The sequence below is a fragment of the Schistocerca serialis genome, chromosome 6, assembly GCF_023864345.2.
Source record: "Schistocerca serialis cubense isolate TAMUIC-IGC-003099 chromosome 6, iqSchSeri2.2, whole genome shotgun sequence".
In the NCBI taxonomy this organism is placed as follows: Eukaryota; Metazoa; Arthropoda; class Insecta; order Orthoptera; family Acrididae; genus Schistocerca; species Schistocerca serialis.
In genome coordinates, this window is record NC_064643.1 from 389,411,144 (window position 1) to 389,654,936 (window position 243,793).

The following is a 243,793-nucleotide window of genomic DNA, read 5'->3' on the forward strand; positions in this document are numbered from 1 at the left end:
TTCGTTCGAAGGACCCACACCATTTAAGGCCCTGAGAGTTTGTCAGCTGAGTTAACCTATCTTGAGGTCACCTTTCATCAGAATGGATAAAATCTAAGATAGATCAGACATGTGTTGCGCTATTGACCAACTGTGCAACAAGTGAGTGATGATAATACTGAGATTACACCAATGTCTACAGACTTTCTGCCTTACACAAGGAGCATTTCCAATAAGGCTTTGTGGAGATATGATGTGAAATGTGCTTTCCAACCTTCATCTAAAATTAGGGTCCTTTTAGATTCCATTAAGTATGATCTTGCTTTGTGTAAGGTGGGTATTTATGGTTTTTCGTTTCGTTGTAGCTTATCATATATTTATCAGTCTATCAGGACCTTAGAGGACCAGTTTACTAAGCTCAGCCACATGCTTACAACAGGTGAGAAAATTGGTAATTGCAGAACATTGTCTTGGCATCAGTCAACCTAAAGAATATAACAACACGAAGACTGGCATGCGCTATTAGGATAGTGTTATTAAGGAAGCAGTTGAAATTAAATTAGCAAGTAACCTTGTAAATAAAGACTGAGGTTTTTCTTAAGTTCTGAGTGACATCTTGCTCTCTCACTTGCCAAAAAAGAGAGGGATGGATTTAATGCTGCCTCAGTAATTTTCACTGTCAATAACCAGGGCACACTCAGTATAACAAATTTGAACCCATCTTATTGTAAGCTAAGTGGTGTAGGTGGGGTAGTGTTCACTAATTTGGTGTGATGGTGTTGGGTTTTAGCATGAGGGCGAAATGCTTCCAGGATTGTATGGAAGTTCTCCCTAGTGTAGGCTTAAGCTACAATGTCATACTTGGTGAGATTTCCAGACTGGCGATCACAACAAAGTTGATCTACAGAAGTGCATAGCAGCCCTGGCTGGAGCATCATTTCATCTCTGTTTACTGATGGCAGGACAGAATGGATGCAAGGTGTACTCCAGTCATCAGATTAGCCAACTCATAGAATATAACACTGAAAAGTACACGGAATATAGTCTGAATGGAAGTAGGAGCCGACATGACAGTCAGTACATTATGTGTGTTTGAGCCCTTGACAGAAAATGAAGAACTGGATAAGCCACACTGTTTATTCATCACAGTTTATCTTTCAAATAATGGAGAATCCAGGATGGAATGTAACTATATTATGGAAAGGGAAGTTGCTACTCACCATATTGCAGAGTCGCAGATAGGTACAACAACAACACACACACACACTCTCTCTCTCTCTCTCTCTCTCTCTCTCTCTCTCTCTCTACATGACTGCAGTCTCAGGCAACTGAAACCACACTGCGACCAGCAGCACCAGTACACGTGTTCTGGCATAACGAAAAGCACCAGCATGCAGATGAACACAAGAGCAGAGAAGGCAGTGAGACGACGACACCCAATAGTCTGCTGATTAGGACTGCACCACAACAGGAAGAGAATATAAGTGCTGCTACTGCCAGCCTCAGCCCCACAGTACTAGCCCGGCCCTAGGAGAGAGCTCTACAATAGCCGTTGTTAGTGATCCACAAATTGAGTGACAAACTTGCATGAACATTGTATATAACAAAGGACTCTGACTTATTTGCATGTCACCCATTGCTTGCGACATGTTCTTATAAATAAAAGTTAAGTACTATCAATTTTTTTCATTGTAATAAAAACCATAATGTGTTTTGCTTGAATTGTTGTATAGCTATTGCAAGAATGCAGCATCTTAAAGGCACCCTATAAGCGACATGTGGGCAGGACCCACAGCTTGATGGGAATGGCGACTAGGTGGGGGTAAGGAGGAGGCTGGGGTAGGGAGGGGAAGGGATAGTAGGGTAGAGGTGCCAGACAGTGAAATGCTGCAGGTTAGACGGAAGGCAGGGAAGAGGTGGGGGGGAAGGAGAGAAGTAAAAGGACTGGGTGCGATGGTGGAAAGAGGGCTGTGTAGTGCTGGAATGGGAGCAGATAAGGGGCTGGATGGGTGAGGACAATGACTAATGAAGGTTGAGGTCGGGAGGGTTACGGTAATGTAGGATGTATTGCAGGAAAATTTCCCACTTGCACAATTCAGACAAGCTGGTGTTGGTGGGGAGGTCCATATGGCATAGGCTGTGAAGTTTATCTTTTGTACAAGAGATTGATTGAAGCTGGACTGTGTCTGTCAGCATGGTCAATTTTGGTTCACTAGAAATAGAGATATCACAAGATACTGATAGCAGGAGGAGGAATAGTTAGATAGGGACCTTAGTGAAGAATATTCAAAGCCAGAAGAGTCTGTTGATTTAAAGCACTATGGGAGAAAGGATGTGCTAGTAAAAAGATAAAAAGATTATTAGAAGAATATGCACAGTTGCTTAACCATCCCGGACTATTGCCAGCTATGTCACTAATGCAGCACTTATAGTAACATGCCAAATAAGATCTAAGACAGAGGTAAAGCCTAATGGTTCTAATGGCTCTGAGCACTATGGGACTCAACTGCTGAGGTCATTAGTCCCCTAGAACTTAGAACTAGTTAAACCTAACTAACCTAAGGACATCACAAACATCCATGCCCGAGGCAGGATTCGAACCTGTGACCGTAGCGGTCTTGCGGTTCCAGACTGCAGCGCCTTTACCCGCACGGCCACTTCGGCCGGCAGGTAAAGCCTATAGAGTTTGTTGTGACTACAGGTATTTAAATCGAAGGACAGTTACAAATGCGTACCCAGAGCCCTACATCATGGAGACCTTAGATAACTTGGGGCAAAGCTATTATTTTGCGACCATGGATTTGCAAAGTGGTTACCATCAGTCAGAGACAGCCTCATAGGATCGACCCAAGATGGTGTTTACGGTCCCACCCAGTCATTACCAGTACTGGCAAATGCCATTTGGACTGAAGAATGCATCATCAGCAGCATTCCAGCACCTATTGGACAGGGTATTATGTGATTTGAAACTGAAGCAATGTCTGGTATATCTGGATGATATTACATTCTTTTCTAAGAACAGCCAGGAACACATGGTATGATTACGTCATCCTTAGGCAGTTACGAGCAGCACAGCTAATTCTTCATCTCGAAAAATATAATTTTGTACTTAAAAATATTGGTATTTGGTTTTATTAGCCAGGATGGGATGCAAAACAACCCTCAGCTTGTACAAGCTGTGCAGGAATTTCTGATGCCTAGAACAGAAAAAGAGATGCACCTTATCTTGGAATAGCTATTTATTATTGGAAATATGTTCCAAAATTTGCTGAAATAGCAAGATCCCAGACACATTTATTGAAAAAGGTGGTGAAGTTTCAATGGACTATATAATGCGGTAAAGCATTTGTGCGATTAATAGATTTATTGACTGCTGATCCTCTCCTTGCTTTGCCGATTATCAGAAACAGTTTGTATTATCACGTAATGCGAGCAGTCATGCCTTTGGGTTGTATTCCAAGTGAGGAAATTGGTAGAACAGAGCACCCAATAGCTTATGCTTCTAAATAGCTAAATAATGTAGAGAAAAATTACTTGACTACTGAAAAAGAGGTGTTCAATTTGATATGTGGAGTCACTTAATTCCATTGCTATGTGTATGGCCGACACTTTAAAATTATAAGAGATCATACAGCAATGAAATGGCTTCTGGGCCTTAAGGATGTGACTAAACACTTGACCCACTGGTTAAGTAAACTTGATTTTGGAGTCATACATCATCCTGGGAAGACTCACGGCAATGCAAATCTGTTAACTCACAAGATTCATGCTGGTGAGTGGTAGAAGAATCCAGCTGCTGACTGAGATTGTCAGCAATTTGCAACATTAGCTCAGTTCAGTGCTGATGACAGTATTATACTCTGACCAGATGCTGGCTACCCAGAATATCAATGTATCAGTGGAACATCTGCTTGGACATGTGAAAAACACCATACAGAACATCAGCACCAACTCACTGCAGAAGGAGCTACCATGTTGATCGTATTCACCATTATGGTCATAGTAGGCATTGTTTATTGCTACCTCAAGCATACATTTGTATAACAGTATTTAAGATCTGTAGCATCAGGTGAGAACTGGAAAAGGGTACATTGAAAACCTCTAGAAGTTAGAGATGTAACAGATGGTTAAATAAACTACACATTGATCTTGTCAAAAGCTGAGAAACAAAATGTTCTTTTCTTTTTTAGCCACCCTGGGCCCTCGCCTCAAAATCCTGCCCTCTGGGAAACTCTGTGAACATGTTGACTATGTAATCTGTTGTAAAGAGCTGTTGCAGCCTATTGACCCTGGCACAACACAAGATGCACACAACAGCGATGGATTTCAATGAATGAGCAATAGGTCAAGAATGGTTACTAATATAGCAATGTGTCAACTGGATGACACAATCAAGCATATCCTGCCACTGCACCAAGGGAGCTCTAGCGGCACAGTGTGGCGCAGCTATCAGTGGCTTTTTACCTGTGGGTCCATACTAGTAGTGCCAGCACTAGTGAGGAAATGACCGAACCTAGGAGAGTTGAAGTGAGGTAGTGCTGAGATCAAGAATGGTGACCGAGCCCTTTGAATGTGGAATGGTGTAAATAATGTAAATATAAAGAGAGGAACAAAGAGCACACACTACGCTAGCTAACATAAACTTTGGGCTCTAGACTTATGTTTTGATTGAGACTTTGAAAGTGTAAATTGTAAGGAAACAGTACCTCCGTTACAGGCAGAATGTATCCAGTCAATATGGTAGGCTGAATTATTCTAGGAGGAAAAAAGGGTAGCAACACAGACTCAACACAAGCCTTTACACAAAAATCGAGTTGCTTGCCGACACCTGCTGGCTCAGCAATTACACCATGACAATGACTCTGCAACAATCTGAGCACTGGGGCAATAAATGGGGTTTTGAGACATTTGGGCAGTACTGACTTCAGCTGCAACAAGACATGCATCGTTGTGGATAAAAGCTGGCAGTCCAGACAGCCTGGGATGTTGCAACAGCTGGGCTTCGAATTGGCATCCGCTTCGGGTCAGCTGCTGTGGTGAGGCCACTAACATTCTCCTACCATCCTGATGGGAGCACCAAGTTGGGGTCCAGTGATTGCTCAAATGAGCCGGGCATAAAACTAATGTCCTCTCAGCTCCGAACCACTGAGGTCTGACAGTGCCAGCCACCATGTCTTGAGTTTGACCCTAGGCCACCACCAACTACTGCCAAGGTTGTATGCTGCGTCATATCAAGTGTAATTATGAGTACTGTGGCACCACCACCTGACACAGCACCGAGGCATCATGATGCACTGAAAGCGAGGTCACTGTTGAGCCTTACAGATGATTACCACTGACTCCAGGACAACATAGACAGCCTGTCCCGGCCAGAAGTTCAGCACTCGCCACTGTCAGCCACCACCTTTGGGCACTGTATCTACCATTGTTCAACTTAGAAGTCACTATATTGTTTGTCACCACTAGCTACTTTCATCTTCTGTGCCTGCTCTCCATCTCCATCAGAGGACCACACATCCACAGCTTGTCTACACCTTTATAGAGCCAAAATAGTACAACTGGCATTTCTGTGACCCCAATTGTATTTTAAATGTACAAGTGACTTATTTTTTTTATTTTCATGGTCTTATTTCAAATTTGTTATCTGGCACCTTCTCTAAATAATGTGTAATAAAGCTCGTATTTGATACTTGGTTATTAAGCATGACTTTACATTGTCCTTCAAATCTTTCAACATGTTTTTCTCTGAACATATATGGTTTTCACCCTTTGATTTAGGAAAATAGGGGTCTACACTGAGGGGGCAAAAGTCATGGGATAGCGATATGCACATATACAGATGGCGGTAGTATTGTGTACACAAAGTATAAAAGGGCAGTGCACTGGCGGAGCTGTGGTTTGTCCTCGGTGATAAACGTGAAAAATGTTTCTAATGCGATAATGGCTGCATGATGGGAATTAACAGACTTGGAATGTGGAATGGTAGTTGGAGCTAGACACATGGGACATTCCATTTCAGAAATTGTTAGGTAATTAAATATTCTGAGATCAACAGTATCAAGAGTTTATCAAGAATATCTATTTTAGGCATTATCTCTTACCACAGGCAAAGCAGTGGCCAGTGGGTCTCATTTAACGACGGAGAGCAACGGTGTAAGTGTAGAGTTGTCAGTGCTGACAGACAAGCAACACTATGTGGGACATCGACGAATGTGTCCATCAGGACAGTGTGGCAAAATTTGGCGTTAATGGTTGGCAGCAGATGACTGATGCGAGTGCCATTGCTAACAGCATGACATTGCCTACAGTACCTCTCCTGTGCTCATGATCATATTGATTGGGCCCTAGATGACTGGCAAGCTGTGGCCTGGTCACATGAGTCCAATTGCAGTTAGTAAGAGCTGACGGTAGGGTTCAAGTGTGATGCAAACCCCATGAAGCCATGGACCCAAGTTGTCAACAAGTCAACAAGGCACTGTGCAAGCTGGTGTGGGCTGTGTTAACGTGGAATCGACTGAGTCCTCTGCTCAACTGAACCAATTATTAACCGGAAATGGTATGTTTAGCTACTTGGAGACCATTTGAAGCCATTCATGTACGTCATGTTATCAAATATGTCACCAGACCACAATGGTTTGTGACAGGTTTGCAAAACATTCCAAACAATTCAAGCAAATGATTTGGCCACCAACATTGCCATTGAACATTTATGGGATTAAATCGAGAGATCAGTTCGTACACAAAATGCTGCACTGGCAATGCTTTCACAGTTATGGATGTCCGCAGAGGCAGCAAGGCTCAATATTTCTGCAGGAGACTTCCAACAACTTGTTGAGTCCATGCCATGTTGAATTGCTGCACTACATGAGGCAAAAGAAGGCCTGACACAATATTAGGAGGTATCTCATGACTTTTGTCATCTCAGTGTACATTGTGAAAATTCCCTGTGTTTACCTCTGGATGTCTTCCAGATCAGTTTTAGTCCAGTTAATGAGGCCAAAAATGTAAAAGGGGTGGACAAAGATATGGAAACACCAAAAACACAACACGGTACCATGCCCAATATGGTGTAGGAAAGCTGTTTGGCTAGCATTTGCATTTATGTTCAAGCAAGCATTTCTCACAGTCTTTCCAAATTTATGTCCAACCCTTGTTAAGTCACCACCCAGACTGCAATTATATCAATGGCATGTAAGGTGTTTTTCCATACAGTTTAGATTTCAAAATTAAGAAAATTCTGCTGATTTAGTTACATATGATGCACTGTTCCACATATCAGCCACCTTCCTTGAAGGAGGCCTAAATAAGCACACTGGGCAGAAAATTGGGCGCTCCTTGTGACAGGAGGCATTATTTTAATACTGGTTAATGCTCCCTCTAGCCTCAGTAGTGGCTTCAGTGCTGTGAGGCTGATGGTCTCTCTCTCTCTCTTTCTCTCTCTCTCTCTCTCTCTCTCTCTCTCTCTCTCTCTCGCCCCCCTCACACACACACACACACACACACACACACACACACACACACACACACACTTATTTATTTTCAAGTCTAAACCTTTCAATAGAAAAAAAGAAAAAAAACAATAGAAAGAATTAAAATAGTATAACAGTGAGGAGTGGTTGGCTGATCACTAGAATAAAAAGGATGGGCCAGCCACTCTGCAACACACTAAAATCTCCAACCTAAATGCTTAAGTTGGGGTCCAGACACTTTACAACATTTTAAAAGCACTACGACACTTATCTCATCATCAATTAAAATAAAAGGCAGATCCCCACCTAAATTTGCTCCAGCCCTTTCACCACAATATAAAATGCACTCAATTAAAATGGGTGTATAGTGAGTTGTGTGCCATATGTATTACAGTACTAAACAGCCTAGAGAGTCTCCTTGTTTTTAACTATCAGAGTTATCTACAATATCTACAAAAAGATTATGAAACACAGATTTAAAGGTTAAATCTGAAGTGCAGTCTTTCTAAAATATGTCAGATCTAAAATAATTCTGGGGCTCTGCTCCAACTTAGTGTAAAACTGTAAAATCGGTCACATCTATCTACAAAAGACAATCCTTTGCTCAATTTCCATGGGACCTCATAGCTCACTGGCTACAATTAAACTCTTTTTCATTGGTGGGTGAGAAACAGTATATTTTAAAATATGTAGGTCCATTAAGTGTGGAAACAACACAAGTTTAAAATCAAATGTAAGGCCTGGAACCTCACCGGGTCTTTAAAGTTAAGAACAGTATTGCTCACTCTCATCCCCGGAAAGTGTAAAAATGGCACCCAGATTTCTCTCTTGAGAAATTAAAATCTCTTTTCTCTGGCCATTCCACTAACCTTCTATTAGTTGCAGCTGACAAGATTTTGTGGTGAGGCGCAGGAGGAGGAATAAAAGAGGGAGAATCCATCCAGAATCAATGAACACTGGAAAGCATTTTTTACTATGGACTTTATACTACTGATGGCTACGGCAAAAATTATCTTTAGTAACATCATGCTCTTCTTCAAAATCGTCAGTCAGTATTGCACAGACTGGATATTAAAATAATATAGCAACAGGAAAGACATTATGAGGGACGACATCCTTGAAAGTTGCATATATGGAGCTATTCAAGGATAATATGCCTCAAAGTAGTATTTTAGGGCTTTTCTATGTCAAGAATATACCTATCAAGTGATGGTTGTGCTGGAATTCCTATTGTATTGGGATGGTTCTTTTGTTTCAAGTTATTGCTTTTTTCTATTCTTTACATTTGTTTTTAGGAGAAAAAAGTGCCCCAAATATCAATTACTTTTTCTCTCATTGATAAAATAACTTTTTTATGCCCTGGAAACTCATCGTACAGCCTGAACCACATACTGCTTTGTTTCTGTTTCTCCTTTCATCTTGTATTGCAATCCTCAATGAGATTGACACCTCATCTGTTGAATCATTTACAGCTTTCAGTTTATTTATTATGTATAGAATTTTGTTGACATCTTCATTTTCATGCCACTGTGAAGGGCCTTCCTTAAGGATCACATCACTCAAGTAAAATCTGTTAAGAAATAGTCTCATTTCATCAGAAATTAATTGTTCACGATTTCTAGAATATACTGATTTGTATTCGAACCCTTTTAATATTTTTGTCTGATGGCTCCACCTCACGATTCAACGCACTGACCATTTTCAGTTTCGATTCAGAAAATAATGTAGAGACATCCACACACATCACTTTGGCTGTAGAAAGGGGAGAGAACCTCACTTTGACTTACACAATGCCAAGCAAAGTACAAATATCAAAAACTGCTCTCTCTTCTTGTGATGGTAATTCAAATTTGTCATCGAACTCATATTACACAAGATGGTGCTTCACCCAAAATGATCGGTTAACTCTAAAAATCCTAACCAGATTGCATTCTCTTAAAGTATCTGGAACACAATCAAGTATGTGAGGCACATCAACTTGATCCATGGATTCCTTTTCTTGCTCCACCTCAATTTTAGTATGGAATTTAGTAATATCAATTCTATGACTGCCCAGTTAGTCGTGCGGTCTAACGCACTGCTTTCTGGGTGGGAAGGCATGCTGGTCCCCAGCACGAATCTGCCAGGCAGATTAGTGTCGAGGTCTGGTTTGCTGGCCAGTCTGTGGAGGTTTTCAAGGCGGTTTTACATCTGCCTCGGTGAATGTGGGCTGGTTTCCCTTTTTCTGCCTCAGTTACACTATGCCGGTGATTGCTGCGCAAACACTTTCTCCTTGTACGTGTACACCATTATTACTCTACCACACAAACATTGGGGTTACATTCGTCTAGTGTAAGACATTCCTGGGGGAGGGGGGAGGAGGTCCACTGGGGGCCGAGCCGCACAATAACCCTGGGTTCAGTGTGGGGCAGTGATGGGGTGAGTGGACTGTAGCGTGTTGCGGGGTTGTGTACCACTATGGGCTATGGCAGGGACGAGGCCTCTCTGTTGTTTCTAGGTCCCCAGTTCCATACAATGCAATACAATACAATATCAATTCTAGACAGAGTATTTTGAAAATTTTTTAACTTTGTATAGTTGGACTTGTGTTTCAACAGTCCATTTTTTTCTTAGAACACTTTTAAGATTGATTTGAGATATGTAATGCCTGTAAGATGTAATGGTTCAGATACTTACTTTTTTTTTAAAGAATTTCCTGGTCAGGTATTAATTTCAAGTATAAGATAGGAAAATGTTGATTAAAATTGTTGCTGAGTGATGGGAGGAGGGCAACAAATGTGATAAAATCCTTTTATTAATATTTTTGGAAAAAAACTGTTCCATGTTATGAATTTCCTATTTGCCACCCAGCTTTGAATTCCAGGGAATAGAGTAGCTGAATGACTAATATGAAAGAGGTGGACACACAGAACAATCATCTAAGATACATGAAAACCACAACCTGCAGTTGTTTGCAAGAAGAAAGATGAAATTAAGCAATGTTTCAGTCAATCACAGAATTATATTCATTTTGAACTGTCGTTGAAGGCTTCTATCCAGTCACTCATTGACCAGTTGTGCAATACATTTTATACATTAAAGGATTACTTAGTTAAAACAGAGTAGGCATTTGATAAAAAATGTTATACAAATAAATAATAATAATGGTTATAAAATATTCAACATTCTACATAACACCTTCACTTTATGTTTGTTTTCCTTTTTTTTCCTTTCTAGAAATACTTACCCCCAAGCTATTCATAGCGCAATACTAACACCTCTTCCTCTTTCTGAGCTCAACATCTCACTCATTATGGAGGGATGCTGACTCAGCTTTTCAGGATAGCAAATGGGATGTTGCGGTACAGAAAATGGCCCAGAGATCACCAGTGTGTGTGTAGTGAGTGAAGTATTATAGAACAATGTGTGTATAGTGTGTGCAGTGACTGATAGTGAGATATGAGTGAACAATGTGGCATTACATTATTTAATAATTTATTTGTAAAAAAAGTATTGTATACCAGGAGTAAATCTAATGATTGTCTCTAACTAAAAGTCTGTAAATATATGTGCATACAAATTAGCTTATTTTAAATTGATCTAAATTTGTAAATACTATATCCTTGTGAAAAGAGATCTATGGATGAATAAAGCTACTACTACTACTACTACTACTACTACTACTACTATAGTCTGGTATGACAATACAGGACAGAAAAAGAAAAGCTGAAGTTTTAAATTTTGCATTTAAGAAATCATCCAGATAGGTGGATCATAGAAAGATACCACTGTTTGACTGCCGCACAGACTCCTGTATGAAGGACAGACAATACAGATCCCTGGCATAGAGAAGCAACGAAAAGAATTCAAAAAAGTAAGTTGCCATGTCCAGATGGAATTCCAATTTGGTTTTACAGGGAGTACTCTATGCCATTGGCCTCCAACTCAGCTAGCATTTATCATGAATCTTTTGGTCAGCACAAAGTCCCAGGTGACTGGAAAAAGCCTAAGTAACTCATATATGTAAGGAGGGTAAAAGAACAGACCTGCAAAATTAGAGACCAGTATCCTTAACATTGGTTTTCTGCAGAATTCTTGAACATATTCTGAGTTCAAATATAATAAAGTTCCTTCCAGTAGAAAGGCTTCTGTACACAAATCAGCACAGATTTAGAAAGCATCACTTGTGCAAAACTCAGCTTGCCCTTTCCTCACATGATGTTTTGCAAACCATGGATGAAGGGCAACAAGCAGATTCCATATTCCTAGATTTCCGGAAAGTGTTTGACATGGGGCCTACTGCAAACTGTTAACAAATACGAATTAGTTCCCAGATATGTGAGTAGCTCAAAGATTTCTTAAGTAATAGAGCCCAGCACATTGTTGTTACCAGAGAGAAAGGCAACATCGAGAGTACTCCAGGGAAGTGTGACACGGATGCTCTTGTTTGCTACATGCACAAATGATCTGACAGACAGGGTGAGCAACAATCTGGGCTGTTTGCAAATGATGTTGTGGTGAATGGGAAGGCATTGTCATTGAGTGACTATAGGACGACACCAGTTGACTAGGAGAGAATTTCTAGTTCACTCTAAATGTAGAAAAATTTAATTTAATGTACATGAGTAGGAAAAATGTTTGAATGCATCATTAGTAGTGTGCAGTCCGACAGTCATGTCGATTAAATATCTAGGTATAATGTTGCAAAGTGCTATGAATTGCAATGATCCCATAAGGACAGTACTGGGGAAGGCAATGGGTCAACATTGGTTTATTGGGAAACTTTTATAAAAGTATAGTTTATCTGTAAATATCACACTCAGAAAACTAGTGTAACCCATTTTTGAGCAGTGCTGAATTGTTTGGGATTCCCACCAGGTTGAATTAAAGGACGACATCGAAGAAAGTCGGAGGTGTGCTGCTAGTCTGTTTACTGGCAGGTTTGATCAATACACAAGTACGCTTTCTAAGTTTTCATCTATTTTTAGGTTTCAGATGTATATTTTAACGGTTTTTGTGATAATATTTACTATATAAGTGACTTATTAGTGGTTTCTTCATTCACCTCTGCCTTTCTTGTGTTGTGACCTGATATTTGTGAGTGTTTCGTATCGAGCAACTTAACCTCTTACCCATGTTTACATTCCGCGCTGACCAGTTGCAGCTGTAGCGGCGCATCGAAAGCTAAGTACTAATTAATTGTTTGTCTTCAACCGGTGTTCTTGGTGTTTTCCGGTGAAATAACTTCAGAAGAAATTCTTGCGAACTACTTTCAGTTTCGTTACTGTGTCATTAGATGTTTGATTTTCTTTCTGTGTTAGTATTTTGTTATATTCTCATTTGTTGTTGATTAATACTGTCAATAATAGTAGTTACTTCCCTTGTAGAGCAAGTTTGTGATTATTGTAGTCAGTTTTTAACATCTTCTTATTGTAGTAGCGGAACTTAGATAAAGTTGTTTTCTTGTTTTAATAACTGTAAAATTTAACCCTGAGTGAGAAGTGTGGGCTTTGCCGTAGGTTCGTGAATAGTGGATTGTGGTGTGACACTTGTTCGAAGTATTTTCACTGGGGGGAATGCAGTGGGGAAGCCAGTGGGCATTCTGGTGAGATCCTCTCCTGGAACTGCAGGTTATGTAGCAAGAGTAAGTTGATAGAGGAGCAGGAGCGTAAGATCTGTGCCCTTCCGGTGCAGTTGAAAAACACACAGGAGGAGCTAGATAGATGAGGAGGGAGAAGGGGGTTGGGGAATGGGAGCTGACTGTTGGCAAGAGATCTGCTAGGAGAAGGAGATTTTCAGATAGTTTTACTATTGGTGTTTGTAATAGATATGACCAACTGTCAGAGTCTAGTGGGGAGGAATCTCTAGTAGCTGTAGATGTAGGAAGTATGTAGCAGACCTCAGCAGTTACGGTGGCTAGGACAGTTGCAAAGTCTAAGAGAAAGAAGAAGATTCTGCTGTTAGGTAGTTCTCATGGAAGAAGTGTACGTCAGCAGTTGCAGGAAGTTTTGGGGAGTGAGTACCAGGTCACCAGCATTGTGAAGCCTAATGCAGGATTGGTTCACGTGACTGTTAACATAGGGGGATTATGTAGGGATTTTACTAAAGAGGATCAGGTAGTGATTGTGGGTGGGGCTGGTAATAGTATTGATAGGGATGGGGAGTATGACGTAGATGGTGACCCGGAAAAGATAGCCACTCAGACTGGCAACACGAATGTGCATTTCGTGGAACTGTTTCAGCGTCACGATCGGCCTCATCTTAATACAGCCGTCAGGCGTAATAACATGAGACTTGGGGGTGTGCTGATGACAGAAGGCATGAGTCACATTTCAGTGGTGTCAGTGGAATCTATCAGCAGGACGGATTTCACTAGACATGGCCTGCACCTCAACAGGTATGGAAAGGGGTGGTTGGCAAAGCTTATAGGTGACAGCATAGGTGGGGGTGGTGGGATTACTCATGGGAAAATTCCGGTAGTTGTGGGTGTTAGAGCTGTACCTTTTTTAGATTGAAGTCAGCTGATAGGTATTCCTGCTTAAGGGGAGTCTCTCTAACAAAGAAACCACTTTCGACAAAGCTTAGATATCCGATTAGTGAGGGAATTAGTATATTTCATCAAAATATACAGGATATTAGAGATAAAGTTAGTGAACTGCTTATAGATGTTGACTCTGAAATTATTGGTATATCTGAACACTTCTTAAATAAGGAGATAATTCAGAGGCTTCCTTTACCAGGATACAGGTTGGCTGGCAGCTTTTCTAGGAGCTCTTTGCAGTGTGGGGGAGTAGCCATGTATGTGAAAAACGGTATCCCATTTGAGTCAATTGATGTTTCAAATTACTGCACTGAAAAGGTGTTTGAATGTTGTGCAGGTGTGGTTAAATTTAGTGGAGCTAAACTTCTTACTGTTGTTATTTATAGATCCCCAGACTCCGATTTCACAACATTTTTGCTAAAGCTAGAGGAGGTTCTTGGTTCACTTTATAGGAAATACAAAAAGTTAGTTATATGTGGTGACTTCAATATTAATTGTATAAGTGATTGTGCAAGGAAAAGGATGCTGGTAGACCTCCTTAATTCATATAATCGTATGCAAACCGTATTCTTTCCAACGAGAGTGCAAGGGAACAGTAGAACAACTATAGACAATATTTTTGTTCATTCCTCATTACTAGAAGGGCATTCTGTTAGCAAAAAGGTGAATGGCCTTTCAGATCATGATGCACAAATTTTAAGTCTAAAAGATTTTTGTGCTGCAACACATGTTAAATATAGTTACCGACTTTTTAGGAAAGCTGATCCAGTTGCTGTAGAGACTTTTGTAAACCTTATCAAGGAACAAGAGTGGCAAGATGTTTATAGTGCTGATACAGTAGACGATAAATATAATGCTTTCCTCAAGACTTTTCTTGTGCTGTTTGAAAGTTGCTTTCCATTAGAATGTTCAAAACAGGGTACTAGCACAAACAGGCAGCCTGGGTGGCTGACTAAAGGGATAAGAATATCTTGTAGAACAAAGTGGCAATTATATGAAAACATTAGAAACAGTCACAATCTAAATGCAGCAGCCCATTACAAACAGTATTGCAAGGTGCTTAAAAAAGTTATTAGGAAGGCAAAAAGTATGTGGTATGCAGATAGAATAGCTAAGTCTCAGGATAAAATTAAAACCATATGGTCAGTCGTAAAGGAAGTGGCTGGCCTGCAGAGACAGGACGAGGATATAGAATCAGTGCGTAGTGGGAATGTCCGTGTTACTGATAAGTCGCATATATGTACAGTATTTAATAATCATTTTCTGAATATAGCAGGTGAACTAAATAGATACCTAGTCCCAACAGGGAATCATATAGCGCTCGTAGAAAAAAGTGTTCCGAGACTGTTACCTGAAATGCTCCTCCATGATACTGACAAGAGGGAGATTGAGTTAATAATTAAATCACTAAAGACCAAGAACTCTCATGGATATGACGGGGTATCTAGCAGAATACTGAAGTATTGTTCCATGTATGTTAGCCCAGTACTTAGCCATATCTGTAACTTTTCCTTTAGGAGTGGTCGGTTTCCTGACCGATTAAAGTACTCGGTAGTGAAGCCACTTTATAAAAAGGGAGACAGGGATAATGTTGACAATTATAGACCTATTTCTATGCCATCGGTGTTTGCTAAAGTTATCGAGAGGGTTGTATATACAAGGTTACTGGAGCATTTAAATTCACATAATTTGCTGTCGGATGTACAGTTTGTTTTTAGAAATGGCTTAACAACTGAAAATGCTATATTCTCTTTTCTCTGTGAGGTTTTGGATGGATTAAATAAAAGGTTGTGAACGTTAGGTTTTTCTTTGATTTAACGAAGGGTTTTGACTGTGTTGATCACAAAATATTACTGCAGAAGTTGGACCATTTTGGAGTAAGGGGAGTAGCTTACAATTGGTTCGCCTCTTACTTTAAGAACAGAAAGCAGAAAGTAATTCTCCACAATATTGAGAGTGGTAGTGATGTTCAGTCCCAATGGGGCACTGTTAAATGGGGCGTTCCCCAAGGGTCGGCGCTGGGGCCATTGCTGTTTCTTATTTATATAAATGATATTCCTTCAAGTATTACAGGTGATTCAAAAATATTTCTGTTTGCTGATGACACCAGCTTGGTAGTGAAGGATCTTGTGTGTAATATTGAAACATTATCAAATAATGTAGTTCATGAAATAAGTTCGTGGCTTGTGGAAAATAATTTGATGCTAAATCACAGTAAGACTCAGTTTTTACAGTTTCTAACTCACAATTCAACAAGAACTGATATTTTAATCAGACAGAATGGGCATATTATAAGCGAGACGGAACAGTTCAAGTTCCTAGGCATTCGCATAGATAGTAAGCTGTTGTGGAAAGCCCATGTTCTGGATCTTGTTCAGAAACTAAATGCCTCTTTATTTACCATTAGAACAGTATCTGACATTTCAACACGAAAAGTAGTCTACTTTGCATATTTTCATACGCTTATGTCATATGGTATTTTTTTTTGGGGTAATTCTTCTAATTCAAAAAGGGTATTTTTGGCTCAAAAATGGGCTGTTCGAGCTATATGTGTTGCAAGTTTGAAAACCTCTTGTCGACCCCTATTCAATAGTCTGGGAATTTTGACATTGCCCTCACAGTATATATTTTCTTTAATGTCATTTGTTGTTAGCAATATTAGCTTATTCCCAAGAGTTAGCATCTTTCACACAGTTAATACTAGGCAGAAATCAAATCTGCATGTGGAATGCACTTCCTTGACTCTTGTGCAGAAAGGAGTGCAGTATTCTGCTGCATCCATTTTCAATGCGCTACCACAAGAACTCAAAAATCTTAGCAGTAGCCCAAACACTTTTAAGTATAAACTGAAGAGTTTCCTTATGGCTCACTCCTTCTATTCTGTCGAGGATCTCCTGGAAGAGCTAAAAAATTAAGCAAATTCCAGTGTTACATTCTTGATTTTCTTTTTTTAAACTAACGACTTGTCGCCTAAATATGTTTCTTATATTTCATTTTATCTGTTTCTACAATCTACAACTGAGTATGTTTCTTATATTTCATTTTATCTGTTTCTACAATCGTGTTATAATTTCATGTATTGACTCGTTCCATGACCATGGAGACTTCTCCTTAATGTGGTCCCATGGAACAATAAATAAATAAATAAATAAATAAGTACCAAGGAGATGGCTTATGAACTCAAATGAGAATTCCTGGAACGAAAGACTTTTTTTGTAACACCCTACTGAGAATATTTTGGGAATCACAATTTAAAGCTAACTGCAGAACAATTCTACTATTGACAATGAGATACAAGAAATTAGGGCTTGTATGGAGGCGTATAAACTGTCATCTTATCCTCACTGCATTTATGAATGCAACAGGAAAGGAAATGACTGGTAGTGGTATGAGGTACCCTCCATCATGCATCATACAGTGACTTGTGAGTGTGCATACAGATGCAGGTAGGTCATGTATTCATGCCAGTCTAGGGCTGTTTAAATTAATTGATTCATGATTTAAAAGACAGTTAGAAGTTGAAATTCTACAATGTGCAGTACCTGTATTATAATTTGAGATATAATCAGTTTTCTGGGTCAATGATCAACTGTTTATTTTATTGAATGAATATACATGACAGTGTGGTTACTTATTTTCAATTAACTGCAAACTGTGCAATTTCTTTTATTATTAATTTCTGTGCAAAAATAGGGCCATTATTTATTGTTAGTTTCCCCATTTAGTATTCTTTGGAGCTCAATGATGCCCAGGGTGGCAGAACATTATTAATAGTAGTCAGTCACTTATTCTCAAGTCCCAGTCATGATTTTACACTGGAATATAAGTATTTTAAGGGGATTTTTATTTGACGTCCCTTATATCAGCCAGCAAAGATTTTGCTGTGGTGTGCACACACCAATATATCATCATAATATATTAGTGTTCATATGAAATAGGCTATAAAAACTTGAATCTGGAAGAGCAGTTGAACGGAATGGACAGTCTCGAAAGGAGGATATAAGATGAACATCAACAAAAACAAAACAAGGATAATGGAACGTACTCACATTAAATCAGGTGATGCTGAGGGAATTAAATTAGGAAATAAGATACAGAAACTAGTAGATGAGTTTTGCTATTTGGGGAGCAAAATAACTGACGATGGTCGAATAGAGAGGATATGAAATGTAGACTGCCAATGGCAAGGAAATCATTTCTGAAGAAGAGGAATTTGTTAACACCGAGTATAGATTTAAGTGTCAGGAAGTCTTTTCTGAAAGTATTTGTATGGAATGTGGCCCTGTATGGAAGTGAAACATGGACGATAAATAATTTACACAAGAAGAGAATAGAAGCTTTTGAAATGTGGTTCTACAGAAGAATGCTGAAGATTAGATGGGTAGATCATGTAACTAATGAGGAGGTACTGTATAAAATTGGGGAGATGCAGAATTTCTGGCACAACTTGATTAGAAGAAGGGATCGGTTGCAAGGACATGTTCTGATGCATCAAGGGATCACCAATTGGAGGGCACCATGGAGGGTAAAAATTGTAGAGGGAGACCAAGAGATGAATACATTAAGCAGATTCAGAAGGATATAGGTTGCATTAGTTACTCAGAGATGTAGAAGCTTGCACAGGATGGGATAGCATGGAGAGCTGCATCAAACCATTCTCTGGACTGAAGACCACAACAACAACAACAGCATAGGTTTGCTATATTTTGAGAAATGTTACCTACAAAGGATACGCTGGCCACAATTTTGTTTGTATTATTAGTTTCTTCTCTAGAGCTAGGGATTTCTTTCTCCGTTGCTATTTGTTTCTGAATTTTATCTACCACTGAGTGGAGGAAGGCATTAGCTAATGGAATTTGTTTGCTTCATGATGTCAACTCCCATCTCTCTGTTCAAAGGTGTTCCCATGTAACCACAAGTGCCAGCACAAAGACCAAGAATGCAAGAGCAGAGAAGGCTGTGAGACAACATCAGCCAATAGCTCACTGATTAGGACCGCACCACGACAGGACTGGCCTCTAGAAGAAGAGAACATAAGCACCACTCCTGCCAGCCTTGGCCGCACAGTACTAGACCGGCAATAGCAGACCAGGACAGTTAGAAGACGGACACTAAGAGAACATTACGATAGCAGTTATTAGTAATCCATATCTATTGCTTGTATGGACATAGTATATGGAGAAGGACACTGACTGTTTGCATGTCACCAATTGCTTGCCACACATTCTTGTAAATACAAGTTAAATCTTGTCAATCTCCTTATTGTAATAAAAACTATTAATTTGATTTGCTTGAATTATTGCATAGTTATCGGGAAAAGCAGCATCCTTTAGGCATCCTATAAGAGATGAGTGGGAAGGACCCCAAATTTGGCAACAGGGTCTTACAACCAAACCCCATGCCTGACGGCCATGGAATTTTGTTTGCTGGCACCTTAACTCTCTCTTGTCTTTACTTTGCAGGCGCGTTTTTTTGCTTTAATAGTTTCTTGTCACTTTTTCTAATCAGTTTCTTCATGTGGGAGTTGCAGACATTTTATTTGCTTTTGTACTTATTTTGCTTGCTTGCCTCGTCTGTTTTCTGCAATTATCTCTTTCAACACGCCCACCCCACCAATCCCGCCCCCTGCTCAAGTGCCACAGCCACAAGGGCTAGGTGCCACTCAGTTAATGCAAATGTTTCAGTTCCAGACACAGCAGATTTCTGCACTACTCAACACGGTGCAGCAGCTACTGGCCAATGCTGCTCGCCCGATGGAACAAGCAACATCTACAGCAAATCCTATTGCTATACAGCCTTTGTGACAGTTTAGGAACAAGCAGAGGAGTGGCTCGAGTGGTTATCCAAGTCTGAATCACACATTCTCACTCACAACACACCAAGTACTGTGAAACTTCCCTATCTATTATCAACAGTAGGAAGTGCAGTGTTTAGGCTCCTACAAAAACTGTTCCCTAACACCACTCCGAGCAAACTCACTTATGATCAAGTTATCTCTTTGCTGAGTATCTATTATGACCAACAAGTGAATGTGGTAGCAGCTACATATCAATTCTTTAATTGCAAAAAATGGTCAGGACAAACTCATTGCGAGTGGGTCACGGATTTGCAGGGTATGACAAGGAAATACAAATTCAAATGTGGTTGTGGTGCTTTATATTCAAACATTATGTTGCGTGATGCGATCGTGTTCACTGTACCTAATGTCAAACTCAGAGAACAGATTTTGAAACAGTCTGATCCCTCATTTCAATGAGTAGTGCAAATACTAGATCAGTAGGATTCTGGTGCCCTCTTGGCTGATAAATCTGAGCAGTCAGCAATTTGTCAGGTTGAGTCCCTTGTTTCCGATTAGCTCATTTGGCAGTGGCAGCAGCTCACAATGCTGAGTAAACAACCTTACATGCCAATTAAGCAGTTCGATAAACAGGTGGCTACACAGACCAACAGAATTGAGTCTTGCCCTCGGTGCTATTCATGGCACAAACACCAAGACTGCTCCTCCTGACAAGCTCAGCGTTACGCTTGTGGTAGGAAACAACGTGTACAATCCGTATGTTTGCAATGGAACAAATATAAGACTTTGGTCCACTCAAAAAACTCTAGTCACAAGGCCCATGTCATTAATGCAGTTTATTCAAAGTCCACAACAGATATTTGCAAAAGTGGCACGTGAGCAGTTTCCTCAGTGATATGCCAGTCAAACCAGTTTTTTGTTCATTTACTTCTTTGTGGAAAATGTGTGAAATTTCAATTGGACACAGGTGCCTCTGTCCCGTTGCTCAATTGTCACACATATGAACTGTTAGGCTCACCACGCCTGTCTAAAACTGGTATGCAACTGACAGCTTACAATGGACAACACATTCCCATTCTCGGAAAGTGTGCTTTGCCTGCCATGTATCACTCACACACGTGCACAGTGACTAGTGCTACAATCACATGATTGTGAGAACATATTTGGTCTTGATTCTTTTGATTTGTTTGGCTTTAACGTTCAGGACAATGTGTTATCAGTGTCTACATTCCAGGCAACAGACAGTGTAGCTAGCTTGCTAAAAGAATTTCCAGAAGTCTTTTCTGAAGGTTTAGGCAAGACTAACAATTTTGTTGCACATATTTCACTGAAAGACAATGCTCAGCCAAAATGTTGCTGGGACAGAACTGTTCCCATTGCATTATGGACAAAGTCACTGCTGAACTCAAAGAATTGCAAGATAAGAGAGTTATTGCACCCATATCAGCTAGTCAATGGGCAAGTCCTCTGGTTTTGCTCCCCAAACCTTCAGGTGGCATTCACCTCTGTGTTGACTTTAAGTCTATGGTCAATCCACAAACAGCGATTCACATTTATCCATTGGTAGGCCCAGAGGATCTCATGGACAGATTAGGCGCTGGACGCCACATTTAAAAAACTGATTTGCACGACATATGTCTTCAAATACCGCTTGATGAAGAACCTTAAAAAGTGTGTGTAATAAATCCTCATTTGGGTTTATTTAAATATTTGTGTTTTGGCAGTGCTTCTGCACTCACTATTTTCCAACGGTATTTGGAACAGGTGACTGCACAAGTGCCAAACTGTTCAAACTATTTGGACAATATTGTGATCGCAGGTCGTACACCTTAAGGACATATTGCAAATTTATGTGCTCTGTTTCATGTGTTATTTGATGCAGGACTAAAGTGTAGACCAGACAAGTGTGATTTTTTTAAACCTCAGTTACAGTATCTTGGTCATGTTGTCAACAGTCAAAGTGTACATCCTCTTCAGTCACATTTATTAGCCATACGAGTCTTGCCAGTTCCTAGCAATATCACAGAACTGCAATCAGTCTTAGGGAAAATGAACTATTATATTTGGTTCATACCAAATGCTGTGCAAATAGGGGCTCCATTGCTTTGCAAGAATGTTCCCATTGTTTGGACAGATGAGTGCCAAGTAGCTTTTAAAAAACTTAAAGATGCATTGCTCAGTGATTGAAGGCCTATTGCTTTCACATCAAAAGTGTTGTCCAAAGCTCAGTGTAACTATTCACAATTTGAGAAAGAGGCTTTGGCTAATGTGTATGGTATCACCAAATTCCTCCACTATTTGTATGGCAAAAAATTCTACTTAGTAACAGATCACAAACCTTTGCAGTCCTTGTTTCATTCAATGAAACCAGTTCCAGTATGAACTGCCCAAGAATTGCAACGATGGACTTTGTTGTTGTCTCAATACCAGTACAAGATTGTGAATCATCTGATGGCTGAACATGGTAATGTGGACGCACTTTCACGTCTTCCGATTGGCCCTGATACAGATTTTGATGCTTCTGCTGCATCTTGTTGTCCCATCGATACTCAGGATTCTGAATTGCTTCAGTCTTTTCTGCTGAACTATAGGAAAATTGCACAGACCATGGAAACTGATTCAGATTTGAACTTTTTGCTAACATATATTCACACATCTTGGCCTTGTTCTTTGCATAGCATAAAGAACTCTGTAGTGCACTGACACTTTGCCCATCAGCATAGCTTCACTGTACAGAAAGGAGTAATTCTTGTTCAAAATGACAGTGGACAGTCATGTGTGTTGATCCCCAAAGGTTTGCAAAAAGAAGTGTTGTAGTTACTGCACCAAGGATACTGGGGGATTGTTCGTACTAAACAGTTAGTGCATCGACACTGTACTTGGCAGGGTATGGACACCCAAATAGGACAGATGACTTCACAGTGTCATGCATGTGCAGAAAATCAGTCCGTTCTGCCACAAAAATTTTCTGCTTGGCCTACGTCGCAATCGCCATGGCAACATGTGCACATGGCCTTTGCAGGACCTTATTGGAACACTCGTTGGTTGATTTTGGTTGACTCATATACTAAGTTTCCTTTTGATCTGCTGATGAACTTGATGTCACATAGTACAATTCAGATGTTGTACTCTATTTTTTTGCCTAGAAAGTTTACCTGAAGTTATAGTGTCAGACAACGGATCTCAGTTCACGTCACATGAATTTGAAACATTCTGTGAGTGCAATGGCATATAGCATCTAACTAGTGCACTGCTCCATCCACAGTCAAACGGCAAAGTGTAACATTTTGTCAGAACCTTCAAGCAGTAGATGGCCAAACTTCACTCTGCACACACCAAGGATCAAGCATTGCAACTGTTTCTCACCTCATATCATTCGCACACAAGAGATGGACCACTTCCAGCGAAATTGCTTCAAGGCCACCGCCATTGGACACTGCTCCACCCTCCTCAGCATCCAGCACCAAAGAAAGGCTACAAGTATCACTTCGCACTGCACGATAGTGTCTTTTTCTGGGTTTTTGGCGACAGCAGACAATGGGTACGAGGCGAGGTCGTCCGTCAACTTAGCGCTTGCATGTATCCTATTTCAGGTCCAGATGGCTTTCAGCGCCGCCATCAAAATCAACTTTGTCTCTGTCATGTTTATGATGATCTTTCAGTGTCTCTTCCCCCGATTCTCAGATCCAGAGGACGGAGCGGCCACAGCAGCCACCAGAGGGTGTCATCACAACACCGCTTGACGACCCCATGGAGACGGATCCTTTGTCTCCTCTCGTCCTACTGATGGAGCTGAACCCACTGACACCACAGCAGTCACTGCCTTCCTTATCTGGTTCATGGTATCAGGAGGTGGACACGTACCCTTCTGGTCATTTTCTGGGGGACATTTCTGCCAGAGCAAAGGCCAGATGGCGGGGTACGAATGGATTCCGGCATAACCAGAAGCGTCGGCCTGAAGACGAAGAATGCAAGAGCAGAGAAGACTGAGAGACGACATCAGCCAATAGCTTGCTAACTAGGACCGCACCACGACAGAAGCGGCCTCTACTAGAAGAGTACGTGAGCGCCGCTCCTGCCAGCCTCGGCCGCGCAATACTAGACCAGCAATAGCGGACCAGGACAGTTAGAAGACGGACACTAGGAGAGCACTACAATAGCAGTTATTAGTGATCCATATCCATTGCTTGTAAATACAAGTTAATTACTGTCATTCTCCTTATTGTAATAAAAACTATTAATGTGATTTGCTTGAACTGTTGTATAGCTATCCAAGAAAGCAGAATCCTCTAGGCACCCTATTAAGGAGGAGTGGGCAGGACCCCACTAAAGAAATTTTGTTTGCAGTCTTGTTGTGCATATCTAGGTGACATGATGTGGCAGAAATTTCAGTGCTGGAAATTGTCTTTTTCATCCTGTAATCGTGCACATTGTGATTTTCTATGCCTAAATCTAGGAAATTGATTCTACTACTTTTCTGTTGTTCAGCTATGAAATTTATTTCCTGATGTTCATTTTTACAGGAATTTATGATATTAACAGTGTCATTGGTGTTGTTTCTGACTTCAATTAAGATGATATCTACATGTCTTTTGTAGTGCACTACGTTTTTAAGAAGAGTTCCTGGCTGCTAAATATTTTCCGTTCTAAGTGGTTAATGAAACTGTTTGCTATTGTGCCACATATGTATAAGTGCCTACCTGGTTGTTGATAAATATTGCCACTCAATACAAGTTGAAGATTGTTCTAGTAACTCCATAAACTCAACAACTACAGTTTCTGAACACTTTCTGCTTTATTATATTGTTCTTCATGTATCTTGAAGAACAACTGCTTCTTTGGTTGGTTTAAAAGGGGGAGGGGGAGGGAGGGGGGAAGGACCAAACTGCGAGGTCATCAGTCCCTTGTTCCCGGTAAAATAATTACACAATGGAAAGAAGAAAAGAAAGGAGATGTACAGCACAATAACAGGAGAAAGGAAGAACCCGAAGAACGACAGGAGTACAACTAACACGTCTATGGACAAAACAGGAAAAGAAAACCATAGAGAGAACCAAGAAACAGGTAGAAGGGGTAAAAACAAGAGAGCAGATGACCATGGTGACCATGAAAATAAAAAGGAAATGTGAGCCACTCTGCGACACATTAAAACATCCACCCTAAAAGCATTAGAGTGGAGAACACAAAGGAACAAAGGACATGCGCTAAAACTTATATAGAATGATAAAACCCATCATCACGTATAAAACGTAAAACTAAATTAGCCGATGAGGCGTTGTCAGCTAAAATTAATGGCAACGAGTCCAGTAACTGAAGATCTCATTGCAGGGCAGCCAAAGAAAGGCAGCTCACCAAGATATGAGACACTGTCAGCTGGGCAGCTCACCAAGATATGAGGCACTGTCAGCTGGGCACCACACTGACACTGAGGTGGGTCATCACGGCGCAGGAGGTAGCAGTGTGTCACCCAAGTGTGGCCAATGTGGAGCCGGCAGAGAACCACAGAGTCCCTGTGAGAGGCCCTCATGGAGGACTGCCACACATTCATAGTCTCCTTAACAGAATGCAGTTTGTTGTGCATGCTGAGGTTATGCCATTTTGTCTCCAAAAGCTGCAAAACCTTGTGGCATAGTACTGAGTGCAGATCAGTTGCAGGTAATCTGATCTCCATAGGTGGTTTCCGTGTGACCTGTTTGGCAAGTTCGTTGCCGGGATTCCAATGTGACGTGGGGTCTAGACAAATACCACAGAACGACTGGACCATTTCAGGGCATAGATGGATTCCTGGAAGGTCGCTACCAAAGGATGATGAGGGTAGCGCTGGTTGATAGCTTGTAGGCTGCTCAAGGAGTCAGTACACAGAAGACACGACTCCTCAGGGCATGAACGGATGTGTTCAAGAGCACGAGATACAGCCACCAGCTTGGCAGAGAAAACATTGCAACCATTGGGCAAGGAATGCTGTTCAACAGGTCCTCCACGGACGTGAAGTCGACATGATCATCAGCCATTGAGTCATCGGTGTATACCACTTTGTGTCCTCAGTACATGTCAAGAATTGAGAGGAAGTGGCAGTGGAGAGTTGCGGGGTTAACTGAGTCCTTAGGGCCATGTGAAAGGTCTGGGCAAAGCCACGGCCTAGGTGTACACCATTGAGGTGTATGTGAATGGACCTCAAGTATAGGTGGTAAAGGCAAGGACTCCATTTTGGAAAGAAGGGGTCGGACATGAAATGCAATTGTAAGCCCTGACCTGGGCCGCCGATGCGGGAGATAAACCGCTGTGGGTGGGAAAAGGAGACTGTGATTCGGCTGCACAGGAGAACTACGAACAGGTGCAACGTAACTGGCCAGCAGTTGTGCACACCTGACCTGCAATGGAGGGCCTCCGGCCTCCACAAGGACACTGGTCACTGGACTCATCCTAAAAGCTCCTGTCGCTAGGCGAACACCACCGTAGTGCACTGGGTCGAGTAAATGCAATGCTGAGGGTGCTGCTGAATCATAAACCAGACCCCCACAGTCAAGGTGGCATTGAAGAAGGGCTCTGTAGAGCTGCAGCAGCGTAGAGTGATCTGCACCCCAGTTGGTGTTGCTCAGGCAGCGAAAAGCATCGAGGTGCTGCCAGCACATCCGCTTAAGCTGACGAAGGTGAGGAAGCCAAGTCAGTTGGGCACCAAAAACCAGTCCTAAGAAGCGACATGTCTCCACTACAGTGAGTGGATCATCATTAAGGGAAAGTTCTGGTTCTGGATGAATGGTACAATGTTGACAGAAGTGCATAACACACGACTTTGCAGCTAAAAACTGTGGTCTAGAGCCCATGACTGCACCTTGTGGATGGCTCCCCGTAGGTGCCGCTCAGCAACACCAGTACTGGTGGAGCAGTATGAAATGCAGATGTCGTCTGCATACAGAGAAGGTGAGACGGACAGCCCTACAGCTGCTGCTAGACCATTAATGACCACTCAAAAATAGAGATACAGTCAGTACAGAGCTCTGTGGGACCCCATTCTCCTGAATATGGGGGGAACTATGGGAGGCACCAACTTGGGTATGGAAAGTACGGAGTGACAGGAAGTTTTGGATAAAAATTGGAAGCGGGCCTCGGAGACCCCACTCATAATGTGGCAAGGATATGATGTTGCCAGGTGGTATCATACACTTTTTGTAAATAAAAAAGATGGCAACCAGGTGTTGGCATCTGGAAAAGGCTGTTTGCATGGCAGACTTGAGGGACACAAGATTATCATGGTGGAGTGACGCTGGCGGAAGCCACCCTGACATGGAGCCAGTAGGCCACGTGACTCCAGGACCCAACCCTACCGACACACCATACATCACAGCAGCTTACAAAGAATGTTGGTGAGGCTGGTGGGCTGATACCTTTCCACATCAAGCAGGTTTTTACTGGGTTTGAGCACCGGGATGATGGTGCTCTCCTGCCATTGCGATGGAAAGATGCCATCGCACCAAATCCAGTTGAAGATAATGAGGAGATGTCACTTATAGTCAGATGAGAGATGTTTAATCATCTGACTATGGATCCAATCTGGTCCAGGAGCTGTGATGGGGCAATGTGCAAGGGCATTGAGGAGCTCCCACTCTGTACATGGGACATTATAGGATTCACTGCAGCGTTTAGTGAATGAGAGGACTTCCCCTTCCAGCTGCCGTCTGAGAGTGCGAAAGGCTGGGGGTTAATTCTCCGATGCAGAAGCTCGAGCGAAGTGCTCAGCAATCGCGCTTGTGTCACTAGATAACACACCATTTATGTTAACACTGGGAACACCTGTTGGGGTCTGGTACCTGAAAACACGTTTGACCTTTGCCCATACTTGAGAAGGTGACGTATGGCACCCAATGGTCAAGACACATCTCTCCCAACACTCCTGCTTCCATTGTTTGATAAGTTGGTGACCGCGGGCTATGAGGTGCTGCAGGGAAGAGTGCTGCTTATGCCGCTGTAGAGCTCGCTGATGCTCCTTAATTGCTTCAGTGACTTCTGGTGACCACCAAGGGACTGCCTTTCGCAGGGGGCACCCTAAAGAGCGAGGGATTGTGTTTTCTGCCACAGAAACGATTGTTGTAGTCACCTTTTACCGTATCTTCCTTCGTCGTCGGCGTTGTCGTTGTTACTGTGAGACACCGTTATACCAAGAGGAAAAGCACGTCGATCTTGGAGCATGAGATATGATGACCTTAAGCCATTGACAACACACAACTGTCACGGTAGCACCTGATTCCAGAATAGCTGCAGTAGTTAGGATCTACGAACAATCCCCTCTTGACCAGGTCCCCAAAACTTAACTCGTAACAAGATCCCTTCAAAGCAAATTGTCATAACGATCGTCTATAAAGGCTTCGTACAACGAGAAAAATGTTACAGTTTATGGAATAATAACCAAACTGTCTTGTCTCTTCTGTTTTACTTAACATAACTTCGTTCACAGTTTCATTTCGCATTCACCACTCATTCACCAAAACCCTTTGATGAACAGTTTTGGTTGCTTGACACCAACAGTCAATGATAATGATACAGCTTTTCTCCTTTTTATAAATTGAAGCCCGCTCTCCGCGATATAATTAAAAAAAAAAAAAAAAAAAAAAAAAAAAAAAAAAAAAAACGGTCTCAATACTGCGTCCCTCATGAGATGCGAATAGACTTATCCCGGAATTGACCACCCTGTAGGTGTACTCATTTTAATAACTACACTTCGCTATCCACGATTTCGTGTAACTAAATGTCCATTTGTAAGTCTGATTATACACCTTAGCTATTTAAAATTCGCCCCTATATTTTTCACAACGCACAATTAGCACTTCTTTACTTGTTTATTTCTAAGAGTAAATGGAAAAGAAAGACACCGTATCATCGGCTTAGTCGATATAAAGCAAAACACCTTAATATGCCCAATTTTACCTCTTCTTATAGGATCAGCTACCTTACTCATTAATTTACTACATATTATTTCCAATAACACTAAACAGGTATTGCCGTTATATTTTAATTGTATTCAAAAGCATGTTACTATTATTATGACTGACCAAATCGTAACAAATCGCGCGGCGTGCGTTTTTAACGATAACTTTACGCTATTCAAGTTCTGTTACAGCTATCTTGACTCATAATGTTACACGGCCCCCCAGACTGTGATGTCTTGAAGAGGGTTCCAGACAGAACAGGCTTATTTTTTGTGTACTGTGTCAGGAGAGGGTATTTGTTTCGGCGAATACACTCACTCTCAGATTCACTCAACAAGTCAGTACATACATTCTACAATATTTAAGTTGAGTTAATGGGCCTAGACAAAATGCCCTTAACTAAATTCCACATTTGTTTATAGGTTGTCTTAGAAACATTAGAAACACTTCGCACTAATCACTTCATATTCACACCACATTTTTTTCTTGGATTAAGCCCTCAGTTCTTCAACCAACTGTGCAAGGCAGGGGTCACAGCCGGGTTCGACAATTGGCATCCTAGGCCAAAACCCTTATCAGGCCACTTCTTTAACCAGAGAGGATTTGGTCCTTTTCTTTTCCTCTTAATTCCACTTTTAAATCATCCATCCTCGCTGTTCAGTGAGAGGATAAATCGTATTTCAGCGTCGTCATAGTTGCTGATACCAAGAAGGTATCTCATGGAAATCTTCGGTACATTCTTTAATTTTCTTTGTAAGTTAGTATAAGTACATATTTATCCACTGGTGCTTTTATTTAGCCCACTCTGAGTGTAGTCTTGGTATCATTCAGTGTTTCTTGAATCTATATTCCGTTCATTATTGATAATACATCTTCAGGTCTATGTGAGGGAACAAGCCTTTAATTACATCAGTATCACAATCTGCCAGGAGGTAGCTCCCTTCATGAGGTATTTTCATTATTTTGTATGGACCTGCATATAAATATTGCCATTTCTTATTCAGTCTTTTCCTGGTTGATGCTTTTGGGTGATTTCTCAATAAAATTTCTTCCCCTACATCATATGTGACTACTTTCTTCACATTTTTATCAAAACGGGTTTTTCTCAATTGTGCTTGATGCTTCAGGTTTTCGTAGACCTTCTTCACCATATCTCCTTTCTTGGTAATCTTTTGTTCTATTGCAGGTAATTTCTTCATCCATTCTGGCACAATACTTTCACCAAATACTATTTGGTTAGGTGAGTAACCTGTCGATAAGTGTGGTAAGTCATTATACACTTTCTCAAATTCATAAATCCAATCGATCCATTAATAATGTTGTTTGGGTATGTACATCCGTAAAAATCGGTTCAACTCTCGGAAGATTCTCTCAACCGGATTTCCACAAGGGTAAAATCTTGAGATGTAAATGTGCTGGATTCCTTGTTCTTTCTTAGTGTCTCTCCATACTTTGCTTGTATAATAAGCAGTGTTGTCTGTCAAGATCATTATAGGTTTGCCGAGCTCAGTTATATAGTTGTTGATAAATTTGCGTAACGTGGGTCGAACGTGGAGATTTTTCAAAGGATATAATTTCACATATTTTGAAAAGATATCATAGAAAGCCAAAACATATTTGAACCGTCCACGTGTCATGGGACATGGCCCACAGACATCACGACACCAACATTAAAGGTTGTTGTGGGATGATCGGATGTAATTCTATCTTCCGACAATAGTTTATGGGTTTTGCCTTCTGACATATTTTGCACTTCTTAAGAATATTTGTAGCTAGAAGTCCCAAATTTGGATGATAGCAGTATTGTGCTATTTTGGCTGTACATTTAGCGGCACCAAAATGACCCCAATTCAAGTGAGTGTACCATACTAGTGATTCTAAATATTTATTTGGAACACAAACTTTCCAAACATCTTCATCATTCTTCCTCTGATACAATATTCTGGATTTTAATTGATACTGTTCTTGAGACTGACTTAGCGCTTTGCTTTCAACAGCATGTCTAATGGCTTTCCACACCTTGTCATCTTCTTGCAGTTGTGGAAGACTTCGACATAGCTGTGAAATCTGCCTCTCACAATATTGCCTTGATAAATTCATTACTTTAAAGTCAATAGTCTGTTCTTCACACTCGTTGTCATTCTTTCTTTTCGGTAGTCTTGAAAGAGCATCGGCTATGATGTTGTCTTTCCCTTTGATGATGTATTTGAGCATAATATCATATTCTTGCAGTAGCAAGGCCCACTGGGTTAAACGTGAATGGAACATCCTTCCTGTTAAAATAAAAGATAAAGCTTTGTGGTCGCAGAATACAATGATCTTCTTTCCATATACAAAATAGCTAAACTTTCTAAGGGACCAGACCACGGCCAGTACTTCCAATTCAGTAGTACAATACGCACATTCACAGCTAGAAAGTGTTCTGCCGGCAAACCCAATTATTTTGATGGTACTGATATCTTCTGGACTGTCCATCTGGAAAAGAGTGGCACCCAATCCTGTTTCAGAAGCATCCGCAGCAATATAAAAATCTTGATCAAGCCTCGGATGATGTAACAGTGGAGCATTAGTCAAAGCATTGCGGATGTTATCAAAAGCTTGCGTGCATTCAGAATTCCACTCCCACATGACATTTTTTCTTAACAGCCGTAACAAACAGTCTTGGCTTCCTAACTGATTGGGTAAAAATCGTCGAAAAAATGAAACTAAGCCGATAAATGACTTTAATTCTGTTCTATTCTTTGGATAAGCAAATCTGTTAATTGCATCCATCTTTTTAGGATTTGGTTTTATCCCTTCAGGAGTAATTATATGTCCAAGAAATTTCAATTGGTTATGAGCAAACTTGGATTTGCTCAAATTTACAGTAACTCCGTAATCCAAAAATTTCGCAAAAACTCTTCTTAATAAGTCCAAATGTTCCTCCCAAGTTTCAGTAGCAATTAGCAAATCATCCACATATAAAGTAACTTCATTCAAAAGGTCTCTGCCCAGTACGGTATCTAATGCCGATATGAAAACACCACCGCTTATTTTCAACCCAAATGGCATGACAGTAAACTGGTAACTTCAGCCCAGAAAAACGAATGCAGTATATTTTCGAGATTCTTTCAATATTCTAGTTTGCCAATATGAACTGCGCATATCCAAAGAAGTTAAGAAGTGGGCACCATAAAACTTTTGTACTAACTCTTCTAGGTTCTCTGGTCACGTTTGTACAGGTATAATGATCTTATTGATCTCTCTGGCATCCAACACCAATCTGATGTCACCATTGGGTTTAATTACCGCCACAAGAGGGTTGCAATATTTGGAATCTTAGGGCTCAATAATACCCCATTCTAACATTTTATTGATTTTCTTTCTGACTACTTCTTTCTTTGTCCATGGGATAGAATAGGAAGTACAACAAAAGGGTTTATGTGCATACGTCTTTATATGGTATTCAAAGTCTTTTATTATACCCGGACGTTTACTAAAAATCGACTGATATGCTTCCAACAAGTAGTACAATTCGTCCCTTTGGATAACAGATAAATATTCTCATTCTAACACCTTTTCCTGCAATGACATTTTATCCATCATTTCTTCAGAACATTCAATAAGGCAGATATCATACACATTTTCATCATCAATACTGACATATTTTACCATTAGATTCATACACAATTGATTTGGAATTAATCCATAAACTTCTTAGATCTCACCATTGACATCAGTACACACACACATTGTTTCAAAATTTACAGAAAAACAACAACTACAGACACAGTAATACCTTCTTGCTCACAACACCCCATATCTCACAAACATGCAGCTTTCCACTCAATGGTACACCGTCTCATATCCATCCCCATGTCCAGAGATGATTTTAAAGCAGAGTTAGATACAATAAAATTTATTGCCTCAGCCAATGGCTACAATCCAGTTCTTATTGACCACATCTTGCACAGGAAACAAAAACGGAAAATTATACCCCTCCTCTATGCCCCACCTGCTTCCCCATCCACTGTCTGCAAGAAATGGTGTACACCACCATTTCTAGGTCAGGTATCACAGACTATAGCCAAAGCACTGAAATCCTGCAAGTATAGGGTTTCCTACTATGTCAGGAACACTTCAGCCCAGTGTGTTTTTAATAGCAAAGATAAGATCCAGTTATTAGCCCACAGTGGGGTATACAAAATCACCTGTTCTGATTGTGACAAATTTTACATTGGTCAATCAGGCAGAGACATATCAACTAGGCTGGCTGAACATGAACGCAGCTGGAGGTTGCAGAATTCAGACTCTGCATTTGCTGAGCATGTACTGAGTGAGGGTCACAACTACCAGCCAGTGTCCCATGTACTTCACTTAGCAAACAAAGGCCATAAACTCAACCTGCTGGAAGCCCTGGAAATTAACAAACATCTTGCTCACAGTCCAGATCTCATCCTAAATGACCAGACACAACTCAACACTTCCCCTCTCCTAAACTTCATATAATCATCTTTGTTGTTCATTACTTCCCACACTCTCTCTTCCTACATATTCCCATTTTCCTGTAGTCATTAAGTTGTTTTATTTCTTGCAGTTGTCTTTGTATTCCATATGGCTTAAGTTCCTCGTGTATTCTGTATTTACATTGACAACTGTCTCTTCTTTTTTAATTGGTTGTGTATCACTCTCCATGTTTCATACCTCTTGATGCAGCCTTGCCTGGTACTAATTTTATCTTATTTCAATAGTTTTGTTTATCAATAGAAACTGTTATGTAGGCATGCTATTCTTATTTTGTGCTAAAGATTTTCCTGTCAACTCCATTGTTATTTATGTACTGTTCAGTTTTTACTATTTCATTGCAAAGATGTTATTCACTGTATGTTTCTACTTCACTCTAGATGTGTTACTTCTCTTCCAATGTTGTCTGCTAACATTTAACTTCTTTGGTGATAATACTCAGTAAATGCCTGAAGATGGCCTTGTAAGCCGAAAACCGGTTAGCAATAAAAATAATATTGTAGAACAAAAGCAAACTGGTGCTTTTCATTTATTATTATAATGTTGTTCTACCAAGAAACGACGGAAGATTCTGTTAACATTACCATTGGAATTAAATATACATTCCTTTCCCTAAATTAATGATTGCACCGGTCTCACATAAAAATTCCAAACCCCAGATACATGGTACTGTCATTTTAGGAACAACCAGGAATGTACTTTCTATTTGACCCCCACCCCCCTGTATTGTAACGTCGACACGTACCTATTTCACAACTTTTTGCATTTTTGGGCTGAACGCGCCAGACATGGTACATCTTGTGATAGGAAAAGTGGGCATTTTTACCCCTCGGCTTATCTGTTTTAAACAGTCCAGCGTCATGACACTAATAGTCGCTCCAGTATCAATTAATATTTCAACATCAACATTATTTATACTTGTTGGAATTATTGCCTGTAAAATTTGTCCACATTTATTAGAAACTTCAGGTTTTTCTTCAATTAATTCATTCCTTATATCCTGATCATTATTGTACCTTAATACTCTCAGTTCAAAATGATGCCTGCCTTCCTTCTCCTTCCCAGTCATCCTAGGAAGGAATTTGGTGACTGGTATTAGTTTAATCTATCTCGTTGAGTCATCGGTGGGGGTTCATGAACTTCCACAATCCGTACAGTATGATCCGAGTTATGGTATTCACCCCATCACACATTGGAGGCTCCTTTGCCCATTGGTATAACTCCTTGTGCTGGATGAGGACTCGAGGCATTTGTTCCATCCTGCCGATGAACATTATGCTTTGAATTATCTTCCCAAGTTCGAATACAATTGGGTTCATCACTTGGGTACCTGTTACTCTTATTAATATCACTACTATGCACATTCGCGTCACCATATCGAGGTTTACCTCTAGCACAGTAAGTATCTCTTCTATATTTATTATAATCATTGTTTTTATTGCAACCATAGGACGAAGATTGTCCACGCTCCTGTGATGCGGGTTTGACCTGGTTTTTGGTATTATTATTATCATACGTCAAATTATTATTATAATTATTCGTATTACTATGAGTGTGAGTCGACATTTGATTACTACTCATTTGTCTTGCGTCTTCCATAATCATATCTATAGAGTCAATCACCGACAAGAATTGTTCTACATCGTGGTCAGGAACATTTATTAACTTTTCACGTATATTTATGGGCAACCTTCCCTTCAAAATTCTGATCACTTCCTTGTGAGAAATTGGATCACTCCAATAACATGTCTTATTTATGTACTTTTCAAAATATTGCCTTAAAGTACTCCTTTTACTGTTAAAATACTGAGGTTGGTAAACCTCTTTTCTTGATTTCTCTTGTTTACTCGACGACCAGTATTTAGCCAAAAAAAGTTGTTCAAACTCAGCGCACGTATGGCAACTTTCACTTACTTCGGCGGCCCATAATGCGGCTTCTCCAGTGATTTTGGATACTATAAATTGAAGTCGGTCGTGTTCTGACCAGCTACGTGGAAATATTCTTTTGAAATTATTGATAAAGATTTTCGGATGCAGGTTGTTCTTTTCAGTGGAGAATGTTGGGAATTGTCTACTTTTAAAAATGCTGTTCTCCACCTTTAAAGAAGACAAATATCCTCGCTGACCAAAAGAATCATCATCTTTACCAACCAAATCATCAACTTCCCAATGCAAATTTTCACCACAATTGTACTTCGTATTATCACATGTTCGGTTGTTTTTCGACCTATTCTCCAAACGCTCATCCTCTGTCAACAAATTTTGTGATGACTTTCGTTCTAACTTCACCAATTTATGATTGGTTTCCTTTAGCCATTTAGGTAAGTCATCAACTATTTTGTCTTTTATTTTCTGAATTTTGCTAGTGAAGAGCTTAATTAATTCATCATTTCTACTTAGGTGCTCATTGATATTTTCATTTGGCTGGAATCCAATAGTAGTCTTAACTTTGTCTACAATTTCATTTCCTTTTATTTCTATCCATTCAGATAGATCTTCGTCAAGTCTTTTAGTTTGATATACTAAATACTTGTCAATCCCCTTACGAGCATCGGACTCAAACTCGACTATTTGTTTCGAAAGCTCTTCTATCTGTGCGCTAGCATTGAAACAGCTGCTTTCACACTTAACCATCCTATTGGACAGGCCATCATAACTCTTCGAAACTACCTCATATTTCTTTTCTACGTCATGAAGTTTTCCCATTAAATTATTATATTGCCTTTCTAAGGTGTTAGAAAACTCTATATCTAGTTCTCAAAATTGTGCATTTAATTGAGTCTTCCTGTCCGCCTTTAATTCTTTCTTAGTATTTTTCAGTTTGTAATCAAAGGTGTTCATCAGTTTGCTTTCCAAAGAATCCACTTTAACTTCTAATGAACCAAATTTGGCCTCAAATTTTTCATTTAACTTTTGATTGTCCTCTTTTAATTGCTTATTATCTTTTTCTAGTGAACCAAGTCTTCCATTCATTACACCCATTTGAGTATTTATTGATACCAACATATCAAACATTTTTTGATTAATATTTCCAATTTGAGGATCAACTTGCTGATCTACTTCCGAAACCTCAAGATCTTTATGTTCTCCCACGCTACTTACCTTACTTATCATTGTATTTGAATCTCCTAACGGCTCTAAATCAATAACTGTATTATTATCTGTACATGTCTCCTGTCCCACATTGAGCTCATGGGATGCATCATCCATATCCTCTTCACTTTCTTCTCTCTCTCTCTACTCATTACTCTACTCAACTGCACATTATCATGTATTCTTTTCGTTCGTTTTGACATGATTATTCACACCAAGACATACACTTATTTTCACTATGTGTTTATATATATTTATCTACCAAATCATAAGTCTCAACTTCCTTTTTTTTTTTTTTTTAATAATTATACTGTTATTTTAATCATACCTGGTGGTATCGCTCACTTTTAGTGATTATTGAAGAATACCTCTCTCATTGGACAGACTCACTGGCTGCTACAATATTTTCCAACTCTAGGGTCCGTGAATCCGGATGACGCTCGACTCGATGCAGCAATCCTCCTCGATTGAGCCCCACATTGTGGTGCCACTTCTACCGTATCTTCCTTCATCGTCGGCATTGTCATTGTTACCGTGAGACACCGTTATACCAAGAGGAAAAGCACGTCGATCTTAGAGCATGAGATATGATGACCTTAAGCCATTGACAACACACAATGGTCACGGTAGCACCTGATTCCAGAATAGCTGCAGCAGTTAGGATCTACGAACAATCCCCTCTTGACCAGGTCCCCAAAACTTAACTTGTAACAAGATCCCTTCAAAGCAAATTGTCATAACGATCGTCTATAAAGGCTTCGTACAACGAGAAAAATGTTACAGTTTATGGAATAATAACCAAACTGTCTTGTCTCTTCTGTTTTACTTAACATAACTTCGTTCACAGTTTCATTTCGCATTCACCACTCATTCACCAAAACCCTTTGATGAACAGTTTTGGTTGCTTGACACCAACAGTCAATGATAATGATACAGCTTTTCTCCTTTTTATAACAATACTGCGTCCCTCATGAGATGCGAATAGACTTATCCCGGAATTGACCACCCTGTAGGTGTACTCATTTTAATAACTACACTTCGCTATCCACGATTTCGTGTAACTAAATGTCCATTTGTTAGTCTGATTATACACCGTAGCTATGTAAAATTCGCCCCTATATTTTTCACAATGCACAATTAGCACTTCTTTACTTGTTTATTTCTAAGAGTAAATGGAAAAGAAAGACACCGTATCATCGGCTTAGTCGATATAAAGCAAAACACCTTAATATGCCCAATTTTACTTCTTCTTATAGGATTGGCTACCTTACTCATTAATTTACTACATATTATTTCCAATAACACTAAACAGGTATTGCCGTTATATTTTAATTGTATTCAAAAGCATGTTACTATTATTATGACCGACCAAATCGTAACAAATCACGCGGCGTGCATTTTTAACGATAACTTTACGCTATTCAAGTTCTGTTACAGTTATCTTGACTCGTAATGTTACAACCTGCTCAACCATCACATCGATGTTACCATGTGAGGGAGATTCAATGGTGACAGCAGAGGTGAAAGTTCCCAGTCTGCCTTGTTTAAAGCCCATCTGGGCAGGTGTCCATGGGCCTGACACTGGGGCAGTGACAAGAAGATGGGGAAGTGGTCACTACCAAACAGGTCATCATGTGCTATCCAATGGATAGATGGGAGAAGTCTGGGGCTGCAAATTGATAAATCAATGGCCGAGTAAGTACCATGAGCCACAATGAAATGTGTGGCGGCCCCAACATTAAAGAGGCAGAGGTCGAGTTGGGACAGTAAATTTTCGACATCTCTGCCATGGCTAGTAATCACAGTGCCACCCCACAAGGGGTTATCGGCATTAAAATCTCACCAAAGTAGGAAAGGTTTAGGGAGTTGATCAATCAGTGCAGTTAATACATTCAGGGATACTGCACCATCTGGAGGAAGATATACATTGCAGACAGTTATTTCCTGCATCATTCTGACAGCCTCAGCTTCAAGAGGTGTTTTAAGGGGCACAGTTTCACTACAGATTGAGTATAGGACATAAATGCAAACTCCACCTCACACTCGATTATAGTCACTATGGTTCCTGTAGTATCCCTTATAGCTATGGAGTGCAGGGATCCACATTGCTGGGAACCAGGTTTCCTGGGGGCATTGCAGAAAACAGGTGTAAAGCTTAACAGTTGCCATAGCTCAGCCAGGCGGTGGAACAAACTGCAGCAGTTCCACTGGAGGCTGATGTCATCGTGAGACTGGGCAGGCATGGAACATTCAATGAGGCAGTTTACACCTCAGTGTCACCTGCTGACATGGACTTTTTGGCTGAGCAGTCTATATCCATTGTGTCTGAGGGTCCGGCGAGTGCTCCTTGGGTTTCCCTGGCTGGAAGGACTTCACTGATTCAGTCTCCGGGACTGGGGGTGTTGCTCCCAAAGTAGGTGGTGCAGGAGCAACAAGGAGGGAAGTGCCCCTCCCCCCATCAAGGGGACAGGTGTAGTCTTCTGGTTCTGAGAGGTGACAGGAATGCAAGGAACTGATGGGGCGACAACTGATCTTGTAGCGAAGGCGTAAGAGGTGGTCATAGCCACAGGATGTTGGCGCTCAAATTTCCTCTTAGCCTCAGTGTAGGTCAGTCAGTCCAGGGTCTTATATTCCATGACTTTCCTCTCTTTCTGTAAAATCCTGCAGTCTGGTGAGCAAGGTGAATGATGCTCTCCGCAGTTGACACAGATGGGAGGCAGGGCACATGGAGTATTGGGATGTGATGGACGTCCGCGATCTCGACATGTGACGCTGGAAGTACAGCGGGAAGACATGTGGCCAAACTTCCAGCACTTAAAGCAATGCATCAGGAAGCAGGGATATATGGCTTGACGTAACAGCAGTAGACCATCACCTTGACCTCCTTGGGCAATGAGTCACCTTCTAAGCCCAAGATGAAGGCACTGATGGCAACCTGATTGTCCCTCGGACCCCACTGGATGCACTGGATGAAATGAACACCTCGCCACTCTAAATTGGCGCACAGCTCATCATCAGACTGCAAAAGAAGGTCCCTGTGGAATATAATACCCTGGATCATATTTAAGTGCTTATGGGGCATGATGGTAACAGAAACATCTCCCAAGATGTCACAGGTGTGTAATGCCTGTGACTGGGCAGAAGATGCGGTTTTTATCAAGACTGACTTCGAGCGCAAGTCCTCCACCTCCCCAAACTTGTCCTCCAAATGCTCCACAAAAAACTGAGGCTTCATGGACATGAAAGATTCCCCATCAATTCTTGTACATACGAGATACCGGGGTGAATAAACTTCACTGCCATCCTTAGCCCTCCCATGGTGTGGCCAGGGAGGGGAATGATTTAGGGTAATATTTCTTAGCATTGAAGTTAGATTTTGCCCCCTTAGAGGCTGCTGGTGGCGGACCACCAGCAAGAGATGACATACTACACTTTATGGCATGTCATCGGCCTTGATGCCACCCACTTGGACCAGGGGACCTCCCTGCAGGCACCACCCAGCCTCAGCAAGGGCCACCTGGCAAGATGGCCATTGCCGTGAGTCCCGACTCCCCAGGGACCATCACATAAAGGCCGAAATGTGTGAAACTCCTTTTAGTCGCCTCTTACGACAGGCAGGAATACTTCAGGCCTATTCTAACCCTCAGACCTGCAGGGGGAAACTGGTTCATTCTTTAATAGGGATATTTGAGTACAGGTTTGTGACATCTAGAGATAGAAAATGGGCACTGCTTAGAATATGAATACGTCAGTGACTAGTGTGGTACTGTTCTTTAGAGAATACATTGTTTCATATGTGAAATACATTTTTTGAAACTAAATAATGGAAAGTCCAGGATGGAATAAAAGTAATGTGAAAAAAATAACGGAAAATCCAGGATGGAATGTAACAAAATTGTGGAAAGGAAAGTTGCTACTCACCCTATAGCGGAGATGCTGAGTCACAGATAGGCAAAAGAAAAAGACTGTCACAAATAAAGCTTTTGGCCAGTAAGGCTGTCATCAAAATTAGACCCCCCCCCCCCCCACACACACACACACATATGACTGCAATCTCAGGCAACTGAGGCCAAACTGTGAGCAACCGCACCAGGGCATGATGCGATTAGCGACTGGGTGGGACTAACGAGGAGGCTGGAACAGGAAGGGGGATGGATAGTAGGTTAGGGGTGGCAGACAGTGAAGTGCTGCAGGTTAGTTGGAGGGCAGAAGAAGAGGGGAGGTGGAGGGGGGTGTAGCAGAATAGCGGAAGAGGAGAGAAGTAAAAAGACTGGGTGCGATGGTGGAATGAGAATATGGAAGGGGCTGGATGGGTGAAGACAATGACTAACAAAGGTTGAGGCTAGGAAGGTTATGGGAATGTAGGGTATACTGCAGGGAAAGTTCCCACCTGTGCAACTATAAAAAGCTGGTGTTGGTGGGAAGGATCCATATCGTACAGGCTGTGAAGTAGTCATCGAAATGAAGGATGTCACGTTTGGCAGTGTGCTCAGCAACAGGGTAGTCCACTTGTTTCTTGGACACATTTTGTCGGTGGCCATTCATGCGGACAGACAGATTGTTGGTTGTCATACCCACATAGAATGCAGCAAAGTGGTTGCAGCTTAGCTTGTAGATCATATGCCTTGGATGGGATAAGTTATGTTTGTGACCGGAGTAGAGTAGGTGATAATGGGAGGGTGTATGGGATAGGTCTTGCATTTAGGTCCATTACAGGGGTATGAGCCATGAGGTAAGGAGTTGGGAGCAGGGATTGTGTAGGGATGGAAGAGTGTATTGTGTAGGTTCGATGGACAGTGGAATACCACTGTGGGAGGGTATAACGGTACTTTGTGGGCAGGCGTGTCAATTAGCAACATATTAATTAAAATTGGGGAAGAATTAAAAAGGGGAAATTAATACGAAACTTTAATAACTGCACAGTATTACTAAGAAGCAATATAATGAAAAGTAATAAAAAGCAAAGTAGCAAAGACCAAGTGGGACAGAAAGATATAGCGGAACGTTTGTTTTTTAATACATATAAAAGAACATGTAACACATTATTGAGCTCTCTACCTTCAGTTATCGCGATCGGGCTGGTCGATGAAAAAGTGGTACACGACTGTGAAATTCGCTAAGGAGGTTATTTAAAGGCTCTTCAAGCACGTTTAAAATATATTACGAGTGACGAAGTGATCAGAGACGTTTATTGTCGAGTGGAGTGAAAATGAATCCGACAACATAATTCGAACTTTGTTTTAGCTGGGGAAAATACTCTTGGGAAACTATTATGGTTGTGGAACCCACAAAAGTTGTGCACAACGGAAAGCTAAAGTTTACGTAATTCTGCATTTTATAAAATGGTGAAACGCATGTGTGCGGAACATTAATAGAATCTTATCCTTGGACGGTTGCGGGGGTAACTGATACTAACAATGCGCCAGCATAAAAAATAGTTCACTTATTAACTACCAGATACTAATTAACGAGGACCCAAAATACTAAAAAAGAAGGATAGGATTATCACATCCAATCCTGATTCGTATTTCATATTTAATTAGTGAAAAGAGAAGTGTTAATAAACAAACTACATTTCAATTTTACCCACGATTTTGGCTTCATTAGGTAGTCTCAACTACATGATAAACAATATCTGTGGAAGTTGCATACAGTCTATCGTCATAATATTTAGCTAACCAATATTTTGGGACACCAAAAATGTAAATGCACAAAATTGTTCTTACAGCGGATGTATAATGGGTGAGTGCGACGAACTATATTGAGAAACTGAACATCCGTTACGCACTTGCATGTTTATCTGCGAAAATGGTCCTTGTCAGTACATCAGCATAGAGTTTGAATAGAATCGCTGGAACATTGCAAACCATTCAGATTAATCGAACATCTAAATACGCATAATGCTGGTACCACCAGGATGTGTTCTTTCTCCTCACCCCCATGGCAGTAATTGAATTAAGAGTCAGCTGGGAAATACATTTAAATCAATTGACGACCATTGAGCTAGCATCACGAATTTTCAAATGTCCACTACCATGTATGAAGGTGAGTGACACCACGAGTGTTAACATCAATTGAGGGGTGTCGTCGTGATCGTCTTGAGTGACATTGAGCGGTTACACACGAAGAAGGGAGAAAGAAAGTGGCACCCAACATGTGTCTCGAATCAGAAGAAAGTCAGACGAAGTAAGAAAGTGTGAGAAGTCAGGAAGAAAGTGAAGTCTTACGAAGAAAAGTCGTGCACGTCACTGTGGTCACTCAAGGGACATACTTTGGGAAAAAACCGTCGAAGCAGAGATCTATGCAACTCCGATGGCTGAGACGTGCCATCATCATCACATCAGTCGGTGTTCTACAATGGTGACTTCACATCGTGGGCCAGGAGACATCGTTCAGTGCGACGTGCCGTCATCATCACATCAGCCCGTGTTCTACAACGGTGACTTCACGTCGGGGGCCTGGAGACATCATCCGGCGCGCAGATCACAGTTGGCGCTGTCGTCTCTGTGAGGGGTAGCTGACGACACGCTGCAGCCACTCGAGACATCGCTACAACACATCATGCGCAGAGACAAGGAGGTAGGAACTAACTAACTTTATTCTCGTGGTGAGGGCTTTGTATTATAAATCGAGTACAGTTGGTTCGAGATCCTGATTCTCATTGTACTTAGCTCAATAGGATAGTGGTTAAACCAGAGATTGCAAGGAAGTGTCGAGTGAATTTTAATAGTCATTTGTCTGGGTAGATTGCGAGGTTAAAGTTAGAACCATGAAGCGTAACTACTTATTGAGATCTGCCAATGACACTTCGTCGATGGGTGAACCAGTGACTGATGATTCGGGTGTCCTTACAAGGGAACCTCCCCATCGCACACCGCTCAGATTTAGTTATAAGTTGGCACAGGGATAGGCCTTGAAAAACTGAACACAGATCAATCGAGAAAACAGGAAGTAGTTGTGTGGAACTATGAAAAAAATAAGCAAAATATACAAACTGAGTAGTCCATGCGCAAGGTAGGCAACATCAAGGAGAATGTGAGCTTATGAGTGCCGTGGTCCCGTGGTTAGCGTGAGCAGCTGCGGAACGAGTGGTCCTTGGTTCAAGTCTTCTCTCGAGTGAAAAGTTTAATTTTTTATTTTCGGACAATTATCAAAGTTCAGGCACTCGCACACAATCAACTTTGCTTTCCAAAATTCCAGAACATGTTCAGATTTGCTTGGAGATATGCAGGATTTGACGGTCTACACACGGAAACATTTGAAAACGTAAAAAACATATGTTTTGACAGAGCACAGGGAAAACTGTGCGACTGTGAAACTGTTGCATTCATTTGTTGCAGTTTATGTGACAAACTCTTATGTTTTCATCACTTTTTTTGGAGTGATTATCACATCCACAAGAAAACCTAAATCGGGAAAGGTAGAAGAATCTTTTCATCCATTCACCAAGTGTGCAAGTTAGGTGGGTCGACAACATATTCCTGTCATGTGACGCACATGCCGTCACCAGTGTCATATAGAATATATCAGACGTGTTTTCCTGTGGAAGAATCGGTTCACCTATGACCTTGCGATCAAATGTTTTCGGTTCCTATTGGAGAGGCACGTCCTTTCGTCTACTAATCGCACAGTTTTGCGGTGCGGTCGCAAAACACAGACACTAAACTTATTACAGTGAACAGAGACGTCAATGAATGAATGGACAGATCGCAACTTTGCGAAAATAAAGTAAGTAAAATTTTCACTCGAGGGAAGATTTGAACCAAGGACCTCTCATTCCGCAGCTGCTCACGCTAACCACGGGACCACGGCGCTCGTAAGCTCATATTCTCCTTGATGTTGCCTACCTTGTGCATGGACTAGTCAGTTTGTATATTTTGTTTATTTTTTCATAGTTCCATACAACTTCTTCCTGTTTTCTCAATTGATCTGTGTTCAGTTTTTCAAGGCCTACCCACTGTGTCAATTTATAACTAAATCTGAGGGGGGTGCGATGGGGAGGTTCCCTTGTTAATAATAATGATAGTTTACATGTAACAGAGGTGCCTAGAACACATACTCGATCTGAGGAACATACAGAGTTTTCAGCTCCAGTTGACCTTGGATTAATATTACAATTGTTAAATAAAAGGTTTGACGAATCCAAAGTAGAACAAGCTCAAGCTAGAGCAGAAGCAAAAGTAGAACAAGCTCAAGCTAGAGCAGAATTTAATAAGACCCTAGATATAAGGTTCGCAGAAGCAAAAGTAGAACAAGCTGAAGCCATGGCAGAACAAACTCGAGCTATGGCGGAATTAGTAGATAGAAAGTTAGAATTAAGGTTTGCAAAAATTGATGAAGAGTTTAATGAATATAAGAAAGAGATGCGAGACTTGGTTGCTAAATGTGAAAAGGAAAGTAAGGATAGTTATAAGGTGTTGTCTGATAAAATGGAGAACGTAGATTTAAGTGTCGAGACTAATAATAAGCAAGCGAGCACCTTAAAGACATCTGTGAGCGGTTTAGAGAATAAGGTAAAAGCTATTAATAATGAACAGAATCAATTGAACACACAGTTGGCACAGGTTTGTGAGCAAGTAAAGAACTAGGAAATCTCGGGGCAAAATTACGTAGATGATTATTTGCATAAGCAAACAAAAAAGTTTGAGGAAGAAATATCTGAATGGATCGAGGTAAAATCGGGGGAAATTCAAACGGAGGTTATCGAGGTTGTCAGTACTGCCATACAACAATGTAGACTTGATGCCTCACAGTCAAAAGAATCAGACTTAGTGAGTAAGTTTAAAGAAGAATTTAATATAATTAAAGATAAAGTAATGTCTGAATTACCCATGTGGCAGGAGAGTGTAGATAAACGGTTAACTACAAGTAATAGTCCTGTAAGTCACCCTTATTATAGAGATGAAATGTGCGAAGGTAGTTGTCCACCGGTATCACCTGACCGGAATCGTAATTGTACGGTGAATGGAATGGGAATGAACACTAACAATAAGGAGAAATGGGATAACAAGAGAACTTGTACAGATAGGGGGGCTGTAGAATCAGCTAAAATAGAGCTCAGTATTTTTAAGTCAAGAGAATTTCAGATATTCTCTAATGAGCGTAACTCGGTACACTCTATGGTGTTCATAAATAGTTTTAAAAATGTATTTCCCTGTTCCTGGAGGGAACGGGACAAAATACAGTTTATTGTGTCAAAAACCTGTGGAGAAGTAGTGTTGTGGGCATCTGAAATCGCTGAAAAGTGTCACTCATGCCACGAATTTGAACAATTATTTGTAGCTAAGTACTGGTCAAAGAGTAAACAAGATAGGTTACGAAATCAGATCTATACGCCTGAGTGTTTCAACCCGAAAAAAGGCATGGTTAGGAGATATTTTGATAAATATATTAACAAAACACGTTATTGGAACAATCCCATGAGCCCTTGTGAAGTGGTAAGAATATCAACGAGGAAGTTGCTCATACACTTACGAGAGAAATTAATTAATGTACCCGTAGATGACGTAGATCATGTTTAGCATACTAATGGAGATAACACTAATGGAAATCCAAAGGGTAATTTAAATTATGCTAAGCGAAACAGGAAGGAGAATTATTACAAGTGTAATAATAATTATAATGCAATGGAAAAGGGACATTTCATGCCAAATGGGAATAATGTAATGGGGAAAAAACGACAATAGGAATTGCCGATATGAGCGAGATAGTTGTGATGTTTCACATACACATATGAATAATATGGAAGGAGCAAATTGAAAAAGAAAGCTTTATGAATATAGTATTGGGAACAAGACAACGTACGAACTCGATAGAAATTGGGAAAGTCAACGACCTGCACACTGGGGGGCAACGACGAATGCAATTATTGCTAATCCAGAGTATGTACCAACTCCTGTGAGGTGATAATAATGTCTCTGATTTTCGTGGGCAAGTATCGGGTGTAAGAGTTGTGGTGCTTGATGAAAGTGGCAAGGCACACAATGGTAGTAATGCAACAAACTAAAACCAGCTACTCTACGCCTTCCCGGCATGGCCGGGGAAGTTTGGGGAGGCGCGAATGATAATAGAATAAACATCTTGAGATATTACGAAGGGGAAGATATACGCCAGGAGTTATTGGACAATCCAGGAAAAATTCAGGGTAGCTTGGTGGATGTTGTGCAGGCCATAGTAAATGTACGGATCTGTGGCGAGGAAATTGAGATTTTGTTGGACACAGGAGCAGCTTTTAGTTTTATGAGTGTTGGGCTATATAAATACTTAATGACTAAGGAGAAATTGCCAGTTTACCGGTGTCTAATTGTACTTTATCAGGAGCGTTGGGAAAAAAGTCCGTCGTGATTATGTCTCAAGTACTAGTGGAGGTGGAAGTACAAGGAGAGCTAACAGAATGTGCCTTCTTGCTAGCTCCCCACCAGTCACATAATTGTATCTGGGGTATTTTTTTGCGGGTACAAGACGCAATGCTAGACTTTGCAGGCAGTCAATGTATCTTAAGCAATCTTGGAAAGACAATTACCATACCGTTAATCCGGAAGTTAGAGTATCAGCCGAACCTTAATAGCAAAGTAAGTTTTATTAAACTGAAAGTAAAAGTTTTGTATTTATGTCACAATAGCTGTTTGTACTCTTTAGATTGTAATGCTGTGTCCGAGATGCGAGAATTAATTTCAACCAAGACTAATGAGTCTGAGTATTTGCTGGAAGAACAGAAAAGGGAATTAGAATCTGTACTAAATGAATTTGTGCATGTGTTTGATGTTAAGCCTGGCGTTATCAAGGATTATGTATATTACATGGAAGTATACCCCCACCAAACTTACTGTAAGGCAGCTTATTCCATACTGTGGGCACAGAAGGAGATGGTGGTCGCAGAAATAAGTAAAAAGTTAAACTGGGGCATAATTGATCCCTCGATTTCACCCTATAGTAGTCCATTAGTTGTTTTGGGTAAGGCTGATGGTAGTTTGAGATTGGTGCTCGATGCACGAGAGATCAATAAAATCATTGCCGAATCTTCACCCGTAGAGAGACTGTTTCGTAACCTTATCCGGTTCATGAGAACGTATCTTGAAAAGAACTATTGTAATTGGATTAATTATGTGAAAGTTTTTGAAACAATACATAATGAAATACCTCATTCCTCGACTGGTTTTTCTCCAGTTGAAGTTATGTTTCATCGAGAACCTAGTTGTAACTGGATTAAAGGTTAACCACGTATCTTAGATAATAAGATGGACTATGCAGATGTCATTGAACACGTCCAAGTGGCTTCAAATAAAAAAAGCAGAGTTAAGAAAACGAAAGTATGATAAGAAGTTATCTGGAGTATGTGTTTATAAAATTTACGATAAGGTCCTGTTGAAGAAGCATGTAAAGACATCATCTGTAATGAAGATTAACAAAAAGTGGCAACATTTGTAGGCGGGTCCATTCCAAATAATCGATATCCCACATGCCGGGAGTTATTTGTTTATTTGTTACGAGATGTAAGTGGAGACTATAAAACAGGTGGATTGTATCCGCATAAAGACTTGAAGAGATTTTATGAGTGAGCCTAATTGTGGAATTGAGAAAAGTGAATGACCTTATTTAGTATTAGTACAATAGAACGTCGTATATAAGAATGAACCATGAACCATGGACCTTGCCGTTGGTGGGAAGGCTTGCGTGCCTCAGCGATACAGATGGGCGCACCGTAGGTGCAACCACAACGGAGGGGTATCTGTTGAGAGGCCAGACAAACGTGTGGTTCCTGAAGAGGGGCAACAGCCTTTTCAGTAGTTGCAGGGGCAACAGTCTGGATGATTGACTGATCTGGCCTTGTAACATCAACCAAAATGGCCTTGCTGTGCCGGTACTGCCAACAGCTGAAAGCAAGGAGAAACTACAGCCGTAATTTTTCCCGAGGGCATGCAGTTTTACTGTATGGTTAAATGATGATGGCGTCCTCTTGAGTAAAATATTCCGGAGGTAAAATAGTCCCACATTCGGATCTCCAGGTGGGGACTACTCAAGAGGACGTCGTTATCAGGAGAAAGAAAACTGGCATTCTACAGATTGGAGCGTGGAATGTCAGATCCCTTAATCAGGCAGGTAGGTTAGAAAATTCAAAAAGGGAAATGGATAGGTTAAAGTTAGATATAGTGGGAATTAGTGAAGTTCGGTGGTAGGAGGAACAAGACTTTTGGTCAGGCGAATACAGGGTTGTAAATACAAAATCAAATAGGGGTAATGTAGGATTAGGTTTAATAATGAATAAAAAGATGTGGCCAAGGTAGACACAAAGTCCATGCCCACTACAGTAGTACAAGTTTATATGCCAACTAGCTCTGCAGATGATGAAGAAATTGATGAAAAGTATGATGAAATAAAAGAAATTATTCAGGTAGTGAAGGGAGACGAAAATTTAACAGTCATGGGTGACTGGAATTCGAGAGTAGGAAAAGGGAGAGAAGGAAACATAGTAGGTGAATATGGATTGGGGGGAAGAAATGAAAGCCGTCTGGTAGAATTTTGCACAGAGCATAACTTAATCATAGCTAACACTTGGTTCAAGAATCATAAAAGAAGGTTGTATACATGGAAGAATCCTGGAGATACTAAAAGGTATCAGATAGATTATATAATGGTAAGACAGATTTAGAAACCAGGTTGTAAATTGTAAAACATTTCCAGGGGCAGATGTGGACTCTGACCACAATTTATTGGTTATGAAGTGTAGATTAAAACTGAAGAAACTGCAAAAAGGTGGGAAATTGAGGAGATGGGACGTGGATAAACTGACTAAACCAGAGGTTGTACAGAGTTTCAGGGAGAGCATACGGGAACAATTGACAGGAATGGAGGAAAGAAATACAGTAGAAGAAGAATGGGTAGCTCTGAGGGATGAAGTATTGAAGGCAGCAGAGGATCAAGTAGGTAAAAAGACGAGGGCTAGTAGAAATCCTTGGGCAACAGAAGAAATATTGAATTTAATTAATGAAAGGAGAAAATATAAAAATGCAGTAAATGAACCAGGCAGAAAGGAATACAAACGTCTCAAAAATGAGATCGACAGGAAGTGCAAAATGGCTAAGCAGGGATGGCTAGAGGACAAATGTAAGGATGTAGAGGCTTATCTCACTAGGGGTAGGATAGATACTGCCTACAGGAAAATTAAAGAGACGTTCAGAGAAAAGAGAGCCACTTGTATGAATATCAAGAGCTCAGATGGAAACCCAGTTCTAAGCAAAGAAGGGAAAGCAGAAAGATGGAAGGAGTATATAGAGGGTCTGTACAAGGGTGATGTAATTGAGGACAATATTATGCAAATGAAAGAGGACATCAATGAAGATGAAATGGGAGAGTTGATACTGCGTGAAGAGATGGTAGAGCACTGAAAGAACTACGGACGGTCTTGGGAGAGTCAGTCCTGACAAAACTCTACCATCCGGTGAGCAAGACTTATGAGGCAGGCGAAATAACCTCAGACTTCAAGAAGAATGTAGTAATTCCAATCCCAAAGAAAGCAGGTGTTGACCGATGTGCAAATTACCTAACTATCAGTTTAATAAGTCACAGCTGCAAAATACTAGCATGAATTCTTTACAGACGAATGGAAAAACTGGTATAAGCCGGTCTAGGGGAAGATCAGTTTGGATTCCGTAGAAATGTTGGAACACGTGAGGCAATACTGACCTTACGACTTATCTTAGCAGAAAGATTAAGGAAAGGCAAACCTACGTTTCTAGCATTTGTATACTTAGAGAAAGCTTTTGACAATGTTGACTGGAATACTCTCTTTCAAATTCTAAAGGTGGCGGGGGTAAAATAAAGGGAGCAAAAGTCTATTTACAACTTGTACAGAAACCAGATGACAGTTATAAGAGTCGAGGGGCACGAAAGGGAAGCAGTGGTTGGGAAGGCAGTGAGACAGGGTTGTAGCCCCTCCCTGATGTTATTCAATCTGTGTATTGAGCAAGCAGTAAAGGAAACAAAAGAAAAATTCGGAGTAGGCATTAAAATCCATGGAGAAGAAATAAAAACTTTGAGGTTTGCCGATGACTTTGTAATTCTATCAGAGATAGGAAAGGACTTGGAAGAGCAGTTGAACAGAATGAACAGTGACTTGAAAGGAGGATATAAGATGATCATCAACAAAAGCAAAACGAGGATACTGGAATGTAGTCGAATTAAATCGGGCGATGCTGAGGGAATTAGATTAGGAAATGAGTCACTTAAAGTAGTAAATGATTTTAGCCATTTGGGGAGCAAAATAACTGATGATGGTCGAAGTAGGGAGGATATAAAATGTAGACCGGCAATGGCAAGGAAAGTGTTTCTAAAGAAGAGAAATTTGTTAACATTGAGTATAGATTTAAGTGTCAGGAAGTCGTTTCTGAAAGTATTTGTATGGAGTGTAGCCATGTATGGAAGTGAAACATGGACGATAAATAGTTTGGACAAGAAGAGAATAGAGGCTTTCAAAATGTGGTGCTACAGAAGTGGCATCGAGCAGGGCAATGTGTGGTAAAGGGGCAGCAACTGTGGATAGCCAGTGGAGGAAACGGTTGGTATCTTTTATACAGAAACATAGGGTCTAGGTAATAGGCTGATGGTGTTGGTCTACGAGAGCAAAGATTCTCTTGTGGGGGCACAGTAACTGGCCACAATGGGGCGTCCTGTGTGGTTGGGTTTATAGACTTCAGGAAGCATGCTGATTGTTGGTGCAGCATCTTTTGTCCATTACTCCCACCGACATCATTAATCCTATACATTCAAATTGATCACCCGCCCTGTGTCAGTCTCCCGTATCTTTGTGCGTTATTTCATGCATCTTTCTGGTGCCACATGATCTTGTATCTCATCCTATAAACCCCTTGCCACCCCCATTCTTTTTTTATTCTATCACAGTTCGCACCCACTAATTCCACCTCATCCAGTAACACCTGCCATTTCACTTCTTCACTTTTATCCACCATCACATTTTTTTTCTTTGATCTCATTGTGATTTTAGACCATTTTTAGTGAGTTTTCACCTTTTGCTATAGTTGCCCTCCTTCAGGTTTCGTTTTTTTTTCACCCTTTTGCATCCATTTCATCCTTCTCGTCATTTTTCACATGTATTTGGATGTATTTTTGCAAATTTTTTTGGATCATTGCTCCATTGCACCATGGATCATTGCTCCTTCCATCTGCGTCAATACAGAAAAGTTTCCTTACCCCTTGCTAGAACCCAGTCCCACATACTGTTCATGCATTGTTGCTTGGCTCATGGAATCCCCCAAATTACTCATCTCTGGCTGCCACTCCTCCTTCCACAATGACCTCCACCTGTTCATATTCTGCCACTCCTTAGCCCTCACCAACATAGTTCTGCAAAACCATATCAACCAAGGCCAAACCTCCTTGCAGTACCTTCTCTCTAGCCACAAAATTCTCCTGCTATGCAATCCCATAACACACATTGAAACTCTTGCCCCCCATGAACTAGAGCAACAGGCACAACGCCACTTCTAAAAACTCTCCACCCTGATAACTTTCTACTCCCACCTTGGAGTACCACTGTCCGCTACCTTTACAACAACCTCCAAACCTCCCCCATATCCCCTCATGGCTTACAAACCCTATCTCACAGACATACTACACTTACCCCACCCTCCAAAACTCCCTCCCACCATCACACAGAATCCAGAACCTAAACAGATCCGTTACAGTCATGAACCTCTCCTCCAGAAGCCTTAGCCCCACAGAAATATCAGTCCTTTCCAAAAGCCTCACCTTTTGCACCACTCCCAAATTCAATCATGCAAAACTTGTTAAAGACCTTCTCTCCTTCTCCTGGTCCTTAAAGTGGAAACACTTTCCACCACCAACCCTACCAATCAGACTCAGCCAAAGACCAATGTTGAACCCTGCCTAACTCAGTTCACTCCTCCATCCAACTGTGATCCACTCCCCACTGCCCCTAAGTCACCCCCTGTTAACTTTCCAGAATTTTTTAACCTCATACCTTGCCTCACCATCATTCCCCAATTCCCCCAACATGCAAACTGACCTTACATCCGCAGAATGAACTGCAGTCCACCATCTAAAAACTGATCTCGACCTTATAATCTTAGCTGCAGATAATGGATCCACTGTTGTTGTTTTGAACAGCAACGATTACCTGGCAGAAGGACTCTGCCAGCTGTCAGATACTTTTACCCACAAACCTTGCCACAGTGACCCCATTCCAGAAATCCAGCAGGACCTCCAGTCACTCCTCATATTCTTAGGCCCATCCAAGAACCTCTCCCCAAGAGTTCACCTCTCTGCTCACCCCTACCACTCCCCACACTCCTACCTTCTACAGGCTTCCTAAACTCTGTAAACCTAACCACCCAAGATGCCCCATTGTGGCCAATCACTGTGCCCCCACAGAGAGAATCTCTGCTCTTGTAGACCAACACCTTCAACCTATTACCTGGAACCTATGCTCCTATATAAAAGATACCAACCATTTCTCCTCTACCAGCTCTCCTCAGTTCCTGTCCCTTTATCACACGGTGCCCTGCTCATCACTATTGATGCCACCTCCCTGTACATTAACATTCGTAATGCCCATGGCCTTGCCACTATTGAACACTACCTTTCCCAATGCCTGACGGGTTCCAACCAACAACCTCCTTTCTAGTCGCCATGACCAACTATATCCTCACCCATAATTACTCCCCTTTGAAGGCATGACCTACAAACAAATCCAGGGTACGGCTATCAGCACCTGCATGGCAGCATCCTATGCCAACCTATTCATGGGCCATGTAGAGCCATCCTTCCCAAACACCCAGAATCCTTAACCCCTCACATGGTTTGGATTCACTGATGACATCCTAAAAATCTGGATCAACAGTGAGGACACCCTATCCACATTCCTCCAGAACCTCAACAACTTCTCCCCCATTTTCTTCACCTGGTCCCACTCAACCCAACAAGCCAGCCTCCAAGATGTTGACCTCCACCTCAAAGATGGCTACATCAGTGCCTCCATCCTATCAAACCTACTAACCACCAGCAATACATCCACTTCGACAGCTGCCATCTGTTCCACACAAGAAGTCCCTTTCATACAGCCTAGCCACCCATGGTTGTCACATCTGCAGTGACGAGTGGTCCCTCTCAAATTATACTGCGGGTCTCACTGAAGCCTTCACAGACCGTAATTATCCTCCCAATCTTATACAACAACAAATCTTCCATGCCTTATTATTCCAGTCTCCCACCACCTCCCAAAGTCCCACCGTCTGGCCACAGAGGAGCATTCACCACTTAAATCAGTACCACCCAGGACTGGAGCAACTGAATTACTTTCTCCACCAGGGTTTTGACTACCTCTTATTGCGTCCTGAAATGAGGAATGTCCTGCCCACTATCCTTCCCACCCCTCCCACAGTGGTATTCCACCGTCGACCGAACCTACACAATACACTCGTCCATCCCTACACAACCCCTGCTCCCAACCACTTACCTCATGGCTCATACCCCTGTAAGACCTAGCTGCAAAACCTATCCCATACACCCTCCCATTATCACGTACTCTACTCCGGTCACAAACATCACTTATCCTATCCAAGGCATATGATCTACAAGCTAAGCTGCAACCACTGTGCTGCATTCTATGTGGGCATGACAACCAACAAGCTGTCTGTGTTCTTTTCTTGAGTGGTCACCGACAAACTGTGGCCAATGAGCAAGTGGACCACCCTGTTGCTGAGCATGATGCCAAACATGACATCCTTCATTTCAATGACTGCTTCACAGCCTGTACCTTACGGATCCTTCCCACCAACACCAGCTTTTCTGAGTTGCGCAGGTGGGAACTTTCCCTGCAATATATCCTACGTTCCCGTAACCCTCCTAGCCTCAACCTTTGTTAGTCATTGTCCTTGACCATCCAACTCCTTCCCTGTTCCCATTCCACCATCGCGCGCAGTCTTTTTACTTCTGTCCTCTTCCTCTACTTTACCCCCTCCTGCTCTCTTCTCCTTGCCTGCCCTCCGTCTAACCTGCAGCACTTCACTGTCTGCCACCCCCACCCTACTATCCCTCCCCCTCCCTGTTCCAGTCTCCTCCTTACCCCTACCCCACTCACATCATGCACTGGTGCTCCTGTTTGCAGTGTGGTCTCAGTTGGCTGAACTGCAGTCATGTGTGGCATTAGCGTTTGCATTTGACAAAGGCCTTACTGGCTGAAAGCTTTTTGTTGTGCCTATCTGCGACCCAGCATCTCCGCTCTATGGTGAGTAGCAACTTTCCTTTTTGCAATCATATTATGAAAACAGTAGATTTCTACTCACCATGTAGAGGTGGTGCTGAGTCACAGACAGGCCTGAGGACAACACAAACAACCAGTCATCTCGAGGCAGGTGAAAATCCCTGATCCCGCCGGGAATCGAACCCGGGACCCCGTGCTCAGGAAGCAAGGACACAACCGCGAGACCACGAGCTGCGGACCTTTACGTTGAGATCTTAATACTGATATTTAGGGTTCAAGCAGATGAAGTACATGAGATGTGTTGATGATCTGCATTCTAGGCTGCATATTTTCTTGACTTCATTATTTCTGTGTTATGTCTGAGTATTTTGTCCATTGAAAAACTGGTGTACTTAATAGAATCCTCATGTTTTCTACATAAATTATGAAATGTCTTTCCTTTGGTGGTGCATAATCTGTGTGCATACACTTGTATGTTTTGGCATTAACTTCTCAACAACTATTGAAATGGCTGCTATGTAGATAGTTTTGATGGCATTCAAGGAGACAGGGATAGGAATTTGGCTTGCTGGAGGGTTTCAAGAAAAATACTCAAATTATCAAGTCTTGAAAGCAATTCGAGAAGTGTTGGAATGTGTTGCCCTTTCTTTATCAGGCATACAAATCAACACACCGCTAGTTTAAGACTAGCACTCCAGGAAAGGAGGTAGTGTGTATTGGATTTAGCCACTTATTGACTAGTTAATTTTGATAGTATTCAGACACAAACACATTTCCTTGGTGTTTCATTGAATAAAGTTGCCTTTGCTCTTCTACTGAGTGTATGATTTGTCGTTGATACAAAATTCACACTGAAAATAATAAATTCCTAAGGAAAAATATATTCAAAGACATACAGTTTTTGCTACGTGGCCATTAAGACCAAATAAAATATATAATATAAAGCCATACTTTATTCAATATGTAATGAAACATTTTTTTATCAAAGATATTACTTTTTTCACTGATTACATTTATAATTGAACTTTACTCCTAGCATTTACAGATTTGCATTACAAACTTATACAATAACTTAAACCAGAAAGGAGGGAGTCGAGTCTGAGCTTATGCTTGGAATGGAAAATGGGCTACATAAAGAATAATCTGCCACACACAATATGGAGGTTTGCAGTATACATATAAAAGCTGAAAACAGGATAGTGGTACTAACAATGTCACCTGTACAATAGTCAAAACAGCTGAAGACAATTCTCATGGTTTATGTATTTTGACTACTTATTTAACATCTTGGTATTCTGCACTAAAAGCAACCATACTGCCAATGAATGTGATATGATGAAGCCACTTTGAGAAGGCTGTCATAAAACATTGGCAAAAGAATATCTGAAACTGATAATCAATTAATAAAGACTTCCAAAATGTACTTACACAGAAGAAACAAGATATGTGTTTGTGACTGCTCTTTGCATGACACAATTTACACCACATTTCCTTGTAAGTTTTCTGTGCTTGTTTTTGTAAATGTCACACTTTTGAATTTTTGGCCTTCCTGTATGTGATATTGAGACACAGTCCCCACACAACCTTTAATCTCAAATTTCCGTCATGTAAGTCAACACTGTAGATACATTTTTAACATGTTGACTACCATGAGGTTGGCAGTGGTCACAGCAGAGCCTTAGGCCTGATGTCATGACCTGACAGTGAAACATCCATCACTGTGTGTGCAGCAGTCAGTGTGTTAATTGATATTAGCATGAGAGTTAGGAATTATTAAAAACACACCTCCAAGTATTCAAAGAGGTGTTGCATATCTAAAACGAATGCAATGCAATGTTTAATACATTGACTGTTGCTTGGATAGGGATGTATGTTTTCCTGCTAGACAGTGTTATTTTTTAAAAAAGGAAAATCTCATAAAATAAAGTTATTTCTTTCCACATTTATTTAACAGTTGTCCCTGTTGCCACTTATAGGTCACAATTTTGTAAAACCAAAAATGTCAGATGCCAATAGCTATGTGGCATCTCAGTGTAACATGAGAACTCAATATGCTTTGAGGATGGCAACTGCTGAAGCTTAATTATTGCGCAATGAGAACTGGAAACAAAACTAGTTGTAAACAAAATGTAAATTGTAAACAAAAAGAAGGAAACAATCATGTATACAATTTCCTGAATAGGGTAAGTATAAATGAGGATGCCAGTGTATAGTACTCAGCAGGTCTATGAGTAAGAAGATAGGCAGAGCCATCTGTTGCAGGTTTCACGGAATGTGAATATCTCTTTACTCATTTCAAAGCCTCAGATCTTGCACAAGCTTCAGCAATCTTCACATAACATTCCTGACATCTCTTTTGCACTTTTCTATTATTCTGTATCTTTTTCTTATGCAATAGCCAGTGGAGTTCCTTATTGCCCAATATCTGACCACAAAATTTTGGTAATCTTTGTTCATCCCTGGAGACACTCAACAATTCTTGCTCAGCTGACATTCATGGTAAATGTTGCACAATTTCCATCCTCAAGTTCTTTATTGGCTGTAAGTTTCCTATAAAATATTGTTGCAATTACCATTGTGTTATTGTGTTTAAGAGGGATTCAAAAAGGAGTTTGTGGTACCACTGAATGGTTGTTTTGAGGGTGAGATGTAACTAGCCATTTGATCTGAAACATCTACTCTCTGCTTTCCTTCATTATAGTCAACAATAACTGCAGGTTTTAGTTTTTCATTTCCACTTCTATCTGTGCCTGACGGAACCATATCCAACGTGTTTTGCTGAAATGAAAAAACACAGATGTATAATAGTTATCTGCAACAACTGTTTGGCCCTCTCCAAAAAAAAAATATGCATAAGCTCCAGCTTGATACATTTTGCCGAATTTTTAACAAAATTTGTCTGTTAAGCAAAAGTGACAACGCATACAGTATATCAAATACTATCGCATGGTTTGAAGACCTTAATGCCACATTTATGGCTTACACCATAAAGAAAGTTGTCATCTAAACTGTAGCATGGGCTCATCTATTGCAACAGTTTTACCAGTTTCTGCACGAAACTTTCTTCACGACGTGATATTTACCACCCTCTTTACCCAACTTCTTATCTGCAAAACGGATGCAACAGAGGAGTCACTGGAAGTGTTTTCTGGTCATTTCCGCATCTTCATCTGTACTCTGCAAACCACTGTGAGATGCACGACAGAGGGTACGTCCCATTGTATCAGTTATAAGGGTTTCTTCCTGTTCTATTGACACATGGAGTAGGGGCGAATGATCATTGAATGCCTCTGCGAGTACAGTAATTATTCTAATCTATCCTCAAGATCTTTATGTGAACGATACGTAGGGTGCTTTAGTATATTTCTCCAGTCACTCTTTAAAGCAGTTCTTGAAACTTTGTAAACAGACTTTCTCGGGACAGTTTATGTCTGTCTTCAAGAGTCTTCCAATTCAGTCCCTTCAATATCTTTGCGACTCTCTCCAATGGATTAAACAAACCTGTGACCATTTGTGCTGCCCTTCTCTGCATACATTAAATGTCCCCTTTTAGTCCTATCTGATATGGGTCTCTCATACTTTAGCAATAATCTAGAACCGGGCGCACAAGTGGTTTGTAAGCAATCTACTTTGTAGAATGATTGCACTTCCCCTGTATTCCACTAATAAACTGAAGTCTACCACTTGCTTAACCCACAACTGAACCTATGTGATCATTCCATTTCATACGCCTACAAAGTGTTACACCCAGGTATTTGTACGAGATGGCTGATTCCAACAGTGGCTCACTGATATAATTGTAGTATACTACTTTCTTCATTTTGTGAAGTGCAAAATTTTACATTTCTGCACACTTAGAGAAAGCTGCCAATCTTTGCACCACTTTGCAATCTTATCAAGATTTGACTGAATATTTATGCAGCTTCTTTCAGACAGTACTTCATTATAGGTAACTGCATCAGCTGCAAAAAATCTGATTTTACTATTAATATTGTCTGCAAGGTCATTAATATACAATATGAACAGTGTGTGCCCAACACACTTCCCTGGGGCACACCGAAAGTTACTTCTACATCTGACAACTCTCCATCCAAGATAATATGCTGTGTCCTCCCTAACAGAAAGTCCTCAATCCAGTCAAATTTCACTTGATACCCCATCCCACAAGATTGTACTTTTGACACTAAGTGTAGGTGCGGTTATTGAGTCAAATGTTTTTCAGAAACCAAGAAATACAGCATCTACCTGGTTGTCTTGATCCCAAGCTTTCAGTATGTCATGTGAGAAAAGTGTAAGTTGGGTTTCACATGGTCAATGTTTCCGAAATCCACGCTAGTTAGCATTGAGGACATCATTTTGTTCAACATACGTCACTATGTTTGAGCTCGGAATATGTTCTAAGATTCTACAACAAATTGATGTCAAGGATACTGGACAGTTTTGTGGATCACTTCTACTACCCTTCTTGAAGACGGGTGTGACCTGTGCCTTTTTCCAAGAACTGAGCGCAGTTTTTTCTTCGAGAGATTTACAATATAGTTAGAAGAGGGGCTAACTCAGCCGTAAATTCAGTATAGAATCTGACAAGGATTCCATTGGGCCATGTAGCTTTGTTCATTATTAATGATTCCAGCTGTTTCTCAACACCACTGACATTAATACTTATTTCTTTCATCTTTTTATTGATATGAGTATTAAATTGGGGCACTTCTAGGTTTTCCTTTGTAAAGGAACATTTAAAAACAGAGTTAAGCATTGCAGCTTTTGCTTTGCTATCGTCAGTTTTTGTTTCTGTCTCATTCTCTAGTTACTGTACAGTAACTTTGGTGCCACTAACAACCTTCACATACAACCAGAATTTCTACCTATATAGGTAGACCGAAGGCAACACACATTGCTCTCTTGACAGCCAAATGTGTTTCACTCAGCACCTCTCTAGCTATAGCTCTACACACTGTTTAAAACCTGTTATGGAGAAATCTGTGACGCTATACTATGGAGGTTTCTCCCCATTATGAACTGTTTTACTGGCTACATATCTATCCAGTGCATGGTACACTAGTCTTTTAAACTTGAGCCAGAGTTCCTCTACAAGCTCCAGCCCTGTGCTGAAAGTTTCAAGTTCCCATTGAGATGTGCTGCTATTGATTTTTTTCCCTACTTTGTTTTCGTTATCCTTTCTACTTCGGTAACTATTTTTGCCACAACTATGTCATGGTCACCGATATCAGTTTCGCTGTGGACATCCTCAAAGAGGTCAGGTTTGTTTGTTGTCATTACATCCAATATATGTCTATAAGTGGGGTTCCTAACTATCTGATCTTGGTAGTTTGGAGAGAATGCATTTAATAAAGTTTCACAGGACATCTTATCACACCCACAGCTAACAAAACTGTAATTTTTCCAATTAACGCTTCGATGACTTCAGTCTCCACTGAGGGGGAACTTATGTCCAAGTGAACTGAGGTTTTCTCTAAGGCTTTTGGTTACGTCAGGAGATGGTTATTTGAGACACAATGTTAGTTTTGAACAGAAGATGTGTGTTCCAATAATCTATTGTTGGATAAGTAACGAGTACCTTGTTCACAATAATGCCAAAGAATTTTAGAATTTCTTCACAATTCACTTCTTTCCAACATTTCATCAACATACTTACCTATATAGTTGCTCTCTGAAACCTGTTCAGCATATCTGCTGGTCTTAGTTACAATCAAACACTTTATCATCACTGAACTACGTTCAGACTTAATGTGGCATCAAAGCATTCCTATTTGCAGGATAAGGGGAATTACAATTTTTTTCTCGACATGTAAATAAAATGTTGACATGTTGAATACTACTGACTTCATACCATTCCATGGTGATTACATACTGTAATGTCTGCAACATGACTGATGCTGTATTAATGACATCAAAATCTGATTCCTTCAATATTCTTCACTGATGAAACCAATCATTTTTTTATGTTTACAATGTCATGACATCCCATTGGTTGACCAGAGGACTCATTTGAGCTAAACCATTTATGCTTGATTTGTATTCAGTAAAACATAATAAAATATAAATTACCAGCCAACTTTATAATTGATGTTGAGCAACATTGACATTTCCTAATTAGTAACGAAACAAAATATTTTGCTCAGTTCCCTGTACACTGCCTTCAAGTTGAGGAATACAAATAAACACACAGGTCTGCATGAAGTACCGTATTTACTTGAATCTAAGCTGCACTCGAATCTAAGCCGCTCCTGAAAAATGAGACTCGAAATCGAGGAAAAAAAATTTTCCCGAATCTAAGCCGCACCTGAAATTTGAGACTAAATTCAAGGGGAGAGAAAAGTTTTAGGCCGCACCTCCAAATTGAAACAAAGTTGGTCCATTGTAATATGAGACACAATTTAGGTCGAATGAATGACGATACAGCTACAGTTGTTTGTTCGAGTTGTAAGCTTAGCAGTTAAGCTTTACCAGGTAGCCATTGCTACGCGTCAAGCGCTCCGTCCGTATTTATAAGGGTACCCTTCCTTTTTCACATGCTTCGTCTGGTTTGAATTGATTGCTTATTTTTCTATGATCTGATAAGTGCTGTTCTCTTTGTTATAGGTGTTTACGTCACTCCGAGCTGAAAATGCATTACTGTACTGTGTCATGCATTGTTTGTCGTATCCTGATAATGAGTATTTACGTCCTGTCGCCGCTCGTGGCATGGCTTGCTTTTGTGCACGCTACCGCGCTTACAATTAATAAAAAAAAGAGAGGAATCGTCTCATTAGCGAAACAATGGCAAGAGACTGCTATTTGTTGTTACTTACACTGCTGCTTTCTTTGATAATGATCAACAAGAACCAAATAATAAACTGCGTATGATAGAAGATGTTCTGAACAAGAGTTTGGCGAAAATTTTTCTCCATTTGAAAATCTTTGCAGAGGCCTCTTTAGTACATTACATTCTGCACAGAAATTAGAGTCATCTTAGATTTAAAAATCTAGTCAATTGCCGCGCTTCATTTCTGACTGTATCACTATTAGGCATAAGAATAATACGAATATAAACATGACATGATATGTATATTCTTCCGCGTTTGCTGTTGTCTCAACTAGTTTTGTAGTTTATTAGACAGACAGGATTTAAATGAGATAGCAGCAAACATGAAAGAATACATGGCAAAATGTTTATATTCGTATTATTCTTTTGGTGAAGAGAATACTGCATGTAATTCACAATTCATAAAAGTTCCCATTAACAACCGCGTCTTCTCACAGGTAGGAAAACATTCAGAACGTAGAGTTGGCCATATTGACAAACATCCCAAACAGTCTTGCCAGTCGGATTTTCATAGTACATTGAAATGCTGCTACATTTGAAGATGAACAATATGGAATTCGTATTTACTTCGTTGGATAATGTATGAAAATGCAGTGGTCGAAACTCTGAGCGGAGAAAAAAAAGCTCGTCTTCCACCCTTTTTAAATTTATTTACTGACTCAGAGGTTTTGGTGCCAGTATTTATCTTTGTGGCTGCAAAGCATGCCTGTGTAGCGCTACATATATTTGACGGCAGAAGTTAGTTGTGGCGGCACCTACCAACATTTTTCAGAACTTCTGCTTACTTTCCACTCGATTCTAAGCCGCAGGCAGGTTGCAAAAACCGGAAAAAAAGTGCAGCTTAGATTCGAGTAAATATGGTAGACTGTAAGAAGCCACATCTGGAACCACGGCTAAAATGGAAATCCCTTGCCAGCCCCAAACAGTATCTACAGGCCACATTCGTCCACAGTACAGGTTTCATCAACAAGACACATGTGGCTGTGATTGTATTACAAACACACCATCCAAAGATATGCTGTACTACACAGAGTGGAGCTTGTTGCCTTGTGGTAGTCTATATGAAAATTTGTAATTATTTTCTGTTTCCTATATAAAATATACTACATCTACAATTTCCCAGCACAAGATCTTGCTAACAATGATTTGTCTCAAATTCCAAACCCTATACATCTAGGTGTTCAAGACCATTTCACACTTAGTGGCTGTGAAGATAGAGCTGAGGTAGGTTAGGAAGTAATTACATGAAGCTACTAGAAAGAAAATCAATCAATGCACATCATACTTACGAGACAATTTGAGTCTTTAAATAATATGTGGTTTTTCAAATGACAAATCAAGCCAGTTGTATTTCAGCTTTCGAAACTTGTACTGGGAACAAACACAATACTGCGCATTATTTTCAAGGTCATTCCTGAAATAGCCTCAGGCCAATGATTTCCTCTTTGTTGCCTGCAAATATACCATCGAGTACAGCTCATTCCAAACAAATGATTTAACTTTCTTTGCAAGTTGTTTGTCATTTGTCATCACAGGCCTAACACAATGCACGTATACTATTTGCTGTGAATAGAATGCCACATCTCTGTTTATGGTTCTGTCTATTGGACCAATCTGCAAGAGTCCGAGCCTGTTGTCCTCAGACTCTACTCTGCAGTATCAAATCATCAGAAGTGTACTTACTTTCCTGAGAATCTCAAGAAGCATACTCTATATGAAATGTAGCGAGAAGTTCTCAAGACATGCACTCCCATTTCCCAACCCTAAGGCAGCTATGTGCATTTCATGCTATCATAGAATATTGCATAAAATATCTCACAAGCTTCATGGAGTTGTTTCCAGAATGGAGTTGGTTTACTTTGGAAGTCATGGTCTCGTGTAAGGCAATTTACTCCATAATTCCCGATTCCTGTATTAAATTCAATACCCATGTTTTCCATTTCATCATCACCTAACACTTACTGGACATGCTGTTCTTGGTACGCAAGACAATATTAAGTACTCTTAATGATCTTCTGTGGTATTCAAATGACCAACATCATCACTGATTTCATTCACTGTCTTTATTAATACTAGTTTCCTTACCAGCACAGTAAGCCACTGATCTGCAACTCCTGTGTTTTAGGACTTTAAGTGTACTACCTACACCACCATACAAGTAGCTCTTCTCTGTAGTCGAGAAGATTGTCTTGAATTTGTGTCAGTAATCACTAATGAATGCATTCTTATTGCCAGTCTATTGCATTTACAGATTTCCAGCTTTAGTGGCTGGCACCTGAGCTACATCTGACTGTTCCAACAAAATCTGTACGCTCTTAATTGTGCAAGCTACAGATGTTAGGCACTCTGGCACTCTTTCTCTGTGATGGTAACTGATTTTGACCTCTGGTATCCGCTGTAAAATGTGCGCAACTTTCAAGGTAATATAGAAGAGCTATAAGTTGAAAGGTTCAAAATTAAGTTCTGGTTTTAATACTACATTCTGTACTTTGTTGAATACAATACATTTATTGAGAGCAATATCTTGTGTACGTAATGAAGTAACATAATCAAAAGTTATGTAGTATAATCTCCATTAATAAAGTCATATGACACTTGTTCACAACTCAATTAGGCAATGATCTCTCTTGCAGAACTATTGGGACCTGCTATAACATGTTTAATTTTTAACATGATTAAAAGGAATACTATTAATTCCTTAATGTAAGGGCAGGGTTGATTACACAGCTAGTGTGCTAAAGAACTGATTAGTTATAAATGTAATTGTTGCAGTATAAATGAGATAAATGGGAAACTAAGTCCATATCCTAAATGGTTTACAAGCTTAACAATTTTATAATAAGTTATATGGCACCTCGAACAATTCTGGAGTGACTGTTTCACAAACAAAGCTTTATTTACACAAGGAAGTATTTACATCATGGTTGTGAGAAAAATGACAATTTCCTGTTGTCTGGTTGTAAAAAGTTACCAGCATCCTTAAGATAAAGTTCTCTCATCTTTCAAATACAGGAATGTAATTATTCAGCAGCAAATCTTATAAATACACAGAGTAGAGTGTTCTAGTTATAAAATTAAACTATCACACAGAACTAAAACAGTATTTCTATCTACATAAAAATGCAACAGTGGAAATAATTAATTCTGCACATTTTCAATACTGAAATACTAATAATCATAAAATGCCCTATATCCACTGAATTGTGCATTTTGTTTTCAACTGCAAAATTATCAACAGTTTGTAGTGAAAACTCTTTGTAAAAAAATAAAGAGAGAGAGAAAGAAAATAGTGAAGTATATACTTTTACAGCAAATGCAACTGTCCTATTACGTACAGTATCAACACACAATTTTCATATAAACTTAAGATTATTTTACCGCTATATTAATTATCTATGATACACATTTACAATGAAATCTTTGAAACTTTCAACCTTTGAAAAACAAAACCTCACTAGCATCATTAACCTATTTAGATACGACTTCTTGTAAGCATTTGGGAAACAATTACACCATGGCTAATACTGATATATTCAAAATGAAAAAAACTGTAATGCCTGTTACCACCTTAGTTTTAAAAGATAATTGAGCATTGTTACTCAAAACGAATAAATTATGAAACTTCACTAAGTATGCATTACTTATACCAAACTTACTTTTACAGAAATACTTGTGTGGTTCACCTGGATTTCAAAATTTAAAATGTGAGGCTACATATTTCTTTCAGGTGATTGGACCAAGAAAATGGAAGAAATTTGATAATTTTTTCCATTTACTTGTTCAGTGTCTCACATACTTAAAGATGAGCGACTATTAACATAAAACTGATGTCCTGATATTAGAAGTGTGAAAATGTAGAGGCATGCTGCAATCCAACAGTTGTAGGCATTCTGTAAGGAAAAGAAATAAGTTAAAGTCAATATTTTAAAACTTAAAAATTAATATGGAAAAATAGTAAACACCCTTGATAAAAACAGTCACTCAATAATACTGACAGTTCCAAGCACACGTTAGGGCAATTCAACATCTCAGGGGAGAAGCAGATAAACCTGAATTTAAGTAGGGGGGAAAAAAAAACGAAAAGAAAGTATGTACAACAAAATAATCAGCCTTTCCAGAATATATTAAAATGTTTACCTAAACAATAAGACATCAGATGACATCATTTGGCAACTTAAGAAAAAGATTGATTGTCATTTAAATTTACAGGAGCTGTACTGTGCTGTAAGAGAAAGGGCTAGGGAGGTAAAATGTGTCATGCTAAAAGTCACAAAGATTACTGGATCATCTTACTACCTGAAGTCTTCATCCCTTGGGAGAGACTAAGGAAGTAAATGATGACTGAACCAAGTTTGTTATGCTCTACAACTGTACCACCCAAATCACAGACATGAAACTGCGACAGTATAATTGAGTGTTATAGCACAATATGAAAATAGTGTACACAATATACTTGTCCTCTTTTGATGTATAAATATGCTTATGTTCCAAAAATTCCACGCAATTTGATGACAGCAGAATGACAATTGCTCATTGAAGCAGCTCCCAATTTATTTGCACGACCGATATAAAATGAGCAACTCAGACTTGTTCCCTGCACACACACCTTAATTATTTTACAATTTTTTGGAATGGATGCATCTCAATAGTCAATACTGTGGAACTGATTTTGAAGCTCAATCCTATGGAACATATTAAACAACCATGTACTTGTTTCTTGCACACAATATGCTATAATTAAATAATTTTTCTGTTGTGAACTTATATGCCCAAAATATTTTATGCATTTTACAATACGGAGAGTGCGAAATATCAGGAAATAGGCCAAACTGAAATTATTAAGGGATCAATACCATGTTACATTTGCACTATTTGATAGATACAGTTTCAAATTGAAGGAATAGCAATTTGTAGGTCACTCCTCATGATCTCTTCAATATATTAGTCTTTGGTTATGGAAAGTCCGATCTTCCCTTATTTTCTTGTACAGTATGCTTGTAAATAGATGCTTGTTACGCATAACATATATTGTGCTCTTTATTTTCTTTTTTACACTGAACAAATCAGTTAAACTTAAGTGTTCTTGCAACCACACACTGCAAACTGTTTCCTGACAGGTTTGACTGAGCAAGGTGGTGCAGTGGTTAGCACACTGGAGTCACATTCGTTTTCCGTACTTCCTAAATTGCTTCAGGCAAATGCTGGGATGGTTCCTTTGAAAGGGCATGGCCAACTTACCTCCCCATTCTTCCCTATTCCGATGGAACCGATGACCCCGCTGTTTGGTCAAATCAACCGCCCAACCATCAATAGGTTATGAGCCCAGAGATGGAATGGAAATAGTTGGTAGTTTAGTTTCAACTGTAACTATTGTGCAAGAAGTTTTGTATTTCTGGTTCACGAGTTTGAAATGACAAAATGTTGGAAGAGCATGAAAGCAAATATCGTGTTCCACTTTTTCATGGAAACAACTTTGGAATCTGGAAATTTCGAATGTAAGATATGTTAGACAAATTATGCTTGTTGGACCTCATTGTAGAAGAATACACAGAAAAAGCGAAGTTCACTTACTATAAGTGAAGATGAAGAGGAAGAAACTGAGAAAGATAAACAACTGAAAGATCTCACAAAGCATGATAAAAAGTATCATTCAAGAGTAATAGAAAAGATAATGGGTATAGTCATTTAGAATGTGGAATAACTTGTGTGATGCATCTAAAGAAAAAGCTTTGTTAGCCAGTTACTTCTACATAAACCAACAAAAGAGCATACTTATTGAGCATTTCTTAGAATTTGACACGGTGAGACATGATCTTCGGTCAACTAGTGACAACTGAAGAACTTTATGCCATTTGTCATATTTTGTTGACAATGTCACAAGAATATAACAACTTAACTGCAATTGAGACATTATACACAGAAAATCTGGAGTTAAGCTTAGGGAACAATAGATTCATAGATCATGAAAATAAATGTGCAAACAATAAGAAGAATCATACAGTAGACTCAGGACAGAATACAGTGTTTAATATGAACAGAAATGAATGGTTTCAGTCATGGGAAAACTCAATGGGAAAACAAATTCACGAATATCTGTGAATGTGACAAACACAATTCCGGCTGAGAAAAACAGTTTAGTTTTAAATGTCAAAGTATGGTAAATTTAAACACAAAAGAACCGACTGTAATAAGAGAAATAAAAACAACAAAGGTTCTGCAATTATCAACGGACAGGCAGTTTCCAATTTCAATTAAAAATATTTTGTGTGTTTCTAGACTGGCTCTCATATCGCTGTCAGTGCACAGACTGGAGAAAAATGGTTTCAAAGCCATGTTTGAGAGGCAAAAGAGTAACTATTCATGAAAGAAAGGATTTTGTTGCCATGGCATTGGAAAATGAGGTGAAAATGTATGGTCTGGAATTTGCCAGAAACCCCTGACAAGACGTTTCTTCTCGAAATGCTGCAAACTTGCATCAAAGGTTATGACACCTGAATTGAACCAATCTAAAGGTGCTTCCAAAACATGTGGAAGGAATGAACATTTAAGATCTGAAGATACCAGAGTCATACACCACCTACATGGGAGGCATGCAAACAAGACTTCCACAGTCAGAAGATGACAAGAGCAAACACTGGAATGAATAGAGGAAGAATGTACAATGTTACATTTAAAGATTACTACTTACAGCTGTAAAAGTGATGCAAAATAAATCTGAAGTACTGGAATATGTTAAATAGTATGAAGCAATGACAGCTTTCACGGATTAGTAGATTCTGCTGTGATAATGGAGGTGAATATCTGTCAAACGAGATGAGGAACTTCTTTAAGGAGAAGGGAATATATTACGAGTTGATAATGAGACACACCACAACAAAATGAAGATTGTAAATGTGTGAATAGGAATATTACAAACAAGGCTCACTACATGTTCTTGAACAACTTTAAAAATGTTTTTGGTCAGAAGCATTTTTTTGGTCAGAAGCAGTAAGACTACTGTTTGCTTGATAAATAGAACACCCACATATGCATTAAAAAAGACAGTGCCTGCTATTTTGTGATATCGTGAAATGCCGAAGTTGCAAAAACAGAGTGTTTAGTTAAGCAGTATATTTATGACTTCCTGCAGAAGTGATGGCTGGAAAGTTCGACTCCACAATAAAGAAGTGCTTCATTCATTGTTGGACACTGTGTTAATAGATATCAGCTATGGTGTCCAAAGAGATGATTAATTCTTCAAAGAGACATCAAGTTTGATGAAAACTTGTTATAGGGTCATTCCATGTCAAGTCACCCACGCCTTGACACCAACCATGTCAGATTTTGATGAAACTTGGTACAATTACTTCTTTTATCATCCTGAAAGCACTTGTAAAATTTTTTTGTTCTGTCTCTTTAGTTTTTTTTAAATACATTTTTAAAGTTTTTAGATTTGGCGTTGTTTCAGCAGTCTGAAATCTTAACTTAAACGTGTCCTCACAACTAAAAAAAATTGTATATTAAAGAATACTCAAGATACCAGTATGAAATTTTGGAATAAGTTTGTGTATTATATCTAAATATTAAAAAAAAATCACCATACAGATATATTAAAATCTTCTAAATGAAAAAAAAATTTACAAGTTTTTTTTTCTTTTTTTTTTAGCTAACGGATGTTTAGTTTTACAAAAACTGCAATATCTAAGAGTCTTAGACCTGATAGAAAGCTCAAATTTATTTTAAAATACTCTTAATTGTATAGGCTATTAGATAAAAGAAAAATTATGTTGGCTTTTTAACCTGTTTAATAGTTGTCTAATTTTTAAAATAATATTAATTATATTTTAAAAATAAAAAGTACCAAGTGACTTACACACCGAAAATAAGTTTTTGTCTTCTTGGAGTAACTATGTATGCTTGGATTTTGATTTGTTACTCCTGTGTTTTGAAGTAAAAAATTATTACAGTGTTAAATAGTGCTTGGATAGTATTTTATTAAGTTTATTCGAACTTTCAGTAAGTACTGTTACTTAGTTTACAGAGATTCTTTTCCAATATCCTATAAAAGTAACCAGAACAGTAATCAGACCAAAAGTGAAATCAGTATGTCAGATATTCAAACCTGTAGCGTAGGGTTATTTAAAAAATCTGACTGTTTCCAAACAACCTACACACCTTCAAAAAAGTTACAACCGGTATATGAATTGAGTGAGGAAGAAAAAGATTTGATCCACTTACGATCTGGAGTTAATCTGTGTGAATTTAAAAATATATGTTCACACCACAGCTACTACTTTTTATATGTTTTTGAAAAGTATCAAACAACACGTGTAGACCCACTAAAAAAACACAAAAAGCCCATCAAAAAATCATTGAGAAGTATAGGCTTGGATCTTTCTAAACAATTACTGACAAAAAATATTAGCATAAAACCTGGATAAAAGCTTTGCTCAACATGCTGTAACTTTTGTAGGGAAAAATTAAGAGTTGAAGTCAATGAAAGTGAAAGAGATGATGAAATCATGGTTGAATTAGAATCATTGGAATCCAGAAATGAATCCCTCGTACAAACAAACATTGCTCTTGATAATTTAGGTTTAACACCGATAAAGCTTCATGGCTTGTCAGAACAAAGTAAAGGGTCTTATTTTAAAAGGAAGGTTAGCAGTATTGAAAAGACTGCAAAAAAGGCGGTTTCAAAAGCATTAAAATACGATGCACCAAGTTCTGATGATGACGAAGAAGATACAAGTGTGGTTGAGAAAGCAAAGGATTTTGATGTAATGATTTCTCTTATGAAAGAGAAGATTTCATCTGTTGGGAGGTCTAGAAAAATCCAGATTCTGACCTTGGCTCCAGATTCTTGGGAGTCGAAATAAAGTGATGAAAGAATTTAAGTGAGTACACGGTGCGACAAGCTAGAAAGCTAAAATCTGAAAAGGGTATTTTGGAAACTCCTTGTCCAAAAAAAGGTAAAACTCTTTCTGAAAATACAGTAAGACTTGTAACAGATTTTTATGAAAAGGATGAAAGTTCCAGAGTGCTATCGGGAACAAAAGACAAAGTAAGTGTTCAAAAAAATGTGTACATGCAAAAAAGACTCATTTTGTGTAACTTGAGAGAACTCTATTATTCTTTCAAATGGGAGAATCCCGAGGTAGAAGTAGGATTTTCAAAATTTTGTTTCTTGAGACCTAAATGGTGTATCCTTGCTGGTGCAGCAGGCACACACACTGTATGTGTATGTAGTATCCACCAGAATGTTAAACTATTACTGGATGCTGTGAAAATTGAAGAATCTTTTAAAGACCTAATTAAGATGCTTGTGTGCAACACGGAAAACCGAAACTGCATGCTACATCATTGCCACAGCTGTCCTGCAAATACTGCACTAACTGAGTAATTAACTGAAAAATTAAGTGAAGATTATGATTTAGAAGAAGAAATTGTAATCAGCCAGTGGGTTAACACAGACAGGGCAGAAATGATCAAACAGTCTATCAGTGTTGAAGACTACATTTCTTTATTGGTTAGGTCATTGGAAAAGCTCACCCCGCACTCGTTTATAGCAAAATCCCAATCAGCAGCCATTAAAAGATTGAAAGAAGACCCACCACCCAAAACAGCAATTATTGTGATGGATTTCAGTGAAAATTATTCCTTTGTTATACAAAATGAGATCCAAAGTTACCATTGGAATAGAGGTGGTTGTACTCTACACCCAGTTGGAGTTTTTCTAAGAAATGAGGAAAACAATGTTTTTGTTTCCAACCACTGTTTTATTAGTGATGACCAAGAACATGACACTGGTTTTGTTAACTTTGTACAAAAAGAAATTACAAATTGGCTGACATTACTCAGTTCACTACTTTACAGATGGTTGTGCTGGGCAGTACAAAAATAGAAACAGTTTTAAAAATTTGACTGAACACTTGAGAGACTTTGATTTGGAGGCCCAACACTCTTTTTTTGGACTAAGTCATGGGAAGTCAATTTGTGATGGCCTAGGAGGAACCATTAAAAGAATTTTAAGGAAAGCCAGTCTACAGCTTTCAGACGAAGGACAAATAATGACAGCAATCAATGTGTACAAGTTTTGTGAAAAAAATATTGAAAACATTCATTTGCACTTTATTGACAATAAAGAAGCTGATTTGCTACGGTTAAAACCAGAAAAACGTTTTCCAGCAACCCGAACCATTCCTGGAACAAGAAGTTTTCATAACTTCAAACCACTTCCAACAACCAACCTTGAAATTAGAAGGACTACAGATAGTGTAAAACCCTCCTTAGTCTTTTCTCTCCATTCTTCTTCTGACTGGGTTAGTGTTGAACCATCCATAAATAGCTATGTGGCTGCAAATTATGATGGTAACTGGTACTTTGGACTGGTAAAAACAATATTCAATGATGAGGAAGATGCAGAAATTCTATTTCTACCTCCTTCAGGACCAGCTGAATCATTTTATTGGCCTGAAAGTAAGATTCTTGCATAGTGCCTTTGGAGCACATAGTCTGTGTAGTAGACGCACCTCAATCAAGTGGTACTGGAAGAATGTATTACTTCAAAAAAGACTGTATCAAAAGAACTGAAAGCACTTGGATGAAGTGGAAAAACAGTTTGAGTCAGCATTAATGTTTATCAAAAAGACAAAATTACTCAAAAAATTCAATGTTTCAAGCAATTAGTTGGGTTATACATAAGTGTCGTAAGTACACTATCTTTGTACATAATTCTAATGTAATCTACTATAATTAATAAACATGTTAAAAAGCCATCATTATTTTTGTTTTATCAAGTAGCCTATATGTTTGACAGTAAATTAAAACAAATTTGAGCATTCTATCAGGTCTGAGACTCTAGATATTGCAATTCTTATAAAACCAAACACCCGTTAAAAAATATACATATTTTTTTCATAGAAAATAGTAATATATTTTAATAGTATCATTTTTATCTTCAAATATGTGTAATAAATAAATTTGCTGCAAAAATTCATGATGTTATCTAAAAGAGTTTTTAAGATAAGCAATTTTAAAGTTTTGAATACAAATTAAATTTACCATTTCCGAAGGTTCGGAAAACGCAAAACATAAAAACTTTAAAAATTTATATAAAAAAAACTATAAGGGATACGGCAAAAAAAATTTGCAGGCGTTGTCAGGATGGTATTAGAACCATTTGCGCAAAATTTCACGAAAATCTAAGGAGGTGGGTGTAAAATTTATTTTTTATTGGGTGATTTGATATGGAATGACCCTATAATGAAGAGTGGTTTTCTTGCAAAGGGGAGACAAACTATGAAATTATCATCAATGAAGAAAAAAAGTCAATGACTGCAGAAATGACACCATGTCAAGTTAAAACAAAGTTGAACATGGTAAACATCCTGAAACCTGCAGAAGTGCCAGAGAAAGGAAGCGCCCACCTTAGGTGGAAGACTATGCTGTAATATACACTCCTGGAAATTGAAATAAGAACACCGTGAATTCATTGTCCCAGGAAGGGGGAAACTTTATTGACACATTCCTGGGGTCAGATACATCACATGATCACACTGACAGAACCACAGGCACATAGACACAGGCAACAGAGCATGCACAATGTCGGCACTAGTACAGTGTATATCCACCTTTCGCAGCAATGCAGACTGCTATTCTCCCATGGAGACGATCGTAGAGATGCTGGATGTAGTCCTGTGGAACGGCTTGCCATGCCATTTCCACCTGGCGCCTCAGTTGGACCAGCGTTCGTGCTGGACGTGCAGACCGCGTGAGACGACGCTTCATCCAGTCCCAAACATGCTCAATGGGGGACAGATCCGGAGATCTTGCTGGCCAGGGTAGTTGACTTACACCTTCTAGAGCACGTTGGGTGGCACGGGATACATGCGGACGTGCATTGTCCTGTTGGAACAGCAAGTTCCCTTGCCGGTCTAGGAATGGTAGAACGATGGGTTCGATGACGGTTTGGATGTACCGTGCGCTATTCAGTGTCCCCTCGACGATCACCAGTGGTGTACGGCCAGTGTAGGAGATCGCTCCCCACACCATGATGCCGGGTGTTGGCCCTGTGCGCCTCGGTCGTGTGCAGTCCTGATTGTGGCGCTCACCTGCACGGCGCCAAACACGCATACGACCATCATTGGCACCAAGGCAGAAGCGACTCTCATCGCTGAAGACGACACGTCTCCATTCGTCCCTCCATTCACGCCTGTCGCGACACCACTGGAGGTGGGCTGCACGATGTTGGGGCGTGAGCGGAAGACGGCCTAACGGTGTGCGGGACCGTAGCCCAGCTTTATGGAGACGGTTGCGAATGGTCCTCGCCGATACCCCAGGAGCAACAGTGTCCCTAATTTGCTGGGAAGTGGCGGTGCGGTCCCCTACGGCACTGCGTAGGATCCTACGGTCTTGGCGTGCATCCGTGCGTCGCTGCGGTCCGGTCCCAGGTCGACGGGCACATGCACCTTCCGCCGACCACTGGCGACAACATCGATGTACTGTGGAGACCTCACGCCCCACGTGTTGAGCAATTCGGCGGTACGTCCACCTGGCCTCCCGCATGCCCACTATACGCCCTCGCTCAAAGTCCGTCAACTGCACATACGGTTCACGTCCACACTGTCGCGGCATGCTACCAGTGTTAAAGACTGCGATGGAGCTCCGTATGCCACGGCAAACTGGCTGACACTGACGGCGGCGGTGCACAAATGCTGCGCAGCTAGCGCCATTCGACGGCCAACACCGTGGTTCCTGGTGTGTCCGCTGTGCCGTGCGTGTGATCATTGCTTGTACAGCCCTCTCGCAGTGTCCAGAGCAAGTATGGTGGATCTGACACACCGGTGTCAATGTGTTCTTTTTTCCATTTCCAGGAGTGTAGTTGGAGTCACGAACAATGGCAGTCAAGTTTAGGCTTGTTCTGCACATCTACGTCACGTATTCTCCGACAGCCAATGAGGATTTAGAAATGTTCTGAGCACTCTGCTGTGAATGCTGTAGTAGTTTAGTGAATTTCTATTCCATTTGGTCTGAGCTGTTATCGCTGATGGTGGTCTTGATAAATTCTGCATAAGCAAGCAAGAGACAATTTGTAGGATACATGCTTTCTTCAAGCAGAAAGCACGCACATCTGCCTACCACAACTATTGCTTGGGATTGCCAACAATGCAATCCCCGTCCATACCTCGTGTGAATTGCCATCATTCATGAATCGTACTATAAAATTAAATGCAGAATTGTATGTTTATGTTCCTGAGACTTTCAGTGTTATTTACAGAAGATCAGGTAAAGAAAAATGGCTTCATGCTGTAGCATAATACATGCAAGCAATCAACAAAAACAAGACTGGACTGTGTGTCAATTACCTGAAAACAAGAAGGCTATATGAGGATATTCTCACCGAAAAGGGTTTGGCTCTAATGAAATGTAGCCAGGTTGACAACTTCGAAAACATCACCTACTGTTATGAATTATGAAAAATTGACTGCACACCAGATGGATATAGTGCCGTATTTCATGGAAATTTAGATGAAGTTTGGCATGACTGAATGCAAGCCAATCAAAGCACCTATGAAATTAAATTACAGAAAAGTAGAGGGTGACAGGAGTTTTTGGTTTTGTTTTGGTTTTAGGGCGCAAAACTGCTATGGTCATTAGCGCCCGGTCCGTGACTTAGGAAACAATAGAAACCGAAAATGGAGAACAGCAGAAATGGGAACGAAACTCAAAAAATTGGAGAAACTAAAAGCAGAAAGAAGGCTTAAAAATCCACTACAGAAAGGGGTTGGTGGTCCCCAAAAAAAGCTTCAAATGACTGACGTCATTTCACTGTCACTAATAAACTCGAGAACGCGATTGGCCGAGCGCGTGTCATCTGCTAAAATTGACGATATATCAGGCGACGGCTGGAGACGGGCGCGTAACGGAGTAAAATATGGGCACTCAATTAAAAGGTGTCTTACCGTCCACAGCTGAGAGCAGTGGGGACAGAGTGGGGGAGGATCGCTGCTTAAAAGATGTCGATGGCTAAAAAGACAGTGCCCTATCCGGAGTCTAGTTAAAATTACCTCCTCCCGACGACGCGTTCGGGAGGAAGAGGTCCAAGCACAAGGAAGACCTTTCACGTCCTGCAATTTATTATGGGGAAGTGTCGACCAATGTGTGTACCATAAAAGAACAACTCGACGACATAAAACGCTCCGTACATTGGTGAAGGGAATCGACTGAATAGTTGGACGAAGAAGAGAGACTGCAGCCTTGGCCGCTGTATCGGCCGCCTCATTCCCACAGATACCAGCGTGTCCCGGGAGCCAGAGGAACGCCACCGAAATGTCCCCCCATGTGGAGCAAGCGCAGACAGTCCTGAATCCGGTGGACCAGATGGTGGACAGGGTAAAGAGCTTGGAGACTGAGGAGAGAGCTGAGAGAATCTGAGCAAATAACATACTGTATCCGCTGATGGCGGCGGATGTAATGGACAGCCTGGAGAACAGCGTAAAGCTCCGCAGTATAAACCGAACACTGGTCGGGAAGCCGAAATTGATTTGGGGTGTCGCCAACAATATAGGCACTCCTTACACCTAACGATGTTTTCGAGCCGTTGGTGTAAATAAATGTGGCTTCCGTCATTTGTGCACATAGAGCAGCAAATGCCCGACGATAAACAAGTGAAGGGGTACCATCCTTGGGAAATCGACAAAGGTCACATAGCAGGCAGATCCGGGGACGGAGCCAAGGCGGTGCTGTACCCCAAGTTGTCAAGAAGGTGTTAGGAAAGCGGAAGGAAAGAGAATGGAGCAGTTGACGGAAGCGGACTCCCGGTGGTAGTAGGGAGGAGGGGCGGCCTGCATACCCTACATCAAAGGAGTCGTCGAAAAAAATGGCATGGGCTGGATTAGCAGGCATGGAAGACAGATGGCTAGCATAACGACTCAGAAGGACTGCTCACCGAGTGGACAGCAGAGGTTCAGCAGTCTCAGCATAAAGGCTTTCCACAGGGCTGGTGTAAAAAGCTCCAGACACTAAACGTAATCCATGGTGGTGGATAAAGTCGAGACGCTGAAGAATAGACGGCCGAGCAGAGGAGTAGACTATGCTTCCATAGTCCAATTTTGAGCGCACTAAGGCGCAATAGAGGCGGAGAAGGACCACTCGGTCCGCTCTCCAGGAGATACCATTCAGGACACGGAGGGTGTTGAGGGATCGCAGACAGCGAGCCGAAAGATAGGAAACGTGGGAGGACCAGCACAGTTTTCTGTCAAACATAAGACCCAAGAATTTAGCGACGTCTGAAAGCGGAAGGTTGACAGGTCCTAGATGTAAGGAGGGTAGACGAAACTCCTTTCGTCACCAAAAATTAGCACAAACGGTCTTACTGGGAGAAAAACGGAAGCCGGTTTCGATGCTCCAAGAGTGGAGGCGATCAAGACATCCTTGAAGACGTCGTTCAAGAAGGCTTGTCCGTTGAGAGCTGTAGTAGATCGCAAAATCGTCCACAAAGAGGGAGCCCGAGACATCAGGAAGGAGACAATCCATAATTGGCTTTATGGCGATGGCAAACAGTACAACACTCAGCACGGAGCCCTGGGGTACCCCGTTGTCTTGGGAGAAAGTACGAGAGAGAGTAGTGTTCACCCGCACCCTAAATGTGCGCTCTGCCATAAATTCGCGAAGGAAAAGGGGCAGCCAGCCTTGAAAGCCCCAAGAGAACAGTGTGCGGAGGATGCCTGTCCTCCAACAGGTATAGTATGCTCTCTCCAGATCAAAAAATATTGCTACCGTTTGGCGTTTCCGGAGAAAATTGTTCATGATATAAGTGGAGAGAGCAACAAGATGGTCAACTGCGAAACGATGCTTTCGGAATCCGCATTGGGCAGGTGTTAAAAGACTGCGGGATTCCAGCCACCAAGCTAAACGGTAATTCACCATACGCTCCAAAACCTTACACACACTACTCTTGAGAGAAATGAGGCGATAGCTAGAGGGGAGATGTTTGTCCTTTCCAGGTTTCGGAACGGGAACGACGATAGCTTCCTGCCATCGTCTGGGAAAAGTACTGTCGGTCCAAATTCGATTATAAAGGCGAAGGAGGTAAAGCAGACTATGGGTTGATAAATGCAGCAACATTTGGACGTGGATACCATCCGGTCCTGGGGCGGAGGAGCGAGAAGAAGGGAGTGCATGTTGGAGTTCCCGCATGGAGAAAACAGTATTGTAGCTTTCGCGATCTTGAGAGGAGAAAGCAAGATATCACTCTTCCGCTGCACGTTTCTTCGGGAGAAACGCTGGCGGGTAATTTGAAGAGCTCGAAATCTCAGCAAAGTGCTGACCCAATCAGTTAGAAATTGCGACGTGGTCCACTAATGTATCATGCGCGACAGTGAGCCCAGAGACCGGGGAGAAACTAGGCGCGCCTGAGAACCGCCAAATCCGACTCCAAACTTCTGAGGAGGGAGTGAAGGTGTTAAATGAGCTAATAAAGAATTTCCAGCTTGCCTTCTTGCTATCGCGGATGATGCGACGGCATCGCGCACGGAACTGCTTATAGCGGATACAGTTGGCCAAAGTAGGATGGTGGCGGAAAATGCGAAGAGCATGTCGCCGCTCACGTATTGCGTCACAGCATGCCTCGTTCCACCAAGGAACGGGGGGGTGCCGGGGCAATTCTGAGGTGCGTGGTATTGAACGTTCCGCAGCTGTAAGAATAACGTCAGTAATATGTGTGACCTCATCGTCGACGCTGGGAAAGCGACGGTCATCGAATATCGCTAGAGACGAAAAAAGTGTCCAATCGGCTTGGGCAAACTTCCGGCGTCGCGGCCGCATATATGGCAGTTGAGGCTGCAGTCTAAGGACACATGGAAAGTGGTCACTCGAGTTTGTATCATCAAGGGCGAACCATTCGAAGCGCCGAGCTAGTGGAACAGTACCGACCGCAAGGTCCAAATGAGAGAAATTTGTCGTGGAGGCAGACAAAAATGTGGGGACCCCAGTGTTGAGGCAAACTAGATCCGCTTGGTGGAAGACGTCTAGCAATAGTGAGCCACGTGGACAAGGATGTGGAGATCCTCAAAGCGGGTGGTGAGCATTGAAGTCCCCAACCAGCAAATAGGGGGGAGGAAGCTGACCAAGAAGATGAAGGAGATCAGCTCGTGCCATTGGTGTGGACGATGGAATGTATACAGTACAAAGAGAGAACGTGTATCCGGAAAGGGAAAGATGGATAGCGACAGCTTGGAAGGAAGTGTTTAAGTGGATTGGGTGATAATGGAGAGTATCATGGAGAAGAATCATGAGTCCTCCATGCGCTGAAGTGCCTTCAACAGAGGGGAGATCATATCGGACACACTGAAAATGAGGGAGAACAAAGCGGTCATGGGGACGCAGCTTTGTTTCCTGAAGACAGAAGATGACCGGCGAGTAGGATCATAAGAGGATCGACAATTCATCCCGATTGGCTCGAATGCCGCGGATATTCCAGTGGATAATGGACATAGGGTGAACAGAAAATGGAGGAATGTGACCAAAGTTGCTGTCAACTCAACGACTGCTCAGAGCTTGCGACCGACAGCATGGAGTGGCATTCAGCCGAAGGCAGAAGATCCTGATCCATAGGTTGTTCAGGAACAGCTCCTGCCACCAGCGATCGGCCGGTTGATCGGCCGCCAGCAGTGCGCCTTGGCGACACAGAAGACGGCCGAGGCCGATTTCCGCCTGGAGGTGCCGTAGATGGGACACGCCTTGGCGGAGAAGGAGATGAACTGGGTTTCTTTGTAGCCTTCTTGGAATTATGATGTTTAGAAGAAGGAGGAACCGATGGTTGTGAAGTTGGGGTACGTAAAAAATCTTCACGAGTGTGCTCTTTTTTCGAAGTCTTGGTGTCTGACTTTTGGGCTCGAGATTTAGCAGACCCTGATGAAGGGTGAGCCATAAAGTGGGCAGGCGAAAGTGGTGAGGTTGAACGGGCGATCTTTGCGCTGGCCGATCTGACGACCGTGGTACTAAAGGTGAGGTCGCAAGTCTGCGTGGCCACCTCCTTTGTTGGCCGAGGAGAGGCAAGGACAGTGCTGTATTTTCCTGTCTGAGGCACGGTGGGCTGTCGACTGGCGAATAATTTTCGAGCAGCAAAGGTCGACACCTTTTCCTTCACTCTGATTTCCTGGATGAGCTTTTCGTCCTTAAAAACGGGGCAATCTCAAGAGGAAGCAGCGTGGTCACCCATACAGTTGATGCAGCGAGGGGATGGAGGTGGACAGGCACCCTCATGGGCATCCTTGCCACACGTAACACATTTGGCCGGATTGGAACAGGACTGGCTAGTGTGATTGAACCGCTGACACCGATAGCAACACGTAGGGTTCGGGACGTAAGGGCGAATGGGAATTATCTCATAGCCTGCTTTGATTTTTGATGGGAGTTGAACTTTGTCAAATGTCAAGAAGACAGTGCGGGTTGGAATGAGGTTTGTGTCAACCCTTTTCATAACTCTATGAACAGCCGTTACGCCCTGGTCAGACAGGTAGTGCTGAATTTCTTCGTCAGACAATCCATCGAGGGAGCGTATATAAACGACTCCAAGCGAGGAATTTAAAGTGCGGTGCGCCTCAACCCGGACAGGGAAGGTGTGGAGCAGTGAAGTACGCAGCAATTTTTGTGCCTGGAGGGCACTGGCTGTTTCTAACAACAAGGTGCCATTCCGTAATCTGGAACAAGGCTTTACAGGACCTGCAATTGCGTCGACACCTTTCTGAATAATGAAAGGGTTGACCGTGGAGAAGTCGTGACCTTCGTCAGACCGAGAAACAACAAGGAACTGTGGCAACGATGGAAGAACTGACTGTGGCTGAGACTCAGTGAACTTACGTTTGTGAGCAGACATAGTGGAAGGTGAGGAAACCATTGCGGAAGAGTCCCCCATGATTACCGGCGTCTCCGATGGCGCGCTCCTCCCTTGTGGGGGCCCTCTCTGAGGGCACTCCCGCCTTAGGTGATTGTTCACACCTCAGGTCACACCTACCGACAAACGGACGGAGGGACCAATCGGCATTTTCGGAAGGTATCAGCTCGGGTAATCACCCCTCCCTGGGCCTGGCCGTTACCAGGGGGTACGTATGTGTCCTACCTGTCTACCCGGGGCGGGGAATTACACATTACCCCGTCACCGGCTACGCACAAAAAGGCGTGGGTTGGCCTTCAGACAAGCACAGGGAGGAAGAAAGAGAAAGGGAAAGGAAAGAAGAGAGGTCTCAAACGCCGCAGCGGAGAAAAGGGTAAAGAGAAGAGGTAAGGAAAAGAGAAGGACAAAGGAAGGATGAAGACATACAAGCAAGGAAGGCGAAGAATGTGGTACATTTACGAGCGTCCGTCTCTGGACATAGGCACAAATCATACTCCCAGAGGGGGAGAAAGGGAAGGAAAGAGCCAGAGGTGAGGGGGGGGGGGGGGGGGGGGGGGGGCAAGGTGGGGGATGGGGAAGGATGCGGAAAGGGAAGGTATGCAGCCCGGAAAGGAAGGAAGGCCACATTAGCTCGGGGTCCCATGCTCGCTACACACGTATCCACAAAATAGTTGTGGACCCCCTGGGGGGTGACAGGAGACTGCATGAAAAAGTGTCGCACAGAAAATTAATAGTATGTTTGCTATACGTGCTGTATGTAACTCAACCAACCAACCTGATTTAAGTTATGCTGTTAATTATTTCAGTTGTTATCATAGTGATCCAAAGGAGTTACACTGGAGGGGTTTGAAAAGAATACAGAGTTACGAGGGCGAGTCAATGAAAACCTTAAATTTGTAATAACAAATCGAAATTTTGTACCGATATCCTGTAAGTTGGTAAGCGTGCTACAAAGAGCTTGCAGAATGGTCTGCAGGGGGCAGCATGGTGCAGATGCACACAACTTCAAGTTATCAGTATAAAGATGGCCGCCCCACTTGCGACTTGTACCAGGGAAGAACAGCATTCTGTTCTTCGGTTTTTGTGAAGTGAGGATGTGAAATCTATTGAAGTTCATTGACAAAAGAAGGTTCAGTACGGTGATGCATGTTTGTCACAGCAGCAAGTCTACGAATGGAGTAGGAAGCTCGCAAAGGGTGTGTCTTTAGTGGAAGATGCTCCTCGTCCAGGTCAGGTTCGAGTTGCGACTCCACAGAACATTGCAGCATGTTTGAATGGTTGAATGGTTTTGGGGATTAAAGGGACCAGACTGCTACGGTCATCGGTCCCTTTTTCCAAATACAAAGAACACCCACAGAGGATAAAAACGAGGAACAGAATAGATCACAGACGATAGAGAACAAGAGAAACTGAGACAAAGAAAAGACAAAACGAACTAAAACCACACAGTGTGACGGTGGTTGGCCGACCATAGAAATAAAAAAGGAAAAGCCAACCACTTAGAAACACATTAAAAAAGCAGTTTAAAATCATAGGCCAAAGGCCAGAATCAACATAAAACAATAAGATAAAACAGATACACTCAGATTAAATGATAAAATCCCTCTGCCCGAATAAAACGTAAAACTAAGTCAGCCATAGTGGAGTCGTCTGTTAAAAGGGCAGGGAGCGTAGCAGGCAGCGCAAATGTCTGCCTGACCACAGCTAAAAGGGGGCAGGCCATCAAAATGTGGGCCACTGTCAAAGCCGCCCCACAGCGACATAGAGGAGGGTCCTCCCGGCGCAGTAAATAACTGTGTGTCAGTCGGGAGTGGCCAATGCGGAGCCGGCAGAGAACTACCGAGTCCCTGCGAGTGGCTCGCAGGGATTACTGCCACACAGCCGTCGTCTCCTTGACAGCACGGAGTTTATTGCGCATTGTCAGTTTGCGCCATTCATCGTCCCATAGCGCCAAGATTTTGCGGCGGAAGACTGCCCGCAAATCAGTCTCTGGGAGGCCAACGTCCAGAGATGGCTTACTGGTGGCCTCTTTCGCCAGGCGGTCAACATGTTCGTTACCCGGGATACCGACATGACCGGGGGTCCACACAAAGACCACAGAGCGGCCGCAACGAGCAAGAGTATGTAGAGACTCTTGGATAGCCACCACCAGACGAGAACGAGGGAAACACTGGTCGAGAGCTCGTAAACTGCTCAGGGAATCGCTACAGATAACGAAGGACTCACCTGAGCAGGAGCGGATATACTCTAGGGCACGAAAGATGGCGACCAGTTCAGCAGTGTGAACGCTGCAGCCATTCGGCAAGGAACGTTGTTCGGAATGGTCCCCTAGAGTGAGCGCATACCCGACACGACCAGCAACCATCGAACCGTCAGTGTAAACAACACCAGAGCCCTGATACGTGGCCAGGATGGAATAAAAGCGGAGGCGGAAGGCCTCTGGAGGGACTGAGTCCTTAGGGCCCTGTGCCAAGTCGAGCCGAAGGCAAGGGCGACGAACACACCATGGGGGTGTACGCAAAGTAGCCCGGAAAGGAGGTGGAACAGTGAAAACCTGAAGCCCAGAGAGAAGCTCTTTGACGCGGACCGCTATTGTACAACCAGACCGGGGCCGATGGTCTGGCAGACGGACAACCGATCGCGGGAACAGGAGACGATAGTTGGGATGCCCGGGCGAGCTTAGAACATGGACAGCATAAGCGGCCAGCAAACGTTGGCGTCGGAACCGCAGTGGAGGTACACCTGCCTCCACTAGTACGCTGTCCACAGGGCTGGTGCGGAAAGCGCCAGTGGCAAGGCGTATTCCGCTGTGGAGAATTGGGTCCAGCACCCGTAACGCAGATGGGGATGCTGAGCCATAAGCCAGGCTCCCATAATCCAGACGGGACTGGATTAACACCTGGTAGAGCCGCAACAGGGTAGAGCGGTCGGCGCCCCAGCGGGTGTGGCTCAAACATCTCAGAGCGTTTAGATGCCGCCAACACGTCTGTTTAAGCTGCCGGATATGAGGCAGCCAAGTCAACCGGGCATCGAAAACCACCCCCAAAAACCTGTGGGTCTCCACCACAGCAAGGAGTTCGTCGGCAAGATAAAGCCGCGGCTCAGGATGGACTGTTCGGCACCGGCAGAAATGCATAACGCGGGTCTTGGCTGCCGAAAACTGAAACCCATGCGCTACAGCCCAAGACTGCGCCTTACAGATAGCGCCCTGTAGCTGACGTTCAACAGCTGCAATGCCAGTAGAGCTGTAATAAAGGCAGAAGTCGTCAGCATACAGGGAAGCGGAGACAGAATTTCCCACGGCCGCAGCAAGCCCGTTAATGGCTATTAAAAACAGACAGACACTTAAAACAGAGCCCTGTGGCACACCGTTCTCCTGGACGTGGGAGGAACTATACGAGGCCGTGACTTGCACGCGGAAGGTACGACACAACAGAAAATTGCGGATAAAAATCGGCAAAGGACCCCGAAGGCCCCGTCCATGAAGCGTAGAAAGAATGTGATGACGCCATGTCGTATTGTACGCCTTCCGCATGTCGAAAAAGACAGCGACCAGGTGCTGACGGCGGGCAAAAGCAGTACGGATGGCCGACTCCAGGCTCACCAGATTGTCGGTGGTGGAGCGGCCTCTACGGAACCCACCCTGAGACGGAGCCAGAAGGCCCCGAGACTCCAGTACCCAATGCAAGCGCCGGCTCACCATCCGTTCAAGCAACTTGCAAAGAACGTTGGTGAGGCTAATGGGACGGTAGCTGTCCACCTCCAGAGGGGCCTTTCCAGGTTTCAAAACGGGGATGACAATGCCTTCCCGCCATTGCGACGGAAACTCCCCCTCGACCCAAAGACGGTTGTAAAGATCGAGAAGGCGCCGCTGGCAGTCCACTGAAAGGTGTTTCAGCATCTGACAGTGGATGCCATCTGGCCCAGGAGCGGTATCAGGGCAAGCAGCTAGGGCACTGCGAAATTCCCACTCACTGAATGGAGCATTGTAAGATTCCGGGTGGTTGGTGCGAAATGAAAGGCTCCGACGTTCCATCTGCTCTTTAATGGAGCGGAAGGCCTGGGGGTAATTCGCAGAAGCGGAACTCATAGCAAAATGCTCTGCTAAGCGATTTGCGATGACGTCAGAGTCAGTACAAACGGCTCCATTCAGTGAGAGCGCAGGGACGCTGGCAGGGGTCCGATAGCCGTAGACGCGTCGAATCTTGGCCCAGACCTGCGAGGGAGTGACATGGAGGCCAATGGTGGACACATACCGCTCCCAGCACTCCTCCTTGCCTTGGCGGATGAGGCGGCGGGTCCGCGCACGCAGCCGTTTGAAGGCGAGAAGGTGGGCTAAGGAGGGATGTCGCTTGTGACGCTGGAGCGCCCGCCGGCGATCTTTAATCGCTTCAGCGATCTCAGGGGACCACCAAGCCACAGCCTTCCGCCGAGAGGACCCAGAAGAACGGGGAATGGCAGACGCGGCGGCAGTAACGATGCCGGTGGTGACCGATTGAACCACCGCATCAATGTCATCAGTAGAGAGAGGCTCAAAAGCGGCAGTGGAGGAGAACAAATCCCAGTCAGCCTTATTCATAGCCCATCTGCTAGGGCGCCCAGAAGAGTGACGCTGTGGTAGTGACAAAAAGAGCGGAAAGTGGTCACTACCACACAGGTCGTCATGCACACTCCATTGGACAGATGGTAAGAGGCTATGGCTACAGATGGAAAGGTCAATGGCGGAGTAGGTGCCATGCGCCACACTGAAGTGTGTGAAGGCACCATCATTTAACAGCGAGAGATCGAGCTGCGACAAGAAATGCTCAACGATGGCGCCTCGACCTGTGGCCACTGACCCACCCCACAGAGGGTTATGGGCGTTGAAGTCGCCCAATAGCAAGAAAGGTGGCGGCAATTGGGCGACCAGTGCAGCCAGGACATGCTGCGAGACATCACCATCCGGTGGAAGGTAAAGACTGCAGACGGTAATAGCCTGTGGCGTCCACACGCGTACAGCGACAGCCTCTAAAGGCGTCTGGAGAGGGATAGACTCGCTGTGCAGAGTGTGAAGGACATATATGCAGACGCCACCAGACACCCTTTCATAAGCTGCCCGGTTCTTATAATAACCCCTATAGCCACGGAGGGCGGGGGTTCGCATTGCCGGAAACCAAGTTTCCTGCAGAGCAATGCAAAGGAAAGGATGAAGGCTGATAAGCTGGCGGAGCTCAGCTAGATGGTGGAAGAAACCGCTGCAGTTCCACTGGAGAATGGTATTGTCCATGGCGGAGAAAGGCGTGATGGGACGGGGAAGGCAGATTACGCCGCTGGGTCACCTGCTGCCTCCGATTGAGCACCCGTGCTAGTGCTATCCATGGCGTCTGAGGGACCGGCGAGATCTAGGTCCTCAGTGGACGCCAGGATCTCCACCTCGTCCTCAGACGCAGAGCTGGAAGGTGGCAGTGGGGTGGCTGCCACCGCGAGTTCCTTGGGCTTAGAGCTCTTCTTATTTGATTTCTCACGCTGCTCCTTGGGTTTAACTGGTTGGGAGGGCTTCACCGATTCAGTCTCCGGGACTGAGGAGGATCGTGAAGTCCGTCGACCAGCTGATTGCGGGCACTTACGCCACTGTCGGTCGTCAGCCTTCCCACTGGTGGAAACCTGGGAAGGGAGGGACCCGAGGGACCCCTTGCGAGCGTGAGAAGCCGAAGAAGTTGGATACTTCTCCGGCTTAGAAGCAGGGACGGACGTCCCTGATGGGGGGGATGGTGTTGCCCCTGAGGTAGGTGGCGCAGGAGCAACCCGGTGGGTAGAGCCCCCCACTGGCAAGGGGGCAGCAGGAGTTGTACCACTCAGCGATCCGGCCGGAAGTCGTGAAACTGATGGGGCGAGCACAGGTGTTGTAGCGGCGGCGTAGGATGACATCATTCGCACGGGATGTAATCGGTCGTATTTCCGTTTGGCCTCAGTATAAGTCAGTCGGTCCAGGGTCTTATATTCCATGATTTTGCGTTCTTTCTGGAAGATTCTGCAGTCTGGCAAGCAAGGTGAATGGTGCTCCCCGCAGTTGACACAGATGGGAGGCGGGGCACATGGAGTATCGGGATGAGACGGGCATCCGCAATCTCGACATGTGACGCTGGAAGTGCAGCGGGAAGACATATGGCCAAACTTCCAGCACTTGAAGTACCGCATCGGGGGAGGAATATAGGGCCTGACGTCACATCGGTAGACCATCACCTTGACCTTTTCCGGTAACGTATCACCCTCGAAGGCCAAGATGAAGGCACCGGTAGCTATCTGACTTTCCTTCGGACCCCGATGAACGCGCCGGACGAAATGTACACCTCTGCGCTCTAAGTTGGCGCGCAGCTCATCATCAGACTGCAAAAGAAGGTCCTTATGGTAAATAACTCCCTGGACCATATTTAAACTCTTATGCGGTGTGATCGTAACAGCAACATCCCCCAACTTGTCACAAGCAAGTAACCGTCGTGACTGGGCAGAGGATGCCGTTTGGATCAGGACCGATCCAGAGTGCATTTTTGACAAGCCCTCCACCTCCCCAAACTTGTCCTCTAAATGCTCGACGAAGAACTGAGGCTTTGTGGAGAGAAAAGACTCCCCATCAGCTCTCGTACAAACTAAGAATCGGGGCGAATAAGTGCTACTGCCATCCTGAGATTTACGTTCCTCCCACGGCGTGGCCAGAGAGGGGAACGTTTTCGGATTGTACTTTTCAGCATTAAATTGAGCCCGAGAACGCTTAGAGACTGCTGGTGGCTGGCCGCCAGCGAGAGATGATGTACCACGCTTCATTGCGGGTCATCCGCCCTGATGCCACCTACTCCGACCAAGGGCCCTCCCCACGGGCGCCACCCAGCCGCAGCAATAGCCACCTGGCAGGACGGCCATTGCCGGGAGTCCTGATGCCCCAAGGAGATGGGCATCTACTCCTTGGCATACGTGGGGAGTTAATGGCGCAGGCATCAGTAGAGCGATCCCTGTGTTGTCAGGGGGCTACAACCAAGAGGGTACATGGCGGCCCCACCACAACGGGCTGGCTACCGTGCTGGATCTTAGGTGCAAAAATGGCCAAGGTGGTCGTCACAGTTAAAAGAAACACTGCAGAGTGCAGCGTGGTAATCGCCCAAGAGATCGAAAACGAGCGGGACACCATTGCAACGACGAGAAAGACGGCTAAAGGTCTAATTGCACGACGGATACAGTGCACCATGTAAGGCGCCCTTCCCCAATTGGCTCGCTCTTGGGAATAATTTAGAAAGATGGAGGTCAAACCCGAGAGGGGACCAACACATAAGGCCGAAACATTGGAGACTCCTTTTAGTCGCCTCTTACGACAGGCAGGAATACCGCGGGCCTATTCTAACCCCCGAACCCGCAGGGGGGGCAGCATGTTTACAGATTAGTCATGGGTCAGCACACCACATTGTGCATGATGTGCTCCAGTTGAGAAAGTGTCTGAAAAATAGCTGCTGTGGCACCTGACTCCTGAAACGAGAGAACGACGTGTTGATGCTTGTGAAGAACTTCTTCAGCACTATGAACGAGAAGGTGATGGCTTCCTTGTAAGAATAGTTACTGGGGATGAAATCTTGGTTCACTTCCTCCAATCGGAAACGAAGAGAGCGAGCAAGGAACGGTGCCATTCCTCATCACCAAAACCGAAGAAGTTTCGAACAGAACCATCAGCAGAAAAGGTTATGCCGACTCTCTTTTGGGACGAAAAAGGCATTTTGGAGCATTACATGCCTAGAGGGACCACTGTCACTAGTACATCATATACAGATCTCCTAAAAAATCATCTGCGGCCTGCAATCAAATCAAAGCGACGTGGATTGCTTTCAGCATGTGTCCTTTTGCAACGTGATAATGCAAGGCCCAACACTGCCCGTACAACAGTTGCAACAATCACAGACCTGCATTTTGAGTGTCTTCCTCATCCACCATACTCACCAGACCTTGCCCCCAAGTGATTTCCATATGTTTGGACCGCTCAAAGACGCAATGAGAGGAAAGAAGATCCGTTCTGATGAAGAGGTACGCCACATGGTGCACAAGAGGTTGTGCAGACTACCAAAAGAATTTTTTTTTTCTAACGGAATTTATGCACTTTGTAAGTGCTGGAGGACTTGCATTGAACGTGGGGGAGATTATGTTGAAAAGTGATACAGCTTTGTACCATTTCTGCACAATAAATAATATTTAAAAAAAATATTTAAGGTTTTCATTTGACTCTCCCTCATACATAAAAGATAGAGTGGGTTATAGGATGAATTACAAAACTGAAGAGAACAATGAAACTGTAGTAGTTTATCATTCCATGTAGGCTTTCGCGGCCTGCATCTTCATCAGTAAACACTTCCGGGCTAAGTTGCCGTGGTCGATCTGTAGAAGTACTTCTCCCTAATGTTTCGTTCTCAACTATGGACAACATCTTCCGAGGTGAGTCAACGACTGGCTGCTAGGAGCTGGGGCCGCCGCTTATATGGATATCATAGGAGGCGCCACCGCACGTCACGTGGCGTCAATGTGCAGCTATCTCTGGCTATCGTCTGTTCTCTCGATTGCAGGCAATCGATTGTCGCGTGATTGATGCAACATCGACCGCCATATCTTATCCAATTTTAATCCTTCTTCTTTACGATTAAAATTGTATTGATGTTTGTGGATTTCAATTGCCTCTCGTGTATAATAGTGCGACGTCCTCGCTAGCACGCTTGATTCACCAAATTTTATTTCGTGATCTCCATCCTTAAAAACATGTTCCGCTACTGCCGATTTGTCGTTATGTCCCAAGCGACAGTTTCTTTCGTGCTCCGTCAACCATGTATTGATGCTTCTTTTTGTAGTTCCTATGTAAACCCTGCCACAACTACATGGAATTTTATATACCCCTGGGGTGGCTAGGGGGTGACGAGCATCTTTTGTTGATCTTAGGCATTCACTAATTTTCTTAGTAGGTCTAAAAATGGTCTCTACCTGACACTTGGCTAGTACTTTCCCAATGCGATCCGTGATATTATGGATGAACGGAAGAAATACTTTTCCAGCATTTTTCTATTTGGGTGAAGTGCTCGGTTAATCTCGTTTTTTGTATAACCATTTTTCGCAAAGGCCATTCGTAAATGATTTAGTTCTTCTTGTAAGTAGCCTGGTTCACAAATATTATTGGCCCTATCCACTAGTGTTTTTATGACCCCCTTCTTTTGCCTAGGGTGGTTTGAGTTCTTATGGAGGTAGCGATCAGTATGTGTACCTTTCATGTAGACCTTATGGCCTAAGGTCCCATCTGCCCGTTTGATAACTGATACATCCAAGAAGTTAAGTTGTCCATTCTTCTCCTTCTCCATAGCAAATTTAATCTTTGGGTTGATACTATTTAAGTGTACCAGGAAATCATTCAAGTCTTCTTCCTCATGATTCCATATTACAAAGGTATCATCCACATACTGATACCACTTCGAGGGGCTTTTTTTGGCCGACTGCAGTGCTTGATGTTCAAAATATTCCATGCATAAATTCACAATTGTGGGACTTAGGGGGCTTCCCATGGCTACCCCTTCGATCTGTTCATAAAATTCACCATTGTACTGAAAATAGGTCGAGGATAGACAGTGTTGGAATAAGGCTACTATATCAATAGGGAACATATCGGCTATATGGGAGAGACCTTCATCAACTGGAACCATCGTGAACAAAGACACTATATCAAAACTGACAAGGATGTCATTAGGACCAACAGTAAGTTCCCTCAATTTCTCAATGAAGTGTAGAGAGTTTTTAATATGACTCTCAGTTTTGCCTATGTAAGGTTGTAACAAAGAAGCAAGGTGTCTGGGTAGTTCTTGGGTAGGAGCTCCAATTGCGCTGACTATTGGTCTCAGAGGAACATCAGGCTTATGTATCTTTGGTAATCCATATAATCTCGGAGGATAAGCCTCCGTTTTACAAAGATACTTTTTAACCTCTGTAGGAATGGAAGACTGTTTTATCAGATGACTGGTGGCATTCAGCACATTCGTTGTCGGACCCTTATTCAACTTCTTGTATGTGCTGGGTTCCAGGAGATCACTGATCATCTTGTGATAATCCTCAGTATTCATTAAAACAGTAACATTTCCCCTGTCAGCGGCAACTATAATAACATTCTTGTCTGCATTGATCTCCCGCAATGCCTTCCTTCCCCCTTGAGACAGATTGCTGCTGGGTGGCTTAGCTTTGCGTAATATCCTGGAGGTTTCCATTCTAATTTCATCAGCAGAATATGATGGTAACTGACGAATTCCTGCCTCTATATTAGCAATAATGTCCTCCACAGGAATCTTGGATGCAGTTATTGCAAAATTCCCTCCTTTAGACAGAACAGAAAGTTCTTCCTTAGAAAATTCTTTTTCCGATAAATTAATAACCGTTTGGGAATTGTTTGGAATCGGTGTTTCCTGTCGACCCTCTTGTGGACGATCAAACTTCTCCTTCTGCCTATTGGAAGACACTTCTGCACTAATCTCCATAGATCTAAATGTTAAACTGTCCACTTTGTTCCAATGACAAAACTGCATAGTGCTGCTAGTAAGTAAATGAAGATTTAGCAGTTGACCATCACATACCGCCAGTCCTCGTCGTGTCTGATGTATCCGTTCACGTAGTAATGCCAGTTCCATACCAGAGTAAATACGGTTAGCTTGTGCCGAATGAAACATTCTTCTCACTTTTAAAAACTTGGGAACTACACCGGTATCACGACAGCGTAGCAGAAAAGTGATTGAGCAAAGTTGTTGACCTTTCTTCTTGCGTAGGTTCTCCAGTCGTCGTACCCTAGTTAACATTTCCTCCCCGTAGAGGCGTCGAATCATTCCATGTAGGCTTTCACGGCCGGCGTCTTCATCAGCAAACACTTCCGGGCTAAGTTGCCGTGGTCGATCTGTAGAACTTCTTCTCCCTGACGTTTCGTTCTCAACTACGGAGAACATCTTCCGAGTTGAGTCAACGACTGGCTGCTAGGAGCTGGGGCCGCCGCTTATATGGATATCATAGGAGGCGCCACCGCACGTCACGTGGCGTCAATGTGCAGCTATCTCTGGCTATCGTCTGTTCTCTCGATTGCAGGCAATCGATTGTCACGTGATTGATGCAACGCCGACCGCCATATCTTATCCAATTTTAATCCTTCTTCTTTACGATTAAAATTGTATTGATGTTTGTGGATTTCAATTGCCTCTCGTGTATAATAGTGCGACGTCCTCGCTAGCACGCTTGATTCACCAAATTTTATTTCGTGATCTCCATCCTTAAAAACATGTTCCGCTACAGCCGATTTGTCGATATGTCCCAAGCGACAGTTTCTTTTGTGCTTCCTACAGAAGATAAAAAGTATCTTTGTAAAACGGAGGCTTATCCTCCGAGATTATATGGATTACCAAAGATACATAAGCCTGATGTTCCTCTGAGACCAATAGTCAGCGCAATTGGAGCTCCTACCAAAGAACTACCCAGACACCTTGCCTCTTTGTTACAACCTTACATAGGCAAAACTGAGAGTCATATTAAAAACTCTCTACACTTCATTGAGAAATTGAGGGAAATTACTGTTGGTCCTAATGACATCCTTGTCAGTTTTGATATAGTGTCTTTGTTCAAGATGGTTCCAGTTGATGAAGGTCTCTCCCATATAGCCGATATGTTCCCTATTGATATAGTAGCCTTATTCCAACACTGTCTATCCTCGACCTATTTTCAGTACAATGGTGAATTTTATGAACAGATCGAAGGGGTAGCCATGGGAAGCCCCCTAAGTCCCACAATTGTGAATTTATGCATGGAATATTTTGAACATCAAGCACTGCAGTGGGCCCAAAAAAAGCCCCTCGAAGTGGTATCGGTATGTGGATGATACCTTTGTAATATGGAATCATGAGGAAGAAGACTTGAATGATTTCCTGGTACACTTAAATAGTATCAACCCAAAGATTAAATTTACTATGGAGAAGGAGAAGAATGGACAACTTAACTTCTTGGATGTATCAGTTATCAAACGGGCAGATGGGACCTTAGGCCATAAGGTCTATATGAAAGGTACACATACTGATCGCTACCTCCATAAGAACTCAAACCACCCTAGGCAAAAGAAGGGGGTCATAATAACACTAGTGGATAGGGCCAATAATATTTGTGAACCAGGCTACTTACAAGAAGAACTAAATCATTTACGAATGGCCTTTGCGAAAAATGGTTATACGAAAAACGAGATTAACCGAGCACTTCACCCAAATAGAAAAATGCCTAAAAATAGGAGACAGCAACAACCATCAGCTGGAACAGTATTTCTTCCGTTCATCCATAATATCACGGATCGCATTGGGAAAGTACTAGCCAAGTTTCAGGTAGAGACCATTTTTAGACCTACTAAGAAAATTAGTGAATGCCTAAGATCAACAAGAGATGCTCGTCACCCCCTAGCCACCCCACGGGTATATAAAATTCCGTGTAGTTGTGGCAGGGTTTACGTAGGAACTACAAAAAGAAGCATCAATACACGGTCGCTTGGGACATATCGACAAATCGGCAGTAGCGAAACATGTTTTTAAGGATGGAGATCACGAAATAAAATTTGGGGAAACAAGCGTGCTAGCAAGGACGTCGCACTATTATACACGTATGTATAGAGAGGCAATTGAAATCCACAAACATCAATACAATTTTAATCGTAAAGAAGAAGGATTAAAATTGGATAAGATATGGCGGTCGACGTTGCATCAATCACGTGACAATCGATTGCCTGCAATGGAGAGAACAGACAATAGCCAGAGATAGGTGCACATCGACACCACGTGACGTGCGGTGGCACCCGCTACGATATCCATATAAGCGGCGGCCCCAGCTCCTAGCAGCCAGTCATTGACTCACCTCGGAAGATGTTCTCCGTAGTTGCAAACGAAACGTCAGGGAGAAGAAGTTCTACAGATCGACCACGGCAACTTAGTCCGGAAGTGTTTACTGATGTAGTAGTTTATGTTGATGCCGGGGGCCAACAGTGCAGACACAAAACTCATCAGGCTACGCTATCAAGCTCTTCGGTAACACAAAATTGGGGAACTAAAAAGTAGTACTGTAGCTTTTTCTTATACAGAAGCAGAATTTGCATCACTTGCAGTTGTGCTGGAGAATATTTGTGGTTTGAGATGCTATTCCAAGACCTAAAAATTTTGAAAAATGAAAAACTTGACTTATGAAGACAATCAGTCTTGTATTGCATCTCCCTGTAAACAGGGACATAAGGGGCTAAAACACATAGATGTTAAGTATGAGTTTGTTACAAACTTACACTTGACAAGGAAAATAGATGCCAAGCATACCGCTTCAGAAAATCAGTTAACTGATACTTTTACAAATTCCTTATGAAAACAAAAAATTGAAAACATGTCACAAGGATTAGGAATATGAAAAGTTGTACATAAAAATTACGTAGCATTGAGGCAGAGTGAAGGAATAGCAATTTATGTCACACTCCTCATGAGCTCCTTGATATATTAATCTTTGGTTATCGAGTGTCTTGGATTTTCCCTTTTTTCCTTGTAGAGTAGCACTGTAAATCATTGTTGTTATGCATGTTTGCTATTGTGTTCTTAATTTTTCTACGATGACTAAATCAGTTTGGCCTAAATGTTTCTTGTTTGCAATAATGCTCTGCAAACTTTTTTTTCTAACACAGATTTTTTACTGGTTAATCATTTGATAGATTTGGACGACTGCTATCTCAACACTACTTTTAATTTAACACAATCTTTTCGATTGTGATTTTTTTTTCATGACATGTGAAAACATTGTGTAGTTAAGACCATCAACCTATTCTTTCATTTTTGGAATAAATGTACAATAACAGGAAGAAATAGGTTATAACTGTGTTAACTAGCATCTGTTTCTCTTTTACACCTTCTGTTAAATACAGACAGTTCAAAATAACTGCTTCTAAATTTCAACTTTTCACTTGCTTCTCTTTATGCCTTCTCACCTCCAATGTAGCTTTCCTTTTATGCTTCTCGACTAGCATTTCAGGAGAAACAATAGAGTTGAGAGTCCAACTTAAGCTTTAGACCATATGCTGAAAAAGAAATACAGAACCTACAAATCCATTCGTTTGCTATGATCCACAACATTCTCAGACTGGAAGTTATAAACAGCTCAGTATGTCCAATACTTTTAAAATATTGTTCCGTAACAAGATTTGTAAATATTTTAATACCTCATATTTGTTGGCAACACTGTCACCTTTTAATCTCTTAGAGGTTGTGCCACACTACAGATCAGTCTGAGGTAAAAATTTATGAGGGGCTGAACACACACGTCTTTAAGGATGTGTAAGTAATGCCTGTCACAGAGTATTATGGGAAGTTGTAGTGGCAAAAATAGCTTACTTCTATAGCCAATTGTGTAATGACATTTTCATTTTGATGGTTTTTGAAATAATAACGTAACAACAACATTAACCAAATGCTAGTGTAAATTTTTTATGGAAAACACTTCATTTGCAGGGTCAAAAACAGCAGAAGCAACGAGTAATCGAGAAACAGACAAGAATAAAATGAAAACTAGCAAGCTTCCAGAAAATAAGGAAGTGTACGCACGCAAACAGTGCCACCTGAGCACGCAATTCCAAGGTCGTAGGATGGTCAGTGGACTCTAGTAAGGTTTTTTTTTGTAAAGGGTGGGTGAAGGAAGACAAAGGCAGGAAATGGGAGGACGGGTTGGGGAGAGATAGCCAGTGGCCCTGAGCTTGGCAGCTTTTGGGCAGGATGGGAATGTGAGAGGTGGGGGCAGCAGGTATATGGGATGTAATGTAGCACTTTGGCACCTGAGCCAGTGAGTTTGCGTGGGGCACAATGATGATGACATGAAGGCATGGAATGGGAGGGAGTGACAGGATAGCGAAGGGGAGACTGTTTGGTAGAGGGTGTGGACACAGTGATTTAGTGGAGATTATTTTATACCAATAACAGAAATGACAATATGCACGATGACATAACTGATTAACATTTGGTCAATGGTTACCACATGCTATCTTCCATTGACTACTTCCAACTTGACATAGATACACATTGCTAAGACTGATAATCTACTATTCTAAAGCAACTGATATCACCTCTACTACACATTTATTATACGCAAAATCTACTGCACACAAATTTTGCCCTGTCCCCCTGCTCCAAAACATCTTTGTGGTAACAGATTGACCTACAGCATAGCCTGAGTTCTAAGATTTGGTTGAAAGGTGATAATTTGGTTGTGAGTTTATGTAAGTACGTTCAGGGAATGTGGTATTATATGATACCCCAATCCTTTTTGTTTTTTGTTATTTTTTTGGGGAAGGAGACCAGACAGCGAGGTCATCGGTCTCATCGGATTAGGGAAGGATGGGTAAGGAAGTCTGCCGTGCCCTTTCAAAGGAACCATCCCGGCATTTGCCTGGAGTGACTTAGGGAAATCACGGGAAACCTAAATCAGGATGGCCGGACACGGGATTGAACCGTCGTCCTCCTGAATGCAAGTCCAGTGTGCTAACCACTGCGCCACCTCGCTCGGTACCCCAATCTGCGATGAGTATTTTACAAATTATATAACAAATATGAAAAAAAGGGGAGGGGGTTGGAGCTATGCAACTCTTACCCAAATTTTCTTTCATGGTGATGGGAATTTTTGTGGCTACCAGATGATAATATTCAATGCAAAGTTTTAAGTCATGTGACCTACATTCCGACTTTGGGCAGAAATACATCGACATTTTATCGTTTATACCTTAATACAAGAGTGCTGTTTTACTTTGCTGCTTATACAATAATATGCTTTATACGTGAATGCATGTGAAATATATTTATCCATTATGTAGCAGAATTAAATCTCTTGCAAAATATGTACTGCAATTTTCAGAATTCATTTGAGCTACTATTTTCATTTACAGGATTGCGTTGCAATCACGATACATCAATGACAGCTCAGAATCCATCAACGACAGCTCAGAATCCACAAGTCAGAACACTTTTTCAAAGTGAGAATGTTATCTTGACTTTCGGTATTGTCACAAGTGTCCCATGAATGAAACTATTCTAGAAGAGATTTTAACTAGTCTCTCGTGCTGTATACATCAAATGAAAGGTTGCACAGTGTAGAAAGTAAACAATATTCTAAGAAAAACTGAAGTTAGAAATAATGTAACGAACGGCCATTTGTACCTGCAAGTACCCTGCATCAGCAGCAGCATAGAACTCGCTAAGATTCTCAAATTCCTTTTCCACACCAGGAAGATCATCTGCCAATGCCACACTCCGTACATAATAAAATATACCCATAAGTACCTGCAAAAATTTAACGCAGAAGTTTTTACGTAGAGAACAGCTGATCGCCCTCATTGAAAAAAGAGCAGGAATGAAACTTACAAGTTGTATGATACCCCACACGCTTATAATAAGTCCGCAGAGTGACAGCTTCGGTCCACAGAACTTCATTATTAACACTATACTTCCCCGTTGTTCAAAGTTTAATAAAAAAAACTTCTTCCTCAACTCCCGGCTATGCCCATGAAATGTATCTGGGTTGGTTACGCCTTCACTTGTTACTCATGTGATCTATAGTCTCGAACCCTCGGGTTTGTCCAAAATGTGAAATTAAATGAATCATATTAGTAACTTGAAAATATGCTTCCATAGCGAGAAAATAATTTTAAGGTTTTTTAATGTATAATCAGTAGTTAACTATTTTCTCAATGAAAATGTTTATTGGAGTGAGTCAATGTTGTACATAGTTCTGTGAATCTTTGGTATGAGGTGTAGGAACGAAACATGGTCGATAGGCTGGGTAAGGATTCTTGTGATTGTTTCTGCTATAGAATGTGATAACACAATTTGGAATTTCAAGTTTTTATGGATGTTTTTCATACGCATGCTGCGATTAGGCTTTCTTTATGTCAATAAAAGATACTTGTGCGTGTCTTAGTACTTAGAAGAGATAGTGTAATTTGAAGTCTTTTTCCTAATGTTATGGGTGTGAGCAGTTTAAAACTGTCAGTAATAATGTGTAATGTTTCTAGTTAACAGTGAAGCTAATGCGCGACGCATTGCCATGGTGGAGAGCTGCTTCGGCAGTTCGGGACAGGTAAGATTATTTCTTACTCATACAGCTAATGTCACCAAATATGATGCGTGTTGATTTGGATAATAAGGAAAAACAGGCGTCGCAATCTAGAATCTTCTGTCAAAAGATTTTTGATGACAGAGCTACGCAAACTGAAGACGTTTACGCGATAGCTCCGATAAGAGAGTAAGATATTTACAAGAGTATGAATACCGTACAGGGTAACAAGTAGTCACTAGGTTACACATTGATGAGCAAGGGTGAAAAACTCAAGAGAAATTGAAAGAGTAATACAGACCGAATGATAGATACACGCCACGCTTTGCTCAATAAAAAAACTTATGCCAGAGTAGAACAATTTCTGTCTTGAACAATTTTGTGTTAAGGTGCTAAATATGTTTTTGTAGCATTATTCACCATATTATTTTGGTCTGAGCCATCCGTTTATTGGCTTTTGAAACTGTTAACTACCAGTTGCCCTTCATCACGCCACACAATTGTAGTTGACACATTAAAACAGCCAAACCAGAGAAGCAACATTCCAGTATCTAGTACTGTGAAAATTGCTTCCATGTGATTTGTACTTCAATAAGTGCACAAGCATATCTTGAATTAAGTCTGTGACTTTGTTGTTATCTGCTTTGCAGTTGTAGCTTTTAGCATTGTGCACTTTTTCTAAAAGCTTGTAGCAGCAGTAACTACCAGAGATGATGTCATTGCAACCACCATTTGTTTAACACTATGAACTGTAGGCAGAAATGTAGCTGTCACTTCAGTTACTGTTGTAGTTTATGCAGATTAATGCAGCTAAATGATAGGTAACAACTATTTAAGGGACAAAATAAGCTTATGCTTTATTCGCTCAATGAATATTAATACATTTGACTACCAAATTATATTACGTTGCCCCTTCAACAAACACGGAACATTTATATTCCATAGAGTGTAATGCACTCTGCACATCATATCTTGTGCACCACTATACAAGCTGAAAAATGTTTGTTCACATATCCCCAATGCTCACCCCTGAAATAATACTTTTCAGATACTCAACACTATACATTCCAGGTTAAACCATAATGTTTCACCAGCTTCTGAAATTTGTCCTTACTGAGAGGCTTAGTTAGGAGATCAGATAACATTTCTTCTGTGCATAGATAACTGAGGATTATATTCCACTGTTCCACATGATGTCTTATAAAGTGATGCTGGGTCGACAGAAGCGTCCTATCCCACCCATCGGCTTTGGTCCGTGATGTAAGGGTGTTGTGGTGTGTAACGTCATGACGGCGTGGAGTTTGGTTTGTGAGTGTGACGTGTTTGTAGATGTTGTCGTGTTGTGGTTTGTTGTGCTCTCTGGTGGTATGTTAAAGGCTTTCGTTTGTGTGGTGTAATGGGCTCAGTTTAGTCTTGCTCATTATACAGAATTGTTCAAGTGTTGGCTGTGTTTGTAGTGGAATTCATTTCAGTGAGTTAACAATTTAGTGGTTTTGTGTGAAGATCGTGTCATAATTTGAGTAAATTAATTGGTTGTTGTTTTTGTTCAGGAATAGATATGAAGGATAAAATTAAATAGTGCGCATCTGCATGATATAATGGGAAATACCGTTTTGGAGCTGATAAAGTTTTTACAGCTGTTTGGGTTACTTGCCGGGATCGTGAAGTGCTCCATTTGTGGGCAAGAAATGAAGCTGACTGAAGTTCTGGCATCTTGGTCCAGGGACTGTTATATGTGGCGCTGTCGAAAGGATGACATTTGACGTTCCATGCGGTGTGGTTCCTGTTTTGAGAAGTGTAGGTTGGGCATGCGCGAGATTTTACTGATTACTTATTATTTTTGTTATAGGTCCTCACACAGTTTTTGTGCGCTTGAGACTGGTGTGAGTGAGAGGAGTGTGCTTGATTGGTTTTCTTTTTGCTGTGAAGTGTGTTCTGAGTTTATTAAGTACAGGCGTAAGTTGGGCCGGCATGGGGTGGTTGTGGAAGTGGACGAGCTGCAGTTTGGGAAAAGGAAGTATGGGAGGGGTAAGTCTGTGGTTGGTGTCTGGGTGTGGGGGGGATGTTGTTCTGGGGCCGAAGGGGGGGGGGGAGGAGGAGGAGGAGTAGTGTTCTGAATGTGTTTTTAGGGTTGTGGAAGGGAGATCTAAGGCGGAATTAGTGGGGTTACTTGAGGAGTACATAGAACCGGGGTCCACAGTAGTTTCAGATGCATTTTCTTCATATAGGGGGTTGGGTGAGAGAGGATTCAATCATGTAGTCATTAACCATAACTTAGAGTTTAAAAAGTTATGAGACAGGGGCTTGCACAAATACAATAGAGGGGATGTGGGGGGCTGTTAAGTCAGTTTTTGGGAGGGGGAGAGGCGCTTTTCCAACCTTCAGTCTCATTTAGATGAGTACTGATGGCGGAAGAGTGTCCCTGAGGGCTATTGTGTTTTCTGGTTTTTTTTTTTTTTTTTAATGGCTGTTAGTAAAATGTATAGACCGAAAGTGGTTGGTTAGGGTGGGTGGGTGGCTGCGGCTCAGGATGGGGTGGGTGGTTTATTTTGAGTTAGACTGTGTGTGTGTGTGTGTGTGTGTGTGTGTGTGTGTGTGTGTGTGTGAGAGTGAGAGAGAGGGGGGGGGGGCGGGGTGTTGGTTTGTATTTTAGTTGTGGAGGATCTATTTTGGTGAAGTTTTTGTTGAGTTGTAATGTGTGATTGAGAATTTTTTATGTTGCATTTGATTTTTGTTTATGGTTTTTTTTTTTATTTTTGGGTGAGGGGGTGAGGTTGAGTTGGTTGGGGGGGGGGTGATGTGTGGGTGGGTCGGGTCGTTCTTTTGGTTGAGTATTTTTTCGTTGGTTTGTGGTTGTGCGGTTGTGTGGGGTGGGGGGGGGGGGGGGGAGTCTGGGTGTGTGCCTGTGTGTGATTGTGGTGGCCAACCTAGTTTGTGGCGTTGGAACTTTTTTGTGGTAAGTTTTTATTTTTTTGTTTTTAGTGTATGTGTTGTGTGTTGGGGTCGAGGGAAGTGTTTTATCACAATGTGTGGTTCTGGCTGTTGGTATTGGTATCGTGAGATGTTTTTGAGCTGTGTAGGTCAAGGGAAGTGTTCGGTCCCAATTTATGGGCTCGGGAGCTGCTGTTGTGCTATATAGCTCAGGGGAAGTGTCCGATTCCAGATGATATTGTATTTAGTGGAATTTGGGGAGTTTCGTGTTGTCGGTTTTTTTTCGTCGTTTTGCGTGGTTTTGTATGGGGGTGGGTGTCTAAATTTGTTTATATTTAGTTTGTCACCACCAAAGAAACCCCAATTTCCAGCGCTTGTCCCATTAGTGTCATTAGGCTTTTTGTGAAACGTGTGGGTGTGTGGGTTTTTTTTTTATGTATTTTCGTCTTTATAATGTGTATGTAACGACTTTATATGTGCCATATTGGAATCGTGGTTTATAGTCGTTTCCGCCATATTTGTGATGTCACAGGTCAAGAGAGACGGGTGGGATCGGATACTTCCGTATTTCCCAAAATACCACAGTTAGCTTTAATGTTGGAGGAGATTCTATTTCATTCATCAGTGTATGGATCCAAAGAGCTTCTTGGATAGTGGAGGACAAGGCCATATATTCAGCTTCTACTGTACTCAAAGGAACAATTCTTTGTCTCTTACAAGACCATGGTATCAATCCTCCCATTAGTCTAAAATAACTTTGTGTTGGAATGTCTGCTTTCCAACTAATTTCCCCAGTCTGCATCACTGTATACTTCCAAATTTTCCAGTTTTAGAATATTTTCACTTATAATCAGCAGTTCCATTTAAATATCCAAACCCATAATCATTGGCAAATATTTCTCTGGTAGTCGAGCTAACAATAAAGTTCCAATCCATTCAAACACAATTTCAAAACGAATATTCCTCAGACAATTGGAGATTGAAATTATTTTATTCACATATTCATCCATGCTTTTCACTTACTCAATCTTGTGGTTATCAGGTCACGCAGTAATCCTACTTTTCTGGTTAAACCACCATCTTCAAATGTGTTTTTCAGTTTGCCCCGTACCTCCTTTGCTGAGGTAGTCTTTTCTGTGTGAACATAATTCACTGGATCAATCAAAATGTTTAGTTTTGATTTCGCTTTCCGATCCTTAGTAGCAAAACTTGATTCTATAGGTGCCAGTTTACCGTTTGTGATGTCCCATAAGTCATTAAGTGCAAATACGCCTCAACAGCAAATATCCAGGTCGCGTAATTTTTACTCCCTACAAGCCGCTCTGTTTGCGGTATCTGTGGTGTACTCATTTTACAGTTATTTTCTTCTTCGTATAGCATACACAATCCGAGTTTATACGAACTTCCGCACACCTTTTGCGCAATCCAGTACCTGGGCCCATGACCTGTTGTAGTTTATGCAGATTAACACAGCTAAATGATAGGTAACAACTATTTAAGGGACAAAATAAACTTATGCTTTATTTGCACAACACATTTTAATACAATTGACTACCAAATTATATTACGTTGCGCCGTCATCAAACACGGAACATGTATATTCCATAGAGTCTAATGCACTCTGCACATCATATCTTGTTTGTTCACATATCCCCAACAGTTACATGCCAACATCATAACATTTCCAAAAGTTCTGTCCACCATGATATTGTAAGTCAATCATTGTTTTAAAGTTTGATTTGTAAGATCAGGAATTAACAACCCGATATTGTGTTGGTGTTCAAGTTGACAGTTTAACAACAGTTTTGAATGAACAACAGATGTAGGGGTATGTGGTGCCTTAAGAAACCATTGAATGTCAAAGATGTTTTAGGTAGCACTGTTGTATCCTCATTTCATCACACATCTGGTGCTATAGTCCAGCATGACAGTTGTGTTGTTGTGGTCTTCAGTCCTGAGACTGGTTTGATGCAGCTCTCCATGCTACTCTATCCTGTGCAAGCTTTTTCATCTCCCAGTACCTACTGCAACCTACATCCTTCTGAATCTGCTTAGTGTATTCATCTCTTGGTCTCCCTCTATGATTTTTACCCTCCACGCTGCCCTCCAATACTAAATTGGTGATCCCTTGATGCCTCAGAACATGTCCTACCAACCGATCCCTTCTTCTGGTCAAGTTGTGCCACAAACTTCTCTTCTCCCCAATCCTATTCAATACTTCCTCATTAGTTATGTGATCTACCCATCTAATCTTCAGCATTCTTCTGTAGCACCACATTTCGAAAGCTTCTATTCTCTTCTTGTCCAAACTATTTATCGTCCATGTTTCACTTCCATACATGGCTACACTCCATACGAATACTTTCAGAAATGACTTCCTGACACTTAAATCAATACTGGATGTTAACAAATTTCTCTTCTTCAGAAACGCTTTCCTTGCCATTGCCAGTCTACATTTTATATCCTCTCTACTTCGACCATCATCAGTTATTTTGCTCCCCAAATAGCAAAACTCCTTTATTACTTTAAGTGCCTCATTTCCTAATCTGTGCATGACAGTAATCTACCTAATTATGTCCTGAAAGTACAGGTATTTTTCTTTAACTTATCATTTTGCCAGGCATGCCCCAGATTACAAATGTAATATTTTCCTCAATCACATGAAACCTGCCCATTGGTATTTTAGGCTAAAGTTTACAATGGGCTGCCCATGTGCAGAGGTTGGCAGCGCATATGCATGTAAGATTCAGAGCGAATTTGTTGTTACTTTCGACATTACAAACTGATCACTTATCTTCACACATCCACCTCCTTAACCTCATGATTTAATTAAAAAAAGAAACAGACCATATCAGACATTGATTATGGCATGTGCAAGTTGTTATTTCAGTCATGGTAAAGGCATTAGACAAAGTAATCTGAACACTGATATTAACATGTTCTCTAAAGCTTATGGTCACACTGAGTAGGGAGGTAATTCATATTTCCTGTGAAACCATCTAGATGACAGTATCCCAGTGAATGATTGCATCTTTCAAAATGAAAATTCCACCATTCTCACAAGTAAAAATGTGTAACATTATTTAGTGGACATGAGGATTGAATGCTATGCCTTCCCTACCATCAGCACTCACAGAGTTTGCATACATGTTGGGTCAAAATTGAGTTCATGATTTAAAAAAATTGGTAATATCATGAATCATGAAAGGAGGTTGTATATTTGGAAGAGACCTGGAGACACCGGAAGGTTTCAGATTGATTATATAATGGCAAGACAGAGATTGAGGAACCAGGTTTTAAATTGTAAGATATTTCCAGGGGCAGATGTAGACTCTGACTATAATTTATTGGTGATGAACTGTAGATTAAAACTGAAGAAACTGCAGAAAGGTAGGAATTTAAGGAGATGGGACCTGGAAAAACTGAAGAACAAGAGGTTGTAGAGAGCTTCAGAGGGAGCATTAGGATACGATTGACAAGAACAGGGGAAAGGGGTACAGTAGAAGAAGAATGGGTAACTTTGAGAGATGAAATAGTGAAGGCAGCATAGGATCAATTATGTAAAAAGACGAGGGCTAGTAGAAATCCTTGGGTAACACAAGAGATATTGAATTTAATAGATGAAAGGAGAAAATATAAAAATGTATTAAGCAGGCACTGGGAAAAAGGAATACAAACGTCTCAAAAATAAAATCGACAGAAAGTGAAAATGGCTAACCAGGAATGGCTAGAGGACAAATGTAAGGATGTAGAAGCATTTATCACTAGGGGTCAGATAGATGCCACCTACAGGAAAATTAGAGAGACTTTTGGAGAAAAGAGAACCACCTGTACGAATATCAAGAGCTCAGATGGCAAACCAGTCCTAAGCAAAGAAGAGTTAGCTGAAAGGTGAAAGTAGTATATAGAGGGTCTATACAAGGGCATTACACTTGAGGGCAATATTATTGAAATGGAAGAGGATATAGATGAAGATGAGATGGGAGATATGATACTGTGTAAAGAATTTGACAGAGCACTGAAAGACCTAAGTTGAAACAAGGCCCCATGAGTAGACAACATTCCATTAGAACTACTGACAGCCTTGGGAGAGCCAGTCCTGACAAAACTCTACCATCTGGTGAGCAAGATGTATGAGGTAGCTGAAATACCCTCAAAACTTCAAGAATAATTTAATAATTCAAATTCCAAAGAAAGCAGGTGGTGACAGTTGTGAAAATTATCAAACTATCAGTTTAATAAGTCACCGTTGCAAAATACTAACACAGATTATTTATAGATGAAGGAAAAACTGGTGGAAGCTGACATGGGGGAAGATAAGTTTGGATTCTGTAGAAATTTAGAAACACATGAAGCAATACTGACCCTACTACTAGTAAGATAGATTAAGGAAAGGCAAACCTACTTTTCTAGCATTTGTAGAATTAGAGAAACTTTTGACAATGTTGACTGGAATACTCTCTCTCAAATTCTGAAGGTGGTGGGGATTAAATACTGGTAGCAAAAGGCTATTTACAGTTTGTACGTAATCCAGATGGCAGTTATAAGAGTCGAAGGGCACGAAAGGGAAGCAGTGGTTGGGAAGGGAGTGAGACAGGGTTGTAGCCTATCTGCGATGTTATTCAATCCGTATATCAAGCAAGGAGTAAAGTAAATAAAAGGAAAAATTGGAGTAGAAATTAAAATTCAGGGAGAAGAAATAAAAACCTTGATGAAGAGGCTTGCACAGGATAGGTAGCATGGAGAGCTGAATCAAACCAGCCTTTGGCTGGCGACCATGACAACAACAATTAATTTGATTCTGTAGTTACTACAGTAGAAAAACTGCCTGAAATATGTCATATGAGTTGTGGCAGAAGACCCCAGTTCCTGTTGACCAGGATTTTTAATGTTACGTTCCCCAGAGGATATTAAACAGTTATAAAACAATAAGAAATGTCAGATTTCATTTGAGTACTAGTGGAATAAGCATGTATTTTCACTGCTTCTGTGCCTTGCATTAGTTTTTGGGACTGTATATGCTCACATTGCAAAACTAAATCAGTTTTTTAGGTAGTTTAGATCAAGGCCTTTCTAATGAAAACTATGTAAAAGAGTTTGCAGGATATACTTTTTTGTAAAAATGTGCTGAAAATACCGATTTTTGGTGCTTTACAAATATCATCAGCTTTGCCCTCAATTGGTCAACTATTGGAAAGCAGTGGGGGAATGAAATTTTATATTTGGAGACCTTACACTTGTAAGTTATCACGTACAAAGCTTCGGGTTACCACACACTTACCTTTTGAGACGTAAAAAGCTAAACTTCACTTTTTTACCTGAAATATATATTTTTTATTTCACTTTAGAGCACACAAAACATTTTAAAAGATGGCCTAGTTTTAATTCTTTCAAGAAAATATTTCCTAAGGTGATATGCCTACCCCCATGAACCATGGACCTTGCCATTGGTGGGGAGGCTTGCGTGCCTCAGCGATACAGATGGCCGTACCGTAGGTGCAACCACAACGGAGGGGTATCTGTTGAGAGGCCAGACAAACATGTGGTTCCTGAAGAGGGCAGCAGCCTTTTCAGTAGTTGCAGGGGCAACAGTCTGGATGATTGACTGATCTGAACTTGTAACAGTAACCAAAATGGCCTTGCTGTGCTGGTACTGTGAATGGCTGAAAGCAAGGGGAAACTACAGCTGTAATTTATCCCGACAGCATGCAGCTTTACTGTATGGTTAAATGATGATGGCGTCCTCTTGGGTAAAATTTTCCGGAGGTAAAATAGTCCCCCATTTGGATCTCTGGGCAGGGATTACTCAGGGGGATGTCGTTATTGGGAGAAACGGATCGGAACGTGGAATGTCAGGTCCCTTAATCGGGCAGGTAGGTTAGAAAATTTAAAAAGGGAAATGTATAGGTTAAAGTTAGATATAGTGGGAATTAGTGAAGTTTGGTGGCAGGAGGAACAAGACTTTTGGTCAGGTGAATATAGCGTTATAAATACAAAATCAAATAGGGGTAATGCAGGAGTAGGTTTAATAATGAATAAAAAAAATAGGAGTGCGAGTAAACTACTACAAACAGCATAGTGAACGCATTATTGTGGCCAAGATAGACACGAAGCCCACTCCTACTACAGTAGTACAAGTTTATATGCCAACTGGCTCTGCAGATGACGAAGAAATTGAAGAAACGTATGATCAGATAAAAGAAATTATTCAGGTAGTGAAGGGAGATGAAAATTTAATAGTCATGGGTAACTGGAATTCGAGAGTAGGAAAAGGGAGAGAAGGAAACATAGTGGGTGAATATGGATTGGGGGAGAGAAATGAAAGAGGAAGCCGTCTGGTAGAATTTTGCACAGAGCATAACTTAATCATAGCTAACACTTGGTTCAAGAATCATAAAAGAAGGTTGTATACATGGAAGAATCCTGGAGATACTAGAAGGTATCAGATAGATTATATAATGGTAAGACAGAGATTTAGGAACCAGGTTTTAAATTGTAAGACATTTCCAGGAGCAGATGTGGACTCTGACCACAATCTATTGGTTATGAACTGTAGATTAAAACTGAAGAAACTGCAAAAAGGTGGGAATTTAATGAGATGGGACCTGGATAAACTAACTAAACCAGAGGTTGTACAGAGTTTCAGGGAGAGCATAAGGGAACAATTGACAGGAATGGGGGAAATAAATACAGTAGAAGAAGAATGGGTAGCTCTGAGGGATGAAGTAGTGAAGGCGGCAGAGGATCAAGTAGGTAAAAAGACAAGGGCTAGTGGAAATCCTTGGGTAACAGAAGAAATATTGAATTTAATTGATGAAACGCGAAAATATAAAAGTGCAGCAAATGAAGCAGGCAAAAAGGAATACAAACGTCTCAAAAATGAGATCGACAGGAAGTGCAAAATGGCTAATCAGGGATGGCTAGAGGACAAATGTAAGGATGTAGAGGCTTATCTCAGTAGGGGTAGGATAGACACTGCCTACAGGAAAATTAAAGAGACGTTTGGAGAAGAGAGAGCCACTTGTATGAATATCAAGAGCTCAGATGGAAACCCAGTTCTAAGCAAAGAAGGGAAAGCAGAAAGATGGAAGGAGTATAAAGAGGGTCTGTACAAGGGTGATGTAATTGAGGACAGTATTATGCAAATGAAAGAGGACATCAATGAAGATGAAATGGGAGAGATGATACTCCGTGTAGAGTTTGACAGAGCACTGAAAGACCTGAGTTGAAACAAGGCCCCGGGAGTAGACAACATTCCATTAGAACTACTGACAGTCTTGGGAGAGTCAGTCCTGACAAAACTCTACCATCCGGTGAGCAAGATGTATGAGGCAGGCGAAATACCTTCAGACTTCAAGAAGAATATAATAATTCCAATCCCAAAGAAAGCAGGTATTGACAGATGTGAAAATTACTGAACTATCAGTGTAATAAATCACAGCTGCAAAATACTAATGCGAATTGTTTACAGACGAATGGAAAAACTGGTAGAAGCCGACCTCGGGGAAGATCAGTTTGGATTCCGCATAAATGTTGGAACACGTGAGACAATACTGACCGTACGACTTATCTTAGAAGGTAGATCAAGTAAAGGCAAACCTACATTTCTAGCATTTGTAGACTTAGAGATAACTTTTGACAATGTTGACTGGATTACTCTCTTTCAAATTCTAAAGATGGCAGGAGTAAAATACAGGGAGCAAAAGGCTATTTACAATTTGTACAGAAACCAGATGGCAGTTATAAGAGTCGAGGGGCATGAAAGGGTAGTAGTGGTTGGGAAGGGAGTGAGACGGGGTTGTAGCCTGTCCCCAATGTTATTCAATCTGTATGTTGAACAAGCAGTAAAGGAAACAAAAGAAAAATTTGGAGTAGGTATTAAAATCCATGGAGAAGAAATAAAAATGTTGAGGTTCGCCAATGACATTGTAATTCTGACAGGGACAGCAAAGGACTTGGAAGAGCAGTTGAACGGAATGGAAAGTGTCTTGAAAGGAGGATATAAGATGAACATCAACAAAAGCAAAACGAGGATAATGGAATGTAGTCGAATTAAGTCGGGTGATGCTGAGGGAATTAGATTAGGAAATGAGACGCTTAAAATAGTAAAGAAGTTTTGCTATTTGGGGAGCAAAATAACTGATGATGGTCGAAGTAGAGAGATATAAAATGTAGACTGGCAATGGCAAGGAAAGTGTTTCTGAAGAAGAGAAATTTGTTAACATTGAGTATAGATTTAAGTGTAAGGAAGTCGTTTCTGAAAGTATTTGTGTGGAGTGTAGCCATGTATGGAAGTGGAACATGGACGATAAATAGTTTGGACAAGAAGAGAATAGAAGCATTGGAAATGTGATGCTACAGAAGAATGCTGAAGATTAGATGGGTAGATCATATAACTAATGAGGAGGTATTGAATAAAATTGGGGAGAAGAGGAGTTTGTGGCACAACTTGACAAGAAGAAGGGACCGGTTGGTAGGACATGTTCTGAGGCATGAGGGGATCACAAATTTAGCATTGGAGGGCAGTGTGGAGGGTGAAAATTGTAGAGGGAGACCAAGAGATGAATACACTAAACAGATACAGAAGGATTTAGGTTGCAGTAGGTACTGGGAGATGAAGAAGCTTGCACAGGAGATAGTAGCATGGAGAGCTGCATCAAACCTGTCTCAGGACTGAAGACAACAACAACAAGGTGATATGTCTCAAAAGTTGCTGAAAACTCAGTGGTGCACTGTTGAAAGCTGCATTATGGGAAACAAATGAATGTCTCTGAATTGGTGATCATGAAACTTTATCAATATTCATTGGAAATATGTGTGAAAGTTCACACAAAACTTCAGCGAAATACATGATGGACCTGCAGGAATCTCTAAACCACTCTTTATGTAATGACCCTAATTTATGTGTAACTGTGGATTGTGGAAACTAATAAATAACTTCCACACTGTCTTGAGGTGGCAGGATTCATTGTAAATTGATAAAATATACTAGGAATTTTACTTCCACTGATTTTGGCATGCTAATCACTAAGCTGTGTTCTCACAGTCTTGTGAACGTCTGCTGTTGGTAGGCTAGATGCACTGCTACTAGACTGCATTATGAATCGCTCATCGATATTGACATAACAGAATTCTTTAAGTCTCTAGTTATTTCATCCATGTATTGCTGGAAACCGAGCGAGGTGGCACAGTGGTTAGCACACTGGACTCGCATTCGGGAGGACGACAGTTCAATCCCGTCTCCAACCATCCTGATTTAGGTTTTCCGTGATTCCTCTAAATTGTTTCAGGCAAATGCCGGGATGGTTCCTTTGAAAGGGCACGGCCGATTTCCTTCCCCATCCTTCCCTAACCCGAGCTTGCGCTCCGTCTCTAATGACCTCGTTGTCGACGGGACGTTAAAAAACACTAACCTAACCCTATTGCTGGAAAGTGAGAGAGGCATTACATGGTCTGAATGGCATTTGAAGAAATTTGTAAAGTCTGAGTGGAGTGCAAACATTGATTTTGGGTATACTTTCTTGGTGCAATGGTTGTATGATAAAAAAACTTGGATATTGTTGATCATGAAGGAAAGTGTGTTTCCATGAATTTCATAGAAAAATCCTCAGCTCAGTATGTGGCCCAGAGTGACGCTCGAGTATTCTTCTGGTGATAAGATAGCCAAAGTCTGCACAAGAGTTCCCCTTGCTGCTCTTCTAAGTGACATTGTAGAGTAGCAAAGCCCTTGCTATCTGAAGGATGACAGATGTCTTGTGCTAGCATGAAAGAGAACTTTTGCTTTGCAGTCATGAGCTTGTCTGCAAGCAGCTGATGAGGCTATGCATGGACTGGTGGTCCTCGTGTAGTTATGGGATGGTTTGCCATTGAGTGTCTTGTCAGTGCTGGTCTAGGCAACAGATTTGTAACCTCAGGGAAGTAGTGAACCACCATCAGTCATTTTGTTGCCAGCAAGGTTGGCATTACATAGGTATTAATGACTAGATAAATGTGTTGTCGAGTCAAGTAACCATTGATAGTGAATATCTGGGAGGAAGCAATGGAATGATACAGGTGTGCCGCACCCATAGGGAATTGCTAGTTGGCGATAATAGATCTCCAAATAAGTTCATGTTGAAGATTGAATTTGAGAGGCAAGATGATGTGGTCATAAGTCTTGACGAAAAATCCAGTTGCAACGTACATGTAAATTCTATTGGTATTAACTGTGAAAGACAAGAAGGGTAAACTCGGTTGTCAGTGTTTATATCAATGAGGAATTGTAACTTGGAGAAGTGCTCTGTTGTGAAAATCAACAGTTGTTCATTTTGAAATGATGAGTTGCTGTCACTACAGATTGCCAGCGACATTTTTCTTGTCACAGGATGATCGATACAGCTGGGCTGAAACTCCAAATTTTCTGTGATCCTGCAGATTTTCTAACTGGTGAGCAAATATTTTTTTTTTTCTGGGAGAGCATCATTGTTGTGACACATAGGGGAGTGCCATATTTGGAGGGCTTCAACTTGCATAGGTAGTTTGCAGTTCATCCATAGGTTTGCTTGTCCTAGTGGAGATGGTTGCAGCGACCTTAGATGGGCACATGTCGACTGTTTGGTCAAAAGTTTTAGCTTTTGTCGTGATATGTATAGATTATGCGACTGATGTAACATGAATAGTTCTGTATGATGCAGTGATATGTTTGTTGTTTCAAGGATCAAAGGATGTGTAGAGAAAATACAACATAAATGAAAACTTACTGTCCACAAATCCAAGATACTGCAACGTTTGCTGGCAAAACAGCATCCTCATTTTAGGACAGGCGTACATGTGAACTTAGCTCACCTAAACTCTCTTTTTCTTTTTTTTTTTCTGCTTAACACACAAATATTTTTGGGCCTTTTTTATGTAGGAAACACTGTAACAGAGCTAATTTCCTCAATATGCTATGGAATGACACTTGTCATAGATGGAAGAGGTCGGTGTTGACTTAAAATTCAACCAGGATGATGCATCTGTAGATTTTCAGTACAGTATGTGGGCTACCTCAGTAACTGATAGCCACAAAAAATTTGCACTCAGTTGGCAGATGTAAAGAAATCAGGCCAACATCATATTTTGTGGGTATCTGTAGTGTATTGTATAATCCTAGCACCTTCACAAATTTCTGTTTTGTGATTGACACACAGTTAAGTTATATATGGCATCATTTCTTGATATCTCAGTAATACAGTGATCTGTAATGTATTTGTGGAGGTGTCTAATATGATCTTATTGCCGCTCTCAACAGAATTAGAATGTTTATTTTCCATTAAGCTCATTTGGTAAAATTAAAAATATTACTTGAATTTTCAGCTGGACAAATTTGTTTTATACTATTGCAAGTGGACTTTGACAGGTTGAACGTCTAAGAACATTTAGTCACATGGTTTTTGCCATATGTGTGTGTTAATGGTACTGGCATAGTATCTGTGATCAGTTGTAATACACTGTTAATTTTAAATTTCGTTCTGTAAAGTATGACATCTGCTCTGTTCCAGCCACTGGCAGTACCAGGGAGAGTCCTAGTAGGAGAAGGAGTCCTTACAAAGATGTGTCGCAAAAAACCGAAAGCTCGACAGTTTTTCCTGTTTAATGACATACTTGTTTATGGCAACATCGTCATTAACAAGAAAAAGGTAAGAGAGGCTAAAAGCAGATGTTTGCACATCTCTCCATGTCAGTTTTGAGGCAACCAGTGGCAGGATATTATGTAATAGCCAATGAATAACTGTTAACTTGAAACTTCCTGGCAGATTAAAACTGTGCGCTGGACCGAGACTCGAACTCGGGACCTTTGCCTTTCGCGGGCAAGTGCTCTACCAACTGAGCTACCCAAGTGCGACTCACGCTCCGTCCTCACAGCTTTACTTCTGCCAGTACCTCGCCTCTTACCTTCCAAACTTTACAGAAGCTCTCCTGCGAACCTTGCAGGTTCTGTAAAGTTGCCAGATAGGTTTCCCTTAGCTTCGAGTATGTGGCCATTTGTAAGACTGGTGAGGATTTTAAATCAAACAATGGACATGTTTACATTAATTTCGAGGCAATTTTTTGACGAAAAAAGTGCATTTTATAGATTGTAAAATGGTATATTAGCTTGGAAGGTGATAGTTTTTTTCCATTATTTTTTGGTTACTTGCATTGAGAATCCTGTTGTTCATATGTCAGTAACAGAAACACCAAGATAAAGCAAAAGCATTTAATGAAAACCCCACATTAAATTACCCATAATTTGTTTGTGTGTATTTGCTCCTACAAACAGTGTTTTTCTCCGAAAGTTCAGTTCTATTGTACTCTAGTAACAAGTATGTTAAGGTTGTTGTTTTGTTAGATATCTAATATTTCTCCATCAGTCAAAATGAAAACATTGTTATGTCATTGGCTGTACAAATCACCTGTTCTGTCATCTTAACTTCCCATGACGACTGTTGAAATATGTTAACAATGTACAGTTAGAGGTTAGAAAGTGGATGGTCCTTTGTAAAATTTTATCAGAAACTGTACTGTCATATTTTGTTTCATAAACATTATCCTATGGTCCCACTCCCCCTCCCCTCGGCCCCAGACCTCCACTCCTTTGCTTCAGTATTAGCCATCTCCTTGTCATTTTTGCTGTTTTTGCTCTCCCACCCTCTGCTCATTACCAGATAATCCCCTAACTATGTGCCACCTAATATACTTCACAACACATTCTAATAAACCTTCACTTCTTCCTTTGAGTACCCACTATCCTTGCTGCATACCATTTCGTACCCCTTCCAATTTCTTATGTCCACCTTTCATCAATCTGCCCATATCCCCCCTCAAGTATATGACATTGGCTCATTTTCGGATAATGTAACCAGGGTCATCTCACTCTACTGTGCCCCTTTCTTGTTGCTTCACACTGGTCGTAGTTATTGATTAGTGTGCAGTAGTACAAGAAATTAGTTAATAATTACCTTAGTGTAGTAGATGTAACACTACTGTCACTCCTGACAATGCCCCCCCCCCCCCCCCCCCAATCGATAATAAAGAAGTGATATGTATTTTCCAAGAAGGAGTCAGTCCAATTGTATATATGGGGTGATATTCTGCAGGAACTTACTTTATTTGCAACCATCAACTATAGCGCATTCTTCTGAAGGTAACAAAAATGAAATGAAAGTGTTCTATTGTTTTCTTCTGCTAAATGATCATTGTGATTTGACAGAGTTCCATGTAATACACACTTACCCAATACTGTTTTAAGGAGTTTGTGTTTGGTCTCCAAAAATTGTAAAATATGTTAATGAGACTGATCAGTAGATAGCTCCAGGGATCTGTGCTCTGATCCTTAAAACGATAGATAGACATGCACATCATGGTATTCCTCTTGCATGGCTGGAGTTGTTTCTTAACAACAGAAAAAAAGGATCAGATTATGGAATTATGTGAAAGGTATAAGAATGCATTCGGAATGGGGAAAACGTTAAATTATGTTATCACATAAGGTTCGATACTTGGCCTGCTCATGTTCTTGGCCAATATAAATTGACGAAAAAGTCTCGTCATTTTGCATGGTGTTCTTGATCCCTAAAATTGACTATTGTGCACTTAAAGGTGTTACAGCATAGTGGTTAGTGAATGAGACTGACATGCAGAAGTTTGTGTGTTTGAACCTCATCAGTTGCTTCAAAATTTTGTATTTTTAAATAGTCATTGAAACGACAATTAGTTGGTTTAAATTCAACTCTTTTTTTTTTTTTTTAAATTATAACCTTCTGTCACGCCATTTTAATCATTGTATTAATTTTTACACTTACTCTTTTTTTTCTTCCATTTTTCCATTTGGAGTCTTTGTGCTTGAGATTTTAATTTTTTCTGTATCAATTTCAATTTAATTTCTTCTGTTTCATCATCTTATATTTTTGTCCCCATTACTGCAATTATTATTTCTATCCATCCTTTTTGCTCATTTATTTATAGTCCCTTCTTTTGTTTAAATCTTTGTGTGTTATTTTGTCCATAGCGCAAAAGGAATTTGTGTTTTAAGTATTTGTATGACAATTGCCATCCAAAAATATGTACACCTTGTAAGTAATGAAAAATACATTTTTGACACATTTGCTGCACAGCCAATATAAATAGATTATTTCATCTTTCGTAATTTAATTTATATATTGACATTTGCAGACATTTAAATAGTGTGACAGATAAATAAAAATAATTAAAAATCACATCCAAAGAGATTCCAAATGAAAAAAGAAGGAATAATAAGAGCAAATCAAAAAGTCAATATGATGATAAAATTGACGTGAAACAGGATTAGAAAGTTTAAAAATTACATTTAAACCAAATAACTGAATAAAAGTAAACATCGATAATAATTTTAAAAAAACCTTCTGCATGTCAACCACATATGCTAACCACTACACTATAACACGATTATATGTATATCTGTTGATGTTCGGACTACAGAACAATTACACAAAACAACAAAATTTTTTTCGTTGATTACTTGCAAGTGAGGGCCCACGAAGGTGAATGGCTGCTGGGTCTCTAACCTACACCACAATATAGACAGTTTCAAAAAGTTGATTGCAAAATGTGGACCTCTCCTTGTTAGTAGTAAAAGAGGTGGCGTTGTTTCTGAGTAGCCGTTTTCTTTATAATATATACGTGTATAAAGAAATTTAGAAGTAATGCTCACAATTATCAATATGGGCAGATTAGCTGTTATAATTGGCTGTTAGCATACTATAGAGAAATGATTGCTTTTGCCTGTTAGTGTATAACTAGACTTGTACCACATCCCTGAAGGTTCTCCTTCATGCTGGGATTTATGGAATACAATGTATGGATGTGTGTATGAATGAATAAATGAATTTTTTCCCCTGTGCCAAATGGACCATTGTCCAGTTACACGATACAATGATACCTCAAGAAAATGTTGTCCAATTACTCAAGAAAATACTAAAGCAGACCTATTTGCTTATTTTAATGAAAAGGCATTGCTTTTACAGTCGTAATGAATTTCATTACACATTGTTACATTAACAATTTTTATAGTACGCTAGACATGGTGCACATTCACATTTTTGTGTGGTGAGCATATACTGCATATTAGGAGTCTTTGATCACTAGTTACTTCAATTTTTAATGGTAAATGTGTAAGGTTGAGTTTTATATGTGAAGATATTATATGAAATAACAACAATATGGAAATGATAGATTGCTACTCACCACATTGAAGAGGCGTTGAGTTACAGATAGGCGCATTGAGAAGGTGTACTAGAAATACTTCAGCTTTCAGACAAAGTCCTTCTACAGAAGTTGAAAAATAACACGCATTCAAACAGCAGCAGCTCGTACACATGACCACTGTCTCAGGGCGCTAAGGCCCAGGTAAGGACCTCTATTCGGGCTTTAGTGCCTGGAGACAGTGGCCATGTGTGCGCAAGTTGTTCTTATGTGAATGTGTGTGGATGTGTGTTTTGTTTAGAAGGACATTGTCCAAAAACTGGAATATTTCCAGTTTACTTTTTCATTGTGCCTGTATGCATCTCGTGCTTCCTCTGTGTGGTGAGTAATAAACTATCCTTTCTGTGTTGTTGTTATTCCATCCTGGGCTTTCCATTGTTTGAAAGAGTTGTATTTGTGGACACTAGAGGTTTCACAGATGTAAGTTTCTTTAGATCACTGTTGGAAATGATTTCCAGTACCAGTATGATTGCGTTTTGTGGTGTTAGTTTAATAGATGATCACTGTTGATTAGGTTAGATGCATACATATAAAAATATCGCAGTTAATAGTATGTGGATTGTAAAACCTTCATGAAGACATTCACCTGCTTGCTTTGTTAATGTGATGTACGTACTTGAATAATTTAGGGTATTTTAAACTTTCGAATTCGCATTTATTGACTAAGACCAACTACTGTTCAATATTTATTCTGTTCACAGTATAATAAGCAGCACATCATACCGCTTGAAGAAGTGAAACTGGAATCACTTGAAGATGATGGACGTAAGTACACATTCATTTATAAACTTCAGAAAGATATTGGGTACTGAAAACTTTGCTTTTAAGAAAAGGGTGCAAAAATATTCGTAGAAGCCTTTTACTAAGCAAACTGAATGTAATTTATTCATTAAAAGAGTAGTTCCCTCTTGCATCGCCGTCGCCCCCCCCCCCCCACCCCCTCCATAAGTAATCCTTTGCCACGTGCCCCCTTCCTGCGTGCCCCTCGTCCCACTCCCCTTCAAGCTTCCCTCCCTAAGCTGCTATAGTATTTGTTTTGAAATATGATCTTTGTTGTGGTTTCCTTTTATTACTTATTATGTTTTTTTTATATCATTTTTGTCCCAAATAAAGTTTAGTGGTCAAGGACCAGTCAGCCTGCTACATGGGACTAGGAATGCTATAATTATGACACTTGTTTGTCAGTCTTGTATGGATAGGGTTCTGGGAACATAAAATACCTATGGTTTAATAATACTCAGAAGACACAAAACTGAATTTTAAATTACCTTAAGTCTAATTTATTATCCTTTGCGCATATTTGCATTCCAAGGATGCGTTGGTAATACTGTGTGTTACACACCATTCAACATGATATTATCAAGTACGGCAAATTATATGCATATTAATTGCACTACAACACTGTCGATGGGTGTGTTGCAGTATGACAATGCTGCCCCTTCCAGTTCCATGAATGTAGTGAGATGTATTTCAATTCCTGATGGTGAATCACTAAAAATACCATTTATTTCTTTTTATTATTTAAAAGCAGGAGGAATAAGGCTTCTAGTCAGGTGAATACAGGGTTATAAATACAAAATCAAATCGGCGGGAGTAGGTTTCATAATGAATAAAAAATTAGGAGCACAACTAAGCTACTATGAACAGCATAGCGAACGCATTATTGTAGTCAAGATAGACACGAACCCACACCTACCACGGTAGTACAAGTTTATATGCCAACTAGCTCTGCAGAAGATGAAGAGATTGAAGAAATGTATAATGAGATAAATTATTTAGATAGTGAAGAGAGATGAAAATTTAATAGTCATGGGGGAATGGAATTTAATAGTAGGAAAAGGAAGAGAAGGGAAAGAAGTAGGTGAATATGGAATGGGGGTAAGGAATGAAAGAGGAAGCTGGCTGGTAGAATTTTGCACAGAGCATAACTTGAACTTTGTTTAAGAATCATGAAAGAAGGGCGTATATGTGGAAGAGGCCTGGAGACACTTGAAGATTTCAGATAGATTATATAATCGTAAGACAGATTTAGAAACCAGGTTGTAAATTTCCAGGGGCAGATGTGGACTCTGACCACAATTTATTGGTTATGAACTGTAGATTAAAACTGAAGACACTGCAAAAAGGTGGCATTTTAAGAAGATGGGACACGGATACAGTGAAAGAACCAGAGGTTGTGGAGAATTTCAGAGAGCGCATTAGGGAAAGTTTGACACTAATGGAGCAAAGAAATTCAGTAGAAAAAGAAAGGGTAGCTCTGATCAATAAAGTAGTGAAGGCATCGTATCAAGTAGGTAAACAGATAAGGGCTAGTAGAAATCCTTGGGTAACAGAAGAGAGATTGAATTTAATTGATGAAAGGAGAAAATATAAAAATGCAATAAATGAAGCAGGCAAAAAGGAATACAAATGTGTGAAAAATGAGATCGAGGCAGGAAGTGAAAAAGGCTAAGCAGTGATGGCTAGAGGACAAATGTAGGGATGTAGAGACATATATCACTAGGGGGTAAGATAGATGCAGAGTACAAGAAAATTAGAGAGACCTTTCGAGAAAGGAGAACCACTTGTATGAATATCAAGAGCTCAGATAGAAAACTAGTTCTAAGCAAAGAAAGGAAGGCAGAAAGGTGAAAGAAGTATATAGAGGGTCTATACAAGGGCATTGCACTTGAGGGCAATATTATTGAAATGGAAGAGGATGTAGATGAAGATGAGATAGGAGATATGATACTGTGTGAAGAAGTTGACAGAGCACTGAAAAACCGAAGTTGAAACTAAGCCTCGGGAGTAGACAACATTCGATTAGAACTACTGATAACCTTGGGAGAGCCAGCCTTGACAAAGTTCTACTATCTGATCAGACAGCTGAAATACCCTCAGACTTCTGGAAGAATATATTAATTCCAGTCCAAAAGAAAGCAAGTGTTGACAGGTGTGAAAATTACCAAACTATCAGTTTAATAAGTCGTGGCTGCAAAATGCTAACATGAGTTCTTTACAGATGAATGGAAAACCTGGTAGAAACTGATCTCAGGGAAGATTAGTTTGGATTCTGTAGAAATGTTGGAACATGTGAGACAAATACTGCCCCTACGACTTATCTTAGAAGATAGATAAGGAAAAGCACACCTACATTTCTAGCACATGTAGACTTTGAGAAAGCTTTTGACAATGTTGACTGGAATACTCTCTTTCAAATTCTGAAGGTGGAAGGGGTCAAATACAGGGAGCGAAAGGCTATTTACAATTTGTACAGAAACCAGATGGCAGTTATATGAGTGGAGGGGCATGAAAGGGACGTAGTGGTTGAGAAGGTAGTGAGGCAGGGTTGTAGCCTATCTCCGATGTTATTCAATCTGCATATTGAGCAAGCAGTAAAGGAAACAAAAGAAAACTTTTGAGTAGGAATTAAAATCCATGGAGAAGAAATAAAAACTTTGAGGTTTGCTATGACATTGTAATTCTGTCAGAGACAGCAAAGGACCAGGAAGAGCAGTTGAACGGAATGGACAGTGTCTTGAAAGGAGGATATAATATGAACATCAGCAAAAGCAAAACAAAGATAATTGAATGTAGTCAAACTAAGTCGGATGATGATGAGTGAATTGGATTAGGAAATGAGATACTTAAATTAGTAGACGAGTTTTGCTATTTGGGCAGTAAAGTAACTGATGATGGTTGAAATAGAGACGATATAAAATGTAGACTGACCATGGCAAGGAAAGCGTTTCTGAAGAAGAGAAATTTGTTAACATCGAGTGTAGATTTAAGTGTCAGGAAGTCGTTTCTGAAAGTATTTGTATAGAGTGTAGCCATGTATGGATGTGAAACATGGACGATAAATAGTTTGGACATGAAGAGAATAGAAGCTTTCGAAATGTGGTGCTACAGAAGAATGCTGAAGTTTAAATAGGTAGATCATGTAACTAATGAGGAGGTACTGAACAGAATTGGGGAGAAGAGTAATTTGTTGCACAACTTGACGTGAAGAAGGCATTGGTTGGTACGACACATTCTGAGGCATCAAGGGATCATCAATTTAGTATTGGAGTGGTGCGCTGAGGTTAAAAATTGTAGAGGGAGACCAAGGTATGAATACACTAAAAAGATTCAGAAGGATGTAAATTGAGTAGTTACTCGGAGATGAAGAGGCTTGCACAGGATGGAGTAGCATGGAGAGCTGCATCAAGCCAGTCTCTGGACTGAAGACCACAGCAACAACGACAACAACAACAATTCGACATTGATCGGTTCACACAAACACTAAAGTGAACAAACATGGGACTTAAGATTATCCCATTCAGTATCAGTTTTCGGCACACTGCTCAATATTTACACCAGATCTGTTTGCCCTATATCAGGCCACAGAGTATAACTGACGACACAGACTTTTCAGTTGTGTCATCTGCTCAGACGGTCTCAACAGCCTTCAAAGCCTCTGTGTACTGTACACTGTCCATCCCTTAGTGCATTGGGTTCAGGATAACTGTCACTTGTTCACTCTTGATGAAGCCATTGTGCTATTTATGTGGGTTCCTGGTCATCTCTGTCTGACAGGAAACGAGGCTGCTGACGGTGCTGCCAAGGGTGCAGTCCTCATACTCAATCCACGTGTTCCTATATTCCCTCTGATGATCTCTGTGTTGCCATCTGTCAGGAGGTGGCGTCACTTTGGCATTGCCACTGGTCCTCCTTTCATGGGAATAAGCTCCAGGTTATTAAGCCTCTCCCAGTGGGTTGGATGACCTCCTCCCGCCCCTCCCGCTGTGAGGGAGTCATTTTGACTTGGTTGCGTATTGGGCACTGCCTTTTTAGCCATTGTCATTTGTTAAGTGGCGCTCCCCCACCACTTCGTACACGTGCCCAAAGTTTAACTGTCCGCCATTTCCTGGCAGATTATTGGTTAAAATGGTTGTTTATATTGTTTGGGTTAAAATATAAATTTGTAAGGTGAAATGTTAAAATTTATTTGTAGCTCCTTTTATGAATCTGTGAAATGTAAATAATAAACTAGGATTAGCTACAGTATTATTTTGAATGTTAATTATACTTAACAGGGTACTATTAGTTAAGGTCTTTAAACCAAAAGAATTTGGCAGTACCTCATTCCATTCAGAAGAATGCCCTTTTTTTTTTTTTTTTTTTTTTTTTTTTTTTTTTTTTTTTTTTTTTTTTTTTTTTATGTTCCTGATTGGGTTTGCCATCTGAGTTATTGGCCATTTTAGCAAATGATGTGCAACCTGTCTACTGCGTTTTACTTTTTATCCATCATAGCAATATGGAAAAGGCCATTTAAATTTTTAGTTTTGCACCTCTGTTTCTTTATGGTGTATTTTATAGACCTCCCTCCATGTTCCTGTTTTTATCTGTCTTCTCTTAAGCCAATTGGGATTGACATGTAGGCGTTTTTTAACTCCTCTCTGTCTTCGTGTTCTATAGTTTTGACATGGGTGTGTATGACCCGAGTTTTTTGAGCTGTAAAACAAAACAAACAAATAATTATCTCAAAAGTGAATTAGCAATTTCATACAAGCAATGGTAGCAAGCACATTGTCTGAGCTCCATTTGATGTGACTGGAATTCCGACTCTTTGACTCCTTCCACTAAACTATCACACTAAATGCTCTCACCCAGCATCAACAATCACACATTATTCAAGGCATTGTGATGGGGTAGCGATTACTTTGGAATTCTGCCTTGGCAAAACCAGGAGCAGCTGCAATATACTCACTGACATAAAGCTGATGGATGCATTTACGATTGATGATAAATATCCTGACGTGATGATATAGGACCCTTACAGCTACATTAATGGAGGTTATCAGATAATAGTGGATCATATTACGAAAGTCTCTTTCTGCCCTCAGTGATACATTAGAACTACTTCTCTAGGGTGAAAAAGTGGAGGCAAAAGAATGTGTATACAGCAATGTGTGAAATATATTGTTGGTAATAAAATCAACCTTATATTTATGCATTGATTAAAAATATGTTTTGCTACACTGTATGCAGAAGATAAAAACAGAGGAAGTACACCATGCACACTCAACATTACCACATGCCCCTCCCCATTGTGCCCCCCTCCTTTTGACACCTACTTTCCTGCTTACCCCACACATGTCAAACCCCCTCTATATGTCATCCCCAACTATCAATCCCCCTCTCATGTCATCCCCACTTGTGCTACATCACCCCCTTCCATCTGCTATATTGTTTTAGCTCCCTCTACCACTTCCTTCCTGTGTTGTACATGTTTCACTGCTGGCGACATGCTTCGTCCCACGCTTCGGTGTGGGTAGGCACATATTTTTCCAAGCTTGTTCCCTGCGTTTTACATTCTGTTTCGTCTTACTGTTCTGAGTCTGTTCTTGACACACATCTCAATCTGTTACTGAGTGGGCGCTGAAGACCTTGGCGTCGTGCGCCCGTACAACCGTCTCCATCCATCCACATCATCCTTTCATACCCCTTCCACATCCACAACCCATCTCTATTACTCTTCTGCCCAACGGCATTTCTGCCCCCAGTCTAACCGCCCTCTCACATCCTCCTTTGAGCATACCTCCCATTTACTCACTCGTCTCTTCTTACTACACCCCATTCTCCCTCTCCTTTCCCCTCTTTCATCTCTCTTTATCCTCCCCCTTCCCCTCTCCCAAACACCCCATTGCACCTCCCTTCCCTCCTCCTCCTTCCCCTCGCCTTCTCCCCTCGCCTTCTCCCCTCGCCTTCTCCCCTCGCCTTCTCCCCCCCCGCCTTCTCCCCCCCCCGCCTTCTCCCCCCCCGCCTTCTCCCCCCCCCGCCTTCTCCCCCCCCCCCGCCTTGCCCCCCCCCCCGCCCTCGCCCTCCCCCCCGCCCTCCGCCCCCGCCCTCCGCCCCCGCCCTCCGCCCCCGCCCTCCGCCCCCGCCCCCGCCCATCTCATGTCTCTCTCATTTACCCTCCCCTTTCCCCCTCCCCTCCCCTCCCACTCTATTTCCCCACCCCCACCCTCCCCCCTCTGACCTTCCCTCCCCCTCTTGCCCCTCTCTCCGCCGTGCTGCCCCTCTCTCCGCTGTGCTGCCCCTCTCTCCGCCGTCCTGCCCCTCTCTCCGCCCGCCCGTCTGCGCCCGTCCGCCGACCCCTCTCTCCGCCCGCCCGTCTGTGCCCGCCCGCCTGCCCCTCTCTCCGCCCGCCCGTCTGTGCCCGCCCGCCTGCCCCTCTCTCCGCCCGCCCGTCTGTGCCCGCCCGCCTGCCCCTCTCTCCGCCCGCCCGCCCCTCTCTCCGCCCGCCCGTCTGTGCCCGCCCGCCCGCCCGCCCGTCTGTGCCCGCCCGCCTGCCCCTCTCTCCGCCCGCCTGCCCCTCTCTCCGCCTGCCGCCTGCCCCTCTCTCCCCCTTCTGCCCTCAGCTCCTCCCCCCTTCTGCCCTCAGCTCCTCCCCCCTTCTGCCCTCTCCCCTTCTGCCCTCAGCTCCACCCCCATCTGCCCTCAGCTCCCCCCCTTTTCTTCTCTCCTCCCTCCTGCCCTCCCCTCCATCTCTCTTCCCTCTCCTGTCATCCCCTTCCACTTACCCCTCCTCTCTGCCCCCTACTGCCCTCTCTACTTCCAACAATTATTTCTCCCTCCTCCTCCTCCCCCTCCCCCTCTCCCTCCCCCTCCCCCTCCCCCTCCCCCTGCCCTCATGTCTTTTCCCCTTCCACCTACACCATTCCCCTCCCCTTCCCTCTCCCAATCAGCCCCTCCCGTGCTCACTCCTTCGCTCTCACCTTCCCCCTCCCAGTGCTCACCCCTTCCCTTTCCCCTTCTCCCTCTTCGTGCTTTCCCCTTCTCCCTCTTTGTGCTTTCCCCTTGTCCCTCCTCGTGCTTTTCCTTCCCCCTCCTCGTGCTTTCTCCTTCCCACTCCTGGTGCTCCACCTTCCCCTTCCAATTCTCCCCACCCCTTCTGCCCCACCCATTTTCCATCTCCCCTTCCCTCTCTGCCCTCCCTTTGCCCCTCCCATTCCACATCTCCCGTCCCCTTCCCCCCGTCCCCTTCCCCCCGTCCCCTTCCCCCCGTCCCCTTCCCCCCGTCCCCTTCCCCCCGTCCCCTTCCCCCCGTCCCCTTCCCCCCGTCCCCTTCCCCCCCGTCCCCTTCCCCCCCGTCCCCTCCCCCACGTCCCCTCCCCCACGTCCCCTCCCCCACGTCCCCTCGCCCCCGCCCCCTCGCCCCCGCCCCCTTCGCCCCCGCCCCCTTCGCCCCCGCCCCCTTCGCCCCCGCCCCCTTCGCCCCCGCCCCCTTCCCGCCTCGCCCTCCCCCTCCCCATTACACCTCCCCTTCCCCCTCCCCTTCCCCTCCAATTCCCCCTCTCCCCTCTCATTCCCCTCTCCCCTCCCCTTCCCTCCAACTCTCCCCACACCTTTTCCCCTTCCATTCTGCCCCTCCCCATCCCCTTCCAATTTTCTCCCCTCCCTTTCCCCGCCCCCTCCCTTTCCCCGCCCCCTCCCTTTCCCCGCCCCCTCCTTTTCCCCGTCCCTCCCTTTCCCCGTCTCATCCCCTCTCATTCTCCCCCTCCCCTCCAACTCTCCTCCCCTTCACCCCTTCCCCCTCCCATTCTCCCCCTCCCCTCCCCTTCCCTCCTCTCCTTGCCATTTCCTCCCTGCTTTCACCCTTGCCTTTCCCCTCATTCTCGCCCCTCCCTCCTTATTTTTCACCCTTCCCTCCTTATTCTTTGCCCTTCTGCCCTCCCCTCACAACTCTTCAAAGCTAAGTCACTAGATGCCTGAAAACATGCAGTGCAAATTATGACTGCAAATTTAAGGGAAGCAGAAGTTAACAATCTAAAACTGTCATCTTTTTTCTAAATGCATTCCTATCGTCTATAGAAGTATTTTAAAATCTGTAGCGAATTTCTTAATCCCAGTCCATCCTCTGTTTTAAAGGTGACAAGAAGTTTGTGTCCGTGTGTGTTTCCTTCTTTAAGAAGCTGAGAATTCTACCAACATTTAAAGCAGTGTTGCTACTTGTCTGTTGGTGCACTTCAGGTTATACATTAGTGCACAGAAATATAGGTAACATATTAAAGTATTGTTTTATGATTGTATAAAGGCTATATCTGTCTCTTCAGAGGCGATTTTGTTTACCAGTCTTACGTGTCACTTCAGAGTATCCAACCATAATATCTGAATACATCAGGTTGAGTCTACGCTGACCACATCATGGCAGGCATATTCCGCCGATTGTCTGGATGTCAAAGAAAGCAGGGAACTGAACATCATGGAAATCAGTGCAACTGAATGGATACAACATGATAGATAAATCTAATAGCATACTACTAAATAATCAATAAGAGGAAACAGTGACAATAAGTACAAAGATTTGTATTAGGTTCCAGGCCTTATATGTCAGCGAATTTGGGTTGAACAGCACTTTGAATATGGTGGATCTGCAAGTGTACATGCTAGTAATACGTAGGTACAGGTCCACCAATGGAAACTCCCTTTTGTGGAGACAGTAATATTGTTTTTCTGTGTTTTAGTACTGAACACACACACCTATGGTGGGAGGAGGATGGATAGAGTTAGAAGTTTTTGTCTACAGTGTCTCTAGATGAAACAGTGTAGATTATACGTTGCTAATTACTTTAAAAATAAAAAAAAGTGTTTACAATGACATACTTCTGCTGATATTGAAATGATTTGGATGCAGTTGAATGTAGATATTTGTATCAATGTAAGAGTATACTGAAGTGATGTCCTATATTATAAGTTGAATTTTACATTGTTGGTTGTTCAGTTTTAGATATTTGAAATTTTACTTTTTTGTATGAAACGTATTGCTGCTATTCATATATAACTGACATATTAGGAGCAGTCACAGAAGACAGGAACTAGTAACACATAGGCCTATACATCTCTGTGGAATTATGATGAATACTGATGAATAAATTTAACGAGCTTTCTGCTTTCTTCGTCAGATGATATGTTGGTTTCTACCTCTCACTAAACTCTTTGAAAACTGTGGTGCTGGTTTATTTTGCATACTTTCAGTTTCTGATGTTTCATGAAATTTTCTTCTGGGGCAGTGCAGCTGAAGTAAAGAAAATATGTATTCACCAAAAGAGAGGAATGATAATACTGTGTGAAGTTCGTAGCTGGAGATCTTGGCGAGACTTCATCAAAGCTCTTGGAATTCTCACTCACTTCCCAGTACAATTACTCTTTAATGGTATTGGTTGCTGATGATAAAAATCAGTTGTGATTTTCATAACCATGAAAAAAGATTTGAAAATAATTTCCGTATTGACTTTGTTACCTCATGTGGGTTTTTGAGTGGGATATATTTAATCCAGTGGTTATGTCATAGTAGTGCTTAGGTCTTCAACAAGCTTGTACCTGAAATAAAACAAGAAATTGAGAATGTCTATTAATTCAAAAGAAAATTTAAAAGTATGCATGGGCACTACTGCTGTAAATTATTTAATTATATATATTTATGCATGAAGATGTCTATTCTCTGAGCAGTAGCAATGTTAATTGTAAGCAGGTATGTGTTGCTCTATGGTAAATGTGGTCCTGTAGGTATTAATGTAATAGAAGAATATAAACAGCAAGTACTTAGTATAACTTGGAAGCAGCAGGTTAAGCATTAAAATGTTTTTGCAGTTCACAGATTTAGTTTCTAAGAGATGTTTCTGTTTTGTTAATTTATTCCTTGACTTTCACTCATTCATGAAGGTTATCCTCCATGGTGGATCTACAGAGTAGGAATGATCAAGTCATTAAAAGAAAGGTTGCTTCGTGTTTAAATATGTAGAAGTGTGATAAATAATTCAAAAAATTGCTGATATTTCTGCCATCGTCGAAATCATTCCAGATTTCTGTTTGTAAAAATTTCATTTGGCATGCCTCTCATTTAATGTCTTTCAAATGAGTGAACCACTTCAGAAGTGTAGCAGTACTTGACAGTGGCTTGTGAAGTCAGTACTAAGGTAAAGGAATCCACATTGTGACATAACTCCATGAACTCGAGTATCACATCACTTTTTTTTTTAATTTTTAATAGCTGTTTTGTAGTTACCAAGTGAGGTGGTACAGTGGTTAAGACAGCTGATGTGGATTTAGAAGAAGTAGGAGTCAAATCTCTATACAACTATCCAGGTTTCCAACGATTTTCATAAATCTACTTAGGAAAATGTTGTAATGGTATTTCTGAACAGGTTGATTGACTTATCCAACTGAAACACTACTACATGTTTAACGATGTTGATGCCCAAAGGATGTTTAACTGTATACTTGCTTCACTTCATTCACAGTGAATATTTATTGGTGGACATGGTGAGGTGTCCCATCTTGCTAAAAATGTCTCGAAGTTTGACCCTGATGTCAATTGGACAAGACCTCAACAAGGATCAGAAAATCTTTGTAGAATAGCACTGTGGCCATGAAATGCAAGCCCAAATGCTAAACACTGACTGGATTTATTATCCACAGAATAACTCACTAACAGTACTACAATCTGGTAGCTTTGTAGAGACATGCACTGTCTTATTTCTTGGGATGCACATCAAAAAGGAGTTGATTATTGTTTGGAAGCCCAAACTATGGAACTTAACTAGGAGGCACTCCACAAAATGGCACATGGTGTTGCAGACTCTGGGGAAATACTTGTGATGATGATGATGATGATGATGATGATGATGCTAATATGTCAACTGGAGAACTTGCATCGCTGCACGACCCCCTGGAGTACTTCGAACATAAAAAATACAAGCAACTTAAATGGAAATTGTACAGCTATTTCAACTAACAAATGCTCACTTCATTTTTTTGAATATCACTTGCAAATAATCAAGCTTGCTTAGTTGTAAAAGCTGTTGACGGTGCTGATGCCACCCAGACTCTTGTTTATTTCATAAAATACTTCTGCCCCTATAATTGAGTTAAAAGAACATCTGAATATTACACTTTACATACTCAACATAAAATTTGTACATGTATTTTCTGACTTTGTTAGTTATAAATCTTTAATGTGCAGCTGATATCCCAACTATATATCTTTACATTACTTGAACTCCCTTTTTGGAGTAGTCAACATGCACTATAGCATTACAACATAATATCATATTGCAAAAGTTACATTTTGATTCATGTTATACATTCATATATGTTTCTTCTCTCTCTCTTTCTCTCTCTCTCTCATTTATTGTAATCCACATAAACCCCTTTTTGGGGACCGATGGCCTTTGTAGTCTGGCCCCTTCAATCCCCAAAAACCCCCCCCCCCCCTCCCTTTTTGGGGCTGGATGCAGTTCCAGTTCACTTTCAGGTATCAAACTCTTTACTCTTTCAACATATAGGGAAATACAGTTGCTTACAGTCTTCGGTGTTCGAACTAGTCAGTCACAGTTAGTTATATAAAGTACTGTGGATGATGTTGACACAGTAGATATTAAATAAAATGTAATGCTTCCAGTGGGTCACTTGTGGTCTTCTAATAAATGCATTTAAGTAATTCTTTCAGCATTAAAAGTAATCACAGATAAATTTGCAGTGGCCTCCTTTCTCACTGCCTCTTAATTATGAATGTTAGTGAACTTGCTGGTTCAGTCGTGGGCAAGTGTAGACTAGTTCCATTCATTCATTAACTATAAATACTATATACTTCACTAACAGTGTCAGAAGCTTTCTAGGTGACACTACTTCAGACAGTCCTGTTATAATGGGTTAAGATAAATAGAGAGAGAAAGGAGGAATCTTGCCATTGAGCTATTGAATAGTAAATAGAGGAAAAGATACATCGGCACCCCTTGTAGTGGTAGTAGGAAAGGAAATGAAGATTAGGAATGATAGGATTGAAGAAAGAGATGACACCCAAAAGGCAGGTACCCTTTCCACTCCCCACCCTGGATTCCCAAAACGAAGTATGTGTACACCATTCCTCCCGGCCTTCAAGACAATGGTCTGTAGAAGCCCCTGACTGATAAATTCCATAATGCTTGTGGCTTTATGGAGTATAACATAGACTGCATCTTCAAATTTTATATTTTAACTTCTTGACAAGTATCACATGATTTCAATATTTTCTTGACTTATTGGGACATGTTCCGGAGATAATACTATCTCGTATGAATTGCTTCTTTGCTCCACATTGGGTGTACACTAGGTGTGTGTGTACCAGGTTAATAAAGTAATACTATCTTTGGGAATTCACAGTAACCAGTTCTTGACGCTTTTTTTTTCCACGATAAAGTAATTTTTTTGTGAATTTTCCAGGTCATGTTATTGTCATCTGGGTTTTGCTCTAAACATGGTTATTTAACATCTCACCCATTTTTTAAATTCCTACAAAGTAATCTAATGTGATGTTCATATTTGTTAACTTTTAGAAAGTATATAGCAAAATTAACTCTGTCCTCTACATCCTCATTTTTTAAAGTCTATTAGCAATCTATATAATGCATCTGGTATCATATTCTCGGTCCCATCACATATTGTACTGAAAACTTAAATTCTTGGAGAGAAAGTGCCCACTGTGGTAAATGACTGTACCAAAGCCGACTTTTTAGTAAAAAGCTTACCACTCTTTGGTCGCTGTGTACTGTAGTTACATGTCCTGCTAATAAGTATTTTATCTTCTTAAATGGTTGTACAACAGCTAATGTCTCCTACCCTGTGATTCCGTAACTCCTGTTGTGGTTTGCCTTTAATTGGCTTGTGAATGCTATTGGACAGTATTTTAGTCCATTAGATGTGTGTAGCTCCTGATGCAGATGATATGCCATATTTGGTGTCAAGTGGAAGGTTCCTCAGAATTTGTGTGAACTAGTAATGATGCTGATACTGAACTGTTTTTATTCTGTTAAATTCTATGCTGCATTCTGGCTTCCATTGCCAAGGTGTGTTGTGTTTAAGAAGGGCCATTAAATATGGGGTGTTTTAATACAGTATGTGGCAAAATTGTTCTATAAAAGCCTATAATTCCTAGGTATGATTTTAACGGTTTCTTGTTTGATGGTTCAGGATACTTGTTTATGGTGTGTAGTCTACGTGGATCAAGCTTTAACCCTTCAGTATTTACTACATGACATTAAAACTTGACCAAATTTTGTCCAAATGGTGACATAGAAGGTTTAATTGTTGTGCCTTGTGAATGCACTCTTCGTAAAAAGTTATTCAAGGATTTGAAAAAGTTTGAGCCAACTTTCAGATATGATTACTATGTCACCAACATGATTAAGTGTTTTTTGTGTAAGTCACCACCTATTACTTTGTCTAAAGCTCTGACAAATACTGATACTGAGATGTTGAGACCAAATGGTAATGCATTAAAGTGGTAAGATCTACTGTCGAAAAGAAACACTGTATATTTTTGTGGCCCTGCTTGTAATTGAATTTGCCTGTAACAGCCCATAGTAATGAAGTATTTTGTCTCTGTGGACTGTGATAGTAACTCTTCAATTGTGGGAGGTCTATCTCATCCTGGGTCTATTATTTTGTCAACTGTCCTGCTATCGAGTTCTAATTGTATTGATCCTAAGTGTTTTTTAACTACAACTAATGGTTTGTTATAACAACTGTCAGATGGTTCTATAATGTTCCATGAGATCATCCTATGAATTTCTTTTCGTACTGATTCTTTTGCTGCTGTTGGTTTTGGATATGCTGTTACAAAACTTTTTGGATGCTTTGTTTTTAATGTACTCCCAAAATCTTTGGTGGTTCCTGGTTTCAAAGAAAAAAAATCATATGTGTTAAAGTAGCGACATCATATCTGACTTTTTTTAATCTCATCCCTGTAGATTTATTAATAATAAGCATAGTTTCATCTACACTTATTTCCATATTATAATCATTGGTATAAATTTCCTGGCAACTGCATAAAACTGTTTCTGTGGTTATTGATGTATTAGATTTATGTAAAGTAACTGGTTCAAAATGTAATGATAATATTATATTTTCTGATGCATATTGAAATGTTGTGAAACCTTTATTATAATCTAATACAACCTTTTGTTCTGTTTCTATAATTATCAAGACATATAATTCTTATAAAAGAAACACGGGATAATCAAAATCCTATCCTTGGAGACTGACTCTTACTAATAATTCTGTATTTATTTGTTTACCTACAGTTCCTGTAGCTCCTATTATTTTTGCTGCATTTGCAGGAAGTCTATGGATATGTGCAAAATGTTACGTTATTCTAGGAAATGTTAGTCAGTCATGCAAATCTCACTACCAGAAGCTAGGATTATATTTACAGAAATGTTTTCTATGTTTCATTTTAACTTCAGCTGTAAATATAGGGTGTCCCACTCAAACCTCCCTGATTTCAAGGACACAGGAGAGAAAAACCATAGTAGATATGAGAATGAAAAATGCAGCACATTGTAGAGCATCTCAAAGAATTTATATTCCTGAATCAGAAGTGCCAAGTATCGTGGCCGGAGTGCAGCATGGTCACATGAAGTAAAAATGGCGACTCCAAAGTAGCGCGCGTAAGCAGTATTGTGGTTTGCAGAAATAAATTCGCCGATTACTGTGCAAAGGAATTATCGTCGTGTGTATGAATGTGATCCACCTGACGTGAAAACAATTAAGGAATAGTATAGGAAGTTTCTGGCAACAGGAAGTGTTCTGAAACATTTTGGCGGTGCATGTTACGGACTTTCAGAAGAGACAGTGGAGGACATCAAACAATTGTTTCTCAGAAGCCCACATAAGTCAATTCATCAAGCATCTAGACAACTTGATGTACCTCAATCAACATTGCATCGTGTAGTTCACCACCGTCTTTGTATGTGTGCTTACAAAAGTGCAAATTCTGCAACATCTGACACTGAATGACAAACCGCAACAACAGGAATTTGCTGTGGATATAGCATATTGATATGGATGTCAGCTTCCTGGAAAGATATTTTATTTTCAGACGAGGCAGCCTTTCATCAATCAGGAAGGGTTAATAGGCATAATGTTTGGATTTGGGGTTTGCAAAATCCACACATTGTCATTGGCCATGTTCGTGATAGCCCTAAATTAAACATCTGGTGTGGGCTAATGCACGACAGGGTTGTTGGACCGTTCTTCTTTGCGGAACAAACAGTGAATGGGTGTATCTGGACATGTTGGAGCAGCTTATGTACCCTCAGATACAAGACTCACAACCCAACATCATTTTTATACAAGATGGAGCTCTGCTGCGTTGGTCAATGGCTGTTCACAAGTTCCCGTGTAGGAACCCAGTTGTTGGATCGGACGTGGAGGACCCATTGCCTGGCCACCACGTTCACGCGACATTTGTTGCTTGAGTTCTTCATGTGGGGATTCGTGAAGGACCGCGTGTATGCGACCAAAGTTGGCGATATTCCTACGTTGCGATATCGTATCACTAATGCGATTGCAACAATACCAGAGGAAATGTTACAAAGAACTTGGCAAGAAATTGAATATAGACTCGATATTCTTCGTACTGCAAATACACTCCTGGAAATTGAAATAAGAACATCGTGAATTCATTGTCCCAGGAAGGGGAAACTTTATTGACACATTCCTGGGATCAGATACATCACATGATCACACTGACAGAACCACAGGCACATAGACACAGGCAACAGAGCATGCACAATGTCGGCACTAGTACAGTGTATATCCATCTTTCGCAGCAATGCAGGCTGCTATTCTCCCATGGAGACGATCGTAGAGATGCTGGATGTAGTCCTGTGGAACGGCTTGCCATGCCATTTCCACCTGGCGCCTCAGTTGGACCAGCGTTCGTGCTGGACGTGCAGACCGCGTGAGACGACGCTTCATCCAGTCCCAAACATGCTCAATGGGGGACAGATGCGGAGATCTTGCTGGCCAGGGTAGTTGACTTACACCTAGAGCACGTTGGGTGGCACGGGATACATGCGGACGTGCATTGTCCTGTTGGAACAGCAAGTTCCCTTGCCGGTCTAGGAATGGTAGAACGATGGGTTCGATGACGGTTTGGATGTACCGTGCACTATTCAGTGTCCCCTCGACGATCACCAGTGGTGTACGGCCAGTGTAGGTGATCGCTCCCCACACCATGATGCCGGGTGTTGGCCCTGTGTGCCTCGGTCGTATGCAGTCCTGATTGTGGCGCTCACCTGCACGGCACCAAACACGCATACGACCATCATTGGCACCAAGGCAGAAGCGACTCTCATCGCTGAAGACGACACGTCTCCATTCGTCCCTCCATTCACGCCTGTCGCGACACCACTGGAGGCGGGCTGCACGATGTTGGGGCGTGAGCGGAAGACGGCCTAATGGTGTGCGGGACCGTAGCCCAGCTTCATGGAGACGGTTGCGAATGGTCCTCGCCGATAACACAGGAGCAACAGTGTCCCTAATTTGCTGGGAAGTGGCGGTGCGGTCCCCTACGGCACTGCGTAGGATCCTACGGTCTTGGCGTGCATCCGTGCGTCGCTGCGGTCGGGTCCCAGGTCGACGGGCACGTGCACCTTCCGCCGACCACTGGCGACAATATCGATGTACTGTGGAGACCTCACGCCCCACGTGTTGAGCAATTCGGCGGTACGTCCACCCGGCCTCCCGCATGCCCACTATACGCCCTCGCTCAAAGTCCGTCAACTGCACATACGGTTCACGTCCACGCTGTCGCGGCATGCTACCAGTGTTAAAGACTGCGATGGAGCTCCGTATGCCACGGCAAACTGGCTGACACTGACGGCGACGATGCACAAATGCTGCGCAGCTAGCGCCATTCGACAGCCAACACCGCGGCTCCTGGTGTGTCCGCTGTGCTGTGCGTGTGATCATTGCTTGTACAGCCCTCTCGCAGTGTCCGGAGCAAGTATGGTGAGTCTGACACACCGGTGTCAATGTGTTCTTTTTTCCATTTCCAGGAGTGTAGTTCTCATGCAGAGGTGTATTGCTGATAAATAAATAAATTTTTTGAGATGCTCTACAATGTGGTGCATTTTTTATTGTCATATCTACTGTGGTTTCTTTTCCTGGGTCTTTGAAATCAGGGAGGTTTGAGTTGATGGATTTCTTCATGTGGGGATTCGTGAAGGACCACGTGTATGCGACCAAAGTGGACGATATTCACACGCTGCGACATCGTATCACTAATGCGATTGCAACAGTAACAGAGGAAATGTTACAAAGAACTTGGCAAGAAATTGAATATAGACTCGATATTCTTCGGACTGCTAATTGTTCACATGCAGAGGTGTATTGCTGATAAATAAATAAATTCTTTAGGATTCTCTACAATGTGGTGCATTTTTCATTGTCATATCTACTGTGATTTCTTTTCCCAGGTCTTTGAAATCATGGAGATTTGAGTGGGACACCCTGTATTTTCACATATTTAATAATTGGTGGCTCATGTTGTGCTAAGAGAGCATTTGTTATATTACTTCCCCTGTCATATCTTATCAAGCACTGAATCATCATCATCATCATCATCTCTCTAATGGTGTGTAAACCTATTCATTTATCTGCTCAGTATTTTCTGGTCTTTTATTTGCTGATCCTGTATTGTTGTTACCATTCTTATTTTCATTACCAATTTGTTCCGTGCTGCGTCTGGAATGCTGTCTTTCTGACTGATTTTCATTAGGTCCATTTTTCAAGATAACCTAAAAGGTTCTTAACTTTACCCCAGCCCTTACTTAAAAGTTTATATCTTACTCTCCGAGATAATCAACTTATCACTTCCAGTAAATGTTCCCCACTGATCGGGTCATCTACATACTTGGCCTTGTTTAATGGGTGTTCCACTTTTCTAGTTGTTGCTGTTGTAAAGTTTGTACCCTAGTAATTCTAAACGTAATTTTTTCTGAGCTCTTTCACTCTAGTATTTCAGTTTAAATCTGAGTTCAGAATCGTTATATGTTTTAAATTAGTCTTAACTTCAGCACACCCCCTTGCAATTCATTACTTGTTAAATGACTTAGCAACAAATCTTAGTTTGCTGTGGTCCATCCACGTGTCCGGTGACATACCTTTAAAAGCTTTTATTTTTTAAAAAAATGGGGTGTATGCCACCAGATGGTGGGAACTTCAGAAATTTATGATTTAATCCTCACTTAACACAGCTGTAAAATCGCCATCTGCATTATAATGTAACTTACTTCTAATTAACTCATCATGTTTTTCCTCCTCCTCCTGACTTGTATAATCTAAGTTCAACAAGCCACTACCTACATGAATTGTTTATGTGTTACCATTGGTGTCATCTGTATGCTGTGTGTCATTGCTGTTCCACCTATTGACATCATATCAAACAGTGAAATCGAAATGGGAATATTCTATTCTGACTGTGTGCATTGTTTTTCACAAGTTCTTTCCCACATCCCCCTAGAACTTAGAACTACTTAAACCTAACTAACCTAAGGACATCACATACATCCATGCCTGAGGCAGGATTCGAACCTGCGAACGTAGCGGTCACGCGGTTCCAGACTGAAGCGCCTAGGACCGCTCGGCCACCACGGCCAGCTATGTCATTAAATCCCATGTCTAATTTTTGATGTAAGTGGTACATTTTACCATAAGTCAGAGACATGAAATTGGATATGTTCTCTTCCAGTTTTGAAAACCTGCTATTCACTTGCTCTTCTAAATTTGTCTGTTTGTTATTTACGTATGAGAATTGCTCCAACACTGTTTGCAGGAATCCCTCCCTTGTCACACTTTCTTCTGTGAAATTCATGGTTGCTGAGTAAATTGCCGACACTTCATAAATAGCAATACAAAATTATTTATACTGTTAACCAGTGTATGTTAAGATTCGGATTGATCGAGTGTCTACTGAAGACGTAGCTAGTCGAATGACACAGAGCAGTGCACATTACTATTTGCAATGTAATGTAATTGCCCACAGGATAGCTTCCTGTGAATTATTCTTCGAACACAATATTTTCGTTATTACAGTTTACACCAGATGATGGAACTTTATTTTAAGTGTTCTGAGACTGGTCACGTATACACTAAAAGATTGATGATCCAGCAAATTTTGTGTGGTTTCTTCATTTTACAAAATGACTTATTCTGGTTGTCGTATCTGCTAAGGATGCTGCCTCACATCGTGGTGTCGGTTGCTGCTGTGTGGCATTATTGTGTGAGGTGCTGGAACTTGTGGAATGTTGCCAACTGTAGGTGAGATGCTCGCTGACGGCAGTGGCAGCGGATATACTAAAAGTTAACCTAATCTGCTTTAATAAAAATTGATCTTGATGTTGTAGTGCAATACCACTTTGTGGGCACTAATTGGTGGTATTAACAGCCATTGAATTAAATCAAGACACTTGATGTCAAATAATTATTCCACGTGTCGGTGTGACGACTTGTTTACTTCTGTTGGCATACTTGGTAACCACTTATTTATTGGAGTTGTCAAGCTCAAATAATTTGTATTTTGTGTTAAATTAATTGCATTCGGTCAAAATAATCTGAATTCTAGTTACGTATCAGAACTATTTACTGTTTGATGCTATTACTTTGACACAAAATTGTAATGTAATGCTAAGCAGGATTTAACACCACTGTCTAGTAATGCCACACCTTTTGCATGACTATAATTAATTTTTCTCGTTATTGCTTAGCAATTATTTTTCAAGTATAGTGCTTGAAAGGCTGCCTCTCTGTAATTCATTATCTTCTTGTTGTCTTATTTCAACTGAAACATAATTATGGTGTCAAGTTGTATATTTCGCTTTGGTTGACAGCAGTCGTACATTCTTCCAGTTCGAAAGTAGGATTGCCGCTTGTGAGGGGTCATGTCGTGCTTAAAATTTCTTGAAGTATGCCCCTGGCGTTGAAGTATGACCCTGGCACAAGTGGGAATAGACCTCCACAAATACCGGAAAATCTTAGTAGAATGACACTCTGATCACAAAATGAAAGCCCAAGTACTGAACATTGATTGATTTATTATTCACTGAATATCTCAACAACAGTATTACATTGAACTTAACAGTCTGGGGGCTTTGCACAGACACTCTACGTAGACTGTCTCATATCTTGGGATGCACATCAAAGACGTGTTGATTATGGTTTGGAAGCCCAAACCGCAGAACTTCACTAGAAGGAGCTCCATGGTGTTCCCTGCAGCATTGCAGACTCTGAGGAAATACTTGACCATGATGGTCAAATGAAGACCTTGCGTCACTGCATGGTGTCCCAGGAGTACCTCAAACATAAAAAAAATATGACCAACTGGAACCAGGATCGTACTACTCTTTCAGCTAATAGACACTAACTTCGTTTCTGGTGAATCAAGATTTGAACTGATCACATTTGCTCAATCATAAAAGCTGTAGCTTTGTACAGAGTCCATATGGCACCCAAACTCTAGTTTATTTCACAAAATGGTCTTGTAGCCTCAGAACACTAAAGAGAAATCTTTAGAATAATATAGTATATGTCCCAGGTAGTTGTTTCCATTGCTTTTTCTGCAGACTGAGTTATGAAATAACACACTTGAGACATGTTTATTCGAAGTTTTCAGGTATAACTGGTGTTGTTCCATACTACTAGATTACAGAAACAGAAATTCTCCATTTATTTGCATTACACAAGTTTTCCATGTACAGTGACCTTGCACATGAATTAAGCAAACACATTGATGGGTTTTGTAACTCTGTTATGGCTAGTTACTTAATTTCATGTTACATGCACCATTTGCCTGATACGTCATTATGATATGGAATGAGTCTTTTAAATTCACATCACAAATAAATTTTTAAATAGGGCTACATGATGACCATTTACTTGTAGTTTTCTTTTTTTTTAATATGTATGTGAGTTAGTTATTCCTACACTGCATCATTTACACATCAGAATAATAGAAATACATCTGCAGAATAGGAGTTCTCAGGGAATAACTTTTTCACTTTGTTTTCAAGTGTAACTTTGCCGTCTTACAGACATTTTATATGACTGGGGAGTGATCAAAAATTTTGGTAGCAACATTGTGCCTCCCTTTTCGTGCCAAAGGCAACCTTAACGTGGAATAATGAATGTCATTTTTTATTCTGATATTGTAATTATGTATATCATTCTTTCTTTTGAACAGCAGTGGATTATTTACATAAAAACTTCATGAGGGAATAAGTATACAATGAGACAGTAGTCGGAATGCCTAACTGTGAACGTGTATCAGCAGGATGATTGTGGATGAACAGATATTATTCTTACACAACGTTTTTGAGCTATGAAGACTTTCTTTCTTGAAGATGAGTTACTCCAGAACATGGTTCCATAAGACATTATTGAATGAAAATTAGCAAAACATGTCAACTTACCGATTTGTCTCTCCCCAAGATTTACAATGATTTTAAGTGCGGCTGTGGCTCGACTAAGTTAATTTAGGAGCTCCAGAATATGTTCTTTATAGTTTAAATTCTCATCAATATGGACAGCTATAAATTTTGAAGTTCCTGACATCATTATTATTTCCACACTGTGTGTTGCACTTACCATTGGTGTAATACCCTTAGATGTTCAGAACTGAGTATGTTGTGTCTGTTCAAAATCTAGAGACCATTCACAGAAACCCAGTCGGTGATATTTTTAAGAAGATTGTTTACCATTTCTTTTGTTTCTGTATGTATGCGTGGATCTTATGACTGGTTGAATATACACTACTGGCCATTAAAATTGCTGCACCACGAAGATGACGTGCTACGGATGCGAAATTTAACCGACAGGAAGAAGATGCTGTGATATGCAAATGATTAACTTTTCAGAGCATTCACACAAGGTTGGCGCCGGTGGCGACACCGACAACATGCTGACATGAGGAAAGTTTCCAACAGATTTCTCATAGACAAACAACAATTGACCGGAGGGGGAAGGTAGAGGAATAGGAGGAGGAGAGATGTAAAAATACAGTGTGTTCGTTAGTGGAATAGAAGGCTGTGTAGTGCTGGAGTAAGAACAGGAAAGGTGATATGTGGGTTGGGTGAAGGACTCTGACTAATGAAGTTGAGGGCAGGAGGGTTATGGGAACATAGGATATATTGCAGGGATGGTTCCCTCTGGTCAGTTAAGAAAACCTGGTGTTGGTAAGAAGAATCCTGATGGCACAGGCTATGAAGCAGTCATTGAACTGAAGAACATTGTGTTCGGCAGCGTATTCAGCATCTGGTTGGTCCAGCTGTTTCTTGACCACGGTTTGTTAGTGGCCATTTATGGGGACAGACAGTGTGTTGGTTGTCATGGCCACAGTTTGTCAGTGGCCAAGCACGACTCACGCCCCATCCTCACAGCTTCACTTCTGCCAATACCTCGTCACTTACCTTCCAAACTTTACAGAAGCTGTCCTGCAAACCAGGAGCTTCTGTGAAGTTTGGAAGGTAAGAGACGAGATACTGGCAGAAGTGAAGCTGTGAGGACGGGGTGTGAGTCGTGCTTGGGTAGCTCAGGTGGTAGAGCACTTGCCCACGAAAGGCAAAGGTCCCGAGTTTGAGTCTCGGTCTGACACACAGTTTTAATCTGCCAGAAAGTTTCAAGAGAAATCTAGGCCGTGTTGAGTGATTGAAGTGTTCATTTCTCCAAAGTCATGTAGATTTAAATGGGTTGGTTCCCATACATTTTCTGCAAGAAGCTCTGACAGCCTATGTTTCCTTTTCTTATTCAGATGTAGGCTGTGTCTATTATATCTTGATCTCCAATTACAGCAACATTGCACTCATACGAGATTTCATTTCAGTCAGCAGCAGTCTGCTCAACTTAGTGTTCACACAGACCACAACAGTGTTAATCCAGGGACTCACATCTTCATTGTATTGAATTTAAATGTATAGCAATAGGCTATTCTGATTAAGTGAAGCACCTTTTTGGAAGCCATTGGTCATTAACATAAATATTAATGAATGTTGATGAAACACATTCCCTTTGGTTAACAGTGTACTTGAAGTACCTTTCTGCTTTTTCCCTGCTGATGTAATAATGGAAGTTTTTGATTCGAGCATTCCAAGTTGTTCAGTGAAGCTTGAAGGTATTTAACTTTGTCTGGTTCTTGGTTTTTATTATTATTATTATTATTATTATTTGAAAAGAAAGAAAAACTGAAAGTAATTGAGAGGCTGTCAAATGAAAACCGAACACCTGCCACAACGGGGCCATGGAATGGTTCTATTAAAATGTAATCACCAAACACTTTAAGAAATTTATCCCACTGAGAGACAAGAGGATCAAGTCCTGTTCCTGTTCGCCTACTGAGGGATCTACAACTGCACTCAATCTTGCTCTTTGTGGTCTGAATGAAAACAATGTCCACACGTCTTTCTTCAAGTCAACAAAGATTTGAAAATCACACAGTAAAGATATAGGCTGTATTGAGGATGCTGCAGTGTTTCCCCACTAAATTGCTGAAGTGAACCCTTTATCCAGTTGGCAGGCTCATTAAGTTCCTTGAGTGTGCAACCATAATCAGCTTGCAGCACTATAAAGATACTTTACAGAAACTGTAACATGCCAAAAAGTCAAAACGCCCATGAATATTATTGGGTGGAATTGTCCTGTTGCACAATAATGCCCGTCTCCACACTGCCAGTCAGATGAAGGCTGCGCTTCAGCAATTTGTTTGGGAAACACTGCAACATCCTCCTTATAGCCAAGATCTTTCACCGTGCGATTTTCACATTTTTGGTGACCCGAAAAAAATCATGCATGGACGTCAGTTTAAATCAGACGATCAAGTGCAAGAGTGGGTGCAGTCTTAATCTGTTAGCTGCCGACTGCATACTATAAAACAGGAATTGATCATCCCATCTCCCAGTGGGATAAATGTCTTAATGCATGTGGTGATTAGTTTTGAATAGAACCGTTCCATGGTCCTGTTGTGGTGGCTTTCGGTTTTCATTTGACTGCTGCTTATAAGTTGTGCTGACAATTTGCTTGGTCAGTACATATGCATCAGGCCACAGTGCAACGCAGGGAGTACGCGACTGGCTGCCGTCCGCAGCGCGCCGTATTAACTGGTGTGGCCTCAGGCACGAATATGTGTCTTTTCTTAGCTCGGCATGGAGCCTTCCGATATGACCATAATTACAATGTCGGACATAGTGATGATGGGTGCGCGTAGTGTGTGTGTTTTATAATCCGCCTTTGCTAATAAAGCTGTTTAAACTTTCTTCTCGGTGTTCGCGTATTGCCGTACCTCAAGGACCCACTGCTTACAAATCCTGACAAATATTTCGTGTAATTATCATCCTGGGCAACAACACAAAAAACCTCCTCATAGAAGACTTTTTTTTTTTTATAATCAGTACTGTAGTCAAAGTTTTATAGCAGTGGGAAATTCACATTAGCTCACACATTTGCTCAGCAGATCTTGTCCGTGAGCAGCAGACAAGCTGTTGCAAGAATTCTTTGTGCTCTACAATTGATGTGCATTGAGTACAATATTTTTTAAGTTTAAAAGCTGAAGATTAAACTGGTATGTGATGAAGTGGTACTATATCAAACTGGGAGAGGAAAGAAGCTTTATAGCTTAGCTGACTAAAAGAAGGGGTGGATTAATAGGATACATGCTGCAGCTAATCATTGTTTAGTTTTGAAGCTCTAACAGCAACAGATTAAGTTACGCTTATTATGCAAACAACGTTAAAAAATAGTTGTTTGCATAACACATGGATCTGAATCCCATAAGAAATAGTTAATTTGGTAGTTTGTGCGTGCGTGTGCAATTTTTGGGTTTGGCATGAATAAGAACTATTTTATCATAAATTACCGACTTTTCCTTAATTACTCTGCAGATTTAATTTCAAACTGTTTTATATTAATTGATAAGCGATGGAGTTGTTCTTTAATTTTATTTATTTGTGGCAGAGGCAAACAACAATAAAAATACATATTTCGTTATGTAATGGTACTTGGTGAAAAACGTATAAAACATTATCTGCCCAAAATTATGTCATGTCATGGACGTGAGGTGTTAAGTGCTGTCCAGTCCTCCATTGTTTACCTCAAAGGGCAGTTGCTGCAGTTCATGTAGAGGGCTGTGGTTTGATCTCCACTACATTTGTAGAGCATTTATGGCTAGGCAAGCTCCCCTTTAACTTACTTACTCTGTATCTGCAAACACCAGAGTGAAGTCTAATTAACGATTTATAGATAGACCAGTATTCCTGATGTCCTGCGGGGAGATGTGCAGTTGGTAGCGTACAGCCCGTAAGGTGAGTGTTTCTCATCCTCCTGCAACTTAACCTTGAAGTCTGAGGAGGTTTGTTTAGATTTTTGATTGTATGGCGGAAACTCCTGTTAGACCTCAACGGCTGGTGGCCAGGTACTCGTATAACAGGTGTGCCTTTGCACTTTAGATCTCTCATTTGTGTCACAAACTTCTCATCTAAAATCTGGTGGAGCAATAGTGTTTGTTACTCTTTGATGTGTTTTTATAAAATCACTGTGTTGCTACAAAGGAAATGCTCTAATTTTCAAATTCTGTTTTCTCTAGAATTCAGAAATGGGTGGCTAATTCGCACAGCATCTAAATCTTTTGCGGTGTACGCTGCGACATCGACAGAGAAACAGGAATGGATGGCACATATCAACAAGTGTATTGAAGATTTGCTGCGGAAAAGTAAGTTTTCTTCTTTTAATATAACTACTCTTTCATTTTTTAATCAACTTTTCTTGAATCTACCTATAACAGAACTTTACTGTACCAAACACCAACCACCATAATCTTCAGCATATGTAGTTTGCGCAGGATACGGTGGCTGATGCACAGTAACCAGTTTTTGTCCAAAGTGCAGGACGAGTTCATTTTTTTGTTTGGAAGGGGAGGTCGATGAACATTTTCCATATTTCAGCCGGTCGGCACTGACAGAATCGAGGCGCATACCCTGCAATCTTTCTGAAACAATTTCTATTTGGTACAAAAATTAACCCCCCCATGAACCATGGACCTTGCCGTTGGTGGGGAGGCTTGCGTGCCTCAGCGATACAGATAGCCGTAATGTAGGTGCAACCACAACGGAGGGGTATCTGTTGAGAGGCCAGACAAACGTGTGGTTCCTGAAGAGGGGCAGCAGCCTTTTCAGTAGTTGCAAGGGCAACAGTCTGGATGATTGACTGATCTGGCCTTGTAACAATAACCAAAACGGCCTTGCTGTGCTGGTACTGCGAACGGCTGAAAGCAAGGGGAAACTACAGCCGCAATTTTTCCCGAGGGCATACAGCTTTACTGTATGATTACATGATGATGGCGTCCTCTTGGGTAAAATATTCCGGAGGTAAAATAGTCCCCCATTCGGATCTCCGGGCGGGGACTACTCAAGAGGATGTCGTTATCAGGAGAAAGAAAACTGGCGTTCTACGGATCGGAGCGTGGAATGTCAGATCCCTTAATCGGGCAGGTAGGTTAGAAAATTTAAAAAGGGAAATGGATAGGTTGAAGTTAGATATAGTGGGAATTAGTGAAGTTTGGTGGCAGGAGGAACAAGACTTCTGGTCAGGTGACTACAGGGTTATAAACACAAAATCAAATAGGGGGAATGCAGGAGTAGGTTTAATAATGAATAGGAAAATAGGAATGCGGGTAAGCTACTACAAACAGCATAGTGAACGCATTATTGTGGCCAAGATAGATACGAAGCCCACACCTACTACAGTAGTACAAGTTTATATGCCAACTAGCTCTGCAGATGACGAAGAAATTGAAGAAATGTATGATGAAATAAAAGAAATTATTCAGATTGTGAAGGGAGACGAAAATTTAATAGTCATGGGTGACTGGAATTCGAGTGTAGGAAAAGGGAGAGAAGGAAACATAGTAGGTGAATATGGATTGGGGGACAGAAATGAAAGAGGAAGCCGCCTGGTAGAATTTTGCACAGAGCACAACATAATCATAACTAACACTTGGTTTAAGAATCATGAAAGAAGGTTGTATACATGGAAGAACCCTGGAGATACTAAAAGGTATCAGATAGATTATATAATGGTAAGACAGAGATTTAGGAACCAGGTTTTAAATTGTAAGACATTTCCAGGGGCAGATGTGGACTCTGACCACAATCTATTGGTTATGACCTGTAGATGAAAACTGAAGAAACTGCAAAAAGGTGGGAATTTAAAGAGATGGGACCTGGATAAACTAAAAGAACCAGAGGTTGTACAGAGATTCAGGGAGAGCATAAGGGAGCAATTGACAGGAATGGGGGAAATAAATACAGTAGAAGAAGAATGGGTAGCTTTGAGGGATGAAGTAGTGAAGGCAGCAGAGGATCAAGTAGGTAAAAAGACGAGGGCTAGTAGAAATCCTTGGGTAACAGAAGAAATATTGAATTTAATTGATGAAAGGAGAAAATATAAAAATGCAGTAAGTGAAACAGGCAAAAAGGAATACAAACGTCTCAAGAATGAGATCGACAGGAAGTGCAAAATGGCTAAGCAGGGATGGCTAGAGGACAAATGTAAGGATGTAGAGGCCTATCTCACTAGGGGTAAGATAGATACCGCCTACAGGAAAATTAAAGAGACTTTTGGAGATAAGAGAACGACTTGTATGAATATCAAGAGCTCAGATGGAAACCCAGTTCTAAGCAAAGAAGGGAAAGCAGAAAGGTGGAAGGAGTATATAGAGGGTCTATACAAGGGCGATGTACTTGAGGACAATATTATGGAAATGGAAGAGGATGTAGATGAAGATGAAATGGGAGATATGATACTGCGTGAAGAGTTTGACAGAGCACTGAAAGACCTGAGTCGAAACAAGGCCCCCGGAGTAGACAATATTCCATTGGAACTACTGACGGCCGTGGGAGAGCCAGTCCTGACAAAACTTTACCATCTGGTGAGCAAGATGTATGAAACAGGCGAAATACCCTCAGACTTCAAGAAGAATATAATAATTCCAATCCCAAAGAAATCAGGTGTTGACAGATGTGAAAATTACCGAACTATCAGCTTAATAAGTCACAGCTGCAAAATACTAACACGAATTCTTTACAGACGAATGGAAAAACTAGTAGAAGCCAACCTCGGGGAAGATCAGTTTGGATTCCGTAGAAACACTGGAACACGTGAGGCAATACTGACCTTACGACTTATCTTAGAAGAAAGATTAAGGAAAGGCAAACCTACGTTTCTAGCATTTGTAGACTTAGAGAAAGCTTTTGACAACGTTGACTGGAATACTCTCTTTCAAATTCTAAAGGTGGCAGGGGTAAAATACAGGGAGCGAAAGGCTATTTACAATTTGTACAGAAACCAGATGGCAGTTATAAGAGTCGAGGGACATGAAAGGGAAGCAGTGGTTGGGAAGGGAGTAAGACAGGGTTGTAGCGTCTCCCCGATGTTGTTCAATCTGTATATTGAGCAAGCAGTAAAGGAAACAAAAGAAAAATTCGGAGTAGGTATTAAAATTCATGGAGAAGAAATAAAAACTTTGAGGTTCGCCGATGACATTGTAATTCTGTCAGAGACAGCAAAGGACTTGGAAGAGCAGTTGAACGGAATTGATGGTGTCTTGAAGGGAGGATATAAGATGAACATCAACAAAAGCAAAACAAGGATAATGGAATGTAGTCTAATTAAGTCGGGTGATGCTGAGGGAATTAGATTAGGAAATGAGGCACTTAAAGTAGTAAAGGAGTTTTGCTATTTGGGGAGCAAAATATCTGATGATGGTCGAAGTAGAGAGGATATAAAATGTAGGCTGGCAATGGCAAGGAAAGCGTTTCTGAAGAAGAGAAATTTGTTAACATCCAGTATTGATTTAAATGTCAGGAAGTCATTTCTGAAAGTATTCGTATGGAGTGTAGCCATGTATGGAAGTGAAACATGGACGATAAATAGTTTGGACAAGAAGAGAATAGAAGCTTTCGAAATGTGGTGCTACAGAAGAATGCTGAAGATTAGATGGGTAGATCACATAACTAATGAGGAAGTATTGAATAGGATTGGGGAGAAGAGAAGTTTGTGGCACAACTTGACCAGAAGAAGGGATCGGTTGGTAGGACATGTTCTGAGGCATCAAGGGATCACCAATTTAGTATTGGAGGGCAGCGTGGAGGGTAAAAATCGTAGAGGGAGACCAAGAGATGAATACACTAAGCAGATTCAGAAGGATGTAGGTTGCAGTAGGTACTGGGAGATGAAAAAGCTTGCACAGGATAGAGTAGCATGGAGAGCTGCATCAAACCAGTCTCAGGACTGAAGACCACAACAACAACAACAACAACAAAAATTAATTTCTGCATTACTTATAGCTTTATATGTCAGGTTCATTATGATGTGCCCATCATTTTGTTAATGGTTGTAGTAATTTTGATATTTACGTGGAAGTAAGACATTGCGCAAAATTTCTATGATTTTGCATTTGGTGCATACTAGATAATGTTTTGTTGCATATGACATTTAGCTAACATGTTGAATTTTTTTTAGACTTGGGTGGAAGTCTCTACCTGTCACCAGTCTTGAGAAAAAATTATGACATTGCATTTGTGATAGCACCGCACCAGTGGTAAAGCCAGAGTGAAATATCCACAGCTTCCTCATATTTGATAAACGGTTTGAGATATTGGCAAATGTTAACACACAAAGAGGAGAGCATTTTGCTGTGTGGTTAATATGCAAAACTTCATTGTCTACCGTGTTATTCCACCAACTACAGACATTTTAGGTGAAAGAATGTAATTTGTAAGGGTCATCAATAGCTGGTGAAACAAGAAATGTTAAGGGTTTTGGAAAAAGATAACTGAAGTCATTACTTGTTTATTTTATACCAATGATGTGCTTTTGCATGAGATGCTGAACTTACGTTTCCTCAGTTCCTCGCTTAATACATTTAATAAACCAATGTTTAGAATTCTCTTGCAGTTGCATCTGCACAACATGTTAGTGAGGGGAGACTGTGTAAACTTCTCTGAGTTTTGGCAAAAGAAGCAAATTTTAACATGGCAACAAAAGAAATGTGTAGGTTTTACTCAAAATACCCCACTCATGACACTTCTCTGAAAGTTACAGATGGTTAACAAACCAGGTGAAAATAAAGCGCTACATTTTCGGCGGAATTCTTTTTAGATACTAACTGAAGCAGAGGTGACATCTTTTTGAATGGTCACCGTGCAAATATGAGCGTGTAGGGGCTCCACTTAATACTTATAAAAAATGTGAGTGCAGGCTGCGGTCTAGTATGGCATTTTCCCTCCAGTGCTTTACATTTCCCCTACAGTGCGTGCCCGCAGCCCCCACCACTACCACTCTCCTCACGCTTACACTGCCATCTGCTCATGTACCGGCCATGTTATTCTGTGCTCACCGTACATATAGTTCAATTGATTTAGGGAGAAAGATATATTCCTGGTTATTTTGAATTTAGGGGTCTAACTTGGATACTTTTTCCCCGCCTTTGCATACAATCATATACCAAGTTATCAGTGAAACATTTTTGTTCCAGCTAGATGAAGATTCTTCTTATATCATATTTTTGTTCTACTTATATCATATTTTTACGCACTTGTGTTTCTTAGACTATTCGGCTTACTGACATAATCTAACAACTTCTACTAATGCTGATAGCATTAGTCGTCTCCAGAATCTGTCTCATTATCTTAGCTAATAGTTGTCAAACATTTCTTATGTAGCCCAAGTATTTTGTTTTATGTTGCTCTTTGTTTCCCTCATTTGCCTGTGAATTTATTCTTGGTACTTTTTACCTCCATGTTTTGGATGTTTTTGTACTTTCCTTTCTGTGAGGCCATTGAAGTTGGGCCTTAGGGGTTTATTGGAGATTTCTAATTATTTTACTTGCAACAGAGTTCACAGCTGTGATACATTTCTTGAAAGAAATAAGATTCGTGGAAAGCCTTTTATTTATAGCTATTTTATCATTTTGCGTGTGCTGTGTTGGTTGTGTAACCATTCTCAAATAAAATGTGTAGTCTGTTATCTGCATATGTTTTGGGTTATTTTCATGAGCAGTCTGTGGTTGGCTGGGATTGAAAGCTGTAACCGTCATGATGTTCAGTGTGGTACAAACATTAGCACACAGCTAAACCGTTTACTATTGTTATGTAGCACCGAGCTGTGTGTAGTGACAGTTTGTTCGCCACAAGTTGTTACTGCACACAGTTCAATGCTATCTGGTATTGGTAAATGGCATACTTGTGTGCTGCTGTCTGTTTTGTACCAAAAATTGTGGCTACAGCTTTGAAGTCTGGCCAACAACAGACTGCTCATGAAAATGACTGTAACCCAAAACATATGCAAATAACGCGTTAAACATTTTATTTGAGAATGGCCACACAGCAGAAAGTGTTACATGCAAAATAACAAATTGGAAATAAATAACAGCTGTTGCCAGAGACTAACAAGTCAAACACTCTAGTTTATCTGGCCCCTTACTTATTAATAAATATATTTTCAAAGGAATTACATATGAAAATGGTGTCCTGTTTCTCCTTTACAGTATTGATTTGAACTTACAACATATTATGTAATTCTTAGAGTCCACAGTATTGTTCTCACTGTGTATTATATTAGTCTGAGGAATTCCAGTTGAGAATAGTGTGTGCCTTAAAGAGTGTTTTTACTTTAAATTTAAAAGCTTTAGGTTTACCACATAAAATGTTTTTCTTACTGTTTTGTGTTGAAAGATTATTGAAAATGAATGGTGCAAAGAACATATTACTTTCATCAGTGCAATTACGAAGAAGCAATTCAGTTCTTAGTCTTTGCCATGTTCTACAGTAGTGTGTGTATGTGGAGGCAGATGATGGGCAGATGTGCAGAAGCTCATGCAATAACTTTATGCAACAGCTAATGGTGTCAGTCTTCCATTTCTACACCACAAGCTTTTCAGAGTGTGATTTCAGGATTTGACGATTTTTTTCATGACAGTGTGTCTCCTGATAGCTATTGCGTTATCTTGTGTTCATTATGGACAGTAGTAACGAAATGCATTTAATGTTATGTACAGACCACTCTCTCTTATTTCTTCACCAGTTTTGTGTTTAAAGTAGAAAATGTAACACATTTCTGCATTCCCATTTATAGAAAATGTAATAAATCTCTGCATTCCCATTTGTGGTGAGAGAGCAGTTGCACCATGTGAGCTGAGATCAGAGAGCTGCTACAAAGTATTATTTCTCCCCTTCTGTAGATCAGTCATTCACCTCTCTTCTTGGTTGCATGTTATTCTGTGTCTGTATGCTGTTCATATTCATGCAATACATTTAGCTTCAGTAATCCTATCCGCAATCGAAGGTGCCTACCAATGCTTGCAATTGCTCACGACCACGCATGCTCCCATTGAGGTAGTTCCTGCCACTTCTTCCAGGATGTGTGACAACATAGTACACCACTGGCCATTAAAATTGCTCTGCCGTAAAGATGACGTGCTACGGATGCGAAATTTATCCGACAGGAAGAAGATGCTGTGATATGCAAATGATTAGCTTTTCAGAGCATTCACACAAGGTTGGTGCCGGTGGCGACACCTACAACATGCTGACATGAGGAAAGTTTCCAACCGATTTCTCATAGACAAACAGCAATTGACCGGTGTTGCCTGGTGAAATGTTGTTTTGATGCCTCGTGTAAGGAGGAGAAATGCGTACCATCATGTTTCCGACTTTGATAAAGGTCAGAATGTAGCCTATAGCAAATGCAGTTTATCGTATCGCGACATTGCTGCTCGCGGTGGTCGAGATCTAATGACTGTTAGCAGAATATGGAATCGGTGGGTTCAGGAGGATAATGCGGAACGCTGTGCTGGATCCCAATGGCCTCATATCACTAGCAGTTGAGATGACAGGCATCTTATCTGCATGGCTGTAATGGATCGTGCAGCCACGTCTTGATCCCTGAGTCAACAGATGGGGACGTTTGCAAGACAACAACCATCTGCATGAACGGTTTGATGATGTTTGCAGCAGCATGGACTATCAACTCAGAGACCATGGCTGCGGTTACCCTTGATGCTGCATCACAGCCAGGAGCGCCTGCGATGGCGTACTCAATGACAAACCTGGGTGCATGAATGGCAAAACGTAATTTTTTCGGATGAATCCAGGTTTTGTTTACAGCATCATGATGGTTGCATTCGTGTTTGGCGACATCACGGTGAACGCACATTGGAAGTGTGTATTCGTCATCGCCATACTGGCGTATCACCTGGCGTGATGGTATGGGGTGCCATTGGTTACACATCTTGGTCACCTCTTGTTCGCATTGATGGCACTTTGAACAGTGGATGTTACATTTCAGATGTGTTTCGACCCATGGCTCTACCCTTCATTTGATCCCTGCGAAACCCTATATTTCAGCAGCATAATGCACGACCACATGTTGCAGGTCCTGTATGGGCCTTTCTTGATACAGAAAATGTTCTACTGCTTCCCTGGCCAGCACATTCTCCAGATCTCTCACCAATTGAAAACGTCTGGTCAATGGTGGACGAGCAACTGGCTCGTCACAATACGCCAGTCACTACTCGTGAAGAACTGTGGTATCGTGTTGAAGCTGCATGGGCAGCTGTACCTGTACACGCCATCCAAGCTCTGTTTGACTCAATGCCCAGGCGTATCAAGGCCATTATTACGGCCAGAGGTGGTTGTTCTGGGTACTGATTTCTCAGGATCTATGCACCCAAATTGCGTGAATATGTAACCACATGTCAGTTCTCATGTAATATATTTGTCGAATGAATACCCGTTTATCATCTACATTTCTTCTTGGTGTAGCAATTTTACTGGCCAGTGGTGTAAATGGACAACCTTTTATTTGTTTTCCATTTTATAGGTAAATTTTTGTCTCTTAGTCACTACTAATGTGCACCTGCAAGTTGTACAGGTAAGTTATTAACTACCCTTCTTTGAGAGAGCAGCCTCGTGATGCCAATTGATAATTTTTTTGAGATAGCAGATCTTGTATATTTATCACCTTGGTTAGTAATTAATTTTTGAAAATTGTGAGAACTATTGTCAGCTATCTCTTTTTTGATATATGCCGTATGTGTATTCTTGTCTTCTTTCTATGTCTACATCTACATGGATACTCTGCAAATCACATTTAAGTGCCCGGCAGAGGGTTCATCGAACCACCTTCACAATTCTCTATTATTCCAATCTCATATAGCGTGTGGAAAGAATGAACATCTATATCTTTCCGTACGAGCTCTGATTTCCCTTATTTTATTGTGTTGATCGTTCCACCGTACATAGGCCGGTGTCAACAAAATATTTTTGCATTCGGTGATTGGAATTGCGTGAGAAGATTCCGTCACAACGAAAAACGCCTTTCATTTAGTTATTTCCAGACCAAATTCCATATCATTTCTGTGACACTCTCTCCCATATTTCGCGATAATACAAAACATGCTGACTTTGTTTGAACTTTTTCGATGTACTACGTCAGTCTTCCCTGGTGAGGATCCCACACCGTGGAGCAGTATTCTAAAAGAGGACGGGCAAGCGTAGTGTAGGCAGTCTCTTTAGTAGGTCTGTTACATTTTCTGAGTGTCCTGCCAATAAAACACAGCCTTTGGTTAGCCTTCCCCACAACATTTTCTGTGTTCTTTCCAATTTAAGTCATTTGTAATTGTAATACCTGGGTATTTAGTAGAATTTACAGCTTTTAGATTAGTCTGATTTATTGTGTAGCCGAAGTTTAACGAGTTCCTTTTAGTTTTTATGTGGATGACCTCACACTGTTAATTATTTAGGGTCAACTGCCACTTTTCGCACCATTCAGATATTTTTTATAAATCGTTTTGCAGTTTGTTTTGATCTTCTGATGACTTTATTAGTCGATAAACGACAGCGTCATCTGGAAACAACCGAAGACCGCTGCTCAGATTGTCTCCCAAATCGTTTATATAGATAAGGATCAGCAAAGGGCCTATAACACTACCTTGGGGAATGCCTGAAATCCCTTCTGTTTTACTTGATGACTTTCCATCGATTTCTATGAACTGTGACCTCTCTGACAGGAAATCGCAAATCCAGTCACATAACTGAGATGATATTCCATAAGCACGCAATTTTACTAAGAGCCGCTTGTGTGGTACAGTGTCAAAAGCCTTCCAGAAATCCAGGAATGCGGAATCAATCTGAAATCCCTTGTCAATAGCACTCGACACTTCGTGTGAATAAAGAGCTAGTTGTGTTTCACAGGAACGATGTTTTCTAAACCCATGTTGACTGTGTGTCAATAGACCGTTTCCTTCGAGGTAATTCATAATCTTCGAACACAATATATTTTCTAAAATCCTGCTGCATATTGACGTTAACGATATGAGCCTGTAATTTAGTGGATTACTCCTATTACCTTTCTTGAATATTGGTGTGACCTGTGTAACTTTCCAGTCTTTGGGTACGGATCTTTCGTTGAGCGAATGGTTGTATATGATTTTTAAGTATGGAGCTAATGCATCAGCATACTACTAAAGGAACCTAATTATGAAACAGCCTGTACCAGAAGACTTGCTTTTATTAAGTGATTTGAGTTGCTTCACTACTCCGAGGATATTTACTTCTATGTTACTCATGTTGGCAGCTGTTCTCGATTCGAATTCTGGAATATTTACTTCATCTTATTTTGTAAAGGCATTTCGGAAGGCTGTGTTTAGTAAATCTGCTTTGGAAGCACTGTCTTGGATAGTATCTCCATTGTAATTGCGCAGAGAAGGCATTGATTGTTTCTTGCCGCTAACATACTCCACATACAACCAGAATTTCTTTGGATTTTCTGCCAGGTTTCGAGACAAAGTTTCATTGTGGAAACTGTTATAAGCGTCTCGCATTGAACTCCGTGCTAAGTTTCGAGCTTCTGTAAAGGACCGCCAATCTTGGGGATTTTGCGTAAGGCATTGTTATTAATTAAATTTCTGTAATGTTAATCCTGTTGAAAGCGCCGTCCAGCTGTGACTGAAGTTTTGAGTGACACTACTGAAAGAGAAATGTGCCATCTGCAAAATAGAAGACTTCAACCATTCAAATTGTCATATTCCTCATATCAGTCAGTTCCTCATAATAAATCTTCAAATTGTTAACTGGACAGTTTTGAATGACATTACAAATGACTGAGTTTTGATTGTTCGTAACTTTTGGATCAGTTCATCCCCACCCCCCACCCCAACCCAATACTTTGATAACCTTTTGGTAAAATGTTGTACTCCGCTGAAGTTTTACAGAAGTACATAACTGCCTTAATCGCTGCCTTCAGTTCTCTGGATTATCTCTCCAACATGGAGCATACATGGATTTGCTATTTCTCCACACTAGTGCACATTATGTTTTAGCACCAATCATTCCTATTATAGTTCACAACTTGGTGCTCACTCAAATGTAATCCCTCCCACCCTATTTCAGTTGGATGATACAGTGGCTGTCAAAGGGGTCAGAACATTGTTCTTGCAAAATGTTGTATATTGGATGCATCCGTTCCCAATCAATGCCTCCGCATCATCTTCATTGTGTGCCACACCTCATCGGCTCTGGACTCTGGTACCTGTATGTTGCATGCCTAAACTGTCTATCTGCCATCCCTCCCTCACACATTCCTATCCTGAATGCCTGCTGCCTCGTTTACAGTGGAAATTTGGATTAAATTGCTGCATTCCATTCAAAAAATCAACTTCAGTAACTTTTTTTTGTTGTACATGCTTAGTTATTTGTGCACTTTGGTACCTTTTAAAACTTCACTTTAGAAAAAAGCCGTTTTTCTAATGAGCTATCGATAAAGTCCAAATGTACTTCAATGGTTGTCATGTTTTTAAAATGTAGGCATGTCCTTTCAGTGTTCATAGTATCAGAGAAATAGCTGCTTCAGCACATAGGTTAGTTATGAGGAGCATTAATATTGAACACTTTGCATGTTTTTCTTCAACAGAGTATGTATTCAGATTCCACATAGTAACTTATATTATATCCTATTTTTTGTTTTACACTCAGGTGTCAACTGATAATTTAACTGACATTTGTCAGTTTTCGTGCTGGTACTCTCTCTTCTTCTGCTCTGGTTGCCAACTAAATAATAAAGTTGATATTGAGAGGTAGGCTACTGTGCATGAAGAGGTTTTTATAGTCACTTTCCATGTTTATACAGTGAAATTAGCAGCATGCACCCCTTTGCAATAGTGTGTGACTATACCTTGTCATATGATAAAATTTAGTTCCTTAATGGCCAGTCTTATACTACACTTTGCTTTATTGTGTGAAAGTGACAAGTACAGGCACACTGGCTGCGGATAATAGCTGTGGCTTGGAGCGACATATCTTCCAAGAATCTCCTACTCAACTACACATAGTGCAAGGTTATTTACATTTCTGTGGAGTCATCATCTGATGCATATGAAATAGCTGAATAGAGATGGTTTCACTGTCGATAAATTACGCGAATATAAATTGGGGCATAGGCTTCAGAGCAAGTGATACTGTAAGGTATAGAAAATGGATGACAGGTATTTCATTTTGGCAATGTGAATATATCTGTAGTGTGTTATTTCATTCAGAAGATTTGATTCTGTAATATGTAACATCATAATATTCTACATTGAAATAGAACTGGTTTAAATTTAAGGAAGTGAATTGTCCCAATCTTTTTCTTCCTCTTGTCACTTGGATGAAAGCATGAAACGGATTATGTCAAAAGCTACTTCACATTGTTCCATTGCATGATGAAAATTTGGTACAAGCAAATTACATGGTTTAATGAAATTGTTCCTTTAAAAGTGGGCGTTTCTTCTGTGACTAGGGGAGCCATTTAGCTATAACTAAGCAAAAAGTATAGAATTTAATTGTCCAAACTGTGTTAGAAGCTATAAGTTGTGGGAGAAATGATGTAGTAACAGTTTTATAACTGATATTAGTATTCATTTTGCTATGCTACCATCTTGTCTCTGTTAATTACTTCCTTCCTAATTAGGAATATCCTTTATTTGACTGTGAGGCATCATACTGTGAAATGGTAACTCCTCTTTACAGTAGTTGATCAGTAATTATGATTTTACTATACACTTAACTACAAAATGGTGCAAGCAAGTTGTTGTTGTTGTTGTGGTCTTCAGTCCTGAGACTGGTTTGATGCAGCTCTCCATGCTACCCTATCCTGTGCAAGCTTCTTCATCTCCCAGTACTTACTGCAACCTACATCCTTCTGAATCGGCTTAGTGTATTCATCTCTTGGTCTCCCTCTATGATTTTTACCCTCCACGCTGCCCTCCAGTACTAAATTGGTGATCCCTTGATACCTCAGAACATGTCCTACCAACCGATCCCTTCTTCTAGTCAAGTTGTGCCACAAACTCCTCTTCTCCCCAATTCTATTCAATACCTCCTCATTATTTATGTGATCTACCCATCTGAGCAAGCTACCACACATGAAATAATTCTTATGCAAATAGGTGGGGAGATGCTAACTGTACTGTTATTTGTTTCCAAACTTTTAGATGTTTGAGGGTGGGACACTAACATCACAAATGGAACACATTAGCAGGAACAATTGAGCCTATCTGCATTCCTGCTCGCAGAAAATGTTAACATGTAAAACACCTCAGACTGAACAGCATGTAATTAACTAATAATCAGTAATTAAATGTACAGTTATAGCAGCATTGAATTGATGGCACAGTGCTCACTGTGGTGGATGGTCTTTTAATTACAACTGTGAAAATCGTATAATTCTTATAAATATAAGTGTGCATAAGTTCACTGTCTAGTAAATATGTGAAAGACTGCATTCTAATAGTGGAAACTCCAGATTGAAATATCGACAATATTAGGAAAATGATATGTTGCTATTCACCATATAGATGACATGTCGAGTTGCAGCCAGGCACAATGAAAAGACTTACACATTTAGCTTTCAACCCAAGCCTTCTTAAAAACACACAAGCCAGCACACTGCTCGCACACATGGCCGCTCTCTGATGCAACTCCAACCAGAAGCTTTGGCTTTGGTCGAAAACTCATGTGTAACAGTCTTTTCATTTTGCATGTCAGGAACTCAACATGTCATCTTTATGGAAAGACAACATTTAACTAACATTATGCAAAAACTTGAACTGCACTGGTTAGCACTTCAGTTTTCTCACACAATGAAATTATTGTTTTCACTGAACTTTATTCACCGCAGTGCCTCTACTGCTTAGTAATGAATTTGGAGCTCTTTCTTGTAAAGTCAGCTTTGTTGAATATGCCGCAGTTATTTGATATATTTGCTACAGGAAGCTGATTTATTAGTCAAATGATCCCATTGCATTAGTTGATTTTAGAATATATTAACTTTAGCTTGTACGAGATTTCTTTTGTAATTGTTAACTACAAAACAAATGTTTTAGGCACATGGAATGTAGTATTGGGTTGCACCTACTACTTAACTAGTAAAATGTGTAAGACCATTTGCAATGAACAGACAAGAGATTATTCAAAATAAAGCACCACGATTGAGAGAGGTTGGCTTCACAGTTCAAAAACATGACTTTCCCAAATGGCCTCCTGAGACATATTCACTGATTACACACATATTAGCTGATTACACAACACACGTAACACATTATATGTTAGTTCATAGTTGCTTCAATGAACAGTTAATTTGCCTCTGTTAGGAATGCTCCACAATTTCAAACAGTTGTGTCTGTTAAAGATTTGGCTCCATATAAGCTGCTGAATCTTCGTACAAATAGCTATCCACTGTCTGCAACATTCATAAGGATGGCCATTCCACCAAAACAAAACAGGCTTTTAAATACTTGCAGATATAGAACCAACATCACAATGGTATACAGCTGTTATACAGGGTGGAGCAAGGAAGACACAGTTTTCACTGTTGAATAATTGAAACATGGTTTTATTTTTAAAAATCTTGTTTTTGAAATCTGCATACCTTAATTAGGTTCAGAAAATAATATTGCTGAAACGATGTCCTTCTTGCTGGACACAAATTTGGATCCTCATATGAAAGTTATTCATGGCTCATTCCAACATCTAATTCGGGACAGCTTCAATTTCCTGGTAAATGGAAGTCTTGAGGTCATCAATTGCACGGGGCTTGTTCATGTACACTCCTGTCGTCGAAGCATCCCCACAAAAAGAAGTCACAGATCGATAGATTGAGTGAGCATGGGGGCCAAGGAACATCACCATATCATGAAATGACATGTGTTGGGAATATTTGTTGAACCACTTCCATGGATGCTCTCGCCGTGAGCTGGCACCATCTTATTGGAACCACATTTCTCTCATGCTCAATCAACGCATTTTAAGTTCTGGACAAAGAAAGTTGTTTAACATTTCGATCTAGTGCACTGATGTCACAGTAACTGCAGTTTCTACCTCTTCAAAAAAATTAGTGTCCAACAAGCCCTGTCTTAGAGATGATGCAGCACACTTTTGACTTTTGAGCTGTAGAGAGGCTTTTGATGTAACTCACGTGGGTTGTCCGACACCCAGTACAGACAGTTCTGTACATTAACACAACCATTCTCTACATTCTCATAAACATTGAGATGAAAATTTGTTTTATCACCAATGAATATTGGGACATCTGCATCTTCCGTAAGAATAGTGTCCACTATGTCACAAAATTCTCTATGCTGCACAAAATCTGTTTCACTTAGCTGCTGGACAATCATTTTGTACAGGTGAAAATTGAGCTCATTGTGTATGATGCGAAAGGCATACCCAGTGATACAGCGTGTCACCTAGCTGATCATTGCGGACCAACTAGAACTGCCATTCTTACACTATATACATTTTCCAGATTCGAACTGAATAGGAAAGACCAGGTGATTTCTTTTTCATCACAGATCCAGTATTCCTAAACGCTGCAACCTCTTGAAGTATAATGTTTCAGTCTGGGTCAACATCTCGATGCCTAACATTAAACTTTTGATGATAAAGATGTTGAACAATGACCACAGAATCTTTGTTTCTAAAGAACTGCTTCACTGTGAACACACGACACTCTATACTCCAATATTCCACAGCGACTGAAATTGCTATGTCTGAACTGCCTGCCAACAGTCGCTCGAGATCAGTAACCCACTCATTGATGAGTACTAGCAGTTTAAAAAAAAACATGTGTTTCCTCTGCTCCACCCTGTACAACAGTTGATTTCAAAAATAGCATTTACAAACAATTTAACAAGGTTGAATCTGTGTGCTCATAAGCAACTTTTCATCAACACTTCCAAAGACAGTCCAATGAAAAGGCGGGATAGGATTGCTTTCTTTGTCCAGCAGTAAATCTCCTAACTGATGTAATAGCTATTTCTTTACAGCCATTACTCTCTCATGTACTACATAAACTTTTTGACAGTACTATTTAATATTTTGTTTTATGTATGACATAATTGAAGTAGTAAAGATCTTAATATTAACAGATATTATCTAAAACACAATAAAGAATGAAGTTGATTCATTCTAATCTTTATCGGTAGGTAGCAGCATGTTGCGGTGCTGTACTAGTATGTCATGCAGCTCTTTGTTAATTTGTGCTACTACCACTAGATGGAGCTGGCTTACACACTGTTGGTAGCCTGTGTTATGCCAGATTGTCTGTGCTACAGACATGTGCTACCAATGCATAAAACAAAAATTGATTCTGACGAATTTATATTGATTGTAATACATGTATCATTGCAATTTTTGCTGTGTTCAATAATACCCACATTATTTACAGGTGGTAAAAAGGCGGTAGAAGTTCATGCTGCTGTCTGGGTACCTGATTCTGAGGCTGCTGTCTGCATGCACTGTAAAAAAACTCAGTTTACTGTGCTGAATCGACGGGTAAGTCAGATTTTTTTAAATGTCGTTTGTTGCATGTTTAGTAGAAGTGAGGATTAAGTTAGTGTAGCAAGAATCACAGTAGTAAGAAGTCAAACTCCAATAATTTCAATACCACTCTCTAATAATTGTTTGCATAAAACTTCATGGATTCGTCAATTCATTCATTCACTCATTATATTTCATAAATCCTATCACAGGGTGCGTACGGCCCGGGACAACCGGGAAATCTGGGAAAAACCGAGGAATTTTTTCATCTGGGAGAAAACTGGGAAAAACCCGGGAATTTGTTAGAATCCTGGGAATTTTTCATTGCTTTTGTTTTCAGTTAAATTTTTGTAATTTTGACTTATAAGAACCTATATTTTAACAAAGGATATTACTGTATCCCGCTGCTGCAGAATAAACTGCAGCAATAAAACATGAACGAGAGAAAAAAAGAAAATAAAACTTAAATTGCAAAGGAAATGCGCCATATGCAACAACAAAACACAGTGTGCATACAAGCGTCTGCGAACAGCAAAATGTGCCATAGGCTTTAGGAAGACTATGCAATGCTTCGTAACAACAAATTGCCTCCGATGAGCGTGACTTCACAACTGTTTACATTAGATTTGTTTTAGCAGTTACGAGCGGGATCATGTGCATGTGCAGTTGAGTGGTACCTTCTCCCGCTTCTGCCTACACAAATGTGGCTGCTGACTGTGTAAGCAGTCGCAGCAAGCAGCTAGATGCTACCAGGGAAAAATTTGCTGGCACGCCCAAGCTCCCAGATTCATACATGCGCATGAGAAAAAACCTTGTTTTGCAAAGCGCCTAGCGTCTAGCGCTCGTTGGTCTAGTGATTATTCATATGATTTTGAAAAACATCCCTGTCGATTTTTGAACACATTCTAAGTTGATTTCTGAATGAATCATAAGTTGATTTGTGAATGTGTGCATAGTGTATGTGATGTCTCTGTCAAGGGAATCTTTGTTGCATCTAGAAACAAACTTCCCTGCAGACAGAAGGGGATATACGAGCTGAGCAGAGTAAAGCAGAACGGATGAATGCCAACCACTGTCTCGTTATGTGGTTGATTGGGTTTGTGAATGATGAGCGTTGTTATTATTACTAGCAAAATCCATAGATTCAGACTACCAGAGTGGAAATAAACAACTAACAGGAATAACTGGTAAGAACGATTACATATGATCTTCTTGGTGTATCAAAGAAAATGAAATTTGACAGAAAATTTTGGGCCAGATCGCTCTACTAGTAAGGGCCAGTTATACGGTCCCCAGCTAGCAGCCGCTTTAAGTTATGTTGTGGAAGTAGCACGGAAAACGCGTTGTATGAACATGTAACAATGACGATTCCAAATTTTTATAAGAAATTTGTAGTACTACTTTTCGATCTCATGCTTAAGAAACTGGAGCGTATGAGTGAAGTGTGAAACTATTTCCTAATATAAAGCTTTTTGCTTGTAGTGGGCCTAATAGGCATTTGATATTGGTACTTTGTGAATTATATTCTGTCGTGTTATAAAAATGACCATTTGTGCCAAAACAGTCTCGTTTCTTTGGTGTGTTTTACAATTGCTGCAGTATTAGAAAGGCCAATATAGTCTTATAGCCCAGTGACAAAATAGACATAATCAGATCGAGAAACCACACCAGTATTGTGTATTATATGAATTAACAGTTTTTTCAGTATTAGATAAAGACATTTTGATTTTTCATGTAGCAAAACGTTTAATGAACTTTGATGAGGTAATAGTTTCTTTCGCAGATAGGAAAGCACGCCATGTAAAGCTGTAGCAAGATTATATAGAAAAAAATGCTAGGAGCTACTTGAAGAAATGTGTACTTTATTGCTTGGCTCTTGTCTTTATTGGTTTTATGTATGCTATATTTAATTTTATGTCACACAAAACAGCAAGTTGTTAGCTAATAGGCAATAAAGAGTGCAAATTTTCTGAAGAGTTCTTGTTCTCCCGATTACAAATAATCCCATCCGCTATTAATTGCGAGATTTTTTTTTTTTTTAAGAGGAACAGACTGTCAAACCGGCCGACTGGGAGCAGGAGAGGCACCACAGAACATTTCAATTTCCACTGTCCTGAATATAGTTTGATAGCATCCATTACAAAATATACACATTTCAATTCCGCACAGCGAAATACAGTGACGTGCGATAGAAGAATGCTGTCTGAAGAGACTTGGCACTGCACTTTGGCACACTTATGACCAAACAACGTGTCTTACATTTCCGAACACATATGTTTTATGTTTCAGACTTTTCAGAAAGATGTGCACTACAAGATGAACATATTTTTGAAAATTTGTTTTTTTTTTTTTTTTTTTTTTTTAGTATTGGCCCGGTTAGCAAATATCATAGATCCAGGGCTGATGCGCAGAGCATTCTGAGTTATAGTGGGTAGTCTCCATGTGACTGGTGTTTACATTTAGTGATTTTGCTGTTTCTCCTACATTTACTCTCATGTCAAATGAAAGTGGCTGGGAGCTATCAAATGAATGAAAATACATTCACATAATTACGGAAGGCTAAAATATGTTATTGGTTTTAGATTTTGTTTTATTTCCACCTTTCCTGACAGTGAAATTATTTTTGTCCGTTTGCTAAAGAAATTTGACTTTTATTAACCTTTTCCGCAGAGGCAGTCAGTGTATTTGAAACGAAATATTTAATTCCACAGTACTGGCTAGTTTCAACTGTTTGCTGCATTTAAAGTGCATGTTTTCATCTTCTAGCACATATGGGATTATGCCATAATAAAGAACCAAACATGATGTAATACAGTACTGGTGCTCCAAGAAAATTTAAATCCCAAAAACCACCCTGAAAAAATATCAGATCGAGGTCTGGACATATGAATGTGCACTTTAAGTATGCACTTTAAATGTGCACATTTAAGTATGGTTCATGAAATTCCAATGCTCTTGGAGTATCCTCTGACGACTTGTTTCTTTTATGACATAATGTTTTATCTTTCAATGTTTTGTACGTACGTACATATGGGCTTCCTACGTCCAGGTAGCTGTGCAAGCGCTGTGTTGCCTGTTATCTGCACTCTCGGGCAACTGCTGAAACGAACCCATTTCTAACGAGTCGCGGCAAAATATTGTGAATGGTGGCTTGAAAGACGTTACTTTCAAAGTAAATATCCTTTTACGTAAGTTGAACTATGTGCGAGAATGTACCATGAATTTCTTAAATCAGAGAGCGTTTGACTCTCATTTGACGAGCATTCAGAAGAATTTCGAACCCTGAAGATCAGACATATATGTCATTATTAAAAATTTTACTGGCACATTTGTGTGATATAAGATTAGATGGGTAGATCACATAACTAATGATGAAGTATTGAATAGAATTGGGGAGAAGAGGAGTTTGTGGCACAACTTGACAAAAAGAAGGGACTGGTTAGTAGGACATGTTTTGAGGCATCAAGGGATCACAAATTTAGCATTGGAGGGCAGTGTGGAGGGTAAAAATCGTAGAGGGAGACCAAGAGATGAATACACTAAGCAGATTCAGAAGGATGTAGGTTGCAGTAAGTACTGGGAGATGAAGAAGCTTGCACAGGATAGGGTAGCATGGAGAGCTGCATCAAACCAGTCTCAGGACTGAAGACCACAACAACAACAACAACAACAACATCTTAAAGTTTAACACGCGCAAAAAAGATCAACATTATATGCAAAAGCTTAGCTTCTCTTGCACCTTTTAACCTTAGAGACCAATATTATATGTGAACGCTTTGTTTTTCTTGGAGCAACACTATGTATACTAATTTAAACTATTAACTTTCCTTGTTTGTGTGTTCGTGCTACGTAACAGTGATGTTGCTGTTGGCTGACTACATTACGTGTCCCATGCTCTGAATATCTGCTGTCATTGGCTCGCGATATCACATGACATGAGCTATAACTGGCTTACTGAAGCGCGTCTCAATCTCGATTTCAATGATTCGGAAAGTAACATGCGGTGTTTGGTGGAATTCCAATGTATACTTTCGTAATACGAAAATACGCAGCGTACATGTTGTTGCACAGCAAAGATATTTCCAAAATGTGTCTTTTTCCCTGAGTTTCGTTTTCTAAAGTGCCGCGAAATTCAACGCCCGTGTATAAAATCATAACCATTCAAAGGATTGATAAGTTTCACAGGGAAAATGTGTCACTTAACACGGAAAAAGTGTTTTTTCACCTGGCAGAAAGTGTATTTTTAACTGGGAAATCCGGGAATTATTTTTCCTTGTCCACGTATACACCCTGTATTACCTACGATATGTTTCATTTAATTATCACAGGTGGAGTTTACAATACGTTTAATGTCTGGAACAAAATTTCTACATACAAAAAAATGCAAACATTAACGTAAATTCTCATCACTGATATTTGCTCTTAACCGAGACTTATTAATTTTAATAACAGAAAAGAATCCCTCATAAATGTATGTCAAGCCAAACACTGACATTATCTTCGTGGCTTCACGATGGAGACGAGAAAACTCTTGCTGTGGAAAGTTGTGATAAAAGTCTATTACACGTCTTGCCAAAAAGAACTTGTCTCTCAGACGAGAATTACACTGTAGATCTATTAATTCCATTTACAAATTGGGATGAATATCAACTATAGAAAGAGAAAATGGTCTCGAGAACCATTCAAAAGCTTGGGATAAATGTGATATATCCCCAAAGCGCTTGAGAAATTCCTCTTTTATTGCACTAAGTATGGAAAAATATTCTTTGCAATTCTGTTCTCGCACAGTAGACAGAGTAGGGAAATGCACTTCGTTTCTTGACGAGAGCTATCGTTCCCACAGCTCAAGCTTTCTACTGAAAGCTTGCACCTTTTCAGCCACTTCACAAATTAACTGATTTTCTCCTTGCAAACTTGTGTTCAATGCATTCATGTGTCTAGTAATATCCACTAAAAATGGAAGGTCGGCAACCCTTTCTGTATCTTCTATCTTGGGGTCGTACCTTCCTTTGTCCTTTAAAAACTGATTTATTGTTATTCTCAGTTCAAAAAATCTTTTGAGTACATTAACGTGGCTAAGCCAGCGGACTTCACTGTGGTATGGTATGTCACCGTACTCTTCCCCAGTTCCAGCTAAATATGTGAGAAACTATCAATGTGTAAGCCTGTGGGATCCCAAATAATTAACTGCCCAAATTTCCACTTGCATGATGTCCCCAGTTTTGCTGCTTTTGCACAGAGTACTACTTGGTGCAAAATGCAGTGGATGCTGTACAATGATTCTTCTGTACGCTGTAGTTTTTTTCTTAGTAATCCAACAAATCCCTTTTGTTCTCCTTTCATTGCAGGTGCTCCGTTTGTTCTCACTGACACCAAACATTCCCAGCTGAATCGACAGCTTCTTCAACGGCTTTTAGGATGTCCGCGCCGGTGGTCGTGCTTTTTAAAGATATCGTATCTAAAAAAAATACTCTGTTATGTGCAGAGCATTGTCCACACTGTGGACATAAATCACTAATTGCGCTGTGTCTGAAATATCTGTGGACTCAAGTGTGATGGAAAATGCAATGAACTCCTGCACTGCACTCCTTAATTGACGGTAAAAGTCACCTGCATGGCACTTATGCAACGACTTAACAGTCCGCCGAGAAAGAGTGATAGCTCGAAACTGATTTGCATTCAGTGGGCAAAGTAAATTTGCAGCGTCATTGATGCACTCCTTTATAAACTCTCCTTCAGCAAATGGTCTTCCAGCACTCGCTATATTAAGCGCAATCTTACAACTTGCGCATACCGCTGGGCTATCATTGTTGTCGTCCTGAAAAATTGAAAACAGTGCTCCATAAAATGTTAAATCAGTTAGATGAGGCACATGATGAAAGAAAGTCGCAGATCTCTCGTGACAACAGCAACTTACGTCAGATTCATCTAGTATTGTCAGATCGCTCTTTCTGAACTCAGTCAATTTCCCCATCCTCTCAGAATCCGACAATAAATTGTACTCGTCCTTGTGAAATTTATTATAATGGCATTCAATACTAAACTTCCGCTGACCAGTGGAATTAAACATTTCAAATTTTCATGTTTTTGCACAAAGAAAAAAATGATTCTCCCATTCCTTTTTTAAAAGATAGCAAATCTTCACTTCTCTGTTTCCTTGATTCACTCTGCATTTTCCGGTTCTTGAAATAGAACGTTCACTGTGTAATGGTACTTGAATTACGTAACCATTACAGCACCTCACCTCAACCTCTCGATACCAGCAATATTCTACTGTGTTTCTGTAAAATAGTTAACATATTTCTGTGACAACATTCAGATTTGATTTCATTAATGTAGAGGTACTTTGATAAATCGATATTTATATACTGCAGTGATTTTATTCTTATGTGTATTCTTTCTTTTGTCACTATGATCTTTGACGATTTGTAATTCTGCTTTTTGGGCGCGTGAGTGGTTATTGTAGAGTAAAGCTTTGGTCGTCACATTCAAAAGACGCAAATTGTAGTCAGTTTATGAAATGTGAACTTTAACAGTGAGGAAGATATTTTCAAGTATGTTTTATATTGTGAAGTGATGTTTTGGAACAAGTTACGTGTTTTGAATATCGCAGAATAACACCTAGGCCTCTTTGCATCCGAGCTTGGAATCATCACTACCTAGATTTTCGACAATTGAGCCATGAGTTCACAACGAGACCAGCGTGGGAAACACGAAAAGATGAGTGAGTGCCTAGTTTATCCATTATTTCAAGAAATGACTCTATTAACTGTGCTCTAATGACATCTGCCACATAATATAATTTTGTTGTTGACCGAAAATGCAATATTTAGCACGTGAGCAATACTACAATCATAATTAATTTTTGACCTTTGTTGTGGTAGGGTTGTTGGAACTGCATAGTGGTCGCTTCGCATCAACGTCCGCAACTTAGCCTGGTACTACACTTCCTCAACCTGCCGGCTGTCGCCACTGCCCTAGTCGACGATTGCACCTTAGCAGCACACGTGCAGCGCTGCGCTCATGAGCTGTGTGCAATGTTTGTCCACCCCTGATCTAGAATATTTGATTTGTTCAATTTTTGTTCTACTAATTCCTGGTTAACTTCAGTGTCGTTCTCTTGTTCGTTATCACATTTGTAACAAAATACACGGTGGGATATGAATACTGTACAGTGACATGTGGTTCTGGGTTTACTTTGTCATACCTCTCCTGTGTGGTAATCAGGCTGATAGAAAATCTTTGGTCCTTCACAGAGAAATGGCACTTACCATTACCTATGTCTATTTGAGTTTTGTAGGTTCTAAATGTGTCCTTACCTATCAAGCAGTTGACTGTCTACTATTAAAAAATTACACTGCACAGAGAATTGTTCGATGTTCATGGTGATAAGAGCTTGGTGTTTTACTAATTTGGTTTTGCCGCCTGTAGCGGTTTGTACTTTGCAGTTTTGCACTGGCAGAACAGGAAATTTATTGTCTTTTTAATTCAGTGAAAAATGCTTCAGACATTAAATTAGTCGTGGACCCTGCATCAAGTATTAACTGTGTGTCTATACCAAAAATTTTCACTCTGACTACTGCTTGCACTTCTTCCAGTGTATTTTTCACCGATTTTAGTTCATGTTGGTAAGGATCATCCTTTATGTCTCCTTGTTCATTGAATCGTACAAAATATGTTTGCAAATCTGGTTTGCCCCCATTGCTAATAAGGACTGTAGTATGGGGCTCAACTTTGACCAATTCGGGTTTTCCTGCGGTGTGGTCTGATCTACTTTGGTACATAGGACAACTTCTGTCAGTTGTACTGTGTGATTGTTTCTCCAGTGTGTATCATTTCCAGTTCGCAACATGCTTTCTTGTATGTTCATATGGCTGTTGTGAAACGTTGCTGTATTGTGATTTTGCTGCGCAAAGGTTGGCTGCGGTATGGCATGAGGCATATTATTGTTGTTGCCGGTGCGGTATGGCATGAGGCATATTATTATTGTTGCCGCGCGCCGGCCACCGATGCGGCTGACTGTTTTCATTTACACGTGGTGCATAATTTTGAGAGGAGGAATTGAAATTAGCTTGTGGATGGTAATCGTTCCTGTCATAAGGAAAGTTTTGTTTAAATCTCTTGTTCCATTCCCATATCCATTACCACAGTTAATGTATCCTTGCAGTTGCACGTACCAGCTTTTCTATGTGTTCGTGTCTGGCTTTTTGTATTCACCATTCAAGTTATGTTGTTGTGGTGTTCGGCTGTCTGACGCCCTATTTGTTACTAATTTCTCTTCATATGTGAGGTCGATTGAATCAAAAAAGGATAGAAATATATTCTGTGTCGTGCTGAGGTGTAGTAATTAATTTTTCACGAATGTATGATGGCAAAAGACTTTTTAAAATTTTTGAAACAGCCACAGGAGAAATAGGATTCATCCAATAACGTTGTTTTATTGAGATACTTCTCAAAATACCCTCGCAAACTACCATATTTGCTATTAAAGGGGGCAGGGTTAAAAACCTCTCGCCTAAGTCTCTCCTGTGCGGCTTCTGACCAATATTTGTCAAGAAATGCCCGTTCAAATTGTAAATATGTGGTACAATGCTCAGCTACCTCAGTCGACCACTAAAGTGCATTGCCTTGCGTTTACTCAACAACAAAACTGATCTTTTGTGCTTCCGTCCAATTTCTAGGAAACACATGTTGAAAAGCACTAATAAACACAACAGGATTCATCATCTTACCTTCACTCGTAAATGTTGAAAATTGACGGTGTCTTAATAAAACTGCGTCAGCAAATATAGTGGACAAGTTGTTTGCATTTTGTGCTGTGTTTATATAGTTGTCACAATTATTTACACTTCTTGTAGGTACTGGTTCTGGTGTTATGACCTGTAAACTTACACTTTGTGGTCTGTCATTACTCTTGGCATTGTTTGTAAGGTTTGCGATGAGCTGTGTACATACATTACTTTGGTTTGCTGTGGCTGGCACTTTGTTTATATGTACAGCTGGTGTCTCTGTATCAGTTTCACCTAAGTAATTGCATATCCTGTGCTCTGTAGCTTGCAATTTTTTTTGTCGATAATATCATTTTCCTTTTGTTAGATAACCATTTCGACTACATCATTCATTAATTTACATTCCTTCACTACATTTTCTGCTACGGTACTGGTTTTGCCTGAAGTACCTGCTTCAGCTTGTAAAATTAAGTCACATAAATTTTGTCTCTTTCCTTTTTGGCACAGACTGATTCGATTTCAAGTGATGCTACTTTTAAAGTGAGTTCATCAATAGCTATTGGTATATTTTCGTAATCCTTGTGCAATTTGTTTACTATGATAGAGATGTTCTTCACTGTGGAAGTTAATTGTGTTTGTGTAGCTTCCAGGTTCGTGTGTGTGTCTTTCATCCCTTTTATTTGCTGCTCTACTGTATCATTCTTCTTGTTAAGAGTGTCTAATTTCTGTTTTATACCTGTAATGTCATTGTTTACTTAGGAAAGTACTTGTTGGCTGTTTTTCCATGTCTTTAAATTTTACATTCATCTCCTCACAAAAATTCTGTGAGACTGTATCCTGAAAATCTCTTAAAACTTGTTTTTGTCCTTGTTTTATGTGGTTTAATATCTTGTGTGACTGTGGTAAGGTTTTGCGACAAGCTGTCAAATTTTCTATTTATGTCCGCTTGCAAATTGGTGTTTATATTTTTTATTTCTGCACGCAAACTGGTGTTTGTATTTTGTATGGCTGCACGCAAATTGGTGTAATTGGTGTTCATACTATCCAGTTTTTGAAGTATTATGGCAAGTGCGTCATTTTGGCTGCTTTGATTGTTGACAACTGTACTCTGCAAATCAACATTTGAATTTCGTGTGATGGGTGACAGTAAAGTGTCATCAAAAATCATGTTATCTGCGGTTTCTATGTTTCCTGTGCAAGCAGAACGTTGCTCGTGGAGATACGTGATGTAGTTTCATCTGTGGTCATCAACGTATCCTCAAAGTTAGAACTCTGTGAAAGCTCACTTGCACTTGTCATTTCAGTCATGTTCATCTCTGAACTATTTAATACAATTAATTGTGGAAGACATAGCGCTGGTACTTCAGATGTTCTATCCTGCAATTGTACACCATCTTGGCTCTTTGCACTTTCGCCATTGTCAACAATAATGGAAACTGATTTTTGTGCTATTTTGTTTGAATATTACAATTAAAACTTTTGGAAAACAGAAAATTGGAAAATATTATTTTGTGAATTTAAACATGCGACTTATATGTCGTCAAGTGTTATTTATATACTTCGATGATGCACAAAATGTTGTAACACAAAAAACTTCAAACTTTTCTCTCGTTACTCATTACGAAAAATTCAGTACAATGCATTTAGGAAAGGAAATTAAGGGAGGGTGCTTCAAAATTATCACACAGGAGATGCTACCAAGCATAGCTAAGCAAGCAGCTGCGTAGCGGTCCTACCTTTGCTGCGATGAAACAAACAGCGTATTTCAAAAATTTTCCTTAAATTCTGGTTTCACTCTTGATTCCCTTTCAAATTGGTTTTCTCCACAAGAATTTTTAGTTCTGGTTATTTTGCTCCCAGTCGTTACGTTGCACATGAAAATTTGAAAATAATTAGTACATGCAAAAAAATCTCATACAATGTTGTAAATAATTTTGAATAATTTGCACAACATGGCTATCTCAATGTCATGTCACCAGGTCGCCAGTTGTGCAAATTTTTATTTTTATATATATATATATATATATATATATATATATATATATATATATATATATATATATATATATATATATATATATATATATATATATATAAGAAAGGGTACATAAAGAGATTAATAGAAATCAATTATTTTCACTTAATGCCCAAATTTTGGATTTTTTATATTTATGAATTTGTGTCCATTTGTGTTCATTTTAACGTGAACTTTCATTCATATTGTCGAGATGCACACACACCTGTTAAGTGCTGCTTCTTCCGACGCCGCAAAACTTTCCATTTTTCGTCGCTGTGTCGGTAATATAATTTTCATTTATCGGACTTCTTCACCATTGGCAGGCAGCAGGAGGTGGGTGACATGACCTTTTCATGGTGCCCGGAAGAAAATAAAAAGGCCGCATATTTTTGCACTGAGAAAATTTATTATTCAGATACTGTGAAAGCTACTACATGCATTTCACAAAAATACGTCTCCTCCACTCGAGAACTAAAGACAGAGTCTCTCTATTAACAAAAAAAATTAAATGGAATTTTGTATCATTTGTTATCTGCCTTCCGGCGTAGCAAAATACATCTTTTGCGGCTGCTTACAGCCGTTGTCCTTGGCTTTTCCTATGCGCCAATACAAGATGCAGAGTAAATATCACAAAGCCCACAATGATGCCAGAAGTTAATTGATTGCCATCATCCATTCATATGAATTACTAAATTTTTTCTTTCGAATACTTACAATTAACTTCAGAATATTGCATTCTTCATATAACTTTAAACAACCCTAGGACGTTTAAAGTTAAACTATTTCAAACTCCCTTTGTCAGTGTTTTTGAACAAATAGTAGTTTCACACTTATTACAAGAACACATTTAAAAAAAACTGAAGAAAACTCATTCTCTCACCCTCTTTTTACACACACACACACACACACACACACACACACACACACACCTTTTTTCTATATAAAGAACAAACATTTACATTACATTTATATTTCTTATTCGAATGTGTTTAATAACAGTGTACCCACACATTAATTAGTAACAGAATTCAAACAAAAATATTCATTTCTCATTATTCAAACAATGCACAATGAATATAGAAGGATCATATAAGGAAAGAAGTTACATCCATACTCATTATCATATTGCAAAATATGTAACATTACAGGTTCGTAAACCAATTCAGTTCCGTGGATTCAACGGGATTTACTTCTGGGCATAACTGGGGTACCAAACTTTGCTGAATTTTATCGTCAGTCAAAAAGATTTTCTACTTTTCACTAGTGTATTTGCTTTCATTATCTGACAAAATGCTGTTATGTTTTCTAACATTAGGAATGAAATTTTTTAATGTAAATAATTTTGGATATTCAATACTTCTGTCTTAATTGTTGAATATGAGTATTCACCATCACCGAGTACTTGACTCGCCAAACTTATTGAGCATATGGCAGGCTTATTGTTCACCCATCCAACTTGAAATAAGCATCCAATTAACCTGAAGTTGTTGTTTCCCACTGTAACTGTATTTCATATTTGTTATGCGTGATATGCTGCTTCTTTTTCTTAATATGTTGTAGGTGTGACTACACAAATTTCAAAGGTATTTGTGTTTAAGCACAAGTTTGTTGTGATCACATTGGGTGATGCATGCATTGATGATGGCTATTTTATAGTCTAAATCAATCTGCAATGAATCCCGATTATTTGTGACTTATCACTGTATTCTTCTGTTTGTAGGTATCTATCCTTTTTAACTATGTACATCTTCTCGAATGTTTTCTTTGTCCAAACAGGTATTTCTTCTTGTGAAGTCACTACAGTCAACATTCATTGTTGAAGTCGCACGTCGTCTCGTGATATAGCTTTATTTTATAGCATTTAGTTGCAAGTATCATTCATTGGTAAGATGATGTGGGAATACAAATCACGTCTTTGGAGTGGTATCTGTCACCACACGATGCATACACTAATTCTTTCTTACAACTCTTGTCTTTGAACATCATCAAGTGCATTAATAAATACTCTGGCATTTGAATTGAGTCTGAATGGTAGGACTCAAGAAAGATGTCCTTATACTTAATTTTGAATATGAAGGGTAAACAATTATGAGGAGTATCTTTACGATTAATCGTGAATGGTAAACTATTGCATCAATAGAACTGTCACACAGTAGGAATGTAGTAGGATGTACCCTCTATCAGACTTGGATGAAGAATGAAGTGAAATTTTAGCAGTGAGAGTGTAAACACAAATTCTGGCAAAAGAACGTTTATTTGATTGGTAAATTTAATTCCACACATGAGTGTGTATAGTAAGCTATATGATGGTTGCTGTTCTCTGCGAACTAGTATGGTGCATAATAATGAAACCTAGAACTTAACTTCGAAGTCCCGCACAAGATTATAATCTGTAGGAGAGGAAAGATCAAAGGATGATTTAATCAGGAACAGCTACATTCACATGCACTTCAGAGGCTAACAGTAAAGAAAAGAACTAAAAATAGTCACCACAGCACAAGTGGTTAGCAAGACAACTGTTTGCTTGGTTTAAATACTATTACTATTGAAATGAATTGCTAAAAAATAAAGCCTAAATAAGAATCACAATTAATATACATACTCTGTGGGGGAAGATCGCTGACGCTATGGTGCTGTAGACTTTGTCATTAGAAAAGGACCATGTGATCCTCACAAACAAAACCATGCCCAAAATAAATATGGAATTTTAAATGAGCGAATGAGTTTGCACAAAATTCAATACAAGAGAACAAGATCTACGAGCTTAAGGCTCTTGGATCTAAACACTAACATAAGTAACAAGAATAAACAAATACCGAAGAGGAAAATTATCAGGTGAGACAAATTGCAGAAAATTCAGTCATAAGACCACGGAAATCGTAAGCAATACAGTTTTACTCATGAAAGGAACAATAAACTAAATGAATTGAATCATAAATACACTTAATGTGGCTACATGTGTTTGAATAAATGGTTGAAATGAACAATAGCCCCTGGATTCTAATGCATTTAACATTTGTGAACTGGAAAGTAAAATTTCTCACACACAGTAATAAACGATGACTGATGAAAGGAACCATTAACTTTGGCTGGATCTGAAAACTTCAATAAAACACAACATTAACCTAGTATTGAAAAGTAACTCTTATGCACAGACGACCTTACCAATCTTGTATTCTAAGGAAGAGTGGCGAGTTCGCACTCTGAAAAATGGGGTTTGTCCTCCAATGGAAGTAACCAGCCTTTTGTATTGTGCTAACCTACACTAAAGGTTTGACCAAGGCAAACAGAAACCTCTTTGGTTACCCATTATGTGTCTCCTGAAGTTCGCTTTATTCTCATAGTTGCAGATTACTGTACTCCCGCAAATATACACAAAGAAATCTTACTTAACACACACTCATTCATGCATTAAATTATCCAGATAAGAAGAGGAAAAAACAGATAAGTGGAATGTGGGACAGTAACTTCTTAAACATGTGTGTGGGCTTCCGAGAATCAGAAGTAACTTAATGAACTTCTCACTATTTCATCTGGATAGAACAATTAGCAGATAGATATGATATGAAATATGGAAAATATGTAAAGTATGACCAATATGAACACATCCAGGTGCCCAAGTCTTTTTTATATTGACTAATCACACCAAGAATGAAGGTGGCAGAGGGATAGATAGAGATGAAGTTACTCTTATTGCAAAATCATGATGAGGCTCGCAGACCTTTCACTTAAAAATGACAAATTCTGCCACAGTATAGAACTTGCTTATTTCAGGCATGTTGCTATGGGATGGTTGGTTCGCAACCGTTCAGTACTGAGAAAACTGAATGAGTTTTTATTTCACCTGTCTTGGTTGCACTGATATAAAATGCACCTGTTGTGTTTACCAGTTTTGGGCTGACATGCCCATATACAGTGTGGTGCTAAAAGGCACAGTAAAGTATGCACTGGGCAATGAGTACCCTCATTGATCTTACGACTATCAGGGTGTATATGCCCTGGGACAACAGGGAAATCCAAGAAAAACCTGGTAACTTTTTATAATTCCGGGAATTTTTCGTTGTTTTAGTTTTCAGTTAAATTTCCGTAATTTTGTCTGATAAGAACTGATATTCTAACAAATAATTTTATTTTAGTCTGCTGCTGCAAAATCACACTGCAACAATAAAACATAAATGAGTGGAAACAAAATAATACTTAACAACAAAACATAGTGCACACCCAAGTGCCTGCTGAGAGAAAAATGTGTATAAAAGCTTTAGGATGAAAAATGTGCAATAGTTCGTAACAGCAAACTACTTTTGATGAGCGTGACATCACAACTTGTAACATTAGTTTTGTTTGATCCATTTCCGGCATGTTCACATGCATGTGCAGAGCTGAAGTTGCATATTAACAGTGCCTTCTCCCACTTCCGGCTACTTGAAATGTGGCTGTTAGCTGCATAAGCAGTAGCAGCAAGCAGCCAGATGCTAGCGTGCCCAAGCTGCCAGATTTGCGTATGCGAAGAGCAGTCGCAGTTGCGGTCAGGGTGAGGGGGGAAAGGGGATCAGTCTCCATGTGTCCCATTTCTACCTTTTGTGATTTTGCTGTTTTCGTTTAGAGCTCTTGCGTCAAATGGAAATGAAATGAATTTCTTTGGCTGGTAGCTTTCAAGTGAATTAAAATACACATTCATGTAACTACAGAAGAATAAAAAATGTTATTAGTTTCAATTTTCTGATGTTATTTTATTTCTACATTATTTGCACTCAAGCAATAATTCATCTTCCAGAACAATGAAGTTATTTTTGTTGTTTTACTAACAAAATTTGACTTCCATTAATTTTTGGGCAGAGACAGCCAATTTATTAGAAACAAAGTGTTTCATTCCACACTGGAGGCTAGATTCAACTGTTCGCTGAATTTAAAGTGCGTGTTTTTATCTTCTGATAATTGTGGCATAATGCCATAATAAAGAACCAGACATGAAATAGTACAATACTGGTACCCCAAAAAACTGGCATCCCAAACACCACACTGAAAGGTTAATTCCAGGTAGGGGTCTACTTCAACAAATATGCAATATGCACTTTAAGCTGAATAGTGCATTTTAGAATGATTTATGAAATTCTGATGGTCTTGGAGAATTCTGATGTCCTATTTGTTTTATGATATAATGCAAGATCTCTTAATGCTGTATACATACGAACATACATAAATGTTCACTTGAATATGACTAAGCAGGGAAATTTTGTCAGTAGTATTGAATAAAATGCTTTGTTTCAAATATATTCACAGCTTCAGGAAAATTTCACAAATCTGCCTTTCTGTGATACACAATGTTTTTCTATCACAAGACATGTTACAACACTTGTCTGGTGCCTTCTCCAGGATTGATGTTATTTCTTAATTTGTGTTTTTTATGTCTTAAATTTACAGAGCGCCATTCTTCAGTAAATTATAGAGTGCCAGCACACTGAGTTTTTTCATTGTAACTCCCCGTAAGGCTTTATATTTACTCCTGTAGTAGAATGTAAACTGCCAGTTATACAGTTTCTTGGCTTCACAGATAACCTTGTTAATTTTTTATACCCTTTACTGTTTGAAATGGCCATGAAAAACTTATTGTCCTTAGTTCTTGTGCATACAAACAATTATTATTTTTGTTTTATTTTTGCCAGAAATTTGTGTTTCTTCTTACTAGCTTTTAGCAGTGCTGTGTGGATGCAAATATGAATGGAAATGATGCATAACAGTGTTGCAGACTAGGGGGGGAAAAAAAAATTGCGTTGTCAACAAATAGCAAAATATATTTGGGTACTTTCAGTTATAGACCAAGGACTGCTTTCTTATTTTGCATTCCTTATCTGGCTCGGATATGGTAAAACAATTGCCCTAAGTACAATAGCTCTGTATGTCCCCTCTGAACAACATACACAGTGCTGCACAGGCACATGATGCCCCACTACAAATGAAATTCCTAACAGAAATTTGACGAAAGGCTTATGAGCAGAGCAAACACCAAGCACAGATTTTCTACATGATCATAGCTGTGCTGTGAAGTAACACATTGTATTCTGGCGCTCTCTGGCAACTGTTAGAATGAACCTGTTTCCAACAGGTTGCAGGAAAACATTGTGAATGATAGTTTGAGAAGTGTTACATGCTAAGCAAAAAAAGACAAATATTATACATGAAAGCTTAACTTTTCTTGTGGCTACATTGTATGTATATTAATTTAAACCGAAGTGTTACACGCTAAAAAAATACCAGTATTATATGTGAAAGCTTAGCTTTTCTTGTAACTGTACTGTATGTATATTAATTATTAATTTAAACCATTAATTTCTCCTATTTGTGTGTTCATGCTGCTTAACAGCACAAACACACAAATAGGAGAAGTTAATGTTGCTATTGACTGAATACATCATGTGTCCTACACAAAGAATATCTGCTGTCAATCACTGAAGAGATCACATGACACGAGACATGATGGGCGACAAAAGTGCATCACAATCTCGATTTCAGTGCTTCAGAAGCTAATGTAGTGTATTTTATGGAATTTGTATTTATGATTTTATTACTAAAGTAGACAAGTTGCTGTGCATCAGAGCTATTTCCAAAACAAGTTGTTTTTTTCTGTTTTCTTTCCTAAGCTGCCAGGGAGTTCTACACTGGTGTATAAATTTTTTACTATTCAAAGGACTGGTATATTTTACATCACAACGGGAAATTATACTGTCACTTAACAAGAAAAAAGTGTGTTTTCACCTGGGAAAAAGTGTATTTTTAACTGGGAAATCTGGAAAAAAAATCCGGGAATGTTTTTTCTTTCTTGTGCCCGTACACACTCTTACTATGCATCCGTTACTACTGACTGGTTATTTCAGTCATTAACAATGGACCCATAGTCTAAGATCAATGAGTTGCTCACTTTGCTGTGCCTTTTGGCATAATATCGTATGAATAATTAAAGTTAATAGCAAGGAGTGTGGTTTGAAAGTTGACATGTTATTCCAAAACCGGTAACCACTACACCTGAATTTTATATCAGTGCAACTGAGATGGATAAAATAAAAAAAATATCCAGTTTCCACAATATATGAAGGCAATGTAACTGTGAGACTCGTCTGCTAGTGGTATTTGCAAATAGGATATACACAAGTCTATACTTGACAAGAATCTTACTCCATGGAAATGTTGCTGGCATTCCTACAGATTTGTGAGTCCTGTTTTAATTGGATCAACACTCAATTGATACTCTTAACTTATAAAATAAAACTAACTCCATCTTCAGTTTTAGAAAAAAGCAAGGGCTACAATAAGGACTTCTTATCTCTCTAGTAATGTTTCATGTTAACATTAGTTTGATCTCTTTGTTTAGTGAAAATTGTTTGGGCCATGAGGCATAGTAAGGGGAGGGGGGATTGAAAAGGTTTATGGGGCTTGAACACTTAATTTGGAAACAAAATATAGCTTGTTCCTAGTTCTCGTGTATATTAATATGCATACTTAGCCAGCACCATCCTGAGCTGCATTTTACTTGTATCATTAAGGCAAATAAATTTAGCTTCTTAGTCACCAATAACTGTCTCCAAACTAGTTTTGGCACTTACTCACTGGTCCAAGGCTGACATTCGTAACATTTTCACAACATTTTCAGGATGAGGCGTATATGGAAAATTATGGCACGGCACTGTCCAGTCCAGTGGGTCTCATATATAATTGCTTTTGTTTCCCACCAAATCTCTTTCCTTTATGGATTTTTTACTAGTCAGATTGACAACTTTTTGCTGTGGCCTATATTCCCATTGTCCTTCATTTTGTCTACTATCCCATTGCTTATTCTGCTCATAATCTGGTTTGTAATGCACAGTCCTGTGACTATATTTGGACATTGTAAGTTGTGCTCTATCACCCTGTTGTTGAGGTGTGCATCATTCACAGGAGTACTCTGCGATCAATCTTGGAAATAGTTTCGTGTTCACCTAGACCTCCATGTATGTGTATTGTCAGTATGTGCTGCACATACACTATAGGCATTCCCTGCTCTTTGATTGGCGTCTAATAAATTGAAAGAGTGAAGTGCCCAGTAGAAACTCCTCCAGGTTAAGTTCAGGTACTGTGATTATTTAAATTAATATCTAATATTTAGCTATTCTAATCCATATGACAGTTTAATAACATATTTTGACTCACTATTTTTCATATCGTCGTTATACCTATTTTTTCTTCTTTATATAACAATACCTCATGTATATTTGGTTTTATGTGAGTGCAATTGTTTGCATATATGCGTCTTAATTTATTAGTTATACGTAGTTTTTGTATTTTGTTAATGTGGCCTTATGCCATCCATGTGCACCACCTGGTTGCCTTGTGCCACACTATACACGGTGTTCGCATCTTGATCTGTCACAGTAATATTTGTGGGTAGGAAATGGACCTTGTGCCATGTGCAGCTCAAGCTCAAACTGCATTTATTTTGTAATCTTGGCTTTGTTTTGTACTGCTGTGTGGAGTCAGCTTGTGTGCCCAAGGTAACATGTGATAGTCGTTGGAATTTTTTCGTCACGTTCTTGATGATATATGAGCAGTTTTCTTTTCTTTTAATGAGGTCTACTTTGCCTTTTATATGTTTTTATGATATTGGATTGCATATCCAGTCACAGTTGCATCCATTTTCCATTTTAGATGGCTTTATCACAGATAAGTTTCATATCCAGCTATTTTTACAGAAGCTTGTAATGCTTTTAGTTCATTTTAGCTGATAGTCATACTAGATTCTAATTTGTTAGTTTCTTGTTTTTATAGACAGTCTGATGATGCCCCAAAAGGGTAAAATGCATCATTGATATTAAATTATTTCAAAACCAAGGTTGTTTTCATTCTGAAACAATTGTAAACTCTTTGCGAGTACCACCCTCCCGCCAGGGAATGGAAACATGTTAAGTCTTCTTCCTCTTCCCCAGGATGGAAATCAGATTGAACAGGAGAAGATTTGATACGCTGGAGGATATTCGAGTAGAATTGGAGAGGGTATTTAAACACCTTAACAACTGAAAAACCTGAGTCAAACAAGGCCTCGGGAGTAGATAACATTCCATTAGAACTACTGACGGCCTTGGGAGAGCCAGTCCTGACAAAACTCTACCATCCAGTGAGCAAGATGTATGAGACAGGTGAAATACCCTCAGACTTCAAGAAGAATATAATAATTCCAATTCCAAAGAAAGCAGGTGTTGACAGATGCGAAAATTACCGAACTATCAGTTTAATAAGTCACAGCTGCAAAATACTAACGCGAATTCTTTACAGACGAATGGAAAAACTGGTAGAAGCCGACCTCGGCGAAGATCAGTTTGGATTCCGCAGAAATGTTGGAACACGTGAGGCAATACTGACCCTACGCCTTATCTTAGAAAATAGATTAAGGAAAGGCAAACCTACATTTCTAGCATTTGTAAACTTAGAGATAGCTTTTGACAATGTTGACTGGAGTACTCTCTTTCAAATTCTAAAGATGGCAGGAGTAAAATACAGGGAGCGAAAGGCTATTTACAATTTGTACAGAAACCAGATGGCAATTATAAGAGTCGAGGGGCCTGAAAGGGAAGCAGCGGTTGGGAAGGGAGTGAGACAGGGTTGTAGCCTGTCCTCGATGTTATTCAATCTGTATATTGAGCAAGCAGTAAAGGAAACAAAAGAAAAATTCGGAGTAGGTATTAAAGTCCACGGAGAAGAAATAAAAACGTTGAGGTTCGCCGATGACATTGTAATTCTGTCAGAGACAGCAAAGGACTTGGAAGAGCAGTTGAATGGAATGGACAGTGTCTTGAAAGGAGGATATAATATGAACATCAACAAAAGCAAAACGAGGATAATGGAACGTAGTCGAATTAAGTCGGGTGATGCTGAAGGAATTAGATTAGGAAATGAGACACTTAAAGTAGTAAAGGAGTTTTGCTATTTGGGGAGCAAAATAACTGATGATGGTCGAAGTAGAGAGGATATAAAATGTAGACTGGCAATGGCAAGGAAAGCGTTTCTGAAGAAGAGAAATTTGTTAACATTGAGTATAGATTTAAGTGTCAGGAAGCGGTTTCTGAAAGTACTTGTATGGAGTGTAGCCACGTATGGAAGTGAAACATGGACGATAAATAGTTTGGACAAGAAGAGAATAGAAGCTTTCGAAATGTGGTGCTACAGAAGAATGCTGAAGATTAGATGGGTAGATCACATAACTAATGAGGAGGTATTGAATGGAATTGGGGAGAAGAGGAGTTTGTGGCACAACTTGAGAAGAAGAAGGGACCGGTTGGTAGGACACGTTCTGAGGCATCAAGGGATCACAAATTTAGCATTGAAGGGCAGTGTGGAGGGTAAAAATCGTATAGGGAGACCAAGAGATGAATACACTAAGCAGATTCAGAAGGATGTAGGTTGCAGTAGGTACTGGGAGGTGAAGAAGCTTGCACAGGATAGAGTAGCATGGAGAGCTGCATCAAACCAGTCTCAGGACTGAGGACAACAACAACAACAACAACAACAACAACTACTTCCAGAATACGTTTCTAAAGTGGTATAATCTTGAGGTTGGTGAATTTGTTCCCAAGGGGAATACTCTCATATATCATTTCATTTCCTTCTTTTTTTCTCTTTTCATGTTTATAAAAATAAAAATAATAAAATCACTTGACCTTTTTTAAAATTTCTTAAGTTTTTGTTAGGTACTCTTCCATACTTTGCTGATGTATATTGCTGCTTAAATTACCTTCATTTATATTCGTGATATTGTATCACTGATTTTGTATGTTTTTATTTGTTTGTTTATTTATATATTTTGGTTTGTTTGTTTTGTTTCAGCACCATTGTCGAAAGTGCGGGGCAGTTGTGTGTGGTCCTTGTTCTAACAAAAGATTTCTTTTGCCAAACCAGTCATCAAAACCTCTTAGAGTGTGCTTGAATTGTTACGACACATTATCACGTGCAAAAACTAGACCGCCAAACAGTACAGTTTCATCACCCGACGGTTCATTCACAAAAGGTGAGTGAAAATTTGGGATGTGTGGCACATCTATTTGTACTTCTCATATGAACAGATAATGATTGTGGTTATCGTTACTTTTTTATGACCTTTGAAGTGTATGGTTTGTCCGTTGACAGTTCGTGTTTGGCTGCGTTTCGTCAAGTAGGAGGAATATAGGAGAGATTTAATAAATATATATAAATGACAATTTTCACAGCTTCTGATGGGCTCGTTGGCAACTGCGCTGTTTGGGAAAAACAAGTTACGATAAAAAAGTAAAAATAAAGACAAAGTAGAGAAACAAAATTGAGACTGATAGAAGCTGTAAATAACAATGTGTGACGGGGGCGGGGGGAAGAAAAGAAAATGGGGTCAGAACTCTTACTCTTAGCAAAACTATAAATTTAAAAGCAAAACTAAGCAAGTTAACATAGACAAAGTAAACTACACCTCTGAGAAGTTGGTGAAGAATGGCAGAAAGAGTAACAGATAAATCATTGAAAAGATTGTTGGCAAGTCTTCCCTTAAATTTAGGAGAAGCTATAGGGACAAACAGTTCAAGAGAAAAATCAAAGCAGTATGTTGAAAATGTAGCTCCCATAAAATTCGGTCATAAGGATGTCTTACCATTTCTCCTTATGAAATTTAAAAATTATATATTTTTCCTAATATAAGAGCTCTTCTGGGTTTGATGATGTTTCCGACAGAGTACTAAAGACTTGTTCCCATGTAATAAACCCTGTCTTATCTTAAATCTGTAATGCACCACTAACTCAAAGCATTTTTCCAGAGAGATGTAAATATGCTATTGTTAAATCCCTCTTTCAGAAAAGTGATAGGAAGTATTTCAGTAACTATCAACCTGTTTGAGTAAGGACATAGTTTTCCAAAATTTTGGAGAGGATGATGTATTGAAGAATAGTATCCTACTGTGAACAACATTAATATTGTCAGTAAATCACAGTTTGGATTTCGGAAGAAATGTTCTACTGAAAATGCTATGTATACGTTCATGTGTGAAATTTTACAAACGTTAAATTCAAAATAGCACTGGTTGGTATTTTCTGTGACCTATCTATGGCATTTGACTGCACGAATTCTAATACTCTCCCAGATAAACTGAGGTTTTATGGGATTGATGGTATAGGTGGCCAATGGATGGTGTCATACCAAACCAAAAGAATGCAGAAGTTGTACTTAATAATTCAACCAATGTAAGCGGGTGATACTCTCCTGACTAGGGGTAAATAACTTATCGGGTTCCACAAGGCTCATTCTTAGGTCCACTACTGTTTCTCATGTAAGTAAATGATCTTGTGTCTAATATACAAGAAGCAGAATTAGTTCTTTTTGCAGATGATTGATCCAAACGTATATACGGACATAGAAGAAATTATTTATAATATAAAGTATTATTGAGTAGTTTTCCACGAATGGTCTCTCTCTCTCTCTCTCTCTCTCTCTCTCTCTCTCTCTCTCTCTGTCTCTGTCTCTCTGTTTTTAAAAGATACAACATATTCAGTTCTGTTCATCTAGAGGTACTATGCTAATGATAAGTGTAACGCATGGTGAGGAAATAATGAATATGATGGAAACTTAACAAATTATAGGTTTCCATATTGGTGAGAATTTAAACTGCAGAAACACATTTTGGAACTCCCAAAATACATAGTTCAGTCACATTTTTGCTTAGATTCATTGCAAGCCTTGGAGAGAGACAAATCAGTAAGTTGACAAATTTTGCATATTTTCATTCAGTCATGTCATCTAGAATGGTGTTCTGAGCTAACTCACCTTTAAGAAAGTAAGTCTTCCTTACTCAACAACAACAATAAAGAACAAACCACTAATAGGGCTAAACCCCCTTTTAGTGTGATTAGTGGCTTCAGGACAGAACTAATGAAGCCTCGGACAAGCGCTGTCGTGGTCGGGGACGACGCTTGAACCCTATGCCCGTCCGCAATGGTAACGACACTGCTAGCCACATGGAAAATGATTTAAATCCAAAGATATGCTTCCTGCAACCACTCTGGAAGGAAAACAAAGACAGAGGATGAGACGGTCAGATGAAGTTAACCGGCACCTCATGTTCTGTTATTTTGAAGCAACAAACTTAGGAACCGACACAACTGGGTACAGATCACAAGTATACACAACATTTATTACCAGATACCCAGAATTAAAATTTTTAACAGAACAACGACTAGCTGATCAGATCCGTGTAATAATAAAAAAATAACAGCAGACCCCAGTCAGAATTAGAAAACATCAAACAACAAGTACAACAGATACTAGAACAAAATAATGTGCAATCAGAAGAAGAAACATCTCAGAGCAAACAAACAACAACAAACAAAGAACAACAGGCATCAGTTAAACAATCAGAGGAAAACGAAATCTTAAGACAGCCACCAGAACAAGCACAAATAGAACACGAAGTGACACACATGTTAGATATAGAAGAAAAATTTCAGCTGACATATATGGAATACAAAGACACAAATACAGACATTAGACCATTCTTGCATAGACCACCAAATAACCCACAAGCTGAAACAACAATAACAACTATCAACACAATCGTACACAACAAAATAAATGAAAATACCACTATGGAAGAGTTACAACTACTGATTTATATAGGAGCACTCACTACACTAAATATACACAGTAGGCAGAGATCAGAACCAACCAACACACAGAAGAAACCCACAAAACCAGTATGGCATCACAGGCTACAGATCAGAATAGAAAAACTGAGAAAAGACATTGGACAGCTAACACAATTTATAAGAAATGAAATATCAGACAAAAGACGAAAAAGGTTAGGTAAAATCTCACAACAAGAAGCGATAGAGCAATTAGATGAAAAGAAGCAGAAATTACAAGCATTGGCCAAACGACTTAGAAGATACATAAAAAGTGAAAATAGAAGGAAACAAAACCAAACATTCACCACAAACCAAAAGAAATTTTACCAGACAATAGATAACACACACATTAAAATAGACAATCCACCAAACATAACAGACATGGAACACTTCTGGAGCAACATATGGTCAAACCCGGCACAACATAAGACATGCACAGTGGATACAAGCAGAAACACACACATACAAGGTGATACCACTAATGCCTGAAGTGATAATTTTGCAACATGAAGTCACCTGAGCAATTAATTCTACGCACAATTGGAAAGCCCCTGGAAAAGATAAAATAGCAAATTTCTGGCTAAAGAAGTTCACTTCAACACATTCACATCTAACTAAATTATTTAACAATGATATGAATATAATAGAAGGAAACATTCCACATGGGAAAAATATATCTAAAAACAAAGATGATGAGACTTACCAAACAAAAGCGCTGGCAGGTCGATAGACACACAAACAAACACAAACATACACACAAAATTCAAGCTTTCGCAACAAATGGTTGCTTCATCAGGAAAGAGGGAAGGAGAGGGAAATACGAAAGGATGTGGGTTTTAAGGGAGAGGGTAAGGAGTCATTCCAATCCCGCGAGCGGAAGGACTTACCTTAGGGGGGAAAAAAGGACAGGTATACACTCGCGCGCGTGCGCGCACACACACATCCATCTGCACATACACAGACACAAGCAGACATTTGTAAAGGCAAAGAGTTTGGGCAGCGATGTCAGTCGAGGCGGAAGTAAAGAGGCAAAGATGTTGTTGAAAGACAGGTGAGGTATGAGCGGCGGCAACTTGAAAATGGTGGAGGTTGAGGCCTGGCGGATAACGAGAAGAGAGGATATACTGAAGGGCAAGTTCCCATCTCCGGAGTTCTGACAGGTTGGTGTTAGTGGGAAGTATCCAGATAACCCGGACGGTGTAACACTGTGCCAAGATGTGCTGGCCATGCACCAAGGCATGTGTAGCCACAGGGTGATCCTCATTACCAACAAACACTGTCTGCCTGTGTCCATTCATGTGAATGGACAGTTTGTTGCTGGTCAGTCCCACATAGAAAGCTTCACAGTGTAGGCAGGTCAGTTAGTAAATCACGTGGGTGCTTTCACACGTGGCTCTGCCTTTGATCGTGTACACCCTCCGGATTACAGGACTGGAGTAGGTGGTGGTGGGAGGGTGCATGGGACAGGTTTTACACTGGGGGCGGTTACAAGGGTAGGAGCCAGAGAGTAGGGAAGGTGGTTTGGGGATTTCATAGGGATGAACTAAGAGGTTATGAAGGTTAGGTGGACGGCGGAAAGACACTCTTGGTGGAGTGGGGAGGATTTCATGAAGGATGGATCTCATTTCAGGGCAGGATTTGAGGAAGTCGTATGCCTGCTGGAGAGCCACATTCAGAGTCTGATCCAGTCCCAGAAAGTATCCTGTCACAAGTGGGGTACTTTTGGGGTTTTTCTGTGGGAGGTTCTGGGTTTGAAGGGATGAGGAAGTGGCTCTGGTTTAGGCTGTAGGGAAGGGACCGTTTGATGTGGAATGGGTGGCAGCTGTCATAATGGAGGTACTGTTGCTTGTTGGTGGGTTTGATGTGGACGGACGTGTGAAGCTGGCCATTGGACAGATGGAGGTCAACGTCAAGGAAATTGGCATGGGATTATTTAGAGTAGGACCAGGTGAATCAGATGGAACCAAAGGAGTTGAGGTTGGAGAGGAAATTCTGGAGTTCTTCTTCACTGTGAGTCCAGATCATGAAGATGTCTTCAATAAATCTGTACCAAACTTTGGGTTTGCAGGCCTGGGTAACCAAGAAGGCTTCCTCTAAGCAACCCATGAATAGGTTGGCGTACGAGGGGGCCATCCTGGCACCCATGGCTGTTCCCTTTAATTGTTGGTATGTCTGGCCTTCAAAAGTGAAGAAGTTGTGGGTCAGGATGAAGCTGGCTAAGGTAATGAGGAAAGAGGTTTTAGGTAGGGTGGCAGGTGATCGGCGTGAAAGGAAGTGCTCCATCGCAGCTAGGCCCTGGACGTGCGGAATATTTGTGTATAAGGAAGTGGCATCAATGGTTACAGGGATGGTTTCCGGGGGTAACAGACTGGGTAAGGATTCTAGGCGTTCGAGAAAGTGGTTGGTGTCTTTGATGAAGGATGGGAGACTGCATGTAATGGGTTGAAGGTGTTGATCTACGTAGGCAGAGATACGTTCTGTGGGGGCTTGGTAACCAGCTAGAATGGTGCGGGGCGGGATGATTGGGTTTGTGAATTTTAGGAAGAAGGTAGAAGGTAGGGGTGCAGGGTGTCGGTGGGGTCAGGAGGTTGATGGAGTCAGGTGAAAGGTTTTGTAGCGGGCCTAAGGTTCTGAGGATTCCTTGAAGCTCCACCTGGACATCAGGAATGGGATTACCTTGGCAAACTTTGTATGTGGTGTTGTCTGAAAGCTGACGCAGTCCCTCAGCCACATACTCCCGACGATCAAGTACCACTGTCGTGGAACCCTTGTCCGCCGGAAGAATGACGATGGAACGGTCAGCCTTCAGATCACGGATAGCTTGGGCTTCAGCAGTGGTGATGTTGGGAGTAGGATTAAGGTTTTTTTAAGAAGGATTGAGGGCAAGGCTGGAAGTCAGAAATTCCTGGAAGGTTTGGAGGGGGTGATTTTGAGGAAGAGGAGGTGGGTCCCGCTGTGACGGAGGACGGAACTGTTCCAGGCAGGGTTCAATTTGGATAGTGTCTTGGGGAGTTGGATCATTAGGGGTAGGATTAGGATCATTTTTCTTTGTGGCAAAGTGATATTTCCAGCAGAGAGTACGAGTGTAGGACAGTAAATCTTTGACATGGGCTGTTTGGTTGAATCTGGGAGTGGGGCTGAAGGTGAGGCCTTTGGACAGGACAGAGGTTTCGGATTGGGAGATAGGTTTGGAGGAAAGGTTAACTATTGAATTAGGATGTTGTGGTTCCAGATTGTGTTGATTGGAATTTTGAGGTTTTGGAGGGAGTGGAGCTGGAAGTGGGAGATTGAGTAGATGGGAGAGACTGGGTTTGTGTGCAATGAGAGGAGGTTGAGGTTTGCTGGAAAGGTTGTGAAGGGTGAGTGAGTTGCCTTTCCGGAGGCGGGAAACCAGGAGATTGGATAGTTTTTTAAGGTGGAGGGTGGCAGGCTGTTCTAATTTGCTGTTTGCCTGTAGGAGGATTCTCTGAACAGCCGGTGTGGATGTGGGAGAGGAAAGGTTGAGGACTTTTATTAAGGATAGGAGTTGACGGGTGTGTTCATGGGCTGAGTTGATGTGTAGGTGAAGGATTAGGTGGGTGAGGGCAATGGATTGTTCAATTTGGAACTGGTATAGGGACTGGTGGAAAGAAGGGTTGTAGCCAGAGATGGGAACTTTAAGTGTGAGGCCTTTGGGGGTAATGCCAAATGTCAGACAAGCCTGAGAAAATAAAATATGGGAGTGTAATCTGGCTAGGGCAAAGGCATGTTTGCGGAGGGAATGTAAATACAACTTAATGGGGTCGTTGTGGGGGTGTTGTGAGGGTGACATGGTATTAGAAGGTGGAAAGTGTAACATAGGCTGAAATGAAAATGAAAATAAAAATATATGGGGAGAGATAAAGGTGAACTAGAAAGCAACAGGAGATCTGGTGTGAAAAAAGGCGAAAAAGTGTTGGTTAGAGCTGGGCTATATTGATCCTGTGGTGAACTCGGGTTGGTAGACAACGATGTGCATAAAGGTTAGGTGGTTGTGTTGCCACCCAAACACGTTAAAGGGTGGAGAAATTCGGGAAAATTTCGAAAAAACTACGTGTAAATGTATTAAAGGGAGTGGTTTCGTGGTGCAGATTATGAAAATGAGGCTAACAATTGTCTGACGAAGAAATAATGACGTTAAAACCTGTGGGAAGCGGCTAAAAATGATCAGTGATGTGAGAAAAACGGAAATGGAAATAAAGCAAAAGTTATTAGAACTAGCCGAAATGGTTGTTTAATAGGTGAAAGGAACTGTTTGTGAACTAGAAACGGTGGGTTTTATAGCAGCGGTAGTGTTGAAAGCGGGAAAAAATTTTTTTGGTTATGGTTAGGAAGTGGGTTACGTATTATTACGTATTATTGAGTATATATCGGTGGGATAAAATTGTATAGTAGATTTCGGTAAAAAGGAGAAGGTGAATACAAAGTGAAACCACTGGCAAAAAACAGAAAGAGAAAATAAGATGACAGAAAAGATTTCGAAATGCAACAGTGACAATAACAAACGTAATTGTTGGGTTTGAATTAATTATATGAATATAATAGAGGGAAACATTACACGTGGGAAAAATATATCTAAAAACAAAGATGATGAGACTTACCAAACAAAAGCTCCTGACCCCACTGACACCCCGCACCCCTACCTTCTACTTTCTTCCTAAAATTCACAAACGCAATTATCCCGGCCGCCCCATTGTAGCTGGTTACCAAGCCCCCACAGAACGTATCTCTGCCTACGTAGATCAACACCTTCAACCCATTACATGCAGTCTCCCATCCTTCATCAAAGACACCAACCACTTTCTCGAACGCCTAGAATCCTTGTAACCATTGATGCCACCTCCTTATACACAAATATTCCGCACGTCGAGGGCCTCGCTGCGATGGAGCACTTCCTTTCACGCTGATCACCTGCCACCCTACCTAAAACCTCTTTCCTCATTACCTTAGCCAGCTTCATCCTGACCCACAACTTCTTCACTTTTGAAGGCCAGACATACCAACAATTAAAGGGAACAGCCATGGGTGCCAGGATGGCCCCCTCGTACGCCAACCTATTCATGGGTTGCTTAGAGGAAGCCTTCTTGGTTACCCAGGCCTGCAAACCCAAAGTTTGGTACAGATTTATTGAAGACATCTTCATGATCTGGACTCACAGTGAAGAAGAACTCCAGAATTTCCTCTCCAACCTCAATTCCTTTGGTTCCATCTGATTCACCTGGTCCTACTCTAAATCCCATGCCACTTTCCTTGACGTTGACCTCCATCTGTCCAATGGCCAGCTTCACACGTCCGTCCACATCAAACCCACCAACAAGCTACAGTACCTCCATTATGACAGCTGCCACCCATTCCACATCAAACGGTCCCTTCCCTACAGCCTAGGCCTTCATGGCAAACGAATCTGCTCCAGTCCGGAATCCCTGAACCATTACACCAACAACTTGAAAACAGCTTTCGCATCCCGCAACTACCCTCCCGACCTGGTACAGAAGCAAATAACCAGAGCCACTTCCTCATCCCTTCAAACCCAGAACCTCCCACAGAAGAACCCCAAAAGTGCCCCACTTGTGACAGGATACTTTCCGGGACTGGATCAGACTCTGAATGTGGCTCTCCAGCAGGGATACGACTTCCTCAAATCCTGCCCTGAAATGAGATCCATCCTTCATGAAATCCTCCCCACTCCACCAAGAGTGTCTTTCCGCCGTCCACCTAACCTTCATAACCTCTTAGTTCATCCCTATGAAATCCTCAAACCACCTTCCATACCCTCTGGCTCCTACCCTTGTAACCGCCCCCAGTGTAAAACCTGTCCCATTCACCCTCCGACCACCATCTACTCCAGACCTGTAACCCGGAAGGTGTACACGATCAAAGGCAGAGCCACGTGTGAAAGCACCCACGTGATTTACCAACTGACCTGCCTACACTGTGAAGCTTTCTATGTGGGAACAAACTGTCCATTCGCATGAATGGACACAGGCAGACGGTGTTTGTTGGTAATGAGGATCACCCTGTGGCTAAACATGCCTTGGTGCATGGCCAGACATCTTGGCACAGTGTTACACCGTCCGGGTTATCTGGATACTTCCCACTAACACCAACCTGTCAGAACTCCGGAGATGGGAACTTGCCCTTCAGTATATCCTCTCTTCTCGTTATCCGCCAGGCCTCAATCTCCACTAATTTCCAGTTGCCGCCGCACATACCTCACCTGTCTTTCAACATTATCTTTGCCTCTTTACTTCCGCCTCGACTGACATCTCTGCCGAAACTCTTTGCCTTTACAAATGTCTGCTTGTGTCTGTGTATGTGTGGATGGATATGTGTGTGTGTGCGCGCGGGTGTATACCCGTCCTTTTTCCCCCCTAAGGTAAGTCCTTCCGCTCGCGGGACTGGAATGACTCCTTACCCTCTCCCTTAAAACCCACATCCTTTTGTCTTTCCCTCTCCTTCCCTCTTTCCTGATGAAGCAACCATTTGTTGCGAAAGCTTGAATTTTGTGTGTATGTTTGTGTTTGTTTGTGTGTCTATCGACCTGCCAGTGCTTTTGTTTGGTAAGTCTCATCATCTTTGTTTTTAGATATAAATTATTTAACAGTTACATTGCACACCTATACACATTCCCTGATACACTTACACATGGAATAACTCATCTGAAACCTAAAGATCAAGCAGACACAGCAAACCCAACTAAATATAGGCCCATTACATGCCTACCAACAATATACAAAATATTAACTTCAGACATTACACAGAAATTAATGACACATACAACACAGAACAAAATTATAAATGAAGAACAAAAAGGCTGTTGCAAAGGAGCACGAGGATGTAAAGAGCAACTAATAATAGATGCAGAGGTGACATATCAAGCTGAAAGTAAACAAAGGTCGCTACACTACGCATACATTGATTACCAAAAAGCTTTTGATAGTGTACCCCACTCATGTTTACTAGAAATATTAAAATTGGAAAACCACACTTAATATCCAAACAAATTCAAACAATATCACATCACAGCCAATACAGATTAAGTGTGGAATATACCAAGGAGACTCATTAAGTTCTTTCTGGTTCTGCCTTGCTCTGAACCCACTATCCAACATACTAAGTAATACGAATTATGGATATAATATTACTGGAACATACCCACACAAAATCACACATTTGCTATACATGGATGATCTAAAACTACTGGCAGCAACAAATCAACAACTCAACGAATTACTAAAGATAACAGAAGTATTCAGCAATGATATAAATATGGCTTTTGGAACAGACAAAAAGAAAAATAGCATAGTCAAAAATAGCATAGTCAAGGGAAAACACAGTAAACAAGGAGATTACATATTGGATAATCACAACGACTGCATAGAAGCGATGGAAAAAACAGATGCCTATAAATATCTAGGATACAGGCAAAAAATAGGAATAGATAATACAAATATTAAAGAAGAACTAAAAGAAAAATATTGACAGAGACTAACAAAAATACTGAAAACATAATTGACTGCAAGAAACAAGACTAAAGCTATAAATGCTTATGCTCTACCAATATTGACCTACTCATTTGGAGTAGTGAAATGGAGTAACACAGACCTAGAAGCATTCGATACACTTACACGATCACAATGCCACAAATATAGAATACATCATATACATTCAGCAACAGAAAGATTCACATTAAGCAGAAAGGAAGGAGGAAGGGGACTTATTGACATAAAAAACCTACATTATGGACAGGTAGACAATTTAAGAAAATTCTTTATAGAACGAGCAGAAACTAGCAAAATACACAAAGCAGTCTCTCATATAAATACATCGGCTACACCATTGCAATTTCATAACCACTTCTACAACCCTTTAGATCACATAACATCAACAGATACGAAGAAAGTAAATTGGAAAAAGGAAACACTACATGGCAAACACCCGTATCATCTAACACAGCCACGCATCGATCAAGACGCATCCAACACGTGGCTAAGAAAAGGCAATATATACAGTGAGACGCAAGGATTCATGATTGCAATACAGGATCAAACAATAAACACCAGAAATTACAGCAAGCATATTATTAAAGATCCCAATACCACAACAGATAAATGCAGACTTTGCAAACAACAAATAGAAACAGTAGATCACATCACAAGTGGATGTACAATACTAGGAAATACAGAGTACACCAGAAGACATGACAATGTAGCAAAAATAACACATCAACAACTTGCCATACAATATAAACTAATAAAACATGTTCCCACATACAAGTATGCACCACAAAATGTACTGGAGAATGATGAATACAAATTATATTGGAAAAGAACCATTACAACAGATAATACACCACCACATAACAAACCTGACATCATACTCACCAATAAAAAGAAGAAATTAACACAACTAATCGAATATCCATACCCAATACAACAAATATACAGAAGAAAACAGAAGAAAAAATTGAAAAATACATCCAACTGGCTGAGGAAGTCAAAGACGTGGCATCAGGATAAAGTTGACATCGTACCAATCATACTATCAACTACAGGAGTCATACTACACAATATCCACCAGTACATCAACGCAATACAGCTACATCCAAACGTATATATACAACTACAGAAATCTGTAATTATTGATACATGTTAAAATACCCGAAAGTTCCTAAATGCAATGTAACATATACCGTACAGTTAAAAGGAAGTCACGCTTGATCAAGGTTCGCGTCACTTTCCATTTTTAATCATACATAATGTCTGAGAAAGGAAAGAAATAATAATAGTAATAAGTGGTGCTCACCCATGATCCTCTTGTAGATATCTGTTTAAGATCTCAAGCATTTTGACTTCTGCTTCACAAAATATTTATTCCCTCAGGAAGTTTACTGTATATAATTGTTGGAGTAGAATAAACAGTCATATTACACACATTAGTATTTATTGTACAAAAAACTGTGTGCACCATTAAAGCCTTCGTTTTAGCGGAACATGGCTTCTTGAATCTTCATTATCATTTTAAACAACAGCTACATCAAAGGTAATCCAGTCACAAAAATGGAACAAATAAAGATGTTGTCTGCTTCTACCCTCAAAATGATACCTAGAAAGTAAACCTAATCACATGCTTGGTACACAAATAATGAAAGGAATGAAGTCTACTGCTCACCATACAGCTGAGCACACAAATAAGACTGGGGGAAAAAAAAAATATGAGAAGGGTGTCAAAGGCCAACAAAGAGACAAAAGAATGCTGGTTAGTCCTAAGCTCCTAAGCTGTCAGTACCACAGTCCCTACTTCCTCCAGCGGAAAAAATAGTGTAGCATTGGAAACAGAAAGAGGGCATGTAGCTCACTGAAGATATTAATTAAAAATGAGTTAACATAAGCAAGGTGGAAACAAAGGGGGAACGGAAGAAATAGTAAAATAACAACTGAACCAGAATCAAAGAAATGATGTGTTCTTATAATAAAGTGTAACCTGTAATATTGATGAAAATCACCATTTTAATTGAGAAGGAGAAAAAGCAATAAGATAAGTAATGCTCCTTACAGTGACTGCAATAGCTTAAACTTTAGTGTGAAGGAAAAAAAAAAAAAAAATGGACAGTGGGGTTAAAGCAGTTCCTAGAACAGGAAGGTCTATTGAATGGAAACTTGTCTGTTTTTATACGATGCTGTATTTATACATTTTATGTTTTGTTTTTACTCTACGTCATTGATCCTTTTGCACTAGGAAGGCAGTATTGTACTTGTGACCATGTTGTCTTTTAGAATACTACAAAGTGATGGCATATTGCTTGTCTGACTTTGTTGAAGACTATGCATATTTTGAATATTTAAGGTGATAAAATATATCCATTGGTTTTATTTGTCTCTGTTTTGCCAGTGCTCAGATTGATCTGTAGTTACGACAATACAGTATTTTTGTTGATAGTTACAACCTCATCTAGAAGTGTGCAAAAACTGGCATCGCAGGAGCATTTTCATTGAAAACTCCTGTCTATGTTGGATAAGCTGTCTGTTGTAAGCTTAAATTTCCATTTTATTTCTCTTTACTACTTTGTAGCTGCAGTATTTATTTTTTACCTGATCTACCCCAGTGCAAGGGCTTTTTCAGTTACTTCATTTCTTCTCCCTGGAAACCCTGTCCACCCCCCTCAGTTCCTACCCCATTATCAAAAATATTATCTGCCTCATTTCTCCCTCTTGTATTTCTTTGCATTGCTTAATGTTGTACACCATTTCAGCAGGTCAACATTTTTAGGACGTATTGGTTTGATTGGGAAGAGAGAATGGCAAACTGGCCATGGTTGCTAGCTTCATTCTCCAAGTAGTATTAGGTTCATGCAAGGGTAGTGTTCTGATTTATGCTGTGGTTATTACTTTACTACACAGTATTGAATTACTGATGAAATAAATAACAGCTAGTGTAATTGTGCCGTTCCTCAGTATAAAACTGTGGTTGTTATATATAATTATTTCTTGAAAAATGTTGTTGTTCATATGGGTATCTCGGTGAAAATGAGAGGTTAAATAAATGTTCATAATACAGGGATATGCCCAGAACATTTCCTTCCTAAGGTTTGCATGTAGGATTAGAAACACAGGATGGTGTATCTTGCCTCTAAGTAAGACATGGAAACTGAATGCTGTCCTTCCTCAGAAAATACGTACTGTAACATAGAACTCAGATTCTAGTAGTGCAGGATATGAGAGTGTGAATTAATTTATTATTTATGTTAAAGAAACATAAAGCAACACTTTCCAAAGTGAAATTACATATGTATGATTCATGTACATTAAATGTGTAATTTTTGTATTTGTTACTAATAGTGTGTTACTGAGAGCCCATAGTACATCCTTGAGCTTAACCTTTACCAGTAGGTCATTACAGACAGAGAACATATGTGGATATGAGATCTGTGTGAGGCAGAGGGTGGAGTAGTGGTGGCAGGGGGGGGGGGGGGGGGGATGTTAGCCTAGAGTATGGTTGTCTAAAGTAAGTGCTTACTGCATTGGTAATTTCAAGGATTCCTCATCTTCAAACAAATGTTGCAAATATGAACAATATATGTTCAAAATTTTGCAGTAAATAAAAAGTTTTTATAAATTACTGTGTTTAAGAATTTCATAAAAATTGTAGATTATTCCATATAAAAATATCTTTTTAAAGTGCTAGAAGACTGCCTTTTCTTTCTATAGCTGTAGCTTTACAAACTTCCAAAAATTTTCTTAAAATATTCTCCTTGATTTTAAACTGAGATTATATGCATTTCTCAGAAAAGTCTTCTCAACTTTGAGAAGTTGTTTAGTAGTTCAATGAAAATAACTTTATCTTTTGCTCATATTTCACATTGTATATTACGAGGGTTGCCCAGAAAGCAATGCACTGCATTTTTTTCCTCAGCTAACAACAAAGCTACGAATGTGAAACATTACATATGTATTATTTGAAATCTTGTGAGTGCACCAAGTTTGTCACTTTTGACAGAAAGCATAGTTGCAGGGCAGTTTCAAAATGGCCTCTGTAGGTGATGTACGTTACAAGCAATAAACTGTAGGGAATATTCGGAAACACTTGTTGCGAAGTCTATGGAGCATCCACTGTCGACAGAAGTACAGTTAGTCGCTGGGCATGGAGGGTGTGGTCATCAGAAGGCAGTTTGGCAGAGCTCCACTATTTGCAGCAGTCAGGGACACCATTCACGACTGTCACACCTGGCATATTGCAGCGAGCTGATGTTGTCATTCGTGAGGACAGACACATAAAGACTTGATGGTTGGCGCTGCATCTGTCAATCAGCAATGGAAATGTGGATGCAATTATCCACACTCTTGGGTATTCAAAAGTGTGTGCAAGATGTGTCCCACGGTGTCTAATGGTGGAGCACAAATTGCACAGAAAAAGCATTTGTGTTGATTTGTTGCAACATTTTGAAGCTGAGAGAGAGGCCTTCTTCTCCCGAATTGTGAGAGTTGATGAAACGTGGGTTCACCAATTTGAGACCGAGACAAAATGACAGTCGATGGAATGGTGCCATTCCAACTCCTCACAGAAGAAAAAATTCAATGCAACTGCTTCCACTGGTAAGGTCATGATCATCATGTTCTGAGACTGTGAAGGTGTGATTCTCATTAATGTGATGCCAAGAGGCGTTGCCATTAATTCAGAAGCATATGTCAACACAGTAACAAAACTCAAGATGCGTTTCTGGCAACTTTGGCGCCACAGCAACCCAGAAGATACACGATAACACTTAGTGGCACACAAGTCTGAAGACTGTTGAACGCATCACAAAACAGGGTTGGACAGTGTTACCCCATCCACCCTACAGCTCTGACCTAGCCCCCCCACCCCCCCCCCTCCGACCTAGCCCGCTCGGACTTACACTGGTTTGGGCCACTAAAGGATGCCATTCATGCAAAACATTTTGAGGATGATGAGGTGGTGATTCACGTAGTGAAGCACTGGCTCCGCCACCAGGACAAGGATTGGTACCGATAGGGCATACATGCCCTTGTTGCATGCTGGAGGAAGGCCATAAAATGGGATGGAGATTACGTGGGAAAATAGGGTGTATAGGTGAAACACCATTCTTTAGTGTGTGTAATTCTCATTATGTTCAATAAAGAATTGTTGAAGGAAAAAAAAATATGGTGCATTGCTTTATGGGCAACCACCTCTGTAATGTAAAAATAACAGTGCAGCCATTCTAACAGTTTGGTATAAATAACAAATAATATTCCATTATGTCTCCGAGACATGAAATGTAAGTGAAAGATCATCCTCATGATGATTCCTCAGATCTTGTGTTAACTTCTTTGTGGTGATCATGATAACTGACAAAACTAGCCCTTCATCTTTTTTGCTGCCTTGATACAAGCAAAAGATGTAATGCATTGTCTAGCTCGTTTCCATTTTTCTTGTTATTTTTTGTAAGATTGTCAGAGATTCTTGTGTTCTTGGGAAATGCATCCTTGGTGCAATGTGTTGTGCTGCCATTGACTTTCCAAGTTTCTCCAAGAATATTCTTCTTCTAGTCAATTTTCTTGCATTCCAATTAGGGCAAATCAAAGTCCACTAGACATATGCTTTCTGGTAGATATCACGAAAATTGTGGAAAACTATCATGGCCACTTATTGGCTTTTCATGTTTATGTTATGTTCATGTCATTCATGTTTATGTTATGTTCATGTCAGCTGATAATGTATATGCACAGCCTCTTTTGTTGAAATATGATCCAGAATCATTTTTGGCTTCTTAGTAGTCCTGTTACTGATTGTTTCATAAACGTGGTGGAGTGTGCTTGTTAGTACAACATTCTTATTTCCTGTAGCAATATACAAAACCACTATAGTGTCATTTGTGATGTAAAATGAAGAGCTTTGAGCTTCATTGTCATCGGTCATATTGTGTGGAAGCTCTAGTTTATTTTTCTGTGTAGTTCCACACATTGTTAATTTCCTTTTCAGGAGCAACTGTCCCAAATTGTGTGATGTAAAAAAAGTTTCATGTGTGATATTCTGATCTCACAGCTTGGAAGAAAGATCAGCAACTACCCTTATTCTCTAATTTTTTTCTGGAGTCTTTCTGCTTTTCTTTCTTGTATAAATTTTTGCTTGTAGTACATATGAAGTTTTTCTGTCACACAGTGTCCATATTTTTTACCTCTTATTTTGCTGATTTGCTTGATATTATACTGTTTGAATTGTCAGCAACCTCCAAATACTACTAACTGTTTGTCGAGAGTAATGTTTGCTCTTCAGTTATAGAACATAGGAAGGACTTCTACCCACTTCTTCCAAATACTATGAATTGCAGCAAGTTTATTGGTACACCGTCTTTCCTCTATGTTGGATATCTTATCAAATCACAGGACATGTGATATCTTAAAGAATGTTTCATTGGACATGGTTGCTTGAAATATGTTCTGTCCAGTATCCTTATCTTATAAAACTTTTCTAGATTCAGCATACGATCAATATACTGGAATACTGGAATAAAAGCCCTAAGTATGCACGAAAAACAGAATCATCAGTGATTGTCCATTGTTGACGATAAACTCATCACCTATCAGTATTTGGTGCCTCTATTATTTTGTTTTGGAGCACTGTACTAAATACTACTTCAAATGAACTTTTTATGTCACTTATCCGCCGGTTGCATATCGGTAACTCCTGGGGTATTCTTAATGATGTTAGAAGCTGATAGGCAGCCATGTTGTGCTAGTTGATATAACTGCTATTCTGTATTCCCACTGTAAATTCTATACAGGCTTTGGACTGTCATCAGAACTCTTGCTTTCACATGTGTCACTAACATGATTAAACTCTGAAAAAGTTCCTTCATCAGTTGATGCATATACTAATTCTTCCAACTCAACATCTGTCAGTTATGTAATTGCCATGATGTCAGAATTCAAACTGGCCAGAAACAATAAAGATTCAAATAATTAACAAGTATCATGCATGCCGACTGTGGGTGCACCGAGGCTTGACCGCTCACGTACATAATCTTGTGTGTTTGCCACACCCACAAAATTTGTAGTTTGATAAAAACAAAAGAAAATACATCTTTCTCACTTGCCTTTATCAAAAAGTGACGGACTATTAAAACACTGAGATGGTAGTTAAAATTTCTGACCCATAAAACATATCTGTTCATTTCAGATGTCTTTGTGCAAAGGGAACTGAACAACACACTATTGCTTTCCTTGCCTTTGTATGGCCAAGTCAAAGACACTCTCCAAAGTAAAAGTCACACTATACTGGGAATGAAATCCCATCTTTTCGGCTTGCTTTCACATTTCCTTACAAGTGCGCTACGATACACTCTCTCCATTCATCAACAATTGTTTTAAAATATCTGCTTGCCAATATTGAGAAGTGATAAAGAATAATCCAATATCCATTGAGACAATGGCTTTGAAGGGCACCGGAGCTTATATTGTAGCCTGAAGGGGTGTTACCACTTTAAAGCTGATACAAACAAGAGGATCTACTGACGGGATGCATGGAGCAAAAGCTCGTCACTGGCAGAAATTTTCTTGGTTTTCAAACGCTGCGCGGTTACTAGACACCTGTGGAAAGCTGAAACACAATGTTGAGTATTGCTTCTATATCTACTTTCAAATTCGAACAGTTCCTCACTCACTATGGATAAATTTGTCATACATTTGTCATCATCATCACAGGTGGATATTACTAACACCGACAATAGTGAAAAGCGTGCCCAGACAAAAAATAAGGAACCTGAGAATGTGTCTTCTTCCACTTGCTGTACTAAATCAGCAAGAAACTGTCAGGCAGGCTATACCACGAAGGATGGAAAAACACATTTCCTTGATTTATTACAACAAAGACTTGGACAAAGCATTCTTCTGTGTGTGTAAAAATGCTTTTGTTTCCAGTATAGTGTTCCATCGGCAACTACTACTTCTGCTGACAGGGATTTGTGTAATGCATTTGTTCAAAATGGATTTTCCCAATGGCAAGAGGCAATTGTATGTTTCAGAGTTCATGAAAACTCTACACTTCACCATTCATCCTGGCTGCTCTGGTAACTACGAAACAAGGTACCAATGTGTCATCCATTATCTCAACACATAAATAGATACGAAAAATGGACGCAAGGTGATTTTAAAGATAATAACGTCCGTCCAGTTATTAAATCGGCAATGAATAGCAATTCGTGATCACACAAATGAAGCATGAAATATTCATCAGTGGCTACTGCTTAGAGGAGAAAATGCTCCTGACTTGAAATCTTGGCTACAGCGAACTTCATATAAGTGGGTTTCTCACAATATATTGAATGAAATTGTCTCATTATCTAGCGATGAACAAGAAAACATTGTGAAATCTGTTGAGGGGGCACTATATTTTTCTCTTATTGTAGATGAGACTTTTGACATATCAGTGAAGGAACAACCATCCATACGTTTCAGATATGTCGATAAAAAATCTTCAAGTTGAAGTAGTTTTTACGAGCTTTTATGAAGTAGCTGCAGCAAATTCTAGGGCATTGTTTGAAGTTGTCCAGGATATCAGTAGACATTTATCCTTCGACATAAAATACTGTTGTGGTCAATGTTATGATGGTGCAAGCAATGCCAATGGACATTTAACAAGATTACAAAGTAGGATTACTCAGTTGGAGCTAAGATCTATATTAAGTTATGCACCAAAGAGGCTAGTGGTGTTTCAGTCACTACAAGTAGACAACGAAGATGGTGTTGTAAAATACGTTCGCAGACTGACTTTGCGACCATTCTGTCCTTCAGGGTTGTGTGTCGGGGTACAATCACTACAAGTGGTGGAAAGTAATTATCACATCTCTTGAAATAATTGGAAGATCTGTCAGAAGAAAAATATGAAGTCAGTGGGAAGGTTAGTGAATATTTTTCAAACCTGCATCAATTCAGATTTTTTATTTCCCAGAAAATGTTAATTCCAGTTTTCTCCAGGACTGAGCAACTTCAGTCTACTTTTCAGAAGAAATGTTTGTCATACCAAGAAATAAAAACATTGGTGGAAACTTTGTCTGCTAGTTTAGCATCACAAAGGGATATATTTTTTGAGTTGTGAAATGAGATCATTAGGAAAGTGGAGGAAGTTAACATTGATGAACCAGTTTTGCTTAGGAAAGGAAGATGCCAAAACGCTATGATGAAGGTAGTGATCCTCATACATATCAAATGCCTGAGGAAATGTGCAGACAGATTTTTTAAAAATAATTGATGTGGCTGTGGATTCATTAAATCATAGATTTAGGCCCTAGAACTTATTTCACAACCTGAAGCTTTTGCTATCAGTCAAATTAATGCTGATTGAATCCTGCAGTTCTATAGGGCCGACTTTGATAAAGACAAGATAACATTGCATATGCACACCGTTCTAGATGTGTGCAGAACAAAGAAAGAGAAAGTGGCCAACTTGTCAGACATGAAAAATATTTTAAACAGAGAAAATGGTGGTCCCATGCATGAAATGCCAACAGAATTTGTGAAGTTTGTTCTGATGATTTTAACTATACCTGTTACTTCTAGTACCTCTGAGCGGTCGTTTTCAGCACTTAGACAACTGAAAATACTTTTGTGGTCAACAATGACACAAAAAAGATGAATTATTTGACAGTTTTACATGTTCGTAAAGAAATGATTAAAAAAATACTGATATTACCAAAATTGCAAACAGATTCATATGTGCAAATGACCTAAGAAGGAAAGTGTTTTAAACTGAAAGCTAATATGTCATTATCATTATTTGGTATGTAAAGTGAGTTATTGTGTAGTTCTGTTCACAAATAAATCTTTGAATCGTTTGTTCTCCAGTAAATTAAAACTGTCTGAAGATTTTTTCATTTTAATTTTTATGCACGAGTTATTATCTTTTCATTGTTGCCTCTTGCAGTCACTGTGTATGCAAGTTGTTTAGAGTATACAATACCTGATACATATCTAACTGGCATTTAGTTAGTGAATTAAAAGTTGAAAAGAGAGAAAGAATTTAATACAGAAAAAATGGATTAATGTTACAATTACATATTTTGAGAATATTCATTACGGTATCCTTATAGTCCAAACCCACTAGCGCAATAGCCCCCTTGTGGGCCAGAGCCTGTCACAGAAGCCTTTGTGCGGGCAGATGAGTGGTCGATGAGTTGCTTTGGTCCCAGGGTTGCCCCTAGTACTCATTTCAGACTGAGTAGGCCTCAGAAACGTATGGCTGTGCAGGTGCAAACGGATGTATTGTTAGGGTCTGCAGTGCGGGCCGGCTTTGTGCTTAAGTGGCATTCAAATTAAAATAAAAAAATTAAAATATGTGCAAATATAAACACAAAAATATGTATATGATAAACAGTAAAGTCAAATGCACAGAAATGATCAGACGAACACTGTTTTGTAGAGTCAGTCAATGCTAAATTGAGTTTAGCACAGAGTATGTAAACAATGCTTGTCCTTATAACCTCTCATACCACTTTGATTGCAGTATGTTTCTCAGACATTACAAAAGTGCAGTGCAGGTTAGTTTTTACAAAACAACAACATCAATGAAAATGTATACCAAAATATCACATTTAGTTAGCAAATTATCCATTCTTGATGTCTAGTGTATCTGAGACTGTATAATGCAAATTTTTCTCAATATTTAATTTTTATTATATCTTTATTTGGCAACACAGTCAATTATTCACTAAGAAATAATGGTGTAATAATCAGGAGTCTGCTCAGTTTAGCACAACAGTTACAGATGTTTGCAGTGTCACAAGTGAATGTTATTCTGAAGGGAAAAGATATAACAGCAACTATCAATGCGAAAAAGAAGATGGTAACAAAATTGCCATAAATGTAATTAGGCCTGTTAACATCACAGACTACCAAATGATGGCACAGATTATCAGTTGGATGTAAATTATGAAACTAAAAAGTTCTTTGTCTGAAAGAATCTTTCAGCTTGGAGGGAAGTGGTTTGAGAATTGGAGGTGGCTAACCAAAAGTATAGTGTGACACAAAACTATATGCATGTCTGGAGGTGTAAGTTGTATTCAGTTCATGGTGTAAAAAAAACACAGTTGTTGCCAGCATGTATTCATAACTAAGAAAATATGAAAACATGTGACAATAGCTGCTTGAGCTTATTGTCAATATCATGATAACACTGGAATCTAATAATATAGCTTTTCAGAGACATGGGAAAAATAGGAAAATCAAACAGTGGAAAGCCTTGTTAAGTGAAGATAAATGAAAGATTTTAAGTTTTTGTGAAATAATAGATCAAAGTGCATCAGGAACAGAAAATGAATTACTAAGTGCAACAGACAAAAAGGGACTTCTTGAATAAATGCTGTGGTCAGGGTTATGACAGTTGAGCCAATATGTCAGGCATACACAAAGCTATCAGAATGAGAATTCGACAAAGGACTGCAAAATCTGTGCATTGTGCAGTGCACACTTTGTCTAGTACTTAATGATTCTACATGTGTAATTCAAGAAGTCAGATCCTTTATGACACAGTAAACAACATGTTTGTCTTCGAGATACCAGTCTGTAAAAGCCTTTGTTAGGCTTACGACTATTAGGCTACTTAAGGCTCTGTAAAAAATAATGTTGACATTTAAGTAAAGGGAAGAAAGAGAAGCAGCTGTTGTTATGAAAAACCAATTAGACAAATATGAATTCATTTTGTAGATAGCATTGCAATCAAAGCTTTGCAATTTAGCATCTCAAATTACGCAGTCGGAAAATGTAGAGCTTGGTAAAGCATGTTCTCTTGTTCAGATGCAGCTGATAATTTATCTTGCTGCCAGCACAATTTTTAAGAAGCATTGTCGTCGTCTACGTCTTTGGAAAAGGAATGGGACATTTTAATTGCTGTTTGGACATCATTGTAGCCAAGTAAAAGAGCAAATTTGAAGGTATGCGTAATGTTAACCATTTCTTCAAAATTATTTTCCCAAGATTTATAAATTCTGCTTCCAATGAAGAAATTTAAAGTGCAGTAGGAATTCTTCAAAATGAATATGAGGAGGATTTACCCAGTAAATTCCCAGAGCAAAAAGCTCTACATAAAAAAAAATAGCCTCATTAACCTCAGTAGTTGATAAACAAAACTATTAATAACAGAGTATTCAGTTGTAGCTGTAGTGTTCCAGATTAATGCACATCTATTCCTGTTGCTGTTTCTTTGGCTGAACACTTATTTTTGGAGCTCGTAACTATAACGAACTATCTGTGGAATTCTATAACTCAAGACAAAGTTAGTGAACTCAACCTCTGCAGTATCCAGAGTCGTCTTTTGATGTCAGTGAAATAGTCAATATCTTCCATTGCAGAAATTATGTCGCTTGGTCCAATTTTGCTAGAGGTCAAGGTGAATAGGCCTATGCTTACTGATGTCTGTGAATCACTATAACATGTTTAATTTTTAATAACATTTATCAATATTAATAATTTTGTTTAATACTTTAAATTTAGTAAACGAAGGATCTCTTTGTGTATATTACATGGGATTTTACAGTACACTCCATTAAATTTCTGTTTCTACCTGCTATAATGAAAGTTACTTAGTTAATCATAGGTTATACATTTTATGTTAAGGGGTCAGGATTTCTATTTTTGCAGATGGGCCCCTATCACGTACATTATGCCTCTTGGTCGGTGGGTTAGCCCAAGTACATTTGAACTCGAGTTTGATCTCATTTCTGTTGCTTTCAAGTCAGCTGTGTTAGTGAATGAGCTAGGGCAGTCTCAATGTATGCTTATAGTACCGGCATATTTTACTTTATCACAGCACAGATCTTTGACACTGGCAGTGTCCATTAATGATTATAAGTGAAAGGTAATCATTCTAAAAAATATTGAAACTTCCCAGAAAACATATACTGCATTCTGCCATTGATATGCACTCATAGAAATTTGCAAAATCGGCGACCTTGACATGTATTAAACAATTTGTTGAAAAAAGTTGGCAACAACCACGTTGTTGTAAACCCAGAGGCTTTGTTAATTGTTCAGAGTAAGGTGAACAATAAATATCATTGTTACTATAAAGTATAACAGGAAACTAAAAAGTACTAACTTACTTATTGCGTTGGCCACACAAACCGCAGTTGGTCTTTGGCCCACCAATCAGCCTTCTCCAGCGTCCTCGGGCCATGTATTCTTCAGACAGTCCCCACATACTCATATCGTCTCTGACGTGATCAACCCATTGGAGCCGTGGTCTTTTGCCACTAATATCTTCCTCCATTACCTGCCTGATGATCTGGCCTTCTCAATGCATTACGTGCCAATACCACTTCAGTCTCCTTTCTTTGATCACTGCCACAATGTCCATCTACTTGTATAGCTCCTGCAATTCACAGTTCTTTCTTTTCCTCCATTCATCTCCATTCTTCACTGGCCAAAAATCTGTCTGAGGACGGCATTCTCAAATGTCAGGAGTTTTCTTTCCATCTTTTGGGTGATGGTCCAGGTCTCTGCTTCATATAAGATTTAAGGTTGTATTATTGTCTTGTAGATCTTGGTCTTTGAGGATCTTGATAGAAGCTGGGACTTTTAACGGCTTTCCCAGACCGAACCTTGACCTGTTTCCTGCTTTTATTTGTGTGGTAATTTCCTGGTCTAATCTTGTTCCTTTCATTGAGTATAGCCCCAAGATATTAAAATCCTTTACCCTTTCAAAGACTTGGTCCTCCACCTTCAGAGGTCTGTCATCATTTTCTTTGTGAACTACGAGGTATTTTGTCTTATCCATATTCAACTTCAGGCCTGCTCTCATTGCCTCTTCCATTAATGTTCTTGTCATCTGAACCAGGTCTTGCTCTTTCTTTGCTATTAAAACTATATCATCCGCATAGGCCAGGGTGTTGATCCTTCTTCTCAACTGTATTTCTGTCTCTAGGCTTGCTACCTTTCTCAGGGCACTCTCCAGTACCAAGTTAAACAGAAGAGGGGAGAGGCAGTCTCCTTGTCACACTCCAGTCCTTACCTTGAACTTCTTTGATATGTTTTCATTTACTTTCACCATACATGTTGTCTCCTGGGTGCATATCTGCGTCAATTTTATTAGTTTTCTGGGAACTTGAGCCCTTTCGAGTTCTTGCCATATTGCTTGTCTATTCACATTATCATATGCTTTTTGGAAGGCTGCAAAAAGGCAGTGAACATTTTTGCAGAATTTTCAGCTCTTTGCTACCACCTTCTGTGTTGTATGTAACTGTTCCACAGTTGACTTTCCATTTCTGAAACGTGCTTATTGGAATCCTAGTACCTTCTCGACGTGTGGTGTTAGTCACTTCAGTAACAACATGCTCAAGATCTTATAAGCTGTACACAGTACTGTGATTTCTTGATAGTTGCTACATCTCATTGGGTCTCCTTCCTTTAGTATAGGGCAGATGACAGACTCCTTCCCTTCTTCTGGGATCCTTTCCTCCTTCCAAATTAAGCAGATTAAGTGGTATAGTCTCGCTTGTAGAGTAATTCTTCCCTCCTTCAGCGGCTCTGCAGGTATGCCATTTATTCCTGATACCTTCCTCGTCTCTTACCTCTTCCATGCTTGGTAGTTCATACTCCCTAAATGGTACAGTATCTCTGTTTTCTCTACATGGTTATTCTTCTTCATTTTCTGTTGTAGCACTAATAGTGTTTACATCCACATTCAGGAGGTTTTCGAAGTAGTTTTTCCATTCCTCCATAGCTTTCATTTCATCTGTGATTATCTGTACTTCTTGACCTCTGATCGCCGGCCGGAGTGGCCGAGTGGTTCTAGGCACTACAGTCTGGACCCGCGCGACCGCTGCAGTCGCAGGTTTGAATCGTGCCTCGGGCATGGATGTGTGTGATGTCCTTTGGTTATTTAGGTTTAAGTAGTTCTAAGTTCTAGGGGACTGATGACCTCAGAAGTTGAGTCCCATAGTGCTCAGAGCCATTTGAACCATTTGACCTCTGATCACGTCAATCCTTGGATTGTATCCTTTCTTGAAGATCCTGACTGTCCTGTAAAAGTCTGTTGTATTTCCTGCTGTCCGGTCTTCTTCTGCCAGTTTTGTTTTACTGTTTATGAACTCTCACTTTTCTGTTTGAAGGACTTGTCTTGCATCTCTAGCTGCTTCCATGTTTCACAACCTTGTTCTTTTATACTGTTTGTTTTCCAGCCATAACAGTTTCGCTGTTTTTCTCATGCTGTTATGGCTTTTTATCCTCTCCTGTATGGTTGTCACCACAAGGTAATGGTCTGATCCTATTTCTGCAACTCCTTGAGATTTTACATTCTGGATAGCACTTCTGTGTCTGGCATCCACAAATATGTGATCTATTTGGTTTGGAGTCTCTTGGTCAGGTGACTTCCATGTTATCTTCTGGATGTCTTTGCGAGGAAAGTAGGTACTCACAATTCTTAGGTTTTTTAAGCTGCCAGATTGACTAATCTCATTCCATTATTGTTAGAGGAATCATGCAGACTGTGAAGGCCAGCATAAGGTCTCAAAATATCTTCACTTTCTACTTTAGCATTGGCATCACCAAGGAAAACCTGCACATCTTATGATGGTGCATCTTCATACACAGATTCTAGGTCTCTGTAGAAACTGTCTTTTTCAATGTCATCTGTATCTTCTGTAGGTGCATGGAATGAAACCAGAGTTACGTTGTAGAATTTTCCTCTTATTCATATCCAGCATATTCTTTCATTAACAGCCTTGAAGTCCAAGATATTTTCCCTTACTCTGTTGGCTACTGCAACGCCCACTCCAAACTGATGTTTACCTTCTTTATTACCACTGTAGAAGTAGCTATACTACTTTTCTTTATGCATTCCTTCTCCAGGCCATCTCAGTTCTTGCAGTGCCACTATGTTTATCTTGTACCTATTAAGTTATTCATCAAGGACATTCACCTTTACAGGTGAGAATAGTGTTTTTACATTCCAAGTGCCACACTTCACTCTGTTTTGTTCTGTGATCTCCTGGCATTAACCTTTGACTTTCTGGTGTCATTTCCATTGTTCTGTACTGAACCCGAGGCTATTTCTTGGTGTTTTGTAACAATCACCTTTTTTACGGTGTGGGGGTGTTGGCCCACGCCCAATCCCCAACCTGGATGACCAGGTGTCCTTACCTTGTCTTGGTGGGGCTTGCGTGGTCAAATAATCCTGAGAGCTAGGCTGGTCCTCCAGGTTGGGAAACTAAAAAGTATTTGACATTTATCATACGACCCGGACTTATATATGTCACTACTAAAGTTTATGACTAAACTACTTAAAAATGTTTAAAAACTTTTTATTCAAGTATTGCTCATGTGTTTTTAGGCAAAGTCGCTGAAATTCATAAAATTATCTTACCATTTAAATAATGAGGAATGAAGTTATAGCTATTTTGGGTCATATAGACCCAAACAGAAAAGTAAGTGTAAGTTCTTGTCTACATTAGCAGAAAGTTCAACACAGATTGTTATACACTGAAGAGCTGAATAAACTGGTACACCTGCCTAATATCGTGTAGGTCCCCCACAAGCATTCAGAAGTGCCACAACATGATGTGGCAAGGACTCGACCAATGTCTGAAGTGATGCTGGAGAGAATTGACACCATGAATCCTGCAAGACTGTCCATAAATCTGTAAGATTATGAGGGGATGGAGATCTTCTGAACAGCGTGTTACAAGGCATCCCACATATGCTCAATAATGTACATGTCTGTGGAGTGTGGTGGGCAGCAGAAGTGTTTAAACGCAGAAGAGTGTTCCTGGAGCCACTCTGTAGGAATTCTGGATGTGTGGGGTGTCACATTGTCCTGCTGGAATTGCCCAAGTCTGTCGGAATGCACAATGGACATGAATGGATGCTGCTGATCAGACCGGATGAATACGTACCTGTCACCAGTCAGAATCATATCTAGACATATCAAGGGTCCAATATCACTCCAACTGCACACACCCCACACCATTACAGTGCCTCCACCAGTTGAGCAGTTCCCTGCTGACATGCAGGGTCCATAGATTCATGAGGTTGTTTTCGTACCTGTACACATCCATTTACTCGAGACAATTTGAAGCGATACTCATCTGACCAGACAACATGTTTAATGTCATGTGCGGCCCAATGTCAGTGTTGATGGGCCCAGGCGAAGTGTAAAGCTTTGTGTCATGCAATCATCAAGGGTACACGAGTGGTCCTTTGGCTGCAAAAGCCCATATTGAGTTCCATTGAATGGTTTGCACGCTGACACTTGTTGATGGCCCAGTATTGAAATCTGCAGCAATTTGCGGTAAGGTTGCACTTCTGTCACATTGAACGATTCTCCTCAGTCATCATTGGTCCCTTTCTTGCAGGATCTTTTTCTGGCCGCAGCGGTGTTGGAGATTTGATGTTTTGCCAGATTCCTGATATTCACAGTACACTCATGAAATGGTCGTACATGAAAATCCCCACTTCATCACTACCTTGGAAATGCTGTGTCCCATTGCTCAAGCGCTGACAATAATGCCATGTTCAGATTCACTTAAAACTTGATAACATGCCATTGTAGTAGCAGTAACCGATATAAGAACTGTGCCAGTCATTTGTTGTCTTATGTAGGCATTAAAGTGCAAAGGAGGTGATGGGAATGCTAAAACATTATCAATTCAACAGAATTAACAATGGAGACTTTCATTTGGATCAGATGACTGGAATAAGGAAGCTAAATGAGAGGCTGCTAAGAAAAACAACTGCTTTGGACTGCATGTCTTCACAGATTAAATGTCTTGTGGTAGTATCTATTAAGGTAACACCAATGATTTTTCATGGGTAGTATATCAGATGTGAAACATTATTACAGTGAAAATGGTATGTACATTGAGCTGATAATTATTTTAAATGGTAAAACTGTCTGTGCAATGTTCTTTTATTTTGAGCAGTCCCACTCTACTTTTTACCCTGTTCCTCTGTAGTGCTTTCAGTTTGATTAGGGCAGTAGTTGTTTTAAAATGTACTGGAGCTGAAAAGTTTTGTGGTTGGTATCAGAAATAACCCAGTATCATCATCATCATCATCATCATCATCATCATTGCATAGTGCAATGGAGAACTGAAATTCTTGGCACTGCTGTCACCTAAGTGATGATGGGAGGTGCTGATCAGTGGCAACATATTAACCGAGTGTGACCTACTTATGAAAATTTCTACCTGCTTTGGCTTTGTCCATTAAGTCATGGGGCCTTTAAGCAACTGTTGTAACATATATAAACAAAAAAACATGTATTATTCCATGTATCCTCTTTATCTTTTAGGTTGGTGTAATCTGTTCTTTCTTTGTTTGTTTCTGTTGTCATAGCAAACAAAGAAAATTACTGTAAAAATGACTGAAAGTATTTGGAGTGTGACATTGTATGGAAAGTGAACAGTAAATTGAAGCTATTGTGAAGTGTGGTGTTTCAAAAGAATATTGAAGATTAGCTAGATGGAATGAGAGACTAATGAAAAGGTACTATGCCACATTGTTGTTGTTGTGGTCTTCAGTCCTGAGACTGGTTTGATGCAGCTCTCCATGCTACTCTATCCTGTGCAAGCTTCTTCATCTCTCAGTACTTACTGCAACCTACATCCTTCTGAATCTGCTTAGTGTATTCATCTCTTGGTCTCCCTCTTAGTGTATTCATCTCTTGGTCTCCCTCTATGATTTTTACCCTCCACGCTGCCCTCCAGTGCTAAATTCGTAATCCCTTGATGCCTCAGAACATGTCCTACCAACCAGTCCCTCCTCCTTGTCAAGTTGTGCCACAAACTCCTCCCCAATTCTATTCAATACCTCCTCATTAGTTATGTGATCTACCCATCTAATCTTCAGCATTCTTCTGTAACACCACATTTTGAAAGCTTCTATTCTCTTCTTGTCCAAACTATTTATCGTCCATGTTTCACTTCCATACATGGCTGCACTCCATACAAATACTTTCAGAAACAACTTCCTGACGCTTAAATCTATACTCGATGTTAACAAATTTCTCTTCTTCAGAAATTCTTTCCTTGCCATGACCAGTCTACATTTTATATCCTTTCTACTTCGACCATCATCAGTTATTTTGCTCCCCAAAACTCTCGGAATTCCAGTCACCCATGACTATTAAATTTTCGTTTCTGTTCACTACCTGAATAATTTCTTTTATCTCATCATACATTTCATCAGTTTCTTCATCATCTCCAGAGCTAGTTGGCATATAAACTTGCACTACTGTGGTAGGCGTGGGTTTCGTGTCTATCTTGGCCACAATAATTGACTTCACTATGCTGTTTGTAGTAGCTTACCTGCACGCCTATTTCTTTATTCATTATTAAATCTACTCCTGCATTACCCCTATTTGATTTTGTATTTATAACCCTGTATTCACCTGACCAAAAGGCTTGTTCCTCCTGCCACCGAACTTCACTAGCTCCTACTATATCTAACTTTAACCTATCCATTTCCCTTTTTGAATTTTCTAACCTACCTGCCCGATTAAGGGATCTGAAATTCCACGCTCCGATCTGTAGAACGCCAGTTTTCTTTCTCCTGATAACGATGTGCTCTTGAGTAGTCCCTGCCCAGAGATCCGAATGGGGGCTATTTTACCTCCGGAATATTTTACCCAAGAGGATGCCATCATCATTCAACCATACAGTAAAGCTGCATGCCCTCGGGGTCCGTTGTGGTTGCACCTACGGTACGGCCATCTGTATCGCTGAGACACGCAAGTCTCCTCACCAACGGCAAGGTCCATGGTTCATGGGGGGAGGTACTATGCCACAACTTGACCAAAAGAGGATGTAGATTGGTAAGACACCACCTGGGGCATCAAAGATGGGATTTTTGGCTTTGGAGGAAAGAGGGGAGGGGGGTAGATGTAATTACCAAGTCAAGCAATGGAAAAACCTGGGGTGTAATAACAGTAATATGAAATGTCAACAATATGAAATGATAGATTGCTACTCACCACATAGGAGTGGTATTGTGTGGCAGACAAGAAAATTGAAAGACGACTGCTAGATATTACCATGTATTGGACTACATCCTTCACCATATGTACACACACACACACACACACACACACACACACACACACACACACACACATGCATTACTCATGCGCACATGATCACTGTCGTTTCCGGGCACTAAGGCCCAATTTTGACTGCGGTGAGGAATGATCTCACCTGTGGTGGGTAGTGTAGAGGGAGGGAGAGAGGGAAGTAGTGAAGGGAAAAGGATGACACAGGTGTGCTTGGGGTGGGAGGGCTGGGGCAGAAGGAGACACATTGTGGGAACAGGGCAGTGGGCCACTAGGTGCCGTGTTGGTGGGAGGCTGTACTGAAGGGGGTTGGGAGGCAGGGGGCAGAATAGGAACAGTGAAGGGGAATGGACAGTGCAGGTGCACTGTTGGAATAGAAGGCACATGTGAGGTTGGAGTGGGAGTAGGGAGGGGGATAGAGGCAGGTGGAGGACAGGGAGTCGTGAATATGGGTGTCGTGACGGTTACAGGAACAAAGGATAAAGGATATTTTGCTGGGACATTTCCTACATGTGCAGTTCAGAAAAAGTTGGTGTTGGTGGGAAGAATCCAGATGGCACAGGTCGTGAAGGACTAGTTGAAGTCAAGCATATCGTGTTGGGTGGCATGCTTATCAAAAGAGTGGTCTAATTGTCTCTTAGGCACAGTTTGGTGGTGTCCATTCAATGCACACGGCAGCTTGTTGATCATGACCACATAGGGTGCTTCACATGGTTGCAGCCAATTTGGAAGACCACATGTCTCAGTTCACAGGTGGCCTGCCTTTGATGTGGTTGGAAATCTCTGTGACAGGACAGGAGTAGGCGGTAACAGGAGGACGTATGGGACATGTCTTGCATCTAGGTCTATTACAGAGGTAAGGGCAATGGGACAAGGGGTTTTGAGCAGGGGTGGAATTCGGAAGGACAAGAATATTGTATAGTTGGGTGAGTGGTGGAATGCCACTGTGGGTGGATTGGGAGGATAAGGGGGAGCATATTTGTCATTTCCAGCATGATGGGGGGTGGTTGAAATCCTGACAGAGAGAATGATTCTGTTGTTCCAGTCCTGCATGGTACTGAGTCACAAGGGGGCACTCCTTTCTGGCCAGTCAGTGGATATGTGGTGGGTGTAGATGACTGGGGAGACAACGCTCAGGAGCTCTGTTTCTAGGCAAGATGGAGAAGGAAACTGTGGTCCAGGAAGGCCTATGTGAAATCCTTGGCATATTTGAACAGGGATTGCACATCCCTATAGATGTGACAACCACGGGTTGCTAGGTTCTGTGGAAGGGACTTCTGTGTGAAATGGATGGCAGCTGTTGATGTGGAGGTACAGTTGCTGATTAGTAGGTTAGGTGTTGACTGAGGTAGTGATTTAGCTATCTGTGAGGGAGAGGTCAACATTGAAGAAGAGGGTCATGCTGCTTATGACACAAAGCAATGAACTCTCATGGACAGTAGCTGCAGCACCCTGTTTCCCACATTCTTTTCACCGATTTAATTATTACTGGACCACCCAATTTATCCCACCACCTTCCTTCACCCACATATATTTTCTAGTTTTTTCTTGGTCCTGCATGCACCATAAATATGATATTGCACCTTGTATGCAACAGCCCTCCTCATCCCTTATTCACGCATGCAGTGTACTGACCTCGCTCAAGCTGTTTGCAGCCACTGCCCCTTCTCTCCACTTGTATTGATCCACAACACACCCCACTCAGTTCTTGTCTCTTTGTTTTTTCACTGTGATTTCATGTTGCTCTTATTTCGTTTTTACTAATTATTTTAAACTGTACTTTGTCGAGTTTCACCATAATTTCTTCCTTATACTACATCTGATTTCATCTTTTATTAGTTTTTCGAGATATTCCCATGATTTTTATGGGCTTTTTTAATCCTCCATTATGGATACCTGCCTCTGTCAGCTGTGCCAATACAGAAAAGTTTCCCTATTCCTAGCCATAACCCTGCCCCACATATTGTTTTTGCATTATTGCTAGCTTAAGGAATCCCTCCAAATGGCCTGGCTATCAAATTACCCATCTACGGCTGCATCTCATCCTTCCACAATGACCTCCATCTGTACAAATTCTGTCAGTTTATAGTGTTCACTGAACAAGCCCTGCAGAACCTCATAAATCCGACCCATAACCTCCTCACACTAACTCTGCTCCATCTGTAAAATCCTCTTGCTCTGCAATCCCGAATTCCTATATCCCATCTCCCAGATTGAAAACCCCCCTCCCCTCCAGGAACTATAGTAGAATGCCACCTCAAAAAAATCATCCATTCACGTCATACTCCCACTTTGGACTACCACTATGTACCACTACAAGAGGCTCCATCAAAGCTCGTTCACACCACATTGTAACTATTGAACCCTTCCTTGCAGACCTACTTCATCTTCCACAGCCAGAATTTCCTCCTGTCACCTTATAGAACTCAGATCCTAAACAGACTCACAATTCAGTTACGAACCTGTCCTCCAGAAGCCTCATTCCCACAGAAATATCAGTCCTTTCCAGAATTCTGTAGCCTCAGGCCTTGCCTTACCATCATACCCCAAATTACTCAACGTAAAAAAACCACCTCACATCCGCAAAAAGAATTACAATCCAATATCTAAAAACTTTTAATCCTAGCTGATGACAAAGATTCAGCACAATGGTTCTGAAACACAAAGATTTTCTGACGTAGTGGCTCCAGACATGTTCGTTTACAAGGCTAGACACAGAGATTGCATTACAGGAAGCTGGCAGGATCTTCTCCCGTGATTCTCCCTGTCTGCTCACCACCTCCACTCCCCACACTTCTACCTGCTATGTGCTTGCTAAAATACATAAACCCAACCACCCAGGATGCCCCATTTTGGCTGGATAGTGCGTCCCTACAGAGAATCTGTGCCCATTTGTACCAACAATCTGTGACCCATAACCTACCCTCCTATATATGGAAGACAGTAATTATTTCCACGACCACCTCACCACAGTTCCTGTTCCTTTACTACCTAACACCCTGCTTATAATTGTTGATGCCACTTCTCTCTACACTAATCTCTCCATTGCCCATGGCCATTACACCATTGAACAGTACCTGTCCCATTGCCTGACCAGCTCCAAACCTGGAATCTCAACGACAATTACTTCTCCTTTGAAGGCATCACGTACAAGCAAATCCTTGGTACAGGAATAGGCACCCACGTAGCACCATCCTTTGTCATCCTATTTGTGGACCATCTGGAGCAGTTCTTCATTTTCACTTGGAATCCCAAACGTGTGACCTGGTCCAGATTTATTGAAGAGATCCCCTTGATCTCGACAAGGACGAGGACACTCTAGACATGTTTCTCCAGAACCTCAACACTTTCTCCTTCATTCACTTCACCTGACAGCCCCCTCCCCCTTCCCCCCCTCAGCCCAGCAAGCCACCTTCCTCGAAGTGGACCTCCAACTCATGGATGATTACATCAGTTTCTGTGTCTACATAAAACCTACCAACTACCAGCTATACCTCCACTTTGACAACTGCCACCATTCCACACCGAGAAGCCCCTTCGATATGGCCTAGCCACCCCATATTTGTGAAAAGAAGTTCAATTCAAAGTATGCCAAAGATCTCAATGAGGTCTTCATTGACCAAAATTTCGTGTCACACAGTGTCCAAAAACAGAGCTCCCAAACTTGGCCGCTTCAGTCATCTACCATCCCCTTCGTGACCATTGATTGGTCACTGAGAAGTTACCCCTTCTGAATCAGGAGGACTGGAGCAATTGAATCACATTCTCAGTTAGGCTCTTGAGTAACTCTCGTCACAACTAAAATGAGAAAACAACTGTCCTCTGCACTCTTCCCACAGTGGCACTTCGACTGATTTATGGCATGAGCCATATGGATTCTTTGCACTGACATCAGCGTTTCTGAATTATGCAGGTGGAAACCTTCACTGTGACATATACTTCGTTCCTGTGATCCACATGATGTCAACTTTCACCAGTACCTGTCCCGCCTGCCTCTATCCCTTTCCCAGCTCCCACTTCTTCCTCACACAAGTCTTCTATTCTGCCAGCACAACTGGATAGTCCTTTCCCCTTCTCTGCTCCTCTCCTCTCCTCTGCTCTCCCTCCTCCTGCTCCTCCTCCCTCTCCTCTCATGACCCCCCCCCCCCCCTCATCCCAAAGAGCATAGCAACCTGATACTGCACCTGGCACCCTATCCTGTCCTGTAAATGTCGTGGCACACTCACACAGGCGCCATTACAGCATCTCCAACCACCTGCAACCATACGATCCTCCCTGCTACCTACCCCAGCCAAGCGCTACTCACTGCAGTCGCTGTTTGATCTTAGTACCCAGAGACAATAGTGGCTGTGTGTGTGTGTGTGTGTGTGTGTGTGTGTGTGTGTGTGTGTGTGTGTGCGTGTGCGTGCGTGTGCGTGCGTGTGTGTGTGTGCGTGTGCAGACTGTCTACATCTTCATGAAGGATTTGGTGCAGTAGTTGATAATATCAAATTAATCTTTCAAGTGTATATGTCTGCCACTATGCCTTCTCCATGTAGTGAGTAGCAATCTATCCGTTTCATATTGTTATTATTCCTTGTACCATGTCACATCGTCCTGTGAATAATAGTACTAGATTCAGATTTGTAGCAACAGTCTCATTCTTATTTGATCTGTTTTTGAGGAGGTGGTATTGTTGAAGTTTGAAAAGATGCCCCTACATTGAATGTTGTAGAGAAACATAAAATTCCTTAACAAAATAGAATTGTCCCCAAATTTGTGACTGCTCTACTCTATTAAAAATAGTAAGAAACATTGTAAGATGATTTAAATAGTTATAGTTTTTTTCTTTCTCTGTGTGTACATTACTATAACAGAGACTTACTTTCCATTACAGACTTAAAGGAAAGAAATGGATCTGGAGAATCATCAGGAGAAGAAGACTCAGATGAAGATGAGGAACCTAATCGTTCACAGCAAGAATCTACTCATGATGAGGTAAATGAAAGTGTCTGCTACATTTGCTCAATTAATTTTAAAATTTTCTTTCTGTAAAATTTGGATTTTTTTCTCATTACACATAATATTGCTGTTAGTGAAACTGAAACTTGTTTTACTCTTATGTACGCTCTGATCACCCAGAAAATTATGACCACCGACCTACTATCAATATAAATGTGTTCAGGCGATAGGAACATCAACTGGCGAGGAATGACTGCTTATCAGACACACACACACAATGCTTGTAGTATCAATGAGCATGCTGTCCGTGTGTAGAATGGGGAAGGTGCGTAATCTGTCCAAGTTTGACTGGCCCGGAGGCTTTGCATGAACATTTCGGAAACTGCATGACTTGTCAAGTGTTCAAGAATTGCTGTGGGGAGTACTTTCAGCATGTGGCGAAACCAAGGTGAAACCATGACCAGATGTTGTGGGGCTGGGCAGCCAACCTCATTACAGATGTTGGACATTGTAGGCTGAGCAGACTGGTAAAACAGGATAGGCGGAGCGAACTGTGATGGAACTAGTATCAGACTTTAATACTGGCCAGAGTACAAATGTGTGCACCCCACACTCCTTATGATGGGCCTTAACAGTTGACGGCCCATTCGTGTACCAATGTTAATACCCATGACATTGGTAACTATGACTGAAATGGGCATCTGACCATCAGCACTGGAAATTTGCGCAGTGGCAGTGTGTTGTGTGGTTTAATGAGGCCCGATATCATCTTCATCATGCCGAATCGATTGTTTTCCAAGGGAACCACTCCTTGATACCTATACTGCTGCACAGAGATAAGGTCTAGGGACCATACATGTGGCTTTTATGGATCCCATGGAGCTTGTACAAGGCACCATGACAGTCAAGGAGTGTTGTGCACTGGTTGCAGACCGCATACATCCCTTCATGACGATCACCTTTCCCGATGGCAGCAGCATTTTTCGACAAGATAATGTGCTGTGTCACAAGACCAGGAGTGTGATGGAGTGGTTTGAGGAACACAGTGGTGAATTCCAATTCGTCAGATCTGACCCTGATTGAACAGATTTGTGATGTGATTGAACATGCCCCCAGAGCTCTTCACCCACCTCCCTAGAATTTATGGGAATTAGGAGATGTGTGTGTAGATGTGGTGCCAACTCTCTCCAGGGACCTACCAAGGTCTCATTACTTCCATGTCATGATGAGTTGCTACTCTTATCCGTGCCAAAGGTGGACAAACCAGCTATTAGGTAGGTGGTCATAATGTCCTGACTGATCAGTGTATACATGTTTGTTTTTTCCTTGTGTCATGACATAAGATAAAAGTAGACAAGTTGCATCAGTTAGACAGTATCATACGAGGCACATTAGATGCTGCGGTTAGTGCACTTCTTTGCAACTGTAAAATTTTCTATTTGGAGAAGTGCATTCATCTGCAGCTACATGACTATTCAGCAATTCACATGTAGGTTCTTGGCAGAGGGTTCATTGAACCACTTTCAGATTATTTCTCTAATGTTCCACTCTTGAACAGTACATGGAAAAAAAAAAAAACACTCAAATCTTTCCATGCAAGTTCTCATTTCTCTTATTTTATTATCATGGTCATTTATTCCTATGTACTTGGCAGTCAACAAAATATTTTTGCATTCAGAGGAGAAAGTTGGTTATTGAACTTTTGTGAAAAGATCTGGCCACAACGAGAAACGTCTTTATTTTAATGATCGCCACCCCAACTCATGTACCATTCTCTGGGTCTCTGTCCCCTATTCTGTGAGAACACAAAATGAGTTGCCCTTCTTTGATTTTTTTTCAACATCCTCTTCAGTATTATCCATTAAAGACCCATGCCATGAACAGTACTCCTGAAGAAGATGGACAATTAAAGTGCAAGCAAACTCTTTAGTAGATTTTCTGCATCATCTAAGTGTTCTGCTAATAAGACACAGTCTTTTGTTCATCTTCCCATCAACATTTTGTACATGATCATTTCAATTTAAATTGTTTGTAATTGCAATCCCTAGGTACCTGGTTGAAACAGAAACTTTAAAATGTGAGTGATTTACCGTGTAACTGAAATATTATGGATTCCTTTTAGTACTGATGTGGATGATCTCACATTTTTTTACTATGTAGAATGAGTGTCAAAATCATTTTGCAATCCCTTTCGGTGATTAACTGATACAGTGCCCATCTTCAAAGTTGAAATGTGTGCTAAGATAGTAAACATACTGTGACTACCTCCGTTGTTACTTATACAAATTAGTTTCTTTCTCACATTACTGCCATGTAGTAAATATCCCCCATCTTGATTTATCAGACAACTATTCACTTTTACTGCAGTTGTGGAATTGTATAAATCTCTTTACAGTCTGCCTAAGAGCATGGAAGCTCGTCAGCAGTTTTGTCAGTATTGCCATTGGAAGATGACTAACAGTGTCTGCCTGTTGTGGCAGACACTTGATGTTTAACTTAGGATTGAGTTCAGGACAGTGTTCATGGAGATGGTGAGTAATAGCAGATGCATGAGTAGATAGCTGCTGTCAGCATTAAACAAATGAAATCAGAACTATGTAATTAAGTTAATAGACTAAATTCTTATTCTGGGACAGTTGTAAAGATGAGACGTATGGAAATAATGGAAACTAAATAAGATTGTAAATGCAGAAGTGCAGTGCTTCCCAGCAATAAATATTACTAGAGAAATGAAATCATAATAGCAAGAAAGATAGTGAAAAACTTTGCTCTGTGTGTTACCCACCACAGATATACATCTTATGGGTGTATGCACTAATCATATGTAAGCATTACTTAAACTTAATGAACAGGAGTTACTGTTATCAAACAGTGAGTCTGTAAAGAAATCTGATAATGTCAGTACCATGATGTGAAGAGTAAGCAGTAATGACATAAATCTCCAGAAAGACAATGGTACAGTTGTGTAAAAATGTGTTGGTGTTCAGTACCTGATGAAGAACAAATTTGGAGAAAGTACAAGAAGAAGAAATGAAAGTGTTGTCTGTGGTCTTATTGGAATACTAAAAGTTAGAGTGAACTGGTTTAAGCTTCTGTAAAAGCAGTAGGAAAAAAAACCAGTCAGATGGCAACAAAGAGAGAAGTAAGGTGGCCACAGAAAAGCTATCACATTGTTAAGCAGATGGAAAGTTGAAGTGTCAGTATGTAAATGAAGACTCAATGGAATTGGAGGGAAAAATATTTGGATGATGTAAGAAGGCTAAATTTTACTTTTACCTAGCATGTGGATGTTGGTTGGCATACAGAATATTTTTCCAATCCATTATGTTAAAAAATAAAAACAAATATTTACATTATACGTAATGCGTTGTTCAGCTGAAGAAGTTAGTTTCAGTCTTTGAGGCAAAATGCTAGTATGCCATCATTTCTATATTTCATGTATTAGAAATGCAATATAGAATAAAGTGTGTGAAATGGCTTTTGGAGGAGAAATTGGCACAGAAAAATATTGTGTTTGTGTGAGAGGAAAATGCTGTAAATGAGAGCAAGCTGTGATTCAAATAAGCTTTCACTCTCTGCTTTAGTTGACCACTGTTTGTGAATAGCAGTTAATTCGAGCTCAGTTTATTGAATTCCAATCTCTTAAAGACATGACTAACTTGTTTTTTCCCCAGATGAGGTTATTAGGAAAGAAACACACATTAATTATTACAAAAATGTGTTGTTTAGTTTTTCAGGACTTTCCGTCTCTCAATGTGACCAAAATAAGCTTTGATTGCAGTTTGGGAATGTAGACTATGAATTAGCCCCTTGTCTTAATTAGTCGATGCAATTTGCTCTTATGTGCAAAATAGTAAATGGTTTCTAGGGAATATGGAATGGAAAAAAATGTCAAATGTGATATCATGTTTCTTCTAAGCTCATAATCATCATTAGCCAAATTTTTTTTCTACTTGTGAAAAACATTCTGATTCAGTCTACTCCAGATTTACAGTGTTCAGTGGAACACACCCAAGAATGTTGTACCTTTTCAATCCATTTTTTAGGCCACTTTCTTATCCGTCTGTCCATTTGGTACAAATTTTGCAGTTGATTTTAAATTAACTTCCTGATGAGTTACAGATGTGAAATTTTAAACATAGCTCAGAACAAAATGATATTGCAATACTGACTCATATTCTTGTTGGTCTGTTTGTTAGGGCTAGGGCTAGGAGTGGTGTGGAAATGCCTGACACCAGTTGTCCCTGCAGGACCAGCTTATTGTGTGGGTAGTATCAGAAAGCATTCCAGGCAATATGAGCATGAACAGACATTGCTGGGGGCTGGGCGGGGCGTAGGAGAAAGAGGAGATGGGTAGAGAAAGGGGAAGCGGATGTGTATACATTATATGTGACATAACTGAACAGGGAAAGCTGCATTGAGTCGATAAAAGTCATAGAATACCTCCTAATATTGTGTTGGACCACCTTCTGCCCAGTGTAGTGTAGCAACTTGGAAGTGGCTTGGACTCAACAAGTTGTTTGAAGCTCCTGCGTAAGTACTGAGCCATGCTGCCTGTGTAGCTGTCCATTGCTAAAGTGTTGCTGATGCAGGTTTTTGTGCACGAACTGACCTCATGATTGTGTCCCATAAATGTTCGGTGTGATTCATGTTGGGGTGATCTCGATGGCCAAATCATTCACTCGAATTGTCCAGAATGTTCTTCGGACGAATCATGTACAGTTGTGGCCCAGTGATATGTTACATTGTCTTCCACAAAAATTTCATCATTTCATATGAATGGCTGCAAATAGTCTCAAAGTAGTGAAACATAACCAAGGAACCAGTCCATTCCATGTAAATACAGCCAACACCATTATGGATCCACCATCAACTTGCACAGTGTCATGACAACATGGGTCCATGGCTTCATGGGGTTTGTGCTACAGTCAACCCTACCATCAGCTCTTACCACCTGAAATCGGGACTCATCTGACCAGGCCATAGTTTTCCTGTCACCTAGGATCCAGCTGATATGTTCATGAGCCCAGGAGAGGAGCTGCAGGCGATGTCATTATGTTACAAAAGACATTCGCATTGGTTATTTGCTGCTGTAGCCCACTAACGCCATATTTTGCTGCACTGGCCTAATTAATACATTTGTCATACATCTGACATTGATTTATGCTGGTATTTCACACAGTGTTGTTTCTCTGTAAGCATAGACAACTCGAATCAAACATCACTGCTCTCAGTAATGTGAAGGCTGTTGGCCAATGCATTGTCCATGGTGAGAAGTAATTCCTGAAATGTGGTATTCTAAGCAGTCTGGTCACTGTGGATCTCATAATGTTGAAATACCTAACAATTTCCAAAAGGAATTTCCTATGTGCCCCCCATTCAGAGTCTGTTAATTCCCATCGTGCAGGCATAATCACGTTAGAAACCTTTTCATCAAAAAAGTTTTTAAATTGGACCAAAAGTTAAGAAAATTAAGAAAAATACTGGCAAGCAAAACATCTGGGTGTGGCACAAACCATGTTTACAAGAATAAAATCCCATGGTTCAAGTAGGCTGATTCTTTTTTAAAGAAATTAGTTGAAAGGAGGAAAGGCTACAGAAATCTGGAAATCTGAATTCTTTATTCAATATTTACTTAAAACACCACAGCAATGCTTCTCTATGGATGATTAAAATAACTTCTAAGGTCTTCCAGTACAATTCCTTTCAGCAAGTTCATTGAGCAGCTGAGTTGTTGTCTTCTCTTTATCCAATCATGAATCCAAACACATTTCTCTCTCTCTCTCTCTCTCTCTCTCTCTCTCTCTCTCTCTCTCTCCCTCTCCCTCCCTCTCTTGTCGTATGCAGTGATTTCATGCAAACAAGCAGTAACTCTGCCACAACTCTTGCAGTTGCCAAAACATTCATTTACACACAGCCGTGTCACTCACAAAATGATGAAACTGAAGCATACATTGTTAGCAACCTGTCTAGACATACACAAAACCATTTGTGTGCAGCTTGTTTCACACAAGTGACACAAGCCAGTGTCGTTCTGTAAACTAGACTGAAGGCAAAAAAAGAAGAAGAAGAAGAAGAAGAAATGCACCTTGAAGGAGTTACACAAATTGGGCACAAATTGATATTCATACAGGTTTTGATGGGAAATGCTAACTTGTAAACCTTGGTGGCCAATGAATGCGTGGCACTGCAGTGTAATTTCACCGTGCAACTGGCAAGGATTGTAAACAGGGGAGACATTGATACCAGGTCATAAATCTATGTAAATTTCATTCTGTGTACTCAGTTGGACAGTAATTATGCCTTGACAGACGTGTGAACAGTGTACACAGATATTAGCATTTGAGAGTGGGTGTGAAGTTGGGCTCAAAGAAGCTTGAGTCGCTTGACATTGAAATAGGAGTGATGCCACTATTCAACAGTGTCAGCAGGAATGGATGAATCATATGTGGACACAGCCTCAAGAAGGAACCAGTCGACCTAGAAAGATGATAGAAAGTGAGAACCAAGCAATCACCAGAGAGGACCGCAGATCTCCAGATTCATCATTATCGTCAATCCATCATGAAACTGCTGCTTCAATGAGCATAAAGACCATTAACATATGGCTCACAGAATAGGGGGCTGAGCTCATGGTGCCCTTTGCACTGACTACCATTGACCTCTGTTCACCAAAAAGCCTGTTTGCAGTGATGTTGTACACATTCAGCATGGAATCTCATTGATGGGAGTAGAACTGTGTTAAGTGATGAGTCCTGTTTCAAATTGAGCACCAATGGGCAGCGAAGATGTGTCTGGAGATGGCCTGGACAGCAATGGGATACCAACCTGACTGTCACCTGCCATGCATCCTGAGAACTGGGAATGATGGTTTGGGTTGCCATTTCATTTCATAGCAGGACTCTTTTGGTTGCCATCCGTGGTACCCTTGTAGTACAGTGGTGTGTTGACAGCTTTCTTCGCCTCCTTTTGTTGCCCTTCATGCCAAGCCATCTTGGGCTTACATTTCAGTAAGATAACGCCTGCCCACATGTGATGAGAGTTTCTATTGCTTGTCTTTGTGCTTGTCAAATCCTACCTTGGTCAGCAAGGTCATCAGATCTCTCCCCAGTTTAGAATATTTGGAATATTATGGTTGTAGCTCTCCAAACAGCTCAGAATTTTGACAATCTGAAGTGCCAACTGGACAGAATTTGGCACAATATCCCTCAGGACATCCAACAACTCTGTCAGCCATTGCCAAACCAAATAACTACTTGCAGAAGAGCAAGAAGTGGATCAGTGTGTTATTTATTTGCTCAATTTGTGAAGCTCTTTTTCTCTAGTGTGCTTTCCACATTTTTGATTATAAATCACAAATAATGGATGTCACAGCTATTAGAAATCAGTATAGGACTAGGAGAAATTATTTCATGTTCTTTAGCCCAATTTAAAAATGTATCATATTAAAAATTTATATTTATTTAAATTCTTATTCTCTGATCTATTCTCCCTGCTTTTTAGTTTTATTTAAATAATTATTCCCCTGATGTCTTCTTCCTGCTACCTTCCTTTATGTCACTGTCAAGGGATATTTATCATGAGAAATACAGAAAAGTACTTCATTACTGCATCACTGTTAGCTTCATAACAGTTACCATGTCATACTCAACTGCTATGTTGTCTCAGACAAAATCATTTGCCATCCTGTTCTCTTTTTTATCCCAAATTGCGTCTTTGCTCATCTAATTTAGTGACTCTCGATTTTTGAATACTTCGTCCATTGAAATGCTGCACCTCACTGTCACATGTTAAACACATTTTTTGTCATGTTAAGTTTCTACAACACTGTCATTATTCTCATTGTCTTTCTCTCCTCCTACTTTTGGCTAAGCAGCCACTAGGTTCTCATCTAGGTAAATATGTTTTACTACTCGCAACTACAGAAAACCTTAGGCACCACTGGTTTGGTGGTGGTTACCTGGTGTTTGGGATATTATCCTTTGTGACTGGGCTTGATATTGCTAACAAAATAGATGCAATGTTGCGGAACATTTGTGAGTTGAATTCTTTATTTCACCAAGTTACATCAACTTGGGTCCAGAATGATGAGAAAATTTGTACTGAAAAGATACAAAACTGAATGACAGTAAGAGCAGAGGTTTAGAACATGGGCTTGTGGAGATGCTGCTCAGGAGCTTAGAACTAAATGGTGAGCAAAAGGACAGTTTCATGTAGCCGTTTAAGAGCTGGTGTATTAGGAAGAGGCAGAGTGTACAAACTATTTTATTAACTAACAATAGTTTATGAAGGGATCTACTAAATATTTACTTCATGATTGTTCAGTCTTCTTTTTGTTCATTTAATCAATGAAAATTAATATAACAATGGATTATGCTTGTTTTAAGCTGTGAATGAAACATGAATCAAAGTGCTTTCCCAATTTCTCAATGCAGCTGCTAATAGTTGCATTTGCCTTTGTTCCTCCCTATCTGTATAGCTTACTGAAGAATTTTACTTAAATTGAAGATAAAAATTCCTTCAAGTGAGTACATTGTATGGTATTCAATACTGTTGTTGGCCAAGAAGGGGATAGTCATCTATTTGCTTCAGAAACTGCATTGAACATTTCAAGATCATGTTGGGCATAAGTCTAAATCCTTACCGAAAAACAGGCTTATTGGTATTGGAGTATAGAGGCTCATAATAGAAGACAAAAATCTTAAATCTTCTGAGGTAGAAATTGATCCTACATGCAAAACTGTTTAGGAAAGGTTTAACTGTCAATGATTGTCTAAAAGTTTTATATTGCTTCTTCTGTCATTCACCTTACTCATTTGCAGAAGTAACCGAAGACTTTGGAAAAAAATCTTTATTCTGTATTAAACATGTTCTCAGGTTGTGCGATAATAGATTGGATTTCTTCTGCCATGTAATAGGCTAAAGAAAATAAACACTTCACAAGTTTTAAATAAGACAAAACCACCAAAAATTTCTTAAAGCTTTAACGAATAGTTACTGAGAAAGAATCTAGAAACTTACGAATGTCGGAAGTAATATTTGCTGGTTACAGACAATCTTAACCATTTTGAAAATATTTACAATGGCTCTGTGTTAGTGACCATGATGCAGTTGTAACAACAGAAAACTCCGAGGTATAGAAGGCTACAGGAACAAGGAGAAAATGGATAAGCAGATTATCTCATTTCTAAGATAGGAGTGTGAATCACTTCACTTAGGCAATGAATGTGTAGAGAAGCTGTAGCTAGAAATCAGTCAGTATGTTGGTACCATCAAAATAATGAAAAATGGCAAATGCACAAAGTGATAGCCAAACAATACCAAGAAGTTTCTTAAGGGACAGTTCCTGCGGAACAATAAGAACAAAATGAAGTAAAAAGTTGATAATAGGTAGTTATTAATTGAAACCCTATGAAATTCTAGGACACATTCTAGAAGGACACATGCAAAGCTTTCATAACTATTACAGAAAAAATTTTGTTGCAAGATCTCTCTCAAAACTCGTAGAAAATTTGATCACTTGTTGTCAATACCAGAAACATAATGTCCAGACACATGTTGATCAAGACAAGAAATGAAATATACATTAGAAAACAGAAAGCTACAATGACCCCACAGATATTGAATTCTGTCTTTATGTGGCCCTCCACAAAGGAGAATTGAGCAATTTTGCTGTCATTCAGTTGGTATTTCTCTATTGTGATAATGACCCAGAGATAAAACAAAGTATTGTTAAAAACCAACTAAAATTATTAAAACCTGACAGTGGCCTAGGACATGATGGAATCATTTTTAGTTCACATGCATAATTTGCAAGTGAATTATAACTGTTCTTAATCCTCATTTTGCAAAGTCCAATTGGAAAAGAGGACTTGGGAATGAGGACAGATCATATCCATCCATCCACCCATCCATCCATCCATCCATCCATCCATCTATCCATCCATCGAAAAGATAACAGAAGTGTAATATTACTCACCTCATTCTGTAGTAAAATTGTATAACATATTCAGAGATTAAACGCTACGTCCTCTCTGGAGCTAAGTTAGAAATTATCAAATGTGCAAAATTTGACACACATTCTCACACTCACTAATTGCAAGGGCAGTAGTAAAAGGTAACCCGGGGAATTAAGCATTTCTCAACTTTTGAAAAGCCTTTTTTTTTATGTTTATACTGGATATATGGCCAGATTTTTAATTGTATTGAAAATTCATTGATAGGTGCAATACAGTGTGCTAGACTGAGGGCTACCAACACACACACGTTATTGCTGGCAGGTTACAGAGAAGCATAATGTTTACTATTCTTATTAGAGAAATGGTGGTATTTTAAAATCAGAGACCTTTTGCAAGTGACAAAGTAATCTGTGACAAAGTTTTGTCTGATTAAAATTGTATTAACTTGTAGTCAGATCTTAGCACAAAGCAGGCAAGTGCCATGAATTTCACCTAGCCATACTTATGGGCCTCATGATACATAAAAATGTATCAGCCTTTGCACTTTCGTAAGTCCTAACTGGTCTCATGAGTATCATATAAATACTGTGTAATAACAAGGTGTGAGGTGTGGAGTGGAGTAATCATATAGGTTCAGTATAGGTACAGCAAATAGTATATTAAAAGAGTGGCTATGCTAAAGATGATAGGACTGTTTGACTCGTGAATGCTTGCAACAAATCACACATAATTTCAGTTGGCCTTTACTCAAGGAAAGAAACAAATACTTCTCACAACTTTATAAAATTCCAAAAACAGTTTTCATGAAGGAGCACTCAAACATTCTTCTGCCTTGATTATACACTACTGGCCATTAAAATTGCTACACCAGGAAAATGACATGCTACAGACGCGAAATTTAACCGACAGGAAGAAGATGCTGTGATATGCAAATGATTAGCTTTTCAGAGCATTCACAGAAGGTTGGCGCTGGTGGCGACACCTACAACGTGCTGACATGAGGAAAGTTTCCAACCGATTTCTCATACATAAACAGCAGTTGACCGGCGTTGCCTGGTGAAACGTTGTTGTGATGCGTCGTGTAAGGAAGAGAAATGCGTACCATCACGTTTCCAACTTCGATAAAGGTCGGATTGTAGCCTATCGCGATTGCGGTTTATCGTATCGCGACATTGCTGTTCGCGTTGGTCGAGATCCAATAACTTTTAGCAGAATATGGAATCGGTGGGTTCAGGAGGGTAATACGGAACGCGGTGCTGGATCCCAACGGCCTCGTATCACTAGGAGTCGAGATTACAGGCATCTTATCCGCATTGCTGTAACGGATCGTGCAGCCACGTCTCGGTCCCTGAGTCGACAGATGGGGACGTTTGCAAGACAACAACCATCTGCACGAATAGTTAAACGACATTTGTAGCAGCAAGGACTATCAGGTCGGAGACCATGGCTGCGGCTACCCTTGACGCTGCATCACAGACAGGAGCGCATGTGATGGTGTACTCAACAACGAACTTGGGTGCACGAATGGCAAATCGTCATTTTTCGGATGAATCCAGGTTCTGTTTACAGCATCATGATGGTCGCGTCTGTGTTTGGCGACATTGCAGCGAACGCACATTGGAAGCGTGTATTCGTCATCGCCATACTGGCGTATCACCCGGTGTGATGTTATGGGATGTCATTGGTTACACGTCTGTCACCTCTTGTTCGCATTGACGACACTTTGAACAGTGGACGTTACATTTCAGATGTGTTACGACCCGTGGCTCTACCCTTCATTTGATCCCTACGGAACCCTACATTTCAGCAGGACAATGCACGACTGCATGTTGCAGGTCCTGTATGGGCATTTCTGGATACAGAAAATGTTCAACTGCTGCCCTGGCCAGCACATTCTCCAGATCTCTCACCAACTGAAAACGTCTGGTCAATGGTGGACGAGCAACTGGCTCGTCACAATACGCCAATCACTACTCTTCATGAACGGTGGTATCGTGTTGAAGCTGCATGGGCAGCTGTACCTGTACACGCCATCCAAGCTATGTTTGACCCAATGCCCAGGCGTATCAAGGCTGTTATTACGGCCAGAGGTGGTTGTTCCGAGTACTGATTTATCAGGATCTATGCACCCAAATTGCGTGAAAATGTAGTACATGTCAGTTCTAGTATAATATATTTGTCCAATGAATACCCATTTATCATCTGCATTTCTTCTTGGTGTAGCAATTTTAATGGCCAGTAGTGTATATTTCCCATAGACATTTTGAATCGCCTCGTTTGGTGTATGAACAATAAGACAAAACAAATAATGTAGTAGACAGCTCTTTCTAGTAGTATATATGAAAAAAACTGTTACCAATGTGTGATTCATTCAAAGCACAATGTAGTGTGATCATACTAATCTTTAAAAAATTGATGGTTAGCACTATCTTTCGCTGACCCATTCGTATGGGGACTTTAGTGCTGAGAATGATGAATACTTACTATACCTCCATTCCAGGAAGCGATGTATTGACTGAATAGTGCACTATTTAACCAAAGAAATAATAATTTTGTGTTACTCAGTGGCTTGTCCAAGTCTTTTAGTTGGTGCTACTTTTCACTGTCTTGTGTGTTGCTAACTTACCTTAGTTATCCAGCTAGGGAAAGAGGACCCACAGTTTAACTAGCAATCAGAACCATGTATCATTTTTGTCAACTTCTCACACTGTTGAAATTCACCTTTCAACAGTGTGAGAAGTTGGCTACGTTAAAACGAAGACTGCAAAATCCGTAGTCCAACTGAGATTTGATCCTGCAACCTTTCCATTTCCTGACATGTGTTTTATTGCTAGACTACCAAGCATGACTGTTCTTCCGTAAATTAAAATTTGTAAATATTTAGGCTTAAGGTAACAACTCATCATAAAATAGAGCCGTTGAGTTCAAACCTGAAAACTTAACTAGCTTTTGACTAAGTCCTTTTTCGAATCAGAGTACACGTGCGCATGCCTGGGCGGGCGGGCGGGCGGGCGCGCGCGCGCGCGCGCGCGCGCACGCACACGCACGCACACACACACACACACACACACACACACACACACACACACACACACACACACATTGTGCCAGCTAAATACACAAACTGTGTGATTTGTTGTTAACATCGCTCATAAATTATTTACATTCTGCCACAACTTTTCATACCATATGTAAATGGCCATTTTGTAGACTTGATACTGCTGGATCAAAATGGATTTTCCGCATGAACATCTCCTGTTCTGCTGAACATCTCCTCTGTCAGTGCCCATCTGATTCCAAACCTATGACATCCTTCTTATTCACCTTAATCAACTTTATACTTACCAGTGGCTACTGCAGATCAGAGGCACAGCCATGGGAACCAGGATTGCTCCTTCCTATCATAGCCTTTTTGTGGGTCACTTGGAGGGGGCTTTCCTGGAATCCGTAAGCCTTTGTCCCCTGGTTTGATGACATTTTTGCCACATAGACTCATCGTAAGGCCGACCTGTTAAATTTCTTGCAATATCTAAATAGATTCTCGCAGTTATATTTCACATGGTCGTATTCTGAATCCCATGCCAGTTTCCTTGAAATCGTCTCATACTCACCGAAGGTCAGCTACACACTTATGTTCAAATTAAACCCATTAACAAACAACAGTACTTACATTTTGACAGTTGGAAACCTTTCCATGTCAAACACTCCCTCCCATACAGCATTGGCACTTGAGACTAACATTTTTGTTCAGATGCAGGCTCTCTACAGCGGTACACCACCATTGTCACCTCAGCCTTTACTGGACGTAATTACCCCACCAACCTAGTTCATAAGCAGATTTCCTGGGCTGTCAATCCAATCCTGGTACTGCTGATCAAAACAACACAAGTACGGGTCTTATCACTGCATATTTCCTGATCTTGAATGTATTAGTCAGCTACTTCGACAAGGCTGTGAGCTCCTAAAATCATGTCTTGAAATGAGATCCATTCTGCCTGATATTTTGTCCATTATACCTAGAATGGCTTTTCATCACCCTCCCTGTCTCCGCAGTATCCTTGTCAGACCCTGTGCTGCTTCTGCATCCATCTCCTTACCCTACAGCTTGCATACCTGTGGCCACCCCACTTGTAAGGTGTGCCCTATGCACCCTCCTTCCAGCTCTGTAACTGGCAAAACATATGCTGTCAAAGGAAGAGCCACCTATGAAATGACACCTCATATACCTGCTGTTAAGTAAACTCTGTTGAGGGTGTATATTGGCAACACACAATATCCTGTTGCACAGCATGCTCTGCAACATGACATTTGTTACCCTGGTGTCTGTTTCACCACACGTGCCGTCTGAATTCTTCTCCCAGACACCAATTTCTCAGAACTCCGTGGGTGCTATGACTTGTCCTTGGTTCTCGCCACCCACATGGCCTTAATTTACGTTAATTTCTTTTTCTTTGGTGTCAAAGTTTATTCACAGTAACTTTTCCTTTCTTCACTACCTTTTAGTTTTCTGCATCTTTCATATGCCCTTCCCACCTCCATCGCATACAATGCACTTAGCTTTTTGCTCTTATTAACAAGTGCACAATGTTTTAGCAGTGATATCTGTCTTGCACATTACCCTGTCTTCCACCTTTAAGCTCTGAGGTTTTCAAATCTTTTCTGGTGCAGTCCCCAACAATCGGTCTTTGTTCTCATCCTGTCTTGTTAGTCGCCCTTGATCCAGGGTTCTGAGTGACTTTCTTGAACTTTACCCCTTTCCCTAAACCTCACCAGTCCTTTTCCTTCAGACCTTTTCCTCACTGGCTCCTAAAGCTTGCATACTTAAATACCTTTTTATTTGGGTTCTCCTGCCGCTGCTTGATGATAGGATTTTTTATCTGTCCAATTACATTATATTTTCAAAAATTGGTTATTTTTGTTGATATAATAAATTTGGTGACATGAGAAAATATAAAAATCAATCAGACACTATGGAATATAGAGACTTGAGAAATTGATGGTAAGTACAAAGTGGCAAAGCAGAAATGGTCAGGGGGAGAAAAGTAATGTTACAGAAGTATGCAAATTGAAAAAACCTGTGGAGAAAAGATGGCAATCCAGTATTAAGTGAAGAAGAGAAGGGTAGAAGGAATGTACAGAAGGGTATGTAATTGAAATATATGTTAAACAGTAGTTGGAACAGAAATGAAGTGATTGAGGAAGAGATAAGTGATGCAGCACTGTGACAAGAAGTGGAATGAAATGTGATGAAACAAGTCAAAACATATGATTTGGAGTAAATGAAATTCCTTCAAAGTTATTACAAAGCTAGGAAGAACTAAACATGACTAAACTGTTCCACTTAATATGTAGGAAATATTAGGCATGTGAAGTACCCTCAGACTTCAAGGAGACTGTAATAATCACAGTACCAAAGAAGACAAGTGTTGGCAGATTTATCACTGAACCATCAGTTTAATAAGTCACAGTCATGAAATACTAACACAGATTGTCTGTGGAAGGATGAAACAGGCATTAGGAGTCTACCCAAGAAATGTGGGAACTTGCTGAGCAACCCTAACACTATTTATTTACCTTAAAGGATAGACTGAAGAATGGTAAACCCACATCTGTATCATTTCTGAATTTAGATAAACTTTTGACAGTGTTGACCAGAATTCATGCTTTACAGCAGGGCTTCCCAACATGTGGTCTGTGGACCCCTTAGGGGACTGCTGGCTCTTTCTAGGTGGTCTGTGGCCACCTTTGACAAAAACTTGTAAAAGAATAAGTAAAATTATTAGTTTAAAAATATAAAAAGCAAATTCATCAGTATATCCTTTATTTTTGTTTGAATACATGTACATTGGGTTGCATAACCAAGCAGCGGCTGCACTTCCCAGGTTTGGACGTGCACGTAGTTTAGTGCTGGTGAATGCAGCCTCCGTGCTTGACTGTTTCTATAACATTCCACAATGTGCCGAAACCTTTTGCGCATAATATTCTGAAGTGGCACGAGCTCAGTCGACCAATCCGATCACTCGCTGGCATGTATGTGGTCCAAGGCATCATTCAGTGTTAAACTTACTTCGTGAGTGCAGTACCTGTTTCATCATTCCTTTTTGACCAGTTTAGTGCTTCCAGCATGGATCGGTGCCTGAAGTCAGAATCACTGAAGAAGCGAGCAGTTTCTCCATCGCCTTCACAATAAAGAAAGCTCCCGGCTGAAATTAGTGAGAAGGAAGGATGGTCAAATGAAGAACAGTCACACGAAGCTCCACAGCCGAATTTATTATGCGAAAACTGAGCAGTTGCTCTATTAGTTGCAATACCTTGTGGAAGTGGAATAATTAAAAAGCATAAGTACAGCAAAAGCTACAATGGACCCAGTTAAATATTTGTGTAATTTTGGGGGTACTCACCTGGACAATGAGACTAAAGAGAATGATTATTTCAAGAGGAGATGCTCTGAATTAACTGTTTGTCGATACTACATGAAAACCCGTGCAAAAACAGTTAATGATAACTCATTAAAAGCTTCTTTCTTGGTAAATTTTCGAATAGCAAAGGCAGGCAAATCTCGTACCATTGCGGAAACCCTCATAAAATGATGTGTTTGCGATATTGCTTTTTGTATGCTTTGTCAAACAATGCTGTGAGGAGACATGTCAAGTGATTGAAAGAATCTCTGGTTTCTTGCATCCAATACAATTCATTTTCTCTGAAAATAGATGAATTGACATTGTGGGATTAGCGATTTTATCGGCTTTTGACCAGTATGAATACTTGGGACGTTTCTAGGATTACCTCTTATTGTGCAAACCACCACTAAGTGCCAGTACAACAGAAGCTTAAATATTCCATTTGTTGGATGATATTTTAAAAGACTGATGAAATTTCATGGTCTGATTGCAATGATGCATGCACAAATGGTGCAAAAGCTATGATGCGTCCAACGGTCAGAGTGATAACTAAATAAAAGAGAGCTTGACAGATTGCAGCTGTAGTCACTGTTTTCTCCACAGACATGAAACAAATGCCTGCTTCCTTCAAGATAGTTTTAGATGAATCCATCCAAATTATTGAGTACATAAAATCACAGCTGTGGAAGTCAAGAGTTTCCACAATACTCTGTGAAGATGTGGGAAGCCTTCATTGTTCTCCGATTCTCCATACAAAATGAGGTGGCTGTCACCTGGGAATACATTCTCTCGATATATGAATTACGTTTAGAAGTCCTGACTTTGCTTTAGACCATGATATGAAATTAGCAGACCTTATTAATAACAAAAATTGGTAATGTTTATTTGGCAGGTATTTTCTCCAACATGAAAAATGAATGTTTCACTGCAAGGGAAAACTATAACAATGGTTACTGTCAATGAGAAAGTTTGAGTGTTCAAGGGGAAACTCAATTTTTGGGCAGTGTGTGTCGAGGAGGGGGAGGTAAAGTGTCTTCCTTTTCTCAACAATTTTTTGAGGCAGGACATTGGAGCTTGGGTACAATTTGTTTAATGAAATCCTTGAATATCTCCGAAGTTTGATGTCATCGTTGGAGCATTATTTCCCAACAGCTCAAGATGAGAAGGTGTGCAAATACAAATGGGTGGTCAACCTGTTCACTGTATCCAACAAGCTGGACATTCTGTCATTGAATGAATATGAGTTGTTGATAGAAATTGTTACATGCTCAACCTTGAAATCTATTTTTGATACTGACAGTTACTTACACTTTTGGATCCATTTTGAAAACAAAAAATTCTATTCCCTTGTTGAAAAAGCAAAACATGTTCTACTTCCATTTGCCACAACGTACATGTGCAAATCCAGATTCATGATCTATGCTACCAACAAAACTAAGTATTGAAGCTGTGTAGATGCTGAACAAGGCACCCGTCACAAGTTGTCAAGTATTGAACCCAAAGTTTCAAAACTGTGTCAGCAGAAGCATCCTCAACCTTCACATTTAGATTGCATTATTATTCCTACAGACTCACCTCAGTTACAGGAGGAAACAGTTTGCTTCGTCAACGAGCAGTGAACATTTCCAGGTTCACTAACTTTTGTATGTATTTTTTTTTCTTTCTTTCTTTCTTTTTTTTCTTCTTTTTTTTCCTAGAAATTACTTAGTATTTAATTGAATTCTATTTGCATTGATATTTTTGACACAATAGTTAAAAAAATATCCAATGAATGTTGCTTTTCTTTGCAATATATTCTCCTCTGTACTCAGTTAGAAACATGGCCTGCCTATTGTGTTGAACAGTGGGAGTAAATCCAACAGCAAGATCTGAATATAATGGGAAAGTCATTAGTTTCAAGATGTTGCTGTTCATATTGGAACTGAAGACTCTTGAGTTTTCATGGACTTACATTAAAAAGCTTTCAATTCCCATGGGCGTCGCACTGAATTTCAGCAGTTACTACTCACTTGACTGACAAAGGGTCCATCGTGGATTTTTGCCTTAAAAAGGGAGTCTGCAGCTAAAAAGGTTGGGAAGCATGCTACAAGAGAAGTAAGTTATCAGTAACAAAATACAAGGAGCAAAAGTTTTTCTACAACTTTTACAAAAATCGAATCAGTCTTCTAAGAGACAGGGCACTGAGGTGAGGTTGCAGTCTGTCCCCCCTGTAAGTCAACCGGTACAGTGAGCAACCAGTTGTGGAAACCGAGAAGAAATTTGGAAAGGTAATTAAAGTTCAGGGGGAAAAAATAAAAACATTGAGGTTTGCTGATGACATTGTAATTCTGTCGGAGGTAACCAAAGACTTGGAAGTTTAGTTAAACAGGATGGAAAGTGTTGTGTAATAGAAGTTATACGATGAACGTTAACAAAAGTAAAACAAAGGAAATGGAGTGTATTTGAATAAAATTTGGTGATGCTGAGGGAAAAGCAGAAATATAACATCCAATATGAATTTAAGCGGTGGGCAGTTTATTCTAAAAGTATTTGTCTGAGTTTAGCTTTACATGTAAGTGACACATAGACAGTAGAAGCTTTTTGAAATATTGTGTTACAAAGAAATGCCAAAAATTATGTGGGTGGATCAGATAATTAATGAATGGTACTGAATTGAATTGAGGAAAAACAGCTTTGGCTTAAAATAGGATCAGGCTGAAATTATGACACTTCCCTGAGGCATCAAAGATTGGTTAATACAGTATTGGCGTGAGTAAAAATTGTAGGAGGAGAGGAAGGCATGAATATAATTAGTGAGTTCAGATGCCCATGATATCAGTATATGAAAGAATGCAAAGTAAAAAGTTAAAGTGTGAGGTATGTTATTGATGCACAAAATTTTAATCATAAAGGTAGCTGCATTTAGCTTCTGCAGGAGGTCTTGAGTATCTATCTTCCATGTCAGCATTCCATCCACTTCCTGTCCCAGAAATTTGGTGTAGTCTTCTTCGTTAATCATACTGCTATTACAGGATATTCAAATTTCAGCATCAGTAGACGTATGTGTAAGAAATAGTATGTGTTCACTCTGTTTAAGGTTGAGTGTAAAACTATTAACTTCTGAACCAGAAGTTGCTTCACGCCAGTGATTTACTACATTGTTACGTCCCTGATCCGAATTTGTAACTATTAAGCATATAAACTCTCAAACAGACCATCTTTATGTTATGTGCTACAGTTGAAAGCAAATTATTAATGAGCAGTAGTAAAAGAAGTGGCCCAAGTACATGATCCTAACACCTCACTTTGCAGTACTTCAGTTGAATGAAGCTTTGTAGCTGTTGTGCAACTGTGTAAATCTACCTTCTACTTAAAAAAGGCCTAAAGTGACTGACTGTTGGTATGCTTGTCCATTAATACTACAATGTTTTTAAATGTAATTAGCAATATCCCACATTGTACACAGTTGAAAGACATATTCAAATCATAAAAAATGCTAAATGCCTCTTTGTTCTGTCTTTGTCCTCATCACTTTCTCCTGTACAAACAAGAAGGAATGTATTGTGGCCATAACAATGGTGACAATTTTATTGAATGATTTCATTTTCATCATTAAAACATTTGGTGCTTCCATTCACAATATCTTGTTTAACTTGCACGTGATGCATAATGGGAAATAATTAAAATTCTCAAGTGTGTACATTACATTTGATGACTTAACTGTGGTGCTTGTTGTGTGTGAGCTGAAACAGGTGCTGGGAAACTTCACTCTAATACAAGCATACAAAACATTTATCTTTACTGTGTTTTTGTGTTCTACAGAAATCGGGAGGTGTAAAAGTAATTTGACTCACAGAATTTTGTGTCCTGTTACATGGAAACTCACACAGGCCAATCACCACTTTCACAGTTCACTAGTATAGTCAAAATCAGAAACATAAAAAAATCTAGCAAACCAGAAATAGAAATACTATGGTTTGTAATCTTCAGTATTGGCATCAGGGCATTGTTTTCTAATTCCTGAGATACTGAATTCAAGCAAATTTCAAATTTGCAAGAAAAGACATGTCATCATATTTGCATACATGGAGAAATCCTGTAGTTAGGAATGACAGTTTTAGTCCAGTTACTCATTCCTTTCATAATTTAGTTTTCAGTACATAAGGTTTTCAAAATGAAATGCACACTTTATTGCTTAATAGCAGTTTGTCTTCTGACTCAGACAATAAATCTAAAAATAAGCAATCATTGGTTCAGAGAGGTACTTTCAAAAAGTTATTATTATTTATTCAAGTCAGAAGCAAATCCATCTCATGGTGATAACTGTTAAAAACAAAAGAGACTGAGAATTATTAAGTTACACTACCATTGCCCAAAATCTCCAAATATTAGCTGCTCTCAAAAGTTGTGAGGACATGATCTTCTTCGGTGCAAGATGCAGGGATGTCTGACAAACCAGTAGGTGTAACATGGTGTGGTGTTCTCCTGAGTCAAAATTGGTGGTATCCACAGGGAAGGGCCATTTCTGGAGATTACTCGTGGATCTTCCAAATCCAGATCGAAGGAGTTGAGTGACGTCCACACAATGCAATACTGTTCATGTCAAGGAGGGAGGGTTTCAGAAAGGAGTGACCAGGTTAAATTACTCTCAAGTCGAGACATGCTCAGTTGTTTCCTTGCTGTAGCTGCTGCTGTTTGCAACATTGAAGTGGTCTTGATGAAATTGGTTTTGGGCCTCAAGATGGGGATGGATAGAGAGGAAAAAACATTGTGAATATAGCTCCTAAAGCATGTCCCAGTCAGTTTCATCCATTTTAAAAGCTTTTTGTCAATGGAATGACAAATGAATGAGCAACTATCTTTTAAATATTTCTTTTCCAGTGAAATGAAGTAGTTTTTGAATAACATCATTTATACTACAAACCTGTTGGATTGTTTCCATTTTAGATTGTATTCCATAAATAAGTGCAACAGTAGAAGTTGTGAACAAAGATACCTGGGGAAGTGGTGACTTTGTGGCAGCATCCACAAAACCGTGGTCGAAACAAGGGCACACTGGCATTAAGTTAACAATTGGTGATAAAGCCTAGGCTTGTTTCTCAATAAGCTAGTCCAAGATGGTATTTCTGTGATCATACTCACTGCAGTTGCATCAATCGCCTTTCCTTCAGCCTTACCTGGCAGAAGCCTATGAATGATGAGAAAAAAAAAAAAAAAAAAAAAAAGCTGAAGCTGTTAGGGACTATAGAAAAGTGCTTTAGTGCCATAAATGCCATCCCTATGTGACCAATTTGATTATATTCAGACAACTCTGGGCAAAGGCATGACTTTTAATTAAGAAATAAAAAAGTAGTGGCAACAATATGTCTGTTTAATCTAAAAGATTACCCATCCTTATCCTTCCAAGTGTAGGCAAAACTGCAATGGATTTGTGGTTCTCATGTAACCCCAGGAATCCCTGGCTGCTTGGCTAACAAAGACATTACCACCAACCCTCTTAATATTGCTGAACTTATAGCAGCACACATCTGCCCCCAGTAATTACCATCCTACTTTTTACATGTTATCAACACTTAGAGAGTGCAGTGCTGTATTCTTCTACACCTAGAAACTTAAATGCCCCATCTTAGTACCTTAACTTTGTTTGGATAATCCCCATGATTTGACAGAGAACACAATCAAATGCTGCATAGCAGTAACAGCAATACAGATATCTTGAAGAATTTTAATCAAATATGGCAAGAATGAGAACTTCTTTCCCACTAGTGGGAGAATATAACAATATCCATTAGGAAACATACGCATAACATTGACAAATACAGGGTTGTGTGTCTTAACAGATGTTTATGCAGATGGTTAGAATAGCTAATAGGTGAAATTGTTGGGCTTAAAATACAGAATGCTTCGACCCCGAAACACCTTTGTACACTTCCGACACCTAACTGCTGTAGTCTGTGACCTACAAAAAGAATACATACTACACAACACTATATACTTTGTCCACATTAGTTATATGGAGGTTCCAAGGCTGCTTGCGCATTTTTATACACAGATTTGTACTACTACAATTATTTATGGCCCAAATTGGTCATTGGGCCCCATACTTCATAGTGGGGTATAACTAGCAACTGGGGCAACCTTTTATATTATTACTCTTGTTGAGAGTGTGGTGCCAGTAACTTGTCAATTACATAGCCACAATCAACCAGAGTCCAGGATGCCCCTGTTGCTCCACTCTGTTTCAAGACCGAAGTATAAGACTGCTCATTGAATCACATCCAGATAAATAGACCAGTTGAGGCAGCCTTGAGGACCTACACAGACCTTCCTCCACTAGCCAATATGCATAGAATCACCTCCTGGATTCCCCCATAGTTGCCCATGTTGTCAAGGAATCATTAGTTAGTGTTGGAGAGAAGTGTGGAGGATAAAAGTTTTAGTGGGAGACCAAGAGATGAAAACAGTAAGCAAGTTCAAATGGATTTAGTTTGCAATAGTTATGTGCAGGTAAACACACAGGGTAGAATAATATGGATGGCTACATCAAATCAGTCTTCAAAATACCTCAACAACAACATCATTGTGATTGGAAGTGCCTATGGATTTTCAGAGCATGGGAAATGTTTGAAAGTTAAGGCAGCCTTAATGGGGTACAAAACCTATGATGTACTCACTGATTTGTCTACCTCCATATCTGAGTGGTCAATACGGCTGAATGCCTTGCAGAAGTCCAGGTTTGATTCCCAGTACTGCCATGTTGGAAGGATTGGTACAGGGTGCACTCAACCTCGTCAGGCCAACTGAGGACCTATTTGACTGAGTAGTAGCAGTTGCAAGGGCAAGAAATGCAAGCAAAACAGTTGAATTCTGCAGAGTTCATTAGTTATATTAAAGTACACACAAAGTTAAGCCTTACTGCCACCATCTGAAAATATTCAGAACAGAGCAATGCAGACTGCTTGGGTACCAAAGATGCAGATAATCATTAATTTTCAGAGCTCAAGAAATGTTTTAAAGTTATGAAAGCCTTTGCTGGGCTATAAAAGCTGTGCTGTATTTACTGTTTTCCAGCCTCCATAGCTGGGTGATTAGCATCACTGAATGCCATGCAGAGGTACTGAATGCCATGTGGAGGTCCCGGCTTCAATTCCTGGTACTGCCAGGGATTTTTCGATGGTGGGAGGAGGGTGTGGAGTGCACTCAGCCTCGTGAGGCCAACTAAGAACCACTCGACTGATTAGTAGCGATTCCAAGGTCAAGGAAGCCAACGAAAATTGGGAGAGTGAGGGGCTGATCAAGTGCCTCTCCACATTGCATCCAATGACGTCATTGGCAGAGGATGACACGGTGATCAGTTGGCCCCGATTGCCCCATCTAGGACCAGAAGGTGGAACTTTACCTTTAGTTATCTGCTGTTTACTTGGTGTATCTGTTACAGATAATGTGTGCTTTTCCACCGTTTACTAAGTGCTCAGTTTCGTTACTGTCTATGGAACAAACTGTACGTGAAGCTGTAGTCAGTATATTTCATTCGCCATACAGAATACCAGAGCACGTTTTTCTAAAAAGGAGGACACTGTTATGGATGTTCCCTGTTCTTCACAGTCAACATAACCAACTATGGGATTTCACCATGTGGCTAACTCCACCAGGTGGCAACCCAAACTAAAGGCTCTCAGAGAAGATAGCAATATAGATGACACTGACACAGGAAAAAGTGTGGTATGTACCAAGAACATCTGCCGTAGTAAACTATTTAAGATGCTGGATTTGTACTGGAAGGATGAGGACTCAGCTCTTATCTGATCATCCTACTTTAGGCTTTCTGTTGTTTCATTAAATATAGCAACTGTTAGAATGGTTTTTTAAACAGACTTCAGTTTCATCCATCCCGCATCATCAAATTCGTAATTCAGTTTGTGATCATTACAGAAGTTGTCGTATGTGACTTATAGTTTGTTTTTGAAGTTAAGATATGGAGATCTGTGATTAATGAAAAGCAATATGTTGTAGGAGCAAAGTCCACAAGATGTTTTAATGAGCACCATACAAATGGAGTAAAACACAGTACAGCCTTTAGCAGATGATTTTATAGTACGTGTCTATGACATTTAAAAGTTAATATCTTTGTCTCCATGTGTATCTAGGAAACATCAGGTACTGATGGTTTTTCCTGAAAATAACAAGTGCTAATAATTTAGTGTCCATATTACCTGTTATAAATCTTACAAACTTGAGCACCACCTACAGTCACTACTTTTAACTTGAGAACTGATTTTCAACAACTTTGATACAAGGCTCTTTTAATTTTTTTATTTCAGCCAAAATTCTATGGGGTGTCTGAAGGAGCAGAAGAAAACAAGCAAGACAAATGAGCAGCTTGAAAGTGATCACTTATTGTTAAGTTTGATTATGGCCCAGTGTGCTGGTAATATTGTATCAAAGCAGCTCATAATTTCACTTTCACTGTGAAGGAATATGTAAGATAGCACTGGAAGAAGAAAGTTTTCTGGTGCTATGTGACAGCTTAATCATGTGGCACCTACTTTATAAAGTTGTCAGCACATATGTTGCTGTTATTTGCTTCTTTTTTAGTGGAGTCTCAGTACTGCAAAACTTCATAGTGTGTAGTTAACTTCAGAAGTGTACTAAGCATGTAATTTCTATTGAGCATTTTTTGCTCTCTTGCCTATCACAGTACTTTTTCTTTTTTTCTCCTGTCTCACTTAAATGAGACATTTGTTGATATTAGAACTGTATATTTTTAAACAGCTCTGTATATATATATATATATAGATATATTGTTGTTTTTTGTATTTCACTTATACCTTTGTATTATTTTGTAAGTGTTATGGAGTTTGTTACTCTAAGATGATGAATCTGAATGCCGTAACCGATGCCAATTGAATTTGTCAGACGAGATAACAACATTATTTTCATACACGTATATTTGCAGTTGCCTTGTATTAGGCAGTAAATATTTGAAAACTATGTAAACAATATTTAATTGTTGATGATGTCACCAGTGAAATACAGTTATCTTAATACCCAGTAAAAAACATTCTCTTTATGTCTGAGGCAAAGATTAGAATACTTTGATCACATATGTCAAGCAGTTTTCTGTTTATGTAACCAAAAAACTATTTTATGGGGATATTATATAGTATAAGACTGAAAGCAGAGTAATTTATCTAATGATAACGTAATTTATGGGCATAAAAGGTCTTACAGTGTAAAATGCACGTCTTTTTCACACACAGATATTTTTCTTTTTCCTTCCCTAGACAAAATTTGCTCTTTGTAAAAAGCACTGGGTAGGGTTAAAATAACTCATTTACTTTGTAATACTAGCTCTGATTTATCATTACGTATTTGCTTCTCATTTATTTACAGTGTGAAGCTGGAAACCATAATTATACAGCAAAAAATTATTTGAAAACCTCTTTGTATTTAATTCTTGAAAGAACTTGTAAAAATAGTGTTGTACAGCTGGTTTTCATAATTGTTGAAATAAATCTGGTTATTTTAATGACTAAGTAATGTAATGACAGCCTTTGTATTCAGTACCCTATTTGGGTTTCTGTAGTGCAATTTGCTTCAGTCCATGTAAATTAAATTTACCAGAGTAAGGGTGTACATGCTTATTTAATGATTGTGGTTATAATAATGCAGAAATCTCTTACCAGAGCTGTGGAGTAATAGACTGAATTACCTGTTGAGCTCAGGGAACAAATTTGTTGGTTCTATCATGTAGATATTGCAGCCATTTTAAACTAAGATAATTTTATTGAAGAAAGGGGCTGCTTATAATACCATCATATTGAAGTAGGTAATAAGTTCCTGCTTTGTCACATTGGTAGCCATTGTTTGGAATTACTGTGTTCCAAATGTTCAGAATTCCCTTTTATAATGTGCATGAAGTTCAGATGACGACAGTTGTATAAGACAATGTGATAAGATTTTGCTACAACTTCATTACTAGGTGCTGAACGGAAAAAATATTGAGAGTGCCTTTTATATTATTGGTGGTATATTTGTCATACATACTTTTTACTCCACTGTCATGTAGATACTGCTGTATTTATAAGAAGAAACACGAAATTCAATGATTTTATTTATGTGTAATTGAGCTGAGATGATTTTACTTTTCTTTATAAGTATGCAGTAGTCTTCCAGTTGCAAAAAATTACTGTTAATGTAAATTACTTCACTCCTTTTGTAGGAGAGAAGTGTCTTTCACTTTGATTTTATATAAATTTGTTATCAGTGGAGAAGAGGATACTGCAAAGAAATGTATGGCCTGTAAAATTGCTTTGACTGTGCTGGCTGATAAATGAAACCAATTGTACATTTGATGTAAATCATTTTACATAATTAGTAGGGCACTATAGTACATTTATTTGACAGTACATTGTTTGATGCAAATGTTAATATATATATGATTATATGTATGTCGAACAAAATTGTGGAAGTTTGAATTTAATATATTTTTACTATGAAATGGCATTTGATACTGGCAAAATGAATTATATGATGGAAGATCATTCAAATTTGTCTTTCAAAGTGTGCCTTGGTTCCTTTAGGTCATTTTGATTCCTTTGTGTGTGTCCACTAGCAAGTAACCCTGAAGTGTTTACATTAGACCAAAAACTTCTCAAGTTTACTTCTGTAAGTTGCTTGAACAGTTTATTTCACGAACTTGCTGCCAGGACATACAGAATTGTTTCCACTAGAGTTGCGTGTGGAAGTTTACAGTATTGTGCTTGGAAATCAGAATATCAGCCACTGTTGTTGCATTATAATTATAATTATTATTATTATTGAAGAAAAATTGTGACAAAATGAAAACTTAAGAAGAAAGAAATGTTTGGGTGAAGAAATGGATAGAGAGGCTTACATATTTATCAAGAAACGCTATTGAATGAACTAAAATCAGAAGATGCCTCTCAGATTAAAAACTTTCTGGGAATGTTGTATGCAGGTCTTATCTATTGTACCATCAAATATTCAAAAACAAGGTACAAAAATACAGCAAGCTCCATCATGAGGAGATCAGCTTTTAATGACTCTTCAATTTTTGCAAATTGTTTTCATTACTTTCATTATAAATGTAGTGCATTTGTGTTTACACTAACATTAAAAAATCAGCTAAATTTTAAAGATGTCTATACTGCCGTTTTTCCTCCTATTCTGGTGAAACAGGATCGGTAAATTCATTTTGCACTTCTTTGGCTGACTGTGGCCACTTGTATGGGGTGTCCCAGAGATACTGTGACAAAATTTCAGGGCTTATAGAGGGTGTCTTGAGGAACAAACAGGGGATAGGAACTTGTGTCTGGAAACATTATCCAGTGATGGTACAGAGCGCTGAAATTATAGGCGCTGGCACCTGCCACTAGACCACTCCTTCGGCAAGAAACATGACTTTGTAAGCTGACTGACGTTAGACGGAATGTCTCCCAATATTTTTTATTATTCAGTGACCATGACAGACTGCCACAATCACTGCTGGAGAAGGTAGAGCTAGCTGCTGCATAGAAAGACCTGTCTCCTATGAGTGTGATGCCCTTTTGCCTTGGTGGATGATGGTTTTGGACACAGTTCTCCGTGTACAGTTTATTTTTCTCCTGATACCCTCTAAAATTTCCAGTGTCTTTGGTATACAGGAGAAAAAAAAATAAAGGTGGAAACATGTGTCCAAAACTGGCATCCACCAAGAGAACAGATCATTGCATTCATAGAAGACAATGCCTGCCTATGCAGTAGCTAACATTATCTTCTCCACTGGTGATTGTGGCAATCAATTGTGATCATTGAATAACAAACAGTATTGTGAGACGCTTTGCTTATGGTCCATCAACACACAAAATCATGTTTGCAGCCAATGGGGTGGCCTATTGGCAGGTGCCGGCACCTTGAGCTTTGATGCTCTGTAGCATTGTTGGATTATATTTCTGGACACAGTTTCCTATCCCTAATTTTGTACCTCAAGACACTATCTACAATCCATTGAAGTTAGTTGCAAAATTTCTGGGATCCCCGGTATGTGTGTTGGTGTTCCAATGATACGTTTGGTTCGGCTCAGCTGTCAGTGTGCCATTTTCCTTTTTGACACTTAACATTTTTGTATGAGTACTGAATGTACAGGAAAATTTTCAACAACTGGCATGTTCGCAAAGTACTTACAGCCAGATGCAGGAAAATGTTTACTCTAACATGCGGAAGCTGCTTCAGGAAATTGACAAAACTTACAGAAGTTGACTTACTGGGAATGCTTACATGGCAAAGAAGTTGTAGGAGTAACTTAAGCAAGTGACTTGTGAAAGTTCACTTACTAGTTGATCCATGCCTT

The 243,793-nt window shown here is 40.3% G+C and overlaps 2 protein-coding genes across 3 annotated transcripts; one reads left to right on the top strand and one right to left on the bottom strand.

The window, feature by feature from the left end:
* Positions 1 to 63,798: 63,798 nt before the first annotated feature.
* Positions 63,799 to 96,851, bottom strand: LOC126483754 (ribonuclease kappa-B). The gene is made up of 3 exons (XM_050106897.1): positions 96,660 to 96,851; positions 96,456 to 96,578; positions 63,799 to 65,239 (listed from the first exon to the last, which is right to left on the bottom strand). The coding sequence occupies exons 1-3, from the start codon at positions 96,726 to 96,728 to the stop codon at positions 65,138 to 65,140; spliced, it is 294 nt and encodes a 97-aa protein (XP_049962854.1). The 5' UTR covers positions 96,729 to 96,851; the 3' UTR covers positions 63,799 to 65,137.
* A 140-nt stretch (positions 96,852 to 96,991) lies between these two features.
* On the top strand, positions 96,992 to 242,601 carry LOC126483752 (pleckstrin homology domain-containing family F member 2). Of its 2 annotated transcripts, none has more exons than XM_050106896.1 (9): positions 96,992 to 97,077; positions 97,310 to 97,374; positions 111,801 to 111,938; positions 116,223 to 116,286; positions 141,938 to 142,063; positions 158,113 to 158,219; positions 179,799 to 179,979; positions 215,038 to 215,138; positions 239,763 to 242,601. In XM_050106896.1, the coding sequence occupies exons 1-9, from the start codon at positions 97,062 to 97,064 to the stop codon at positions 239,814 to 239,816; spliced, it is 852 nt and encodes a 283-aa protein (XP_049962853.1). In that variant the 5' UTR covers positions 96,992 to 97,061; the 3' UTR covers positions 239,817 to 242,601. The 2 variants fall into 2 exon arrangements, with proteins under 2 accessions (XP_049962853.1, XP_049962852.1); XM_050106895.1 differs by lacking the exon at positions 96,992 to 97,077 and adding an exon at positions 97,158 to 97,202.
* The last annotated feature ends 1,192 nt before the right edge of the window (positions 242,602 to 243,793 follow it).

Coding starts and splice junctions, on each gene's coding strand:
- LOC126483754 (XM_050106897.1), bottom strand. CDS start 96,728: ATGAAGTTCTGTGGACCGAAGCTGTCACTCTGCGGACTTATTATAAGC. Junction 96,579..96,659: donor TGTGGGGTATCATACAACTT/GTAAGTTTCATT, acceptor AAATTTTTGCAG/GTACTTATGGGTATATTTTA. Junction 65,240..96,455: donor CTGATGCAGGGTACTTGCAG/GTACAAATGGCC, acceptor TTTTCCTTACAG/AATGCCTACAACTGTTGGAT.
- LOC126483752 (XM_050106895.1), top strand. Junction 111,939..116,222: donor TCGTCATTAACAAGAAAAAG/GTAAGAGAGGCT, acceptor TTCTGTTCACAG/TATAATAAGCAGCACATCAT. Junction 116,287..141,937: donor ATCACTTGAAGATGATGGAC/GTAAGTACACAT, acceptor TGTTTTCTCTAG/AATTCAGAAATGGGTGGCTA.